The following is a 288,358-nucleotide window of genomic DNA, read 5'->3' as shown; positions in this document are numbered from 1 at the left end:
CTCTGGGTCTTCAGTGGGTGGCGGGTAGCGGGGTGGAGACCAGGTGGTGAAGCCCCTCCCAAGTTCCTCCTCATCTGGCGAGGGGCTCCGGGTGGGCGCCACTGTGGGGGCAAGAGGTGGGGGATGGGAGCGTCAGGGCCCCTGTGGGCTCTGGGGTTGTCGTCGCGGCCGCAGGCCGCCCCACCCCACATGCCCGTGCCCCTCCTGTTGGCGAGACTCACATGGTGCCGCTGCCCGCGCCTGCTGGAATGCCCCGTGAACCCGGTCCATGGCAGCCATCCACCTGTCATTGATGGTCCCTGCAGAGGGGGGAGAGAGGGAGGGGGGCACCCGTTGGTGGCAGCCCGGCATGTGCTGCAAGCACCTGCAACCTGCGCCTCGATGGAAGTGGCTGGGATGCCTCCGGGCCCTTACGGCCTGCCCTCTGTGGCAGCGGAGGAGGCCCCCCGGATGGCGCCGAGGACCCCGACTTACTGCGCGCGGGGCCCGCAGCCACCTCCTCTTCCAGGAGGTCATGCTCCACCTCGCACAGCGCCGTGTCTAGCCACGCTCGTATGAGGTGGGCCTCCTCCGCACGGCCAGGGAAGAGCTCCTCCAGGTAAACTGGCCACGCAGTCATCGCACCCTCATCTGCCAGGAGGTCATTCCCGGCTGCCTTGGCAATGAGCTGGGCCCCGAGCCTGGCCGCCCACTGCTCCCGCCACCCGTCGCCCTCCATGCAGCCGGGACCGCTGTGGGTATAGTGTTTCTGTGCTGCCCACCGAACTACACCGCCCGCCGGCATGACCTTGGAGGGTCTGAGATGTAACAATTCCCTATCTTCTGTCTGGCAGCTGCATAGTTCATGGATAGGTTCAGCACAGGCCCCCCCGTCTCAGACCTGTGGGTTGGAGGGGAGGGGGCCGCGGTGGTTGGCTTCCTATGGCCCCAGGGCCCTCTTCCCTTTCGGGGATGCTGTGCTGCTCAGGTGCATCCTTGCGGGACGCGAACCCTTGGGCCTGGCCGTACGGTGCGCCGTGGGACTGGGAATAAAGCTCATCTACACAAGGACCCGTGTCTGCCTGCGATACTTTGGTGAACTGCCAGCCATATCCTGCCCTGGCACCATGAGCGCATGACCAGGCCCGCGGTGACAGCGCATCCCTTCCAAGAGGGGGGGTGCTTAGGATGCACAAGGACTGGCCAGGGGCCGCTCTGGCATGTCTTCCATATTGCCCTAAGGCACCTGCCCTGCCTGGCATGCCGCCCTGAGATGGGGCAGTCACACAACCTGCCATCGGGGGGCCCTCCCAGGGCCTGGGGTGGCCACCCAGCCTGCATGGCCCGGCCGGGGGAGGGGCACGCTGTGGCAGCCAGCCGGGGGGCCTCGGGCTCCCGCATTTTAGCCACTTTGCGCAGCTGGTGTGCTCTTCCACTGCCCCTGTGGGCGGGTCCAGCGGCCTTCCCTGCAGGATTGGTGGGGCTGGCAGCCTCGGAGTGGTTCCCCCCCCCGGCAGGGCAACGCGAGCGGCCACAATTGCTGAACGCAGGAGACGGCGCCGAGCCAGAGTGGAGCCACGCACAGCCTCAGACACACCCCACCCCTCCCAACAACCACGGCCTGTTGGCGTGGGAGGCTGGCAACTGCTCCACGGGATTGGATGCGAGGCAGGACGCCCTGGGGTGGAAGGTGTTGGAATGACCAATGGGGCTGCTGCAGACGCCCGAGGGGCTGGACCCACTCTGGGAGGCGGCCGCTCATGGGATGTGTTGCTGGGGCTGCGGCTGCAATGGGGGCGACCCTCCCCAGGCGCGCGAGACCTCCTGCCCGGGATATGGCATCCGCCTGCCACCACCCTGGATTCTCCATTGGTGGGGGCTAGGGTTCCAGCGAGCGGACCGTTTCCCCTGCCATCTCCCGCCCCCTTGCAGCGGCAACTCGCACCACCCTCTCCCTGGCTTATCGGGTGCCAGCTACTCTCCCCACCAGGGATTGATCCCCCTCCCCGCTCACATACCCCGCCCCAACCCTCTACCTGGCCATAGATACAGGGGGGTTAGCCGTGTTAGCCTGTGGTAGCGAATTCAAAAAGGGTCCCGTAGCACCTTTAAAACTATCCAATTTTATTGTGGCATAGGCTTCTGAGAATCAAGTTCTCTTCGGCAGATGGGTGGTACAGACACTGGTCAAATACAGAGGAGGAGGGGGGAGGAGGAGGGAGGGAGGGGGCGGGGAGGCAAGACGGGGTGTGTCGGATACATTTGTGGCAATGTGCAGGTGGGGAGATGTGACGGGAGTGTTGGGGGAGGGGCGGAGGACGAAGTCAGACTCGCAGACACAGAAGACAGTTGTTGTACATCTCGTTTTATTGCACTGGAAAGAGCGGGCTTGCGTTTAGGCTGGCGAGGGAGCCGGAGCATTCCACACAGCCCTCCTTCCCGCTCGGAGGGGCGGGGCTGGGATGCAGGCCGCGGCGCGACGGTGCTTCCTGGGCTGCAGCCAACCGTCCGTCAGAGATGTTTGGGGAGGGCGGGGCGCGGGGGAGCAGCCATGCCCTGGACGTGCCTGTGGGGGAAAAAGACACGTGTGGGCTTTGCCTCGTTCCACTGGCAAGGCAAGCCCCACACTCTGCCATCCGGGGGGGTGGGTTGCACATGGTCGAGGGCAGCAGCTGATGCCTGATGGTCTGGCGAGGATGCACTCAGCCTTGGGAAGCCTTTACCTTTATGGGAGGGAATGAGCTGGTCACAACAAACACCTGGCCACATGTGGTTTTCGAGGCGCCTGCCTCTGAGGCAGCCAGGGGCGGCCATGGTTGCCCCCCACCCCTGCTGGGCCTCCCCCGAAGCGGCAAGTGAGCGGGTGGGTTCAGGTGAATGGGCGGTTTGCACTAATCTGCGGAACGCCCCCCCACCTCCTCCTCACCTGTCAGCGCTCCGTCGGTCATCACCAGGCGGGAGCGCCAGAGTCAGGGCACCTGCAAGGAAACGGGAGGGCATGCGGTTAATTTGCAAAGTGTCATTCCCTTCTGCCATGGAAGGGTTAGTTTGTTTGTGCTTAGTTAGAAGCAACTAGCATGCATGAGTCCAGTTAGCTGTTGAGTCATTCTTTCTATCACGGTAGAAAGAGAGTTAGGCAGACATTTGCACCTCTTCCCCTTTACGAGAAGTTCCCCCACTTTTTCGCAAAGTCCCCCGAGTGCATTCTGCGCCTGCCAACGTGAATGCCCTCAGCCCGTTTCGGTTTTCAAAGGGGCAATGCCACTCAGCAGACGGGCAGAGCCTCCGGCCGAGTGCTCACTTACCTGGGGGTTTGGGCGGCGCTGGCCGGATGTTTTGTAGGGCGCGGTCGCAGGTGATTGGGTGCAGAGAGGGGGGCTCGTCCACGCCGGGCGCGCACGCTGATTGGTCCCCGGGATAGTTCTCATCCTATGCTCCTTCGGGCAATAGGGGTGGGGCGAGGCGCTCAGAGAGGGGGCTGATTTTTCGCCGTTCCATGGACGCCTATGGGCTATGCCTTCTTTTTCCGTGGCGTAGCTTTTTTGCGCCGCTGTGGGCGTTCCCGCTTCTGGAGGAGCTTAGGGAGCGGACTAACTCCAACCCCGCCTTGCTCCCCGCCCCCCCCCTGCGTCGGCGTAGGGCTCTACGCCACTCCTGCGCCGCCGCCCGGGCGCCTGTGGCTTGCACCGGTGCTGGCCCGCCGGCGGGCCAGCGCCGCATCCCAGCGCGGGCGGAGGGCCACTTACGCGGGCGTACGGGCCAGATGCGCCGTCGCAAGCCTTAGTTCGGTTCCTGTTCACTTTCCCTGCCCTTCTTAGGATTGGGCTGTTAATGTTGCCCTGTGTTTAAAAAACCCTTGCATGCAGTTAAGTTAGCACATCAGGAAAATGATTACATTGAATTTTCTTTCTGACGTACTAGTTTGCTACATTGAAGGAGATGCTTTTAAAATACTGGGGCAGCATTTTTAAAAGAATGGGATAGTTCTGTATTCTTCCTCTTCATCCTGTTTTTATATGCTAATAGGCACCACCTTTTTTCTCATAAGAGATACCCATTACTGTACTAGAAACTGTATGGTTTGAGTGACAGAAGGATCCTTTTTTAACCCTTTCTTTCCCCTATAATTGCAAATTTTAACCAAAACGGATCAGAAAAATAATTGAAATTGACTGGGGATTGGGGAAAGGATATACAGTGGTGGGAGTTTGAGGCGATGAAGCAGCCTTCACAGTGTCCAACACTGAAGTCATCAGAGTGAGCTCTTAGAGAAACAAAAAAGGTTTGTCAAGTTATTTCAAGCATTCCTCTTGTAATGTACTAATTTGGCACTAATTTGAATGTCTGGTTTCAACACACTCATTTGAATTTCATGTGGATTCATCAGGCAGGACATGCTCACCTACCTGGTTTAAAAAGTGATGCACCTATTTAAGTCAACTTGATTTTCTACTGGTCTGTTTTTGTTGTTTGTTGCTTTGCAATGCATAAATTGCACACTCATGCATGTTTGCAAATGCTGTGGTCTTGGAGAACTGTATAGTTATTAAAACTAGGAACAGCAGGATTTGAATCCAGTGGCACCTTAGAAATCAACAAGATTTTCAGAGTGTAAGCTTTCGAGAGTCAGAGCTCCCTTCTTCTCTTCTTCAAGAGCTTACTCTCAAAAGCTTATGCTTTGAAAATCTTGGTCTCTGAGGTGCCACTGGACTCAAATCCTGCTGTTCTACTGCAGTCTAATACAGCTACCCACTAAAAATAGGATGTAAAGCAGTAGAAATATGACTTTTTGTGGCTATATGCAGTGAAACTGAATGAACGGGTGGAATAAAGAAAAAATATCCACATAGAAAGGTGGGAGACAAATTCAAGACGGAGTGGAGGGTAAGACTGCTGCAGCCACAACAAAGTCACTTGCGGCAGCTTAATGACTCACATATTTAGTGTGCCTTTTTTTTGAGTGCCTGAGCTGATGCCACAATAAATTTGTTAGTCCTTAAGGTGTAATGAAACTCCTTGTGATTTTGTTAACATTAACAAAGATGTGTTCACTAGATGATTCAAATAAAGGTAGCAAAAGAATTTGAATGTTGCTTTTCTTATTCTTCACCCAGATCTTCTCGTGTCAGACTCTTTCTTCAGTGATGATTAATGGCATGCTGAGTCCTGGTGTTTTAAACAGAGATGGTTTTGAATTTCTCATCCCTGCTATTTTGTCCCAACAAGCTAATGTACTTGGGGAGTCCCAAGTACAGCTGAATGCCTTGTACATCCTCAAATCAAAGGAGCTTTCGCAATAAGTCCAATGTTCTTTTCTTCCATGTGCAGGTAGAATGTATGATTCTTTATTTTTAGGACATTTTTGGATTTGTTCAACACAAAATGCATGAGAAAGGGGATACCATTTTCTTTCCACAAAAAAGATATTTGATGTAAAATTTCCCACAACTCCCTGATTGAAAAGCTTTTGTTCCCCAGACTTTTTTTTTGAAAAACTGTTAAGACTTTCCTTTGACCCTGTTATTCCCTTTTCTTCTTTTGTACCCCTCTTTGTTTCGAAAATAAAAAAAATAATTAATAAGGTTTTCCCAAAATGGAAAACAGTGTTTCTTGTGGAATTAAACCTGGAAAATGTGCTGTAATTACCTCAATAAATTTTCTTTGTTTTGGACACTGAAGCACAGAATGACTTTCACAAACATATTTGTTATTCAGAATTATGTTCTATATTATAATTCATCCGTGCATGTCTGACAGCAGCTAAGTTGTCCTTTCCTTAAATAATCAGTAGAATTAAGTTGTTGTTGGAATGACCAGGGTTTTTTTTCTTGTTTGTGTCATGCCCTCAAGCTGATTATAAGAGCTATGTTTTGGGTTTTTAAAGGTCCAAATTCTAGAAATCTTGTCCTCCAGATTTCCCTTTGCAAAGTATCTGATTCTTTTTTTCTGTTGCCTTGAATCCTGAACAACCAGCCATCCTGGGACTGGAGGTCTCAACTACAGGTGTTGCCCTTGGCAGACAGGTAGACAGAGGTGTTTGCCTAGAGGCAAAATGACTGCTTAGTTAACCCTTCACTCAGAGTTACTGTTCAAAATCACCACCACCCTGATGTTAGCTTTTTAAAGGAGAAATGACCTGTCCATTAATGTCTCTTCTTTTCTCCTTTAAAATGCTAATTGCAGAACTAGGGAGCTGGTTGCCAATGGGTGAACCAAGAGGAGGTTGAAGGAATAAAGCTCCACTTGGTTCAAGGCAATGGGATGCAGCATATATATTGCAGCATTTGTGGCGTCTTAATAGAATATGGAACAATGTGTCATTTGTGGGAGTACGAGTATGGAGGTTCTGAAGACAGAGCTCATGGAAGGGACTCGCTTGCTTGACTTGTAGTAACTTTTGTGCAAATGTATTAGCAGCCACAGTCATCTGTGTTGAATACTGGGAGAGGGTTGCTGAGGGAAGAGATATTTAACCCTTTCCCACTTTAACGATTTAAATCACTCTTCTGAAGCAGTAGGATTGCCAGCTTCCAACTGGGGCCTGGAGATCTCTTGAAATTACAACTGATCTCCAGGCTATAAAGATCAGTTTCCTTGGAGAAAATGAGTCATAGATCCAGAGGAGTTAGCCATGTTATTCTGTAGTAGCAAAATCAAAAAGAGTCCAGTAGCACCTTTAAGACTAACCGACTTTACTGTAGCATAAGCTTTCGAGAATCACAGTTCTCTTTGTCAGTTGCATGTCTTGACGCATCTGACAAAGAGAACTGTGATTCTTGAAAGCTTATGCTACAGTAAAGTTGATTAGTCTTAAAGATGCTACTGGACTCTTTTTGATCTTGGAGAAAATGGCAGCTTTGGAAGGTGGACTCTGTGGCATTATACCCCACTGAAGACACTCCCCTCCCCAAATCCCACTGTCTCCAGGCTCCACACCCTAATTTCCAGGAATTTCCCAAACTGGAGTGGGAAATCAGATTCGTGGGAGAAACAAGACAGGCACAGTGTTTATAAAGTTTTTATAAAGTGCAAGAGATTGTCACCACAGATATCTTGTTTCACCCTTAGTCACTATCATACCATGAATCCTGTTTTTTCTGTAATAAACCCAAGTGCTTGTTTCTGGGTTTTGATTTCATCAGGGTCCCACCCTTCAGTCTGCCTAAAATGCCTGGGCTTTTTCCTGGAATATAAATCAGTACTTCTAAGTGTACACAAAGTGGTCTTTTTCTTTTCGCTGAGCAGTACTGATAGTTAGCATTTCTATTGCATTCTAGTGAATTCAAAATGTTTCACATACATTAGCTCAATAATTCTCACAATAACCGTATCAGCCAGGATTTTCATCTCCATCTGGAAGGAGCTAGAGGTTTGTCTCAGGCACTTAGTGAAGTCATAGAGACAAAGTATGAACCAGGGACTTCCCAGTTCACAGCTGCTATACCTCACAAGCTCACAGCAATCATTACAGCAAACCTACCTTTGAGGAAAGGGATCAAGGGATCCAACAGAAATTAAATGTGTTCGATTTTTCTCCATCAAATGTTGGAAAGTATGCCTTCAGTTGGGAACCTCCCAATGTAGGTATAAACCAGCTGAATTTTTCTGCCTGTGCTTTACTGCTTGTTTATTGCACTAGAGCCAATGTTGAATTGGTTGGCTTGGTTATCACTTTGCTGCCTCTGTGAGCCTGTTGCACAGACCCCAAGCAGATTCTGAGTGCTGCGAGCTGCCAGGAACCTCCACCACCATCTAAACCTCAGTCTGAAAATCTCAACGCTTCTCTTTCCTCTCTTTTTCATTATCTTTGTAGTGCTTGATTTTGAGAAGAATGGTTTCATTTTTTCTGTTTAAGTTAATATTAGGAGAGTTGTGTATTTAGTCAATGAATTAGTTACATTAATGGATGTAATCATTTTGATTGATAAATCATTACTAAGCTATCAGATTTCTTTAAAACACTGAAGGTTTTGAATACAAATACTTATAATCCCTTTTTTGGTTCGTAATATTTCTCATTTACAATGTTATGCAGATTTAGTCAATTAATTACTCAACTAAAATGCACTTGATTAATTGGTTAATCAATTAAGATTCATCCAGTCAGGGTTTTGTTTTGTTTTTTGGTCACATTTTGAAATATGTTTGCATCCATGAAGCAACAGTTAACATCTGAAAGAACATTCACCAAGGTTGCATTGGCTGGTAAGACCCATCCTCTAAATCTCTGATGTATATGAGGTGTAGTTACTGCAGTGGCCAACAACAGGCACTCTATTCATGCTCAGAGTCACTATAGGCATGACTGAGCAACTTTAAGACCCATTTATTTCAATGGGGGCAAGGTAAGCACGTGCTTAATTCCGCTATTGAAACCAATGCTTCCATTCCACCCACGGTGAAGTCTTCCTCTGAGCAATGAGCCTTCCTCCACTGCAAGGAGGCTAGTGATAGAGGCATGTTCCACTGGTAGGAGGTGCCAGCATTAGCTGTACAGACTGTTTGGATCTAACCCAATGTGTTTAATGCTGGTTGGTTCACACACTTGATTACCAGTTCCCATGAGCCAAGGATAAGCGCTGTTTCTGGACATTTCCTGGACTGAGCCTTAACTGAGGTTAAATTGTGTGGGACAGTTTGACATCAAAATGGAATCGACCACAGTTTGATACATTTGGTTTACGATCGAGGTCAAGCAAAGCACTCGGATTTAAGCCTGTTTACTATGCTAACCTTACTGAGATGAAATCAATTTAAATGCCAGTGTGCTCGCTTAACCTTTTGTGGGTTGGATCCAGTCAGCTCTTTTGCTCAACCTCTCCCAGGTTCTCTCCCTACTGTGGTCTCTGTCCCGCGCAGCATTTTAAGGTACTCCTTTCTTTTCCACCAGCAAAAACATTGGTTGGATACAACCCTATGTGTATTCTATGATTTCTCACAAATGCAGGAAAGCATAGGATATAGCCTGGCAAAGAATTCAGCTTTCTGAAATCTTTTTTTTAAAAGCAACTTTCTAGTCTATCTGTCTGTAAAAATAGCTTGGAAATGTGTGAGCAATATCTAATAAAATCTCTGAGAGAAGCCTCAGTTGAACATTCAGTATATATATGAGGCTTTAGTACTTTACATAACCCTGGGAGAAGCAGGAGATTATATGAAATAAGTAATTATACACTTTTGTTCAAATGACTATACAGCAGCTTTTCATATTGCAGAATTTGGATTACCTTTGTACGGAATTTTCTTTTCTGTTTTGCACAGCGGATAAGAAATGTTGATAAAACCTTAATAATGTGCAGAAAGTTACTGAGAGCAGGACCACAAGTGACGCCTGACACAGGTTGGACACTAGTCAGCTTCCCTCAAGTTTTGATGGGAAATGTAGGCATCCTAGTCTTGCAGCTTGACTCTCTGACTGCTGGCCAATGGACTTTTCAACTGTCACTTGTCCAACATTCCGCCAAGCTGCCTACATTTCCCATCAAAACTTGAGGGAAGCTGGCAAGTGTCCAACCTGTGTCAGGCGTCACTTGTGGTCCCGCTCTGAGATGCTGAAGTTGTGTCAGTGCTCTCAGTGCTGAAATGTACCTCCTCGTTATCTTCTGAACCCACATCTAAGAACTCATCATCATGTGATAGTCTTAAACTGGGGTGTGTATGTGTGTGTGCCAAACAGAACAGATGATTTTTCAGAATTTCCCATTGCAATTCAGGGTTTATTTGGAGACCATGTTTGCATTTTAATACTGTTAACATCCAACTCTGGGGTGTCTCTGGCTTCATCTGTCTAGCAATATCTATGTGCATACAACTGACACACAGCCTGGCTTCTGTGATGGAGAAAAAAAAGGTAACTTTGACTTTTCCTGCTGCCTAGCAACCCAAGATAGAATGTGGCAAAAGTTCTAAGGCACCAGCAGGCCATCCATGTGCTTTTTCAAAATCCAATTCTTTATTCATATACACAGACGTAGACAACGAACTAAAATTAATGATGGAGAATGGCTGTACACGGGGCTCCATGTCAATCTCTCCTAGAGTATTCACCTACAATTATTATACTTCTCTCTGTGTCCAGTTTGAACATCCTGCTTTGGCATGTATGAAGGCTTGTGAGCAGGGCTTTTTTTCTGGGAAAAGAGGTGGTGGAACTCAAGTGGTGGAACTCAGGACCACACAATGATGTCACTTTGGGTCAGCTGGAACAAGGGGGGAGTTTTTAAAAGTTTAAATTGCCTTTGGCAAAAATGGTCACATGGCCGGTGGCCCTGCCCCCTGATCGCCAGACAGAGGGGAGTTTAGATTGCCCTCCGTGCTGCTGCTGCGTGGAGGGCAATCTAAACTCCCCTCTGTCTGGAGATCAGGGGGCGGGGCCACCAGCCATGTGACTATTTTCAAGAGGTGCTGGAACTTCGTTCCACTGCGTTCCTGCTGAAAAAAAGCCCTGCTTGTGAGGTCAAAGTATAAAGTCACACAATCTGAATGAGGTTATCTTACCTGGCATCCGTTTTGCTTATTGTTCAGAATCTGTGGGCCAAACAACTTTGTGTTATGTTTTTACTGTTGTTGGCATAATACATCCTTTTTTTTTTTTTTTTGAAAAGTTTTTTATTGGGTTAGAACATTATTATTTTTACATTACAATCAATTTTCCCCTAATTTTTCGTTTCTAACCCCCTCCCTTTCCCCCCCTTTTGTTGACTTCCAACAGCTTTCCCACCCTCTGTCCCTTTTCCCTTACTTCTATTAAATTCCTCTGTCTAAAACAGATATACATTCTCCATTATATTAAGCAGTACATCTTTAACTCCTTTACTTATTATACACCCAAACTATACGTCTTTAGATAAACAATTTATCCCATTTTCCAGTTTTGAATATTTCTATATAAACCTATATATCATAAACCATAAAAATTCCCCACATTTAAATCAAACAATTTGATTTGTTCTCTATATATTACTCATTTCATCTTTTTATGGTAATTCTATATAACTCCTCGCATAATCAATCAATTTAACTCTTCTATACATTCAGTTTGGTGCATATAAATCTTATCAAAGAAAGAAAATATTGTTAATTACTCAGTCCTCATGTTTAAACCTTATCATTAATTATTCTCTATCAATATTCTATCAATTAACCTATACATATCTATATATATCTCAATCAATTAATCTAACTGCTTATAAATTCACATTTCTCTTCCTCCCCCGGTAAAGTCACCCCTCTCTTTTATTATACTTCAGTAGTTCTCAAACTGCCACAGTTTTCCTCCCACCTCCCATTTCTTCTCCAGATATTGTTTCAGCTTCTCCCAGTCTGTGTTAAACTGCCCTGAGTCCAGATCTCTCAGTTTTCTTGTCATCTTGTCCATTTCAGCCATATACAGCAATTTGTAGATCCAATCTTCAATAGTTGGCACTTCTTGTACTTTCCATTTCTGCGCATACAAAAGTCTAGCTGCTGCAGTCATATAAAAAATCAACGTCCTATGATGGGCTGGAATTCCCTCCATTCCCAAGTTTAGCAGCAGGAGTTCTGGGTTCTTATTTATTTGAAACTGTAAAATTTCACTCATTTCTCTTATTATTTCCCCCCAGAACTGCCTAGCTACCTCACACGACCACCACATATGATAGAGGGAGCCCTCATGTTTCTTACATTTCCAGCATTTATTAGAAGTATTCAAGTTCCCTAGCGCAATCTTCTTTGGTGTCATGTACCAACGATAGATCATTTTGAAAATGTTCTCTTTAATATTAGTACATGTCGTTGTCTTCATTGTAGTTTTCCACAAGTATTCCCATGCCTCCATTGTTATTTCTTTATTGAAATTTATAGCCCATTTCACCATCTGTGTTTTAACTATCTCATCCTCAGTATACCATTTCAACAGTACTTGGTATACCTTGGATATTCTTTTCTTGTCTTCTTTAAGAAGGGTCTGCTCTAGTTCCGAGTTCTCTGTTCGTATGCCCCCTTTTGCAGAGTCCGAATTGTATAAGTCTCTAATCTGTCTGTACTGGAACCAATCATAGTTAGGTGATAGTTCCTCTTGCGTCTTTATTCTAAGTTTAGATACTTCAATTTTAGTTATTTCTTTGTATGTTAAACATTGTTGTTCATTATCAACAGCTCTCGGATCTATCACCTCGTATGGAACCACCCACAAGGGGGTTCCTTCTTGTAAGTAAATTCTGTACTTCTTCCAGATTATATATAAACTTCTCCTTACAAAATGATGTAGGAACATCGAGTTGACCTTTACTTTGTCATGCCATAGGTATGCGTGCCATCCAAAAATTTTTTTATATCCCTCTAGGGCTAATAGTTTCTTATTCTTTAACGTCATCCACTCTTTTAACCAAACTAGGCAGATTGCATCATGATAAAGTCTCAGGTTGGGCAGTTGCATTCCGCCTCTTTCCTTTGCATCTTGTAGAACTTTTACTTTCACTCGAGGCTTCTTGCCTGCCCAAACAAAATCTGATATTTTCCTCTGCCATTTTTCAAATTGTTTAGAGTCTCTGATGATTGGTATTGTCTGTAGCAAAAACATTACTCTTGGTAACACATTCATCTTAACTGCTGCAATCCTGCCCAACCATGACAAATTCAGTCTATTCCATTTAATCAAGTCTCTCTCTATCTGAGTCCATAATTTTTCATAATTATTCTTGAACAAATCTATATTTTTTGCAGTCAGCTCAACTCCCAAATATTTCACCTTACTAGTTACTTCACAGTCCGTTGTTTCCATTAACAATTGTTGTTTCTGCTTAGTCATGTTTTTGCATAATATCTTTGACTTCTTTTTGTTAATGAAGAAACCTGCCAAGTCACCAAACTCCTTGATCTTATCTATCACTTTTGGCATGTTCTCCAATGGATCTTCTACAATTAACATTATGTCATCAGCAAATGCTCTAACCTTGTATGAATAGTCCTTTATTTTTATTCCTCGTATTTCCTCATCTTGTCGTATTTGTATCATCAGAATCTCCAATACTAAAATGAACAACAATGGAGATAACGGGCAACCTTGTCTTGTTCCTTTACTAATCGTCAATTTCTTGGTCAGTTCATCATTCACTACAATTGCTGCAGTCTGGTCTCTATAAATTTCTTTAATTGCTCTGATGAATCTTTCTCCCAATTGTAGCTTTTCCATAGTGGCAAACAAAAAGTCCCAGTTTAAATTGTCAAACGCTTTTTCAGCGTCTACAAAGAAGAAACCAACCTCTTTATCACAACGCCTATCATAGTATTCAATAGCATTGATCACTGTCCTTAAATTGTCTCTTATTTGTCTGTCTGGCAAAAAGCCTGCTTGTTCTTCCTCTATGACTTCCGAGAGCCACCCCTTCAGTCTCTCCGCCAATATCTTCGCAAAAATTTTATAATCATTGTTAAGTAATGATATAGGCCTGTAATTTTTCACGTTAGTCAAATCTTGGCCCTCTTTTGGGATCAATGATATATTCGCTTCGCTCCAAGTATCTGGAATCCTTTGATCCCTGAAAACTCCATTCATCACCTCTTTTAGGAATGGTGCCAGTTCATTGGCCATTGTCTTATAAAATTTAGCCGTAAGTCCATCTGGCCCTGGCGCCTTTCCTAGATTTGCGGATTGTATTGCCTTACTTATTTCCTCATCGGTTACTTCACTATTCAACTTATTTCTCCAAGCTTCCGAGATCTCTGGAAGTTTGGTTTTCTCCAAATATGATGCTATTGATTCTTTGGTTACTTCTTTTTTATTATACAGCTTAGCATAGAATTTATAAAAGGCTCTACTAATGGTAGTCTGCTCCAGATACGTTTTATTTTCTTCACAGATTTTATTTATTATTTTCTTTTCCCTTTTCTTCTTCAATTGCCATGCCAAATATTTCCCAGGTTTATTAGCACCCTCAAAAGCTTTTTGATTCAGTCTTTTAAGGTTCCACTCCAATTCTTTATTACTCATTGCTGTTAACTGTTCTTGAAGAATTTTGATTTCCTGATATATTTTCTTTTTCCCTGGTCTCTTTTTTAACTGTGCTTCTTTGGCCTTTATTTTCTCCTCAATCTCTTGTCTTTTCTCCTCTTTCTTTTTCCTTGCTCTGCCGTTTAAGTCCATTAGTATGCCCCTTACAACCGCCTTGTAAGCATCCCAAACTTTATTGGTTGGTACTTCTTTATTCACGTTATATTGTATAAAAAACTTTGTCTCTCTTCTCAGTATTTCCATATTCTCACTTTCCTGTAACAAGTCCTCATTTATTCTCCAGGCTTTCCTTTTTCTCCTTTTTCCAAATTTCCACATAATTGGATTGTGATCTGAGCCTACCATCGGCATTATTTCTACCTCCTTAGTCCATAACGCTAAGTCCTTTGAGGCCCAGATCATATCAATTCTTGATAATGTAAGATGCCTTGCAGAATAAAAAGTAAACTGTTTGGTTTTAGGATATTCTCTCCTCCATACGTCTTCGAGAGTCTCTTGTTGAATCAACTCAAAAAAAAGCTTTGGCAATAGTCCTCTTTTCTTTTGTGCTGTTGTAGTCTTTTTGTCTAGTTCCAAATCTGTCACTCCATTGAAATCTCCAGCAAGAATTATCTGATCATATACAAGATCATCTAAATGCTTCCTTAAATCCTCAAAGAAGCTTTCCTTTGCACCGTTAGGTGCATAAAGTCCGACTACCAACACTCTCTTTAAATTCCAATTACATTCCACTGCTACAAATCTAGCTTCCACATCTCTCATAACAAATTTTGGCTGCAGCTCCTCTTTTATGTACAACACCACTCCTCTTTTTTTCTTGTTAGAGGCCGCTACAAATTCTTTGCCCAATTTTCCAGATTTTAAATATTTTACATCCTGTTTTCTAATATGGGTCTCCTGCAAACAAACAATATCACATTTTTGTTTTAGTAGCCAATGAAAAATATTTTTCCTCTTATTCGGTGAGTTTAGTCCATTTACATTCCAAGATAATACTTTACACTCCATATTCATGGTTTTGTTGGTAAGTCTTTTTCATTGTCCTTAATAAATCTCTCCATCTCCCGCTCAGATCTAATGCGTTTTTTTGCCCCTCCAAACTCAAAGGACACTCCTTCCGGTAGCTCCCATCTGTACCTGATGTTCATGTCCTTCAAAGTCTGAATTAACACTCTATATTTTTTCCTGTCCAGTAACACTGATCTGGGCAGTTCCTTCATTATGATAATCGTCTTGCCATCAATCTCCAATGGATCTTGAAATTGTTTTGTCACAATCCTCTCTTTCATGTTTCTAGTTGTAAACTGCACAATCACATCCCTTGGTAATTTCCTCTGGGTTGCAATTCTCGAGTTCACACGGTACGCCACATCTAGGATAGCCACAACTTCCTCCTCCTCCTTCCCCAGGTATTCAGCCAACACCTCAGTCATCTGTTCTTGCGCTGACTTCCCTTCCACTTCTGGCAGACCACGAAAGCGAAGCTGCTTCTCCATGTGTTTAGTTTCTGCAACTGACACCCTCCCCTTCACCAGTCTCATCTCTGTTTGTTGCGTTTCTGTTAAATTCTCCATCGCGTCTTCTACTGTTTTGACTCTCTGCTTCGTTCCTTGTAATTCACTGCTAATCGTTTCCACGCCTTTTTTCACTTCTGACAGCTCCGACTTTACTGTCTGTGTAACTTCCTTGACCTCTCTAATAAGCTCCAATTTCGTGTCCTTAAGTTCTTTCATCATGTCTATAAGTTTTTTGTCCAAATTTTCTATTGCCGATTGCCACTCTTTTTTCGACATCGTGGGGCTTGCTTTAGCTCGCTCCCACGAATCTGCTCTCTTCCTTAGCTCCGTGGCGTATGATTAAACGTTTTCCTTTTTTTTTCAAATGTCCCAATCTTTGCCAAAATTAATTTTTTTTGTATCCAAAATGTCGGGCGTCTTTTCTCTATGGTTTCTCTATGTTATTATAATCCAAGATGGCCTACTTCCTCTTCCGCTGAAGCCGCGACCCTTCCCCTTTCAAAAATGGCGATTCCCCACTTCCTGTCCATTGGCAAGGGCCGCTTCCCTCCAGCCACTCTATTGTTGTTACGCACTTCCTGTCTCCCGTCTTCCCACAGCAGGTCTCGCGATGGTGTCTTTTTCCCACAGCTCCAAGACCACAGGTATTCAAAACAATAGTCCAATTTTTGTAATAACTTCTTTAAACTTAGTCTCTTTTAAAATACAACTCCTGCCGAGTCTTCACCTCCTTTTCACTAGTCTGTTGCAGTTTAAAAATGGCATAATACATCCTCAAGTGGCCACAGGAGGAGTTGGCAGAGGGCTTAAAAGAGGCCTGCTTTCCCTCATGCAGCGAATGTCCGATACTGTCTCTTAAATCGAAGCTCATCAGAACCATTCTCAACCAGTTTGCACGTGTGTGATTGACTTTACAGTTTACAGGACCAAGCCAGTATCCTGCAGCTTGAGAGTAAACTAGTTTCATTACAAGATCCCTGTCTATATATTCTATATCATACTGAACATTGCGTGCTTCCCACATCTACTTACTGTCTCTGTGGACATTGATTTCTTCTTTCACCTGTGTGAATGTGAAGGGTGCTGCCCCCCCCTAACCTTGACTTCAAGGTACAAAGGGCATCAGTCTTTAAATAATACTTTAGTATGTTTTTCTGGCTTTGATTTGGAGCATTTGCTGCATTTTAACCAACTTCTTGTGGGATAGTTATTGCAATGTCTTTGTATTCTTCTTCTCTTAGCTGACAATATGGGAGAGCAAGAGAGACGGCAGCACGTGTCTAAGGTGAGTCTTTGGAACAAAAGGACAATACACATTCTGGTCCCCCTGCTGCGTAAAAGCCAAGGACTGCAGGGGAGATGGAATGGGGGTGGATTGCTTCACAGAATATTTTCTACTTCCCTTAAAATAATGGATACCAGGTAGAAATTAGATTTAGACACCAGAATAAGACAGTAAATGTCCAGCAGACACGAGTCTGTTAAAATGGGATTATTCCCAAACACACCTGGCAGGGTTTCCCATTCCTACTCCTAATGGAGAGTAGGAATGGGAAATGTACACTATGTGAACAGGAGTCCAAAGCATCCTGCCATGGGATATATTTGCACTCAGTAGCGCACAGTTAGTCCTGATCATTTCTTATTTGTTTCCTTCATTTTTGTCTGCTTATGTCTTAATCCTTACCAAAAATACTCTGAATTCAGCAAAAATCCCAGTATTGCAATCAACATTGTACAACATTGTTTAAAGCACCTAATGACTTGAATTCATGCATCTGAGAATGTATGTATGCAAGAACAGCCTACTCCATTAGAAACCTTCCCAACTGCTACAGTCATTTGAGGCCCTGCTTCAGGCGCCTCTACCTTCTGAGATTAGGCAAATGTCTACCAGACAGAGGGCCTTCTTGGTTGTGGCACCAGAACTCTGGAACTTTCTCTCCAGAGAGGCTTACCTATCTGCTTCTATTGCCATCTTCCACCAGTGGGGGAAGACTGTTTTGTTTCATTTGGAATTCCCTTAGTGATCCCTCCTTCCTGCCCTTATGTTTTAATTGTTGTTTTTAATGTTTTTGTATGTGCATTTTAGCTTGATTATAATTGTTTTAATGATTTTTTTAATCCAGTTGTAATGGTTTTTAAGACATATTTTTATTATGCATGTTTTAATCTGTTGGACACCTTGGCTAATAAACCTTGCTGGCCTTGATGAGGGCAGAAAGGCAGAGTATAAATTTTGTACATAAACAAGCAATAAATTTATATCCAACCTATTTCAGCATGCACCCCGTAAGGCAATTTACTGGGAGAAAGTTGTCAAAATACAAATTAAAAATAGAAGCAGAATTAAAAACACAAATAACAGCTGTAGAGCTAAATGTAAGGATGTGAAATACCTTTAAAAGCATGTGAGGACTGAATGGTAAATAAAGATGGTACCAGGACAGAATTCTCAAGGTTTGGATACCGCCTCAGAAAAAGTCCTCAGGTAGCCATTTTTAGGGCATGGTTACAAAGACAGGGAGGGAGGGAGTTGTTCCAACTGCCTTGAAAAAGGCAATTGTATGACTCTTCCTGAAGAAGGCACCCCTGTGCCCCAGCTACTGCTGGGTGGCCAACATTCCATTTGTGGGCAAGGTGCTTAGTGGTGTCTACGCAGCTTCAGGTGATCTTGCAGGACATGGATTATCTAGACTCTGTTTCAATCTGGATTTGGGCCTGGATTTGAGACAGAAACAGCCTTGTTGCCCTGACAGATGATCTTTGCCAGGAGAGTGTCTGGGAAATGCTTCCCTGTTGATTTTCCTGGGCCAGTCTGGGGCTTTGTAATATCATTGACAATGGTATCCTTCTGGAGAGGTTGATTGAGTCGGGAGTGGGAGTACTGTGCTTTGGTGGTTCTACTCTTATTTGACTGGCTGATTCCAGAAGGTGGTGCTGGGGGACTGCTGCTTGGCTGCATGGCATTTGTGCTGTCAGGTCCCACAAGGCTCCATCTTGTCCCCCATGAAGTTTAATATCTACAGGAAACAGCTGGGAGAGATTGTCAGGGGATTTGGAGTAAGGTGCCACCCATATGTGGATGACACTCAGCTCTGTTTCTCCTTAACAGGTGAGTCAGGTGGGTCTGTGGAAATCCTGAACAGGTGCTTGGAGAAAGTAATGGGATAGGTCTAATAAACTGAATCCAGACAAGACTGTGGTGCTGATGGTCAATGACAAAGCAATTCAAGGACTGAAGAATCAGCCTGTCCTGAAGTAGAGTTGCACTCCCTCTGAAGAAATATGTTCATAGCATGGAGGTACTGCTGGATCTTGGCCTGCGGTTGGAGGCACAGATCTTTTCTGTGGCATGTAGTGCCATATTTTAACATAAGTAGACCAGAATGCCTTCTACTTAACAAGTGGTTCCAAAAAAGAGGCCTCCAAAAGAGCCCAAGATGGATACTCCAGTTGAGGGGAGCATTCCCAGTAATTTGTACACTCTAACAAATATGCCTGATGATAAGCACTAAGGTCCAGAAAACCAAATCCTCCTTCAATTTGCATCCTCTTTAAAGAAATCTTGGGTGGTGTTAAAGCCTGCCTAAATTTCCAAAACAAAGTGTTAATTTTATGTATGTATATATGTAAAAAGGGATGTAAAAAGGGATTGCCTACATAACATATATAACTCAAGTTATGATATTCATTTGGGGTATATTTCCTTTACCCCATAATGACCAGTTTAGGGTTGCCCATCTATCCAAACCCAAGCATATATCTGACATCAGTTTATTAAAATTCAATAAAATCATGTAGTTAATATTCTTTGGGATCAAAATTCCGAGATAAGTAATGCCTAGAAGTGACATCACCATGTCAAGCAATGCTCTAGGAATCTTCCCAATCTGTATGGTAAAAACCAAGAGCTGGCTGGGCAACCCTAGTTGCAAGCCATAATCTGTGTGTGGAAGGAAGGCACAGGCTCATACTCAGGCCACATTTCCAGCCCATCAGTATGGGAAACTTGTCTCCAGCAGGGAAAAGAGGGGAAACCGAAGGAAAACAGCTTTAAAATCCTCACCTTTTTCTTTGTCTTTGACTTAACAAATCATTTACAAGACCCACAACATAGCTCTGACATTATTATCGCTGCTGAATTCTTGTGTTCAATAGTGCATGCAATGGTGCCTCTGTTTCGTAACTGTGCGCTTGGCAGACAGAACGGTTCACCTCTTCTGCCTTTTGCCAACTTTGGAGAGCGCAGATCGTGTGTTTTGCAAAGCCTGCTGTCCTTAGCAAAAGAATTTGGCTTTCCCATTACTTTCTCGTGCCCTGGGTATATCCCAGAGCACTTTAAAAAATAATGATTACTTTAACTGATGAAGAAGTGAACAGAAATGGGCCTCTGATCTTTTTTGTTTCAGTGGAGCTTGGAACATGTCTCAGTAGACTTCATAGCAGGTACATTTTGAACAGATCATATTGTCTCTCTGCAGGAGAACTTACTTGGTGTTTGTGTCCACTTGGCAGCTTCTTGTGCATTCCCTCTGTTGTGATATTGAAACTATCCATGCATTGATCCCACAGTGTCTTGCACCATCCTAGTCTTGTGCATGTTTACTCAAAAATAAACTCCACTGAATATAAATGGAACTTACTTCTAAGTACATGCATATAGGATTGCTTTAGTGTTTATACAGCACTTTTCTTAGGGTTGCCAACTCCATCTGAGAAAATTCTTGGAGATTTGGGGGCAGTGCCTGGGGAGGATGGAAGGACTACCCCGGTAGTGAGAAAGAAATTCTTTGTCCAAGTTGCCTTTGGAACACCTTGAAATCTGTTTTATACCTCACATTATGTAATATCTCTGGGTCCTCCTCAGACTACCAGAATAAGGATAGATGGCTGGCTTAAGATAACTTTAATATGAATAGTAGCTAAAACATTTTATGCAGCAATCTGTAAGCCCTGTTCAAGAACAAACAACAATCATGTGATCTTAAGGCATGTCTACAAATTACTGGTTCCCTAATGTACATACTGCAAGACTTGGATATTGCAGGGTCTTGAAGCTCTGTTGCATATCCCTTGGGTAGCATGGTTCAAATCAGGGCTTTTTTTCTGGGAAAAGAGGTGGTGGAACTCAGTGGTGGAACTCAGGACCACACAATGATGTCACTTTAGGTCAGCTGGAACAAGGGGGGAGTTTTTTAAAGTTTAAATTGCCCTTTGCGAAAATGGTCACATGGCCGGTGGCCCCACCCCCTGATCTCCAGACAGAGGGGAATTTAGATTGCCCTCCACACAGCAGCGCGGAGGGCAATCTAAACTCTCCTCTGTCTGGCGATCAGGGGGCAGGGCCACTGGCCATGTGACCATTTTCAAGAGGTGCCCGAACTCCGTTCCACCGCGTTCCTGCTGAAAAAAAACCACCCTGGTTCAAATACCAATCCCAGTACATGTCCATTTCTGATGTTGTGATTATGTCCCACACAAATAAAAACCCTTCCAGAGGTGAATGTGGGTAGAAGTGGCTTACACAGCTGAACAGATCAAGGTCTGGCCGGTAATTGGATGGAAGTTTTATACTCCCATGATGAGAAAAGTAAAATATTAATGTAATTCATTCATACCGAAGCTGGCATAGGAGGAACCACAGAAGAATAAATTATTACACAGAGGAAATATTACACAGAGGAATAAATTATTACACAGAGGAAATACATCAAATGGGTTTGGGGGATTCTCTGGGTGGGAATGTAAAGCAGAATGCACTCTAAACTATTCACATAAGCAAACCCCAAGCAAAACAAAGGACAAAAAGGCCCTTCCTGCATGTGCACCTGCAGGGGAAAAAATCATTAGAAAAAATAATGATAATTCAGATCCTGAACATGAGCTACGTACATTCACTGAGTTATCCCACGGGGAGTTTTCCTGGATACAATTTCATACTACTTAACCCCTGATTACTATCTGTGCCAGTCCCAAAGCCCCAGAGGAAGTAAAGTTGTGTGTGTGTGTTATGTGCTGGCAAGTTGCTTCCAACTTATGGTGACCCCATGAATTAACAACCGCCAAAATGTCCTACCATTAACAGCCTTGCTCAAATCTTGGAAATATGAAGTTTTTAAAAAAATTCTACTCCAGATAGTATGCAGTGGAACCAGTAAAAGAGTCCTATCAAAATACATTTGACCTTGCTTGAACTCAGTAAAGTTGTTTGCTTTGTAAAACTTGCTTAAGTCCTTTACCTCCTTTATTTTGCTTCCAGGTAGACAATTCCAAATCATTAAACCTCTGATGGCTGGTAATAGTGATGAATGATAACAGATATTTATAAGAGTCATAAATATTTACCAAGCCCCTGAAGAATCTAGGTGCTATTCATAGAATGTTTTTTGGAGACAAAAATCTCATTCTGCAGATTTATAGTTCCAACTATCCTAACCATTAAACATATAAATCTTTACACATATAAACCTATAAAATTGTCTGTGCCTGTGTAAAATAACTTTTCTGATTTTAAACCCAAGTCCTGAACCATGTCCTGACTGTCTACATTGAAGTATATCCCTTTGATTTAAACTGGACATACACTCAAGGAAATGCACCTGGTAGTGTAGCCCAACAGGTAGTCACCGGTTTTTCCATTTTCTGTTTGTTTGTCTTCAACAGCTCTCTTTGCTTTACTATGGCATCTTTTCTTATGTATTTGGAGAGTGCTTTTTAATCCCCTACCTACCTACCCCCCATGCTAACCAGGGCTGCATCCACAGCTTGTCAAATGTTGTGCTATTCTTGTGCTAAAGTAATCACTGGCAGCTGAACTGGCTTGTCTACAAAGGAAAATCTAGCTATGGATGATTGCTATAACGCAGTGATTGCGCTATAGCTAATAAAGCATAGATGCAATCCTGGCCATGTTTTTAGGGTCAAATGAGATGAGTAGCTGAATGGGTTGGATCAAGTCAGCTTTTCATCTCAGTCTTGCCAGCTGCCCATCCTTAATACAGCCCCTGTCCTACATGGCTTTTGTCCATGATCTCAACAGAGTTCTCTAAATCGCATGATCTCTAACAAAGCATTTTTGAGCGGTCAAATGGGATTTCACCTTCTTTTTCACCAGCATGAAAGTTGTTTAAATGATTAGATTATTTCAACATTATTAAAAATATAATGGACACATAGGGGCAGGATTCAGATTAGGGTCATGTGGCAGGGGGTTAACCTGGTGGGGGGTTCACCAAAATGTGAACTTGTCAGGTATGTCAAGCGATAAAGAAACAAAATCAAATAGTGGATTTCTGGTTCCACTGGCGTATTGAACTTGTTCAGACTCATGCCTGAGCTAGACCTGCAGCAGAAAGAGGTAGTAGAATTCTGAGGGCTGTACCAATTCAGGTTGTAAGTGAAGTAATCTGTAAAAACTCCCTACCAATAAAAAATAGTGCATTAGAATTAAAAGTTTTCACCTAGTTCTTTGCACTCTGTACTAGTTTTTAAGTTCCAGGGAATAATTTGTGTGGAGGGAAACTTTGAAAAATGTCATCCCTTCCCTGTGGTACTCAGAAGTGGTTCGGTCCATGCAGAGTTGCAACCTGCTCTAGGCCACAATTTGCTGCTCAGCTCAAGTTGAAGGTACTGCCTGTAAAGCTCTTGCTGGCCTGGGACCAGCATATCAGAGGGATCTTCTCCATCTATGTTTACTTATTTTAAAACTGTCCAGGCTACTTTTTCAGCTGTTCAAGGCAGTTAACTGAGGCTGCCACACAAGTTAAGATGCCTTAAAATAAACATATTAAAAACACAGCATGACAATCATAATAAGCATCATTGTAGACTGAACAGTCTCCAGACAGCTCACTCATTGTCAGCTGAAACTGGAGCAATAAATTAGACTTCCTTGTCTGTGTGGAGAAAGTAACATAAGAACATAAAAGCAGCCCTGCTGGGTCAGACCAAAGAGGCATCGAATCCAGCATTCCCTTCCACAGAGTGGCCAGTGAGACGCCCTTGGAGAGTTTACAAATCTGACTATGAAGGCCAAGGCCTGCCCTAGTTGTCCCTCCACCTCCAGCACTGGATATTTAGACACCTCTGAACACGGAGGTCCCACTTGGTCTTCTTGGCTGATGGCCACTAATGGACCTAGCCTTCATGAATTTGTGTAATCAGCTTTTAAAGCCATCTAATTTAATTGCCATCACAACATAATATGGCAGTGAATCCCACAAGATAATTGTTCATAGAGTGAATGAGTATTGGCTTTGTGTGTATATGAATTCTATTATTATAGGAGAGGGAGAAAAAGACCTCTGGCCACTTTCTCCAGCTTATGCATACTTTTATGAAGTTCTAACATGCCCACACCATTAGCCTTTTTTCCTAAGCCAAAAAGCAGCAACTCCCTGTTGCTTTAAGTATGTTCTCCTATGTACTGTCTTTTGTATGACCCTGCTGGGTAGTTAGATGTTGTCTATTGTCAGTCCTAGAATTTCTTAAGCTCTGTTTCAACTTTTCTTCAACTCTGTATTGGATTTTTGCTAACGTTGTGTCTTTGTAAACTTGCATTTATTTACCCTATGGCATTGTTTATGGAAATTTCCTTGATATTGACTGTACTAATCTCACACTATGTAATCCACCTTGAGTCTCAGTGAGATAGGTGTACTAAAATAAATAAATAAATAAATAAATAAATAAATTTCTCCTAGGCTTTCCCTGGAGGAAAGTATCCATCTCTAATCATTTTTGTTGCTCTTTTCTAATCCTTTCCCAGTTCTACAATATCTTCTTTGAGATACGACAAACATACACAGTATTTGAAATGTCATTATACCATAGATCTATACAAGAGCATCATGATACTGGCTTTCAATCACTTTCCTAAAACCCTGGCATAGCATATGCCATTTTCACTGTGCTGCACATTGATTCAGCATTTCATCAAACTATCCAACAGGACCCCAAGCTCTCCTTCTAGGGTTGCCCAGATCCACCTGGAGACCAGTTGGAGACTGGGGGGGGGGGGTTGGACTCACTGATGATTTGATGTCACTTATGGGACAACCCAGAAGTGCCATAATGCCTCTCTAGGAATTGCTAGAAACTCTCTAGTAAAACCATAGAGTTCTCACCAATTCCTAGAGAAGCATGATGGCACTGCTGGGTTTTCTAGGAAGTAACACTATTGCAGATGGAGATTTAATTTTTTTAAATTTCTCCCTCTGGCTGTTAGTGTGGTGTCATGCAAGGCCTACTAGAGTTGAGAGATCTCCAACCCCCAGCAGGCACATGGGAACCCAATCTCTTTCCCAGTCAGTCACTTCCAATTCACAATCCATTGCAGAGATAATTCCAGAAAGAAGGCTTTTACCTGGCCTCCATTGACTTCACCTGTTGGAGGTGACTGTAATGCTATTAATTGATGCCTATGCACCAATCAAGAGTGAAAGGGTGGTGTTGCTTGTGTGTTTGGCTTGTTTTAAATGTTTTTATTGATCACCATCTTGTAGACCCTAAATTGAGTGGAAAGGCAGCTTTAAAATATTTTAAATAAATAAAATAAAAACATAAAATAATGGGCTACATCTTTTGGAACTTTTCCATGAATGCTGGTGTCTTCCCTCCAGGATAAGGTGCCTTGCGCTAGCAAGAGCCTCCTTGTGCTGGAGGAAAATTTCAACATTAACAAAATTTTCTGTAGGATCGAACCCCTATTACAAATACAGTGAAGTCAGTTGCTCATTTTTACAGTTTGATTCACCATCCGAAATTCAGTAATGGTCAAAATATTTGGGATTTCAACAGACTTTTCCCCGCAGCTACTCAGATCGTAGCTGTTGGTGCTGATATATCTGTCTATGATGCCATCGGCATCTGGGAAACATCTGTGCAACATTACGGATTGCCAGCATTACTGTGTTCCTTGTAAAGACTTTGCAGTCTGTGAACAATTAAGACAGTTATCTGAAAATTTCGTTGAGGTTTTGAGTCAAATGGATACTGAGAGACTAAAGGAAAGGAGGGTAACCTTGTGCATCTTCGTCTCATTGAGAGGTGGTGTGATAAAAAAAGATTACATAATGTAATTAACTTCTGTGGTACTGGTGAAAATCCAATGACTAATGTTCATGTATTTTGGTGTGTATGGCTGTGATCTGTGATTGTCATGACAGAACTTGTTGTTAAAGTTTATGAGGTATGTATACTACTGAAGTAAACTGGTTGAATTATTGTCCCCTATCTCCAGGGAATGTTAATGACCTGTAATGTACATAGTAATTGGTTTTATATCTGTTTAATTGTCTTCCTTTACTCAAAAGGATTTTGAGAGTTGTACTTGGATGAGAGGGCCCGGGTCTCCAGTTCTGTGGTTTTAAAAGAGGATTAGATTCATTGAGGATAACTCTATCAATGGCTACTAGCCATGGAAACTAAAGGGAAGTTCCATGTTCAGAGACAATAAACCTCTGAAACCCAGCATTAGAAGGCAACATCCAGGAAAGATCTTGGCCTCTATACCCTGTTTGTTGATCCTTCAGGGCAACCCGTTTGCTACTGTGTGAAACATGATGCTAGAACTGATCGCTGGTTCCAGCAGGAATCCTTCTCTTATGAAGCTACTTTTCTCGAGGTCCAAGCTGGGTGTTTATGGGCCCTTAGACTGCTCTGCGCAGGTTCAGGGAAATGGAATAGGCACAGTTGAGTAATGGGCCCAGTCAAGCACAGCTGGGTAATACAGTAATAAATTCCTGTAGTCTGTTACACCCTTAAAACTGGCCTTAATTTGACAAGGTGCTATCTTCAGGGTTCTATGTGCTAAGAGTAATCCAAACCCTGCTCCAAAAACAGCTTGAATCTGTGACTGGTATGACTGATATCAATGAAATACATTTGCATATTTCTTCTGATTTTACATAATTAATGCTGCCATTGACAGTTCGGTGATCTTGGGGAGGAAATACCATATAGAACAATGAATAGCTCTGCCCTGACTACAGGAAATGTTCATTCACCCTTCTTGGATCTGAAATTTCAACAGATATTATCAGTAATAAGAGATACTAACTTCCTTGAAGCAGAGATTTTGAGGAAGCTGAATTCTGCACCTCAAACTCTACAACTTTTCTGTGTTCCTATAAAACCAGCAGCCTCAGCTATTCTGTGTTGCCTGCGCATGAGCCATTTTCAATCTGGGTCTAACTCCCAGGCCTCTGAATGAATGATATGGACTCTATTTTCTTCATTAAAGGAGCAAACAGCTAAAGAATGTACATTGATTTGGTGAAGCAGCAACCACAAAACAGTTTAAACATGTTTCCTCTTGTTATTCTCGCTCCAACATGCTTTCTTTCTCTACATGACCATTATTTCCCTCTCCCCTGCTGTGTTGCTTTGAGAGTTATCTGGTTTGATGGTCCATTCCCCCATCATCACCATTCGCCATACAAAAACATTCCTCTCTTTTTTCCCAAGCTCTCCTGCTCCATTTCCTGAAGTGCATTTAGAATCTGAAATGCCACCAGTATTCTAAACTAATCTCGCAGATGATATCTCCCTGATAATGATGAAGAGGATGCTGGGAGGCAGTTCTAGCCACTACAATTTGTCACAAAAAGTGGTAATTCACTGATGCTGCATTAGACTGGGAGGACATCGGCCATAACTGGTGCCTGTAACAGGCTATTCTGCTTACACACCACTGTGAATATGTGCACACGGGAAGAGTAGAACCCTTTTTTCTGCTCACAGTTGCTTTTAATCATGCCATGGCTAAAAAAAAGTCTTAAGGCTTTCATCACTGCTCACTGAGAATCCTGACCTATATGTGTTGCTTCCATGCTCGAAATTTTCTTTTGGTACCTGCTTTCAAGGAAAGAGCTACTTCTCTTAGAAAGACTTAGAACCTTGGGGCAGTTTTGGGGCTGAAAGTAGTGCCTTGGGGACCCTAAAATGATTCCAATGGCTCTCCATACACAAATGTTTCTTTTCTTGTTGATTGTCATTCTTCTTCCTCTTTCAGCACTATTTTGCACTCTTCTTAGGCAGAGTCACGTGGGTGATCCCAGCCTTTTGGGAATCATACAAGTAGTCCACACGATGGTATCAACATCTGTCTATATAGTACAGCGATTTCCACTTTTCTAGACCCAGGGAACTCCTTTAACCATATGTTGCAGTGTTGGACCCACTGAACAGCAAGCAATGTCAAAAAATGCTCTGAAGCACCATATCCACTTACCTTGTTTTGCCAACTGGAGTTAATATTTATTAGAGATCCGCAGAAGCCAGCATTCTTGAAATAATGGTGTTCTTGCAGGAGAATTCTGTATTCTTGTAAAACCTTGAGTTAGGCCTGTTTTAGGAACCAGCAAAACTGTATTCTCATGATAGCATTCTCGCAGCAGAATTCCCATGGTATCTTGAACTAAGCAGGCTCTTAGAACTAGGCAGCTCTTTCCCTCTTGTACAAAATGACATCAGCTTTTGTTCCCATGTATCCCCAGATCAGTGTGTCTCCTTTCAGTAGTTCTGTGGCACCAAAAGCCAATTGACTGACGTATGGGCTGTTTCAGCAAGAGTTTGACACTAATGGTATCTTTCACTTCCCATGAGGTTTGCTGTGACAGCTTCTTGGTTGTGTGGTTGTGTTGCAATGTATGAAACCAAAACACATAATGATTGCATTGTGGCACGTTCAAGGGCATTATGATGATAAAGTGCACATGGGATGAGTATTGAGCAGACCCTCCCTATGGAGTAGTGAATAACAGTACAGTCTTAGGCAGAGTCACGCCCTTCTAAGCCTATTGACTTCCAAGGTTTAGGACTTCTCTGTTTCATCTTCTTACCCCAATGAATTTACTAGGTGGCTTGAAGCAAGCGACGCTCCCTCTGCCACAGCCATACATCTGCAGGATTCCATTGCTGATAATACAAGGCTTTGAATTGCAAAAAACAAAAACAAAAAACACGTGGTATATGAATCTCTTTGGGTGTTCAAAGTGCTGTATAAATGTTAAGCATCATTATTCTTAAGTGTCAGCATCAAATTTCTAGGTCCCTGAGTAACCAGGAGATGGGGACTTGTCCAGCCCTGTGTGGTTGTGTTATAAATATCTGGAGACATTGCATAACACTCCGAATACTGTTTTGTACTGGATAAAAGGCATATATACATTTTATAATAAATCTCCCATGTTAAAGTGCTTAACTCTGGCTTGTACCTCTAGTTTTCCCTTTGTTTTTTATTAGTGGCAATTGGTATGTGTAAAGGAGAGATGTCTGAGATAACCAATAACAACCAGATGAGTTTTTAACATCTCTACCTCTAAGCAAAGTTATACTCTTCTAAGCCCAGTGACATCAATGAACTTAGAAATGTATAATTTTGTTTAGGATCACATAGTAAACAGCACTATACATTCTTATTGGGCCATTCCCAATGAAAGTAACAGATTTCTTACCAGTATTGTCTTTCTTGGACAGGGGAGCTCAAAGCAGAAGATGGGAGTGTCTCAACAGTTAGTTCTTTGTACTGGCCTGTGCTGACTTACTTTCACTCCTGTATCTTAGGTAATGGAAACAGGCGTATCTGTTGCTAGGAGTGGTGTGGCAAAAGAAGCTCATTTCCACTGTATTAGAGCTACCACACAGACACACAGTAGTTCACAGGTAGTTAGCCTGGATAGAAACAGTTACCTTTGAAGTCTTCTCATACCTGTGACCCAGGCTATGCTGAAATCCCTGAGTTTCAATGGGATTGCCTTTCGATATTCATCTGCTGGACCCACTGCACAATTCCACTGATAGACCTGGGATCAATCATGGTAACAGAGCTCCTGTGAAGCTTAAGGCATGATGAGAACAAAAGGCCATCTGACCACCTACACAGAGCCTGGCCGCTTCTCGAAAAAGCTCTCCAAAGGCCTCTTTGAGCTACCATTCAAGTCAAAGGGTTGTTCGTGGCAACCCTTGATTGTCAAACATGGTCCATTTTGTCAGCTCTAATGTCACTTTCTTTGTTTAGTGAACACGATCTGAATTTCCTGAAACTTATTGCTACTCCTTCTTTGGGAAAGCTGTTGTTCCCCCTGCAATTCATAGGAAGAAGTGCTACAAAAAATCTGGTCCCTGCATCCTTCAAGCAGGAAGGCATCTTCAACACGTAGGTAATGAGGTGTTGTTAGAAGTGATGGGACATCCATGTGTACTTCTGACAGCCATGTGGAAACCACTGAGAAATAATGCAGTTCCACGCAGCAGCAGCTGAAATGTATGCAGATCACTTAACATTCATCCTGGCAGGGTCTGGCTCTGGTGTGTTTGTCTCAAGAGGTAACACACATTGGAATTTCCAGGCACCGTGTCCTCTTTGATTTGTTTTACATTAGCTGAGTTTTAGCAATGAGCAGGCTTTTTAGAGACTTGACACAAACACATGAGAATCTTATAAATCTGGAGAAATTTTTCTTTTCCAGTAACCTCACTGGTTACTATTAAATGGAAATGGCAAGTTAGTTTTTACCAAGATATTTTACCCACTGATTCTCAGTGGAATGAGTATACTGTGATCTTGGAAATAAGCCTGTAAAGACTGACTGGCTAGGCATAGTTCAGTAAGAGATTGACAATTTATTGGCGCTTTTGATATTTTAACTCTGTGTGCAATGTTTATTTTATAAAATGTTGTAAAAGGATCCCTGACAAAGACAATATGTTAAAACATGTTTGCCTTTAATGTTCTTGTTCATTTATTAAAGGATATTCTTCCCTCCTTTGTTTACTATTACTGTACTCACTGAATTTTGTTCTGAAATCTGAATTCACAAACCGCAGTTTGCTGAGGAGCCCCTTTCCTTGTGGCTGTTTGTTTACAGAGATTACAGTACAAGGGGGAGAGCCCTTTGCAGGGAGGTGAAGAGAAGCCAAGAAGTGGGCAAGCAGGGATTTAGGTACAAACCTTGAGATGTTTTAACTTACGTTTAGACCAACCCACCTTTGCTGCCAAGCTGCAGTTTTAACAAATCACAGTTTTTCATAAGATTTGAATGTAACTACTGTGTGCTGCAGGGCAGACAATTTATTTGTGGAGCATCTTTTTTATGTGACAGTTACGATGAAGAACTTTTACTCCATGGAAAAATTTCTTTGTGGTATAATGGTAAACAGGAGCAATGAAAATGCCCTTTACACTAAAGTATATCACTTATAAATGACATTAATATGGGATAGAAAGAAGAACGGGGAGGTTTTTAAATGGAATTGAAGGCTCTTTTCACAAGTGATTCTTACACATATTTGTTGGCATAAATGCATATTTGATTAAATGGCTTTCTGTTTTCTGTCTCACACCAACAATATTCACAAATTATTTCAAAAGTCACTTGTGAAAATGTGAGAATTTTATTTATTTATTATTTAAAACATTTCTTGCTGCCTTTCCACCCAAAATAGGGTCCCTGAGGTAGCAAACAACAAATATTAAAACATTAAAAATATTACAATAACATTTCACTCACACAAGTGTGTATGTGTGCATGTGTGCTCAATAAAACATAGACCCATAAACAAACACAAACACACAAGCAGAGAAGAGGCTGATTATTTATTTTACATTCTACTTAGGGCTCTTCCGGCATGATGATGTGAATCACTCTAAGGGCTGGTTCACACATGAATGCATAACATTTGATTTATTTGCACATGCTTACCGTCCATTGATGATTGATAGCTGAGGCACAAAATATAGGGAGGGATACAGATGCCACTGACCTATCTCTTCCTAATAATCTGTGATTGAAGAGGAAACATGTGACATGGCATGATTGCTGTGGTGTTCCCCCAGCCACATCTACATGGCTTTGTTAGTTGCTTCCGGGGAGGGAGGGTGTGAGGAAATGCCAATTCAACAAAGTCACACTGTTCTCTTCAAGGAGATACAAAGTGGGTTGACATTGCCCACACTTCTTCCCCTAACATCTTGTTTGGGGGCTTTGTGTGTGAACTGATTTGAAAAGCAGTGTCTAAGGTGAAGTTCTGTCTGTGGAATTAGATCTGTGACAGCCCATTCCCACATCCTTGTGCAAACCAGCTTCATAGCAGGGTGATGTTTGGATAGTGATGAAAATGGGCCAGGTACCAGCAAAACGTCATTATGGCAGAATTTTATTCATCTGTATCACTGAAATTAGAAATGCATAATAGAAACAGGACTGCAAGCCAATCTGTCCTACTTATTGTCATGAGTCCTCCCCCACCCAAGAATCCTGGGACTTGTAGTTTGGTAAGGTGCTGAGAACTCTGTCAGAGATCCTTCACAGCACTATAGTGTCCAGTGTATAGATTTGTGCTTCCAAAGCTAGTTAAGATGAGGTCTGCCCTCATTTACAACTGCACCTATGTGGTTTCTCCAGGATTAGAAACCTGGACAGGTGTAAATGCGTACCACCCAGATGAGAAGTCTGCACGCACATATTCTTGGTTGATAACACTTTCCTCACACAAGGCTTCTTGCAGGATATTGCCCTCCCCGCCCCCGCTTTCCCTTGCTATATTGAGTGTTTAATTATTAATTGCGCTGTGAGAGGTTTTCAGTGAAGCCGATGAGGACAGCATCCGTGGTCATTTTTAAACAAAGGCTGGCCTCCCTGCCCATCTTTCAAATTGCGATCCAATTTCAAAAGCAAAATATAAACGGGCAGCGTTGTCCTTCTTTCCTTTTCTTCCTCTGCACCACTCGGCTAGTTTGTTAAAGGCTGGAGAAGGTTGCCAAGGATTATTCAGCAAGAAAGCATCGTGTCACTAAATATGAGTTCATCCAGATTTCAGAGGGAAGGAGGCAGCTCCTGGGGAGTCTCAGGGGATGCCAGCCTGCAGCCTGGATGTTGCTCACACGCTGAACTGAGACAAAAATGTCTGCCAAACAGAACTGATCTGAAAATGGCATGTTGCCAAGAGATTCAACCACCGCAAAGTTTCCTTGGGAAGCTGAGCAAAGAAAAGCCTGTCTTGGGGAACTGGCTCATCTGTTGCTTTGCTGGAGAACTGGAGCATGCCCCCTGTTTGTTTGTGGAGCACGTTTGTGGAGCTGTCCCCCCTGTTGCTTTGTTGTGGAGCTGGGAGGTGGTTATCCTAAAGGACCCCTGGCCAATGGCTTCTTGGGGCAGTGTGAGCAGAGCTGCAAGGGGACCACGCACAGGACTCTTCTTGACCTTGTCCGTCATCTGTGCTGATTGCATCTGTTTGCTGTTATGGCCACCCTGCTATGAGGTAGCCAATGCAGGCAGCAGATTTTGGGCACTGTTAAAAGAAAGCAATCTGTCAGTTATTTTTTTTTTTAACTACTGGGCAGTTGAGAGGGGAATGTCAAGTGGGTTTTTTTCCTTCAGCTGCCAGAATGTCTTGGGCTAGTCCTGTATATTATCAAGGCAAGACCTTCCCTAGCTGGAAACCACAGAAAGATGGAAAGATTGTGGGCCACAAAATAAAACAGTTCAAATTCATATGTCATGTGAAACAAACATCTGAGCTTCTTTAACAAGGGAATTAAAGGTTGCTTTCACACAGAAGTTTGTCTCTGATTTGTCAACCAAAACAGAGCGTGGGTTTTTTTTAGAGACCTCCATGGCATTGTTCTCTAATCATCTACTTTTCAGGTTTTTCCCTGCTTTGCTCCATTGTTTCCAAAACCGGGATTGATTTGATCTTTTTTGAAAGACTGCAGTCCATGCATGTTTGTACATCATGTGAAAATGATGTAAAAGTTCCAACCCAAATGATGTAAAAGTTCCAACCCACATCACTACTATTTTCTTTTCCTCATCCCCAGTGGCTATCATTTGCCCCTCGGTCACCAAATGATAGCCAGTAATTACAGAGGCATAATCGCAATTACCCTTAAGAAAAACCCTGAGAAAACACTCTGATCGCATTTGGGGGGTGGAGGGATGCCTGCCATGAGGAATTGATGCCACTGCTGCAGCAACATTCACAGCATTCCCATGTAGATGTAGCCAAAACTAGTCATGCTAGGAAATCAATCCAATAGTTATTTCCATTGACCTGAAAGTGAAGCAATCTCTGTCTGGAATCCCACCCACCCACCCATTAATTGGATCAAAGTCACAAGCATTGCCTCTCTCACCCAATGTGTGCATGTAAGGTGCCATCAAGTTGCAGCTGACTTATGCTAACCCTGTAGAGTCTCCAGGGCAAGGGACAAGAGAAGTGGTTTGCCATTGCCTGCCTCTGTGTAGCGACCTTGGACTTCCTGGTTGGTCTCCCATCCAAGTGTTAACCAGCCCTTGCCCAATGAGTCCTCCAAAATTTCAGGCAAATAAGAGAAAGTGCTCACATTTTATAGGCAATCAAAGTAGGCAGTTGGGGAACCAGGTATAGCTAGACAGGAATTATGATCGAACTTTTCTCTGATGGTGGGCGAGTCTATAAACAAAAAACAGAACGTGTAGGCAAGGGGTACTAAATCCTGTCCTCTCTGCCTTGCCTTGCGGTGCTTAGGTGCTTTCCAAATTTTCTTCCCAGTCTGACTCCACTTACAGAAGTTAGCAAAGCTGTGTGCAGAGGGCAGGGAGTAAATTGCTTGAAGCCCAGGAATTTAGAACAGAGCCCTGCCCTTGTTTTCTTTACATACAGATTCCCCCCCTCCTTGTGGGGGCTTAGCTGCTGGACAGCAGGGGATTTTATCTGGGGAAAGATGCCACTGCTTAGTGCATTTGATGAAAGTGTAGAGATGGAGAGAAGCCAGATCTTGAATCAGCAGTTCTCTCGCACACGGAGAGATGAATGGATGTATCCCTCCATTCCCCCGCTCCCTGCGCCATGTGATTGCTGGCTCATGAACATCCTGTTTACATGTGGAGAAAGTATACCTGCAAATGCCCCTTGCCTGTGACTGGGGATGCTGCTTTCCAAACATTCCTCCACCTGTAGGAGCCATGCTCACATGCTGGTGGAGGTGGGAGCCAGCACATTTGTGCCCATTCTGCTTCTCTTTGCATTGGCTGACCCCAGGGAAGGGATCTTGTCTCCTGCATGGTATCTGGCCGGCTCATGCTGCCTAGCTATTATGGGAGGGGAAGCCAGAACCTCAGCCTTGAACCCTGCCTTATAGCATGTGCAAGAAATGTCCTGCTATCTGCCTTGCATGCAAATCAACTCAGCTCAAGCAAACGGCTTACATAGAATCAGAAAGCACCCCCCAAAGCCAACAGAATGTGCAGTGAATTATGGAAAATGGAAATGGCAAGCACAAAAATACCAGTCACAAGCACTGAATTCTTGATTTCCATGTCAATGGACTCAATATGGATGTACCAAGATTGGGAGAGGAAGGGCATAAAGAGATGAGCCGGTGCTAAGCTCTTGTGGGCCTTTCTTACATGCCCAGGGTAATGTTGATCACCACTTTGGGATCAGGAAGGAATTTTCCTCCAGGCTGGATTGGTTGGGTATCCTGGAGGATTTTTTGCTTTCTTCTGAAGGCGGGCGGGGGGAGGTAGCTGAGAAATTCATGCATTGTGCAGGGGGTTGGACTAGATGTCCCTTAGGGGTACCTTCCAGCTCTATGTTTCTATTTCAGGCATTTCCCCTTGCTAGTGCAATCCCTCCAGCCTCCCACTGCTCTGGAAATTAAAACCAGACAATAAGGTGTTCATCTAATATCAGACCAGAAGCTTTCTGCCTGCTCATTAATGTCAGAAATAATTTTGGTTTGGATCTGGGGCATTTCTGATATTTATGAAAATTAGGTGTTGTTTAGGTCAGACCTGCACCAACCTACTTAGCATAGATCTAATTGATCTTGTCCATTTCTGGCTACTGCACACATTACATTCTTTAGGTGAACACCTAAAAATGCAAAGTGTGGATGCAACAAATATGTATAGTATATCCAGGTATCCTGGTCAGATCGTTGTCGTTGGCTGCTGCTCTTTCTTGAAAAAAACTGCCTTGCCGAATAAGGTGTTCATCTAATATCAGACCAGAAGCTTTCTGCCTGCTCATTAATGTCAGAAATAATTTTGGTTTGGATCTGGGGCATTTCTGATATTTATGAAAATTAGGTGTTGTTTAGGTCAGACCTGCACCAACCTACTTAGCATAGATCTAATTGATCTTGTCCATTTCTGGCTACTGCACACATTACATTCTTTAGGTGAACACCTAAAAATGCAAAGTGTGGATGCAACAAATATGTATAGTATATCCAGGTATCCTGGTCAGATCGTTGTCGTTGGCTGCTGCTCTTTCTTGAAAAAAACTGCCTTGCCGAATTAGCCCAAAGGCTCTGCTAGTCTTGCCTCCTGTCTCCAGCACTAGCCCTCTGATGCTCCCATTGGAATGCAGAAGCAGAACAAAAGAAGAGTATTTGCCTCCAGCATTTGGTTCTAAGGTACATCCTCCAATCAAAGACATTCCATTTTTAGCCCTCTGCAGACAATATGTGTAGAGATAACTCCATCCTTGTGAAGGAGGAGCCACTGTGGTGGTGTGGTCAGAGTGTCAGACTAGGACCTGAGAGACTCTGGTTCAAAACTCCTCTCTGCCATGAAGCTTGCTAGGTAATGCTGAGCTAACAGCTCTCCCTTTTAGCCTAACAACCTCATAGGATTGTTGCAAAGATAAAATGAGGAAGCGAGAACCATATATGCTGTTCCGAACTCTTTGGAGGGTGGGATATTAATGTGCTAGAAATGGGTTGATCTCCATGACTGGGTAAAGAACCACCCCCTGCCCACACATGGTAGCCCCAAAGTGGACATGGCACCTATACATGCATCGAGGCCATCCCTGTAGATGATTCTGATGCTTTTACAGTTTGTATGCACGTATGCACACATTTGGATGCAGAGGTGGGGATGGAGTTTGCATGCTTGGTCTCAACTAGGATGCAGGGCCATAATGTTTGCTCCCACTCCCCCCCCCCCACCTGCCATGTAGATCTCATGGGTACATGACTAGTAACAATAGCTGTTGGTAGACCATTGTTCCATAAAGCTGTTAAGGACATCCACAGAAAATTCACCTAATTGTTTCTTTTTTCCAAATTCTTTAATATAATTATGGCACGTATTCAGAGTCTTTATTAGATTCAAGAGATATGTCCATTGGTTTCCATTGGAAATGCATTTCTGTCAGTAATGTTTCTGTCTCCTAACCAATTGAGCTGAAATTCTCAAGGCTTGTATTCCTTAAAGGGATTCTCCCTTGTAACTTTCAAGCAGGCAGGGGAAAGACTTCCCCATTCTAGAGGCCATTAAAATTCTCAGTTGCAAGCAACTGAGAAAGAGATGCTTCAAGCAGCTAAGCACTCCTTGCAATGAGGTAAGATGAAGGGGGGGAGCAGAGTTGGACTCCCCTTTCCTGTATATTTTACTTCTTTAAAAAATAGACTCTTTTTTATATGAGAACCCCTTTGAATGAGTGAACCGGCATATGGAATCCCATACAGCTACTTCTAACTGTGGTGGTAGAGAGTGCTGTCAAGTCATAGCTGACATATGGTGACCCCTGTTGGGGTTTTCATGGCAAGAGACTAACAGAGGTGGTTTGCCATTACCTGCCTCTGCAACCCTGGTCTTTGCTGGAGGTCTCCCATCCAATTACTGACTGACCCCGCTTAGCTTCCAAGATCTGGCAAGATCAGGCTCACTTGGGTTATCCAGGTCTGGGCACGTGTTATAAGTAAAGTTTGAGAAAATGTCTAAGAAAGATTTTTCCCCACAACCTGCCCATTCAGTAGGGCTGATGCAAAAGCATAGAGAACCATGAATAAATGGCGCACAGCTTGAATCCATACTGGTGTCATATGTGATCCTACAGAACACAGAATGTTCTATCGTCCTTTAAATTATCATTCACTGGCTAGCCTAATGTCTAAAGCTTGTTAACACAGCTGTTAGTTTATATTATGTTGTGGTTAAGTATCACATTATATACCTACATAAATAAAGAGAGGGCGGATTCAGATGTGAATATTTATCACTTCCTGCCAATATCAAGTGATTACCTGCACGTGTGAAAGGTAGACATAATCCCACAAACATAATTTTATATCATGGATTTCCTTTCAGTGCAGGCTATTCACACATTCACTGCTAGTCATCAGGTGAGGAGAAAGCACGTGGTGTCAAAGCATGTGTGAATTGGTTCTGAACCACTTGGTCTTGTGTCATCTTGATTGCTTTGACTACACATTGGCAACTTTTTTTCTCTTTGGAGTTGTGAACCCAGCCACCAGAAGGATGAATCTCGCTTTTCTTTATGGAATCATGTATCTGGGGGTGAAAAACTGAGCAGATGAAAAAGACAACTGAGCAGGAGTTAGTTATTGTTCATTTGATTTCTATCTATAATTCACTAGTTGAATGGATAAAAAGTCATTGTTGGATTCTCTTTCTTAAAAAAAAATCTTTAGAACTCTTACCTTAATTTGCCTGCACAGCAGCCCTAACAAGCAACTTATTCCCATTTTACAGATGGGAAAACTGAGGCTGAGATAGAGTGGTTAGGGCAAAGCTTTGCAGTCCATATCTGGCCTAGATGAGTTTTAAAGCCATTTTTACTACTTCCAGAATTTAAAAATGCTCTCTTCTAGACCATAGAAATGTATGTCAGAGCTGTACATTTTATTCAGCACTGCAAATACACTGTTAGATGTGCAAAATTTGTTCAGGCTTGTAAAAGGTCGTCAGCCATGCAAAAATGATCTTTCAGTCTCTTCAGTGTCCTCTAGATACTGCTGGATCCTCTGCTCCCAGCAGGGGACTGGCAACCCTCCCTGCCACAGCAGGCAGCAGGTTGGCCTGGCATGGCCCTTCCAAGGGTCACACCACCGTGCTGGGCCTTTCTGCTGCGCGATAGCCTCCTCAGAGCCTCCAAGACCAGCCGTGTTGCCAACAACTCACCTTTTATCCCTATGGAAGGGTATGCAAGTGCACCTGCACTGGAATAAAAAGTGAGTTGTTGCCAGTACGGCTTGCCTTTTATATAGTAGGATGATGAATGGAGTGGGATGGTTGTTTCCATCAGAAATGTTTTGCTAGTTCAAATTACGAGAGAAGGAAAGGAAAGTTTGCACCAGAGAGAAAAACAAAAGAGATAAAAAGGCTTTGCCTCCAAAGATACTTAAACATAATGGTTTATTGATAACTTATGAATTGCCTAGTGTATTTTAGTTTTTAAAAAATCTTTTGGGAGGCAAAGAATTTTGGTTTGTTTCGGACCAGTAAGGCAACTAGATCAATTTATTCAGGATTATTTCTCCAGGGGGAAAAAGTCAGTATTTTGAAACCAGCTATGTGGCCATGTGTCTTTTTTTGGCTTTTTAGTTCAGATTATGACTTTCAATGGCTCCCCTGATCCTGTGAATTCTGACAGACCCTTGGTCGAAGTAACACCCGCAAAAATATTAATCCCCACCGGGGTTATTTTATCAATGAACCTCATCTCAGTAAAAGTGAAAAATAGGAAGCTAAGGTTTGCCTTGCTGGATCCAACTGAGGTCCATCCAGTTCAATATTTTTTTCTAGAAGCAGTCTGTGCAAGCTGAGCATGGGAAGGATAGCCACTCCCTTCCACCATCGTTGTTTTGTTCTCCTTGAAAGTATGTGTAAAATGCATGAAATATGGGTCTATGAAAACCTGTCAATCAAAGATAGTGTACCTCTGAGTATCACTCAGTATCACTCTGAGGTATACTGCCTGCGGATATGAAGTTTTCATTTAAATATTATGGTTAATATTAATAGAAGATGGGCCTGTCAAACACCTTACCTAATTCTTTTTTTTAAAAAGCCCGCTTGTGGGGAGGGCAGAATAAAAATCTAAAACAAATAAAATAAAAATAAATAAAATAAACCCATCCCAAATAATGGCAACTATTACATGTTGAGGCTCTATGAATTATTTATAAATTTGTAAAGAAGGGCTTCCTTTTCTCAGCTCTCCTGTCAACTTCTTTAAGTGTTCCCAAGTACTGGAAGGAGAAAATTTTATTTCCGTCTGTTGTGTCCTTCCCTTCATGTGAGCTTTGTGGCTAAGATGAATCACAATTCACTGGTTTGGCTCTCATCTCAGCCATAAACGCCGCCATGACATTGGCAAGCCATTCCCTTCCAGCCAACTCAAATAAGGATAATGATACTGGCCTATTTTACAGGAGTATAAAATAGGCTATTTATACAGGGCAATTTGACCCCTTGATAACTATATAAATGCTAAGAATTAATAGAATTATAACAACATAAAGTGTAATATCTCTACGGAAGAGTCTCAGACATTGTCATCTTTCAGCATAAGACAATTTGCCAAGCCCTTAATCATTTTAACTGCTCTTCTGCATCATTTTCATTTCAGGTTCCCTTCCCTCTATATTTTATATGGGTTAACTGGATGGCCCAGGTGAGCCTGATCTTGTCAGATCTCAGAAGCTAAGTAGGGTTAGCCTTGGTTAGTACTCAGATGGGAGACCGCCAAGGAAGTTCAGGGGTACTCCACAGAGGCAGGCAATGGCAAACCACCTCTGTTTGTCTCTTGCTTGAAAACCCCAGCAGGGGTCACCATAAGTGAGCTGCAACTTGACAGCACTTGACACATACACAGCTGGAGCCGTACACCAGCATTTCTGTATGTGCCCAGTTTGGTGTAGTGGTTAAGAGCGTGGGACTCTAATCTGGAGAGCCGGGTTTGATTCCCCACTCCTCCACTTGAAGCCAGCTGGGTGACCTTGGGCTAGTCACAGTTCTCTGGAGCTCTCTCAGCCCCACCCACCTCACAGGGTGATTATTGTTGTGGGGATAATAATGACATACTTTGTGAACCGCTCTGAGTGGGCATTAAGTTGTCCTGAAGGGCGGTATATAAATCGAATGTTGTTGTTGTAGTAGTTGTTGTTAAAAAGTCCTGTCTAATGAAATCCTGTTTGTTGAATAGGAGGAAGCAAACTCTCTGGAAATGGGGTAGCGCAGGGGTGCAAAACAGTGGGCTTGCCACACCAGCAGCAGCATGGTGAGAATTGTGCTCAGAATGACATTGTGTGAATGCCTTCTGTGCCATGTGGGGAACAATCTCCATGTGAAAGCAGCCACTGAGTTATGTACAGTGCAATCTTAAAACACATTCGCTTGGATGAAAGTCCCACTGATTTCAATGAAACTTTGTAAGTGAAGTGGGCTTGGTCCATAGTCTTAAAGAGACAGTCATTGTAAAAGCTCCAGAGGAGTTAGCTGTGTCAGTCTGTAGTAGCAAAATCCAAAAGAGTCCAGTAGCACCTTTAAGACTAACCAGCTTTATTGTAGCATAAGCTTTCAAGAATCACAGATCTCTTCATCAGATGCGTGTATCTGACGAAGAGAACTGTGATTCTCGAAAGCTTATGCTGCAATAAAGTTGGTTAGTCTTAAAGGTGCTACTGGACTCTTTTTGATTGCAAAAGCTGTCTGTGCGATAAGATTATCATTGATCTTAGGCCTGGTGCTGTTGCTCAGCTTCCAGCCTTGCAGACACAGCACAAGGACAATAATAATCTATAATAATAATGGACACTGAGAGATCTCTGTCTTTTGGTGCTACACCTCTGAAGATGCCAGCCACAGCTGCTGGCGAAACGTCAGGAACTACAATGCCAAGACCACGGCAATGCAGCCCGGAAAACCCACAACAACCATCAATAATAATCTCCTTTAAAGGGTGCTACAGTGGTTATTAGAATCACAGATACGAACACTCTGGAGTGCTCTAAAGCCTTCCGCCTTTCCAGGCGTCAGACTCACTGAGCAGCTGGGACCCACCAAAGTGCAAGCAGGTGACAGGAAGTCATGTGACAGGAAATCACAGTTATGACTTTGGACCCAGGAGGCCAGGGACAGAATTCACACAAGCCAAGCCCCAGAAGGAGTCTGTGGTAAAGAAAAAGCCAAAGGTGAGAGCTCATGTGCACCCCTCTGCATTTCCTGGCCGTCCTGCTTCTCCTTTCCATGAGCAGACAAAGATAGGCAGGAGGGGTGCACGTGAGACACAGATCCTTTCAAAAGACTGCAAACCCATGGCAGCTCTATCAAGGCTTGCGGCCCACCCCACACACTGAACAGCACTGTTCTAAAGAACCAGGTTGACGTTACTTGCCGCTTGAAAAGCCTGAAGGCAGAAAGTGAGCTTGTGGCACTGGTGCCTTCTGCTCCTGTCCCAAGGGTTCCTTCACTCACCTTCTTTTGTCACTTGCTGTGGAGCTCAACCAGAGTTGTTGAGGGCAGCATACTCCAGGCTAACCCTACAAGTTATAGTGTGTGTGTGTGTGGGGGGGGAGAGATTCTAGTAGGGTGGCCATAAATGCCATATGCTTTGCAGGGCCTAGATTTGCTGTTCACACTACAATGTAAGAATTAATGTATAGCCTGTCTTATTCACTCCATTTTTAGCATAGCTTTGCAGCATGTATTCTTATGGAGAAACCCCATTTTATGATTGTTAAAGTATGCAGAACGGACTGCATGTTTACTGTATGTGCATCTGTGCAGGAGTATTGTAATGTACAAAGAGCACTTGAGGCAATGGCACATTAGAAACTCCCCCCCCCCCTCAAGTGCCTGCATGTGCCAGTGAGAAGCAGGACTCGTTCCCTCACATGAATCCCTATTGACAATAAGTCAACATTGCATGTGCTGGGCTTTTATTTTATTTTAAATGTTTTACACTATGCTGCTGCTGTTGGCCACTCTGCTCATGGCAAGGAAGAATGGGAAGGTCATATAAACTACTAACAGTGCCATCTTGTGCAGAGTTAACCCAACCTAAGCCCATTGATTTCAATGGGTTTGGACTGGAGTAACTCTGTGTAGGATTGTACTGCAGCTTGCTTAATTACTGAATAAATAAATAGGTGGGAATCCTCTCCCAAGCCTGCTGTGAGTAGTCAGCTTTTCAACTGGCCCAGGTCCTCTGACTAGTAGATAGAAATTAGGCAGGAGAACTGCTTAAAGGGAAAAAAATTATTAAGAAATTTCTTAGCTATGGTTGCCAACAGGCCTGGAGAAAAATGTCCTGTTGGATTACTAGAGACTTAATGGGGTTATTTGCCTTCAGCTGCCCCTTTCCCCACAGCAAGCTCCTATTGAAAGGAGAGGCCATTTTCCTCCAGGCCTGTTGGCAACAACAGGCGAGGCATTTCTGGCATAGGCCGATGGGCTAAAAGAGGGACCTGCTTGATTTCTGCCTGTTAGGCTGCCATTAAAGGCAAGAGGAGAGGATCCAAGTGGCATTCTAGGGGTTTTGTTATAGCCTCACCTCTGATAATGCAATCCTAAACGAAGTTGCCCCCTTTCAACTCAATTGAAGTCAATGGGCTTAGAAGGGCATGACTCTGTCCCAGACTGCAGTGTGGGATGTTCCTTTATTCTGCCTTCCCCGATTCTCCTTTGCTCCACTGCAGACCGCCAGCTCTCTCTGTTCTTCTATTTATTGTTTCTTAATTTGTGAGCACCAAGGAGGGTTGGGTGTGTGCGTGTGCATAATATTCTTAGAATCTAAAAATTTTAGAATTTGAAAATCAGGGGCCAGGATCCTTCTTGGGAAAGTTTCCACCGCAAATTGGACGCCCTCGGGGACTTCTGGTTGGCCTCTGAGGAGGTGCACTGGGTGGGAATCCCGTTGTCCTTGCAAATCGTTGGATCCTCTTTGGGAAGCTCCCCCCACATGACTTCGCTCCCTTCCCGGAACGCCTGCGGTGATTTTCTTCCAGGCCCCTCAAGAGCTGCGCTGAGCTCTCTCGGATTTGGACCGGGCACCTCCCAGCCAGCAGCCCGCCGCGTGGGCGTCCTTTCTCCATTTATAGAAAGGCAACGAGCAGGCTGTGTGCTGAAACAAGGGGGTGGGGATGCTCGCACCCGATCTTATTTATAACCTGCCCACTTTCCTCGCTGCTTCTAAACAGAGGGAATACATTTGCACCGAAGGCTCCGATTTATGCAAAGCTCTTTCTTCTTGCTTCTTAATTTAAATATAAAAATAAAAATCCCCGATTGCTTCTAGTGTTGATGCTGCCGCTCTCCTTAAGCAAGGAGCCGGGCCAGCGGGCGCCTGTCAAGCGCGGGAGCCGCATCTGCATGCCGGTGCGGCTGGAAATAGCCGCGCGCTGCGCTGGGGAGATTTCCCGGGGGGGCGCGCCTGCCTGGTAGTGAGCAAATCCCTTCGCCTTCCAAAACTCCAGGAAGATTGATACGGAAATCGAATCCATTTACAACCCCGGGCAGATGCATAAATAACGATCCCGGGCGCGGCTCCGATCTGGCCGTTCCCTCCGCTCCATGTTTGCCCCCTACGCGGCTAGTCCTGTCCCCGCCGCCGCGCCCGCTTTATCTTGCCTGAGTTTCACCCCAGATCGCCTGGCAATACGAACGTGCGCCAGCAGCGCCAGGCGAGTCTCCCGCTTTAACACACGCGGGCGATCGGGCGGTAGCTAATTATAGAGCAAGGGCTGGGTGGTTCCTCATTCAAGCGAGCTCGGAAATACGCCGCGGAGGAGGGCGATCCGGCCCGGTGCTGGAGCTGAGGCCGCAGAGAAAACGAGCCTGGGCCAGGAAGGCCGGGAAAGCTTTCCGCTGGCTGTTCCCCTTTTTTCGAGGGTGGGGTAGATCTCCACCTGACCTGGGCCCCGATCACGCCACGTAATTGACCCATCTCAGGCATCCATCTCTGCATTTCTGCGAACCTTACTGGGGGGGGGGGGAGTTAATTCCCATTTGAACTCAGTTGGGGCTGACTTCTGAGTAAACACAGGGCTCGGGCTGCCATTTACATTCATTATTAAATGCGGCCCATTTAGGCCATCAGTCCAATCTAGCACTCTTCTAATTCCGTACTTCATCCTCAATTCTGGGGCTATCCGTCATCATTCCTTTCTGAATCACGCAACCTCGTAGTTCTCGCCACCCAGGGACTTCAGGTTCCCAGTTTCACCATTTGGCTAACTAGCCCCAATGTTGTCAATTGTATCTAATGAGAAGGATATCTAAGGATGGGGCGGAGGTTTGAGTTAAAAACCACTGGACCTTGGTTAGAAGGAGCCAGAAATTCTCGTTTTCTACACTTCATTCCTCGAGAGTTCTTTTTACAGGGGGGGATTTGCTTGGTGTGGTGTGTGTGGGGGGGGGGGGGAGGGAGTCTTTTCCCGATTAAACTGGTGCGGGTTTGACTAGTTGGTGCAAGAATAACTGGTGGCGATTTATGATGATGATTATAAAACAACTGCATCCACGCATTGTTGCCTTGCTTTCGCGAGTCAAAAGATTATTATTATACACATCGACGTGGATTCCAATCGTTTTAAGGCATCGTACAGCTTGTCCCCCCACCCTTGTTTTTATTTCTGCGAAATTGCCAACGCGCACACACACCACCGCAATGGCTGAGATGTGTATCCCCGGCTGACTATAACCTTCTCCTTCATGTCTGCGTGACAACCCCTCAAGAGGGGAGGTTTGGGGTGGGGAATGTGCTTTGCGACGCGGGCCTGCGAAAAAGGCTGGCCAGACGGTCGTTAAGGGGGGAAATCCCCGCGTTTGCAAGGCTGTCGGCGCCTCCCCCCCCCCTTCCCGATCACATTTGTTGCTGGGATTCAGTCCACTGGGGAAATGCAGATGGGCCGGCCTGCCCCACCGCCTTTGATTTATGGACTGCTCCGTGTGGCTATTGCTTACCCATTACATTGTGCGGGCATTTCGTAGTCGGAGTCTGGAAAGGCGACTTCCAGGGCCCCTGGGGGGTCAAGAGCTTCTTGAAGGGCGCGCCCCTCCCCCGCTTCACATTAAAAACCGAAATAGGATTAGAATTACAGAAGCTTTGGGGGACGCACATTTCCTATGGCGGGAGGGAGGCGGCAGCTATTATTTTCTCTTGCCTGTTTGCTTCTTTATAAAGGCACCGGGATGCTATAAATAGGCGAGGGCGGTTAGAGCTGCTTCTGGTGCCCGATCAATAAGGCCTCTTTCTCTCCACCCCAATTCAGCTGGGCTGCTTTATTAATTATGGACGAGAAGCAGCCAGAGCCGCTCTCTGGGTCTCCTTTGCACCTACTTGAATGGCGCTCCTCGCTCCACCCCCACCCCTACCCCCGCCAAAGCAAGAATTGTGGGCAGGGAGAATCGCCGCCCCCCTTCTAATAATCGAAAACGAACGCCCAGGGAGCAATCGGGCTAAATTAAATGGAGCTAAAATATAGGTGCCAGGTCATGTCGTTGTTCCTTGCAGGTTTGCGGGAGAAATGATCCCCGGAAAGGCTCGGGAAAGAGCGAGCCTTCCTTTCCAAAATGACGGTCTCGCTGTTTCATGTAGAGAGAGACGCCAACGGAAGCCACGCGGTTCCAGGGACGCCGCCTAGAGAGACCGAGGGACCCCCTTCGTCTGTCAGGCTGCGCGCCGTGGTCCCCTTCAGCCCTGGTTACTGGACGGCTTACAAAGCGAGCCGTAAGGTGCGATTTTTAACATCTCATGGGGGAGGGGGAGGGCTTTAGGCCTTTGGACGTGGCTGTGGGTCCTGCCCCCCCCCCAGTTGAAATCCATTTCCTTCCCACCAGGCACTGAAATGATGCCCCCACCCCCGGCCATGACCTGCAAGGCGGACCGCTGGAAGGGCGGCCAGATTTCCTTCCCTCGCCCGCTCTGGCAGCCTGCAGGAGAACCTTTCGAGTCGGCCCCGTGCATTTCAGACTCCGTCGAAGGGGAGGCGGCTCTCCCCTCCGCACCCCTTTCAAAATCGCGTCTCTCCGCCGCCTCCCACACCTGGGAAGCTCATTTGCAGTGAGGCCGACTTTCGAAGGTCGGGGCTGGGAGTCCTCGTGGAATCCGAGGGGAGGGGAAGGTGTGAAGCGCCAGTTCCGAGGAGGAGGGCGGTTTTCATCACTCCGGAGTCACGTGGTCCAGAAAAGGGGAGGGGAGGACTATGGGGAGGGGAGGACCAGGTTGACCCACTTTGGACCAGCAGAACAACGTGAGGTTTATTTCCCTACAAACGTACCATCAACTCTATCCCCACAGCTGCATTTTTAAAAAATCCCTACGCATAAAAAAGAGCAAGACTCCAGTAGCACCTATAAGACTAACAAAATTTGTGGCAGGGTCTGAGCTTTCACGAGTGACAGCTCACGTGCGTAAAGTAAGAGTGAATTTTGGTCCCATCGGTTTCAATGGGACAGCCTCCGCCGAAGTCCGCGTGCTCCTGCTTAACGCGTCAGTTCCCACATCCAGCCAGTCTGTCCGCTTCATACAATTTCTATCTACCTCTCCACAGAACGTTAAACAACTTACTGGGTTATATGAAACATTATGCAAGCCCACTATACATAAACTCACGTTAAAAAAAATCTACATCCTCATTTCAAACAATAATTTTATTTTATACTTTTTTCTATACTTCGTAGCAAATCTTTTATATTTTTTTTGCTGAATTCACTTTATAATAAACTTTCTTAAATTACATTTTTTTCTTTTTAAAATCAAGGCTCTTTTTTATACTTTCCCCTCCCCCAAACCTTTACGCTGTGTTTTTGATTTTAGTTTCTTTTTAACGTTAACATATACGCCCCCCTTCCCCCGTGATCTACACTGTTGGATAATCAGATATCTTACGGTAATGGTGGGACACCTAAAAGAAGAGAAAGAGGGCGGGAGGTTGGAAAAGAAAGGAAAGAAAAAGAAAGAAAGAAAAAAGGCAGGGAAACTTGTAAAGATGCCTTGACAGTTAAGTAAAGCTCAACTCTCAGCCAAACGTAGCAGCATTCATGAAGTCAATCGTGAAAGTTAAATCTCCTTTTTGAATCCCCCCCGTCTGGGTGTTCTCTTTCAGTTGTGCTCTTTCTCTCTCACACACTCCCTCTTTTGGGGAAGAGGGCCGCGTCTTTGGAAGTGGAATGGCGGGGAGAAAAAAACGTCTTTAAAAAAAATTCGCAGTTTCCCGGGAAAGATGATCGTCGGCGAGTGATCCCCCCTCTGACGCCTCTTCGCACAGGCGGCAGCTCCGCGGACCCCCTTGGGGCGCCCCCTCCCCCCGCGCCCGTGCCTTGGCTCAAGCCATCCTTCGTGGCGAGGTTTCCCCGGAACAGCCTCTCTTTTGTGGCCGTGAGCAGTGTTCTTAATAGTATTATTATTATTATTATTACTACCTATTTAATGCTTTATTAGTATTCGGTGGTGGCTCGAAGCCGTTCCTGAGATTCTTTTGCGCACAAAAAGAGGGCTCCGGTGGACCGTGGATCTGCAGAAGAGCGGAGTAAAGCTGAGGTCCGGCTTTGGCTCTCGATGGCCCCTCGCTTGGTACCATTTTGGCAAATCATCGAAACGCGAGGGAGAGAGGGGGAGGGGAGGGAGAAGGAGGAGAAGGAGAGACGCTGGGAGAGAGCAGAGGGTGATGGTGGCGGCGTGGCGGCCCTCTCCTTCCCCTTCCCTGCGCGGTGCTCCCCGGAGAGGCGATGGCTGGCGCCCGGTAGCTGCATCCGCGCCAGCCGGCCTGCCTCGCACCCCCAGTCCGAAGCATGGAGATGTTTCCTCTACAAATCCGACTCCTGGAGAAAGAGAGAAGAAGTGGTGCGCGCCGGGGCGACGGGCTGGGCTGGGCTGGGCTCTCTCTCCCCGCCTGCCTCCTCTAGAAGGAGAACCAGGTGGCCAGGGCGGCCGGCAGCGCCAAGAGCAGCAAGGGGAAGGCGGAGGCCAGCGACGAGGAGGCGGCCCCCTTGGACTTGCCGCACAGCACGAACAGGTTGCCTTCGTAGTCGAGCTTTTTGGACTTCTCTTTCAGCTTCTCCCAGACGTCCGTCACCCCCTCCTGGCAATCCGTGAGGGCGGTGAGGGTGCAGGCGTGGAAGTCGTCCCAGTACCTGCGCATAGGGGAGAAAACAACAGGAGGGAGATGACCAGGACTGGCTGGCGCTCCCACCCCTCCTCAACAGCTCCCAGCCGGGAAACAGGCTGCCCTTTGCCCTGGGGACTCTCTTCCCCTCCTAGTAATTTTGTGTTGGACAAGCCGGTTGGGGGGGGGGGGGCAAAATGCACTTTGCGCGTGCCTGGCTAAACGAGAAAGGCTGGACTCCTCGCTGAGTGAGTGAGTGAGTGAGTGAGTGAGTGAGTGAGTGAGTGAGTGAGTGATAGTCCGCCTTTCTCACTGAGACTCAAGGCGGATTACGCAGTGACAGTGAATAAGATGAACAGCTGGAACTTTCGTTGAACAAATGCAATACTAGGATATGGGTTCTAGAAATTTGAAAAAGAAACAGCATACATCTGATGCTGTGGCAGCTTTCCCCACCGAGCTGTGAGTCCTCGCCCGGGAGGGGAAGGCACTCTGCATATGCTCGAAGGCATCTTCATCTTTTCCCGCGTTCCCAGCCTGAACCTTGGTATCCAAAACAAAACCAACAGGTCAAGAGGAGAAGCCCTCCTTCCTTACAATTTCTTTACAGCTGCCCTGGCTGCCCCCGGACAGTGAAAATGGGTACAGGGACTGAGTCGTTAAAGACCCCAGTACCTTTCGGAGAAGCCAGCAATCACCTGGCAGGCTAGAGAGGGTGGGCTGCTGGGCGGACGCTGCGAGCCTGGCCCGGAAATGTGCTTTCAGACTCAGCGTTTTCAACAGGAGAAAAGGGAATGATACGTTTCATTGTAGGGCATGGATTGCACAAAACTGCAATCTTTGCGGAAAAAAACAGGAAACGGGTTAGATGAAAGGCAGGTAGAGAGGGGAAGCGACACAAATCGTAAATTATAGATGCCCCGAGGCTGGTTTTCCTCCTCTCTTTTATTTTAAAACATGGGTTCCCCCCACTCCACCATCAGTGTCAAACATAGCGGGAAAACTGCTAGCCAAAACTGAAGAAGAGGAGCCGACCAGCCGGCGAAGCAATTGCAAAGGCTCAACAGCCTCAGCTTCCAGCTGTACAGCTCAATGGGAGACTGGTCGACCAGCCCCTCGCACGATATAAACACAAAGAATGCTTGAAAGGATCTCGAGGGCAAGAGATGGTTTCTCGGCTACGTTGTTGCCCTGGACAGTTGGCACGGGGACCTTTCGAAAGTGCAGCGCACACTCTCGTGTTTCGCGATCTGCAGAACGATCAGATCTTTAGAAGTTGGACAGACGCTCTAAATGGCTATCCTCAGAATTCAGGCGCGGCCCTATACAAATCCTGGGGTGGGTGTGTGGGTGTGTGTGTGTGTGTGTGTGTGTGTGTGTGTGTGTGTGTGTGTGTGTGTTTTAAACAGAACTAGGTATCTACTCTATCCGCTGGAATTTGCGTAATCCATCCGCTTGCCACTTGAAGGAAGTGTCTGTGTAAAACAGAGTAGTGCTTAAACACTATTATCATCTAGCACCGATCATTATGATTCATTATTGTCTAGATACTCTTACTTAAAACTCACTATTCCAAGAAATGCGACATAGAAGGAGGGAAAAACAGCAGCTAGAGAAAAGCACCCAACCGTTGCCATAATCACCCGCTTATGACTTTTAACAGCGTGGCACAATCTATGCCGTTCTAGATTTGTCAGACTTTGTATAGGAGAAGTCCTTTTTTCCTAAAGCACACCAATTCTTGTCTATAGGACCAAGGAGAAAGCGCTTGCTAGAAGATGCTGTCATAATTCACACGAATTGCCCTTTCGTTTCCGGCAATAATGATGGCCTTGTGCTAAGCCGTATTATTAACATTTAGGATGGTGGTTGTGGGTTTTCCGGGCTGTATAGCCGTGGTCTTGGCATTGTAGTTCCTGACGTTTCGCCAGCAGCTGTGGCTGGCATCTTCAGAGGTGTAGCACCAAAAGACAGAGATCTCTCAGTGTCAAGGTCACACTGAGAGAGCTCTGTCTTTTGGTGCTACACCTCTGAAGATGCCAGCCACAGCTGCTGGCGAAACGTCAGGAACTACAATGCCAAGACCACGGCTATACAGCCCGGAAAATCCACAACCACCATCGTTCTCCGGCCGTGAAAGCCTTCGAAAATATAACATTTAGGATGTGCTCTCGCAAAATGCTTCTATAAAACCTGGCCTTGTACCAGATCCTGGAGTCTCCCTTCCCATGATCTGAATGCACATCTTGACCAGTGCTACTTAGAAGCGATCAGGAACTCTTTTCATGTCAGTTTCAAAAGCGGCAGATACAGACCCAGAACTGCTTCGCTCGCCGAATTTGGGTTTATTGGAGCTGGGGAGAAGGGAAGGAGAGAGAAAGGCTTGGATTTGTCTGTTTGGGTGGCCTTCCGAGTTTGTTGATTATTATTAGGAATATCATGCCGTTATTTTTCTAGTTTTACTGTAAACCGCCTCCAGTGCCTAGAGAGGCGGAATACATTTCATTTCCCTGAACAAATGATTGGATATCTATCTCTAAGAAATCCAGCCCTTAATGACATCAGTTTAGGGCTTAATCCAGAATTTACCACCCTCCTCCCTGGAAATTTGAGCCAATAAGGTGTCTTTGAGCAATTGCTGGGGGCCTTTTTGCCCTCTCCGCCCGTCTCCGTTGCTTGTCTGAACAACGCCGAGAGGCTTCCCGAGGGCGGGACTCTGGTTTGCGAACTCTTCCCATTGACTGCTGTTGGGTTGTCGATTTCCCGTCCGGTGTCATAAGAGCGATTTCCTCTTCCTTTTATACGACTGAAACAGTCTTGCGTGCACCTGATCGTCTGCTTCCAGTGTGACCAGCTCTGCTTATCCAGGTTGGAATCATTTCCTTTAACAATCACAAAAAAAAAAATGGGGGGAGGGGAAACCCTAGGCTCCAATTTAGAGAATGACATCTGCCGGTCCAGACGGATCTCGAAATGGGGTTGGGCACCGTATAATTGCTTCTTCCGATCGCATCTTCCCGCCCCCAAACAATCCTAGCCCGCCCCCTTTTGCCCAAGTAGGCGTTCGGTTGAGATTTGGTTATTATGCTTGGAAGAGTCGTGGGGCGAATTCTAATTTACGAGCACTCGGAACTGGTCGCGGAGTCCAACGCTGGCTGCATTTGTAATAAATAATGAGGAATGGAGCTGGCGTGAAGGGCTGAGAGAGCGCCTCTCCTGCTGTATTTTCTGCCGTAATTGCTTCTCCCAAAGGACGAGTAAATCTTCCCTGAGCTTCTTTCAAATATACACACAGGGGCGCGCGCGCGTGCAGGGAAGCGGGGGAGGCGACCTATCCCGAATCCCGGGAGGCAGGAGGGGTTCGAACGCCAGAATCGAGAATCTCTTTCTGCCCCCCCCCCCCCACTTTTCTGTCGCACACCAAGGACGCTACAGCCGTGTAGCAAACCGATGTCTTTTCCCTTCCCAGGCAGACATTTTCTGGGCAAGAAAATGGCAAACCACGGAGCTTTCTTAATAGAATCCGGGGAGGGGAGGCAAGTAAGCTCTGCAGCAAATAAATTCGATCATGGCATAGCTGTCTCGCATTTCGGAGATTTTCAGGAAGATTTCTCTTTCCTTCTCTCCCTGGTATCGTGCCGAGAAAAGATGCTGCATGAGACAAAGATTTTGCAGGAAAATCACAGTCAACGGGGACGTTTGCTTTGGAGAGAAATCAAAGCCTTACAGTTCCCCCCTGCTGCGTTTTGGGGATCGGTGGCTGGAGTGGAAAACGGGGCCAGTGGAAGACTGGAGATTTTTACATTCCCTTTGGCCGTCTATGTAAACAGCTACGCTCTACGTTTGTGTCAGAGCACTGCTGGTACGCATCCCTATTTTGAGCACAGTGGTTTGAACGACCTTTACTTGAAAGTAAACGGATATAGCATTCAGCGTAAGAACAGCCTGATCTGATCTGCACAGGTTTCACCTTGATCTTCACAACTCGATAGGTACTATTCTGATTCAAAGCGATCAGCGCCTGAACTGTCCAAGATTTTGAGAGGGAATTGTTCCACTCAACTGAATGCTTGCTAGCTTGCTTGGCCAAATCGGGGCAAAACCGAAAGCCCAGTGGGACATAATGCTTCTGTCCTAAAGAGATTTGCAGCCTGCTCCTATGCAAGTTTACCCAAAAGTGCAAGAGTGCGTTCAGTAGGGTTGCAACCTGGGACTTATCTATACAGATGAAGCTGATTTATACAAAGCTAGGGCACAGGTACTGCAGTACAGTAGCAGCATCTGCTCTGACTGGCAGCGGCTGTCTAGCTCAGAGAGAGAAAGGTCTTCCCCATCGTAGACTTTAACTGGATTGACCCTGGGACCTACTGCAAGAGCTGTCAGAGTCAGGGGCCTCTCTGGCTGACTTTCAAGTCAACCCGCTGTTTGGGGAATAAATCCCCCACTGGAACTTCCTCCCCAGCTGTGGAGAGGATTAAGTTGCATATAAGATTTCCACATAAACATTCCATTTTAACCGTGCTATCAACTGAATTAGTACAAACCTGACAGCGAATTCTGTTCATTGCAATCAAATTTGCCTCTTTGGTTGGGCACAGCTCTTTCCTCCGAGAAGCATAAAGGGGATTGGTAACCATACTGCTTGTAAAGTCAATTTAGAATCAAGCCCTTTCCTTCCACTGGATTCTAGAGCCAGCTGTCCTTATAGAAGGTTGCACGGATTCTTCCATTCCTTTAAGGGAAATGCAACTCCCAACTTTTCCATGGCCAATGCAATTCAGATGGTCCGTCGTTTGCTGGATCACACCAGTCTCCTCATTTGAAATGCGGAGTTTGTTTGTTTTTTTACCCCAGGTTCATTTGTAAAATAGAAAGCCTGTTGTCCTGGAAGGTGTTGTATTGGGAGAAGTCCTGGGGACGAATTCCCGCTTTATATTGCAGCAACTCTTTTAGAAAAGAAAACCCTAACATAAGAACCCTCCTCAGATTAACATGACCAGAGATTCAATCTAATACAGAACATTTCACATTAGATCGATAATTTCTGTACCTTACTACAACGCTGTGGCAACAACTGAAATCACAATGCCTTATACCCTGTGCGATATTTCACTCCAATATTTTAAAAGCATTCTTAAAAATAGGAGATCGATCTCCTTTGACTCATCTTGGGTACTAGTTTCCTTCTCGTATTATCTTCAACGAGCTGTTGGCAAAACAAGATAAATCCAGTTTGACAGAAGAAGTTCTTAATGGACTAGGAAGCCAAGGCTACGGAGAAAATGGAGTCAGCCGCCATAGGGCCCGCCGGATGCCTCGTCTCAAGCATTAAGCTTGCATTAAAAGCTCCCTTTTTAAAACTGGGAGGGATAATACCGTTTTTGCCAAGGTTGGTGGAATATACATTTTAAGCTCTGCGGTATGACATGTTTTATGAATGCATCTATTAACCAGAAGAGGACCCTTAATGGAAACCAGCCGGTTAATTAAAATTAGTTCTTTAAAATTGCATCAGGATAGCATAATACAAGAAATACCTCACAATGGAACAGAGGAAGACAAAAAAATCCCAAGTGAGCATAATGAAAACTATTAAAACAACAGAGCTTTTGTCTCTGACTTCAATAGGATGTGAATATCTCTCACGGTTACTTCTTTGGAAGCAAATACAATGAAAAGATGGTCGATCCAGTTCGAGTGATTTGCACTGGAGCGTCGATCTGTTTCAAGCAATGGAGATGAAAACTGCATACAATTTCGGCACATGCATTTTGTGATTGTGCGTAGTTCAGTGTGTAAATCGGCTGAGCTCTATGCCTGTATAGCGCAGAAGAAAACCATACAGGACAAAAACTACTAGTGGGGGTGGGCGGGTGGGAGGAGGCTGGCTTGCCTTCATAGTGTAAGTTAACACAACAGCAGTCTGTTGGTATGAAGCCAAGCATACGGTTATTTTTATTATAAAAATAACCATCTAGGTACACGATAAAGGAACTGGAATGACCATAGAGAGGCAGAGCAGCAAAAGAAGTAAACCTACCGGCAGATCGTTTCGAGATTTCTCTTGTCGTCCATGTCTTGCTGATAGCCGGCAATGTTATTGCCCATCCTGAGCACACAGTCCGAGAAGCCCTTAAAGACCGCATCGCACTTGCCCGCCGCTCTGACTGCCTGCACCAGGTATGCTGGGGAACAGATCAGCACCACGTCAACTGGACAGCTCCGAGCAAGGTACACCCCGCGCGATTACCCAGCCCCGGTTCTGGCTTGAGAAAATTGCGATCCACCCAGACCCCCCGCCCCCAGACTTGCACACCCACGAACACACGCGTACCCACGAGCACACGCACAACAGCTGGAGCGGGGACTGGATCCCTCCACATCAGGAAAGGCGTTTTGTTTCCTCACTTGGACTAGTCACATTTGTAAATTAAACAAATGCGTTCAAATGCCAGATCAAGAGGCCGCCTTCTCTGCTTTTAGCGTTCAGTAATAAACAGCGAAAAATGCAATAGCACCACTTATAAATAACAGCCTCTCTCTCAAGTTTCCTTCAAGTTCATACTTTATCTGTGGCACATCCTTTGGAAGACATAACGTTTTGAATGATTTTGGTTTATTTTAAAAATCTTTAAAGAACATAATTCGTCTTCTAAGAACATTAAATTCACTTCAGCACACAGTTATGAATGCAGCTTATTATTTCTGTAAGAGGCTTTCAGAAGATTATAGCGCTCTGCAGAGGGAAAAAACTATAGGAAGACATCATGGGAGGAACGGCCACTAACCACCATTCAGGGCAGGCTTTTAAAATACATCATAGGTCCATAGAGCAGACTGGAGGGGGAAAGCGGGGGTGGGAAACCATCAGATATATAAAACCTGCTCTTCTAGTATTACTTTCCTGCAGTGGCGCTCTTTGTCTCTCCCCCCATTGCATCCTGATAATTGTGTTTGAAGTAGGCTCCCAAAGTCCCGCCTACTTGATGAAATACGATGTCTTGCATCCAGGGCAATTGGGGGCAGTTCGACCCATGCAAGTGCCCTGTAACACGAAAGCCTGGGCTGCGGCTGACATGTCCCATGCGTGTGCCCCTTCCTTCGACCTCCCCTCCTCCACGATGAATCCCCCTTCACGTTCTTTCACTGAAGTGAAGACAAAAGAACATTTTCCAGCCCCCTCCCATTTAATCTCTATCCGACTCGCCTTGACTGAGTCACAGCTTCTGTTCGGCTGTTTCTATCCACCCAAAGCATCATCAACTCTGATGAGCCGCTATCCATCTTCGCTTCTTGCGATGAAACCCAAAGCCTCTCTGAAAAGATTCACAGGAAATCCGAAACCAGACGCCCTTCTTATTCCCCTCGGGAAGATAGTTTTGTGACTTGGGGGACGGGGGACGGGGACGGGACTCATACAGGTCAAGGGGAACCCCCCAAACTTTGAATAATTTCGGATTAAACCTTCCTTCTACCCTTCCCCCACAGTCTTAGGGCGTCACGTACACAACCAGAACTCAATGGCGAAACGCTTTTGGATCATAATAACATTGATGGTCACATCTCTCTGGCGCGTTTGGTGTGTGTGTGAGTGAGAGAGAGGGGGGGGGTTTACATTTTTGCTTGAAATAGGTCAATTGGTTACGTTGCTCGAACACCACACGTACCCACCAACTCTAACCGAGCCGCTCTGGCTTTCGCAGGCTGTATTGGGGAGGGCGATGGAGAGAAAGCAGCATACGGGGAATTTATCCCTATCAATCCTGCAGCAAATGAAAGGGAATTAGCGACTTGTTGGTTTAATTGATCACTGGCTTGATCCCCGGCAAGCTGTTAGTTGCTGGCGTCTCCCGCGCCACCGCCTTCCACAGCAATCGGGTTAGAGAAAGTGTCAATTCGGTTCCAGCGGGCTAGTGCGCTTGCCCAGCCCAGGGAGCAGAAGGTGGGGAGAGAGGGGAGATGGCGAGGGGAAGAGGCACCCCCTCCCCCGAGATTTTCTACGGCAACGCTTTGGCTGGTGGGAGTTTGTGTGCTTGCGTGTGTTGCAATAGCGCGGATGCAGTTACAAAAGAAAAGACTCCTTCCCCATTATTTCGGTGGAAACCCCCGCCATCACCTGATTTATCATTAACCTGATTTAGTTACCCCCCCCACCCGCAATTCCCCAGCACATCAAAACACTCAGAGACAGCAGAGATTGGCTAGGACAAGGAACCCGCAAAGAAATGCCAGGCACGGCCGACCATCCCCAGAGCAAAGCCCGCGCGTCTTCCTGCCTCTTTTCGATCACAGCCTCGCGTTTCAAACCACCGTCCTCGACCGAGGCTCGGGAGACGCTCCTCTTCAAAGGCCGCGCGCCGAATGGGGAAGCCTCCCGCCCCCGCTTTCACTCTCCCGCCCCCAAAGACGCCCCCGCGCCGCTTGGCACTTTGGCGCAAAGGGAGGGCAGGGCGAGGCTGGTGCCCGGGATGCCCTCAGCGCCCGGGAAGGGCCGAGGACCAGCCTCCACTCCCACCTGTTCCCGCTGAGCCGGTCCGGATTGCCCCAGGAGGAGAAAGGCGGCCGCTGCCTGAGCCGGCGCCCGGAACCGACCAAGGCTGGCCCTGCTGGGGGCTCCGGGGTGGGGGCGCTTCTTTCGGCCTCCGCCTTTCCTCCCAGTCAAGCAGCCCAACAGGCAGCGCTAAAAGGCGACCGAGCCTCATTCAAAACAGCACGCGCGCACGCACACACACTACACACACGCGTGATTTTTTTTTGCTTCTTCGCTGACATCCCCCCAGCCCGTTCCCTTCATTTAGTCTTCTCTGCCCCCCCCATTACGTCCCTGTCTCTCTGCTGCTACTGAGGTTCTCTTCCCTCTCTGCAGCTGTGCCCCCCCCCCCCGAAAAGGTCACCGAATTCGGACTCATTCCAGCCCCCGGGGCCAAGGCATTGGTGCAGGGATGTGCATACATTTGGGGGCACAGGCACGCACCAACGAGGCGTTGCACTTCTCAGTTCTTACCAGGCAATTGTCCCACACTTTGCTACAGCAAACGTGAAACACAAAACCCTGCAACAACAGCGAAGCCTCATTTTCCAACACCAACAAATGCAATATTTGCAAGAGAACATGAAAACCAAACGGTGCGGTCAACCCGAGCCTCCAGTTCACCGAGAGATCTTAAGAGGACAATTATACGCCTTAACGTTGCTAATTCGCGGGCTGTTGGTATAAAGGGGACGTTTGCAAGCAAACAGCGTAAGAACGAATGTAATTTGCCAACGGAATTCTTGCACGGATGCTACAATGTCGCATTTCCCACCAAAACTGGACACTCATAGTGACACTATTTCTAACTAGAGAAATAACACGTTCATTTCAAATAACTTTTTAAAAAACCCAACACGTTCAATGCCACAAGGAGAGCAGGAAGAGAGATTTACACAGGAGATGAAGAAGGTCCCTACGTGGCAATAACAGCGCTCGATACATTTTTCTCTCCAGTGTTCCAGGATCGCAGTGTTTCATCTTCTGTATTATTCGTTTGAATAACCGAGGAGGCAGTTTAAGGCTGTCATCCTCCACCTCCACCCCGCTCCCCAAACGCTGCAGAGATCGGCGACAGCGAGAAAAACGACTGCGAGAAATAAATCCGAGCGCTAAATATTTGGGACACGAAGCCTCTGGAAGACTGCATTCCAAAGGGGGCTGCAATGCTTACAAACGATGTCTAACCGAGAGAAGCATGCGAGCCATTCCCCTTTTCTGATCACACCACCAAAAATTTAAGATTTCCTTCCTCAGTTTTGCTCAGTGCAGAACCCAAAGTGGCATTAACTTAAAGGTGCCTCTTCCTTGCTATAAACTCTGGAAAACCGGCAATCCATCAAACAAAACCAAGAATATCCCAAGCCCCCGACCGCCAGTGCTGAAGGAAATCTGGGCTATTTTTAAGCCCCCCCCTTCAAAAGATATGCATTTTTGACCAGTTTACTAGTGAGAGAGAGGCAGAAAAACTGGGTAATTTAGGTCTCCATCGTCTTGATTTCTCCATCTCTGCGCCTTTTAACACAACACAAACATTCATTTACTACGGCAGTTGGGACAGAAACTTCCAACAGCCTTGCTTGCTTTTCTCTCCCCCCCTTTTTTTCTTTTACAATTCAGCTTCCTAGATGGAGGACGGCGATCATTTTGTGTATCTCTTCTCCTCCTCCTTTCTCCCCACCCCCCCATCTCTGATCTCTCTAGAGAGGGGAAAAATGAATTTAGCTTTGGACAAATCGGATGGGACGCGCTCTGTAGAGATGCAACCTTTGTGTGCGTGCGTGTGGATGTATATATTTGGGAGGGGAGGGAGAGAGAAGGACTATCGCGAGGCAATTAAGGAAGGTATCCTTTCTGAAATTAACGGAAAACCCCTTGACATTTGAAAGGAGTCCACAGATAAAGAAACAACCAGTTTTATTTAGAAAAGAAAAAGAGTCCATTGAACGCTCACACGGCCAGGCTGTCTTGGCATACACGGACGCCACCGATCTGCGAGCGGCGATTCCGGCTCTGGGGGCATGCACGCCGCAGGGCTTTGGTGCATTCAGCCAGACCCGCTCCCAGCCCGGCCCCGCGGAGGCTCTCAGCCCACTTACCTAGCTGCACAGCAAGGACCAGAGAAATGTATCTGCCGTTCAACTTAAGTCCCATCCTACAGTGAATACAACCATTTGCGAGGTGCGGAGCTTTCTGTTCCGTTCTCTCGGGCGGCGCTCGCTTCGCTGGTGGCTCAGCGGGGTTTAAAGCGGGGCTCGGGGGGAGGCGGGGGGCAGCTGCAAGCCGGGCATCGCCAACAAGTTCCGACTCAGCCGCCGAGACTTTTGCGCGCCGAGCTGGGGGCCGGCGGGAGCGGCAGGCGAGCTGGAGCGACGGGGCCGAGGCGAGAGAGAAGGCGAGCGGGAGGCGGAGCGGGGACTGGCTCACTCCGTTCCGAGGGGGCGGGCGAAGCGCAGCCTCACGCCCACCGCCGGCCTGACGTGCAGATGACACCGAGGGGGGCTTGGCGCGCACCTTGCCGGAGGGAAGCGCCATTTGCCGGCCCTACCCGCCGCAGCCCAGCCCAGCCCAGCCCAGCCCGCCGCCCTCCCGGGTCCCGGCGCCCTGCTGCAGGCGGTGCGGCAAGCGGGCCGGCCAGCCCCACCGTCGCAGGTTCGCCGCAGCCCTGCAGGGGGCGCCTCTCGCCGGGCTTGGCTGACCCTCTGCCACCTGCCCGGCCCGGCCCCTCGGAGCTGGCCGGAGCGCGCAAGAAGCAACAGGCCGCGGGGCAGGCCTCGGCCCGGGCCCTGCCGCCTCGCAGAGCAGCGCTTATCCCGGGAGCAAATGGCCCGGGCCCGCTGCGTTGTCTTAAGGACACGACCCTGAAGGTGGTTCGCTGCCCCATGAAAGGCGCACGCGGGTTCCCTTCGGGCCGGCCCAGCGCTGCGTCCTCGCTCGGCCCCTAAAGGGCAGCGGCCAGGGGCCGAACGCCAAGGGCCGGCAGGGCGCCACGGCTCGTCCGCCTTGCGTTGCGCCCTTCGCGGGCAGGCTCCTTGGGCGGCAGGAAGCGGCCTCGGGGCGGGCCCGGGCAGCAGAAATGCTCCCGCGCTCAGCTGCACGGGCAGGACGGCTCCCTCGGGATCTTTTGAACGGCAAGACTGGAGTGCAGGAGCGTCATGGAGACCCACTGGATTTCCAGGGTCTGGAAGCTCCTGCCCTGGAGACCTGGCGGACCTCTAAGGCGTCCCAGGACTCGACACTTGTTCTTTTACTGCAGGCCGACACGGCGACCCCCTGAAACTATCTTTCAAGAAGCAGGCCTGGCGCCATCGGGCGCTCCTCAACCGGGGGATAGAAAAGAGCACAATCTGCCTGCCCCGTGACTGTACGTGCAAATCCCGTGTCTGTCCGTCCATCCCGACCGAGCGCCTCCTGCCACTTGCAGCCAACGCTCCCGTCGGGGCCACTCTGCAGAAGGTGGTGGTGAGGGGCATAAGGAGCCCCGGGAGGGGGGCGACGGGCTTTGCGGAGAGGCGGAGGAGCCCGCAGGCGCGCTGGAGCGCCCGCAGGAGCAGGAGCAGGAGCGTGAGCAGGGGCGCCCGCCCGGGCGGGGAGAGCGCGGCAGAAGCCCCCGCCCCCGCCTTCCCCCCCTCCTCCTCCTCCGCAGCGGCTGCGGGGGCGGCGGGCTGCCCTGGCGCCTCTGCCCAGTCCGGCCCCTGCAGTGCGCGGCGAGCGGGGAGGGCCGGTGACGTCACCGGCGGGCGGGAGCCGCGGCCAGGCCCGCGAGCAGGAGGCGGCCTGCGTCGCCCTGGCTCCGGCCCGGCTGGAAGGCGCCGGGCCTGGTTGCCGCGCGGGGCTGGCCGTGCCTCGGGTGGAGGCTTGGAAGCGGGCAAGGGCGGGGAGGGGTCTTCGCCGAGCGGCCTGGTTTGTGCCACAGGCTGGCATCGATCCGGAGCCCTTGGCGGACGGGGACCCTGTGAGCCTTGCAATGGTCCCCGAAGGAAATTCTCCAGGCACAAACCAGCCCCGTACAGCGTACCCAGAAGGTCGCCCGCGGGACGGGGCAGGACAAAACCACGCCGGTTAAGGGGCAGAAATGGGCTGTTATAACATCAGCCGGTCATTGTTTGCAGGTCAATCGGATGAGGGACTCGTTTTAAAAGCTGGCAGCCCTGAGCACCCGTGAGGGTTTTTTTTTTTTTTTTGGTACACAGGCTGAAGTCCCCTACAGAGGACATTCCCCTCCTTGAAATCAACGTGCATAGAAGTCGAATGGGCACCAGTGCGCTCGGCCTGCCCCCACTATGCACAGTTGCCAACTCATGAGCCTGTGCCAACTCATGTGTCTGTGCACAGGCCCCTTTCCCATGATCAAGAAGGCTCCAAAAAGCCATGTTCCAGGTCACAGGGAGGGATCCTGCATATGACATATAGCCAAATTTACAGCTCCTTCTTTTTCTATTCATATTGATTTCAATGCATGTAATGTGTGTCTGGCTGAATGTGCAATGAAGCCCAACATTCGTGGAGAACCAGAGACAGAGGGATGCGGAAGACAATGGAATGCACTCCTTCAGACTCCATGTGGAGGATTTCAAGCCTGAGTAATGTGGAACAACTGAGAGGATGTGGGAGATTTTGTATAGTTCTGCTTAGGACTATCTTCATGTTGGGTGTGCCTGCGTAGAAGCTAGCCCGTGGTAAAGAATAATGGCGAGGCCAAGAAGCCACACATTTAAAAGGCTGTAGTTCAAAACAGGGTGACGAGGACTTTGCAAAATAAAATCTAGACCCAAGTGGTAGAGCTGAAGAGGCAGAGCTGAGTCAGTGAGATGTGGCACACAGAAGTGCAGAAGAGTCTAGGATCAGATACTTCTCACGACCAGTTTGTTACAGCCAAAGTCTGATTTTGCCCAGTGGCCCAGATGCTGCCATTTTGGCCATCCACAATAAAATAGGAGGGAATTTGTGAAGAATTCCCCGAATGAAGGACTGGCTAAAACAAACTGAAATCAATCCAACAGTTTATCTGAGCTGGCCATCAGGAGAATGAACTGCTTTGTTACATCACCAGGAGTCAATATTGCAGCTAACAAGCTGTTCTTTTTGGTGTTTCAGCCAGTTTGGTGTAGTGGTTAAGAGTGGCAGGACTCTAATCCAGAGAGTCAGGTTTGATTCCCCATTCCTCTGCTTGAAGCCAGCTGGGTGACCTTGGGTCAGTCACAGCTTCTTGGAGCTCTCCCAGGCCCACCCACCTCACAGGGTGATTGTTGTGGGAATAATAATAACATACTTTGTAAACCGCTCTGAGTGGGCATTAAGTTGTCCTGAGGGACGGTATATAAATCAAATGTTGTTAGGAAGGTGCTCAGTTTGCATGGAGCCCCTCCTCCGGGGTCATGACCTTAAAGGGTTTCCCACGTAAGGTATTAGACAGATTGGGTTGGTAGGAAAATGCTATTTTCTCATTGTGTAATGCTTAGCTTCATATCTTAGTGGTAGCTCTAAACTTGCTCTTGTAGTAGATTTGGCTTCCAGAGGTGTAGGGAGATTTCCTCTTCAGTATCCCACATGCAACCCTCTTTGCTTCAAAGCGTGGCGCTCTTCACAATCCCACTGCACCCAGAGTCAATTTTTAGAGCAGTACAGCCTGGCCCAAAGTTATTTCCTCGGCTGTCATTACCGGCCATTACCTAGTTATCACTGCCACAGCAGAATGGCTCTCCCTCCGGGCTCATGCTACCCAAATTACCCCCTCTCCCTCTGTTTCCCTACCACCAAATTACCACCTGTATGGCCAGCTCCTCCCTTATACAGCGAACACAGCACACATAATTGCTGCCCTTCACTCACATCCCACGGTTTTAGCAGCGGGTTGCAGGTTGTGACTAATGCAAGGGCTGCTCTTGATTTCCAGTCCTCGTCCTCCTAATGAGTAAATATAATGAAGTAGTTGCACTCTAGAAGGAGAGTGTGCTACATAACAGCGCCCTGCACTAGCTGCACAGAAAAGTCCTTTAAAAAGAAAAAAAGGAAATAAGCTATAAAACTTCTGAAATTCTGAGCAGGATAAGGAACAAGAAATGTAGATTAGCAGCGCAGTCCACAGCAGAGTTATGCCCTTCTAAGCCCATTGACTTCAGTGGACAAAAGGGTGCAACTCAGCAGAGGATTGCATCATAAGGTTGTCTTCATAAGTAGTCAGTGTTTGTATTTCTGACACCTAAAATTCAAATGTAAAACTTGCATTGGCTAGAATGCACATTCAGTTTAAAGTTGGCTCTCTGATACAAGGCATTCTTAATGACCTTTGCCAATATTCTGCCCCCCACCCCACCCCCTGACAGTGATCTTTAACCCATAGGTCAACCGTTGGGCCACGAGGTAATACTCAGTGGTGGAGAGAATTCCTCCATGCCTTCTTCCTCACTGTGGTATATCTCCTGGTGCTTGGCTGGTGTTTCCTGTGGCATCTTAAAGGCTAACACACTATATTTCTATATGAGGTGTCATGAGTAGACATGGGCACAAACAGAAAAAAACCAAACATGACGTTCGTTGTTCATTGCCATCCACGAACAGGGACTCATGAATAACCATGAACATGGCCCTGTTCATGAACACGTTCATGGTTGGCTGTTCATGGGGGCCAGCAGGCTCTCCTCCAGCAATCATCCAAGATCCCTACCGCACCACTCCCAGAAACCTGACCTGAGCAGGCAGCTGGAAAGGTACCAATAATAAATAATAGCTTGGCCCCAGAGCCTGGCAGCAGCCCTGGAACTTGAAGGGGTAGATCCCTATCCCACCACACACAAAATTCAAGCTCCAATGCATTCTCTCTATCAAAATGCCAACAGCAACTGTTTCTCCCTCTCCACTGTCTGCAAAACCAGAGCTGGGAGCCCCCCTCCCCCCTGCTTTTTGCTTCCTTGTAACAAATGTGGAGCTCCACACTTGAAGACCTGCCTATCAAGCTAAATTGGACTTAGATTGGGGTTTCAGGGCAACAGCAGGAGTTCAGAGTTCAGACAATCCCTGCCTAAGTTGCCAAGGGGATTGATTGCAGGTGCCAGACTGTCTGGCTTGACGAACAGCAACGGACAGCAACGAACGTGCCCATCTCTAGTCATGAGTCACAGCTCACTTCCTGAGATACATGTTCCTGTCCAAAGCTCTGTTGGCCCCAAGGTCTCGGCCTTAAGTGAGGCCAAGAAATAAGTGAGGCTTTAACTCCAGCTCCTCCTCCAATCATCTGACAGAGATGTCTCGTGCTTGGAGCTCAGTGGGTCTCCTGTTTAGTGGGTCCTACATCTGGAAAGTTTGAAGAGGAGAGGGGGTGATGTATGTTCGAGAGCAACTCGAGAATAAGTTCAGTATGTGCAGACGAAGGGAAAAAAGCAAGCGTCACTTGCTTATCAATCGGACTAGGGTTTCTGTGAACATTATCCATAACACTAACGACGGGAGTGCCTGCTGTCAAGTAAAATTAGAAATTTCTTGGAAGTGGGTATGACAGCACATCCCTGGAAATGGTTTGGTTTCTAGCTTCATATCATTGATGAATGGCTTGTGGCACAGTTGTGTTGTAGATAAGCAACAAAAAGGCTGGAGTGCTAGAGCGAAGAAGGGACAATCCCCATCAAAAAAGCAAATCAGGAATGACAAGGGTCTGGGGCAGTCGTTCCAGAGATACCCGAACTTTATTTTCTTAACAACAGTTCAGAACTGCTGTGCAATCCATGCCAACTTTGCAGCTGCTTAAGTGGAGGTAAATGACCACATTTACTATTGACTGCAACTGGAAAGGGGACAAGGCACTGAATGGTATTCAGTAAGACCGTTTATTCATTTTATAGACTTATTGAGCACCTGTTGCCAGAGCCACTATTGAACTCCCGTTAAAGCCAAACACAAAAAACTAAAAACTTCAGTTTCCTTTACTGGAGTCAATACTTTCCTTCCTTTTTTAAAATAGAGAGCCACCTTTATAGGGTACTAGCTGCCCTGGAAACAATGTGCCCCCCTTTAAATGCTAGTTTTCATCATCTTTACATCCATGTTTGCAAGGTAACCAGATGTTAATTCTCATTTGCTGAAAACTGGAATAAATAGATTCACAGTTCTCTACTCCAAAGAGCTTTTTGATCTGTGAAAGCAATTCTGTCATCAGTTACATGCACACTGCGCCACTAGCATAAATGGCTTTCGAAGGGGATTGGACAGGTTCACAGAGGAAAGATCCATTGGTGGCTACTAGCCAGCAAATCTCTGCCTACCATTGAGTCAGATCCAAGCAGCCTTTTCACTGTTAAAAAAGGGAGGTGGTGGTCCAGCCAAAATCGATGCTGAGGTTCATGGGACCTGCAAGGACAAAAGCCACGTGGAATAGGCCTGTATGTATGTATGTTTTAATTTATTTATATTTATAGTCCACTTTCCCTATGAACAGGCTCAGAGCGGATCACATCAGTAAATACAATATAAAAGGTAAAAACAGGTGTCAGCTTCCACCATGAGCACTACTAGGCTGGGCGCCAGCACACCTGACCTTGATTCTGGGAAGCTGTCAGGGACAGTGCAGGTTCTTGCTCTGCGGAAGGAGGGGGGTATACATCACCCTTGCTCCCTCTCAGTCCACTTGCAGGCTTGCTGAACCTGACAGAGTCCTGGCTGCCTCCCCTTTCTCCTCGCCTTTCAAAGCCTCTGCTCACCTCCTCTGGGCTTGCTCTTCCTCCTGTTCTTCATCTCTCTCACTCCTACTTCTTCCAGCTTCTCTCTCTTACTCTCTCCAAACTCCACCACACTCCTACACAACCCACCCCGCTCTGTGGGTGGACTTCCCTTTTATCCATTCATCTCTTCCCTGCTCCACCTGTCAGCCACGCCCCCCTCCTGCACTCTATCCACAGCCCTGGCCGACTCAAGCAGTTGCACCTGGGCTTGCTCTGCTGGCTGATTGGGGCAGGTACTCCTGTGCCTCCTTGGCTGGCTGCCAAGTTTTTCCTGCAGATTGCCTCAGGCGGCTTCACCTGGGATTGTTTTGCTCTTGGCTTCTCCTAGACCAGGCTACTGTCTTCTAGCTGGCCTGCAGGCTGGGGCATGGCTCTGTGCTGCTTTGGCTGCCTCTTCTCCCTGTCTGGTAAGGCTGCTGGCTGACTGCCTTTGCCTCCTGCGCCTCCTCCCTCGGGTCAACTCCCATCCTGGGGCTCCTCACTCTCCCTGTCCAGCCCCCTGCCTTCCCACCAGAGGGTAGGGCTACCTGGCTTCCACCTGCCTCACCTGACTCTCTTGGCTTGGGTGCTTCTTTGCCCTCCTGTGGTGGGGATGCCTCCTTCCCCCCTTCTTTTGTTGGTCTGCTCTGATCCTGGGTGCCCGTTGGGGTGGCTGGGTGGCTGTCCCCCAACTGCCTCCCATCCCCTTCTCCTAGTAAGTCTGGGGGCTGAGCCTCAGACCTTGGACAACAGGTAAAAATAAAACCTACAGCAGTACAATTCAGTAAGAAAGGGCATTGGGTGAGATGAAGTTAAAAAAGCTGGCTTGGTCCACCCCAGTGCTAGGAAGCAACACCAGAGAAGGAAGACCTTGGCCTCTATGTTCTGTTGGCCCTGCAGGAGAACTTCTTGACCACTATGAAACTGGATGCTGGACTAAATGGATCACCAGTCTGAGCCATGAGGACACCTCTTGTGTTCCAATCTTTTGATTTCCATTTTGGAGCAAATGTATAATTTAGTTGCAGTATTTCAGCCTGTGTTTAAATACTGGGGGGAGAGAGTGAGGCATGTAAAGGTAGGAAATAGCAAGATAAGATTCCATGGAAAAATAATAGATAGCAAACTACCCAGTGCAAATACATCCATCATTTGAAGGCACCCTACCACCAGCTAATGAGTTTAGGAAGCCATTAAGGCTGATAGAGTGAGACGTGCAAACAGCTGATCCATGTGCTCAATTTGCTTGGAAGTGGGCCTGTGTGAGTCTCATTGAAATGAACTGGAACTGACCAACAGCACAGTAGTTCATAGTGGAGTGCACCCATGTTAAGTAGTATATGGGAATGTCGTTTGACTTTTCTGTGTCAAACAATGAGATATTTTGCACAGAGTGATAGCAGTAGCTTCAGCACCATGGAGCAGATCTCCTAGTGGTGGTAGAGAGTGCCGTCAAGACGTAGCTGATGTATGGTGACCCCTGTTGGGGTTTTCATGCCAAAAGATTAACAGAGGCAGTTTGCCATTGCCTACCCCTGCAACTCTGGTCTTCATTAGAGGCCTCTCGTCCAACTACTAACCAAGGCCGACCCTGCTTAGCTTCTGAGATCTAACGAGATCAGGCTTTCCTGGGTTATCCACGTCAGAGTGACCAACTCTCCTGCTCCGGCACAAAGGCAGCTGATTGTCCTCATGCAGTGGTCATTGCATGGTATCCTTCTCTGTTCAGAGTTACAGCCAATAGGGTGCAAGGTCTATAAGAAGTTGTTGATGATGCTAAGTCTGGAATATGCATATAATTTAAATGTATCTTCCCAATATCCTTGTTTCTGGACAAAACATGACTAACAAAAATGCCATAGTTAAAATACGACAGCTGCTGCTCAGGAGGTGGCAGGCAGAAATTTCAAGAGCCGTTCAGCATCCTGTCATCTATCTAAATCGTCTGGCAGCCTCCAAGGTTTGTGTCTGGATTTTTTGCTTTGTGGAGTGAATCAGTAGGATGATGATATAAAAAGGATGGACATCAACATGGACAGCATGCACTTTTGAGTTCTTGGTCAGAGTTTCCTTCCACTAGTTCTTTGCTTGGAATATGGCCCTGGAAAAATGGGTGCAATTTACAGAGTGGACTTGCTATGAGGGCTCTCTAATACATCTCTAAGGAATCTACACTCAGATTTTATTGCGGGAAAGCATCCTTCGTTGGGGAAAGGCTAACTGGGTAACAGTGGCATGGATCCTAGCACTCTGTGCATGGAACATGGAATTTTCTTGAGTTCCTCTCTGTTCTTGCAGCCCCTTCTGACTCCAGGAAGAACATTTCCCAGAATGTGAGACCCACAGTGAGGAATTGTCATGGGGGAAGGGGGCTAGAATAAAGAAGGACAAGGGGGTGAAATCACACCTTCCTCTTCCACAAGCACAGCTTTACTAAGGAATGGGGTCTTTTATCCCCTTGTCCCTCCTCACTCCAATCCATGGATCCTATGGCCCCAGGAGGATCTTTTTGGGGAGAGCCAGAAGGGCTATAGGAATGGAGAGGAATGGAGAGGATCATGGGAAAACCACAAGTGCCTTCAAAGCAGGTGTGGTTGTATCCACTTGGCCATCATTGTCAGAGAGCATCTGATCTGGATTTTGCAATAGCAGCATGTAACATCAAGACTTGACTATTGTAATGCACTATACATACGTAGGTCTCCCATCTAAACTTAGGAGACTCCAACTGGTGCAAAACGCTGTGGCTCGACTCTTATCAGGAGCAAACAGGAGCATGAACATCCATCCTGCAGTTACTCCATTGGCTACCCATTAGTTACCACGCTTGGTTCAAGGTATTGGTTATCACTTACAAAGCTCTTCACACCCTTGGTCTGGCCTACCTATGGGACCTTCTCCCTCCCTATGTTCCTCCACGGCACCTTGCTTTTCCAAACAGGGTCTCCTGCAGGTGCCACCCTGCACATCAGTGAAATCAGCAGCAGCCCATACATGAGCTTTCTCTGTGGTGGCCCCCACCCTGTGGATTGGCCTGCCTGAGGAGGTCAGGAGAGCCTCCACTTTCCTGGCTTTCCACAAATGATGCAAAACCAAATCATTCAAAAAGGCTTTTTACTCAGATAGGAGGGCTGTATTGTAGAGAGGGGATCTCAGATGATCCGCTAATGAGTTAGGAACCATAGACTTTACCACTATGTTGTATTGGATTCCTGCTAATGCTATGTCTTTGTGAACTTGTATTTATTTACTAATCTCACACTGTGTAATCCATCTTAAGTCTCAGTGAGAAAGGTGGACTATAAATTACATAAATAAAATAAAATAAATACATGAAGTTGTCTTGGTTTTAACACTTAGGCTGCATGACCTTGTATAACCTTGTATTTCCCTAAAATTATTTTGCTTTTTATATAACATGGGAAGATTTTGAATTTTCAGTAGAATCCAACTTTAGCAAAATGCCATCAATAATGGGATGGTCTTTGTACTGAGAAATAGTTTCTGCCAAGAAACAATAAGAATTTTGTTCGAAATACAAATGAAGACTACAGCTGAAGTTTGCAATTTCTAGTTCCAAACAAAGTTTATTTATGTCAGAAGAACATTGGGCAATGAGCCAAGGGCACATGGAAGTAGCGAAACGTGCCTGAAACTGGCTGGGGATGTTTCAGGATGATTTGGCTTGCATAATCGGATAGAGAATATGAAAATGGTGACCTTTTGGAATCTACAGATCATGGTATCTCTAGCCACAGATCTAGACTGCACTCAAATGTCTCAACAAATGGGCTTGACCATGATCGGTAGAAAAATAACATTACTAGACTTGGATGGTCCCGTCACTCCTCAATTTAGACAACCATTTTATGGAGAGGGAAAAAACTCCCATTCTCCCAAGTGCCTGTGTTCAGACATCTTAGTAGACTGGCGTTCATTGGTGGACATCCTCAGATCTGGAAATCTTCAATCCTGCTCCACACGTGAGGAGAGGAGGGATGGGATAGTGTAGCAGCACAGCAACAAGTTGTACTTGTGCTTGATACAAACCACTCTTGATCACGATGTCTGTGTTAGCTTACAGAACAAAGCCCACTTGTTGCTTTCTTGGGAAGGAACTCCATACTGGATAAGAAAGGTAGAGAGAAAGGTTCTGGTTAGCCATATAAGCTAGGATGAAGAGAGACTGTGAAGAGGACATCTTGCCCACATGGTAGTTAAGGAGGAAGATGCAGGATTAGCCAGAAGGAAGGGGCCCCTAAGAGTAGGCTTGCAAATTTTCAGTTAGGCCCTGGAGTTGTCATGGAATTCCAACTGATCTCCAGGCAATAGATACAAATTCCCCTTGACAAAATGGCAGCTTTGGAGAGCAGATGGCTGGTATAGCATAGATTCTAGGTGAAACCCCTCTCCAAATTCTCCCCTCCACAGGCACTGCCCCCCCCCCCCCAGATCTCCATGATTGTCTTGATTAGTACAGAATAAACAGGATGTTCCTGAAGACGGGGTAGGTTTGCGGGTGTAACTATGGGATTGGTTGGCTCAGGATTCAATTGGTCTTCTTCATCCTACTTACTACCAGGTCAGTTGCAGGCTTTCCAACCTGGCCATCTTTTCAGGCAATCAAGACTGCCATTTTCATTGTCTGAAATCATTTCGTACGGGCTCTTTAATCCGTTTTGGTGTCTGATGGAGAACGGGTTTCCCCCCCATTAAACTGTTGGCAATTTTTTTTTCTATTTCAGGTGGCCAGACTTTTTAAACTTGCCAATTCTGGTGCAAAACGGTTTTTTTTTTCATTTCAAATGTCTTAAAGATGTCCAATTTTTAAATGAAGGTTTGGTTCCCCCCCACCTTAACCCCCCCCTTTCTTGAGGTTTTGTTGCTTGGTTGCATTTCTGAATTGCAGAAGGTAACTGTTTGTTGCACTTTGTAATGAGCTTTTTTGTCTGTTTCAACGTTTTTAAAGCATTGTAATGATATATTAATATAATAATATACTCATGTAGTGCAAAACCGTAAGAGAAAAGTTTTTTGAAGGAGGGTGTCACAGGAAAATGTGTGACAATGCTGAAAAAATTCAAAATTCAATCCAAATGCTGTGTGCATACAGTTCAACAAGCCTGTCTGACAGCGCCCAGGGTGAAACAAATCCCACTTCACTATTATGACATTTGGAACCAAAACCTATTCAGAGCAGGATAATATCTCTGTGTGGAAGCCTCTTGATTCTTAGAAGGGTGCCATGTGTTTTATTAAGCTTGGTGTTCTGTAGGGTTAGAAATAGAGAATTGTGCTATAATAACATTATAGCTGAAGAATATAGTGGTTAAAATAACTTGGGTAAGGAACTTAGTAGCTGGCTTCTATTCCAAAAACATTGTTAAAGAAGAGAAGAAAAATTACAATGTTATATTAAGAGACTAAGACTGATTTTCTCCACTGATTTTTCTCCCCTCTTGCTTCATGCCAGAAAATCCCCAGGAAATTGGAAGGCTGGTTAGCCTTGTTTGATTCTTAAACTGTACGCAGTCAACCCTACTTACAAGCATGAGTAGGCACAGAGGGCTTGAGTGTCCTGTTTGCCGTGGTAGAGTCTGGCGAACTATAGGCTCCCTGTGATTATGGACCTGGGGATGCCACAGTTTCTCGGCAGACTTGTTCAATGCGTGACTCTCACAATCAGACTGTGAGCTCATCAGGATATGTTCAAATTGCACTGAGCAACTCAGACTGCTGCAGAGCACTAAATTCACAGCTGCCCTTGATTGGAATTGAAATCACAGCTGATCAGGGGATCGGCTGGAAGTGAGGTACTTACCTCCCCCCCTCCTGCAAAGTAGCTACACAATGAAGTTGCAAAAGGAAGCTCTTCCCTACCCTCCAAGCTGGGCAAGGACTGAATCAATTCTTTTAACATCTGTGTTGCAAATGGGAGAGGAGAAAGAGTTCGTTTCTCTCCTCTCTAAAGCTGACAGCTTGTAGTAGGGAGTAAAGGAGGAAAATCACCTGGACTTCTGATTGCCCCAAGACGGATCAGACGAAAGGCCCACCCAGTCCAGCATTCTGTTCTCACAGTAGCTGACCAGCTGCCTCTAAGAAGCCCACAAACAGGATGTTTGCAAAGGCATCTTTCCACTTGGGCTCCCCAGCAACTGAAATAAAGCGACATGCTGCCTGTGGTGCTGGAGGGAGTAGATACCTATCACGACTAGTAGCCATCACTACTTGTAACTATTGACAGCCTCATCCTCCATGAATCTGCCCACTCCCCTTTTAAGGCCTTCCAAGTTGGCCATCACCACATCCTGTGGCAGCAAGTTCCACAAGTTAACTATGTGCAGCGTGAAGAAGTACTTCCATTTGTCTGTCCTGAATCTCCCATCCTCAGCTTCAGTTGATGACCCTGGGTTTTCGTTTTATGAGAGGGGTAGAAAAGTTTCTCCCACTCCACTCTCTCCACACCATGTGTAACTTTATAAATCTCTATTACCTCTCCCCTTCCTCTCATTTTTTTTTCTAATCTAAACAGCCCTAAGCATTTTAACTAATCCTCTTACAGCAGTTGCTCTAGCAAGTCTGAGAGCAGTGTTTCCAGGATGGGAGATCAAAAGAACAGGGGCAAGGTGGGAGTCAGTTCCTGACACCCCTCCCCCCACAAAAAAACCCTTTTGCCAGCTGCAGAGCAAAAAAAAATTCTCCAGCAGGAGATCACAAACTGACTATAAGCGGATCACTCATCAGTTAAGAGGCAGCTTCTGACAGCTGTAAGTAGCCTGATCCTGCAAACACACATGAACAGATTGTGAACAGCCAAACAGCCCATCAATTAATTGGCTTCCTGAGCTCCTCTGATGGAGAAGTGAGCTCAACAGGCTGGTGCTTGAGTTCCCTAATTATAGCCAGGGAGCAAGGTGTGAGTTGAACAGTTGTGTGTTTGAGAATAACACAGCAGCATGCCCAGCTCTGGGCTGTGGTTTCCCTGTAGCAGGCTACATATTAAAGGCTTCCCAATAATGTTACCATAATTCCATGTTTCCTCATTTATATGTTCCCTAGCAGTCTTCTGCCAAAGTGTGGAAAGTATACATTACGTTGAATATCTGTGTGTGTGCATGTCCCACTCAGGAGCTGAGAGAAAAGAACACTGAAGGAATTGGTTGCTCTTCTTGACATCCAAATAATTTGACCCATTTTTGGAGCTGCCCTTCATAATTCCTTCAACCCACTCAGTGACAATTCTACCTGAAGATTTATTAAGGCATGGGCCACTGGCTTTGAAAGGTATACCCTATCTGTGTAGATGTTGGATTAAAGTGCCACCAACCTGCCAGAACGGTAGATGGTGCAGGTCTGAATGAACGTGCCATATTGTTATCAGAAAGTGATTGAAGCCCTAATCTGCCTGAAGTTCTACAATGTACAAGCTCAGTTGTTTTGAATTACAGTGAACCTAACTGAATGAGAAATGCCACGGATTTACTCTTTTGGCCCTTCCCACCTTCTATGGTAACCAAGTGTAGTATCCATTGTCCATATAACTAGCAATATGAAACCACAGAGTGGTTTGAATGACTGTGTGTGTTTTAGTGTTGAACACACAGAGACCCATCTTTCCTGGGCTTGGAGCCACTGTCTTTGACAACTTGTAATGTCACTATTTTGGGAGACTTGGGGATATTTCACACATCACAAAAATGGCAAGGAAAAGTTCACCAGCAAGCACGCTCTTGTTAGGAAGCTGCAGCTAGCTGGGACTCTCTTAAGATATATGTTTGCAAACATGTACTTACAATATTTACACTGTACATTTGTAGAGCTACACTTACAGCATCTTCAGTGTATATCTAAAAATGTAATGTGCAAAGTGATCCTGAATAACCATCTGAAGTGTAACTCCCAGCATGATGAGCTTAAGTATGCATGAGATTAATTTAGCTTGGTGTGACCGTTTTCCATGTTAACAGTCTCCATTTGGTATGCCATGAAATTTACAAGGCACTGATGTGGGTGTAGATATAATGTCTTGCGTGTGGATCTTGTCTCCCTCATGAAAAGCAAGATGATGCTGTCGACTGTGCCTTCGGTCACTGGACTTTTCAGTTTAAATATTCCCCGATGTTGAGATCTGGCAGAGGTGTGCAGGATGAAACTTGTGTATGGTGAATCTTGCCTCATCAGTTGGGCCATGGAAGCATGAGGGTCTGAGCATCTGATCTAGTTACCCAAATGGAACAAATGAGACATATTTGTTTTAAAGAGAACCAAAAGGACCAATTGTGACCTCTCTTCTTTATCTTCCAGCTGTTGTCTATGTAAGGGACACTTTCAAATTGCCAGGGGAGGGTCATGTCCAGAAATCGCATCCTGTAGTTAACATAGCTCTGACCTGGGTGGCTTGGAAACTAAGTAGGCTTGGCCCTGGTTAGTACTTGGATGGGAGACAACCAAGGAAGTCCAGGGTTGCTTCACAAAGACAGGCAATGGCAAACCACTTCTAAATGTCTCTTGCTTTGGGAACTCTATGGGTTTGCCAAAGGTCAGCAGCGCGTCATCAACATGATTTTGGATTGTTGAAGAAAAGTCTCTAAGAATTGAAAGTCCGTCTGGGTCTTGGCTAACTACACACAAACCAACCAAAGAAGAAACAGCTCAGCTTAAGCAAGCTTTATTTTGCTACTTTTTGTGCTTTATTTTTTACCTGCTTCTTCTCTATGCTTAACTTTTTATTTAATAAGAGTGTTTCCCAAAGGGCTTCAGTATTGCACGAACATTTTACTCAAGAGACTGCCAAGATTGCTTGACTGTGCCCTTGCTTGAAAAGGGCTTAGGCTCAGATTAGCCAAGAGGAAGCCAGAATTTACTCACTTCCCCCTTTTCACTGGATTGTTTCAGCTTTTCAGGGACTAACTACACACGAGGCTCCGTCCTGACCTTTTTATTTTATAATGTTCCAGGGGAGGGGAATTTAGAATAGAGAAGCAGGGGTGTGTGTGGAGTATGTGCTTAACTTTCATTAGTTCTGCCAAACCACTCCCAGCTGCTGTTCCCACTGGGTTCCAAAATGTGTGTTAGCCTGCATTTTGAACCTGTAGGGGGAATGCGGCTCTGTGTGAATGTGCTGAAACACTCCCCCCTTCCCTGTTCTTCTCTCCTAGAGTGGCTGTTCTGTTTTTGTTTCTAAGGCAATGGGGCTGCAATATAAGCATTTGAATGTAATGCCTTGATAGATACTCAGAATAGCCTGTGGATCCAGGATTGCCTATCTCCCTTACTTAATTAAAGATAGGCTGGTGGCAGTGATTAAGAAAGTCTTTGCTAACCGATTAAACTGCTGAACAGGCTTGGACTGAGTGGTTTACTACAGTGCAAATGCACCTGGGCCCTTCGAGGCTGTAAAAAGTAAAGACAAGACCTTAGACCTCACTTCACTTAAAGAGATCAGCACTGTTCTCAAGTTTGCTTGAATGTTTTTTGATTAAGTACCATGTTACTAGCGATTCCAAATTTCCATTGTTGGAGAATTTCTTTTGAAGGGGAATAGGATGTCTGATGTGGAAGGAGGCACAGATTTGGGGGGACCTGACAAGCCTTGGGAAGTACTGGGAAAAGAATATAGGTAGGATTGGTAGATATAGCACAGGAAAAAGAGGACTGGGGGAGGGGGTTATGGTACAGTCAGGGAAGACTGAAAGGAGGCCCCCAAGCAAAGGTGGATTGGGAGGGGGCAAATGGCCCTAGAAGAGGGCTCCATCCATGGCCTACCCAACCCTCCCCCTAAAGGAGGAAGGGGAAAAGACTCAGCCTCTTACTTAGCCAGCCCCCTGCTGTGTGTGGCTCGGCCAGTTGCCACCTTCCCTGCACCATATGGGTCTCAGGAGCTGCCTTCCCCATGTAGACTGGGGCAGCCTTCCCTGGGCTGCATGTTGCTCAGCAAGCTCAAGAACCATTTTTCTCACCATTGGACTGGCCCAACCCAGGTGGGGGGCAAACCATTAGGCCACTGGTAAAAATACCACTGCTTCCAAAGGAATGGGGAGTCTTTGAAAGGGTTTAGGAAATGGGAATGTCTGAGAGTCCATATTTTCAAAAATCACTTGAAAAATGCTTTTTAAACCATCAAAAGTAATTAGAGGACCAAAGTTAGAACATAATTAGCAGTCGATAATGAAATAATTGCTGTTTGGTTTAGGCATATTGACCTATATTTGCATCTGGAATAGAAACGTTCCACTTTAAAATTCCACACTCCCAGTCCAGCTAGGCTTCTGCGTACAGATCCATTTGCTGGATAGGAAGCACATGCTTAAGGCCAAAGAACAGAGGGATCCAGAAGATCCATCACTGGAGATCTTTTGATCTTTTGAAAAACAAACAGCAGCCATGGGATATGTGATCAAGGTTAAGACAGGAACATAAAGTGAGGTGGTCCTAACCTTTTCCCATAGCCATTTTCATGATTACCACCTTTTCAGAAATAACAGGTGGTCCTAATCCCAGATTGCCTGGGTTATGTCTACTGCCTACAGAATGGTTGTTGATTACATTGTGATGCACATCCGGTTACAGTGCAGCTGTTGTGATGTTTCTCCTGCAGTTTTGATGGGGATATGCCTTACCATTCATCTTGTGCTACAGCTAGGAGTACAGAGAGGAGAACATATTTTGTGTCAGACTACAAGCAACACTTATTACCTTGTCAGTGCCTTTATTCTGTACCTGTTAGGCGCAAGTGTTTGTCTTGCAGAGAAGTATGAGAAAGAATGGGGAGTTATTAGAGAGCTAGGGTGCATGTTTGGCATGCCTAAGGTTAATAGCTTGGAGTGTTTCCACAGGCAGAAGGATTTCCCACTGCAGAGTGTGACTTTCTCACCCCCCCTCCTTCTGCAGCCCCAAATGCTCTCTCCCCACCCCCACTCCCCATGCTGTTCCTGGGGGGCAGGAGATCACTAGGAATAGCATTAAGGGGGGGCAATTTGGCTGCAGTGGGAGAGGTGGGAAAGTTGACTCTGCAGGAGGAAATCCTTCTGTCCATATTCAGAGTGAGTGGAAATCCTTCAATTCCCGGAAATGCTCATTTGGACCCAATTTTATAAGCTGCCTTGGGTAGGTTCCTGGAGAGGTGGCATAAAACTTTTCTAAATAAATAAGTAAAATCCCATTGGATGGCATCTCCACAGAAAAATTCCACTAGCAGAGCAGGGAGAGACAAAATTTCTACCTGAGATCTTTAAAAGTTTCTGCCAAACAGAATACACTATATTGAATTAAATGTGTTAATGGTTTGGTACCGTATGAGTCAGCTTCCTATGTTCATATGGAATACACATTATTTCAGAATTCAAAATGTTGCCAAAGTTTTGAAAGAAAGCTCTATGAACAGGAGACTAAATTAATCTCTGCTGCTTTTTAATGTGACATTTTCACATCCACTCACATAACCCTAAGCATAAAGTAGGTCATCTCCGGTGCTAGCAGAGTTCAGTATAGATTGGGCGTGGAGGACAGCCTAGTGTTTCCTTTAATATGGATTACACAATACCTGGTGAGGTTCAGATTCATGGAAACTCATAACCTCTGCAGGGGTGACACTGGCTAGGACAGTCCACCTTCAAAGGCCCTGAGTTTTCTGCTAACATAACTGACATTCTTGCCCATTCTCTGGTTACTTTAAGGAATGGAGACATGGCCCAGATGGTTGACACAACGATCCTTAGATTCTGCTAAACTGCTGAGGTCCTGCAGCTCCTGGTTCACTCATTAAGTCAGAGTAATGAAGCAGGTTGGTAGACATCTAGAACACAAAAGGAGGAAAACCTACAATGAGTAGCATCAAACACAGTGTAGAGAAGAACAGAGTAATACTTGTTCTGTGGTGATGATGGCAATGAAACATTCTTATGTCTCTGCCACTCTCGCATCTGCATCCAATGGAGCCCTTCCAGGTTGCAAAGTGGCTTCTGAATTTGACCCCTGATGATGTTGGTCTGATTTTCGCAACAGCTTGTGATTCCCAGTCTGACTTGATCCGCAGCTCTTCTCCCCTGAGGAATTAAAAATGTAATGAGGAAATTGGATGCCTCCCCAAATATACTGCCCCCAGCCTTCCAAGTATTTGTCTGTAAGCCAACAAACGTATCTCTAAACTCCTAGTATCTTCCCCCCCCCCCAGCATAAGATCACTCTTTCCCCAACAGAAGCCGGTGGCATCCCCACATTCCTAGGCCATTGATATTCTCACCTCCCTCCCCATCCTGGCAGGTGATCGTTATGCGGAGACATCTGGAGCACACAAGGCCACTCACCATACATTCTGTACCCAGGTAATGATAACGGTGTGGAAGCATACACATGGATATTATTATGAGTTAGGAATGGCCACAATGTGAGTAAATTTGGCAACCAGCAAAGAGGTGAAGTTCACATTCATCTTAAAAGCAAAAGAAGCAATCATAAACACATCGGACTTTCATCCCTGGCACAATAGAATGAATATTTTATAATCCGTTATCCATATACGGATAATAATGATATAGCTGTAAATGTTTATTTAATTGATAGCTCAACTGGTTTTCATTGGTAATCAACAACCACTTTAATTGATAAATTGGTAAATGTTAATGACTAAGAGTTGCACTTTCAGGCTAGTTTAGTTCTGGCCTGTTGCAGTACTCAGAAATGAAAAAAAAGGAAGATATTAAAGTTGAGCGGTAGCTCTCTGACTGAGTGGTAGCTCTTATTTATTAAATTGCAAGTTACCTTAAAGCTCCTTCAAGACCTCAAAAAGACAAAATAATGTTGTCTAGCTGAGTTTATTGCTTGTCAGAACAAAAGGAGCAAGAGACTGGTAAATCTCTCACACTAGTGATGTGACAGTCTGCCTGGTGGCAAGTGTAGGCCTCAGGGAATATATTACACCTGTTGTGTATCGATGACATGAGCTACCAATTAGCTTCCTCAACTCAGATGTGTGGGATTTTAAAATGTGTGGGAGTTTTATTGCCTCAGTCTCTTCACAAATGGCTGCTGGAGGCCCTTACTGGAGAGCAGAAGAGCTGGACAAACAGACTATGAACCCAAAATAGTTTTTAAATAAAGATTTTTGTTCCGTCTTCTGTTTTTTCCTTAACAGATAAATGATATTGCAACAATAACCCTTCGCAAAGTCTTCCAGCCCACCTGCCCTAACCTAACAAGTAGAAAGGATAAGATCTGAAGAAAGATGATAGAAGAAGAAGAAGGTAGAAGAGGGAAGAAGAAGGAAATGGGGGGAAAGATAAAGAATGCCAAACGATTGTAATCTTGTGTGGTTTTCATATAGTTTTGGAAAAGGTTCCCCTATACCATGGAATTTTCTTCCAAGAACATAAAGTTTTACAGACTTACAGTGAAGAAAATTTTGCCTCAAGATGGCTTACAATATGAAAACCTATATAAAATCCATATAAAATAGTTAAAACTAGCAGCCATTTTAAAAAGTTACAAGTGCCAGGATCAAATTTAAGTTAAAAAGTTCTTTTGGAATAATTAAAAAAAAACCCTTTCCATCGGACCCCAGAAGGCCTTTAAAGAAGGAACAGTCCACAATGCAGGGGCAAGTGATTTCCAAAGGGCAGGGGTAGCTGCCCAGAAAACCCTCATATGGGTTTCTACTAATCAGATTTCTATGATGGGATTCCTGCTATAAGCCCTCCTTGGCCATCCACAGCATATGTGACATTGTGTGTGGGTGGAGGTGGTCCACCAAGTATACATGTTTGATGCTTAGTTTTATATTTTGTGATATTGTCCTGTTTCTTGTGGACTGTTCATGCCACTGAACTTACATTATAAACATCAAATTGGAGAATAATATTTTTGCTGTTCTGTTTGGAAGAGAGGAAAAAGATGCAATGCTTGTAGCAGCTTAGCGCTTCAAATCTTTCTTAAAAAAAAAAAGACCACAGTCCCAGCCTAGTGATAGATTCTCAGCGAAATACAGCTTCTTTTGCTCCTAAGGCAAATCTTTGGAAGAGGCATTGCCTCCTGGGATCCTGCAGGCTCTTATTAAACAGAACTGCTAAGCATGTGCTGGGATTCGCACTGTAAAATGGCCATAAAACAAGCTGAACTGACCACAAGAGAATTACCCTTGCAAAGGAAAGGTATTCTCCAGGCAGCAATGAAAGGTAGTTTTAAGTTACATTACTCAGAATCCAGGCATACAAGCAAAACGTAATATTAGGAACAGGGTATGCCCCATATACCAAATACCTTGCCCAGTGAAATCACATTATCAGTTGCTAATCATCAGAATGAGTTTCGCTCCTTCACAGCCCAGATACAGAATGTGGTAGGACAGGGATCTTCAACCTTGTACAATTAAAGAGCCAAACTATATTCAACATTTAGAGGAAGAAACCAACAAAGATCCCAAATAAGAAAGCCCACCTGAATAACTGAAAGCATAAAACTTAACACTGCTGACCACTTTGTTCCAGAGTCCACTAAATCCATAAAGTTTCTACGGTCCAAACACCAGCAGAAAGTAGCACGCCTGAGGTCTCACAATAATAGACATGGGAGCACCCTTCACAATTGTTTCAGTGCACTAGCATAAGCCTGTGCATGGTTCACACCTGAATTATCCCCAGCTGTTCATCTCTATTGGTTCCCTTTCTGTAAAGCATCTCTAAGAAGCCCTTTAGTTTCATCGGAATCTTTGCCTGCCATTCCCTTCACACGCTGGTGATTTTAGCATCCCACCTACCCCTTCGACAGATTTTAGGTTAAAGATTTCATTTCCTCTTTAAGACGGCTGCACTTGATTCTGTATGGAGGCACATTTGGCTCTGGAGCCATAGATTGCTGACCCTGCAATCTATGGCTCATTTCACCATTACCTTTCTGCTTCTGTCATCTGTCCCTTTCTTGCCAGCTGAGGTGAGCAGGGCTCCAGGTGTGTGACGCAGCAGAAGAGCGGTGGTGATGGATGAGAAGACATGGAGGGAACTGCCAGAGCGGCTGCAGTCGCCTTCATCTCCCCCGTCTCATTGAGAGATCTAAAGGCACACGGGGTGGCAACCCTATGATGGGGCCAGAAGCAGAGAGTCAACACGCTGCCCTCTTGGTCTGAACTGGACTGTGTTGTTTTATAAGGATTCACAGAGAAGGAGGCAGGAAAACGGCACCCTCTCTGGAATCTGCTGCCTGAAGCAGCTGCATCAAGTCGATTCATGGTAAGGTGGCTCTTGCTCAAAACATCTCTCTTTAGGTCTTGAATGAGAGTTCATTTCAGTGAAGCCTCTGTAAACATAAGCAATGACTGTAAATCTCTCTAAACATAAGCAACACATCCAGAATTCTAATGGTCGGCCTAATTTTTGTTTTGTTTCTGTCTAGATATACTGCAGATCTTCCTAATGGGCTTTGTCACCACCCTGATTCCATTGCTCCAACCACCCCTGGTGAAGAGAAAGGCGCCTCAGATGGGCATAGCCATCCAAAAGTGGGAATAGCAGATCTTGTGTATCGTCATTGAATGGACAGGTAAGTGATAAGGTTTTTAAGGTTCAGATAAGTAAGGCTTGCCCTGGGACATGGATGTACCTTGAACACTGTCCCTTTTGTCTTGTAGGGTAGAAGAAATGGATTTCCTGAGGCTCCACAGCACACCAGATGGGCTTTGAGGGCCAGGGGCAGCCACTAATACACTGCTGCCCCAGCACCTGTTTTTTCTGACACATCCAGCGGTCCCAGGGGATTGCCCTCTGTCTTTGGACTTTCTCCCCAGAGCCCTTACGCTTGCTGTGGCTCTGATAGCGGGTAATGAAGGCTGTCCCGCCCATGGCAATGCCACATCACCTTTGACCTAGCTGTGTTTATATCTGGCCATGTTGGCTGAGCTGCGGAGCTGACATGTGGCCATGATGGCTGCTTCTCCCCACAGTCTGTTTGCAAGTTGTATTTTTCCAATCTCTGGAATTCCCAAGAATGCTCCTAGTCCACATTTGGGCCTTATAGTCATGTGCTGTAGCTTCCAGTGTGGCTTCAATGAGGTTATCAACATTGAGTCATGACAAGCACATGCAAAGAGAATTAATGTATCCTAGTTATATCTGCAGGCTTCTCTATGCATACTCTGAAGTCCATTCTGGAGTTTGGACCGAACCACTTCGTTCCAGAGTCCACTAAATCTGTAAAAGAAGGGATGGGGAGGTCCTGCTTATCCATTTGGTTTAGAGGACACTGAAAGAGGAGTGAGATGCACATCAGGTGTGCGTGTACATCTTTATTAATTGTATGCTTGAAAATCCATTTCTACATAAGGATCTTCTTTTACTGTATCAAAGTGAATGTAAGTAGGGAAGTGCACAGATACTTTTGTTCAGGTTTATCTGGCTTTATTAAGTAGGATTTTTGCTTAGATTCTTTAATATCGTCATGTCACATGCTTGGGGCTGTTAATCAATTTGGTCATTTCAATTGGTTTCACAGTTGTGATTACCCCCAACATCATTTAGAGTGAAATTTGCTAGGATTGCTAGACTTACCCAAGGGAGTCTCCATTCCAGTTGCCAGGCAGATAGAAGAAAGCCTCCGTGTTCTAGAGACAATGAAAGGCACAACAGATATGTTTATCTGTAACCTTTTCTTCCTTGATCCAGTTGGAATGACATTCTCAAAGACTTTAGCCCTTACCCAGGGGATCCTCTCTCAGATTAAAGACAGAAACGAGTAACCCTCTCCATGATACATTGTTGAATTTCACATTGCAGAGAGACACATGGAGGCATGGGAGGTTTTTCCTCCTCTTTCCTTTCCTACCACCAGGATCCTACCATTGGTAAAGTGTAATGGGGGCCTATCCAAAAATGGTGAGGGGCACCAATCCTTGCATGCACATCCATGGGGCCTGTATTAGCATGATTCCTTTCAGCATTTTTCTTCCAGTCCCTGACTCACTTAGTGTGTATGTGTGTGTATATCATCCCCCATAGAAACAGGCATGCAAAAATGGTTCCCCCAAGGCTGCTTTTAGATTAGAACAATCTTTTCTTTCTTTCTTTCTTTCTTTCTTTCTTTCTTTCTTTCTTTCTTTCTTTCTTTCTTTCTTTCTTTCTTTCTTTCTTTCTTTCTTTCTTTCTTTCTTTCTTTCTTTCTTTCTTTCTTTCTTTCTTTCTTTCTTTCTTTCTTTCTATTAAGATTTTATAAAAGAAAAAAAAAGCTAACAGACAAACAAAACTTCAAAAAAAAAAACTATACAAACTAAAAGGAGGCTTCCAATTTTCTCTGCAACAAATATATCATTATAAAATTTTCTCTTACTCTATGTTTACAAAGAAAAGCTCTCTTTTTTCCTATTGACCAAATCATAAAATCATTATTGTCTATTTCATGCAAAAAGTCTATAAGGGGTTTCCAATCAGCAATAAACAGGCTTATTGTCTTCTCTCTAATCTCTCACATGATTGCCAACTCCAGCACAAAAAAAGTTCCTGGAGATTTGAGACCAGAGCCTGTAGAGGGCAAAGTTTGGTGAGGGGGTCTATGGGAATGTGATGCTAGAGAGTTTACCCTAAAGCCACCGTTTCCTCCAGGAGAACCAATCTCTATAGTCTGGAAATTAGTTGTAAATCCAGGACAACTCCAGACCTGACCTAGGGGTTATTAAGGCCATTTTCACACTGTTTACCGGCCATGGAACATCGTGCCAAGCTCCTGGAATGACAGCGTCTTCCTGCCATTCTCAGGCGAAATCGCGCCAGAAAGATGCTGTCATTCCGGGAACTTGGTGTGATGTTCCATGGCAGTGTGAAAACGGCCTAAGCCAGTGTGGTGTAGAGTTTATAAGGTTGGACTAAGATCCAGGAGATCCAGGTTTGAATCTCTCCTCTGGCATGAAACTTACTGGATGACCTAAAGCCCGTCACTCACTCTCAGCCTAACCTCACTTCACAGGATTGTTGTGAGGATAAAATGGAGGAGATGAGAATGATGTAAACCATTTTGGATTCCCATTTGGGAGAAAGGAAGGTTATAAATGAAGTAAGTAAATAATAAATTATTCTCTCTCGTGTCACCCTGATACTATATGAGTGTGAGGTTTCTCTCCTTTCGAGTGGTTAGAAGCTAGAAAACGAATATCTCCACTTCGAAAAGCAGGCAGGTTGTGTCTCAAAGTGGGAGCAGAATGCTGGAGCTCTAGCCTTTGGCTGTTTAGCTATCCTCCCCAAGTTGTTTAGCTATCCTCGGGCAAGCTATAGGGAAGGGATGTGTTATTGGATACCCGTGAGAAACAATTTTGAAGGAAAAACTTTGAAGGAATCATTGACTGTACTCTTTGAGAAAGATGTTTTGAAACAGGCAGCATTGGGATCTAGACAACCCGTTAGGGGACTTATTATTCATATTCAAGAGGAAATATTATTCAACACATTGATCTCAAAAGGACTTTGTGCTTTGATGGAATTACAGCCACCTGGAGAAAAATATCATTGAGAAATTTTCTCCTACAAGTTGGATGCACGGTGCTTTGGAACTTATAACTATTGTAAAGACTTGTGTATATGGTGCTCTTGTTGCATTTGCAGTTTACTTCTAATGTGCAATATATGAATAGCACTTTGGGCACCTTGCACTTTATTTACTGGTATAGTATTCCTATGTTAGCACTGGTATGAGTGTTTTTCCAACTGTGAGTAGGGGTTGAAATAATTGTTTATTAAAATTGTATAGTTCACACATTAACCTTTTACTGCTGTGTGGTCTTATATACTGGTTGTAATATATGTTATATTTATTGATGGTAGTAAGTTAACATGGGTATTTTTGGTTTTGAGTGCATCCTCCCCAAGTGGCATGGCAGCCCTTCCCACCTTTCAGAGATTACATGCAAAGCCTATACCTCTTTCCCCATAGGCATTAGCTTTTGGTGGGCTTTTCAGGACAGTATCAGACTTAGGCCAAACAACTTCTACCTTGACTCCCCCTCCCCATCTACCAGGCTGCCCTTGATTGAAATAAGAGCATTTGCCAGCTGCTGTCTTCAGGCTCACGTTCAATAACTGGCTCCTTGCAAAGTATGCCCCTGGTTATTGGAATGAAAGCCCTCCCCTTGTCATTGAGTCACCAATATGGTTGGTAGAAATACTGTGCACAAAAAACCAATCAAGGAAGAAGACGCTTAGCTCGAACCTGAGCTAAGCATTCCATCTGGCCAGCATGCTTGCCAGAGAGGTCTGCTGAAGCATTCTGTCCCCTGGGTTTTGCTGCCTTCATTACTCTGGGGGAACCAGAGACACGTAAAGGTGTTGTGAGGCTGATAGCTAAAAGAGCCAGAACTGGTGTGGTTTTTGCAGGCCTGACATTTGGAGGAAATTTCATTCAGATGACTTACTATTCATTCAGATGACTTACTAACAAGGCATGCTTGGCTCATGGCTTGTATTCATTTCTGTCTGAAGGAGCAAACCAAGTTGCCATGCCTTTTGCATTCCTCATTGATTGGTGCATTAAGGGACACATTTCCAGCCTTTGGCTGATTCCACACATGTTGGATAATGCACTTTCAATGCACTTTATCTTTTTTTAAAAAAATTTCTTATTGGAATTAGAAATATTTTGTCATTTATAACAATCAAATTACTTTAATATTCCAGTTCTAACCCCCTCCCTTCCCCCCCCCCGTTTGTTGACTTCCAACAGTTTTCCAACCCTTTGTCTATTCTTCCCCTACTCATTTCAACTTATTTTGTCAATTAAACATATACTTTCACACTCTTCTAAGCTAGTCTATTATAACACAGTGCTAAGTCAATTTCCCTTCACTTATCAACTAACTAATACATTCCTGGCATATTATTCAATAGTAATAATACTGGTAATATTCTCAATATCCTGTACTCTAACTTATTCATTCTAATGTCATCAATATGGGACAAACAATTTATCCCTCCCTATACATAACTTGAGTACTCATAAGTGATGAATACATTTATAAGTCAACCAATTTAACTTATACTCTATATGTTACTCTTTACTTCCTCTTATATCTCTTATCTTTATAACATAAAGTCAATCAATTTGACTCGTATTCTACACATTTCTAAATATACCTATAAACACCATATACATTCGACATAAGTCAATCAATTTGACCCATGTTCTGCACATTTCTAAATATCGCTATAACCAAAAATACCTTCAGCATAAGTCAATCAATTTAACCTATATTCTATATGCTACTTCTCATTCCCCCCCTTCTTGTATTCATGAATTTTAATTCTGTTAATTCTCAATTACACCCCTATCTGCCAGCAACATAATTAATTAATTAATTTCTATTCTTATATATCACATAATAACTATTACTTAATACTGTATAGAATAATCAAATAGAATAATTGCTTAGTAATTCTTCTTTAACTCTCCTCCCCCCGGTATAGTCACTTCTCTCTTCTTTTGTTTTTCTTCAATAATTTTCAAACTGCCACAGTTCTCCTCCCACCTCCCATTTTTTCACCAAATATTGTTTCAGCTTCTCCCAATCTGTGTTATACTGTCCTGGATCAAGGTCTCTTAGTTTTCTTGTCAGTTTATCCATCTCCGCCATGTACAGCAATTTGTGAATCCAGTCCTCGATAGTTGGCACTTCTTGTACTTTCCACTTTTGCGCATACAAAAGTCTAGCCGCTGCTGTCATGTAAAAAAGCAATGTCCTATGTTGTGCTGGAATATCTTCAATTCCCAAGTTCAGTAGCAGGAGTTCTGGGTTCTTATTGACTTGAAACTGTAAAATCTCACTTATTACTCTTATTATTTCCCCCCAGTACTGCCTGACTACCTCACAAGTCCACCACATATGGTACAAAGATCCTTCATGCTTTTTACATTTCCAGCATTTATTAGACGTGTTCACATTCCCTAGCACAATTTTCTTTGGTGTCAGGTACCAACGATAGATCATTTTATAGACATTCTCTTTAATGTTAGTGCATGTCGTAATCTTCAAAGTATTTTTCCACAAATATTCCCACGCCTCCATTGTTATTTCTTTATTAAAATTTATAGCCCACTTCACCATTTGCACCTTAACTACCTCTTCTTCAGTATACCATTTTAACAACACTTTATAGACCTTTGAAATTTCCTTTTTGTCTTCTTGTAAAATTACTTCCTCCAGGTCCGAGTTCTCCATTCTTATCCCTCCCTTGGCACAATCCGATTTATAAAGGTCTCTGAGCTGTCTATATTGAAACCAGTCATAATTTGGAGACAACTCTTCTTGCGTCTTTATTCTTAATTTAGAAAATTCTATTCGTGTTATCTCCTTATACGTTAAACACTGTTGTTCATTATCAACAGTTCTCGGATCTATCGCTTCATAAGGAACCACCCAGGAGGGAATTCCTTCTTGTAGGTAATCTCTGTACTTTTTCCATATTGTGAAGAGGCTTCTCCGAATGTAATGGTGTAAAAACATAGAGTCCGCTTTTACTTTATCATACCATAAGTATGCATGCCATCCAAATATTTTTTTGTATCCCTCTAAGGCCAGCAATTTGCGATTTTTAAGCATCATCCAGTCCTTCAGCCAAACCAAGCAGATTGCCTCATAGTAAAGTCTTAGGTTGGGCAGTTGCATTCCGCCTCTCTCTTTCGCGTCCTGTAACACTTTCATTTTCACTCGAGGCTTTTTGCCTGCCCAAACAAAGTCCGATATCTTTCTCTGCCATTTCTCAAACTGCTTGGAATCCCGAATAACTGGTATTGTCTGTAACAAAAACATCACTCTTGGCAGCACATTCATCTTGACTGCTGCAATTCTTCCCAACCATGACAAATTCAATCTATTCCATTTAATCAAGTCTCGCTCTATTTGAGTCCACAATTTCTCATAATTGTTCTTGAATAGATCTATATTCTTTGCAGTCAGTTCAATTCCCAAATATTTCACCTTGTTTGTTACTTCACAGTCTGTTATTTCCATAAGTTGCTGTTGTTTTTGTTTAGTCATATTTTTACACAGTATCTTTGACTTCTTTTTGTTTACAAAAAAACCTGCCAAATCTCCAAATTCTGTGATTTTTTCTATTACCCTTGGCATGTTTTCAATTGGATCTTCCACAATTAACATTATATCGTCTGCAAATGCTCTGACCTTATAGGAAAAGTCTTTTATCTTTATTCCACGGATTGCATTATCTTCTCGGATCTGTATCATCAAAATTTCCAAAACCATTATAAACAACAGTGGAGACAACGGGCAACCTTGTCTTGTACCTTTGCCTATAGTCAATTTCTTAGTCACCTCGTCATTCACCACAATTGCTGCACTCTGGTCTCTGTAAATTTCTTTTACTGCTCTGATAAATCTTTCTCCCAACTGTAGCTGTTCCATAGTGGCGAACATAAAATCCCAGTTCAAATTGTCAAATGCTTTTTCAGCGTCCACAAAGAAGAACCCAACCTCCTTATCACAACGCCTATCATAATATTCAATAGCATTTATAACTGTCCTTAAATTGTCTCTGATTTGTCTATTCGGTAAAAAACCAGCTTGTTCTTCCCCAATAACTTCGGATAGCCATCCCTTTACTCTTTCCGCTAAGATCTTCGCAAAGATCTTATAGTCATTGTTAAGTAAGGAAATAGGTCTGTAATTTTTGACGTTAGTCAAGTCCTGTCCTTCTTTAGGGATCAATGATATATTAGCTTCACTCCAAGTATCTGGAATTCTTTGGTCTCTCATAACACCATTGATCACTTCTTTTAGGAATGACACCAGTTCATTGACCATTACCTTATAAAATTTAGCTGTGAGTCCATCAGGCCCTGGCGCCTTACCCAGATTTGTTGACTGTATTGCCTTCCTTATCTCTTCCTCTGTCACTTCACTATTCAATTTATTTCTCCAATCTTCCGAGATCACTGGGAGCCTCATTTTCCCCAGATATGTCGCTATTGAATCTTTATTCACCTCTTTTTTATTATACAATTTAGCGTAAAATTTGTAGAAGGCTCTACTAATAGCAGTCGGTTCCAGATATACTTTATTATCCTCACATATTTTATTTATTGTCTTCTTCTCCTTTCTCTTCTTCAATTGCCATGCCAAATATTTCCCAGGTTTATTTGCTCCTTCAAACGACTTTTGATTCATTCTCTTCAGATTCCATTCCAGTTCTTTATTATTCATTGCTGTCAACTGTTCTTGTAAAATTTTAATGTCTTGGTAAACTTTCTTCTTCCCTGGTCTTTTCTTTAGTAGTATTTCTTTGGCTTTTATTTTCTCTGTAATCTCCTGTCTCTTCTCCTCTTGTTTTTTCCTGGCTCTTCCGTTTAAGTCCATTAGTATGCCTCTAATTACTGCCTTATAGGTATTCCATACCTTGTTGGTTGGTACTTCTCGATTCATGTTGTATTGTATGAAGAACTTAGTTTCCCTTCTCAACATCTCCAAGTTTTCTCCCTCTTGCAACAAGTCCTCATTTATTCTCCATCCTTTCCTCTTAGTTCTTTTCCCAAACTTCCACATAATTGGATTGTGATCTGAGCCTACCATAGGCATTATTTCCACCTCTTTAGTCCATAATACTAAGTCCTTTGAGGCCCAGATCATGTCGATTCGTGATAAAGTAGAGTGTCTTGCGGAGAAAAATGTGAATTGTCTGCCCTTGGGATTCTGTATTCTCCATACATCTTCCAAAGTTTCCTGCTGCATTAATGCAAAAAAAGTTTTTGGTAGTAGTCCTCTTTTCTTTTGTGCAGTTGCTGATTTCTTGTCCTGCTCCAAATTTGTAACTCCATTGAAGTCTCCTGCAAGAATTATCTGGTCGTAAGAAAGTTCATCTAATTGCTTCCTCAAATCCTCAAAGAAGCTTTCTTTTGCTCCATTAGGTGCATAGATTCCAATCACCAGCACTTTCTTTAAATTCCATGTACATTCCACCGCTAAAAATCTGGCTTCTGGGTCCTTAAACACTAACTTTGGCTGCAGCTCCTCTCTAATATACAAGACCACTCCCCTTTTTTTCTTTTTTGTGGCCGCTGCAAAATGAGTGCCCAATTTGCTCAGTTTTAGATATTTTACATCCTGTTTTCTAATATGAGTCTCTTGTAAACAAACAATATCACATTTCTGTTTTAATAGCCAGTGAAAAGTACTTTTTCTCTTATTGGGTGAATTAAGTCCATTTACATTCCAAGATATAACCTTACATTCCATATTCATAGCCTTGTTGCTGGTAAGTCCTTTTCATTGTCCCTCATAAACTTTTCCATTTCAAATTCAGATCTGATGCGCTTTTTCACTCCTCCAAACTCAAATGCCAGTCCTTCCGGTAATTCCCATCTATACCTTATTTTCATGTCCTTCAAAATTTGGACTAAGGCTTTATATTTTTTCCGATCAAGCAACACCGATCTAGGTAACTCCTTCATAATAATCACCGTCTTGCCATCAACCTCCAATGGGTCTTGGAATTGCTTGCTCACAATCATTTCTTTCATATTTCTGGTTGTACATTGCACAATCACGTCTCTTGGTAACTTCCTCTGGGTCGCCAATCTTGAGTTTATACGATACACCACATCTAGGATAGCCACGATTTCTTCTTCTTCCTTCCCCAGGTATCCAGCTAACACTTCAGCAACTTGCTCTTGAGCTGTCTTTCCCTCCATCTCCGGCAAACCGCGAAACCTTAGCTGCTTTTCCATATACTTGCTCTCCGCAATAGCCATTCTGCCCCTCATCGTCCTCATATCTGTCTGTTGCGTGTCTGAGAGATTCTCCATCACCTTCTCCACCACGTTAACTTTTTGCTGTGTTGCTTCCATTCCCTTTTTCATTTCTGCCAATTCACTTTTAACTGTTTCTTTAACTTCTTTGATCTCTTTCACTAGCTCCTGCTGGACCTTTAACATTTCCGAAAATCTTTTGTCTAAATTTTCCATAGCCGTCTGCCACTCTTTTTTCGACATCATGGGGCTTGACTTGCCTCGCTCCCACGAATCTGCTTGTTTCCTTAACTCCGTGGCGCTTGGCTAAGTGTCCCTTTAATTTAATTTAATTCAAATGTCCCGGTTTCAAAAGGAAAAAAAAAAGCACTTACAAAATCCAAAATGCCGGGCGTCTTTTCTCTATGGTTTTTCTATATTTTTGTAATCCAATATGGCATACTTCCTCTTCTGCTGAAGCCCGTGCCCTTCCCTCTTCAAAGATGGCGATTGCCCTCTTCCTGTCTGCCTTAGGGCCGTCTCTCTCCAGCAGCTCTATCACAATTACGTACTTCCTGTTTCCCGTCTCCTCACAGCAGCTCTTGCGATGGTAGAAGCTTTCTCACAGTCTATTATCTCCTCACAACCACAGGTATGAACAACAATCCTCCAATTTCTCTAATTACTTCTTTTAGCTTAGTCCTTTTACTAATCTGTTTCTTGCCGAGTCTTCCTCTACTTTTAATCAAACTGTTGCAGTTTAAAAGTCCCCTTTAATGCTTCTTTACTTTAAGTAATTCGTCCCGTTTCAAGAGATAGTGATCTTTACCTTTTCAAACGTCTTTCTGGGTTGTAATCACTGCTTCAAACTCAGGTTCTCTTTCACCTTCTTTCCTCCTGTTGATGCTTGGGCATGTAGATCTTATGCCAGCCGTCACTGGCCCCAGAACTGCTGCAGAGATATAGGCTGACCTGTCTTAGGGTGGGACCTCAAGGGACGGGGGAGAGTCCGTTGCGCAGAACCCCCCCTCACCCGAGATCAACGCGCCCTGAGGTACTTGAGTGTTCAAAGCCTGTTCTCCGCCTGAGAACAGAGGACCGCGGGCTTGTTTGCCCCCGCCGGTCACTAAAAACGGCAGCCCGGTCAGCTCTGCTCCCAGAGCTGTGTTAGACCTCCATGGATCCCAAACAGGAAGTCTCAATGCACTTTATCAATCGTCTGAGGTGGATTTTTTGTTCCGCGCACAAAAAAATCCATTCCACATGATCTATAAAGAGGATTGGAAGTGCATTATCCAACATGTGTGGAATCATACAAAAAATAAATAACAGTTTTGGTCTATGTCTTTTAATAAAATAAATCCTTAAAAACTGACACCTTTCCTTCTTTTTTAAAAAAAAAACCTAATAAGGATGACAGTTTGACAGACTTTACAAACACAACAAATTGTGATATAGAGTTTAAAAATAACTAATAAATCATGGCCAGATAGAGAGCGATAAAGAAATGAGTATATTCTATGAAACAAGCACAGGGATACAGATTATAGTATTTTATTATGATAAAAAGGTTACTTTTGGTTGCATTTAGGCATCTTTGAGGGAAAGAAACCTTGGGTCATAGGGGACAGCTCAATGAAAATGTCAACTTCGAGTGCAGTAGCAGTGAAGAAGGCAAACTGCATGCTGTGGATTATTAGGAAAGGGGTTAAAAATAAAATTGCCAGTATTATAATGCCTCTGTTTAGATCTATGGTGCAGCTTCATTTGGAATACCATGGGCAGTTTGGTCATCATATTTAAAAAAGGACACTGCAAAGCTGGGAAAAGTACAGCTGCTGCCCTTGCTGCTTAAAACTTGGGATTAACTGAGCCTTGACAGGTAAAGGTTCTGGAAGAGGAGACAGTCAGCACACCAGAGGTGGCAAAGGGCTGTGAGAGACTCCGTTCCCTCCGGAGTAGAGACAGGCACGAAACAAACCATGGAACAAAATTACGGCCAGAACAGCTGGTTCATATTCAAAGAACCACGTGTTCCGTGGGACCATGTTCTTCTGAACCAAATGAACTTTTCTTACCGGCTTCTCCAGCCAGGAAAAGGGGAGGGAGGGTTAGAATCTCCGAGGAGATGGGCCTTCAGCAGCCATGGTAACGCCAATCTCTTCCTCCCAAACCATGTTAGGCAGGTCTTTCTGCGAACCAGAGTGCTTCTGTGTTGTTCAATTTTGGCTTTTTCCATAAATAGGGGAAGCTGTGTGATTCCTGGTTGCAGTTTCTCTAGAGTGGGAGAGGGAGGAGAGCTTGCTGTCTGGCTGTAGTGTTGGGAACTTGGGAGGGATCTTTGGCCTGCACTTCTAAAAGCCTCTTTTCTCTTGTTTGCTGTTTTTTCTTACTGACTGGGGACTGGGGAGGTGTTTGGGGAAAGGGTGCTTTTTTCCTTTCTCCCCGCCCCCATCCTAGTCTTAGCTTTTCACCTTCCCCTACCCCCAGCCTAGTGTTAGGTCTTTGAGTAGAACTGTGGTCTTACTTGACCAAGATTTTCATTTGCTTTTATTTTTCTCCTTCTCTGCTTTTTGGAGGCTTTGATTTCTGGGGGGGGGGGGGGGGTTGTGGCCTCCCCCCCCCACTGGGGGCTTCACTTTTATTTGCTTTTATTTCTCTCTTTCTCTGCTTATTGGAGGGTCTCACTTCTGGTTGGTTTTGTGCCCCTCCCTCCAGGAAGCCTGACTTTTCTGTTAGCTCTCTGTGTGCACTTTGTGGTGTAGTGCAGTTTGCCTTTTTTCTGCATACCTCTTTAATGCCCTTTAGTTTTCTTTTGTGTGCCTCTGCAGCAGCCAGTGCACTAGACTGGGTGGTGTTTTGGAGGGCTCATGCCTCTGGTGTGCTGACTCACACCTGCACGGTTGCTCCACTGTCTCCACTGTGCACACCATGAGCGCACACACTGATCCATATTGCAAACTTCACAAAACTTGGAGTGTGGCTGGAGGAGAGCCTACTGAAAACTCCCTGTGAGTTTGGGCTCTCTGAGCATGAAGGAGGCCATCCTGGGGCCCCCAATTGGTTGAGTTCATTAAGCTCGTGTTCCGTATTCCATAGAAATGAACGAACCACCAACCAAGCTGTTTGTTTTTTTCCGTTCCATGCCCATCTCTACTCTGGAGCAATCTCGTCTTGCTCTGTCTTTTAAAACTACACTTCCCAGCTAACATTGCATCTCCTGACACATGAAGAACACATGTCAGAAGTCTTGTGTAGAGAGACTCGGAGTCATGGAGGATAAATATATCAGTGGCTACTAGCCATGGTGACGAACCTCCACGTTCAGAGTCAGTGAACCTCTGAATGCCGCACCAGGAGGCAATATTGGGCGAAGACCTCAGCCTCTTTGCCCTGAGGTTGGCCCTCCAAATTGACCGGTTGGCCGCTGTGTGAAATAGGATGCTAGACTTTATGGACTACTGGTCTGATCCAGCAGGCCTCTTCTTATGTTGTTATGTTTTTACCCTAGAAATCATATATTTTCCCTCCTTTTGACAACCTCTACTTCATCCAAATTAATTCGTGCCCTTCAAGAGGTCTGCTGTTTTTTCCTACTGAATAAACTCATGGCAGGAAATCAGCCTCGTAGATGCTTGGACCATGACTGAAAACTGAGGGTCGTATTTTCTGTCTATGAGAGAGGGCCACAACTTGAAACTGAGAGTATGTTTGCACCAGTGCTGCACATTTTTGGTACAGAAGCCATACCCTGCATAGAACAGCCCAATTGGATCAACGCCCAGAACTTTGAGAATTGAGTGACAAACTTTGTCTCATGGGGATTATAATACCGAAACTGATCTCAAGCATCTTTGGCTTGCAAGTCAAATGCTCAGAGCAGTTAGTAATTTTATTTTATTGGGTATTGAATGGAAAAACTCCTCCCCATCCATTAAATTGGAAGAAGCATTAATCTAGCTGTAAATAATTTGTCATGTAAAAATGCAGAGGAATTACTGGATGCTGGTGAGACCCAGACTAGAAAAAAAAAAAGAGTTCCTTGAAGAGAATTTTACCTTTGATCCCCAAAGGAGCTGTTTTCTGGTTTTATTTCTGGTTGCCATGGTTCTCTGTCCATTTTGCATCCTATTTGTAGTCAATAATAGCCAGTCTTAATATAGACTAGTTAAAATCTATGACTGTGGGAACATTAATCTTAAATCAATGTTAAATTGTTATTGGGTTTTTAAGGCTAAAGGAGTGGGTGGGTGTAGCAGACTGGCTTAGACTGGGGCTACAAATGCTACAAAACAAAGTGGAAACAAGATGGTAAAATCCCAAGGCAGTAAAACTTCAGATTGCAGGTGGGGCATATTGCTTTGGAATGCCTTCCCTGCATAAACACTTCTCGGAATATAGGAAACCAGCACACAGGGAAGAAAGGTTGCAGTCCCGTCTTTTGCATGTGGTCTGTTTTTAGGCACTGTTTAACTGCATTAATGGAACTTTGAAAATGTGATTTCTTCCACTTGCAGAAAGAAGTCTTTCAGCCTACTCTACCACGTATAGAGTGCCATTCTAAGAAGAGTTGCATCCTTCTAAATCCATCGACGTCCAAGGATATAACTCTGTTTGCGATGGCACCTGTCAGTTTCTTGGTCTCAAAGTGAACGTATGAACTGGGCTGAGTTCAAATCTCACTTTAACTATGAACCTGCGAGGTGAACTTAGGCAAGTTAGAAATGTAATGTCTGAAAGGGACTCTGGTTAATCTATTTATTTATTTATGTCATTTATAGTCCGCCTTTCTCACTGAGACTCAAGGCAGATTACATAACGTGAGATTAGTACAGTCAGTATTGGGAACATTTCCATACAGTATCAAGGACATTTCTATACGGTGTTAAGGACATTTCCACAACAATGTCATAGGATTTTACAAAGACATAACCTTAGCAAGGATTCAATACAGAGTTGAAGAAATGCTGAAGCAGAACATAATCAATTCTAGGGCTGACATTAGATAAACATGGAGTACAGGTAGTATAAGAGTACATATTCGAGCAACATAGAATATGCAAGGCAATGTAATGGTGAAGTCTATGGTCCCTAACTCATTAGCGAAGCATTTGAGACCCCTCTCTACAATACTGCCCTCCAATCTGAGTAAAAAAACCTTTTTGAATAATTGGGTTTGCATCGTTTGTGGAAAGCCAGGAGAGTGGGGGCTCTCCAGTCCTTACCTCCTCAGGCAGACCATTCCACAGGGTAGGGGCCACCACAGTGAAAGCCCATGTGCGGGCTGCTGTTAATTTTGCCCATGTGCAGGACGGCACCTGCAAGAGACCCTGTTCAGATGAGTGAAGCTGCCATGGAGGGATATAAGGAGTGAGACGATCTCGTAGGTATGCTGGGCCAAGGCCATGAAGAGCTTTGTATGTAATAACCAATACCTTGAATTGAGAATGGTAACTGATAGGTAGCCGATGGAGTGACTATAGAATGGGAGTGATGTTCATGCTCCTGCTCACTCCTGCTAACAGTCGAGCCGCAGCATTTTGCACCAATTAGAGCCTCCTAGTTAACTTAGATGGGAGACCAATGTATAATGCATTACAATAGTCAGGTTTTGATGTTACCATAGCATGGATCCAGGTGGCCAGGTTGGCCGTGTTGAGGTAAGAAGCCATCTTCCAGGCTAGAGTGAGATTGTAGTAAGCATTTTGTGCGGCTGCCTTAATTTGTTTTTCTAGTAGTAGCGCTGGATCCAGTATAACCCCTAGGCTCTTAACCGAGTCTGCGAGGGTCAGACAAACTCAATCAAAAGTGGGGAGTACAATGCCTTTCAAGATCTGTGCCTTCCCAACAAGCATCACTTCAGTCTTGTCTGGGTTCAGTTTCAATTTGTTATTTTTCAGCCATTTCACCACAGCTGTCAGGCAGTGATCTAAGATTTCTACTGCATCCTGTGGGGATCTGGAAAATGAGATATAGAGTTGGGTGTCATCTGCATATTGATGACATTCTACTCCATAGCTCCAAATGAGTTCTTCTAAAGGTTTTACATAGAGGTTTAATAACATGGGAGATAAGATTGCGCCCTGCGGAACCCCACAAGTTAGTTCCCATTCTGGAGATAGCTGATCTTCAACAGCAACACTTTGAGTCCATTCCATGAGAAATTATTTAAACCAGTCCAGACTCCAGGGCACATCCTTTGATGCCAACTTCTGTTTCTAAATACCTCAACAGGATGGCATGGTCTACTGTGTCAAAGGCTGCAGAGGGATCTAGGAGGAGCAATAAGGAGGCATGACCTTTGTCTATATTCAGACAGAGATCATCCAGTAACACAATTAGTGCTGTCTATGTCCCATACCCTGGTCTGAATCCAGACTGGAAAGGGTCTAGAGCTCTAGAGTTTTCCAAGAAGATCTGAAGTTGGTCAGCTACTGCCCTCTCAATCACTTTGCCCAGAAAGGGCAGGTTAGAGACTGGGCGATAATTGGCCACATCAGTTTTGTCTAGGGATGGTTTTTTAATTAGCGGACAGATAACTGCCTGTTTGAGTTCGTGATTGATTTACAATAGATCTCAGTGGTTCACTTATGTGATCTTTACTTGATTTTAACAACCAAGAAGGCCAAGTATCAAGCACACAAGTAGTGGCTTTCATAGATGCCAGGATCCTGTTAAGGTCTGTCATTGTAATTGGTTCAAAGCAGTCTAAATGTAGGCCAGATGGTGTATTAAGCATTTCTTCTATCTCATTTGCATTGCATCTAGCATCTAGATCAGAGTATGCGTGCTATTTTATCAGTGAAAAACTTAGCAAAGGCCTCAGCTAATGGTCTGTTCTTGGGACTGTAAAGGTTCAGATTTAGGGGTTAGAAGGTGTTTGAATATCCTGAACAGTTGGGAGGGGGCGACACAATGATTACTGAGAAATAACGTTTCTTTGCCGCTTTCACTTCTGCTTCATAGGTCGTCCAGTGCGTTCTGTAGCAAGCTTTATCAGCTTCCCTGTGGGTTTTTTTGCCAGCATCTTTCTAGACATCTTCCAGCCCTCTTCAGGTCAGCCGGCTCCATGGTGAACCATGGTGCTGACTTCTGTCCCTAGGGCCAGAGGGCTTGACAAGGAGCAATGGTGTCAATAGCTTCAAGGAGCTTTGTGTTCCACACTCTTACAGCATGTGGGAATCCCCACACAGCAGCTTCTGTGGAGCGTGTGTCTGGAATTCTAAAATCCCCCAAGGCATTTTGAAATCTGGGAGGGTCTATGAACCTTTGTGGGTGAATCATTTTAAGTGGACCTCCCATTTTGAGGGGTGTTGGGGCTATATTCATTTTTGCCTTCAGCAGATGATGGGTCTGACCATGGTTCTAGCCGAATTTCCAATGCTGAGCCAGGGTTTTCCCTCAAAGGCTCAGTGCAAAATATTAAGTCTAGTGTGTGGTTACTCCCAGGCTTAAATACCTGTAGTAAGTGAGGAAATGGAGGCTCGGTCCAGAACACATTCAGCCTCCCCCCACCACACACACACAGCATAGCCCATAAATAAACATGTGTTACTTAAGGTTTCTAAGCTCCAGCTTGTGTTTGCTGCTTTAAATGCTTTGCCATCATTAGTAAATAAGGAAAAACACTGAGTAAAATCAACACACATACATAGAGGATTTCTCCTTCGATTTTGAGCCTATGAATTCCCAAGCAATTCCCCTTGAGTTGCTCATTTTTCAATCTGCAGTGCCCTCGGTCAGACCTACAAATAAAAACACGAAGAAGGGATTGTTGTTAATAAGAGTTCTCTGAATTAGAAACCCATGTTGTGACGGGCTGTTGACTTAGATGGGAAATATGACCTTGTCAATCTTGTTAATAATCTTCAGTCACAGATCTGGCTTGCTGACAGGCTTAACAAACTGCAGCTATCTTGCAGTTTTTAAATGACAATTGTGCAGCCTGCCAGTTAGGGAACATAAAAAATCATTGCCTTGATTGGATGTTTAGGGACAGAAAGAAGAGGATGAGAAGGGCTTGAAAGCTGCACTATAGAAAGACATTTCAGGGGAGATAATGTAGTGACTTCCTTGAAAATTGCTCACGTTAGACACTGACATACTTATCTCACAAGAGATATCTGCGTAAGTAGCTGGTGCAGATATGAGCATTAGAAGATCCCTTTTCAGACATTAAAATTTTAGCACTCAGACATGCATAAGGGAGGTCTCACTACCTGTGGTCAATAGAAGGGTTGCCATTTTGTGTGAACAGGGTAAAAAAAAAGTAGGTAAAGGTAGTCCCCTGTGTAAGCACCAAGTCATTATGTATGTTCCCCGGAGACCGCTTTGATCAGTGGATAAATGTTTACTGGTGGTCCCTGGCCCTAAGGAAGCCTGCCTCTCTTCAACCAGGGCCAGGGCCTTTTCAGTCCTGGTCCCAGCCTGGTGGAACGCTCTGTCAATGGAGACCTGGGCCCAGCGGGACATATTATCATTCCGCTGGGCCTGTAAGACAGAGCTGTTCCACCAGGCGTTCGGTGGTAGAAGAGGGCAGTGCCATGTCGGCCTCCCACCTTTTGGGGGGGGGTCTCCCCATCATTGCACCTTAATGTATTTGGTTAATTTATTTTATTATTGTTTATTGTATGTTGATTTTAGAATTGTTTTCTTGTTTTTATTGATTTTAACTGTTGTTCACCACCCAGAGCCCCTGAGGATGGGCGGTTTATAAATCAAAATTACAACAACAACAACAGCAACAACTGACCCATGGGGGAACATCACATCACGACGTTTTCTTGGCAGACTTTTGTTACAGGGTGGTTTGTCATTGCCTTCCCCAGTCATCTACACTTTATCCCCAGGAAATTGGGTACTCATTTTACTGACCTCAAAAGGATGGAAGGCTGAGTCAACCTTTAGCTGTCTGTCTGAACCCAGCTTCCACCAGGATCGAACTCAGATCTGAGCAGAGCTTGAGCTGCAGTACTGCAGTTTACCGCTCTGTGCCACAAATAGGATGACACATGTATTTTCCATCTTTAGTACATTCAGTTTGATGCCCAGATTTTTAAGATGTGTTTGCCCGTATCGAAGTTGGCAAAAAACCAAAAAATAGTGACCACACACATTCACATTGGAAGAATCATGGATAGTCCATCTCCTTTTATGCATGGGTCTGAGTACCAAAACTGTGAAGTGTGAAAAGTGGTAAGAGTGCTAAGAGCCTGATGGATCATACCTGGGTTGCTTTCACACTAGGATAATTTTCCATAGTAATTTGGTTGCTGATGCAATTCCATGTTAAATTACCCTTTTAACAGAGATTCCAGACAGCCGAGGTTAATCTGTTTTCTCTCCAGTGTTAGCAGTGGTTTCCCTTTCACATCTTTTTTAAAAAAATATTTTTATTAACATTTTAAAATCCATTTCACATCTGATGTACATTGAAGCCCCCTACCAGCTATGTTCTCATGTAATCCTCAGGATTGTCTGCCCACTCTAATTTTTTTTTTTTATTGTGAGGCATGGGTAACACAGCACTGCATAGAAAAACACAATACCTTTTTAAAAACTTAAAACTTTGCACACATCTCCCCCTCCTCACTTCCTAAAGGCAACCTGAGTTGTGGATGATTTTCTTCTGTTTTTTTTTTTAAAAATGAGCATAAGTAACACCGGATTCAATACCTTTAACAACCTTTAAAAAAAAAACTCTTCATGTTTGCAGAGCCTCTGGTCCTTCCCTCTGTCTAAATGTAATTGATGCATAACTGACTAACTCCTCACTGAAGTCCTACAGGTTTAAAATAAAGGAGGTGTTTTTTTGGGAAAGAATGGGCAGTTAACACAAACAACACCATGTGGAAACATGAAAGAAACACTCCAGTCAGGTGGCTGAGACATAAGAAATCCCTGGTGTAGAAGCATCTCTGGTGGATCACACTGAAAGCCAGTCTAGTCCATTTCCTACCGCGGCCGGCTATCTTGCATTAAGGCAATCACCCTCTCCTGTGGCTGCCCTCCCCAGCAGCTGCTATTCAGTGATAGCCAAAAGCTGTTGATTAGCTGATCCCTCATGAATTTGTCTCATCCTCTTTTAAAGCAACCTGTGGGCATCACAACTAAAAGTAGAAACAAAAGGGGAGAAGCACCCCAATCTGAGGCTCGCAACAAAACACAACCAAAACTGGATTTGCTGCTTCTCTCTGCAACTGAAGGAGGGAGTGTTTGGGGTTGCCCAGAGCCCAGATTATGGCCTGTCCCAGCCTTCCATTGGGGTAGGCGTGCCATTCGTCTGTCCACAGTGTTCAGGTCTCCTGCCCTTAGCCCTAATCCTCCACCTTCAAGAAACTGAGGAGCAGGAGGAAAAAATAGCTGGAAAATGGCTTCCATAGTGACGCTCAAGAAATTTCCCTGTGTCTCTATGATCTTTACCATGGAAATGGGGGGGGGGATTCTTAGATCGTCATCCAGAAGTGTTTTGTGAGGGTAATAGCAGGTCTGTGGCATAATAGCCCCATAGACACCTCCATTCTACCACAGAGATGTGAAATTTATCCAGCTGGCCAAGGTCCCAAATCACTAGAGCTCAATGAGGTGTTGACCTTTTACACTGCCATCACCAGAGGCTTCTAGAAACATGCCAGTTTAGTTCCTCTGCTGACTCACCCTTCTCTTTTTGATTCTTTAAACACTCCTCTTCAGATTAAGAACTCCAGGATGCCTTCCTTGTACCCCTTTGTGTGCGGGTCAAATTAGTTTTTTTTTATGTGGGTGTGCAATAACCACTGATTCTTAAAAGGAAAAAAAAGTAGTTAAAATTAAATCCATTAATTGCAGAATGGGAAAACTTATAGTAAGCAAAATTGTCTAACAGCTAGTGAAGAAAGTAAAAACAAACGAGGGATAAACAGTCTTCCCTAGGTCTAATTAAGAGGTTGTTAAAATAATTTTAAAGACAGATTTCAGCTTCCAGCTTTTGAAGTCATGTTTTAACTTGACCTCCTTCACCAGAGTTTTCAGAATCTCTGAAGGATGCTCTTCTCCATTTTCTGGCATTCCAAGCCAGCCCTAAAACAAAGGACTCATTCCATTCTCTAGGCACCATCAGTTCCCCAGTTCCTACCTGGTGGAAGATTCTGATCTTTCGGCTTTAGAAGGTTCTCAGGAAATCCATTGATTACGTCACCTTTTCCACGTATTGAAGGGAGAACTATGATCTTGCGGATATCTTCACATGAACATACCAATTAGCCATCCTGCCTGCTCAGTCAGGCTGAAAAGTAGTTAGAAAAGCTGATGCTGTAGCATACCAGGGAAAGCTGTTTTAAGTTTAAGAGTATAGTTTACTCTTTCAAATCTATAAATTTTACACAAGTGATATTCACTGCAGAGCATCCCTGGGATATTTCTGAATGGAGTAAGTAGCCTCTTCAGAGGCCAGGACCCTGCCACTACCACAGGATGGGGGGTTGTGCTACAATCTCATTTCCATATCTTGTGAAATGTGAATGTTACTTTTCAGCTTTCTTCTCTACCCATTCACCTTGCATTTGCTAATGGAAGAGATACATTTGTGTTCATAAAACAAAAAGCTTTATGGAAACATTTGCTTAACAAACTATAAGTGGCACAGCTGATTTTATACGACTGGCATTCTTAATGCCAAGTTTCTCTGCAGAGCTTCTGCACAGAATCCTCTGTGCTGCACAAAAACCACCTAACAAAGATGTGAGATGGAAGAAACCATCTTACAGTTGTTTTCTCCTGGAGTACTTGTGTTCCCCCACCCCATTACTGCAGTATTGGGGGGGGGCTTCTGTGCAATATAAGCATGTAGTAACTCACCCGTTAGGATTTCCCCATTTCTGCTGCACCCCCCACCCATCCAACATCCTTTAGTAAGATCTTTGTGGGAAAATCATATTCAGAACAGACTTGGTGATCTGCGTGGCTAGGAAGACATGGTTTTCTGCACCTCTCTGCCCACAAGCAGTGCTCTTTCCTCCCCCTTGCCCATCATTCCAGCCATTCCTCTCTGCTAGTGGTGTGTTTCTTGCCCTTGGGGGGCGGGTAATCAGTAGTAGCAATATTTTATAGTATAAAACACTATATCGTATAACACTACATTACAATAACACTATATAGATATATCTATTACTAAATTACTGATTACTAAAATAAAGCTCAGCGAAAAGCTTGCTGGTGTGTGGGTGGGGAATAATGGGCACATGGGGAAATAATGGAGAAAATCCAGGAAGAGGCTCCATTGCTGCTGCAACTGCCTTTATGTTGTTAGTGGCAATGAGATCAAAGTGGGAAATGGACCCTGTGGGGAAGCCGCCGGGCTTTGGAAGCCCCTGCCTAGATAGCAGTGTTGCTGAAAGGCCCATTTGAAAAAGAAGTGGGAGATGGTAGGCCAAGAGTCTACCCCTCTCGAAAGGACTAATCGCAAAGTACCCTTGCCAGAAGTGCAACTCTTTTGCTTCCCTGTGCCTGTGTCAGGCTATGAATGACAGGCTATGGCAGATAGACCCCTGTACCATTACAGCAAGAATCCAGGTTCTTGGTTAAAAGGTTTCATTCAGGAATCAGATCATTCCCACAGATATGTCCATAGGATTACTCAGACGCAAGATAAGCAACTAAGCAGTAACAGCAGGTTGACTGGAATACTCAAGACGTGTGAAAATCATTCTGTTATAGCACACAATTACTCCTTTCCCCCTCCCCATAGTAAAACATAACTTTTGGCGCAAACCAGTCCTGAGAACTTCTCACATATTTTACCTATCAAGTCTAGACACTAAGAAGGCATGAGATTAAAGTTGAAACACAGTAATTCATGGGAGCGAGCAGTGTAGAAGGTCAAGCACTGAAAGCTTCAAAGTGTTAGATAAGACACCTGCTGCTTCAGAGAGCCTGTGAAAGCAAGTTATGGTATTAGCAATATGACATCGGGATACAGCAACAGCAATTGTTTAAAATATCAGGTCAGCATTAAACAATGGCATGGATGTATGGGTACAGACATGACACCCTGTTGTCTTTGAGACTGGCAGCAAGAGGGCAAGAGGATAATTATGTGTGTGCCAGATTTGGCAATACAGTCACCATTTGTTGATGTGTAATTTATATTAAGGGTATCCAAATAGGCCCAAAAACTGAGGATGGGGGTGGGGGGTAACCCCGCTGCAAGCTCTTTTATTGATTTGGTTTCTCAGTGAAGGGTGACTCAAAAAGGGAGACCGTTATGTTTAGACTATGGATGCCTCCTGCATGCTTGCATGAAACAGACAGAAAGACGTTAAAAAAAAATCCCAATATAGAGTTGAAGCGGAGCTCTGTCCCCTTTGCAAAGGAAACATTTGATGTTCAGGGCTGATCTTTTCCTTTGATTTGAAAATCTGGTCTGTATGCTGATGGTGGCAAGAGTAGTATTTGCAGCAAAACAGAAGGCAGAAAGGTGTCCAGAACTGAAGGAACAGAAGAATAAGCTATACGAATAAGTGACAAAGGCAACATTAACATCATGTATACACAACAGGCCAATCTCAGAATTTCAAGAAAAATGGAAAGTGTTTGTTGATTCTATAGCTGAAAATTAAGAATAATATGAAGACAGATGGAAAGATATTTAAATAGAAGTGAAATTTTAAGAATATTCGTATAAGCAAGTTTTATATAGGTAGGACATTTTGTCCTATACAGATAGTCCATTTTGGAGGTCTTTCATTCATAGGGTTGCCATAAGTTGGAGGCAACTTGACAGCACATAACACACACTTATATGATTTAACTGATGATTATATGATTTTTGGCTGGTCTTGCGACCATAATAAATGATTGATTGATTATATGATTTAAACGATAGTAGGGTTTTTTTGCATGATTTAGATTATTGTGTTTAGGTTTTATGTATGATTTAGATGAGTGTAGAAGACTGCAGTAGTAGATGACTGTTGAGATATGATTTAGCTGATTGTATGGTTGTAGTCTATGATTTATGTTTTTTGAGTTAATTAATTGATATATTTTTTTTTTAAAATCTTATCTGAAATTGTTTTTATGTCCGGTCCATTCTGTCTTTACTGATCATCAACAAGTGTCTCTACTCACAATTAAAGGTAAGTTGTCCAAGGTTTAGATCCAGACTAAATTGGCAATTCCTACCAATTCCCCTGTTCTGTTGCAAACCCCCTCCTCATATTATTCCTTGGAGTTCCCTATCCCCATGAGTAGAATTTCATGGAATTAATGGGACACAGGGCTAGGCGGAGTTCTGTTCTACTAATGGAAAATTTTGTCTGGATACAGTCCTAGGAATTTTTACATAAAATGTGCTTTGCCCTGCCATTCCATTGGATTTGCAAAGGAACCAAACTGTTGTGTTACCAAGTCTGCCACTGGACCAATCCGTGCATGCATGAATGAGATGATAAGGTGAAGAGACAGAGGGATAAAGCATCACTTCATAGAATCATAGAATCATAGAGTTGGAAGGGGCCTCACAGGCCATCTCGTCCAACCCCCTGCCCAGTGCAGGATCAGCCTAAAGCATCTCTGACAAATATTCATCCAGCCTCTTCTTGAAAACTGCCAGTGAGGGGGAGCTCACCACCTTCCTAGGCAGCTGATTCTACTTTTGAACTACTCTGACCGTGAAAAAGTTTTTCCTAATATCCAGCCTGTACCTTTGTGCATGTAATTTAAGCCCATTGCTTCGGGTCCTACCCTCTGCTGCCAACTGGAACAGCTCCTTGCCCTCCTCCAAATGACAGCCTTTCAAATATTTAAAGAGCGTAATCATGTCCCCCCTCAATCTCCTCTTCTCCAAACTAAACATTCCCAAGGCCCTCAGCCTTTCCTCGTAGGGCTCAGTCTTCCAGACCCCTGATCATCCTCGTCGCTCTCCTCTGCACCCTCTCGATTTTGTCCACATCCTTTTTGAAGTGAGGCCTCCAGAACTGCACACAATACTCCAGGTGTGGCCTGACCAAGGCAGTATAGAGAGGGGCTATGACCTCCCGCGATTTCGACGCTATGGCCCCTTTGCTACAACCCAGGATTGAATTGGCCTTTTTTGCCACCACATCACACTGACTGCTCATATTTAGTTTACAATCCACTCTTACCCCAAGATCTCTTTCACATATAGATCTCCCCATATAGATCTCCCCAAGATCTCTTTCACAATACTTCGTATTGTAGGTGAAGGTTTCCAGTTTGGAACATTCCTTTACATAAAACAACTCCCTGTAATGAGGAAACTAGCACAGTAGAGAGAGAGGTTCTATACTCCTTTTTTTGCTAGCCATGCTGCCCTTCTTTCTTCAGGGAGCATTTCGTATAGGAGAGCATTCCAAAACGTGATCATGAAGTCTGACATAAAGTAAAACAGAAACTGGGATGGACTGGGAACTTCTAATGACCGTGGAGAAAGCCAAGCGGAGTGGGCCCTGCAAAATTACACGCCAGTGCTGCAAAGGTCACTCAGCAATGCCAATAGTGGGCATTGGTTTACCTGTTCCTTCCTCTTGCAAGCTGGCGGCACTGCAGGATGAGACAAGTGGTGAGCTGACACTAAGCATCATTGCCACTGAAGGGTCCATCAGAACAACCCTCGGTTAACCCCTGTACTTATATGGTTATCATGTACCTATTTTCATATGTCATATGCCAATGGCATGAGATGCATATCAAGAAACGGTGAAGCTGTTGTAATAACTTTCAGGTGAATTAGGTTTTATTATTGCATTTTAGAGTCGTATCCAATTTTGGGTAAAAAGCAAGTAGCATACATGGTGAAAATGCTTGAAAAAAGCTAGCTTCCTTTGTTTTTAATTATTTAACATGGTTTTTAATTTTTCAATATGCAAACAATAATGTAATCCCTTCCTTTCTACATTCAGACACAGCTACCTATTAAGATTAAAGTTAATAATCAAAGTACAAGCAAACCACATTAAGGTATGAGATACAAATGCAAACAATATTAAGACATAATGAGAAAAGAGTTGGGGAATAAAAATGGAAAGGAGGGGAGCTATGTGGGGCTAAGATGCTCTGGCAGTCCACAGGACCTGACATATATATAACAAAGCTGAACTTCAGGCCATCTTTCCATGCTGTCTTCTTTGTCCAGACCTTAAGGTAGCTAAGGAACTGCTTATTGTCCTCCTGTCCTCCCATGAGGACTTTCAATCAGATATACCTCACAGGTTTCCGGGCACACGTGAGCCTGATTCGGATTGGTACTGTGGCATGTATGGACAGGGAACTTAAGCTCCCCCCCCCATGCCATTTTCCCAACCTGAAACAGTTCTGGATTGATTGTTCTGTTGAAGCTTGCAAGGCGTGTCTGATGGAAAGTCCTTGTGATGGACCCAGAGAATACACAAAGATAATATATCAGGCCCTAAGCCCTGATGTGCAGCTGCCTATAACTGGCTTCCGGTGCATGTTCCCCTGTTTTTTAGTGGCCCTTTGTTCCCAGTTTTCATCTTCATACTTTTCTGATCTACACTATGAAGTTAATCTGGGTGGTTTTATATAATCTCCAAACAGAAAGGGCTTCCCTTTCCCAGTTCTTCCTCTACAATTAGCTGCTGTAGCACAGTGGTTAAGTGGTTCAGCTGCGAATCAGAACTCTACTGGTTCGAATCCCATTACTGCCCGGGGCACAGTAGGTGGCCTTGGGTAAGCCACGCCCCTCAGTCCCAGCTCCTCAGCTGCATTGTGGGGATAATAATAACGCTAACTTGTTCACCACTCTGGGTGAGGCATTAATCTGTCTAGAAGAGTGGTATATAAGCGCAGTTGTTGTTGTTGTTGTTGTTGTTGTTGTTGTTAATGAATCTCATTTCTAAGAAATTTCCTCTTCTGAAATTAAATGTGATTCAGAGCAGGTATGTTCAAAGCAATTGTTCTAAGTGCTCTATGAGTTCTAAGATTGTACCTGTTCTAAGGTACAATCAGATATCATGCCTAAGTCATCCCTGTTGTATCCTGTCAATAATCTCGAAAGTGCTACTGGACTCAAATCCTGCTGTTCTACTGCAGACCAACACAGCTACCTACCGGAAACTGTCAATAGGAAATTGAAATTACCCATTTTTACATTTTCTGTTTTGGCTGGTTTCTTCACCAAGCTCGCAATCGGAACTTTGTTCATTGAAGTGATAGAATCTTCCCAGAATGATTGTATTTCCTTTTGGCTTTTTTTTAGTTTTAGGACATTCTGAGACTGAATTTGTCCCCCCCCCCCCAAGGGTCTTAAATTATTGCACTCTATTGTACATACCATTAACCATTGTAAGTGCTACCCACTCTGTCCATTCTGGACATCTTTTATCTAGGAAAGGAGGGAAGAGAGTAAGACCAAGAGAGGAAAGATTAAGAGGAGGAACATCTTTGGCAGCTGTGTGACATATTGGCTGAGGACTGATTTTCCTCTTCCTGTCTCAGGTCGCTTATAAAACTTGGGCATGGCCAGAGCCCTTGAATTCTTGGTCTTTGATCAAGCCACCCAATAAGAACAGGACTGGCCTGAGGTGTACTTGTGTTGTATTTATTGTCTGTGAACACTGACTTATTTATGTCAGCGGTCACCAACTTGTTCAAGTGTGTGGGCACTTTTGGAATTCTGACACGGAGTAGGGGACACAACCACAAAATGGCTGCCATAGGAGGCGGAACTAAGGACAAAATGTCAGGGAGTGAGGTTTTGCATAGCCCTAATAATAACTCTTCAGCATTTCAGGCAGAAGCTGTGTTAAACAGGATGCCTTTGAAAATGAACATATTGTTTAAAATATTTGTTAAGCATACACACAGCTTACCATCAGCAATGCAGCAAAGATTCTTGTACTATGGTTGCAGCTGCTGCCAAAGCAACATTTTTAAAAATCTGTACAGCCCATCAGATTTCCAATGGCCATTAGATGCCCTGCTGGGCAAAAACACCACCTGGCCCTGCCCACTTCCTAAAATCACTTAGTGGAAAGGTATTGACAAGTGCCATGGCCCCCATGGGTGCCACACTGGGGACCCTGATTTATGCAATGTGTTTTTTGTTGCATGCTGCTTTGGACTCTTTTCAAAGAAAAGCAGGAGGCAGGTAGGCAGAGAGAGAGAGAGAGGTTGCAGTTGTGCATACTGGGAGCCTATCAGCTTCACATAACAGGAGCACATGCAGGCTACCCACCATCCTTCTGATACACAGGGCTGCTGTGTAATGTGAACAGGGGAAATGTGTATTTATTGTGCATGTACCTGTTCAGTAAGCGCAGACCACTGGATTTTTCAAGGTTTACATTCATGTGTACTGAGGTTGTGCAGATATGGTAATAGATGCAGAGAAGTTAGCCGTGTTAGTCTGTGGTAGCAAAATCAAAAAGAGTCCAGTAGCACCTTTAAGACTAACCAATTTTATTTTAGCATAAGCTTTCGAGAATCAAGTTCTCTTCTTCAGATGCCTGATACAGAGACTGGTCAAACACAGAAGAGCAGAGGGAAGAGGCAATTAGGGGGGGAGGGGGAGGGAGCAATCAAAACATTCCTTTGCTAGTATATGTAAACATCTCCTTTTGGTGTGTGTATCAGTTGGCTTCAAAGGAGTTTGCCCTGTTAGTTTGTAGAAGCCAAACAGCTAGACCATCCAATTCCAATGCAGTATGGGCCTTCGATAACCACAGCTCTCCCTGCCAGATGCATCTGACAAAGAGATCTGTGGTTCCCGAAAGCCCACGCCAGGTACCACTGAGCTCCCCCAGACCCCACCTCTGTAAAGGAAATCTGTTACCTGTGGTAATGTGATAACCATTCATAGTCCCTATTCAGTCCCCGCTTGACAGAGTCAAATTTGCATATGAATTCCAGTTCAGCAGCCTCCCGTTGGATTTTGTTTTTGAAAGGTTTCTGTTGAACTACCAGGACATTCCATCAAAGACTTAAAGGTCGCTGTAGTTCAACAGAAACCTTTCAAAAACAAAATCCAACGGGAGGCTGCTGAACTGGAATTCATATGCAAATTTGACTCTGTCAAGCGGGGACTGAATAGGGACTATGAATGGTTATCACATTACCACAGGTAACAGATTTCCTTTACAGAGGTGGGGTCTGGGGGAGCTCAGTGGTACCTGGCGTGGGCTTTCGGGAACCACAGATCTCTTTGTCAGATGCATCTGGCAGGGAGAGCTGTGGTTATCGAAGGCCCATACTGCATTGGAATTGGATGGTCTAGCTGTTTGGCTTCTACAAACTAACAGGGCAAACTCCTTTGAAGCCAACTGATACACACACCAAAAGGAGATGTTTACATATACTAGCAAAGGAATGTTTTGATTGCTCCCTCCCCCTCCCCCCCTAATTGCCTCTTCCCTCTGCTCTTCTGTGTTTGACCAGTCTCTGTATCAGGCATCTGAAGAAGAGAACTTGATTCTCGAAAGCTTATGCTAAAATAAAATTGGTTAGTCTTAAAGGTGCTACTGGACTCTTTCAGATATGGTAAATATGCATGTTGCCACTGTTCACACTACACAGCAACCACATGTATGACGAGTATAGTGGAGAATAGCGCATGCCCCTATAGCACATAGTTGCTAGGCCCTGGTATATATGACATCAGAAAAGGATTTCTGTTCCTTGATACCATTCTAGGTGGTTTTTGGTATCCCTACTGTATCCACGTTCTCGTTAATACCAGGCAGTCTGACTTGCACATTTTGGCTTTGTCATTTAGAATATTATCATACAGTCACCTATATTTTTTACCCTTCTTTGTATGTCTTTTTTGCATGTTATTTCTACTTTGATACTGTTCTTGTTTGATCGGCTCACCACTATTTCTGCATGCTTGTTATCAATTTCTATCCTCTATTTGAGAGCACAGAACATTCAGATACCATCCCTAAGGGGATTAGTTATCCTGAACCAGCTGCTTCTCGGCTCCTGTCAGCTTCCCCCCACAAATTGGTTTAAAAGAAGCTGCTTTATGATACTTTTGATTCAGGGAGCCAGCAGTCTGATTCCATTTTGAGTCGAGTGGAGCCAGTCTCTTTTGTAAAAGCTGGTAGATTAGAAGGCACCGACAGAGGAAGATCTTTCCCTGGTCTCTCCCCCCCCCCCCCACTCCTTGCGGTTCTTCTCTGGGAAAGTTGATTCCTGGGGATATGGGACCCCATATGGACCAATACACATGTGAAATTGCCCTTCTTACCTCTTCCATCAGTGGAGCTTGACTGAGAGGAAGAGGAGGAGACCGAGACTTTGTCTTCCTCTTCTCTTCAATGTAGCACCTCCAAGCTACATCAGTCTGACAAACTCAAGGATCCACTTTCTTATGGTTGGAAAGTGCTGCTTGGAGACAGAGAATGAGGAAAAGATCAACAACTGTGGTACTGGATCCAACTCTGGGCTTGTCCCTAAAAATTGCCCCTGCTTGTGGTCAGATAGCCACCATTACCATTCCAAGTTCTCCATATAGGCAATGGTGAGGCTGATGCCCGAGAGCAAAAAATACACAGCATATCAGTTTTTTTGGATGAAAGCAGGTCTCAACTTTATTGATTACAGCCATTGCAGTATTGGCGAGGCATAGAGCAATGGCTCCACAGCATTGAATGGCCCCTTGCTGCTCAATGGGATGGCAGGGGGTGTACCTCTGTCTAGGAGTGGCCCAGGTATCCCCTGACACCCAGTGGGAAGCCTGCAACAGCCAGCCCAGGCACGTACCCTTCAGCTTCCCTCAAATCCCTTAAGGGGACCCCTTTAAGCTAGCATGCCATGACTTGGTGGAAGATTCACTTTGTCCTATTTCTACTAAGAGCAAGAGTCAGATCCAGTAGCACCTTGAAGATCAACTAGTCTTTTATTCTCAAAAGCTCATACCTTGGAAATCTAGTTGATCTTTAAGGTGCTACTGGACCCAAATCTTGCTCTCCTACTACAGACCATCACGGCCACCCACCTGAAACTATCTCCATAGATATTGATGTGAGTCCCCATTGAATATCCTTCTAACTCTACTGGCCACATGCAGGAAAATAAGTAGTTAATTTTCTTCAATCAATTTTCTTCAATTAACTATCTTCAAGAATTTCTGCTTATATATCCTCACATTCTTCAAAAACATTAAAAGAAAGGGATGTAGTGTGTGCTTTTTCTGTTTTTATAGAGAACCAGAAACTGCTGTGAGTCCAGGATATAATGTGTGTCTGCCTCATTCTTCCAAATAAGTAGAAATGGCTCTAAGTCTAAATCACAGGCTGGGAGCACAACAGGTCTCTCCATGTCAAACGTAGGAAGAGATGAATCACTGCCTTTCTCAAGGCCCGAGAAATCCACCTTCCCTACCTGTATACCATCTCATTCTCCACATGTAGCTAAAGGAAATGTTGTTGTATGTCCCTCTATTATGAGAAAGTAGATAGTGTTTTGAGTTCCCCTTTGTACGCTACTGGCATCTTTGAGCAAAAGGGATGAAAATACTGAGCTTCGTTAAATTTCTTCATGCCTCATCCCCTGCCCTTATACTATCCATCCTTCACATCCCATAAAAGAAAACAAAGTACCATATGTTTGTGCCAAAGTTAAGCAGAGTTTACTGCAATTCTGCCCCAGTCCTGTAAACTTGCCTCACAAAGTCATCCTGCAACTTTGAACAAGGCTAGTGTCCATGTGACCCTGAAATGCCATGCCACGGCTAGTTAACAGGGCAAAAAGCAGTTTTTAACCTTACCTTTGTTCACTGGTAATTTGCCCATTTAAAAAATGTCTCCCTGCAGCTGCATTTCTCCACATGTCTAATTTTACCTTTGTACTTTTTAACATATTACCCTAGAACAGAGAAGTGGTCCAGGTAACAGGTTCTTATAGGTAAATTTTTTAGAAAGATAGCATAATTCAAAAAGCAGGCTAGCCATCTGATTTTAATGCCTGCCTGCCTGCCTGTTGGGATCCATTGGACTAGGAAAGCAGAAAAAAGTATTTTATCACAATATTGTGATATTCTGTTAAAGACTGAAATCACTGCTGAACAAAAATCCTCCAGGAACTGAAATATTCAAACTGTACTAACTTGAAAGGAAACCATTTTTGAAGTCTTATGTAAATGCTCTCTTACCTATGTTAAATGAAAGAAAATATAATGTATCGTGCTAGGACAGTTGCTGAAGACATAATTTGGCAAATGCAGAAGATCTCCATATGTGGTACAGCTACAATTTAATTTAGATCTTTCTTGGATGGAGAAATTATCAAGACTATGGATGAATGTGCTGTGAATGTCTGTTAAATTTTCTGATTTCCCCCCCCTGTGTACTGTTAAAAAGAACATTAATGATAAAGATAAAAACTGATAACTAACAGTGCAATCTAAAGCAATGTATATAAGTCAATTAATGTTCTGGATGCTTTTTTAAAGGTAAGTGGAAATAACTGCATGCCCATATTCTATATGTGGGGAAGTATGATAGCTGGGAGTTAAAGCCAACAGAACATTTCCACAGCTGGAAAGAGGGGGCATCTACCAACCCTTCTGTCATGCTGGGTGCCTCCTGTCTTCAACAAGCAGCATCGGAGTGGGCAGTTTGGGCTGCAGCATGAGCGGGAGGCCCCATGTTATAGTCCATCAGCATAAATCCTTTCTGTCCCTGGAAAATACCAGGGGATTACACCACATAACCGTGTATCATGTCATCCTGCCTGTCCAAAGTAACACAACAATGTAAGATGTAGATGAGCCAATATTATGGGAAACCAGAAATTGTGGCATGTTTAGATCACCTGTTCAGTCTGGATTCATTGCATTTTTTGTTATCCAATGAAGTGACATGAACACACAATATATTGTTTTCATAGCTTCAGTGGGAAGAACAAGAGGACGTACAAGTAGAGGTCACCATCAGCATGTATAACTGAGGAAGCCAGCTGCCTAATTTTATATACCTGCCTCTCCCCTTTTGTTGTCAAGTTGCAGCCGAATAATGGTGAGCCCTGCTGGGGTTTTCAAGGCAAGAGATGAATACAGCTGGTTTGCCATAGCCTGTCTCTGTGTAGCAACCCTGGCCTTCCTTGGCAGTCTCCCATCCAAGTACTAACCAGGGCTGACCCTGCATAGCTTCCAAGAGCTGACAAGATGCACTAGCCTGGGTTTAGTCTAATAGAAAGGGAGGTAGTGGTGATTTGGGATCACAGCAGTTTCTGTTTACTCCTGTTTACTTAAGAGAGAGAGAGTAGTACCTGTATATGTATGTGATACATTATTCTCCTTTTTGTGGCCTTGCTATGAAGAATGAGAGCATATACAGAGAGGGAATGCTGGTGTGTAGACCTTTTAGCTGCCATCTTTTTCTCTCTCTCTCTCTCCTATGCCTGCCTCTGAGTCAGAGAAGATGATCCTGTTCCAGTAGTCAAGTCAAAGCTAGAGCATATTGTGTCCCTGCATCATGCTGAGGTGGTTGACTGTATTTGTTTTTCTTCTGGAATGCCAAAGAACTAAATGGCAGCAGTACAGCAGTTTGTAAATGGATGACGTCACTGAAGATGAATTCTCTGGCAAGCTCATTGGATATATTGATCATTGAATTTCGGAACAAGCCCTTCTCACAATGTCTTGTGAGATTTCAAGGCAGAAGTAAAAGAGTTAATTACTCTCTCATGCTATTAATATTCATGTCATGGGGAGGTAGTTGTGAATTTCCTGCATTGTGCAAGGGGTTGGACTAGATGACCCTGGAGGTCCCTTCCAACTCTATGCTTCTATGATTCAGTGGTTGTACAGTGATCTCAGCAATGTTAGCAAAGTAATCAGGTTTAGCAGATAAGCTCTGTGTTAGTGTCCCTCCATTAACGGGACCACATATTTGAGAAGTGCTGGATTTAGAGGAAGTTTTTATATTTGTGGGGTGAAATATGGTAGTTCCCTAAACAGCTCAGTAGACTAGAAGCAAAGGCATACCAAGAAAGAGTTCCGTAAGGACTGGAGTTGCACCAGTTAATAGTGGTGGTGTGACGGGTTGCAAACCGGCTGGATTTAGGGATTTAGGCAGCAGTCCTACCAACACTTTCTTGAGAATAAGCCCCATTTGACCAAAATAGAACTCATATCCGCATGGACCTGCTTAGGATTGCTCACTTCAAGTGCAATCTTTTGCAGAATTACCCCAGTCTACACCTAGGGGTGCCAGGTCCATCATGGCAACTGGCAGGTGGAAAGGGGGGCAGGGGTAGTGGGGTACTTACCTGTCTTCCAGCCCAAAACATCAGCCCTGGTGCAATGCTGTTTCTTCTGGGTTGCACCAGAAGTGACATCATCATCTAGGGACATGGGAATTCAAGTGCCCATTTCCCTGGCCTGTTTCCTTCTACTGATCAGCAGGTGATTGGTGGGCAGAGGCATGATGCACCTGGAGATTGCCCATCATTTGTGGACACCTGGAAGGCTAGTCTACACTTGCTGATTTTAATGGGCTTAAACTAGAGTGGCTTTACATAGAATTGCAAGGTTCAGAGTTTTGATGATATTATAGAAAGGATTCAAGGGCACTTTACAGTTCTCATCTCAGTATGTAAAGTGAGCTAAATATTGTAGAACTGTGATACTCATTCCACAAATCAGAGAGTCATATTTGCAATTCCCATCCATCATCAAAGTCAGCCATACAACTACTGTACGCCCTGCACAGTACCCCAAACACACGAACAGTTATATGCCTAAAGCATATAACTCTCCTACCAGAGTACCTCTGAGAATGTATGGTTTTCTCTCCTCGTTACTGTCAAATCTTAGCTAGCTCTGTGCATCTTGAGTGAGGGGAAGGGCTTGCAAGACAAAATTATGACATAAAACCGTATGCAAGCTTTGAAGTTCTCCAGAACTATTTATTAGGTTGAGTTTTTTTTAAAAAAAGGCTTCTCCATTTAAAAAGTTCTGTTTAAGTTTTACTCTAGTTCTCCAGGAGAAGGAGTAGCTAGAACCTTTCTCGGTGCTGTTTTCTACTTGCAAGGAGTTTGTTTCATGAGCTAGTACTTAATAGTGGTATATCCCATTCCATCACCTCGTTCATCAGCATATGTTGACCCAGCTTCATAGACATAAAGAACCCCTACATCTCCGAGACCTTAACAACTTCTGTTATGTTTTAAAATTAATACTGTTACTTAGTTTTTTCTTGGGCCCACAGTAAAGATGAAATCATTACCGTTTCTAAAGAAGTTGCTCACTTTCATTGAATAGGAGATGGGTACTATGGGGAATGGTGTTCAGAAGTGCCACAGATGGCATGTCAAAGAGCCACATGTGGTTCCTGAGCCACTGACAGCCGGACCACACAATACGAATTACATGCGAATGACACGAAAACTTACACATGTTCCAATGTTGTTTTCAACTACACGCGCCAGGACTGCAGGACCTCCATCGAACCCGTGTTCGCGGTGGCATGGGTTTTCCCCGCATACCTCCAAGATATCCCATCATCCCACTTTACACAGATAGGAAGCAGAAGATATAGGAAATAAGGATGCTATGCATTGCCGACTTACTGATCGTGACCATGTACACGTGCCTTCGCGGCTACACTGAAGCAGAAAATTTTGAATGCATGCCTGGACCAGGACATGTGCTCATCGAATGCTGGACACGGGCATTTGGGGTAAGACAGGACTCCTGACACTTGCTCAGTCTCGTGTAATTCGTATCATGTGGTTCGACTCTGAGTGTCTCTGCTGTAGTAGGAAAGGGAATGAACTTTGGAACCAGTGCAATGATTTTAAGAGATTCTCCCACCCCAATACACCAAAGGATCAAAACTCTACTGTATGCTTTTATTTCGTTTATAACATATTGATTATTGTAATTATGCCCTTTTTGGATCTTGCAAAATGATATTAGTTTCAATTACAGCTAATAAAAATGCCATTATACACAATACATTCTGATGCTGGAAAAGTGAAATGAGATTAATTCGAGAGCCACCTGTCTTCCAGTAAGGCATTTTTTCACAAAGCAAAACCGGGCTGCATTTGTGTTTCCCCTCAGATATCTTTCTGAGTCTCATGCCAAATGTGATTCTACGATGGGACCCTGTACTTGTCAAAGAGTAAAACAGAACTCTATGTACAGTTTAGTTTCTCAATTTTTCTTTCATTGATTTTGAAAACCAATTTTGTTGCCACTATGTGAAACCCAATTATCTATATATCATTATGTCAAATTAACATTCCTTCCCTCATGTAGAATGTGCTAACAGGCTTGCATAAATACCACCTCCTTGGTTAAGGTAACAGATTATTTTTCTAACACCACCAATGTGTCTGGTGTTCTAGAAGTACAAGAAGACAGGCCTCTGCCCAAACAAGTTTACAGTCCAAAATGAGAGAAAGAGGGAGCACATTCATTAAAGGTAGCGAGATCAAAAGGAACCTAGCAAAGCAGTTTGTTCAAGGCCATCGGTGTGAGTTCCACACTATTGCTCTGCCCCGATGGCCATGGACTTCAAGGATATGGCACTGTTCCAGCTTGTCTCTGTTGCTGCTCTAACATCCACAGGAAACCACTGGGGAGGGTGACTGATACTACTTTGTAATCCATATGCAGCAGACATCCAGATCTTTCTTTCATTTGGAGATAATATCTGGCTCTAATGCTGCTCCTGGATGGTCTGGCAGCAGCCAGGCCAAGGAGGCCTCTCACCATCTTCAAAGGGATATCTACCACCTAGCCTTTGCCATATATTTCTGGTGGTGGTTGGGTGGTGGTTGCTGGTGAAATCTGCTGCCATACGTTTTTCAAAACCTGCTGCTGTATTGCTTGTTGTGTGTGTTCTTTTTTAAATATTTAAGATGTTTTATTGGTTTTTAAAGATATTGTATTTTATATTATTCTGTTAATTGGAATCCGCCTTTAGCCTGCTGGTGCGGGGAGGACGGAATACAAATTGAACGAAATAAAGAAATAACTGGTTCTCCCCCAGTACCCTTCTTAGATTGAAGAGATCTGCCCACAGTTACCCATGCTCCAGTGGCATCTGAATAGACTACTTTAATGTGTTCTCCATGGAACTGCCCCTGAAGAGTGTTCAGAAACTATAACTGGTCCAAAATCCGGCTGCTGGATTGTTGCTAAGGGAAAGGCATTGAAAGTGTATTTTGCTGCTTCTGCTTTGGTTATATGCAGGGCTTTTTTTCTGGGAAAAGAGGTGGTGGAACTCAGTGGGTTGTCCTCAGAGAAAATGGTCACATGGCTGGTGGCCCCGCCCCCTGATCTCCAGACAGAGGGGAGTTGAGATTGCCCTCTGTCTGGAGATCAGGGGGCGGGGCCACCAGCCATGTGACCATTTTCAAGAGGTGCCAGAACTCCGTTCCCCTGTGTTCCCCCTGAAAAAAAGCCCTGGTTATATGACACTTCTCTCTATAGCAGCACTGTGCCCTGGAGCTCTCTCTCTTTCAAGGGAAGTCTCAGGCCCCATCGGTGCTGATTTTCTTGTGGCTTGCTAAAGATGAGCCTCTGCAGCAGGACTTTTGCCAGGTGTTCTGCTGAACTGTAATTATGGATTGTCATTCATCCTGGCCAATGTGCTTTTAAATGATGCTGACAAATGGAGAAAGGCTGCCTCTTTCAATATGACATGGTTATAGCTTTTGTTGTTTTAACTTATTTACCCCTCCCTGAGAATCTGCTTCAATGATGGAAGAGCAGGATATTTGAAGGATGCAGTCCGAAGCAATAAAAGAATACTTCACAAGTGCAAAGCTACACACACATGTGAACACACATATATCAATGTGGCCGGATCTATGGATACTTACAAGAGAGATCTTTCCACAAACCTGAGGAAAGCCCCAGGTATTCAGAAAAGTCTGAAATGTGGGTGATGTTGGGCCAGTGACACATTTTCAGCCAAACTTACCTTATGGGAGTGGTGTGAGGATGAAATGGAGGAGAGGAGAATGATGTCAACTGCTTTGAGTTCCCCTTGTGGAAAAAGGCAGGATATATAAGTGAAGTAAATAAACAATTAATATAGCTGAAGATGGAGGGTGAAATAAAAGGTAAGTTGGTATACATTCATACACCGTTCAATATTTTAAGGCAAAACTGGAACACGTCCGCTTGCCTCTTCAGGCCCGCACAATCACGACTTGGTGCCCCTCAGCCCCACTACTCCTACGGTTCATAGGCTTGCCTTTGAAAGCCTAGTCCTAGTTTTGCATGACCAAGGCATGCCCCAGGCTTGTGCTTTCAGGCCCTACCACACTTCGCGCAGTTGAGGTGCATTTCTCTCAGGCTGGCCTCCTCAAGCCTGAATGCTTTCTCACCCTGCTGGTGTGCCTACCTCCCCAGACCAGCGCTGCCGAGGTGCTTCTTCCCTCAGGCCAACCCTCTTGGCCTGGCCACACACCCGCACAGCTGGGCGATTACACATACACACACACTTTGAGCTTTAGCTGCGCCGTCCCTCCCTTGAGACACACGCACACATACACTTCGGCTCGACTAGCTCCCTCAAGCACTGGCCGCGCTCTTCACAGCCCCTCCTGGCTGGCTCAAGCGAACTCGGTCGTCAACATATTTACTTGCGCCAGTACATTCACACACCTAGGTTTTCTCTTCTCTTCTCTTCTCTTCTCTTCTCTTCTCTTCTCTTCTCTTCTCTTCTCTTCTCTTCTCTTCTCTTCTCTTCTCTTCTCTTCTCTTCTCTTCTCTTCTCTTCTCTTCTCTTCTCTTCTCTTCTCTTCTCTTCTCTTTAGGACTTACCCACCCCTGCCCGAGGGAGGGCTTTTACTCCATGACTTTCATTACTCTTAGGCCTTTTCTCTTTTTATTACCCTTTCTTTCAGTCTCTGTCACAGTACTCTGTTGGCTTCCGATGGGCATGTAGCAGTTCCCTGGGGTGCCGCCGTGTGAGTAGCATGGAAATCCCTGGGCTGATTAAATTGAATCAGGGGGCACCTGTCCCAGGAGATGTCAATGCCCCTCTGCTGGCCGTGCCCCTCAGGGGTGCAACTATAGGACAAGCTCCCAGGTTTGTTGCACAAAATTCTGTACCTTATCTTGTTTTGGCTCAATTAGTAAAGGAGAATACGCTGGAGTCCCGTGAGAGGGATAAGCATAGGCCTTTTTATTCATTACTTATAAGCAAGGAAGAACAACACAGTTACCAGGTAAAGAAAAGCTCCTTGGACTGTTTAGTTCTTTGGAGCTCTGATGCTACAGCATATGAATTTATACCTTTTGGTCCAGTGGCATAAGTTATGTAAGTTGCAGCCTTGAAACTACATTGGTCAAGCAAATGACCATGCCAATGGTCTGACGGTCTCACATTGGCAGAACAATTCTAAGCCTTATCACAATATGCATACTTTTAAAATTAACATTGCTCAACACTTCAAGGATGCTCAGAGAACATCTTCTGTCTTTCTCACACTTTCCCTTTCATAAAGGTCATATTATTCCCTGTCCTTTTGGCGTCTAAATGTCGCTTCAGCAAACCTTGTACTTTACAGGCAGAGATGGCTTCTCTGGGTTCCATGGGAGGGGAGCGCTCTCCCTTCCCAAGGAATGTGCTTGAAGTTGCATTTAGCACCCATTCCCCTTGCTGTGGGGCTTCTTCTCAGCCTTGAAAGGTACTGCTAATCTGACTAACTCACAGCAAGCCTCCTTCTTTCAGTAATACATTTTCTTTCCCCTTCTTCTATTGCTACATTTTGCATAAACAGCTTTACTAAGAAGTTTCTGTATCAACCTATAAGCAGTGTCTAGCTAATAGTGAGTGCAGGTGCAGGTGTAACTACATAGCAAGCTTCACAGTGGCTGGTCTCAATCTTCACAGTGACTAACATATCTAACATACATTCTGCTTTTGTCATTTTGTTTCAAGTCTTATTCTCTTGCAAGTTGCATTACAAATACTACATTAGCTCCTGAGAATAATAATACATAGCAATAGTAAAGGCACATGAAATATTTTTCTTCATTAAATTCACTTCCAACATGTATGAATGAAGGAGAGAAGGAAGCAGGGAAAGGGGATATGAGGGCTGCCAGGAGAAGGGAAGGAGGAAATAGTGTTTGGAGGGGATATGTAGGGAAATGAGGTGTCCCCCGCAAGCCTTTGTGGGTTCCCCACTGCTCAAATGGACCCAGCAGCAACTGTGTACCTGGGCCATAGGTTTCCCAAGAAGAGGCTGCCAGGGGTAGGGAAAAGAAGGAAAGCCGAAGACAGGCAGGCAGATAAAGATAGGTTGACTAAGAGGGAAGGGAGTAGGGAAACGGGAGAGGATACGGAGGCTTTCAGGGAAGGAAAAGAGGAAATAATGGAGGAGGGGAAAATGAGATGCCCCTCACAAGTCCAATACACACACACACCGCTCAGCTTCCTCCCTGCTAAGCTAGTATTCTACCTGCAGGAAAAATTTTTACATTGGGAAGCACTCACAGTCTTGAAGTGATACTGTCCATTCTATCACTTCAATGGGGCTTGATTATTCTGCATGTATAAATTAGCCCTGACAGAGTTATATGTACTGATCTGGCTGAGCTTAAGGCATTCATGTATTTTTAGTAATTGCTCCCCCCCCACACACACACACACTGTAATGATGCTCAGTGTAGCACCCATGGGTACTTAGGTGCCCACAGATACGTTTCTTGGCACCCACATCCTTCTTGAGTCTGGGGGATAAAATCCAAAGAATGGAACATCCAAAGAAGGTTGACTGGAACAGGAAACAGCAGAGAGCCTCAGGCAGCTCAGAATGCTGTAAAAAGACACATTTTATTTTATTTAATATGTAAATTCAAGCCAGGAGAATTTACTGGATTAATTTCTGCCTCAAAGAGTCCCCCAGTGCTGCAAAGTCCAGTGCTTTTTCCTTTCTTGTGTTATGAAGCAGCTGCACTCAAGTGTCTCTGCTCAAGAGAGGCCCCAGATCGGGAGAACTCTCTGCTGCCCTTTAATTGCTGAGAGACTGGTGGGGAGTGTGCAGAAATTAGAGTAGTCAAGCTTTGCTGTGAATTCTGGTACCTGGGTGGGACCAGAGCAGGGAGCAGGGACCAGAGCAGGGAGTCAGAGCCCAGTATTTGAGGGGGGGTGAAGGGAGGAGGGGGGACCCAGTGAGTCAGATATGCTTCAGAGGCAGAGCTAAAGACCTAAGGTGTACTGGTTTAAAAGACAGCCTCAGCTCTTGCTATTCCCTCCCAAAACCCAGGCCATGATGGATTTTTCTTACTGGCCAGATGGCTACCCAAAGAAAAATGTCAAATGTCTACAGCAAAAGAAGACACTGCTTAACAAGAAACTTGCATTAAGACATGGAGTGAATGCTTTATGTTCACCACCCATACAATACACAACCATTAGGGGCTTTACCCCTCCCCCAAATTGATGCTTGTCTGCCAGAATGAGATCCAGGGAGCTGTGATCTGGTATGTGGGAATCACTGCACAATTCCTCTTCCCCTTATTTCCCTTGTGGAGTCCATGGTAGGATCTAATTGAAAGCCATTTTGTACATCTTGTACGAAATAAGTTCATCAATTGCAGTATGAGATTTCTGGACAGAACCATGCCCCTGCATGTACAAAATGAACTCATCAGGAAGAAGGATTAAAGCAAACATTTCCTCCTGATGTGCTAGTTCACTACATGCAGGAAGCTCTTTTTAAAAGATGGGAAACTGCTAAAATGTGACCCCCAAGCTAGCAACAATCTAGTGCCAGAAGCACAATGCTCCATTTCCATATCTGAGGTCCCCCCCACACACACACACTATTTCAAAGTCAGCTTCTCTTTACAGCCGTTCCTGTGCTTGTTTCAAAGAGCACACAAAACATTCAAAATTTCAGCTCACTGCTGTCGTCATTATACTGGAGCAGCACTCTTCATACTTTTCATGGTGAAAAGAATTGCGTCTTTCCATCAATTCCTTCTGCAGTATCAAAGCTACCCATTACTGTGTCCAGCAACAGTGGCATTTGGGGGATGTCATTTGGAAGATACCAAAGCAGCTTCATTTTCATGGCTTCCCCTTTATTTGACATCATTGTAATGTCCGTGTAAACATTCAGTCCCTCTTCCCAGTTCTCCTATGCCAGAGCCATGATCTTGGTGTGTAGGTTTAGTTTCCCCAGCAATCTTTCCTCCTCCATTTTCTCTTCTTGCATTTTGGGTTCCATCTGTGCTTGGACCTACATTGTGCCGTTCTCTTCCTTCAGTCACCGCCACTGCCATTTTTGTGTTAGGAAACCTTCTCCAACAATACAAAACAGACGCAGCACTTTGTAAATGAATTTAACTCTTCATGCTATATTCTTTGTACTATAACTAAAGAATCTCCTCTGATTTGGCCCTAACCCTAACAGTACTTTTCATCCTATTGCAGAGAAGTAAGTGCTAAGGGTGCTGTGGATTTTGCAGCAAACATGTTTAACTGTCACACTTAACCGCATTTGACCTTTCAGACTTACAGGCACCTAATCTTGACCCTAGCTAGACAGCTTTAACTATTTACAAGAACATCATCGACACCCTGCCAGTCTAAAAACATACACTACAGTCTCTACTAGACTTACTGACACCAATTTATGCCACAGCCCCTAATTCAGGCCTTATTTTATTTTATATCACTTTACTAAAAGCAAGTCCTGTTGTGAACTACCTCACCACTCACACCCGCCTTTCATTTTACTGTAACAGGTTCCGTGTCAGCTTTAGGTGTGTGAGGCAAAGTCTCTGCTGTGGGTGCATTAGAGAGGGAGGCGGTAGCCAGTCCACAGTGGTCAGAGGAGGCCCCCAGTGCCCTCCCAGGCAGGGTCCAGGACAGCTGCCTCAGTTGCCACATAGCTAAGATTCTCAGTTGCCTAACCTAATAATAACAACAACAAGAACAACAACAACAACATTCAATTTATATACCACCCTTCAGGACAACTTAATACCCACTCAGATCAGTTTACATGTATGTTATTATTATCCCCACAACAATCACCCTGTGAGGTGGGTGGGGCTGAGAGAGCTCCAAGAGGCTGTGACTGACCCCCAAGGTCACCCAACTGACTTCAAGTGGAGGAGTGGGGAATCAAACCCAGTTCTCCAGATTAGATTCCTGCTGCTCTTTGCCACTACACCAAACTGGCTCCCTACATAAGAGGGTTGTTGTGAGGATAAAATAAAAGAGAGGAGAATGTTTGTAAACCTCTTTGGGATACCACTGGGGAGAAAAACAGGGTTTAAAAAATAAATTAACAATGAAGGCAGATACAATATCATTATCCTAGTAGGGTCTTCACCTATTAATCAAGTTTATTTATACATACACACATAAAAGCCAGCTCTGAATCTTTTCTTTCCCCTTGTGTTTCAGGAGGGGTGTCCACTTAAAAACACATTACAGTGGCATATATGCCTGTGTGTTCATTGTTCACCTTGGAGGGAAAAACGTTTGTAGGTATTCATGAACATTTCACCTGAATGCATGTAGAAATGGAGTATGAAAACTGGACAAAATGGTTTCCTTTCAAAATATACGCATAGTCTGTTGTTTTTAAAAGTGCCTTGCACTGAAAAGCTGCATACATTCACTGTGTATTGTTACACTAATATCAGTAGCTGAGATTACTGCACACAAATAAATAAACTTCTGCGGTAAGCTCATTAGCGTGTTCTGCTGCCTGCATCTTGGCTGAGTTTCTTCTTCTGATTTAGGCTAGTGTGACACTTAGCGACATGCTGTGCTTTGCTGAGCAGGTGGCTGAGCCAAAATAGCACAGGAGTGAGCTTTTAACTGAAATAATAGCAAGCAAAATATAATCTCTCCAAAGCAGGTCTCTCCCATGCGGCTGCTGTTCTAAATACAATATAGTGCAAGTATTTTCTTCGGTACGGTGAGGGAAGCATTTGGGGTATCAAGAGGCTATCACGGTCTGACAAATAGACAGATTTACCCACGGCACCACCACACTGGAGAACTCATTTGTGTGTCTTGACTGTTCAGGGGAATTTATAAGGAATCAATCTACAAGTTTCCCTCCATGCAGCCAGAAGCCTGCCTCTCTCTCTCTCTCTCTCGCTCTCTCCCTCTTGCGCGCACACACACACACACACACCAGTCTGTGTGTGTTTTTCATACCTCATTTGTGGTCATTGTAACTTCAGGCATACTTTCCTTACTAAAGAATTTTTTGAAATGTACTCCAAAGAAAGAAATATGGATCTTGTTTCTGTGACAATATATGGGAAGGCTTCTAGGATCTCCCACATATAACACTCTTAAAGTCACATTAATTCTGTTCTGAAAGAGGTATAGTGCTTGTGTGATTAGGACTGCCAACCAGTAAGTTCAAGTTTCTGACAAAAGGCTCCTTGTAATTCCGAGAGATCTCCAGGCCCTATCTGGAGCTTAGCAACCTTACTCACCTACCCATGGCAGCCATTTTGTGATAGTGCGTGTTACCCTTTCTCAACATTCCAAAACTGCCTCTAAGCTCACCAAGAAGAAGGGCCCCTGTGCCAGATGCTTGGCACCCCTTAATTTTGTACTCCTCAGGCAGGCAGCAAGTACAAGAAGTTTAGTATCAGGTGTATAGTTATATATGGCAGGTATCCTGTATTCAGCAGAGTGAGTCAAAGGTTTTACAGGACTAGCCTATGGCAGCCCTAGATTGTTCTGGAGCGTGCTTTGTATACAGGAGAAAGTCAGAAACCACAACAGTTTAGTCCAATGACTTCATTACAAGTGTGCTTGTCCCATGCAAATTTAGAACATACTTTAGAAAATGTAAATAAATCAACCACAACTCTCAACTGCAAACTCAAGAGCCGAACATACAGATGTTCCACCTGACTGCATCATCAGCAAGCTAGAGATTTCACTCTATAGACTTAACATTCTAGATATATGATATGTAAGTCACTGAAAGGATTTTCTTCTGTGTTTGGAAGAAATATTCTGGGGATGCATTAATATTTCCAGATCAGTAACAAGTTCTCTTTCTTAAAAAAAAAATAAGCAAAATACAAGATTTTAACATCAACATATCTGATGGGCCAAGACCCATTAGATAACTGCCAGTACTTGTAGAAGATCTTAATGGAAGGCAATTTGATCTGACATTAGTTAGAGTTTTATTGTCTCTTTTTAATGGATTTGGAAAAAGACTTCACCTGAAATATCCATAGGAGAAAATCATCAACAAGGATAGAGGGGCTCTTACATTTTGCCAGGTATTCAGCATGACATGACAGACCAACCTTTGCTCACACAGTTTTTTAATTTGTATTTATTTATTTTATTAAAACATTTATATTCCCCTTGTGACTCTTATCTGGCCTGGTCTATGAAAGGATGAAGTGAAAAAGCGGTCATGTTGTCCCAGTGTTATGTGTCCTATATTTCCCATGAAAAGTGTCAAGTGGCCCCAGTTCAGACTGCAGGTTGGAGATACATTTTTGAATTATTCTTCATGTTGTGGGAGGGGCAGAGTCTGACAGATTATGAGAAGTACCCTGATGGATTAAACCAGTGGTGCATCTTAATGCAGAAGCCTGCTTTATGCAGTGGCTAACCATTTGTACCAGAGGGCCAACAAACAGGTTACAGAGGCTTTGCTTGATGTTACCTTCACCTGATGTTGCCTCCTAGCACTGGATTTCAGCAGGGGCAGTCATGGTGATTCTGGGCCCTAGGCTGAAGTCCAGGATGGAGATTCAGAATCACTGCCACCCCTCCTCCCAGATCTCATCCCCCCTCCTGCATGAGCCACCCCAGGATCAATAAAGGGGCAGTCCGTGCCCCATGCAAGATGGGATTTGAGCAACGGCATGTATGGCAACTGCTGAGCCAGCCAATTGCTGTCTAAGCCCCTCCTGGTGGGGGGGGGGGCTGGCTCTTCCTCTTCTTGCCCCCTAAATTGGTCCGATGTCATTATTCTGAGTTCATCTTGCTGCATATGTAAATCCAGCATATGGTACTGAAGAACTTCATGCTGCACATAAGATCTCCTCAAAAGAAAACCTGCATTAAACTTGGTGATTTTCCAGGGCGCTTTGAGTGGGAAAGATTAGTTTAAAGATGGCCTGTTCTTCTAATAGCACAGTTTTGTTTATTATTTCACACTTCTTCACTATTTCCAAAGATCTGAAAAAGGTTTCAAAATACAACAATTATGGTAATCTGGAGAAGTATTTAAATATAATCAATTGATTCTGTTCAGGGAGTTACAACCACATTTTTATCAGGCTACAGGGGCAGAATTTTTTAAAAATTAAATGATTGTTTTCTTAATAACTGCTGATATGAAACCACACTGGAGTGAGGTGGAGAGACAGATGCCAGACTACTTAATATTCTTAGAGATCTTCTTGATGATAAGACTGCCAAACTGTGCAAAGAAAACTTTTTAAGCCAGCATAACACAACAGCATCTGAACTGAACTGAACTTCAACTGCTGGAATCAGATCAAATGTATCAAAGCTACCCTTCGGCTTCCAGATATTGACTGCAGAGTAATCAAAAGCAGATATGTTTTCTGGCATTTAGCTGTTTTGCCCCGTCAATAAGATGAGGTCAAACTCAGACTTGCTGCAAGTTTGTTCAGATACTCAGACTTCTCTTATTTATTTATTTATTTATTTATTTATTTATTTATTTATTTATTTATTTATTTATTTATTTATTTATTTATTTATTTATTTATTTATTTATTTATTTATTTATTTGGAATTGGCATTCCCCAATAGGATTCAAAGTAGATGACAAGTATAATAGAACTATTCAGTCAATCAGTAAGCCAATTACAAGATATGACTTTTAAATAACTATATTTGAATCTAACAGCAAAGATTCCTAGTAAATTAAAGCTATTCAGTCAAGTCAGCAAGTGGATTACAAAATACAATAACATACGCAACAATGCCATTACGTTAAAAAAGCAGACAGGAAAAGAGTATATAAATCTGACAACTTTATTATAAACAATCGCTTGCATTGTTGGGATAAGTATAAACAGAAACTATCTCCTAATTTTTTTTCTTGGTCATCTTGTATATCTACTATAGAAAGGAGTTTAAAATTATTATCTTACAAATTTGTTAAATTTGTTGAAATATGTTGTAATTAAAATATTTAAAATAAATAAAATATGATAACGTTTGAGTCTAACAGCAAAGATTCATAGTAAAACAACAGAATACAACTGCAATTGAAGAACTGGAAGGAACCCCCCCCCACACACACACACATTATATCTATAGAGATCACCTCCCAAGCTGATCCATTACATGTGCATATCAAGACATGTATAAATAAAAAAACAAAGAAAAAAAAAGTCAAGTGTACACTGTAGCCCTGTTTACAAGTTATTGTGAACACAAGTACAATCCTTGTTCAGTGTACTCTTGATTATTCTTTATATATGTGTTGAGTGATTCTCAGATTACATTCAACACTTGTACAGCTGAACTTGTGATTGAAACTCCATATTTATCCTGTTATGGGTCCCTGGTTTAATTGATAAAGTGAACATGAACTTGCTTTCCTTACAAACAGGTGTATGCTTGTAGATGCAGCTTGTATGTGCGTTCACTATAACATGTACATAGGGTTTGTATATGGATTGTATGTACATTCACTGTAAATTGAGAAGGGGGCTATTTTGCACCAACAAAGGTATATAATGAAAATACTGGCTGACATTATTTATCTTACACAAATAAAAACTTGAGTGCACCTCCAACAACACCCTTTATGGTGTGGGTCTTCAAACCTGTGCCAATGGGCACTTTGGAATTTTGAAAAAGTGTAGTGGGAGCCACCACACAGTAGCTTTTATGGGAGGCAGGACCAACTATGAAATGAATGCCATGAAGGACAGTTAGAAAATGATGGAAAGTTCCAAGCTAAGCATATTCCTATTGTAGTGCAACTATTTCCAAACAGGCATTCCCAGCAGACTCAAGGTGATGCCTCCTGAACTCGGCTGAGGCATCTCCTATTTTAAAGAGGCAGAGGAAAACCAGGACTGACTCTTTGTTTTAGGGAAGAAGGCACCAGGAAACAAATCATAGCAACCTCTGTGGATCACTGTTCCATGAGAAGCAGCAGCCAGTCATAGATACCCAACGCCACACGACTGTTGAAGTTAAACAAGTGGTGTGACCTGATCGGTTGCTTGAATGGCAGACTGCTGGGAGACCCAGCATAAAAATGGATAGAAATGTAATTTTAAAAAAATCACAGCTCCCTGATGAGTACAGCTGTATGTAACACTTGTTTCTAAAAGCGTCTGGAGAATTTACAGATTAGATCTTAGATGTACATCTAAAACCTTTTTTTAGGATGGAATTATATGTCACAGAGGCGATCCGCTTTTCTTGTTTTTTAAAAAGTTGAAATACAGCCAGGGGTAAGTGATACTTATTTACGTATATATGTATTTAACAAAATTTATATCCCACCGTTCTGTCTTCATAGGGCCACCAAGGTGGCTAAGAAATTAAAACACACACAATAAAATCACATTTTAAAACCATTAAAACCAAAGCTAAAATAAATATAAAGACATAAAAACAACAATTAAAACATTGGGCAGGAAGGAGAAATCACTGAGGGAATGCCGAATGAAAAAAAGAAGTCTTCACCGAGTGGCAGAAAATGGCAACAGAAGGGGAGAGTTGCAGATTTTTGGTGTCACAACCAAGAAGACCCTTTTTCTGGTTGCCACCCACCTCATTTCAGAAAATGGGGATACCTTAAGCAGGGTCTCAGATGATGACTGCAGGGGTTAGGTGGGTTCATAAAGGAGTGGGCGGTCCTTCAGATATATTGGACCCAAACCATATAGGGCTTTAAAGGTCAAAACTAACACCTCCATTTGTGCTCAGAAACAAATTGGGAGCCGGTGTAGATGGGCCAAGACTGGAATGATGGTCCCCACAACCATTCCAGTCAACACCTTACCTGCAGCAGTTTCCAAACACTTTTTGAGGGCAACTCTATGTCGAGCACATTGCAGTTACCTAAACTAGATATTGTTGGAATAGGGTTAATGAGTTTACCCAGTGTACTCTCTGTTTGTAATGACCTGTAAGGGAAACATGCCAGGTATTCCTTCCAGCCTCTCCTGGTCCACTGCAGGGCTGACAGACACATGTGTGAGTCCAGCACACAATGTGAAGCCCACAGAAGAAAGGGCTTTTCCTCCTTTGAGACATTTCCAGTATTCCGAGTCTTGTGTTATAGAACCCCACTGGATACCTTTGTTCTGTGGACTGCTAGCCTGAAAAAGGGAGCTCAGAGGAGGGATCCTGGGCCACAGATGGTGGTGTGACCTAGTATCCCTCTGACCTGCTCAGTAATACAAGAGAAGCTGGTCAGGTCAGCTTTAGGTTTTGTAGGCTACCAAACTATTGTGCCTTCCCTCTCTTCCTCTTTAGTCTCCCTCTCTGGCTAAAATAAGTTTGTAACTTGTAAGTGCTTTGGGGCAGGGACTGACCCCTTAACTATGTGTAAAGTGCTGTATAGACCTAATTTTGCGATCCTGTTCCAATTGCATTGAATGTTTTATGCTGTAGGATCGCACTTTCCCCCTTTCATTCTGTCATCCACATTGTTTGCATTGTCTTCTACTTCTACAATCCTGGTCCTATTACATTATTCATTGGGTGTTTTATGCTGCATGATTGCATCCTCTCCGTGCCCCCCGTAAACCGCCTTGAGTCTCAATGAGAAAAGTGAGCTATACATTAAGTAAATAAAATGATCTTCTATAAACAAATGCATTAAAATTGCCAGGCCAGTTTAGATAATCAAGATGCCTTCCGACAGATTTTTTAAAAATTCTCATACATTTGCAGTTGTTTGCTTATTTGTTAGGTTTGTGTTTTTTTTTAATTAGGAAGGCTGAGAGGGAAGGCGGTATTTCACATTTTTTTTAAAAAAAGCTTCACCTTTTCTTCTCCTGCTGTTATTTTCAGGTTCCGTTTTCACTTGTCCCCTTAGGACTTTCAGACTTCGGCTAAGAAAGGAATAAGAGAACGAAGGCAGAAATACAAGATCAATGACATTTGTGAAAAATGCAACCACCACCTAAAGGAGGAAAGGGAAGCTTAAGCTTTGACTCAGCAGAGAATCCATTGCAAAATAAGATGAATGGAAGTGGATAGTCTAGAACACCAAGGAGCCACAGATGCCTTCGGGGAAAAAAAAACAAAAGCAGGACAGTAAAGCCAGATTTATCCTTTCACGTGAACCAAGGACATTTCAAAGCAATCTAGTTTTTTAAAACAGGGGTGCCCTATTGAAAACACTCCATGGACCCTCTTTTACATGCTTATTTACTCAAGAAGGAACTTGGCTACAATACCACAGAAAAAAAACATTTTTGTCTCTTCCCTGCCCCATGGCCGTTGGTTGCTCAGAAAAGCTCAGCAGTCCATTTATCCATTGCTAAACAGAAGTAACACTCCTTTCAGTCTGCATTCCTGTGTGTGTGGATGCTGCCTTCTTTATTCAATAGCCATATCCAGGGTTTTTTTCCCTGGGAAAAGAGGTGGTGGAACTCAGTGGGTTGCCCTTGAAGAAAATGGTCACATGGCCGGTGGCCCCACCTCCTGATCTCCAGACAGAGGGGAGTTTAGATTGCCCTCCGTGCTGCGGTGCGGAGGGCAATCTAAACTCCCCTCTGTCTGGAGATCAGGGGGCGGGGCCACCAGCCATGTGACCATTTTCAAGAGGTTCCGGAACTCCGTTCCACCGCATTCCAGCTGAAAAAAAGCCCTGGCCATATCCTCCTTTGTTGGAAAGTTCAACTTGGCTTACATGGGGCCCCCAGTGGTCTCCCATTGGGTCCACACCTGCTTGTCTTCAGCAACATCTCAGTATTTGTTTTTCTCAGATGGTTTGCTAAGACAAACTTGGGCATGAGTGCAAATTTCAATCTAGATCTGCTAGAATTACTGCTTTCAATACCCTGCATTTTACAGGAAGAAGGGTTTGGCAGAGAGCCATAATCAACTTTCAGTATGAGACAATTGGAATTCTATATGGAGAGGAGATACTGGCTAAGTAACAGAGGTACTTTTAAATGTAGCTGGAAATTGCAACATTGGGCAAGCATTAGGGTCCTGAAAATGTTATTGTGCTGAGCTGAGTACATTATAGGTGGAGAAGGGTGGCGGGGGTGGGGGGGAGACTGGGTGATTATTGGCTGCAGCCACTGTCTTTATGTAGTAAGAATTTAACTGTTCTTCTACTGAGAATGCTGTATTTGCTTGTTCATGTATAAATTTAGGCAGGGCTTTTTTTCTGGGAAAAGTGGTGGTGGAACTCAGTGGGTTGCCCTCGGAGAAAATGGTCACATGGTTGGTGGCCCCACCGCCTGATCTCCAGACAGAGGGGAGTTGAGATTGCACTCTGCGCTGCTCCAGCGGCGCGGAGGGCAATCTCAACTCCCCTCTGTCTGGAGATCAGGGGGCGGGGCCACCAGCCATGTGACCTTTTTCAAGAGGTTCTGGAACTCCGTTCCACCGCGTTCCTGCTGAAAAAAAGCACTGAATTTAGGATAGATTTCATTGTCAGGTTTGGAATGAAGGAATTTGAGATTTGACACTATCTTTACAATAGTATAGATTCAGGAATTGTGGCATTTGCATTCCGTAATTTGTAATTTAACTCTTAGACTTCAATTTCTCTCATTAAAATGCATACAATTTTGTGTTCTATCTATAGTTGTATCTTGTGTGGTTGCATTGATAGCTGTCTCTCTAAATCTAGCCCAGGAAGAAGAAACTAGCAGCTGGAATTTCCTTTTGAGTGCTATGCTTTCCTTAGCAGCAGTAACATTTAACTGTGCCAACGGAGACAATTTGCTTCTTTATAAATTAAAAACACAAGGAATATGAGAAAGAAAGAAAGAAAGAAAGAAAGAAAGAAAAGAAAGAAAGAAAGAAAGAAAGAAAGAAAGAAAGAAAGAAAGAAAGAAAGAAAGAAAGAAAGAAAGAAAGAAAGAAAGAAAGAAAGAAAGAAAGAAAGAAAGAAAGAAAGAAAGAAAGAGAAAGACTGCAGCATAGGATTGTGTTTGATGTCAGGTGTAATGATGACATGGGAACTATCCAGTAAGTACCTCTGACAGTCCCTAAATGCTACTATGCATGTCTTGAAAAAAAGAACACTCTGCAGGATAGAGAACAGGATTTTGCTAGCAATTGTGATTTGTGATATGCATGCTGGTACAGTCAGTTTATCCAGCAACAGAGGCACAAGTAGGAGGCAAGACCCCCGACTGTCAGCATTTCCTGAACTGAAAAAAGGAGGTGTTGGTAGAGCGTAGTGCTCAGAAAGGTACAAGCAGACTTTAGCAAGCACTATCCTTGACTAAAGACTCTTTAGCTCCATCTAGAGGCTATAGACCTACGAAACATTCTTGCAAGGTTCTGGCATGACCTACATATGCAGAAACATAGACCTAGCCTACTCCCGGCCCAAATCAATGAAGACGGCTGCATGTTTCGGTGAGCAAATACTTGTGTCACGGTCTGAAGCCAATATAAAGTGCTGAACATCTTTAGTAACTGAAATGAGGTGAACACGTTGTGGAAACGAGTACAAAAACATTCCTTAAATGTTCCTGATTACCATAGAGGATTATTTTGAAGGCTTCACTGCTACAAAGGGCACCTGGTTCATGAGCAAACGGGGACACTGAATGTCAGTCTGCACCTTAATCCTAACCCTGATATTTGAAAATAGGTTTCATTGATTTTAAGTCATTTGTAAGCAACATGATGATTTGGGTACGTATTTTGCACTATGAACTGTGGACTCTATGCAATTGCCTTTCTGCACATCAAGTAGCTGTGTATCCAGTGACAAATGGCACTGAATGAACCTGTATCTTAGTGTCTTTGTCTTTTGGTGCTACCCCTCTGAAGATGCCAGTCACAGCTGCTGGCGAAACATCAGGAACTACAATGCCAAGACCACGGCCATACAATCTGGAAAATCTACAACAACTAACATGTGGGAAAGAACTGTGGTATATTTAGTTTGCTCTGTGACACCTGAAGGTCCATTTGGTTCATTGTAGCAGCTCAGCAGGCTATATCACCTGGGTGCTGGAGCACTTGGCCAGCCCTTTGAACAGACTTCAGAAACTTCTTTAACAGTGATTGTAGTCTTTTTGACTTTTTGGGCTACCCTCAACATTTGTTAGACATGAAACCTACAGGTTTGCGTCAGGTTACACAATAGAAAAATCCAATAACAATCTAGGGATACATTTTAAACATACGAGTTCATCGTCTGTTTTTATTTAGAGGCACAGCATGACCCCCTAACACCACTCAAGTTTTGGAGTGCTTTTCCAGTCCAGTAAACCAGGTGGGGATGGAAGAAAGAGCCCTTTTTAAATGTCACCAGCTTTACTGAAGAGTGTTGGGTGACTCTTGAATTTTTCATGCATTTCACCTGAGGAGAATTCCCCTTTGTTTTGAACTTTGCTTTTGGTGAAATTTCAGTGGCAACACTTAAAACAAACAAACAAAAAAGTATTGAGCACTGGCAAAGTATTCTCTTCTTTCCTCAACAATTACACTCCCACGCTTTTGCAATGTACAAATAACCAGTGAACTGCACAGCCTACCTGGATAAAGAACTCTCGCAATAATAACAGCATAAGCCACAAAAAATGTGGCTTTCTTCAGTTCATTGCATGCCACAATTTCTTAAGGTAGCACCCAATATTTCTGGTCATGGACATTTAAAATACATTTTTTCCATATGTACTTTTTGATAAAATCATTGTCAATGTTTCCTAAAACTCAGTTGCAAATACCAATAATTTTGTTATTTCTATTACATCTACTCTAATAAATTATAATGCATCCTTATTTGGGTTCTGGATATTGCTACCATTTCAGAAATAAAAAACTATCAAATTAGAAAAAACCTCCTAGTCAGCTGATGAATGAAGAAATTACTGTATTGTGCATAAATTTTAGTAATGATTGCATGTGTTTTTGAAGTGGCAGTCCATTTTACATGACTAGTTGTTAAGAAAGAAAGTGGAAAATTAACTAAATAGCTGTGTGTTCTCTAGCCTTGGCGTCTGTCAAGATATACTGAGAAAAAAGCAAGTGGTTAGACCTCATGGTAAAAAGAAACTATTGGAAATGTAAAGGTGGAGGAACCTGAGAGGCGTTCAGGAAAGAAGGAGGATAGTTCCTTTTCCAGAGGGTACTATTTCCTGTCTTCTTTATTTTGACGGCTATTTAATACCAAGATGAAGGCACTTCCTTCTTTCCATTCCTCTCTTCTATTTTGCTTAAAATTTCAAATTACTTTGAAAACATTATAAGTGTATAATTAATGTTTTGTACAAACAAATAACTATAACTCTCCTTAAAATTGCACTGCAATCGTCTTCTGTTATGCAATTTATTTTCAATTCACTGTGGTATAGAATTTGATAGGGGACTATGAGCAGAACCACAAGTGACAAAAGGCACAGATTGGACACTTGTCAGCTTCCCTCAAGTTTTGATGGGAAATGTAGGCATCCTGGTCTCGCAGCTTCGCTCTCTGACTGCTGTCCAATGGACTTTTCAACTGTCACTTGTCCAACATTCCGCCAAGCTGCCTACATTTCCCATCAAAACTTGAGGGAAGCTGACAAGTGTCCAGTCTGTGCCTTTTGTCACTTGTGGTTCTGCTCTATGACAGACAGTGTCAAGTTCTGCCCTCCAGGAGCCTCAGCCAATCAATTTCAAACAGTGGATTGGAAAGCTGAAGAGGAAAAAAGGACTTTGGCAGTTAACTACTGGCCCAGTGGACAGAGTGGAGAGTTGTTGGATTTTGGTGGGAGAAGGGTTAGGAGGACTTGGAGGCCTGCTGGTTAGGCAGGTGTTCCATTAGGTGGACTTTAGGTATTTTGAAGATAAGTTTAGTGGCTATTCCTTTCAAAAGCCATTGAAAAGGGAGAAACCTGTCTGCTCTGGGTACTGTTTCTGTCAAAAACAGTTAAAGACCTTTCTGTTCCATGTTATAAACTTGCGCTTTCTCAGGCCCCAGCTCTGTAGTAACTTTGCTACTGTAATACTAAGCTGGAGAAAAGAGAAAAAAAAGAAACAATCAAGCCACACATAACACTGAAGTTCACTCTGGTGGCCTCCACTGTCCACGTGGCCAACCTGTTTGTTAGGGAGGGGCCCACACTTCTCAGCATCTCCACCCTCCTCTCCCTTTCCCAGCTGGTCCCAATTTTTCCTGCATCCCAGCACAAGAGAGGAGAGGCCACCCAGCCCCCTGCAGCCCTGTGCCACTTTTGATCTAACTTTGTTTACATCCAACGAAGTTAGGTAAAAGGTAAAGGTAGCCCCCTGTGCAAGCACCGAGTCATTACTGACCCATGGGGGGACGTCGCAGCACGATGTTTTCTTGGCAGACTTTTTATGGGGTGGTTTGCCATTGCCTTCCCCAGTCATCTACGCTTTACCCCCAGGAAACTGGGCACTCATTTTACCGACCTCGGAAGGATGGAAGGCTGAGTCAACCTTGAGCCGGCTACCTGAACATGGCTTCCGCCAGGATCGAACTCAGGTCGCGAGCAGAGCTTGGGCTGCAGTATTGCCGCTTACCACTCTGCACCACCTTTACCAGAGAGGTTAAACAAGGTATATAGCTGACCAACACCCCCCGCAGCCTTTCACCTTCATGGTTTATATGTAATTTAACCAATAACATGAATATTTTCTTTCATGAGTCACGAGAGTATATGGGATGAGAACAAGGGTGGAGGGATTACAAGTCTGGACCAGGCCCAAAGAAACAAGGCTTGAGCGCTGACTAGGGTTGCCCTTTACCTGGTAATGGCAGGGGACATCCCAGTGATGTTCCCCGATCCAGCCTTCTGTCCATGGAGTGGTGGGAGGAAAATGGGAGGGGAAAACAGCACAAAGTCATTTTCTGTTTCAGAAACAGTGGCCATTTCCACACGTCTTACCTGCCCGCAGAACATTGTGTGAAAGACCCGGAAGACAGCATCTTCTCATGTGAAACTTGTGCCATGAAGATGCCATGAAGATGCTGTCATCTGGGAGTTTTGTGCAATTTTGCACAAAACTCCTGGATAAAAGTGTCTTCCTGGCGCAATTTTGCATGAGAAGATGCTGTCTTCCCGGTCTTTCCCATGTTCTGCAGGCAGGTAAGATATATGGAAACAGCCAGTTTCTGCTGGTATCCCTAGTCCATCACATTTCAACATGCTCATTGTTGTAGTGTTCTCTGTTTGTGGAGAGCTTGCAACGGATATTGTCATTGTCTGAACAAGAGGTAGAGAAGAACTCCTCTTCTAGCAGGAATCATCCGTGTGTGTGTGTGTGTGTGTTTGTGTGTGTGTGTGTGTTGTGGAATGTGGACACACATGGAAACATGAAGCTACCTTATATTGAGTCAGACCACTAGTCCATCAGTGTCAGGACTGTCTGCTCAGACTGACAGCGGTTCTCTAGGGTCTCAGGCAGAGGGCTTTCACATCACCTACTGCCTTATTCTTTTAACTTCAGAAGGAGGGGATTGAACCTGGGACCTTTCGCATGCCAAGCAGATGCTCTATCACTGAACCACAACCCCCTTCCTTGGAAGCCCTCATTGAAGAACCAAGCAGTCTCAGCATTACATCTGTCTAAATATCTTGTGCATTTTTATCCTGCCCTCCCTCCAAGGAACTTGAGATTGGCATGCATTGTTCTCCTTTCTTCACTTTATCGTCACAACAACCCTGCAAGGAAGGTTAGCCTGAATGAGTATGATCAGCCTCTACACTGTAACTTCAATTTGTGGCTAAGATTTTTAGATAGTGTTTGGCAGTGCTTTTTTGTTTCTAAAAAGGGGTTGGTAGTAATCTATATGGTTGCATTGATTTCCACCAATTCCCCCCTCAGGACTTGGGAGACCCCTCCAAAAGGTGCCAGTACTCAGCACCGCTGAGTACCAGCAGAAAAAGGCGCTGGAGCTTAGCGACTCACTTGAAGGTGCACTCGTACAAGCGACACGAAACTGAAAGTGAAAGGAGGAAATGCCGTACTCATTTGCATCATAGTCAGTTCATATTACTGCTTACCATATGCTTGACAGACCTGTGAGAATCACGTTGCTATGCTGGCTGCTTCTTCTTCTTCTTCTTTTTTGACAGAAAGATCACTTATGCCATCCTAGGCAGGAATTTATCACTGGTAATGCTTTTCTTTTATATGTGCTTCTGCTCTTTATCCTTTTTTTAGCATTTGGTAAAAGTCACCCATAAAAGCAAAAGTTAACTCAAAGGGGCCCTTCTGTGACATAAAAACACGACCTTGGCTGGAACCCTTACTGAGGCTTGTGCTGGTACATTCCTTTGAAGATCAGGCTGGAGAGTTTTGGGCTGCAGAAGAAAGATCGTGCAAAATGTATGGATTCTTTGCTGTCAGTGTGTTCCCTGAAAACATGACTATAGCTTCCAGCTGCACACGTTTGATATCTGCTTGCCAAAGAAAGATGAAACATCAGGGCTGGAAATTTCTTCTTAAATCACAAAAGGTTTTCCTCTCCATAGCATAAAGGAATTCTCTTTTTTTGCTTATTCATGCAGCTGCTAAATAGCCTGTGGCGTTCCCATTTTTCTTTTTCTTTCTTTTCTCTGCTTCAGTAAGGCCCAGACTAGATATTATTGGAGACACAGGGATGCTGCTTTCAGCAGCAGCCCTGTGTCTCTTCCTCCCCCGCACCCACCCCCAGCAACGTGTAGTAAAACTAAAAGAACTTCATTGTGCTTCCCATTTCCCCACTCCTAGCAAGTAGAAGTCAAAGAAGTGGAGCCAGAGATTGGGAAACTCAGATTATGATGGCACCATGCCACATATTTTGATTTCTTTTTGCAAGAATGGGAAAAAGAAGAGGAAGAGATCAGCCTCAGGGCTATTGTTTTTAGTAGCAGCTGCAGTCCTGTGCACACTTACCACGGGGGAGTGTCCTATTGAATGCAGTGTGACTTATTTCTGAATAAATTGTTAAGAATTCCACAGCAACATATCATTCTAGATTGCAGGACTGGAGGAAAAATTGATACACAGAAGAAAGAGGAGACACACAATCTTGAATCTTGAGAATCTTAGGCTTTAGAGTTTTTCATTGGTTTTCCTTTAGTAGAAGTCTTGTTCTTAGCTTCTGTGGAAGTGGGGAATGCTTAGAAAGAACTGGTAAAGACCCAGAAGGGAAGAGTTCTAGGTTTCTGCACTAATTCTTCTTGGTGTTTCCGTTATACTTTGTATGTTGTGCTATGCACCATAAAGCAGGCTTCTGTTTAGTAGCAAAACATGTAGATTTCATAGCTGATGGTGTGGAATTAGGATGCTAACACTTTTTCATTTAATATCTGCATATGACTAAACACTAAAATGTCCACCTGAAATCCATCAAAATATGATGTAAAATATTCAAATCGAGGTGTAATGGCACATATAACAGTCTGTTTCTTCAATAGTCTATGACCCAGTTCAGTCTCAGTCAATGAGAGCATATGTGTTCAGGGCATGTTTATTTAATGCGTGTATGTATGGGCTATTAACCAAAAGCATTCTTCCTTCCAAGGCAGTACCAGGGAAAATGTAACTCCAGCAATAGGATCAGTTGCAATAGTTTGGTTTGACCTATGCTCCATTCCCTGGGCTATTAACTTTAGTGGAGGAACCTATTCTTTCTGTAGAGTTTAACCTGCAGATCTAATGAACATCTAGCCATTAACCTCCTTCTTCCTGCTTCTCATCTCCCTTGTACCCCCAGGTAGACCAATAGCTTGGTCAATATCTTGGTTGGACAGTGTGGCAATGGAGCTAGCCAATAGCAGCAAGGAGGATGTTCCTTATAGGCAATGTTATCAACTGGGTCATCCCTCCTGCCCCCATCACTCGGAATTCTTCTAATCTGAGGTTCCAAAACTCTTAAACAACAGGAGGATTCCATTTGTAGAGAGTGAAAGTGAATCCAATAGTTTTTTTCAATTTTCAGGCTGTACAATTTTAACATACTGCTGTATAAGATTCTAATGCCCAGTATAAATGTTTTAAAAAGGTTATATGCATATCAGTATTTTTTTCAAACTGAGAAAAATATTACCTTGATAGACAATGAAGTGAGAAGAGAGGGGAAGGCACAAAATAATATTAAGCTCCTAGGCCTTTAATTCTTTAAAAAGACCTGCTCCTACCCTTTGGTACTGAAGTCCCTGCAGAGAGAGACACACTCAGGCCATACCAGAATCCTGAGGTCAGCATAGAGTATGGCATGGGAGGCTTCACTGGAATAAAGGAATGACAGAAATGCTCCATCTTCTTGTACAACCAAAGGTACCCTTCCACACATGCAATGGAGCTTCTGTCCAGTCCAGTGTCACTCATGCTCTGTACTGATTCCCATCTTTTTGGGTGTGATGAATTGTATTAATAGAGCATTTTTGTGGAATGCCTCCTGCAATACATATCATGTTATCTACCTGGGAGAGGAAGGGCTTGCTCTTCTGTGGTGAAACATCTGACCCATATCTACTTTTACGTGTAGGATTGTTGCAGCCACAGCAAACACGTTTGATAGGTGAACATACCATGTTTGACAACAACCATCATGCATGAGCTGAATATCTGATGTGTTTGCCTGTCTGCCATCTCCCTCAAATGGCTGTCAAACAGCTGTGTAGTGGTTGTGGTGGTGGTGGTTCATTTTCTTGCATGACAGGGGGCTTTTGCATCTGTGCAGCAGGCAATTTGATTCTACCCATGGATGTGGATAGTTGAGTCCAGTAATTAAATGACATGGAAGGGGAAAGATCAAGATCAAGATGGCTGTCTTAGGCTGTCTGTAGCAGTGGAAAAGAGCAAGAGTCCAGTAGCACCTATAAGACTAACAAAATTAGTGGTAGGGTATGAGCTTTGTGAGCTAGACTGGACTCTTGCTCTTTTCCACATGGGAGAGGAACTACGCCTTCCTTAAGGCCCTGTGAAATTGTGCCTGCATGAAATCAACATCATATTGTAAGACTTTTAAAGAAGTACAATGTTTATTTGTAACTGCTGGCTGACAGCTTTGCTCAGGTTTCTAGGGAGAGGTGAAAGTAGGATTCCCATCAGGCTCAGAATGCACATGCATGGAACACTGCTGATTGCACTGCATTATACTGTATTATTGCATGGAAAGCAACCAGACAAACTGGTCTCATTTGCAAGCAGCCTAACCGTTTGATGAAAAATTGGCTCCCTGTTTGAACAGCCTATGAGCTAAACGAGTGGGTCTTCAAGCATTCTTAAGTATGCGCTTCATGACTAGCACATGAAAAGTAGCTCAGGGAGGGGGGCATGATTTGAAGCAGAGACACAGTAAGGTAAGAACACTGTGCGGGGATAATACCTGCTGCTCAGGGAGAATGGTTTAGAGGAGAGAAATGGCAAGCAAGCAATTTTTAAGTGCTCACTTCTCCCCTTGCTGAATTTCTATTCCAAACTGTCTTCTTGCAAAGCCAGTTTTCCTTAGAAATAGCATGTGTTGGGAAGGTTCTTGCACACATTTAGATCTAAAGTGTATTTAGGCCTTGATTCATGTGGAACAGGGCTTGAGCATGCAGCTGTTTGTCTAATAGTACCTGTTCCTCTGCCAATCCTTCCATCTGGCATCATCCAACATTTTATTTATTACCTTTGCATTCTTTCCTCTCAGACTAGCCTAAATGGGATTTCCTGGTGTTTCCCTTTTAGCTACTGATCCAGGTCTGCATCTACTTGGCTTCATGGACAGAACTACACCTGACACCATCCGGCCATTTTCTTGGTCTCATAATGACCCAACTGAAAGTCAGAGGAGCAAGGTTTTGCATGAGATGCAGAGACATAGGTTAAAGGCAGAGGGTATAGATTTGTGTTGAAAAATTAATAATGCCAAAGCAATTTAGAATTTTTCACCTGCAAAAGCTGTTCAGTCCTTTTCCATTTTACAGCGACTCAGTGGATAACCAAAGGAAAAATCAGAGTCCAGTGATCTCTGCGCACTTAACAATGTGAAGATACTTTTTTTTGCATGAAATTCAGTGGCATTATCAGTAGCTCAACTTTTGTTTAAGAAGCAAGGTTTGGAAATGGATGAACAATAATGGACAAACAAGAATGGGACTTACTGATGAATCCATTGGTTGGAGGATAGATTTTTCTGAATGTCTCTGTTTCTCTATCTCAAGGTTTGCAGGGTTTTGTACCTTTTTTCCTTTCCTGTGGGATGTAAATATGTTTCTAATTGAAATCATTTGATAGCAGAATACTGAGAATTCTAGTTGAGCATAGTTTCTTTTGCTGGAATCAAGCAACAGCAACTCTGTTGAATGGGCAGAATTTCTTAACTTTCTGTCTAAAATGAAATTTACATCTGACTGAATGGGTTTTTAAAAATATTTGATATCCAGTTTATTCAATAGCAAACATGTGAAGATGCTTCATTAAAATCAGAAGGGAAATGAAGGATGGCCATGAAAAGATACAAATACATCTTGAAACTGCAAATTGTTGTTGCAGTTGTAAAGGGATGGCAAAGGGTACATCAAAGTCAATGGGTATCCTAGAACACAAGGGTTTGCAAATTAGCCTTTGAAACAGACATGATTGTCAGAACTGAAATGACCTTGCTGTCACTATAACATTGTCCGAGTACAATGTTTGAGCCTAGCTGAGAAAAATCGCAGGCATCAGCCCAGAATTGATTGTATTGTACTTCATTTGTAGGGGTTTAAAGAGAGGAGCACAGGTAAGCTGAAGGCCTAACTACATGAAACACTCTTTCTGGGTCTTCCCCCAGTCCTATAAGGCACATGTGTGACATGAATTCCTGGTAGATTCTCAGGTGAATGAGGACTTGATATGGATTGGGACCATGAGACACAAGAAGAACAGACTTGAACCTCCCCCCCCACACACACACTTTTCCTGACCTAAAACAACTCCAGGGAACCACTATCTGGAGAAAAGTATGTGTACTAATGAGCTACATGTAAATTTACCCAATGAAGAGTGGCTTCCTGGGCAAGTAGGGCAATATTGACTTCCTGGAACCATTTCAGGTTGGGAAACCAGTGTGGAGTAGGTTTAGTCCCTGTGGTCTTGATCCAAATTGAGTACCCTCCCCACATGGCTGTTTCAGCCAGGAACTCCCAGTGTACATCTGCTTGACAGGACCCAGGGTGGACCCAGAAACAGTATAATGGGTATCCACAGCCTCAATCCAAAATGAATCACATGGCTAGGTAAAGTAAAACTTTTATTGGATAAACTTGGTTAGATATAAAGTAAGCTTTTGAGAGCCACAGGCAGCACTTCTTCAGGCAGAAGTGAGAAGCAGACAATTCATCGCTTTACAATAGCTTAACTCTGAGTGTGCATGCAAGCCAAGGGAGTACACACTTGAGTTAGGTAACATTTTGAGAAAAGCAGTTCAATGACCTGGAAACCAAGTAACTCAACCTGCTATACTGAAGAAGCACCTTGTAGAATGGAGTATTGGGGTACCTTTAACCCCATCTGTTTGCCGAAGAAGCAGTACTCCTTAGAAGATTTTCTGTGTCCTTGGAGTTAACATCATTTTTAAGAACAAAAGAAAAGGATCACATTATTTTAAGGACTAAAAATATGTATTGAAGCACACTTGTAGTCAGCCCATTCTCAAAACTGGCTCAAGCCCACAATAGTTTATGCTACAATAAACATGCCTGTCTTTAAGCTACCATTGGACTTTTTTGTTGCAACAGTCTAACAACAGCTACATGCCTTCTTACATGACCAGCGCAATGCCGATTGCCACCTTGGGGTGGGGGGGGGGGGCAGGTAGCAATTTTCCACAGACCAGTTTGGCTAGGGATCCTGGAGGTGTTTTGCCATCTTCTGGGCATGGAGTGGGGATCACTGGGACAGTTGGGGGGGGGGGTAGTTGTGAATTTCTTGCATTGTGCAGGGGGTTGGACTAGATAATCCTAGAAGTCCCTTCCAACCCAATGATTCTATGAACAGCTGATGGAAACTATTTTCTCCATATCGGCGTTCCCTCCGCCCCACTGCATTAAAACTGACTCATGTTCTACCAGCACAACTTTCATTACTTGTACTTTATGAGCAACGGGTGGTGAGCTATGATCTCAATGGGGCCTGTAAACGTTTTAGAGTAGGAGTCACTACCTGGAGTCCTCTGAGGGATCTCAAATGGTACTGTAGTAAGGGATATAAGTGGAAGTGGTCTCCTGCAACTTACATTGCTTCTTCAAGCAACTCTCCAGGAAAATGAGTTAGCATGGTAAAGGATTTATATACTGTCCCGTGCCTTTTCTACCCACGGGCTAATTCTACTTGTAGTGTCTCCTACATAACAGCTACAATTTTTTATATTTATTTAGAAAAATGTCTTTGCTGCTGCTTCAGAGAACCTGATTAAGGCTGTTTTATAAGAATCATGCAAATCCATATTGCTATATGTTATGCAGAAGAGGGCAAAGTGTTTGATACTGTGGTAACAAACCCATACTTGCATCTGAACAAGCTTACTCCATGACAATACCTTCTTGGTTAATTTTTTATTAGCTTTTTAAAAAACTATGAAATATTAGGCCTTGATTAAAATGAAAGTTCAGAGTACTCCAAGATTTGTCTTAGCGCTAATGAAATAGATCCTCAATACATATAAGCATAAAAAAATGTGGCTTACAATGACATCTGGCTAATTTGATCTAATTGTGAATACTTTCATGTTCCTTACACTTATTTTGTTAATTGGATATGTATAACTTTCATTGATTAGATATGCTTAGATCAATAGAAGCTGTTGAGTAGAAAAAATAGTATGAGCAAGACTTTCACACCATATCTCCAAAATATGGCCACAATACCTTGAGAAGTTTTCTTGCACAAGCCCAATGATCAACACAAAACTGCTCTCTTGTGCTCTGGAGCTGTTCCCCTTCATCTCAATAGGGGTTGTGCAAGAGAACTTCCAAGAATATTATCCTCTGCCTTATTTTATTAACTTTGAGGATTTTAGTTGGAAAATACTATAGGGGCAACTTCAGAAAAAGAAACAAAACCAGGTACATACACAGCAAATGTACATATACCCTTAGAAGAATACCCTTTTGTAATGACATTTCTGAAATGCTGGGTAGAAAAGAGAAGAAAGAATAGGGAAGGAAATCTCTTTATGCAGCACTTTGAATATCAATGTCCAGTTCACCATAGACATGCCGTATGGCATCACAATTCAAGCTTGCAATCAGCTTTCGGAGGCCGGCCCGCTTTGGAGTACATTTTTCTTCCCAGGTCAAGGTTGAATTCCTTGGGATCTCACTGCAGTGATAAAGAACAGCATGAATATGATGGCAGATGGACCATAAATCTCAGTTTAATACATAAGCGAGAACCTTGAGGGAAAAATAATCTATCTTTTAAAAAGAAATATCCCACTCCAAACTGGGTTTTTCACCGCTAAAAAGAAAAGCTCACAGAGCAATCCTAAACAAAGTTACCTCCTTCTAAGCCCATTGAAGTTAATGGGTTTAGAAAGGTGTTAACTCTGTTTAAAATTGCACTGTCAACCCATCAGGATACTGCTAGAGAATTCCCAATTAGACATTGGGCAAAGGCTTGTAAGTTCGCCAAAGCTGTTGTTGGATAAAATGCTGGTCAAGGTTGATCTTTGTCTGATTCAGCAAGACTTTTAATTAATATATGCATCCCCAATTATCCACTACAAGCAATAATTACTCATACCTGGAAATGAAAACAATGTTATGGATAATCAGATTTTGGCACTGGATCTGGAGGTCCATTTTGTATTCCATCGGAATTTCATTGAGTCTGTATCTAAAATAGGACCACTAATAAAAGCAGGCTGCAGCTGAATGATGAGAATCTAGCCCTCTGTCCACATGGTTCTTCGGGGACAGTAGGGAAGTTCCACTCCCAGTCTTATGGCCTGTGATGTCTCTCAATAGATTGGACTTATCAATTCCCGTGATTCTAAGGCCCATTGAATAAATTGTGAAACAGAATCAGCTGCTTTATGCCTATCCCTAGTCAGATTTTCAGATTACACCACTAGTAGCATTTCCTATCTACAGTATCTGTTTAAACCACTGAACAAGGACCAATTTATATGTTAACTTGCACTACACCACAGTTTCTTTAAATTGGTCTATGAGGTCACTATTGGCATGTGGTGAGCTATTTGTATGCAGAGGCATTCCACGTAGATCAGAATGTAAACTTTTGTGATGGGGTTGTGACAACTACACAAATTGTGTGATGATCTTGGGCAGCTCACTATACAGTAAACATTTGTTTGTTTGTTTACATTATTTATAGTCTGCCTTTCTCACTGGGACTCAAGGCAGATTCAATAGTGTAAGTCAACACAATCAGCAGCAGGGGCATTCAATAAAAAATGCAATAGGATATACAAATGCAACATTTGCAGAGATTTGAACGCAAGCAGAAATCGGATATAGAGCTGAAACAATGAGCAGTTCTAACTTGACATATTAAACAATGCAAAAACTACCCATTAGGATCAAACTTACAGCAGCATATACTACATAGTAGTATATATACTCCCTATCCCTTTACCAATGCATCTCTTTGAAACCACATTCTTATAGTACAGCCCTCCTATCTGAGTAAAGAGCCGTTCTGAATAATTTGGTTTTGCACAGTTTGCAGAAAGCTGAGAAAGTAGGAGCTGATCTCTTCAGATAAGACTTTCCATAAGGTGGGGGCCACCACAGAGAATGCACATGTATGGGCAGTTGCTGGCTTTACTCACATGCAGGGTGGCACCTGCAAAAGGTCCTGAGCAGATGAGCAAAGCTGCCCTGGTGAAACACGGGGAGAGAGATGACCCCTTAGACGGGAAGGACCAAGGCCATGAAGGGCTTTGTATGTGATAGCCAAATTCAGCCCAGTAAATGATATGTGAAGAAAAATGAAACCAACACTCTTACTTAATTGTCATAGTTTGTTGGTCAGTCCAATTTTTTTAAAAAATTAAGTTAATGGCTATTTCACAATACTTTGCTGAGTGGATCTAGTGTGGTATATTAGTTAGCGTGTTAGACTATTATGGGGGAAGACCTGGGTTCAGTTCTTCCCTTTATCATAAAACTTTCTGGGTGAACGCTGGCCAGTCACTCTCTCTTTCAGCCTATCCTCCCTTACAGGGTCCTGTGAGCATAAAACGAAGAGAGAGATTCACGTATGCCTCCTTGAGCTCCTTGGAGAAGGACCAAGATAAAAATAAATAAATAAAATTGAATGAAGCACACAGAAAAAGGAAGGCAACTAAAAGGATATACCAGCTTCAGTCTGAGTGGCTACCAAGGACCACGGATAAAGTTGTAAGCGAGGACGTGTCTCTCTGAATGTAAATGCATGTGGTAAGCTTTTTAAGATTTGCAAGTAGAACTTGGGGCACATAAACTACTCTTACCCACAGGACGAACTCTATAGGCCACCCTCCACATAATAGACGTGTGTTTCTAATCACAAACAAGGTTTCTTCCCAATCGAGAGAGTCCTTCCTTACTCGTTTAGATCTGTTATATTTAGCAGGTCTTTTTGCGACACCTATTTTTGTGGGTATCCCAAGTCTTTAGGGGGGAATTGGTGGAATTCGGCACAATCTGATTTAAAAAACAAAAAAAAGCACTGTTGCTTCACTATCCTATAAACAATTTTGACAATGATTCCTTTTTATTGTTGACTCTTTGCAAAACAAAACCAAACAAATCCACCAACCATGCAGAAAGGTGTCAAGAAAGCACCCTGCCAGGCTGGTTCAAAAAGTGGCCCCCGGAACATCTTCTCAATGAAACCATGAAACGGTTATAGAAGACTGCAGGGGACATTTACAGTGGGACCTCATCCACTGAGCTTTTTTTAAAAAAAGTCAGAATGTGTCCCAAAGGATATAATTTTTTTTTTAACTAATGGAATAAAACTGAACTAATTCTATTTGCCTGAAGTAACCTTGGTGATGGATGATTCGCAGTAATGTGCTAAGCCATCAACACACAACAGTCATTTATCATCTTCAATACAGAGAGGCAAATGGGATTAATATTTAAATAATTAGCTATGTTTGGGTCTCTGTGAACATAATTTGCCACCTCTACAAAGCCATGATAACTTGATCAGCACTAGGCACATTGTGTGGACTCAAGAATGGCAGCTTTTAGGAATGCTTTTAAAGGTCGTTTCTAGCTCTCATGGTGTCAGAAAAAAACCCTGGGCCGTTTCCACATGGCTTACCTTGTTCCAGAAAACAGCGAAATCTCGCACGAAATCATGCAAGAAGATGCTGTTATTGCGCAAGAAGACGCGATAACAGCATCTTCTCGTGAGATTTTGTGTGAGATTTCGCTGTTTTCTGGAACAAGGTAAGCTGTGTGGAAACGGCCCTAGAATTGCCCAGATCCAAAATTTCATGTGATGGGCACATTTCATATATTGGAACCATTCACTTTACAGGAGGAACTCTAGTGGGACACTCATTCTTTTGCACATGTCCCTCAGTTCCCTGCACTGAAATGAATGGGCAACCATTGGAGGACTGGGGAACTTGCAGTAAGCACTTGCTAAATTGGAGTGGAAGAGGCCATGACTGTGGCCAGACTTGCCAAAGGTGAACTGGGTTGGCCGTAGTATTCACCCAAATGAATGCTGTTGCCATCAGAGGTCCATTTGTAGTAAAATATGCGATAAAACTCTGTCACCCTCCAAATTCTAGAGAAGAATCAGAAGCTGGACGAGGCCTCCGTTTATGGGTATAAAAACCAGACCTTCCTATCATACTATCAAAATAACTGAGCCGATTGTACTTTTGTCACATAAAGAGAAGACGAGACTCATTGGAAAAGATGATAATTTTAAGAAAGGAGTTAGGCAGCAGGAAAAGAGAAAGACCCAATATGAGATGGCTTGACACAATAAAGGAAAGCACAGTCTCTGGTTTGCAAGATCTGAGCAAGGCTGTTAATGATAGGACTTTTGGAGGGGCAGGTTCATTCATTCATAGAGTTGCCATAAGTCAGAAGTTGCCGTAAGTCAGACATAACATACAACACATCATACCATAAAAATAATTAATAAAATAATAAAAAGAGGCGGCGGCAGCAATCATCTGAAATGTCAAAGCACTTCACATGCATTATTTGTAATATTTCCAACAACACTGAAAGGCAGATCAGTAAAACTGCAGTTTGTTAAAACTGTTGAGAATTACTGGCTTGACTAAAGAGATCATGACTGACATGAACCAGTTTGGTGTACTAGTTAAAAGTGGCAGGGGAACTGGGTTTGATTCCTCACCCCTCCACTTGCAGCCGGTTGGGGAATCTTGAGTCAGTCACAGCTCTTCCAGAGCTCTCTCAGCCCCACTCACCTCACAGGGTGATTGTTGTTGTAGGGATAATAATAACATACTTTTTAAACCACTCTGAGTGGGTGTTAGGTTGTCCTGAAGAGTGGTATATAAATTAAATGTTATTGTTGTTATTATTATGATGCTCAAACTGTGGACTTCATGGATTTATCACTACATTATACCAGTATCAGTATCTTATCACTAACTTTAATGACTTACAAGAAAGGGGCATAATCTCAACATTTTAACTACAATATAATTTGGGTGACTTGAAGAGGACACCTGCATAAATGCTGTGAATACAGAGACCAGGAAGCCAGTGTTATACCACCAACATGAAGCTAATCCTTACCTGAACTTCTTTGAGGTGGGGTGCAGTACACCAGGCCCATCAAGTCGTACCAAAACATCTCTTAGGTCCCGATTCAGTGGGTTGGTGAATTCCACTAACACTATCATTTCCTTGCCAACTACTTTCTCGCCAGGAACCTGCCAGAAGAATAGAGATCAAAGTAAGATAAATGGGGTACCTGAAAGACAGCCTCCTCCCATATCAACTTGTTGAAAAATTAAAAACTCAGACACCTTGCTCCATGTGCCTCCATCAACTGAAATAAGGTTGGACAGCAACCAGAACCAGGGCCTTTTCAGGGGTGCAAGTCAAGTCAGTGTGGAATGCCTGATCTACAGAATTTGAAATGGCAGTATCTGCTATCTAGCTGAGAACATTTTTACATGCCTATGTTTATTAGTGTTTTCTGTTGTTAAAGCCCTTCCTCGGGGGGGGGGGGAAATCCTTAAGGCAGACTGTTTTAAACCACCGCTGTATTTACTGTCTTATATATGTTATCTATTGCTCTGTCTGATTTTATGCTGCTTTTTATCTACTGCTTTAATTTGCTTTTTAAAAGATCTTTTACTGATTTTATTGTTTGTAATCGTAAACGGACTGGAATAAAATGCATAGAGAAGTGGTTAATTTATAACAAAGAAATACATAATTCTAATAAAGACTGTTAAATCTGAACCAACTACAAAGGGAGAGTAGTTTTTGTCACAGAGAACAGAAACTGTACTGCTAGCATTGGCCAGCCAAACTGTGAGATAGATCTCCCGCAGAGATGCAATCAAAAAAGAGAGACATGGGATCTTTCCTGGCATCTGCTCTGCAAATATATGCAAATATTCAGATGCCTTTATATATGCAAAAATATAAAACACACATTATGTTAATTATTATTGACAGGAGCTTTGCATTCGGTTATTAGTGGTAAGCAAATTGCTATGCCCCCAATTAGAAAGAAGGCTATTGGTTTTTTAAAGCATATTGTAACAGAATTATTTTTCTTAACTTGCTATTGGGCATGGCGGGTTGGTTCATATTTTCTGGGATGTACTTACTAAGTGGGGGATATTTCCTTAATGGAAAATTTTCCTGCAGGGTGGGGAGTTAACCTTCTGCCTGTGGGAGTAAATGGGAGAAAAAGAAAAAATGGGGCAGAAAATGGGGGAGAAAGTCAGGCAGTGATCTAGAAGTTTTAAATAAGCAGGGAACTGGCAGGGGTGGGTGGGGGGATCATGCTGTTGCTCGATGAGAACCTGATGTAAGATTAGGCTGTGTTGCCTGCTTGTAGAAGTCTGTTTGCTTTGCTTGTATATTTGTCAATAAACAGATATTACAAGGCCTTTTGTGTTTTCCCTACAGTCTTTCTTATTGGAAGGACACCAATCCCGTGCAGAGGTCACCTGCTTGGATGAGTGGGGTGAGCCAGTTATCTTGCTGTCTCAATTTTGGTAACTAAACCTCCATTTCATACCCATATTTGGGTTGGGAACTTCCAAGCTCCATTTTCTTACTTTCTGTACAGTTTGTTTGCCCTTGGCTCTTCCCTTTTCAAGCACCAAATTATTTTAGTCTCACTGGATCAGGCCCCCACCTCTGCTCCTTTGTTTTGAAGCCCAGAAAGGGGGGGGGCAGTTTCTTTCTTGGCCCTGCCTACTTACCCTATAATTGGGACAGAACAATGACTTTTTCCTGCCTGCAAACTGCCTTTGTCTTATGAGCTCTTTGGGCACCAGTGTGATCATTACAACTGTTTCTGTTCCCTCCTTTCTGGTTTTACTGGGTGCCCCATCACCTGGGCCCCTGAACTGTTGGTGGACTGTCTGTCTTTAGTAATTTCTACTCTCTCTCCTTTCCCCTCCTATTTCCCCACACTTAGGGTTGCCAAGTTCCTTCTGGGGGGAGGGGAATCTCCCACCCCAATGAGACTCTTCCTGCCACCACTCAGGTGGGTACTGGCAAAAAAATAAGAGGAAAATGGAGGGGGGGATTGCCAGCATCCTGAAACACTGATGCCACTTTTGGCACATCTGGAAGTGACATCAGCAAGTTGCTGGCAGGGCTGGATCTAGGGCGGGGCAGGGGGGTTGTCTGCCCCCAGCGCTGCCAGGGAGGGGGTGCCGGGAGCAGCTCCCAGCTGCCAGAGCGCGCAGGCGGCAGTGCGGGCAGCCTCACAGCCCCCCGCGCTGCCTTTTGCTTGCCCTGCAGGCCAGGGGGTGCGTGGCAAGCCAGCTGTCCCCTGTCCTGTTGGGCAGGTGAAAGCAGCGTGGGGGGCCATGCTGCCTTTTGCCTGCCCTGGAGGGCAGGGGGTGCCCGGCAAGCTGGCCGCCCCCTGTCCTCTCCTGCAGGGCAGGCGAAAGCAGCGCGGGCAGCTGCGAGGCCGCCCGCGCCATTCGCCTGCAGGGAGGCGAATGGTGCGGGCGGCCTCGCAGCCTCCCACACTGCTTTCGCTTGCCCTGGAGGGCAGGGGGTGCACGGCAAGCCAGCTGCCCCATCCTGCGGAGCAGGCGAAAGCAGCGCGGGGGGCTGCGAGGCCCCTCGCGCCATTCGCCTGCGGGGAGGCGAATGGGGTGGGCGGCTTCTCAGCCCCACACGCTGCTTCCGTCCGCCCTGCGTGATGACATCACCAAAGTGACATCATCACACAGTGCGGGGAGCGCGAGCGAGACAGTCAGCCAAGGGTTGCCCCGGGCGTGGGCAACCCTGGATCCGGCACTGGTTGCTGGTGATGCTCTAACATTCAGTCAAAACCCTATGATACCGTAGAGTTTTGGCTGAATGCTAGAGTGTCACTGGTGAAACACTAACATTACTTTCAGACATGCTGGAAGTAACATTATTTCAGTACTAGCAATGCCATTATGTTGCCAACAAGGCCCCACTCAGTTGTGAGCTTCCCACCAATTGCCAGCCTCATGTCTGCAATGCTACTCACATTCCCCCCCTTTCCATGTCTGAGCAGAATAACTAGGTTTTAGAATCACTTTAAGTCAGATTTGCTAATTTCCTTTGCTGTGAAAGAGTCCCCCTCCAATCAGTTCCATTTCTAATTTTCTGTATCTGTGGTTTTTGAATATTACTTTATCGTTTTCCAAACTTACAGCAGGGCTTCCTCACCAATTTGAAAAATCCTTATTGTTGGCATGTGGGCCATTGTTCTAAGTGGTGTTTTAAGGTCCCTGGTTTTGGAGAAATGTATTAAGAGTAGGGGCCTTCTGAGACATATTGCTTCAGTCAATGTGTATGACTTGAGACAATAGCTTTAATAGGTTGTGGAGTTAATTTCTTTACACTGAATTTCTGAGGTCAGTTTGAAAACAGGTTAGATGAGAGGCAAGCCAGGGAAAGGTCTTCTCGGTTGTGGCACCAAAATTTTGGAATTCCCTCCCCAGGAAGATTTGTCTGCTCCTTCTACCATTGTCTTCCACCAGCAGGTAAAGACTTTTTTGTTTTGTCTGGTGTTGCCGCATGTATTCTAATTGAATCTCCCTCCCATTCATGAGTTTGTTTATTGTTTTTATATTATTATATGTGTTTTAAATCTTATTTTAATGTTTTTATTGTTCTCTACTTTGAGGACCCTAAGTTGGGTGGAAAGGTGGCTTTAAAATGTTTAAAATAAACAGACAAACAAATATGTACTCTGCTCAAGAGGACCAGGGCCTATAGGAGGGCAGGAGGGGCATCTGGCCTGGGACTGGAGCTCAAAAGGGTCCTCAAATTTAGACATGTTAATTTTTTTTTATTTGATCAGTTTCACAGCTTGCTTTTATGTGTATTATGTGCTGTTATTTTAAAACTGTATTATCGCCAGTAGACCCAAAAGGTGGAAGTGGTCCAGGTTTCTCTAGACTTTAGGGTTGCTAGCCCCTTACTGGGGGTGGGGTATCTCTCATCCCCAGCTGCTGCCCACTGCCACCACTCACCTGGCTGGCGGCAGGGGGAAGGTGTGGGCATGGGGGCATGCATGCACTTCTCCCTTTGTGCTTTCCCACCCCCTCCAGCCAGGTGAGAGGGCATTGGGGTGGCATGTGAGAGCAGGGGTTCCCCTGCCCCTGGTGTGGGGTAGCAAACCTAGGACTTAGTGACCCTACTTAGTGACCCCTCCTTTTTGTAACAACATAGACAATAATGCACATCACGAGCACACGCTTTCCCCCTATCTAATCTTATCGATAACCACAGACTTCACTTTATAAAATGTGTACTGTCAAGAGAGGGTGGGGGAGAATGCTATTAAACTTAGGTGTTGGGTGATGCTTAGTCCTCACCCTGCCCAAACTCCTGGGATCTGGCTGAGTCTTTTGTCTGATAAGGGCACAGGGAATTAGCACTTTAAAAATGAAAGGAAAGGAAAGGAAAGAAAAACCCTACCGTGCTACATAATGCATAATTCATGGCAACATCTGTGCTATGTCACATTTATCTTAACACACGAAAATGAACCAGTTCGGCCTATGCTTGTTAGGGTTTTATGAATTATATTAAATCTTTATTTTTCTCTCCCTGGTCTTTTTTTTTAAAGAGAGGATCAGATTCTTCTCTCAGCTGAACCAGAAGGAAACTGATCTGTGGAAAGTAATAGCATTGATCTGGATTCACAGCCAAGCTAGTAAGAACAGAATTTGGCTAGCGAGTGCATTGGAAGTTGTGGCTTTGTACTAAGCTGCATTTGATACCAGAAACAATTAAGAAATGCTGATGGTATTCAGATGTCTTTTCCTTTCCACATTATCAGACATACAATATATGCTACAGAGAGTACTGAGGAGTCTCAAGTCTTCCTTCCTTCCTTCCTTCCTTCCTTCCTTCCTTCCTTCCTTAAAGCATAATTTCTTCACTGTCTTGGCTACAGCAAACATTATTTGCTTTTCATACATGGGGTGTTGGTGATTAAAAACAAAACCCTGAAGCCTTATACCCATAGCTTACCAGCCAGCACATAATAGGCAGGATCCAGCCAGGTTTTCTGCTGGTGAAAAAGAGTGGTTTCCCTTACACCATCCCAAAATCTTGTGCTTGAGAACATAGAACCTGCATGGACAAAAGCCATGTTGGATGGGGAAAGGGAATTTGATGAGACCAAACAAAAAACCTGGCAAGATGCAGACCAATGCATTAATCATCTGTGTGAGACAGAGCTCCATCCCTGTTACCAAGATAAGTGCATGCAAGCCACACAAGGGGGCATTGCAGGGAATGAGAAGCCAGTACATGTCTTCTATATCTTCATCCATCCCCACTCCCCAACCCAGTGTCACACAAGTCGTTCACGCTCCTAGTTACTGACTAAAATAAATTTTGGAAATATGTCAAAGTACAGATCTGGTAATATGTTATAGGGCTGAGTTGAATTAAACACACCATACATGTTTATTTCGAAAGATAACAGCAGCAGAACCATGAGTACAAAGTTGTATTATCCAGGCAGACTGTTATGTTATGGGTTGGATTCAGACTATAATGGCAATTTCCACTGATTGCCCCTTCCTGTTGCAGAGTGCAGACTGCCCTCTAGTCATTCCCCTATCAACCCAGGAGCAACAAGAAGTAGAGGTCAGTGGACAGCAGTGGGATCGAGGGAGTTCCATCCTTCTGATGGAAAATTTAATCAGGATCCAACCCTATGGGAGAATATTATCTCTGCTCATTTGGGTTAAGATTCCAGGCACAAACAGACTCCTATGATATGTGACTATACCTTAAGATAAAATATATCACTGATGATCTAAGAGAAACTTGTTTTTTGTTAGGATACCTTCCTTAAGAAATTACAACCTTTATTGTAATCATTTTATTATTAATATACAATCTTTTATTATTAATATACAAGGTTGGATCCCACAGGTCTGCTGTCCCATTGGAGAAGGCGCTTTCCTCTGGAAGAAGGAACATGAATGCTCACAGAAGTATTTTACCAGAGGAAGGCTCCTTCCACCAGAAGAAAGCACCTCTACTAGTGGAACAGATTAGCAAGATCCAACCCATTGTACAGAAACAAATTCATTCAATACTGGAGTTGCTAAGATAGTGGCTTCTCCTGAGCCATCTTCACCAGGCCTACAGCTTGATGCACCATCAGAAGGAGAGTCACCTTTACTTTAGTGCAACTGAGAGCCCCAGTTCTTATTTCAACAGTACTTATGAAGCTTTCAAGAAAGCAAAGGAGTGTCATAGCTGATGGGCAGGGGCAGCGGCCTCACGCTGCATGCTGGGGGGGTCCCTACCCACCCACTCCTATTGGAGGAGATAAAAGAAGAAAAGCAGCAGGCTCCTATTGCCACCACTCATGCCCAGCCCATTCAGAACTGGATTTCACCCACTCACAGCGACGACCTCTTGAACTTGCCCCATCTGGGGTCAGGCACCTGGGGTCAGGCCTTACCTCTGCCACAGTATAAATAACTGGTTGAAACTGGAAGCTACACAGTAGTACTTAGCAGTTCCCACTGGAAGAGCAGGATTTAAATCCAGCAGAGCCTACCAGACCAACAAGATTTTCAAGGTGTAAGCTCTCGAGAGTCAAAGCTCCCTTGCTTACACCCTAAAAATCTTCTGGTCTCTAAGGTGCCGCTGGACTCAAATCCTGCTGTTCTACTGCAGATTGACAGAGTACCCACCTAAAACTATCCTTGCTGGAAGAGTGAACAGAAACATCTAAGCAGTACAGGTTGTAAGTTTCAAACAGATTCTTCTCCAGCCAACAATGAAATGTTTGGCTGAGGCGCTGTTGAGTGGTAAGGCCAACTGGCAGCCAGAAGCAGAAGTGAGGTGCGCGGGTCACCAGATGCTCAGCACTGAAATACAGCACTGATTAAACAGAACTTTCCTACAACCCTCTGGATAGTTTTTTGTGTGGATTTTTTTTAAAAAAAAATCTCAATAAGTTTTAAAGAACTCTAAACTTCTGAGATTTCTTTAAAAAAACTGGGCACAAAATTAACTTTTCCCTTCCCCTTAAAGCGCTGACTGTCTGCAGGAGCAGTGACTCTGGGGTTCATTCCTTGCATGGTTAATATCCCTGCTTCAGAGCAGGAGGGAAAGACTAAGCAATTTAGGAGTGTAACCCAGGGAGTCTGTATACACTGTTCAGCTTTGGCAAAGAATTGAAAGGATTATACATTTTTAAAATGTGGTTATTGAAGATATGAGCTCGAAGCAAAGTTTATTTGACTTATTGGCTTCCTCTGTGGAGTGCTTGGAAAAGACATAATATTATTTGAGGACACTGCTGATAAACATTTGTCCTCACTAATTAGATACACATAGACTGGCTTCAGCAGAGAGTTTTCAAAACAAACTTTGATGAGAAGCAGCCATTTTCCTCAAACTTTGAAGTCTTTGAGCTTTATCATCTGTCACATTGTCTCACATCCATTTTGTTTTTTATCAGGAGTGAATGGGCTGTTCATATTGTCATCATTCCTTCCTGGACTAAAACTGTCAATACAGTAAGTTCTTGGGCATTTCAGGTAAAATATTAGAATGGTGTTTTCTTCTCTTCTTGGATTCTAAAGAGACAATTAAAAGTAAAGCCAATTTGGTGCAGTGGTTAGAGGTTTGGACTGAGACTGGGGAATCATGCTTTCAGTCAACTTTCTGGGTGACCTTAGTCCTCTCTGTCTCTCAACCCTTCCCTCTCAGACTCACCTACTATATAGGAGTAGGGGGAAATGGAGGAGGTGGGACTATGTATGCCATCTTGAGCTTCTTGGACAAATGATGGGATCTTCAGGCAAGGAATTATTCCAAGGGCTTTTTTTCAGCAGGAACGCAGTGGAACGGAGTTCTGGCACCTCTTGAAAATGGTCACATGGCCGGTGGCCCCGCCCCCTGATCTCCAGACAAAGGGGAGTTTAGATTGCCCTCCGCGCTGCTGTGTGGAGGGCAATCTAAACTCCCCTCTGTCTGGAGATTAGGGGGCGGGGCCACCGGCCATGTGACCATTTTTGCCGAGGACGATTTAAACTTTAAAAAACTCCCCCCTTGTTCCAGCTGACCCAAAGTGCAGTCCTGAGTTCCACCACCTCTTTTCCCAGAAAAAAAAGCCCTGATTATTCCTCATCTTCTAGGCAGCTGAATGCCAGAGTTCCTCCACAATATCCATAACTGGGTTCACCCTCTTCTCTTTTATGCCTCCCATTGAACACTAAAGTCTGGTTATTCTGGTGCTGGCCACACAACTTTCCACTTTTCTTCTGCTCCAGGACTGCTAATTTCCTTGCCTGGTAACCAGAGGGACAGGGCTGGTTCTCTGCCCAAGTGACCCAAGCTGCTTCTTGGGCTTTCAAACTGGCAGGAGGCAGTGATGTGGTAGGTGTCATTTACATCTGCTACCTCCTACATGGGTGGTAGCGCCACCTGGGATCCAAAGTCAGAGCCAGGCAGCAACACAAGATATCGCCCTTTGCTCCCCTTCCTTGGGTTGCTGCTGTCTTAGATACATTCAAGGCAGACTGAAGACCCACACTTTTTCTTCAGTCTCCCTTAGAACATGCTGGAGGAAGTTGGCATAGAAAGGCGCATGGGGTGGCTCAAAAGCCTGAGCCAGTCCTGCAAAGCAGCATACATTCACAGCTAATTTTTTTTCAGAGTTTCAGATGACAGTTCTTCCCCCCACCACACACATCCTGAAAGTGCTCTTTATACTCTTGAGTGACACAAGCAGTTTGGAGATACTTGAGACAGAGCTGTGGTTCCCAGTCTTTTTGGTATGGGTGACCTACAAGTCCAAATTTATTAGTACGGTGATCCACTTTAAAAAGCAGTGCATGTGCAAATCAATAAAACTGCAAAAGGCTAGGAGCCACTTTCAGAGGCTTTATGACCCAAAGGTTGTGAAATACTGGGCTAGAGAATAATAAGAGAGGATATATTCAAGGCATTTTGACTTTAAGGATTTTTTTTGTAAAGATGTGTGTTGTTTAATTTTACACACGTATTGGCTTGGTAAATGCAATACTTTTTCACTGTTTCCTTCTCAACACAACTATGTTTCTAATTGAAAAAAGGTTCGGAACATACACATACTCTTTTCATGCTACATCTAGTGACAAGAATTTGAGAATTTTTCCCTTTCCAAGCCAATTTCAGTTCTAGATTCTTCCAGCAACCAAGCACTTTCAGTCTGCCTGTGCAGCAGAAAATGACTTCAGAGGGACAGGAAACTGAGCCTGAAGAAATCTTGGTTCCAGTTAGTTATGTCTAAGTCCTATGGAAATCAGAAAAGTTAGACACAATTAACTTGTTCCACTGGGAACTTAAATGTATAACTAACTGACAACTAATTTTATCATTGTTTGTTTAATTGGGGTTTTTGTGACTACTACTATGTGGATTGATAAGCTTTTCATCCATGTAAACAACGCTGAGCTAGACAGGCCAATGGTCTGCAATGGTTTTATGTCCTAGCTGTCCTAGCTTCACCATAGTTGGTGAAGGCACCTGTCATCTGGCAGGCACACTAAATACAGTTAAACCATGGATTTGCTCTCCAGGATCTCAGGAAGATCCTTTTAACTGAGATGCAAAACACATCTACAGTCAGCCTGTCTGTTTCTTGCAGTCCCTGAAACTGACCTTAATGACCACTTGTGGGATTTTCAGCGCGGCGCTCTTCTGCCTGGCCAGGATCTTCTGTGTTTCGTTGACACGGGCTGTGACGAAGAAATGCAGGGAAGCTTGCTCCAGCAACCGGCTCATGTACTCGCTGGCCTTGATTAGCACCTCAGCAGTTTGAGCTGACAGGAGGAACAAACAAACAGAGAAACACAACTGAAGCCTGAAAGCAATATACTTGCAAGTTATTACTTCCAGTCCTGCTGATACTGTATTACCCATAGGCCATCAGATGCAATAAAGATGCTTCTCTCAGAGAGAGCAGCCAAGGCTTTCAAAGGTGCTAAGAAGCATCCGGTTGCTGTGCTACGGCTTGTTTTCCATTTTTTGCCCTGGCTGTGATCGACGCATACTCGTTATGCTTGAGAATTTGGATTTATTTTAAGACAATTTAGATCACTTTTACCCATGTGGCTTTCCCCATGTACTGCTGCTAGACAAGAGTGATAGCAGGAAATAGCCCGTTAACTGGGGGGGAAACCGCTAGCAGTACTTTCTCTTGTGTTCTTGTGAGCTAACATAGCTGCTTAAGCATGATAAGCTTTCTCCAGTGTAGCACAGGGACTAGTGCATGGCTCTCCAACTTTTTCTTTAATGAGAGCTACTTCTAAGTAACGAAAAACTTTCTGAGCTACTCCCACCTCTTCCCAGTGCATGCTGCCAAGCACCAAACTAGTGGTCCATCTAGTCCAGCATCCTGTTTCACACAATTGTCATGGAGGGCCAACGAATAGGACACAGACACCAAGAACTTCCCCTGATGCCACCTACAACTACTGGCATTCAGAGGTTCGCTGCTTCCAAATACGGAGATTCCCTTCAGTCACCACGGCTAGTAGCCACTGATGGACCTCTCCTCCATTTGTCTGCCTAACTCTCTTCTAAAGCCATCCATGCATGTGGCCATCACTACATCAACTGGCTGTGGATTTAACTACTCATTAAGTCAAGAAGTGTTTCCTTTTATCTGTCCTGAAGTGATTGCCCATCAAATATACTGGGTGCCCCCCATGCTAGTATTATGGGAGAGGGAGGAAAAATTCTCTGTATCCACTTTCTTCTCCTTGTGCATAATTTTATATGACCCAAAGTGGTTAACATAGTTCTCTTCTTTTCCATTTGATCATAACAACCCTGTGAGGTAAGTTAGGCTGAGAGTGTGCTGAGTGTTAGGCTAAGGGCCAAGCTGCAAGTGATGAATGACACTTGAACGGCAAAGGTATTTCTCCCTGTTCACTTGCCCTCCACTTGCGCTCCACTCAATCCACTTGCCGTTCAAGTGTCATTCGTCACTTGTAGCTTAGCCCTAAGACTGGTCCAAGGTCACCCACTGAGCTTCCACGACAGAGTGGGGATTCGAACCTGGGTCTCCCACATCCTAGACCTGTACTCTAACCACTACACCACATTGGCTGTCCTGTGAAAAGTCCAAAACTCTTCAGCCTTTCCTCACAGGAAAGGTGCTCCAGCCCCTTCGTCATCTTGGCTGCCCTCTTCTGCACTTTTTCCACCTCTGCAATATCTCTTTTTGGCATACAGTGACTAGAACTGCACACAGTAGATCAAGCTTAGAGAAAGCAGTTTTTAAATCCTCAGTAGAGTTATGTGGAATTTTTTTTTGTACAACAGTTGCTTCTGAAGTAAACTGAAGGAGGTCCATTTCAATCAGAGTTTTCTCTTCTTAAATAAGATATTATATAATTTTGCTTGAGGAAGAATATATATGTTCCATTTGAAGAATTCGGAAATCATCTTGTCATCTCTCCCACTGTTTCTGAATCTTTCCCTCATTTGCTTGGAAAACAATCTGAGTTCAACTTTAAAAGTGCATTTAAGTGTATTTTGCGGTAGCTTACTCCAGTACGAACTTTGGCACTTATGCCTCTGGCGTCTGCATTGTTCGCACTGCCAGCTCAGTTTACCTCCCAATGAGCTGGCACCAGCACTGCAGAAAATACTGAAGTGAAATACTTCACTGCAAAAGTCATGGCTGGAGAAAACGACACGTTGAGAGTGTAGGGGGTGCCAATGCATCACAATTGTGCTACAGTGAATGTTGCTAAGGGAGAGAACATGGAGGACAAATGTTCATTCTCTAGCCAATGAAGACTTTCAATGCACATCATAGACTGATTAAAGACTTCATCTACTGGGACTAAGGACATAGGTGAACGATCACTGGAATCAAACGGGCACATTAGCTACTCAGCTTGAGGTCTACAAGTTTGCTGGGGTCAGGGGGAAAACAAAGACCCGGGCAGCAGCCATGGAGACTGACCTCTTGTCTTGATTTGGAAATTCCCAGTAGAACAAAAGCTCTAACTCTCCCCACCAAGGGCTACCAGGTGAAAAAATATTCACTGCTTTTCCTCCTATTGTACCATCCACATCAAAATGAAGCTGTGGCTTTCATTCTTATAACTATTCCCAGGCAACCATCTGACCCAGATTTCCAAGTCCTGTCAGAATCTGTTTGATGTGCACTCCCCACAACGGCAAAGGAATTACAGTATATATCTCAAAGTCTTAACCTTAGATCAAACCTAAGAATAATCATGTCTATCCAGCCCCCTAAAGAAAATAGCAAAATAAAGCTATATGATAAATTATTTTTTTTAACAATTTGAACAAAAGTACAAGACAGTACAGTTAAACTCCTAGCCATACTTAGAAGTACATTCCATTGGAATCAATGCAAATGATTTATGAATAAACAAAAGATTTATGCAGATGATATAGAACTGAGCGGCAGTTGAAAAGTGGTTTTGTGCCAACCGGCTGTGCCCTCCAGATGTGCATATTCAGCCATTAAACACATTTATCAGCTGCATCTTGGATGCAATATTCAAATAAGGGACACTCAGCTGTTGCATCCCTGAGCCTATGGGAGTGCTGCTCCAACATCCAATCACCTTTCAGAGGAGGGATGGAACGTTGGAGGGAAACGCAGCAGCAGTTCAGTTGGCGTCTGCCTCAGCAAAAGAGCAGGTAGTATCTAGGGTGGCTCCACAGAGTGGTTTAACTCTCCGTCTGGGAGAGGACAGAGTTGTGAGGACTGTCTCTGGTGATGAGCAGCCCTCGTACCCTTTAGTCTGACTTTTGGGAAAGGGCAGGCTGGTGAGGGTGGAATCCTGTACATGTGTTAAAAGTCCTAACCTGGGAGCTACTCAGTGAAAGCCTGTTTGTACTTGAAAGCATTCAAGGGAATTAAAATCATAACCAGAAGCCATAACTAGCTTCAGTTTAGGGCCGTTTCCGCACGGCTTACCTCAACCCGGAACACTGCGCAACATGCCGAAAAAAACATGGAAGATCGCATTTTTTCACGCGAGTTTTGTGCAATGTTGTGCAACATCGCACAAAACTCGTGCGAGAAAATGCGATCTTCCGCGTTTTTTTCGGCATGTTGCGCAGCGTTCCGGGTTGAGGTAAGCTGTGCGGAAACAGCCTAGGTGTCTCTCGGCCAGGTTTTTCCTTCCAGTGTTGGGAGCTTGGGCGGCTGATCTGTTCTTTGAAAACAACCTGTACAGAAATAAATCTTCTTTGTTATTTTTATAAACCTCCTGCTGCAGTGATCTCTGAGTTCTTACTCACAACAAAACTTACTTCACAGCAGAGAGCCCAAAGCCTTTACACTAGCAACTGAGGGGGAAGGTTTACATTTCAAAACAAACCTAGTTCTTCGAAATTATAGGAGGCTCTGTGGGGGTTTCCTCAGTTGGAAGAAAAGGCCTGTCACAATAATACTATGTGCAGGAATCAGGTGGGATAATGGACGGTGTGGGTGTTCCAGGAGATGGGGGTAATGGGCACCATCACAGTCTCCACTGTGCATAGGCACTATGTACAGAGCTGCAACGCATCAAATGAAACACACTTGGATGGCAATTCCACTGAAATCAATGCTAAAGGCTGGGGTAGACTGGTACACTGCCAATTCTGTTTACAACTCGGAAATAATAAATAATAACTGCTTATATCCTGTTCTTCTAGACAGATTAATGAACAATCACCAACATCATTTATATTTAAGCAGAGGATGGGGCAAAGAGATTACAGTGGGAAGGGAGCAAGTTTCTTAGAATTAAAAGGACTGTTCTTGGATATCTTCAAAATTAAATTCCAAGAATGAGAGTGAGCCTGATGTAGTAGTTAAAATACTGGACTACAACATGGGAGGCTCAGGTTCAAATCCCCACTGCCATGGAAGCTTGCTGGGTGACCTTGGGACAGTCTTATTTTCTCACTCTACCTTACCTGACAGGGTGGTTGTAAGGGTAAAATGGAGGGCAGGGGGCCAGCATATGCTTCCATGATGTCTGTAGAGTAGTGTGGATGAAAATTTAGTATATTTCAAAAACAAAAATGCATTTTAAAATTGTTTTTAAAAAGACATAACAACTCACTACTCTTGATGGTATGCCCTTAATACCGACACAGAGTGGCCATTTTCACACGTCTTACTGGCTGTGCAAAATCGCACAAAACTCTCGGAACGACGGTGTCTTTCTGGCACGATTTCCTGTCATGACTCTGGTTTGTGGCATGATTCACCACACAAACCAGAGTCATGACGGGAAATCGTGGCAGGAAAACGCCAATGTTCTGGGAGTTTTGCGCGATTTTGCGCAGTCAGTAAGACATGTGAAAATGGCCATTGTCAGGAGTTTGGGAGTGGTTCTGGATGCCTCCTTATCAATGGAGGCCCAGATCACCAGCTACACCAGGTGAGGCAACTGGCCCCCTTCCTGTCTTGCCTCTACTTGGCCACAGTAATCCATACAATGGTCACCTCTAGATTGGATTACTGTAACTTGCTCTATGTGGGCCTACCCTTGAGACTGATTCAGAAACTCCAACTGATCCAGAATGTGACAGTGACGGACAGCACACATTCAACCTGTGCAATGTCAGCTGCACTTGCTTTTGGTGGACTACTGAGTCAGATTCAAGATTCTGGTGTTGACCTCTAAGGCCCTGAGCAATTCAGGACCCACGTATCTTCAGGACCATCTCCTCTAGTATGTTCCCCAGAGAGTGTTACGCTCTGCAGAAAACAATCTACTCATGATCCCCAGCCCAGAAGTCTGGCTGTCCTCGACCAGAGCCAGGGCAGTTCCACAGGGCTGGCAAGGCAGAGATGTTCCACCAGGTTTTGGTTGAGGGCTGTGATAGATACCATCCTACTGGCACTCCCTCTTCCTCCCTCCTCCTCCTTTTTCTTCATGCCCTCTCTTTGTTTGTTGTGGGGCAGTGATAAGCTTTGGAATCTATCACCATTCTGAGGATGTTTTAACTATGGATTATTTAAATTGTTTATTATTTATGAAAGTTTTTATCATGTTGCTCACCATCCTGAGTCCTGTGTGTTCAGGGGTAGTGTGGTCTATAAATTGAAATTATAAATATAAATATAAAATATAGCAATGTGGTCAAAAAGTCACCAATAGTGGTCAAAAAGTCACCAATTAATTTGAAGTGAGGGGGTTTTGACCATTAACTTATGTACACAGCAGTATTTAGCACTTTTCTAAAAATAGTCAAGGAGCACAGCCTGTGAGTTAAACTGAAAAAGAAATAAATTCCGCTTACAGCTGAAAAACATTTTATTCTGGCCTTTGGGAGCCAGAGTAAAGAGAAGTTGGGTATTTTTTGCTTTTGTTATGTTTTAATGAGGCTTTAATTGAAATTTAATGAGATATTTTATTTGTTCCCTTATTGCATGCTTATCCACCACAAGCCCTCAGGAAGGAGAGGGCCATATATTTTAATTACAATTTACATTCAACATTTTCTTGGCTTACATTTTGCAGGTTCCAGAGTCACGTCAAAACTGTGATTCTTGAACTCAGTCTTGGAGACTCCAGTATAAAACACAATGTTTCCAGAAAGGTAAGCATCCACGGTGTACTGGTTTTGGGTGTTATTTTTGAAAGTAACATGGACTTTGAAGTCACTACCAATTATTGAATCTTCCACTTGAAAGTCCATGTCAACCTCCGCACTGGGCATGACATCCGAAGTGACCAGCTTTTTAACACCATACATCAGGGCAGTGTCAAGAGCCAGCCTTTCTTCCTCTGTGCCTGTAAAACAAATGGAAATTCTTCTGAGATATAAGTGACAAACCTTGTTGGCATCACAGGCTTGTGCCCCAGTCTAATGAGCATCTCATGTGCTACTAGAAAATGTCCTTATGACCCAAAATGTCTGTGTTGTTATTTGTTTAAGAAGTAGTATATATTATCATCAATGTATATAACATTTTACAGAGTAATATAATCAAAAGAAGCAGATTCCTGCCCTGAGATTTGCAACAGAGGGGACAATGGAGAGGGAATAAAGAGGTTAACAGGAAATGAATATACACAAATGTACCTACACACATTTAGATATCATTACAGTTGTGGGTAGACTTCTCTGTTTCCTGGTTCCCATTTTTTGTTGCTGCTCCTGCTGCTGGCAGGAGAAAAATAATGTAAAAAAAATTGGCTTGAGGCAACAGTCCACACTAGGAATCATTGGAAACTCTATGGGTTTACCCTACAGTTTCCAGCAATTCCTAGAGAGCCATAATATCAGTTCCTGGTTTCCTCGAAAGTGACATCATGCTGGGGCATGATAATGTCCCCATGTCCTTCCCCCAGATTCCACCAGTTGCCAGCCACTCACTGACAGCCCTAGTTGGGGGTGGAGATTAAGGGGTTAAATCAAAGGTTTTACGGAAGAAGCTATGTAAGTATTCTGGGAGGGAACTTCAGGCCTATGGAGCCACAAAACAGAATGGGGTCAGCAGGTGGTAGGGTTATGAACAACAAGGGCTTGGAGTTCTCCTGGAATTATAACAGAATTTCCAGAGTACAGCTATCAGATCTCTTGGAGGAAATGGCAGCTCAGGACGGTGGAGTCTATGATATCCATCAGAGTCTAAAAGAAACTAGACTCTAGAAGGCCTAGAGAGACTTCACATCCCTGTTGAGCTCCATGCCTGCCCAAACTCTGCCTTCCTCAAGCACCACCCCCAAGTGTCCAGGAAATCCCCAAGCTGGAGTTGGCAGTCCTAGAAACTGCAGGCCACTAGGCTAAATTTGACTCCCCGAGGCATGAAACACTTATAACCCAACATTTGTTTATGTGCCTGAGCAACTGATGTTCTGCTGTGACAACAGGAGGGAGGGAGGCAAAATACCATTGGCTTCTACTTAACAGAAAGCCCTCTGTAAGGCATATGGCCTACAATGAACATTACTCTGTACATTTGTCGAGCTTGCCATGAATTACCTTCTTGGAATTTGTAGTGGTCAGTAACATCTTTTTTTCCATCCCTACCCACATCCTTGGTCAGAATTAATTTCCCAATCTGAGTCTTGTCAATATATTTAACCTCCTTTGTTCCATTTTTCATGACCTTTGAGTAGACAACATCACTGTTGACCTAAAGGCAAAACATTTAAGTCATATACTGACCCAAGACACACAAGATCAGTAAATTCCTAAACAATATGCCACAAATTTACTGTTAAATGCACCTTGAGAAAAACGTTAATTAAATAATTAAAGGCTCCCATGAATCCCCAAAGGAGGCTGAACATTTATACCTACAACACAGCCAAAAAGTTACAGGAGGAGCGCAGGTCTTGTCCCCTTCTATGTACATTCCCCACACATAGGCACAGCACCTATGGACATATATAGGCTCCATTCTCATGATCAGCAATCAGAGATGTACCTACATTTGAATAGGTCATGTTCTAATCATTTTCATGCTCTAATCATTTTCCAGTCATCCCCTCCCCTTCACTAGTATGGGTTGGATCCCACGATCTACCAGCAGAAGGCACCAACCATCGTAGATATTCTGCACATTCTCCTTCCTCCAGCAGTCCTTTCTGACCTTAGGAAAGATTATTCTTGGGGTTGCAGGATCCATGTGAAGCAATAGCCATGTTGCCTCTTCTGTCAGCACAACTCCACTGATGGAACAAAGTGGAGGGGGCGATTTTGCTCCCTTCCCACTCCCCACTCCAGCCTTCTGACCCATGTGGGTATTAGACTATATGGGTCTCATGATCCTGGAAAGAAACTTTCCTAGGGTCAAAAAGGGCTGCTGGTAGAGGGGAATGTGGGAAACATATGCAACCCTTGCATCTGCAGAGAAGAACCAAGCCATTTTCATGCCATCTGGATAAAGGGCTTGAACCTGATCTCCTAGGCTTACTTCAACATTCTAATCACTATACGACAAAGACATCTCATTGGTGTTGCTTAGAGAGGTGCAGCTAGATCATCTTAGACTCTGGACTTTATGGTCCTCTGGAGACCCCTTTAGATGATAATATACACTTCAAATGTGAAGTACAAAATGAACACCCAACAAACTCATTCATCCCACACGATGCAACCTGACTTACTCACATTTATTCATTCCTGCGTTGTTAAATAGGTCTTGCTAGCAACAACTTGCTTTTAGGGGTGTTTGCTGTGAGCCAGAACCCTGGGCCCACCCCAAAGTCCAGTCAGGAGAGAACCACTGCTTGCTTAGGGCAAATGGTTTGCCTGGCTGTTTTACTGCCTAGTTCTTTGAGGCTCAACCTCCTAGTTTTCTCACTCCTCTTGGGGGTTAAATACCAGCTGTTATAAATACTTTTCTCTGGTCACTCTGGTGCTCACTAAGGTAGACAACCTCCCTCCCCTGACCTCTGGGCTCCTCCTGCGTCTTGATGGAGCAATGGAAGCAGAATGGGTGGGAAATCAGTGTCATGCAACACTGTGATGTCATTCCTGGGTTTGGACTTGGAAGGGGCAGGGCATTCTGCAACACTGATTTCTGCAGCCTCTGCCCCCCGCTGCTCCCGGTAGTTTTCCAACCCCATTGGTGACCGCTAGAATTGAATAATTGTATGGCCCATGGACTGTAAAAACCTGGCACTGGGAAGCCCTCTCTAGGATCATCATTATCCATTATCATTATCAGCATTATCCTTAACCTGATACACTGTTTTCCTATCATTTTACACATCACCTTTAAGGTCCTTGTCCTTATAGTCCAAGCTACATAACTGCCCTTTACTGAGTTGATTCAATGCAACCATGTAGTGGCCACTTTCAATTGCTCCACATGGTGGCAGTGGTTATCATGTTGAGTAATCACCCATCATGCAGTTGGGGTTATTTCCTCCCCATAAAAAGAAGTGGTCCAAAAGAAAAATTTGTGCTCATCTGTGTGATACAAGCTGGACAAATGGCTTATTATATGACAGTAGCTGCAACACTGAGCCATTTAAAGTGGGCTTGCCTGGTAGCTTTGCCAAGTAAATCAGTATCATTCATCACATCTACTTCCTTATTTCTGACCTTACCTTTTCTGCTACATACAGTACTTGATGTAGCATTCTCATTTTCATTGTCCCGCTTTGCTTCCTTCCCTCCATGCTAGAAACTACTTCCTGATCTACATCCATTCCATCAGCCTCCCTTCTCGCTTCCAATCCCTTCTTATCCAAAACATTTTCCAAGCCATCATAGCCATTCATTTTCTGGTGTCAAACTTCTCTAATCCTGTTCTAGTTTCTGCTTTAGGAAGCCTGTTCTCCCCGCCCCTCACCTTTGTTTTAGCAAGCTCAGTACAGACTCTAACAGTGCAGTCCTAAGCAGAATTACACCCTCGTAAGCCCATTGACTTCAATGACTTAGAAAGGTGTAACCCTGTTTAGGATTGTAATGTAAGTATTCTAAGCAAGAACTATATTGTTGAGTTTCTATACAGAACCTAACTCACTGTTCAACAACAGTAATATTAACCATATCCCCTAATTTAAATAGGTGATAGGATACTATTTGATTATATGAATTAAAGCAAAGAACTACTCTAGGTCTCAATCATGGTGCCCACATAGTGCCGTTCAATGAAGAATATATTGCACAGATGCATACCTCTGCAAAAATGAAAGGAGAATCAAACTGGAAGCAGACATGCCCATGTTTAATAGCTTGAACTGAAGCTGGGCCACATCGGTACATTCCTGCATAAGGAGAGTAAAAAAATAGTATATACATTTTGAGTCTCTTGGAGCACCATTTGAATCCTCCCAGCCCTATTTGTGCCCAGAACAGGGACCAGCCAAAAATTGTGGGGAGGGAAGAGAAGGCTGGCACACAGTAGTGGGGAAATCCTCTGTCCTTGGTGTGGGCAGGGAACAATAAGGGCAACTGACACTCCAGCTGCCCAGTCCAGGTGTTGGGAGATAACTAGGGCGGCAGGGCAGGATGAATTGGTTTAAGATAAGAAGCAGTGAAGGCCTCTGGGTTCCTGACTGCTACCAGCTTCTTGAGTGAATGGTTGACATGTCAGGCTTGGACCCCAGAGATGTTTAATGGGATCCTTCTTTGTAAGGTTATGTAGGGAGCCACCCCTGCATAGCCCCTCTGGTCTGTTTATGTGGTCCCACCTATTGAGAGCTATCCCAATACTTGACTGCAAACCAAGAGGGTAAGGCCACAGGTGACAACATGGGCCCCTACCGGCAGAAACTTGCCCAGGGTACAACCATCTTGCGCTTTTTGCTGCCTCCCCACAGGGCACAACAGGTACTATCACTCATAGTCAGGAGCCAGATTTGCTGTATCCCTTCTTGCCTAGGAGCTTCTAAACACTAAACATAGCATTTTATAACATACAGGAAGACAGGTCCTTGTCCTGAGGATCTTACACTCTTAACATTTGAGAGAAGTAAGACAAAAAAGAAGGAAAGGGGGTGCAGGCAGAGCTAAGGAGAGAAACAATATTTAGGCTTCATTTCAGTCAGGGAGACTAGCCGTCAGCCATAATTTACTGCAAAAAACAAAGTTACCGAAAGGTTACATAATTAAAGCAGAGTCAATACATATCAAATTTACAAACACTTGTAGCAGACATTTGACAGCAAGACATACGCATAAAATTATTTTCCTCTTGCAGAAAGCAAAACTGAAATCTCATTAAAACCAAAATGATCCATAAGGTATCATTACAAAAGAACATCCTAAATATAATTTGCTCAGATTCCGGCTGCAATTAATGCAATGACCGCTGCCTGGTAAACTGTTCGTTTGTCCTTCTGCCCTTAGAGCTTGAAGTTTTTTAGGAACTCTAGTACACAAGGATCAAGGTACGTTTAATGGGAGAATTAAGTATATCATTTACAACGTTTGCAGAGTGGTATACCATGTGCTTCAGAGCTATCCATATGTTTATAAATCTGAGCTACCTGGAAAGGCTTGACATTTAAGCTTTATTCTACAATTAGTCTTAAAAGCTAAATGAATCCTACATGTTTATGGGTAGCATACCTCTGAATAATAGGTGCCAGGGACAAACGAGAGGGGGAGGGGACGGCTATTGCTTTCATGCCATTCCTGCAAATTTCCCAGAGGCATCTCACCACAGCTGGAAACCAAATGCTGGACTCAGTGGTCCTTTGGTCTGATTCAGCAGGATTGTTCCCATGTTCTTATGAAGTCTGTTAACAATCTGTTATTGATTGAAATGGATCACGCTGCACTGCTAATTATCCCAGCTGACAAGAAACTGGATGTTATTTGGGGGACTGAAACAGTCTAATTGTTTACTGTCATTTTCTGACTATTCAATCTTGTTTTTGTCTCTGCAGGACTGAAAGCTTTTGTATAATAAAGGAAGAATCTTGATCGTGTGGCTCATCATTGGAACAGTTCTTAGCTCAGTTGTTGAGTATGGATGCTAAAAACAGAGTCTGGTTTCTACTGTCCTAACATGAGAAACAAAATAATGAACTCCAATTTGGCAATAGCCCTTTTATACTGAGTATATTAGCCCCATTTGCTATAAAATTGCACTGAGTGATATCATTGGAAAGGTGTCCCATATAAGAATGTAAGAAGAACTTTACTTTTGAACTTTACTTGTGGAGGAGCCACAGTTCAGTGTTAAGTCACATGCCCGGAATGCAGAAGGTTCCAGGTTCCCTGCCTAGCACCTTGGAGAGCTGATGCTGTCAAGTTGAGAACAGAGGTGTGCAACAAAAAAAATTCGGGTGTCCTGCTTCAGAAAAAGAGTCAGAAATAAGCGATTTCCGAAGCAGCTTGCAAGCTGCTTCGGAAATTGCTTATTAACCCACTTTACTGTGCTCCGTAAAGATTTGGAGCACATCGACAAACTTCCTGCCCTGCCACTTATTTCATCCAATGGAAGGGGGATAAGGGGGTTCCCTCCTCCCCCTCCCATCTGGTGAGAGGAGGAGGAGATTCCCTCTCCCCTCCCATCAGGTGAAATAAGCGGTGGGGGTAAGTTCTAGCCGCTTGCTTCAGCTGACAGGTGGAGGAGCTTCCTCCTCTGCCATTCAGCTGAAGCAAGGGCCAAACCTAAAGCGCCCCCCATGCCACCTGCAAGTGGCACGGGGGCGCTTTAAACCTTAAACCCCCCTGTACTTGCCCCCCACCAGTCAGCTAGAGCAAGGGGACAAATTTAAAGCACCCTCCGCACTGCTTGCAAGCGGTGTGGGGGGCGATTAAAACTTTAAACCACCACCCTTGCACCAGCTGACTGACATGCTCCACCAATCAGCTGAAGCAAAGGTGTTGGGTTTAAACACGCCCAAAGCTTTCCGAAGTGACCTGAATCACTTTGGAAAGCTTTGATTCAGGATTCCAGAATCGGGCCCGCAATGCTGGGCCCGATTCAGAAATCCCAAATCTTTACAAATTGGAACCGATTCGGGTATTTATCCCAAATTGAAAACCCAAATTGCACACCCCTAGTTGAGAATACTCAACTAGATGGACCAGTGTTCTGACTCTGTGTATGTCAGCTTCACATGTTCCTATGACTTACATGTTAACATCATTAGCTTCTGTTTTAAAAGGGCAGCTGATAAAGAGCTCATCCTCAGTTATTTGGATTTTGAGGCAGCAATGCCTGTCTCTTGGCCCATCCCAAGTTGTATAGTTAACTGCTACTTCACGAACCATAACAACCCATAAATACTTGGATCAAACTTGCTATGGATAGCGAAAATTATAAATTTCTCACCTTTGGGGCCTAACATCATTTGCATGGAGAACAGAAACCTCTTATCAGTGTAAGCTTTCCCTTTCCTTTCCAATCTCTATGGACTTGTAAGATATTGATTGCTTGACTGGTTCAAGGGCGACCTTGGGTCAGTCACACTCATCCCTCACCTACCTCACAGGTTTGTTATAAGGATAAAATGCAGGAGAGGAGAACCATTTAAGCTGCTTTGGGGGCCCACTGTGGAGGAAGGAGGGGGAAATATGAAATAAATAAAGAAGACGAAGGTCATCCTAAGATTGTCAAAAGAAAGGTGGGTATATAAATATTTTAAACAAATAAATAATTGTTGCAAAAAAATTTAAACACTCCCTTATCACTGCCACCAGATTAGAACGGACAAGAAATGGACAAAAAACACAAGCCTGTATTCTGAATCCAGACTCAATACAGTGTGAGATTAGTAGTATTGCAATGAAAAACGGTCAATGTTTTTTGTTAATGAAAGTTCTGATATTGTTAAACCTACTTCAAAGGTGAATTCATCTTGGGCAGATATTGTTGCTTGTTAATTGGAAATGTCATCTGCTTTGAAGTGTTTTGTTCCTTATTTTAAATTAAAACTATAGCTATATGCCAAGTGTTATATCATGATTCACTTAGTAATACTTTAATTTAATAACCCTGCTTTGGTTTGCTTTGTGAGAAATTCTGTCTTAATTATTCAGTTAATGTCTGCATTTGCTTATATTTATCTAATCTCCAATAAAATGTTGGTTTAAAACCTGCAATGTTTTATTCTTGTTCTGTTTAGTCAGATGTGCAGATCCTAATGTTTTGCTTTGTTATATTATCTATTTTTTAAAAAAAACCCTAATAAATGTATTTATTTGAAAGACACTTGAGATAGAAAGGCAAAGGCATGTCTTTCCACAAAAAAATTCACCATGACCATTTGCAGTTGTATGCTTTCTATTAATTATTCCTTATATCTGTCCTGATCTTGCAGCCAATCAGTTTCATTTGGGAAGGGGGGGGGAGAAAGAGAAAGACAATGATGCTTATATCCCACTTTTTCCCTGATCAGAGATCCAAAGCAACTTTTCACATCATTTCCCCCTCCTCAATCTCCATAACAACCTTTTGAAAAGAGGTTGGGCTAAGGGATTGCAATGAGTCCAAGGTCACCTGGCAGGCTTCCGTAGTTGAGTGAGAGATTCAAACCCAATTGTCCCAGGTTCTAGCTCAACCACCATGTACATCATCTCTCAACTGGGGAACCCAAATTCAAATAGTATCAGAGAGAGAGAGAGAGAGAGAAGGCTCTTGTATGTATCACCTTTTCATCCTGAAGGCATATGCTATAGTGTTATTCCGCTACATGAAATCAATTTAAAAAATGAAATGAAAACAGTCTGTAACATAACATGACAAGGAAGAATGATAAGCCCACCGTCACTGTTTTCTTGCGGAGTGCTATCCACAGCCTGCCATCCTCCAAAGCCAACAGGAAGGTCAGGTCTGGCCATCCAAGCCTCATTCCAGCAATGGTAATTCCTTAACACAGGAAAATGAGATCATTAAACTTTCAAGCTGCAACATTAGCATCAAAGCAAAGGACCGTATTTATTCTTCATTACAGCCGGGCCATTAATAGCTGATAATAAACACAGCTATTTATGTCAGGACATAGTAGGGCAGTTCAGGGGACTACTCTTTGATATATTCCAAGTACCAGCATATCAGTTTTGCATCTAATAGTATAGTGATATCACTAGAACAGCATAGAAGATCAAGGTTTTCAGATCAGCCATATGTCTTTCAACATCTTCCTTCCCTCTCTTTCCTCATGCAGTGTTTGGTTCCTTGAAATCTGATTTGTAATGTTGATTAATCTCATGATTGTTATTTCAATGCGTGGATACCAAAGGAAAAGACTGCCGCATGCTGAGTCAGTTGTGTGTACTCACCACTGTGCACTAGGAACAAAGGTTGGCATGATCCTTCAAGCCATCCTCTTAAATGTGGGTTACCAATGGTATGCAAAAGCCATTCTCACTGCATGGGATCTAATGCAAGCTTTCCCCTTGTCTTTGAACTGTCTGGGGGATGCTATCTGAACAGTTGTGAGAGGCAATCCCGATCTCTTGGTGGTGGTGTTCTCAATGTGTAGCTCTCTAATGAGAGAGTTCCTTCAGATTGATTACTTTGTCTCTTCAAGAAGGTGTCTATTCAAGAGGGACTTGGGCTGCTGAGCGGGACTGATCACATGAACACATGAAGCTCTGCCTTATACTGAGTCAGATGACTGGTCTGTCAAGGTTAGTACTACTGTCGAATCTGACTGGTAGCAGCTCTCTTGGGTCTCAGGAAGAGGTCTTTCACTTCACCTACCACTTGACGCTTTTAACTGAAGATCCAGGGGATTGGACCTGGGGCCTTCTGTATACAAAACAGATGTTTTACCACTAAATCACCACTACTGGTTTAATGAATTCTGCTTGTTTGTATTTTTGTTTTCATTTGCATTTGTTGTTTTAATTTGCATTTTTAATTTCATTTGCATTTGTTTTTTAAATTTTAGTAGGGCTTTAAAAATATTTTTAGATGTTTTATTTTTTATTGGAACCCTCTGTAAAAACCTGCAGATGATTCAGCGCTGTAGCGCTGTGAAGAGTAAGTACTCTTCACATGTTCAGAGACTATCAGCAGGTCCTCTTTCTAACTGGCAGGCACAAGCAGCTATTCCCTAAACAGATCACCATTTCCAGAGGGCACAGGGTTTATTTATAATTTCTTGCCCTTCATGCCGCTGCCATGCATTGAAACAGTAATGAAACAATCTTTGAGGGTTTAATTGCAGATTATGCAGCAGGAATTGAAGAACACCACAGGGCCATCACGTATACAATCTGCCCAGAATATTTTGTAGAAGGTCGGGGGGGGGGGGAGTCTAGCCCTTCATTTTCATTCCGCTGGTTTATTAGGGCTCAAGAAGAAACTGCAAACAAGGGAAAGAATGTCCTGAAGACACTTTTCAGACAAGCTTCAGGAGATCTGATACACTGCAGAAGAAAAAAAGGATGAAAAGGAAGCAATTCTTTTTTAAAGAAATGATCCATCCCCTGCAAGATAGTATAAAGATAATTACATTAATGCATCCACGTCTCCTCAGTGCTATAATATTAGTGATTACACCTCAACAAATATGAAGATTGCTAAGCTCAGACTGTTTCATTAATAACAGGAGAATAAAAGAAAAACAAGAGATCTGAGGCTTGTCTAACAAGACATTTCGAAGTGGAAATGAAAGCCAGAATGAAGGAGAAACTTGTCAGTTAGGCAAGTTAATGAAGAAGGGCCAACAGGAAAAGGAGAATTATTCAAGGAAAGTGTAGCACATTGCATGAATTTTTGATACTATTGGGAATGCTACATACTGAATTGTTCTTGCAGAGCCTTGCTAGTGGTGGCTGGCAAACAGAAAAGAAACACTTCAGGGTGAGTTTGGAAGTTTGGCATTGACAGGCAGGTGCAGAGGGAAGCGGCACAATGGTGGCAATCTCATTGAAACCTTATTGACATGAATCTGATGGCCATCCACTTCACAGCCCGGTCAGGGTGGGATATTAAGAATGGCATGAGAGGCATAAATAGACAGGACCGCCATGAGTAATACAGTCAGAGCTGGAACAGAAATGAATTTGCTCCCAATGATTCTCCTCGATGTTTTCCTTGTTGATGACAGTTCTCTGGATGATGAACAGCTGCATTTGATACCCAGTGAGATTTGATTTTCATATTTGATACCTGGCAGTTGATATTGTTCTGCTTTTGATAGCTGACATTTCAGCGATAGGCAGCATTTGGCAGTATTGACAGCTGAGTGGTTTTAAAAGTTGCCTGTTTCTCCACTGATTTGCCTGCCAAAGTATATCCCATACATCTGCCACAGAATCCCTTTGCATTGCAGGGTATTCTGGGAATTGCCCAGAATGCTCAGTTCACAAATAACAGTTTTGGGCTTCATCATCAGATAACATGAACTAAGCATGTTTGGAAGACATTCAGCATTCCCCTGGGGGTACACAAAAGACCAAGATTTGGATCCAGAAGCACTTTAAAAACCAACAAGAGTTCCAAGGTATAAACTTTCAAGAGTCAAAGCTCTGATGAAGGGAGCTTTGACACTTGAAAACTTATATTCTCAAAATCTTGTTGGTCTTTAAGGTGCTACTGGAGTTGAATCTGGCATAGGCCGTTTCCATACGGCTTACCTTGTTCCGGAAAACAGCGAAATCTCACGCAAAATTGCGCGAGAAGACGCTGTTATTGCGTAAGAAGACACGATAACAGCGTCTTCTTGCGAGATTTCGCTGTTTCCGGAACAAGGTAAGCCGTGTGGAAATGGCCCCTATAACATTTCACAGTATTTTACAGTTGCTGGCATGTACTAGTATTTACCATTAATTAACATGCAATGATAATTTTATCATATGGATTTTGATATAAACAATGCAATGGATTTGACAGAAAATGTGCTATGCTACTTAGTAACTGACTGAAGAGAGCTCATAGGATTTCATTTTGACATGCATACGCACGCACATGCATATACACACAGCCAAATTAGAGACGCAAACAAGCTTGAACCATTTGTAGTAGGCAGTTTGCTTTTCCAATCCTGAGTTTAAAATTTCGCATTCCAAATGTAAAATCTGAGTTTTACTTAGAAATTGTTCATTCAAAAATCTGATCAAAATTGCTCAATTTTAAACATTTACAATTTTTTGTTCCTGCTCTAGTAGGAGTAATTAACAAAAATTTATCACATTTTGCTGGAATTCTTTAAAAAAATTCACTTCAGTATTATAAACTTAGTGATTAAACAAGGTGAAATAATGTGTCTGAACTATATAATATTTTCCATACTTGTCTGACCCTACTCATTTTCACCACAATAGGAGTGGATTATATTTATTAGTGTTATTGACAGCAATTAGCATGTAAATTTCGATTTTTTTAAACAACCAACATCTGGAGAGTTGGTTATTGATAAAAAGTTTAAAAATTCAAATTAAGGTTTAAATTCTAATAACTTTTATTTATCTAAATATTTATATCCCCCTTTTCTCCGCGGTATGGAGAACATTGTTCTTCCCTGTTCCATTTTATCATCACAACAACCATCCTGTGATATAGGTTTGACTGAGACAGAATGACTAGTCCAAGGTCACCTAGTGAGCTTCCACAGCAGATCAGAGATTCAAACCTGGATCCTTTCAGATCTTAATCCAACCACTCAACCACAATGACTCTTTTGAAAGCATTTGATTATGTGCTATGAACTTTTGTAGGTTCAGGGAGTGGAGATGCTCTGAGTCTATAATGAATGCCAACAGATGCAGAGTTCAATGAGACAATGCCCTCCACTGAATTTATTTGTATTATCTTAAAATGGAAGATTTAATAGACATACTGAAAACACAGCCTGGCAGTAATGAATGCAGGAATTACAACACAGATCAAGAGCAATTCAGTGGACATGAAATACTTGCTAAAATAATTGCAAATGAACTAAACAAGCAATAGGGGTATTTTTTTTAAAAAAACAGCCAGTGATTTTTATGCCTGACAATCAAACCAAACTTAAAGGAAAAAAACCAACTACATTGTTTACACAAGCACTCTTAAAATGGTTAAACTTGGCTGCCTGTATTATCTGAATATGCCCCTGCTTTCAAAAGTGTATTCAGATAATAACCCTGCTATTGCTTCGAGGTACTTTGTAAACATATACCCAAGCTCAAATATCAGCTCAACCAAGAATCTGGCTGTTCTACAGACTGTCCAAAGTGAGGTAGTACCTGAGGTGGAAGAATTCTGGGCAGTACCATTTAAAATGGCAGGCGTGAGGCTGCTTCTTTTTCATATAACGTTTTGCATGTACTAAAACTGCACATCAGGGAGATGCGTTTAGCATAGCCAGCTCCTTAGAGTACTGGATTACTCTATGCCTGTAACTTTTTATGAGGCATATTCAAAAATATGATACCTCCTGCTACGGGCAGGCTGAAATGGTTTAGTCTAGAACTTCAATCTGCTTAATGTATAAAATAAGTGGGATTAAGCATGAAATGCAGCCTCTCTGTAACATGGAGCTAATACTACAGACGTATTTTATTAGGTTTCATAGGGGTTGCTGGAGTGATGTACATGAAGCATTTTGAGTACTTCAAAAGAGTATTCATTCCTGTTGCCTCCACCTCCATGGTCATCATTCTGATATGGACATTAAGAGCCTGAATTGGTTTTCATTCAGTTCTCTTTAAACTGTGCTTCACCCCTTGAACCTATTAACAAATCAGAGGTGGGGATGAGATAAGAGGTAGGGCAACTGGTTGTGTCAACAGGCTCTTAAAATGGCTACCTATCTGGCTATTTATTCTACCTCACCTTGGGTATGCTTCTATCTTATTATACATCGTGGTGACCTGAACTATGCTTTGCTCTCAAAGCTTTAATTATCATTGCTGTGCTCTAATTTAAACTCCTTCCTCCTGCTCTTCTGCTCTTGACTTCTGAGATACCAATCCAGTCAGTACTATAGTCCTTGATTCTCATAGGCATAGATTCTGTTCACCCAACCTAATCTATAGAGGACATTGTTGTTAACAGTCCTCCATCGCCATCATTATAGTTGGCTTTGGCTAGGGATATATGAATGTTCCCATTTCCGTTTCTTATTTTGTTTGTTGTCACAGTGAGCCTTTTTATGTGCTTATTTTTGTTGGTTCCCAAATTGTTTCTGTTATGCCACTTCATACTATTATATTTTTTTTATATAATTTGTAAGCCATTTATATGCAACTGATATGAAAACAATGTTGAAAAATGCATTAATTTTAACAGGTTGGCATGAAGAAATCAAAATGGCTGAAAAATAAAGACTGTCCAACTGAAATGAGTATTTCTGCGTTGAGCCAACAGAGATGAGAAATTCAATTGCACCCCTAGCTCTGACTCTCTAACTAGAACTCTGGACCTGCCAAAATATCTTTACAGTTGTTCTTACCTTTTTCATGTACACAATTCCAAATAATTGTAGGAATGCTTAACAATGAAAAGACACACTTGAGTTAAATTCCTAGATGAGAACATTGCTGAAAGTGGAATTGTTTGAAAGTCAGGCCCAAACAATGCCAAACAACAATTTAAATACACTTTTAATATATTTGGAAGGGCAGTGTTATTTAGAATCAGCAAATATGTAACGGGTTGGACTCAGTCAGCTTTTCAGAGATGAAAGAGGCGGAGAGGATCCCCTTTGACCACCAAAAAAGGGTAAGCTCGGGATCACAGGATCCACATGGACAAAAGCCATATGGGATTGGGGCTGTAGTAAAGAGGTGAATTAGGTGAGCCTGAGTGAAAAAGTGGGCTGGATCAAACCCACTGCATTATTGATTTTCCTGGAGAAAGATAAAAAGGCTTGTTAAATATCCAGAGTGTAGCCTTTTTAAAAAGACATTAAAATCACACAACACACACACACACACAGAGTGAGAGTGTAAAGCTACCATAAAGAAATAGAAAGTAAATGAAGAGAAAGGACATAGAGGAGAAATGGAAAGAACTATAGGTTAAATTAATGTGTGCCCCAAGAGGCTGTGTGCACCATGTAGCAATAAATATACTATGAAGAGAGGAGATGGAGGGGGAGTTCAAAAAGTAATTAAGCCTCCTAAAGAGGTTTAGAAAGAACAAGATTTAGACCACAGCAAAGCTTGCCCTTAGCTGACAGAGATCTAGAAAGCTGCATTTACTTTAATTTTGGAGTTGGTATAAATGAGTCAGCAAAACAAAAGGCACACACGACAGCATTAAATACACATCAGGGAGGAGCAAGGACAAGCCATTACATATGGCTCAGTGGATAGTTTGGTGACACATTGGGCACTTCTACTACTGGATGGGCTGTTTCACAACCCAGGTTATCCAAGCAATCCAAATCAGCTGAGCGAAGCAATGTGGAAGGACATTGCTTGCAGCTGTGGTCACCTCCCGTACTCATGCTGCTGCTGCCCTACCTGGCATCAAGGTGGGCTACAGAGGTGCTGTTTCTGCAGCTTGGCTTGAAACCAACTGCAGCCATACAGGAGAAACCATACACCACAGTTAATGGAACAGGTTGATGGCATCCAACTTACTAGCCAGAATATTGGTGGTGGAGAGTGCCATCAAGTCATAGCCGATTTATGGTGGAGTTTTCATGGCAAGAGACTAACAGTGGTGGTTTGCCATTGCTTGCCTCTGCAACGTCTTTGTTGGAGGTCTCCCATCCAACTACTAACCAAGGCCGATCCTGCTTAGCTTCTAAGATCTGACAAGATCAGGCTTGCCTGGGCTATCCAGGGCAGGGCAGCCAAAAAATTAACCATGCTGTTTTCTAAGGCATTGTCTTCCAACATTTCAATAAATGGAAGTTTATTGACAGATTACTGATAGATATAACATCCCATGTTTCCCCAAGGACTCAGGGTGGCTGACAACATGCCAACAGGGCAACAAAATATGACAAAATCACAGATGTGGAAACAACCTATCTACCAGTGTATAATCAGAGCTGACAAACCTCTTTTACAGCCCTATTAATGTCCTTGAAATAGCTTAAATCCACAACCAATTCAACTAAGAGCCCTGTGCAAGCCTTCCTAAAGAAAAGCAACAATCCTACCCTCCTTCCGTAACAATGGGCCAGAGGCGTATAAGGAATTAAGAGACTAAACGAGGCCTTGGTGGTGATTATTATTTAAACATTATCTTTCAAACCTGCATTTCCTTAGAAAACTTACCAGATGGAGTCTTTTGTGAGTTTATTATCCACCTTTGAATCTTCATCTAAAAAGACATCCAGCTGTAAATTGGCATCGTTATCATGGGCTGAGGAATAATTGGTGATGACTCTTGCAGGGATTCCTATACATCTCAAAACTGTAAGAATAGAAGAGGGGTGGGGTGGAGATGTTTGCTCAAGCTAATGTTGGTAACCATTTGCATCAATGACTCCCATCAAAACTTGAGGGAAGCAGACAAGTGTCCAATCTGTGCCTTTTGTCACTTGTGGTTCTGCTCTGAGTAGAAAAATTAGCTAACCAATGAGCAGATGTTTCATGTTTCTCATCCACTGAAGTTCTATTGGTTAGACATTACCAGCGCCGTTTCCACACTACTCACCTTCATCCGGAACGCTGCGGAACGTCGTGAAAAAACCCACAGACTACAGCGTCTTCTTGTGCGAGTTTTGCATGACATCACACAAAACTCACATGAGAAGACGCTATCTTCCGTGTTTTTTCCAGATGAAGGTGAGTGGTGTAGAAACAGCCCTGAAGTAGTATTTCCTCAGTGGAAACCCGTCCTCCAGATTACAAGACTTATTCCCAAGGCATGTTCAATGACCCTTCCACTTTCTTTTTTTACTGATACTAATATATACAAAAACAAATAATGTAAAATGTTATAAGAAAAGAAACAAAGGCCTAAGCAAATAACTGTATCTGCAACATGACTTTGCCCAGTCATCTCTCTTTGGGATCATATATCAGCTACCCAAAGATATTCTGCTCCCTCCAATGACTTCAGTATTTCTCCCTTGCCACTTCTCAGGGCTAGAATTACTACCCAGAACATGGCAAAATACTGCCTCCCTCATTTCATTCAAATCCCTCCTCAACAACACTCATCTTTTCTGTGATGCCTTTGGCACAACCACTTCATGCTCACCCCTGCTGATACGATGCCTAAGCTCACGTCACTGGAATGAATGCACATTCTCCCCCTTATTATTCCCCTGCAGGGCCAGTGCCAGACTTTGGGGGACTCTGGGCATACCTAAGAGTATGCTGGCGCCAATGCTGCATGCCCTGGTCAAGTTTTAGATAGTAAGTGCCTTCCTTTACCTTATCAGATAATATAAACCAATGTTATTACTGATCTTATTCTGAGGATAAAGATGTGTTCAGTGGATATGAGAAAATACAATAGTACAGGGCAGGAGGATTATAGGCCTAGAATCCTCAAATATATGGCCAGGATGCAGTCCCTGTATGTGGAACTGAGTAAGTGAGCAGAGACAGGGAGGATAACTCAGGGACACAGGGGAAGTGAGGGAATGGCTACAGGAAGTCACTTAATGAAGTAGCAGAGATAGGGTTGCCAGGTCCCCCAGAACCCAAACCAGGGGACAAGGAGGGTTGGGAGTATGCACATCAGGAGAGTCTCCTGGCATGGGTACATAGTGCACACATACTCTGGAGCACCAGAAATAACGTCATTCCCGGTGTGACAAGGAAGTGCTCCAGAGTGTGCAGGAGCATGCTGAGGAGCTCTTGGGCCCATTCCCCCCCTTTCCCCTCTGCCAGCCAGGTAAGAGGTGGTGGCTGGGGCAGACGCTGGTAGCGGAGGATGCCCCACCCCTACTGGGGCACTGGTAACCATAAGCAGAGAGAGAGAGAGAGAATTTAAAAGTTACAAACAGATTTGTTTAACAAAAGACTTTGCTATATTCCTCTTGCTTGACTCTCAGCTAACTACAAGCTTCAAATGAAACAGTCCACACATCTTTAAAAGTTTCAGCAAAAAAAAAAAAGACATTTCTACTTGAACTGGTTGAAATCGTTCCTCATGGGTTGCTATTGGAGACCATCTATCTTCAGTCTGCGGATTATCTTGTGGTGTTCCACAAGGCGCAATATTATCCCTCGTGTTATTCAACCTCTTTGTGAAGCCTTTAGGAGAACTCATCTGTAGCTATGGAGCTGGATGTCATCAATATGTAGATGATCCCCTGGTGATGGAGTAGAGATACTGTAGCTGCTTGACAGTGGTCATCAGTTGGCTGAGAGCACACAAATTGAAATTGAACCCAGAGAAGATGGAAGTGACGCTGGTTGGAAAAGCAGAGATCTTAAAGGACATTGTGCTTCTAACCTTTGATGGGGTTCAGTTGACCTTGGCCGACTCAGTTAAGAGCCATGGAGTTATACTAGACCCAGCACTGCTGCTAGAGAAGCAAATAAACACAGCTGTAAAAAAGGCCTTCTCTCAAAACTCAGATTAGCCTGGAAGATGGCCCTCTACCTTGACATGGCCAATCCAGCCACCTAGAATCATGCCACGGTGACATCAAGACTAGACTACTATAATGTACCCTACATAGGTCTCTCATTAAAGACTCCAGCTGGTGCAGAACACTGCAGCTCATTTAGTCTCAGGAACTAGACAGAGCATGCATATCACTCCCATTTTGCAGTCACTCCATTGGCTTCCCATCATCTACCAGGCTCAATTCAAAGTCATGACTACCACTATCAAAGCCCTTCAAGGCCTTGGCCCCTCATATCTGTGCGACCGTTTCTCCCCTGATGTTCCACCATGGCAGCTTCGCTCAACCAAACAGGGCCTTCTGCAGATACCACCCTGCAGTTGGGCAGTATCAACAGCTGCCCGCACACATGCTTTCACCTTATGGAATGGCCTGCCTGAGGAGACAGGAAAGCCCCCACTCTCCTGGCTTTCTGCAAACTATGCAGAACTCAATTATTCAGGAGGACTTTCTACTCAGACTGTGTCATAAGAAATAGCTCAGAGGGCCTATATGCTGTGCTATTGGATGCTGTATGCTGAGGTAGATATGTGCCACTAGGGAATTTCCACATTGCTTAACATGCCATGTAAATTAGTTATGAATTATTTCAGAAAGATTTCATATCTCTGTTTGATTTTTGCTTATCTTTAAATTTTCTGCTCCTGTGCCCTATTATATCTGTTTTCACTGAATGTCCTAACTGTTGTTCATTATTATACTTGCTCAGTGAATGTCCTACCTGTTGATTGTATTGTATTTCACCTGCTCTGTGTAATCTGCCTTGAATCACAGTGAGAAAAGTGAATAATAAATAAATCAGATTAGTTGTCAAGAGAGCCACTATTGTTGGCCTGAAAGCAACACACCAAGGTGTGTTGCAGATCTCTCCCCCAGCCCCTCGCCCAATTCTGCCACCTATCATCTATTATCAGGACATGTTGGGATATCTTGCATGCAAAGAATGTGCTCTCAAGAGTACTAACGTTAAATGCCAAACTATCAGTTCCATTTCTGTTAAATATCTGATTTAGATTGATCTTTTTTTCCTTGCAGCTCTGGCATGGATCACTATATTGAGCAGTAAAGGTCCATGGCACGTTATATCTGTTCGCAACCAATTCGCACTCTATTCTCATATTCCAAATACCACTAAGCCTTTTTCAGTTGTTACATTTTTGGCAATCCTATCTCATGTATGGGGAGAAAGCACTATCACATATAATCTTGTCGAGATGTATGATCTCTAATTTGTATGAGTAGTGTAACACATGCATACTTTCCAGGTTTGATACTCACAACTGGAAACCCAGTTTTATTGCCTGTATGATTCCTGCACACCAAATCTTGAAAATAGAAGTGTACCTATTCACACAAAAATGGTAATTGCGCATAACAGTAAGACTGGGTAGTGCACTGTCCTTGTACATAATGTAGGTGTACCAAAAATTAGGAGAGATCGATACTGCGGCATATGGTTGCAAGTATTGGTGAGTTATTTCTTTTTTACTCTTAAGGGCATTGGCTTCCTAGTCTAGAGGGTTGTTTTATCAGTTGTGCAGCGGAGTATCAAAGAAATCATATCAGGAATCCTTAAACACTCTAGTGAGGCCTTCAGGCTGACACTCCTTCAGTAGTTCCTATTCTGAGTCTAGTGCAGCTACAGTATTTCAAGCAGAAGAGTAGCTTTGCACATTCATTTTAATTGTATGATGACAAATTACTTGGATGTATCTATTACCATATGCATCTATTGATTAAGCTTAATTCGAATGCCCTCCCAGACTCCTGGTCCATGAGCTATCAAAGTTCATTGGAAATAATTCAGCTGACAATTTCAAGATTAATGGCTTTGTTCCTCCTTTTTCAAAATGTTTTAGCATTTTTAACAGATGACTATCCTAAAATATTCAATATTTCCAATAACCTTGGAAAGTTGTGTAGTTGCAGCCCAAAAGGGTTGCAAGCTCTAAAGAGCTGAAAACTAACCCAGAGGCAATAGCTGTAGGAAATGAACATATTAAATTATGTACATACAGTTTAAAAGATGAGTATGAGGAGGATATAACTGCTATTGGGAAGATACGGTTTTAAATGTAGGCTTTGAAATAGTGCCCAGCAGACTTCTTCAGGGATTTTCATGGGCTTTACATATGATCATTTATTTGTTTGTTTTTTTGTTTATGTTATTTATCGTCCACCTTTCTCACTGAGACTCAAAGCGGATTACATAGAGCCAAAACAGACGTGACGAGATACCTAGGTTCAACTCGTGTTCTCTTACCTCAAGGTTTGTCGGGAAGTGTAGGCGTCCTTGCAGGTTAAAGTTTATGCAGCTCCGAGCTGCGCGGCTTCAGGTGGGGGCCAGGCGAGTGAGGGGGAAGATGCAGTGATGCCCTCACCCAGCCCCCACAGAGCAACGCCAGGCTGTACAGGGAAAGCAGGAGGAAAGGTGCCCAGAGGATTGCTGCATCTTCCCCCCACCACTTGCCTGGCCCCCACCTGAAGCCATGCAGCTTGGAGCTGCATAGCTCACCATCGCTCTGCGGGGGCTGGGCAAGGGGTGGGTGGAGCGACGGTCTGTGAGATCGGGGTAAAGGCAGAGCACGCTGGGCTATGCAGCTCTGGGCCATGTGGCTTTGGGCAGGGGCCAGGTGAGCGAGGGGGGGAGATGCTCTAGGCACCTTTCCTCCCAGCTCTCCCGGTGCAGCCAGGTGTCTCTCTGCAGGGGCCAGGCCGGGTGTTGGGGGGGGGGAGATGAAGCAATACTCCATGTAAGCGGGGAAGGGAAAATGCCACGATGCACCTCGAGAGCGGGAGGAAAGGCACCCCACGCCTGCACTTCCCTCCCTGCTGCTCTGTAAATGCTAAACTTTAAGCTGCAAGGACGCCTACACTTCCCGACAAACCTTGAAGTAAGAGAACACGAGTTGAACCTAGGTATCTCGTCACGTCTGTTTCAGCTCATAGAGTGAGATTAGCACAATCAATATCAAGGACATTTCAATAAACAATGCCATAGGATAAATAAAGGCAATATTACAAAACCATAACATTATCAAAAGTCCAATGCAAAGTTGAAGAAATGCTGAAACACAGCGTAAGCAATTCTGACATTAGGTAACATAGAACTACCCAGTGGGTCATACTTAAAGCAACAGGTAGTACATAGGAGCACATACTTAAAGCAATAGATAGTATGTACGGCAACATGGTGATGAAGTCTATGGTCCCTATCTTGTTAGTGTAGCATCTCTTTGAGACCCCCTGCCTACAGCACAGTCAGTGGCTACTGGGTGTCAGCTGGGAACTCTATGGGTCAGTCTTGGCTGATCCATCTGCTGCTGAGCTTGCCAGTCAAAGGATTAGAACAAGACAGCCTGTTCCCACTGAGGCATTCATGCCACAGGTCAGAGTCTTCCTTGCTGGGATGACTTCAGAAGGCCCGTCTGGTACTGACTAACACAAGGCTCCCCAAATCAGCTACCTCCTCTCCATCTGTTGTTGTGAGTGGCAGCTAGGACTTCCTCTTGCACCTCCAGGCTTCCTGCTTTCAGCCAGCTCAGTCTCTCCTGCTTACCTTTCCACTGACTATCCAAAGTCCTCGGGGAGGGCAATGCGCACGCGCTAGCGTTTGGACGCCTTGTCTCCACTCTCCCGAGGACATCCAAGTTAACAGCTTTAAAAGAATGTAAACTGCTGATTGAAACTGCTGAAACTGATTTATGAGACGTCTGGCACAACAAGAAGAAGCTTGGTGAAAAGAATAGGTGAGAGGATAACAGAACTTGTTTAGTTTTAAAAGGGAAGGGAGGACGAGCCGAGACAGATAACATGGCGGCTACTGTGAAAGGCTTATCAGAACAACTGGCACAATTTCAAGCACTAATGCTTGACTCCCAGACCAAAATACAAACTTCTTTAACTGAGCTAACAGCAGAAATGAGAAATTTGGGCTCAGAGGTTAAATTGGTGGCAGGCATTGCATCGGAAGCCAAGGCTCTTGCGCAACAGAACAAAGTGGAGATTGATTCATTGAAAAAACAATACGTAGACTTATCCGACCGTAATAGGAGGGGGAACATTATTTTCTTTGGTATTTCTGAAGAAGTTAAAGCATGTGATTTAGAGCGGACCCTGGTGGGATGGTTATCACAACAGGAGCTGGAAATAGAAGAAGAAGATATTGAACGTGCCCACAGACTCCAAACAAGAAGAATGGGGGGGGAACCGCGCCCGGTGATAATGAAGCTTGTGAGGGAGAAGTTACAGCAGAGGATATTCAAAACACTCAAGAAAAATAAAGAGCTGACATTTAAAGGCAGAAGGGTTTATGTGAAGGAAGATTTTTGCAAAGAAACGCTTTATCAAAGGACTCAAATGAAACCTTTTGCACAGAAACTTAACCAAAGCAACATTAAATTCAGCTGGGCGTACCCAGCATCCCTGGTTATTTACCAAGAGGGGAGGAGGCTTTGTGCGAGGAACCCTGAAGAGGCACGGGACCTATTAGAAACTTTGGGAGTAAATGTGAGGAATACTGAGTCAATCCCGATGGATGAAACGCATCAACCTCGGCCACAGCAACCGGACTCTGAGGAAGGTCCATCTAACCGTCAGGACAAGAGGCCAAGACTGTCTCGAGACTGAGACATATTAAGGGAAGTATACAAACAAAATTAAAATAGTATTAAAATGGTTATTAATATAACTCGGGGAGTGGAGGGTGCGCTTACCCCAGATGTGTAGAGAAGGGATGAGTACTCATCCCCAGCTCATGGCTCTACACAAGGGAAGGGGAGGGGGAGGGAGGGGGAAGGGAAGGGAAGTTGGGTATACAAAGGGGAATATCAAACTAAATATCGGGCCAGGGGAACAAAGGGAAGGTAAATCTGAGTTTGAAAATGGATAAAACGCTACAGGTGCTGACACTGAACGTCAATGGTCTGGGTTCGGATTTAAAAAGGTATAAACTTCTTAGATTTCTTAAACAACAGAATATAGATATAGCATGGCTCCAGGAAACACATAAATCAAAGAAAGATAAAAGACCTTTATTCAGAGACCCTAATTGGGGGATCTTGGCAGAGGCACGTGGATCATCAAAATCAAGAGGTGTGGCAATTCTGGCTCACAAGAGGAATGATATAAGAGTAATAGAAGTGATAAGAGATGCTGAAGGGAGGTTCATAATGGTTAAATGCCTGGTTGAAAATAGATTAACAACATTGATAAACATATATGCTCCAAATATGGGACAGAAAACCTTTTTATTAAAGATATTAAAAAAAGCGCGTAGCTTCTCTGAAGGAGAGGTAATTTTGGCAGGAGATTTAAATAAGGATTTTAATAAAGATAACATAATTAATTGGAAACAATGGGATCTGACTGAAGTACACAAAGTTCTTAACCTAGTGCCCAAACCCACATATTTTTCAAGTAGACATAAAACCACCTCATGTTTAGACTATGTACTTATAAATAGAATGAGTACCTGGGAGGTAAAAAGAGTAACCACCCATCCAATATGGATTTCAGACCACGCCCCGGTAAGTGTAGAAATAATACTAATGCATAAACAAGTTAGAAGACCATGGAGATACAACAACATGATTATGGCTAGGGAGGAGGACAAGCGATATATTACGGATCAAATAAAGCTATACTTCAAAGAGAACAGAGGAACAGTGGAGACAAATACACTATGGGATGCGGCTAAGGCGGTAATTAGAGGGCAATGTATTATGAAAGAAAAGGAGATAAGGAAAAAATGGCATGCCGATAGGGAAGGGAAACTACAGGAATTAAGTAAGTTGCAAGAGGATCAAATAAAGAAATTTTGCCCCAATAGACATAAATTAATTAGGGAACTGCGGAAAAAACTGGATGTTCTTGACTCCATGGCATTATGGAAAAAGCAGGTTATGGTAAAAAACGAATACCAGAGAAATACACTTAATTCAGCCAAGAGATTAGCAAATTACCTGAGAAGGGAAAAGGAGAGACAAAGGGTGAGGAGTATTAAGATAAATAAAAAGGTGACACAGAATCCAGAGGAGATAAAAGGAGCATTTGAGAAATTTTATAAAAGTTTATATGAGGAAAAAGAGGTGAAGGAATTTGAGGAAGAGATAGGGACAGTGTTAACGGAAACTGAACGAAGGAGGCTTGAGGAGGATGTAAAGTGTCAAGAGATTGAGCAGGCGATAGGTAGCTTAAAGACAGGTAGATCTCCAGGGTTAGATGGTTTTTCAGCTGAATTTTATAAGGAAATGAAAGAGGTATTGATCCCTGAATTACAAGAAGTATTTAATAATATACTAAAAGGAGGAAAGGCCCCGGATACCTGGAGGAAAGCAGAAATAACGGTGATTTTGAAACCTAAGAGAGACCCCCAAGAAGTGGGTTCATATAGACCGATTAGCCTGCTGAATCAGGATTATAAACTCTTTGCCAAAATATTGGCAAATAGACTTAAGAATATTATTCGGAAAGTGATAAAAGAGGATCAATACGGTTTTATGGAGGGTAGAAACATTGCACACCCAATAAGAAATTTAATCAATGTCTTGTGTCATAGTAAATTTAGGAAACTGGCTTTATTAAAATTAGATGTTTATAAAGCTTTTGATACACTGTCATATCAATTTTTATGGACAGTTATGGCCAAATATGGAATTAGTCAATCAATTATACAAGTATTCCAGGAAATATATAGAGAAGGCACAGCGGTGGTTAGACTCAATGGGGAACATACCTCACAATTCTCAATTCAGAGAGGAGTTAGGCAAGGATGTCCGCTTTCCCCGTTCCTCTTCATAATGGCTATAGAACAACTAGCTCAACGCATTAGGAACTCTGGGAGGATAGAGGGATGTCAAATAGGCAAGGAAGAAATTAAATTAAACTTATTTGCAGATGACCTGATCATAGTTATATCTAATCCGAAAGAAGGAGTCAAAGAGACAAAAATTATATTAGAAGACTTTGAGTTAAACTCAGGATTAAAAGTTAATATGGCAAAATCAGAGATAATGTATATTAATGTGAGGATGGAAGAAAGGAAAGCGATACATAAATGGACAGGAATAGGTTTAGGGGTCAAGAAATTCAGATATTTAGGGATAGATATAGTTAAAAATGTTAATAAGATGGTAGAGAGGAATTATAATCGGACGTGGAACACAATATTGAAAGAAATGAGGAGGTGGGGCAAGAAGACATTAAGCATAACAGCTAGGATTAATATAGTGAAAATGTTCTGGACCCCAAAGTTATTATATTTGTTTCAAATGATACCTTTAGAAATCAATAGACAAAAAATTAACAGTTGGAATGCGAGAATAAAAGAATGGGTCTTTGGCAGTAAAAAAAGTAGGGTTTCTAGATATTTCATATATGCTCATAGATCTGACATGGGATGGGGTGTCCCAGAACTGGGAAATTATTATGAAGCATTTCAAATAAAAACATTAATGGAAATAGGGGAGAGAAGTGAACAAAAATGGGTTAGAATCGAGAATGAGGCAAATAAAGGGGTTGGAAGATTTGGAGTATTTACAGGAGGAAAGTTTAAATACAGTATGTTAGAACCGGGACCGAGAAAAACAGCATTAATGATTTGGAGGAAATGGCAACCGAAATGGTTAAAGGGAGTATCTAAACAAGTATTATTAGAGGCATTGGATGAGGAGGAGGAAGATGAGAAGTGGTGGAGATTACTTAAACAGAAAGGGTACACTAGACTGCAAGATATACTATGTGGGCAGTCACTTAAACCATTACAAACATTACATGATGAAATAGGAAGGCAATATTGGTTGAAGCTAATAGGTTTACATAATAGACTTAAAAAGATAATCGAAAATAGGACTCTGACGGCGGGGGAACCAATGGAGGAGTTATTAAAGGTGATGATAAACACAAAAAGAGGATTAGCAGGCAAGATATATAGAAGGATGATGTCTGATAAAGATCGGACAAGAACCCTCCTTCAGGGGAAGTGGAGCGTAGAAATTAGTCTAGCGGATAGAAGGGTTGACAGAATTATAAAAGGTATACAGGAGATAAAAGTGCATAAATTCAGAGAGCTGGAATTGAAATTCTACACGAAGTGGTATAGAACCCCGGCTATATTAGCTAATATGTTCTCAAGACTAAGTTCAAACTGTTGGCACTGCAGAAACGGGAAAGGATGGTACTCCCATATGTGGTGGGAGTGTGCAGAAGTTAAAGCTTTTTGGGAGAAGGTAACAGAGCAACTTTATAAGTTCTTCGCAATAAGACCAAAGATAGACCCAGAATTGATGTTAGGTAGTACTTTAGGTCATAAAGATATCAGAAAAGAAGGACAGGACTTATTTAAAGCAATGGTGCTAGCCGGTAAAGCAGTAATAGCATTTGGTTGGAAAGACAAAACTAAGTGGACGGAACCAAACTGGCAGGATTATTTATTTGAATACATTCAATCAGACATTATAGCCATAATTAATCAGGATGAGTCATGGGAATTAAGAATAGGAAAGATTAAGGAAAAATGGCATTTATATTTAAAATGGGTCATGGAGGATCAACAACGGGACGTTCGGTGGAAGCTCCTAAGCTTGTGCCCCTGGCTAGAAAGGATGAGTAGCTAAAGGGAGGGCGGGAGGGATAAGGGTAGGGAAATAAAAAAAAAAAGTTTAAAAATTAAAAAAAAAAAAAAAACTATCCAAAGTCCTCACCCACTTTGGGGTCTAAGCACCTGACACCTTTTAATTTTATTGTTAATTTACTACATTTTAATCCTCTCCTAACTCCATCAGGGTAGCATACCTTATCCTCCCCAGTTCCATTTTATCCTTACAACAACCCTGTGAGTAGAGTTACCAGCACAAGGCTGGCAACCAGTAAGAGACTTAACAGGTGGGGGATGGGGCTTGCCAGCAACATCATGATGATGTTGATGGCAATACACTGACTTCACTCCCTGTGCACCCAGATTTGACATCAGCATGTTACCATGGATGCTCTAGCATTTGGGCAAAACCATATGGATTTGGGCTTGGGGCAAAACTCTATTGTTGTGGGCAAGACTCTATGCACTGTCGTCACTTCCTGGTGCATAGGGAGCAACATCAGCATGTAGGGATGCTGCCCATTACCCCCCATTTTCCAACCTATTTTCTTCTGCAACCCAACTGAGAGGCGGCAGTAAGTGCCCGCTGGTGGCCGAGGACCCACCATCACCAGTAGGAACCTGGCAAGTCTGTCTGTGAGGTAGGTAATGTTTCCTTCACTTCCTGTTCTGTGTTAAAATGTGGGTGAATGTATGAAGCTGCCCAATAGCAAGTTGGACCCTTGGTCCATCTAGCTCAGTATTATCTACTTGGACCAGCCAAGATTCTCCAGGGTTTGGGGGAGGGGTCTTTCACATCACCTACTACCTGAAAGTAAGGACTGAACCCTGGGCATTTTGTATGCAACACAGATGCACCATCACTGAACCTAGTCTAAGTCTGAGACTTATCTTGCCTTTCTATTTGAAAGAAATACTCAGAGCAGTGTACCATACAAAAAACTCACACAAACATATAAATATATAAAACATACATATGATACAAAACTTTAGAAAAGAGCCATCAATACTCAGCATGAGCTCTGAAGTCCATAACATAGCTAGATTTTTGTCTTCTCTTGTCCTTACAGTATAAATGTCAACCCACTCTATTGAATTCTGCATTCAGATCCAAATAGGTCTCTGTCCCACTGTGGTTAGTGGGAGGTGCAGCACCTGAAACCTTGGGACGAAGGGACATATAAAGTTTGCCTACATATGACTGCACCATAGAAAATTATAAGAACACCACTAATTGAGATGGATGAGTTTTTAATGTATGACTGTAAGAGGAAGACAGATTAGCCAAGAAGAAGACATGTTTTCAAGGGCTGGTAATACCTACTAATATTGGCATGAGTACTGAGTAGAAGACTGGCTTGCTCTGGAGTTCTGCCAGCTGTGATATAAACAGGTTGTTCACTTCAGTGTCTGTGTGCACAACCACAGAAAGAAATATATGCCTAAACAGAGATCTACATTCCAGCATCTTCATTTTCAAAAACAAGTGAATATATTGGATATTTATCTCTTGGCCAAATCACTTTGGAAAATCAAAAGCATAAGCATTTCCAGCTTCTGCCATCTACAGTCATAATATTTGCTTTCAATTGAGAGTCAGTGGATGAAAATAAAGGAAATTATTCCTTGTAAAGGGTACTGGAGTATCATCCGGAGTGAATCAGGAATTAGGGATATGCAGTCAGAATTTGCTAATCAAAATCTGACAAAGAATGCCTATTTGAAAATGTAGTAAATTAAATACTTCTCAACATTTTGAAGTGGCTGGAAACCTTCTGATCTGACAGTTATTCTAGTGCCTCGTTATCTGGTTTCAATTTCCAAGGCAGAGGGAAGTCAGTAAGGGGGCACTGCAGACTTATGCAGGAGGGAGGTGTTGTCCAACCACAGAAGTTAGTTCATCTTCCCACCATTCAGGATCATTCTTATTTGTATTCCTATGTACAGCATTTCCACTTCCTAGCAATCACAATGTCCTCAGATTTTGAGAGAATTTTCTGATACCATGGGTCTTGTTTGTGTGAGCTATTTCATCTTATAGAGTTGTACCCATCCCAGAGGCAAGCAGAAGTCTTTACACGCGGTGTAAGGCAGGACAGAGTGGCCAACAAAGGCAGAACCTCAGGCTACATTTATTTACTTTCCACTACTCAGAGCACTCAAGGAGCTCACAATAAGAAATAACAACAAACCTGTAAGATCACTAAAAACAAATTAAATCATATTAAACCCAGCAAATAAATACCATATAACTGGGTAAAAAATACACAGTAACAGCAGACGAAAACAATCAATTTCAAAGAAGAATAGATAGAGTATGATGAGGTATTATTGTATTGTAAGCTTTTCTGCTTTTCCTCTACTTCATTGGTTGCCATTTGCAGGGTGGGAAATCTTGCAGTGTGATGATATTATATATTACTACTACAGGAGAGGAAAGAAGGAGGGACAGGGCTGCTACTTTTTTCTGTATTGTTCAGTCTTAGTACACATAAGATTGCCATTTCAATGACATAATGTGCTTGTAGGCTTAAAGTCCTATAGATAACACTGCATATTTTAAACACCACTGAAATTATTAGTATTAGATTGACACAAGTTAACAATGACAATGAGCTTTCAAAAGCTCATACTCTGGAAATCTAGTTGGTCTTTAAGGTGCTATTGGACCAGAATCTTACTCTTCTACTACAGACCAACATGGCTACCCACCTGAAACATGTTAACAATAACTATCAGAAAGCTGAGAAAGAAAACCATGCACACACGAGTCTGCCTTATATAGAATCAGACCCTTGATCCATCAAGGTCATTATTGTCTGCTCAGACTGGCAGTGGCTCTCCAGGATCTCAGGCAAAGGTCCATCACATCACCTACCACATGGTTCTTTTAACCAGAGCTGCTGGGGGATTGAACCTGGGACCTTCTGCATGCCAAGCAAAGGTTCTACCGCTGTGCCACAACAACCCCCCCCCCCAAAATCTTTGGTTCATTTGAGAATGAAAAGGCAACAATGAACATGCCAAAAAAGACCATATTTTTTCACACTTTTCTCATACGTACAAGTGTTGAAGACTCCAGCAAAGACCCAGCACTGGCCATACCGCACTGGCTCTTTAGAACTATAATATTCCAGCAGAATGTCTACACTTCCTGTCCAGGCTGATGGTGGGACTCCATATTCATAAAAATTGCTCCAAGACCCAACAAGCACACCCTGGTCATCTTGAGAATTGATCTGAAAGGGGAGAGAGAGTGGGAAATAAAAAACATCATTGTTGACATATACATTCCTATGTATTGACAATATTTCCAAGTTTTTTAAAAATGGGAATCCTCTAAATCTATCTACCTACTACTTTTCATGGCCTTCATTCAAGGAACACAGAGTGGCATACATTTTCCCAATTTTATCCCCATGACATCCCTGTGAGGAAGGTGAGGTTGAGGAAGAACTGATCCAGTTACCTAGTGAGCTTCACACAGGGTGGGAACTTGAACCTGGACTAGCAGCTGAGAGACACAACCCTCTAAGCATTACCTCACACTGGTGCAGGAGAAATATTGGACTAGAGAACGCTGTTATTAGTAGGGGTGTGCGCCGGGGAAATATTCAGTTTTCCTGCTTTGGGTTTACCCGAAGCAGAAAAAAGATTCGGAATAACCCAAAACCCAAAGCGGCAAGCCACTTCGGATTCGGGTTATCAGAATCACTTCAGTATGCTTTGTAATGATTTGGAGCATATCGAAGTGAGGCCCCCGGCCCCCCTTCCCCCAACCCCAACCCCACTTACCTTTCCTGAAGGCAGGAGCCAGTTCCTCCACCGTCCGCGCTACTTCCTGTGCCTCTGCGGTGGCCAGCTGGGTGGTGGGGAAGGCCGGAACCAGCGCCTCCGCCACCCACACTGCCACTTCTGCCTCCGCAGTGGCCAGCAGGGTGGCAGGGAAGGCCACAGCCAGTGCCTCCGCCACCTGTGCTGCCGCTTCTGCCTCTGCAGCGGTCAGCTGGGTGGCAGGGAAAGCCACAGCCGGTGCAACTGCCACTGCCGCGGCCTGCAGGGCGGCAGGGAAGGCCACAGCCGGCACTTCCACCACCCACGCCACTTGCGCCGCCACTGCCAGGATGTCCCAGATAAGTGGGGTGGGTGGGTGGGAGGGAGGGAGCCCTTTAAAAAGTCCCCAAAGTTTCCCAAAGCAACCCAAATCGCTTCAGGACGCTTTGATTCGGTATTTCTGAATTGGGGCCATCAATCTTTACGAATTGGGCCCGATTAGTTTTTTTCCGAATCGGGAACCCAAAACGCACACCCCTAGTTATTAGAGGGCACAATTCTGCTATATATCTTTGCCATATTGAAGGGAATGTTGATGCCCTTACCATTCATGTTGAAGAAAACAGACAATATATGAATACACAGAGCTACCTTATACTGACCATTAGTCTATCATGGTCAGTATTTTCTGCTCTGACTGGCAGCAGCTCTCCAGGTTCTAAAGAAGAGGTCTTTCACTACACATACTAGTTGATCCATTTCAACTGGCGATGCCAGAGACTGAACCTGGGATCTTCTGCATGCAAAGCATTTGCTCTACCACTGACAAGTTTGCCTGCAGTAATAACTGAAGCATTTGTACATCTTAGCTGCAAGCTAAGAAAGATGACTGCACTTTTGCACAGTAAAATTATGCTAGTGTCTGAAGCAACTTTAAGTCTCTGAGCAGTTTTTCATAAGCAATGCTATATGGCAAAGAGGGGGAAATAAATAAATACCTAACTGCAGACACCTACAGTAAATAAGCAAGCTAGTGAAAATAAAGACTGCCTTGCTTTGCACAACAGAGGGGAACGGATGCAAATGGTGACTTCTAAAATGGCTGCCCAAGGAATGCCAACCTTCCCAAAATCAAAACAGCATGTAAATAATGCCAAAGGCCCGAAGTGGAAAATTGGATACAGAGACTGCAAAACCTTTAGCTCCTCACGTTTTTGATTTCAAGGTAGAGTGATTTGTTTTTACATTATTTTACATTATGCACTAAAAAAATGGTTCATCAGTTAAAGATTGAATACAGGGTATGATATTACTTCCCAACAACTCTCCAATGACTCACAGATTGTTCTAATTAACTGTAAAACTAGAGTTACCAACTTTCAAGTGGGGTGGGAATACTCCCAGAATTGCATGTGACCTCAAACTGTGTAAATCAGTCCCACTGGAGTAAATGGCAACTTCAGAGGGTGGACTCCATGACATCGCTTCCCTGCTGAGCTCCCTCCTTTCCGTAGACTCCCCTTTCCCCAGGCACTACCTCCAAATTTCTAGGAATTTCCCAAGCTGGAGTTGGCAGGCAACCCTATCATAAACAAATGATGAGTTTAAAATTTATGTTTAGAGTAGCAAAGTAGCAAGCTGCAGGTGCAATAAGTGGAACAGCAATGAAGTGTTCATCTCCAAACACCGCTAAAGAGATCAAGTCACAGATTCTACAAAGGTGCAGTTCAATGGAACTTCAAAAGTTTCAGATTGTGACACTGCACCAGCCAAACTGCTAGTTCTTGCATGCTGTCCTTCCTTCCTTCCTTCCTTGAGCAGCTGATAGGGAGTCTTTATTTCTTTAAGGTAAATATGGTAGAGAGATACTTGGCCACAGCCAGCATAGCACTTGTTCTCTATCCACCAACAGATAGTGGACTATATTATCTTTAATACAGTGAAAGGTAATTTAGTTAAAATAGGGGCAATCCATAATTCATGAAAAGAGTTATAATGAGGGCATTCCAGTATCATATGGGACAAGGAGTCAACCTTTTTCAAAACACATTGGCAGAGTCTATCCGAATAAGGTAAATTGCTGCAAGGAAGTAGAATTGGCACACTCTGAAAAGTCTAAGGGAAAATACCAATAAACAAGCAAATCTATAATCTGGAATAAGACTAAAAAGGAGACATTCATTAGCAAAGGACATTCCCACTTCTTCCACCTACAAATAAAAAATGGAAAAGACTGCCAGGCCGGGGTGGGCGGGGGTGGCAGGGAATCATACTGACATAGATTGATGCAAAAGCTGAACATGGGGAGAACCAAGCCAAAGCATCAGGTAAACTAAATGAGCAGTGGAGAGAATTATGTTTTGGAATAAACAGAAGAACCGCCAAAAAGGGACAGGCCTCCTTTGAATAACAAATGAAAGCCGTATAAAAGAAAAACAGTGTCTAAAAGTAGGTGTTATAAGAAGAATAATGCTGTAAACACCAAAATGTGGAGGACAATACATCAATATAATTTGCAAGTTGTGAATGATATATCAATCAATGTGAAAACACAAAATATGAATATTATACATATAGAACAACATCTAGATATAGCTATTGATTACAAAAGCCAGCCAAAAATCCATTTCAATCAAATCTTCTTAAGAATTGTAGAAGGGCTGTGAATCCAATAACCATAATTCATATGAACAATGACTTTTCTGATACTTCTGATTTTTTTACAGAATGTTTATTTATTTGTGGCTTTCTCTGTGCCTATATTAACATTTTTTTTTACTTGTTAGCCTATATTGTAGTCAGTTATTATACAGCTTCATGACCTAGGATTTTCTTCTTTAAACATTTTATATGTATTATATCCATGTTTGGGTCATTTCCATGCACGCTGAAATATTGTACACAAAGTGTGGATTACATTGAGACAGGACTTTTTTCCTGGGAAAAGAGGTGGTGGAACTCAGTGGGTTGCCAGCACACGGGGCAACTCCTGTCAGGAGGTGGTGCCTCTGGTACCATATGTGCACACGCAAAGCATGCACGTGCTCCCAGGACCATGCAATGATGTAACTTCTGCGAAGTGATATCATCGAGCAGGGCGTAGCCACCCCCAGGAACGCTCCTGCAAGGGGGGAGTTTAAATTGCCCTCTGCGCCACTTGCAATCTAAACTCCCTCCCTTGCTCCAGCTGATTGGCACCAGTCAGCTGGAGCAAGGGGGGATTAAATTTTAAATCGCCCCCTCACTGCTTATAAGCAGCGTGGAGGGTGATCTAAACTCCCCCCTTGCTCCAGCTGACTAGCGCCAGTCAGCTGGAGCAAGGAGTTTTTAAAGTTTCAATTGCCCCCATGCCACTCCCCTCCTTGCTGGAGCAAGGAACAAGGTGCTTCCTTCACCCAGTGAGAGAGGGGCGAGGGGATTCCCTCATCCCTCTAGCATCAGGCGAAGTGGGCTTTTTTTCAGATCAGAGGGTGGGGCCACTGGCCACGTGACCATTTTCAAAAGGTGCTGGAACCCTGTTCCACCATGTTCCTGCTGAAAAAGAGACCTGCGAGATATCATGCTCCTTGCTTTAGTGTTTATGGTGGGTAGAGTAAAATCTACATAGAGTTACACCCTCTGAAACAAGGGTTATCAACCTCCAGGTAGGGCCTGGAGATCTCACAGAATTACAAGTGATCATTAGACTACAGAGATTAGATCCCTCCAGGGAAAATGGCTGCTTTGGAGGGTAGACTTGATGGATTTATACCTTGATGAGGTCCCTCCCCTCCCCAAACCCCACCTTCCCTAAGCTTCACTCCAAATCTCCAGGAATTTTCCAATCTAGAGTTGGCGACCCTATCCAAAATCCACAGAAGTCAATGGGTTTACACTTTCTTTGGGATTGCACTGTTACTTTTCTTGTGAATATATGTTTCTAGGCATTTACATTCTTTACTGTACTTTTATACTTTAATTTTAAGAATAAAGAGAGAGGAACTGGAACTGACTCAAAAAGGTGTTCAAGCTAAAACAATTATTTTACCAAAGAAACAATAAAATACCATTGCTCGTGGATCCAGGAACAACGATCAGTATTCTACATGAAGAGGCCTGTAGAACCCTGAAGGAATCTTTAGCAGTTGAACACACAAACACTACAGGCAAGGCACAGGAGCCCCCAGGGAAAGCGAAAGGCAAATTTAGTACTATGGTGAAAAAATACAGAGCATATTACAGCCTTTAAATAGGTGAAGGAAATGTGAGGCCATATATGTTTATCCTTCAATGTGATATATATAGGGTTGCTGGTTTCCCAGTGGAAGTGGGGGAATCCCCCGCTCCCAGCCTCCTCCCACTGCCACCAGGGGGAAAAGGTGCAGGAACAGCGCCCCCCCCAAGGCACACTCTCAGCACAGCACAGCACAACAACATCACTCCCAGGAATAACATCATTGCACAGGCCCCGAGAGTGTGCCTGGGCCAGTTTGGCCTGTTGGGGGCCCAAATCAAACTGGCACAAAGCCCAGGGCACTCCTGGGGCCTGTGCGATGATGTCACTCCTGGAAGTGATGTCATCACAGCGCTCTGGGAGCATGTGTGTGCGAGGACATCAGAGAGGAAAGTGCCAGGTCCCCCCACTACCAGGAGGATAAGAGGACCTGGTAACCCTAGTAACATACGATATCATGTGCAAACAATGCCCTTCTGCTGTCCACATGGGACAAACTAGTCCGTCTCTACAAGTCATCATGTCATAAATCTGGCATTAATTATTGCACTAGTCAGAATCCAAAAGGTAACATTTTAGTTTATTGGGCACTCTGTCTGAACTTAAAGTCCCCATTGTCCAACAAAAGAAATTTAAATGGAAATTCCAGAATGAAATGGCTGAATTGGAATTTATTATGGGGCTTCACATATTATCTCCCCACTCTGGGCTGAACCAGGGTTTAGGAATTTTATCTCATTATAGTTGTGACAATCTTAACAAAATCTGTGACTCCCCATTCACTAAAGGTGTTAACTAATTTGACATAACAGTGAACAGTCCAGATTAAATCTGAATTCAACATAATTCTATTTCATTCTCTACTTTCTGCTAGTCAGGACTCCTTGGCCCTGCTGTTTGTTTTTCAATACCACTCCCCCCCACTCCCTCGCAATAAAAGAACTGCATGATGAGGATGCACTCCGTGCAAATGGAGAAATGAAGAAATAGTGTCTAGTCCCTGAAAGCTTATTGTGGAATTAAATGTTAGCTTTTAAGGTGACACAAGGAGTCCTGTTTACTTTTACTACTTGTCTATGAAACAGCTGTCAGTCTTTTAATTTTTTTTACCAAGACCAACAACAGAAAAATTATGCAAAGTAACACAGCCATTTTCAGATGTTCAAAGTATTGGAGATTTGTGGGCGATACTTACAGTACAGATGTTCATGATCTGGAATGTGCTGTTCATAAGGTGGGGCAATGATAAATGAACAGAGGACCAGGAGGGACGGCTGGCTGTCCCTGGGAGGGTGATGGGTCTGTTATCAGGCTGATCACCTGCTAGATCCTGCTCTGCATTGAGGCTATCAGAAAACCTAATTCTGGAGAATCACCCAACTTTAAAGTGGGGGTGGGGGGGCTGATATTGAAAAAGGGAATTTTCCTGGTTTGCATAACAATTAAAAATGCTCCATGGAGGAGGTTTGGAGAAACACTTACAGCTGGGTGAATAACAAGAAATCTTTCTGTACAGTCACTAAGATGGGGAAGAAACAAGCTGGGTCAGTCCATTGCTCATTGTCTTAGAAACCTGGGTCGTTCATTAGGGCCAAATTATTTAGGGAGGAGGCTCCGAAGTCCAGGGGGGCAGGGGGAGAACGGCCTTCTGGTTTAATCAGCCTGAGATGGGCTTTAGGGAGGAGCAGGTCTGCACCATTGCTGCTTGATGACTCACCACCCTGCCTTCAGCATGCTTCTCTGCCACTGCTATTAGCTTAACTCAAGCAGGATTCAGACTCCGTTTTCTAGCCATAAGCCCATGTTAGAACTAAAATGGGGGATCAAAACAGGGGGCTCCACGAGACGAGGACTCCAGGGGCTACAACTGAGCTAAAATCAAGTGAGAAGAACATGTGGCTTCAATCACCAAAACCTCAGGGGTGAAGATTAAACCTTATCTACCTCTGCCTCATGGCTCTAATCCACATGCATGGCTGACGTTTCTTTTCCAGTGTCTTGTCCAGTTGGATGGGCATCAGATCACTACCATATATGCCCACTTTCTCCCACAGATTGACTTACATTTCCTTCCTAAAGATTTCATATCTAAGTATGTAAAACCTAAATATATATTGGTGGGAGGATTCCCACATGCATTCATTGGGAGGTGTCATCGTTATATGTACAACAAAACTGCTCCTGAGAGTTTAAAGAAATGAGAATTACGAAAAAAATTATTTGGGCAACTAATGCGGATTTTGTGGAAATATTCTGATATCATGGAAGTGAAATATGAATGCTGAGGACCACTCTTGTGAATGTTACACATTTCTGACTTTTGGAAGTCATGAGGTTTACCACCACAACCCAAAGTTTAGTTCCTGGTAGGTTTAACACGGCTTCAGAACTGCAGTGCAATTCAACCCAAACGATCAGTATTTACTGTGGGATGAACAGATCATAGAAAGGAAAGCTGACCTATTTTACAAGAGAAATTGGGCACCAAACTTCTGTTATTTGTTCCCATTTTACTCCTTTGCAATCCTTTTAGTAGAATTCCTCCAGAGTAAAAGGCACGTGAAGAAAAATAGGGCCACTGGAGGTGCCCATCATGAGAACAAGAAAGATTTTGCTTGTTGAGAAGTTTGCTTGAGGAAAGGTTGTATGAAGTGAGAGTTTGCTGACTAATGACTGAACAGATAGCTATTAGTGAGCAATATTTCCCCCCAGCAATCTGAACCAAATCAGTGGAGGCTCTGTGGAAAAGCTCCTTTCCTCTGTACCTTTTAATTATGTTAATGCAGAGCTGCTAAGTTCTTGCCAAATAAATCACAACTTTCATTGAAAAGCTTTTGGCTGGATTAACTACTGGTTTCTAATTAGAAAATCGACTTCCTGTGAACCCTTAGGACAGAATGAGATAAGGATTCAGCAGCAGGCCCAAAGGAGTTTCGGGGTTAGACCTTTAGCTGCTGCGGAAAATATGTTGGATCAAAAGAGGCTCTTCATAAGCAAGACTCAACATTGATATGTATAAACTTTGCCACCCAAACCAATCACCAGCCAGATGACTGGCAGCTTTGAGAAATTAGAGAAAGGCTGTGGAAAAATCTCCTGCTCTAACACTGATTAGAAACATTCTAGATTTAATACCACATTATCAGCACTTTTCTCAAAGTGTAGCATGCCTCCATATTTGCATTTCCTAACTAACTAACATTCTAGCTTGAGCCAGACTTATTTAGGCAGGTTGAAGAGGCTTTCCTCAGAAAAACGCCAGTGGAGGGGTTAAAAGAATCCCAAAATAATAGAAGCAACATCTCTAGCTTTAAGAGATGAATGGCCATTAGGAACTTGTGGGATCTTGGTGGCCATATTAGGGGTTGATAAGCGACAAGAAAAGTATTGCTGAACCTTCCAAGCCTTGGTTTCTGTCAGTTAAAGGTATGTGAGAAAGAAAAACTGAAAAAGGTAAAAAATGGAAGGAAGGGAAGGAATCAGGGAAAGGGAGAGGAGAAGGGGAAGGGGAGGGTGCATAGAAAAAGGTAGTTTGGTGAGTTAAGTGAAGGAAAGGAGAAAAGCTGCCTGGGGGAGAGAAGGAAGACATGGTGTGGAGAGGCAAATAATGGGGAGAAGTGAGGTGCCCCCAGAAATTCCTTGTAGGTCCTTCTCTTCTACAGTTCTGTTGCCTTACCACTGCAGAGCCAACCCGGCTGATTTTGACAGGATTTCCTCGGCCAGATAGATCCAATTTTGCTCTGTCCATCAGGTACAGGCAAGCATCCAAAACGCCCTCTTCAAACTAAATGATGGGTAGAAAGAGGAACAGAACACTGGTTCAATCTACAAAGCAAGCCAGAAACGAATGCTCATTTCTTCAAAAGAGAAAATATAGGACAGCAAATGCATACATACATACATATGTACACACATGGCAATCTTCCTATTTTAAGGCAGAACCCTCTTCAGATTATTGCTTAAAATTTTTTGAAAGTATTGTGAAGACTTCAGTATCAAACTTATTCTTTAATGGGTCTGTTCTGAAACTTTCATCCAACCAAACCGAAATATTACAATTCCTCAATTCTATTTTACAACTACAAAGTCAATCTCTAAAAAAATCTTCATTAGTTCTCACAAACAAATTGGTATTCCTGGCATGATGACATCACTTCTAGTGCTACCTTGAATTGACATGATCCACCAGGTGATGCTTTTAGCATTCACCAAAACTCTAAGGCTAAATCATAGAGTTAAACCATAGAGTTTGGGGCAAATGCTAGACTACCACCACCTGAATGATGATATCACTTCCAGGTCACACCAGAAGTGGTGCCATTGTGGCAGGCCTGCTGATCCCCCCTGCAATCATAACTCCCCATCCCCCATTTCCTACTGGTTGCCACACGGTGCCTGTCAATCCTAGCTGGCCATAATTTAACAGCAGCTATTTGAAATCTGAATGGCAGTCTCCAGAAGGGTGGTTATTCATCTCAAATTTTCCACTTTAAGTCACATGGTTCAACGCTGCACTCTAATGTTATAAAGACATATTGAGAGGTTCCGACCTGTGGCAAGCCCTGGCTTAAATGAAATCCTATTCTAAATTTTCTCATCTGTCACACAGAATTTAAATTCAAAGTTAGCTTGGCCTCTAGCCATATTTCTTGGTTAGTGTTGGACTAGAACTTTGTGGGTCTTGCAACAAGTAGTGACCTAAAACTGTCTCCTTCGAGAATGAACTCTAATAAAGGACTCTAAATGCTGGGATCCAGTGACAACAAGGACAGGAATAAATAGGGGGCAGAAGAGAGGCCTAAACAGAGCCAAATTCATTATCAAAGAGCCTGCCCTGTGATACAGTCCAATCTGCTGAGAAGAAATTGCATAGCAACCAAAAAATGACACCGTCCCCTGGGAAAACAATTGTTCTGATGGTGACAAAGGCACATGAATTCCATTATGAGACTCTCCAATCAGTGGTAAACAAATGACAAAATTATATTTCTATTGCAAGTTGGAACATAAACATCTATGAAGCTTTTCCCTTATGCATTCAACTTTGTCTCTGTTTGAAAATACTTACTGGTCAAAATAGCAACAATAAATTGATCATGTCACTGATTATGTAACATACCGCCATGATGCTGAACTATTGGGCACAGCCACACCCAGATCAGACCCTGTACATTTATGATCATTCATTTCCTTTCACTCTGCACCGATAATTGCATTACTTTTTTGTCTCTCCCCCCCCCCCCCGACTCCTTTCTGGAACAGAACAGAAACTCATTGCTAAATAATGGATTATAATCCTATAGAGCAAACCTGAGTTCACAGTGGAGGTTGACACCTTCTCAAAGGAGCCGCTTCCTAAAACAACATCAAAAAGCTGAGCATTTATTCCAGGGACTGACCCACAGGTCTCATGGGCATCCTTCTGTAAACAACCCTGGAACAAAAATATCTCACTAGAAATGGATCCTTTAAAAACGGTGTGTTCACCACTGGGATATAAATCCATCACTGAGCTCTAAATTTAGGGAAAGTGACCATATTTGTCAGTGGTAGCACTGTGGTACCCTAAGGCCTATGGCACAAGCTTTTATAGGCACATTATTTATCTGATACAAAATTCTTTATTTGTAGCTGTTGCTCAAAAGAGCCCTTGCTCAGATCTAGCCTTGGCCCACTTTCTTCCATGTCTCGGTGGAATTCAAAGAGGAGTTACATCCTTCTAAGCCAATGAACCCTGAAGCATTTAACTCTGCCTAGGACTGCACTGCAAACCAGATTTCACAGCACTGCTTCAAAGGATGGAAATTAAATAAATAAAAAATGGGAACCTAAACTATTGCCACCTATGTTTATAATGTGTTAATGCTGCTCACATAAATATAGGAGACTCTAGGGACTGCATCACCTCCAGAAACCAATTATCCATCAAAACTACATTTATATCCGGTTGTGTCCAATACAGAGTTGCCAAACTGCAAGCAGGAAATTTGTGCTGTGCTTTTAAATTCTCAGCTATAACTACAGCTTGTCTAAGTCATCCCTCCACAGGTCTGTCATTTGACCTCCTCTAATACCCAGCACAAAAGCAAGTGGAAGGGAGGAAGACCCACCAGGGAAAAATAGATGTGAGAAGCTCTGGATGCTTCATCTCTTTTAGCAAGGGGGATTTAAATGTACAGAATGAATCATAGTGGTTTGGGGTAGTGGTTAAGAGCGCAGGACTCTAATCTGGAGAACCGGGTTTGATTCCCCACTTCTCCACTTGAAACCAGCTGGGTGACCTTGGGCTATTCACAGTTCTCTGGAGCTCTCTCAGCCCCACCCACCTCACAGGGTGTTCTGTTGTGGGGATAATAATAACATACTTTGTAAACTGCTCTGAGTGGGTGTTAAGTCATCCTGAAGGGCGGTATATAAATCGAATGTTGTTGTTGTTGTTATTAACATGGAAACTCTAGACCAATATCATATGTTTCAGAAGAAAATGTAGGAAATATTATTAGTGTAGCAAATCTCTAACATGCTTAAAGAAAAAAAACAGCCTTCCCTTCCTTTTTATATTTCTTACCACTGCTTTCTCTTTGCTCTACCACCATGTTCAGCACCATCTTGAATACTCTGTAAGTCTGACAGTGAAGCAAAGAAAAGGCAGCAGCGAGGCATAACGGGGAGGCCTCGCTGCAAATTCCCTGGCCTCTTATGTATCAGAATCAGAATGTACCCAGGAAGACCCAAGTAGCAGTTGGCAGGTATTTATTCACATAAAATCAAGGAGGAAAGCCACTTGGAACAGAGGTGACTCATTTTATACCACATTTGTCTCGTAATTGTCAGTCTTGCTGTGCACATCTCTGTTGGGAGAGTCAAGATAAAGCATTGACGGAAATCAACCAGTATTTTTCAGGGCCTGAGTAGCCACCAGGATAAGCTTTAGCATGGAGGCAGCAGGAATACGAATGAAAGCACCTGAGGTGAGGCTGGTACTCAGCAGTAATGAGGAGCTGGGATTTTGCAGGGTTTGCCCTAGCAGTTATGGAACGATTTCCTCATGGACACTCAAAATGGTTTGCTGTGCGGGAGAGAATGCAAAGCCTCTTTCTTCCAAACAGACTAAGACTATGGCTGTTGAGTGTGCAATGAGATCATAAGCTATATTATTTGGGGATGTTGCTTTATATTTTTCATTTTAATGCCATGTTGGATTGTTTCATTGTATTAATTTCTTTGTTGCTGATGTTGGAAGCCACCCAGAGCCTCAAAGAAGCAAGGCACAAATGTTTTCGACACAGTACATTGTTTTCAAACAGCACTTTGGTCATATTCACCTCTCTTGGATGTGCACTTTAAAATAATGTGTAAAGAGGTCCAGACACACTAGAGTCTAGGACTGATAATGCAGGGTCAGCATTTGCAAACCCTCATTCTTGAATAATCCCATCAAATTTAAGAGGACAATTCCGAAGGAACTGGGTTGAGAGTTGTAGCCCAACACCCCAATCTTAAAAATTGTGCTCGATTATCTGCTCTCTCAAATCTTCAAGCCATGTTCCTGCACGGCTGCACAGTATTTCAGTTCCTAAGCATTACAACTAGCCCCAAAGTCATTTCTCCGCATTCCGTGTTAGTGTTCATTTCCATTGTGTGTTAGGACAGAACTTCAGGCTGTTCCATTTGAAAGGACTCACCTGACCATAATTCCAGCTCCTGAATCTTATATTGTCAGGGTCGCCATAGAAAATTAGTCCAAGGTCATTCAGGACATATTCTTGTCGTTCCTGTTCATCATTCAGAAACACAGCATCCTCTGCATCAGAATGTTGTTTACAAAGTCTGGTTAATATAGGCGCTTGGCTTATAACAGATGTCAGATTTTAATATTGCAGAATGATGTAATGATAATAAAAAGGATGTCTTTTGCTCATCTTGCATAGCAGTAGGATACCCCCTCTTCTTGCACCATCTCTGTAATTGGAAACCAGGCATTCTTCAACTTAAGAAGCAAAAAAGGATGGTGAGTCCTAACTATTTTGAGCAGGATCCGCAAAGCATGATTAAAATGTCACCTCTTATCAAGCATTTTATGATTCTGCGTAGCTAAGTTGAAAAGTCTGGGCGCAGTGATGCAATTAGGCATCTGCATCGCAGATCAAAGAACAATTTCCAACTTCTTGAGGGTAATGGAGAGCAGCTCAATGTCAAAAGATTTAAAGGCAAAACCTGCAGTGGGCTGGTTGGAGAACTTGGGCTGGAGGCTGAGAAGTAGCTCCCACATTTGCACATGTAAGGCAAGCTTTTAAAGAGCCTGTAATCTTTGCCATATAAACGGTTTGGTTTTTGTTTCTGCTGGCTAATTATGTGTGTGGGGGGGGGCGGGGGTTGAATGTTTGTTACAGTGGTTTAAAAAGGCAATGGGGGGGCTGGATGGGTGAGTGAAGCGTGCTGTGATTGGATGACAGCTGTACCTGAGGGAGTGGAGTAAACTGCAGGTTTAGTCAGAATGGTGAGGGAAAGTGTGGAGTCTGTCTAATTCAAGAAGTCTGTGTGGAAGTCTGTGTGAGGAGAGGAGAGAGTTATTCTGTTATTTTGTGAGGGAAGATCTGAGGGAAGAAGTCAGTGTGTTTCTACCTTGGGCATGAAATCAGCCTATGTGGCAACTGAACTCAGAAAATTCCATGTTCTTATCTTTGGGAGATATATTTTAGCCTAAGTGGCAACTGTTTGGAAAATTAGTCTTTGTGACTGGGTCTGTGAATAAACATTTAAGGATCTGTACCTGTTTTGAAACCGCCAAGCTTATTATCCTACTCTGGAACCAATACACTTATAAATACTCTGCAACCATGAGGCACATGTACTTATGAATATTTCTGGTTAAGCAAAACACCTGTTTTATCTAGTATAAAATATCCCTTTACACCTCACAGCCACCACCCACCACATGCTGACCGTTCTGTCATACTACCATATACAGCTAAGATGTCCTATGCTATAAGTTAAACTGAGAGCCAAGCTACAAGTGATGCCTGACACAGGTTGGATACTTGTCAGCTTCCCTCAAGTTTTGATGGGAAATGTAGGCATCCTGGTCTTGCAGCTGTAATGGAGAGCCAAGCTGTAAAACCAGGACGCCTACATTTCCCATCAAAACTTGAGGGAAGCTGACAAGTGTCCAACCTGTGTCAGGTGTCACTTGTAGCTTGGCTCTGAGAAGGAACTAAGGCATGAGCCTTTGGTAGCAGTGAAAATCTTTTGGGAAGACTAAGGAAATCGGAAAGGCATCAAGATACAGGTCACACAAAAGGGGCAAAATGTCATAGAGCCTTTTGTTTCCTTGCCTGTGGGAAAGAAGAGTTGCCTCCCAGCGTCTGGATAGGGAACCTTTAGGAGAGCTGGTTCTCTTTGGTTCTTGCCTGATCATTGGAGAGGGTCTGTGCAATTTCTACTGCTTCTTCCAGGAAGGAAGTATAAGATTGCCCTGCTGCTCCTTGAGGGTGTGTAAACTCTACACACCCTCCAAAAGCAACAGCAGCAGCAGAAGCAGCAAAATGTTCACAAACAAGCAGCTCAAGGTGGGCTGCTTACACATGAGTCAATGCAGGCTGGCAGGCTCTCCTCCTACTATGAATGAGCTACAGCATAGCTGCCATCTAGGGAGTATCCTAGTTCAAGAAAGAGACTGGAACCCTCTCACGTCTAATATCCCAGGGATGCGGGTGCACTTAGACAAGATACAAAGAATTCATGATTGGGTCTCCTGACGTTTTTGATTTTATTTAGGAGGTAAAGAGGACATTTGCTTTGGAGCCACAGTGCTTGGAGGGTGGGAGTGGGGGTGGGTTTAAGCCTACCCCTCCATCCTATTTCCAGGACCCTTCCTCTGCCCTGAGCTGCAATTACCCATGGTTATTGCCTCACTGGAGATTTGAACCCAGGGCAGTCCACCACTCTGCACAAGGAGTGGGCTGTTGTTCATAGGATCAATAGATGAATATTTATTGATACTGATGAGAAGAGATCATTTGATGCCACTGTTTATAAATGAGCCCAGAGGAAAAAAGAGGGAGAGAGCATGCATTTGATTACTGTGCTGTGGGGTTTAGACCTGAAACTACCTAGAACTTCTTAGATGGTCTGTTTCTCAATATCTGTTTCCCATCTTTACAATGGGGAAAAGTAAAACCAATCTCAGAGTCGTATTATAAAGCAAACAATGTATATAAAAATGGTGAGGAAAATAATAAGTAATAATTCTGGATTCTAAGTGCATTTAATTTTTTAAAAATCAAATCTTAAATAAAAGGCCAAAGTACAGGCCCTCCTCTGCCTATTAAGAAATAATATAACCAAAGAAAATAAGACCAAATCAAACTACTAGTCAATTTCATCGGAAGCACCCGCCACCCCTTCATCAAATCTATTCCCTCCTAGTCACATATGTATATAGGCAGCTGTTCATCTGCATCTCCCCCCTTCCCTACAATGGAACTTGTACATTTCGGATTGTAAGCACCTCAGAGCAAGAATCTGCCTTATTTGCTTCTGCTGTAATGTCCCAATCACACTAATGATGCTGGGTGACATTTTGGGAGACTTCCACAGCAGGTATTCGTTGTGGGTTGGTTTTTTCCCTACTTCCACATAGCACTGTGGTGCTTTCACGCACCTTCCATCTTTGCCCCTGCTTTGCTGTCTTCTGTGCCAAACCTGCTTTGCTATGATCATTCCGGAAAGACAGCAGCAAAGCTGAGGTGACCACTGTGTGGACAGATAAGTATAGATCTTTCCTAGTCCCTGCCACATTGGTGCCATTTCCCGTCCCCTAGTCCCCTGCAGCAGCCATTTCCCTCCTGTGCCACCAGAGGGTTTGAGGGTTTGGTAACTGACTCAGAGTCTCTCTACGCGAGACATCTGGCACACGAAGAACACGTGTCAGAAGATGCAATGTTAGCTGGGAAGGGTAGTTTGAAAAAACAGAGCTGGTGGCAGGGCAAAGTCTTTGCTATACACTGGAGCTGTGTGAAGGGGCTGTGAAATGCCAGAAGGGAAACTTCAGCCCATTATAACCTCTCCAGATCCAAGCCCGGCTCTGGAAGGCAGCTCCAGCCCATTTCCATTCCTCACTGCCCTCTGGTTGTGATCCCATACAGTTTTAGACTGGAGAGGTGGAATCGAGAGAGCCTTTGGGGAAGTGAAGATGAAATTAACAAGCCCTCTGAGGAGCGATCTCCGCCAGTTCTGTCTTTCTAAACTATGCTTCCCAGCTAACATTGAGTCTTCCTACATTTGACGAACACGCACCAAGGCGTCTCATGTAGACTCTCATAATAGTATTGCATTATAACACTATCGCAATCTTCCAAATAGAGATTTTAAAACACCCTGAAATAACTCCCCATGGTGCAGTGGGGAATGACTGCCACAAAGGACAGGGGCAGGGAAAATGCTGAGAAGCCCACCACAAGGAAGCCCTATTGCCTTTTTTATCTAACCAGCAAATGTAGCAGCAACAAGGGAACCACCAAGAATTATCATTGTGGAAATCACCTTAGATAAGACCAACATGTTGCATGTACCTTACCTGCACACCAGGGGTTAAAAAGTATGTATGTATCTGTGTCTGGATTTCGTCTTGTCCGAAGGATTCCATATGGAGTCAAAACAGCGATGTACATGCGGAACTTTCCCACAATGCAGTTTGGTGCTGACAAAACGCTCAGGGTGACAGTGTTGTTTTCACTGCTGGTGATCTTAGCTCCCCATTTCCCACTTTGCAGCTCTTTAACCAAAGGAACTTGAATATACGTGCCTTTGTTCGGTTGGGGATATCTCCCTGCAGCGAAGAAAGAGAAAGGAAATGGTTCCATGAATGAGGGCAACAAGGTGAATAAATAACTTTTTAATGGATATTATCTCATTCCGGTAGAATTTTTTGCTGTTCACGGACTATGAAAATAGAAGTACCATTGAACTAGGAGTCACAGCAAGACCATCTAATCCCAGTCTTTGGAACATGGCAGGACTGTTTGTACTATCAACTCCCCCACTGATCACCCTAGATACAGAAGATCCCAAGCCTTCACACCAACTTGTAGAGTTGCATTCTATAACTTTTAGAAACGCAGTCTATAAAGTTTACTGCAACAGGATCACAAGAAGCAATAACCAACTATAGACCTTTCAGTAGCGCAGAGACCTTCTGGCAGTGAGGAAGCACAGCAAGAAGCAGGAAAAACAAGAGAAGCAATCTATAAGCTCTGAACAGTAGAAAGAGTACATTACAGCTCCCCCTAGAGTGCAGGTGGAAGAAACACACCCTATATCAGTATATTAATAAAACAGTTCTTCAACAGTTTTAATTCCTTTTGCAATAGTCATCACATCACAGGAACAAAGAATGTTGTTTGGTATGTAGTTTGTAGTTTGCTACAGAGGAAGATACCCTGACCGTCTGTCCTTCCTTATGGATAGGTAGGTAGAGAGATTTGCAAATCAGAATATTCCTGTACGATAGTGTTGCGTTTTACTTGTAGTCATTTGTTTCATGGCTAATGTTTAAAAAGTTGCCACATTAGAGAGATATAGGCTGCTTCCACACACGTTGGATAATCCACTTTCAATACTCTTTAGTGAACATTTGAAACGGATTTTCCATGTGTGGAACAAAAAATCCACTTCAAAAAGATTGCGAAAGTGCATTGAAAGTGCATTATTCAACGTCTGTGGAAATGGCCATAGTCTGTTGGTGGTGGTCTAGAGCCCTCAAGACAGAAAGTAGAGAGGAGGATGAAAAAATGATGGAGAAGAAGGCAGAGCAGCAGCAGTAAGAGGGTCAGAATAATAAAACTTTGTGTTTAAGGATCCTACATGTCGTCTCCTTTCCTGCACTGAACTACACAACAGATAGGAATTGCTGGACCTGGGAAGTGTGCTAGCACTGGTTGGGCACCGTGCAGCAGGAGACTGATAACTTTCTCAAAACTCAAGTTCAGGGACTGAATTTGACATTCAAAGTGGAATATCTAGAGGTTTGATATGGCAACCAACAAAATCCCATGCTTGCCCTCCTTAATGTAATTCTAAACAACATTCAGGGCACTTCTTTATAACCTGGCATGAACTTAACTTGATTTGGTTCTTTAAGGGCTTGGATAACCTAAGAAACCTGCCATGTTACCTAGAATATCTGGGCCACTCAGCGGAAGAAAGAGAACTTCAAAAGAAGCAAAACAAGAAAAGGGGGGAAAGGCAAATCAATAACAAATTTAGAAAGATACACTAAAGGACACTTCAAAAGTTGGCCTTCAAAGGGAAGAAGGTATAGAAATATATACTAAAGAGTCAACCAAGATGAGAAGCGGTTGGCTGCCAACAATTGGGACCTGGGAGCTGAATGCAGCTTACTTCTTTTGAACTATTGCTAAAGATGACCTTTCTTCTCTTTACTGTAGGTTCTTGCTTTCAGTTTTGCTACAGTAGAACAGCAAGCCAAACCCAGAGCAAAGCCCACCTTTCAGAGAAGCTGAAATGCCAAGAGAAAAGCATCTTGCTGAACCAGAATCTCTGAAAAGCATAGACGTGTTATTTTCAGAGGGAAGGTGTATACTACTATTTTTAAGCCTTGCATCGACATCTTTTTTTTTCTTTTCCAGTGTCCTAAATGTATGTTGGAAGTGTACATGTATTCGACAACCACAAAAAAAATATAAAAAGGAGGTATAATTAAGGCAAAGTCTTCTAAGCCCTAGGCAGCATTCAAAGACAGACATTAAAACAAACTACAGTTTGTTGTTACAGAAATGAGCCCTGAAAGTCTCCTGATTCATGTGCTTCCCCTCCTCTTCCTTTTCTGCCTTTCAAAAATTGAAGACTTCTGCTTTTCTCATGCTCTTAACCACTACACCAAACTGGCTCACCAAATGTACTTGATGCACTATATGGAAATGTACTTGATACTGATTGTACTAATCTCATACTGTGTAATCCGCCTTGAGTCTCAGTGAGAAAGGTGGACTATAAATGACTTAAATAAATAAATATATAAATTATTTGATTTATATCCTGCCCTCCCTGTGAACGGGTTCAGGTGGGTTACATCAAGCATAAAATGCAGTTTAAAATCAACATTAAAAATATAGAATCATAAAATTACAGAGCACAGCCACCAAGGTGGCAATCTTTACCAACAGCAATCCCCTGCCTCTAATCACAGGGGTGGGGGGGAAGAGGGACAGAGGGGGCAGGCTCAAGTTTGTTCATACAGAAACCAAGATGATATTTTAAGTGTCATAGAATCCACCCTCCAAAGCAGCCATTTTTTCCAGGGGAACTGATCTCTGTGGCCTGGAGATTGGTTGTAATTCTAGGAGATATCCAGCAAACACCTGGAGGTTAGCAAATCTAGAATGCCAAGTGAACCAAATAAGATTTCACCTGCTGCTGGCAGACAGCAACAGAAGAGGACAGGCAAATCTCCTTGAGAGAAGAGTTCCAGACTTTTGGTGCCACTACTAGGAAGGCCTTGTCCCAGATTATCATCTAACTAACCTCAGAAGGCGGGGGGGGGGGGCACCTGAAGCAGGGCCAGCAAAATGATCACAGTAGTTGGGTAGGTTCATAAGGGAGCAGGCAGTCCTTCAGCAATGTTGGTTCCAAATAGGCTTCCCAAAGATTTGCCCCATTGCCTGCTGATTGGTGGTGATCAGTGGAAGGTGGCAAGTCCCCCAGAGATCACCCGCCAACAGCAGGCAACCCAGGAAAGCATATACCACATGTGCTCCTAGTGGAGCATGATGGCCTCACTTCCTGAAGTGATGGCCACAGGCATGCTCCCCCATTTTGGCCCCAAACGGGGTGAATTTGCCTGGCACGAAGCATGGGAGCTCACCTGTGACCAGCGTGATGACATCACTTCCCGGAAGTGATATTATTGCTCTGGAAGCACGGGCATGAAAAAAGCATGCGCGAGGCATGAGGTAAGTGCCAGGTCCCCCCCCCTCACACACACACACAATGGGAAGGTATAGGGACCTGGCAACCCTAGTCCCAAACAGCATTGGGATTTTAATGTCCGCACCAGCACTTTGAATTGTGCCAAAAGTGAATCGGGAGCCAGTGTAGATGAGCCAGGATTTCAGTGATATGTTCCCTGCAACCCTTTCCTGTCAACATCTTGGCTACAGCATTCTATACCAACTGGAGATTCCAAACACTTTTCAAAGGCAGCCCCACATAGAACACATTGCAGTGATGTAATCAAGGCATGTACCACAGTATCCAGATCTTTCCTGCCCAGGAAAAAGAAGCAACTAGATAATCAGTTGAAACTGAAAAAAGGCACCCCTGATCTAGGGTTGCCAATCCCCCATTCCCGCTTTCCTGGCCAGCAGGGGAGGCACAGGTCTCATGGGCATGCTCCCTGGCGCAGCGTGCTCCCTGGTGGCACCGCACACTTCTGCAGGCCGAAATGGGCCCGAAATGGCCAGGATCGGGCTGCTGCCAGGTGGGGGAGTGATCCCCCACATGGCAGCAGCCCGTTCCAGGCCAATTTGGGCCCGATCCTGGCCATTTTGGGCCTGTTTCAGCCCAAGTTGGGCCAAAACCAGTCAGAAACAAGCCACTGCTGGGTGGGGGAGTGTCCTCCCATGCAGCAGCGGCCGATTTGGGCCCGATCCAGGCCATTTTGGGTCCATTTGGGCTCAATTAAGGCCCCAAATGGACAGGAATTGGGCCACTGCTGGGCAGAGGAATGTTCCCCTGCATGGCAGCAGCCCATTCCAGGCAGATTTGGGCCCGATCCTGGCCGATTCAGGCCCAATCCTGGCTGTTTTAGGCCCATTTCATCCCAATTTGGGTCCAAAATGGTCAGGATTGGGCCACTGCCACACAGGGGAAGCTGCTTCTACACCTCAAGGGATCTTCAGTGTATGAATGAAGGTGAGCTGTAGTAGCTATATTGTTGCTGTGCCTGCCACAATGTGACAGAATTTCAAATGTTCCTGCAGACTCATAAAGGTCGGGGACCCATCTTAGGACATCGTCAACTGAACATTAGTAAACAGCAAGTGGAGGACCTGCAAGGACTTGTGGAAAGGACATCTCATTTCCTCCTTCCTCCATCATGTCTTCTTTTCCTTCTGTACCCCTTGGTAGCCTTTCTACCTTTTCCTGCTTCCTTCTCTCCTTCCCACCCACCTTTGTAGGTCCCTCTGTCTTCCCTTCCCTCCCCCCCCCCCAAGCCTCTCCCCAACAGCTCAACTGAGCAGAGTGGTAATTCAAACCTGATCCTCCCAGATCCTGCTCTAACTACTACACTACACTACACTGGCTTTTGTCAGTGTGGAGGGTGGCTGCTGTTGAACAGTAGCAAGTAGCCAAGCCTGAGAAAATCATGCAAGTCATGTAGTATCAAGTTGCTTGGTGGTTGCTTCTGGCCTGTCCTCTCCCCCTGCCTTTTTCCGAAAGAAACCAAGCCTCGAATACTGATATGGTTGCCTAGCAACAGCCTCTGAGGGCATCTGATTCTTAAAGCTATGGGCACTCCTTTTAAATTTTTTAAAAATTATTTATTAGTGCAAAAACATTAAGAAATAAAAAGTGAGAAAAAAATAAAAACAATGCTGGCTACAAAACCACTATTAACATATACTGATATATTGATATTGAGTCAATATAGAAAGCAAAATCTACAATATTTGTATATAAATATTTGAGGTCAGTTAATAAATATGATACATAGAATCTTAGGGACGAATGGAATAATGATTTGGAGTGTCCAGTTTTGTTAAAGCAATGGGATACGGCCTTAAGCCATATACTTCTTGCTACTATGAATCCTAAGTTGGTACTTATTCGACAAAAATTATGTTTAGGGTATATTGAATACAACAGTGCCTTTTTACTAAAGGTTTAAGCACCGTGTCTAACTGTTGACTGTGTAATTCACAAAATGCATCTAAAAAGTATATTCGGCCCTTTTGGGAGGAAGTTATTAGTCATATTAATTTTGTGTTAGAAAGCTCATTTATTTTTGAGGATGTTAATGCAGTACTTGCCCATCTCTTGGAATTTAACCCAATGGTCAATGGAAATAGACTCTCCATGCCCTTACAGTTGCTAAAAGACTTATACTTCAACACTGGAAAGACAAAAGCCCACCTCCTGTAAATCACTGGACTGAAGACCTTATAAACTTATCAGCATTTGAATGTATTGCATATAGAAGGCAACTGCACATGAACTTATATTTGGATATTTGAAAATCTTTTATAGATACCTATGTATAGATTTGCCAATAGTGTTTTTGTAAAAGACCCTCCTCTGAAGGGGAAAAAAATGTAGCGATTCTTCAATAGTGCATTAATAAATATTTTTGTATATTTAAAAAAAATATTTCTTGTTATGTAAAGTGCAAAGTGCTAAAATGTGCAATGTAATAATCAATGAACAGGAATACCTATAAATGTAATAATGTAACCTTATATGAGAAGACTATGTAACAATCCTTCCTGTCATCACATACAATCAATGTTACGATATTACAATAAGTTAACACTACAATGAAATATATAGTCCGCAAGTCCAATAGGTGCAAAAAGGTGTCCTCAAAGTTAATCCTGCAGGTAAGATCTACCAAGTTAATGAAACACTGATGAAATATAGCTGGAGAATTCATATTTGGACCGCATACATTAATCATAACCATAGAATCAAAGCTTTTCATTACCAAAATAATAAAGTGGTTATGTTATTACTTCTTGAACCCGAAAAGAGACACATTTATGTATTAATATAGCCACATCCTTAGATTCATTAGATGTCTGCAACATATACCTCTCTAACCCAATCTCTACATAACTTGTTTTTATCAATTGCCATAATATGAAAAAAGCCATGTTAACATTAAATTTTTTCAGTTTGGAGATAACCTTTTTGCATTTGATAGCATTCCATGATATAACATTGAACATAAATCCATAAAATAATATATCCAACCAATAAATCTCTCTTCTCTTACAGAACCTTATTATAAGTAAAATGTTTATCAAAAAAAAGAAAACAGAAAAGTGCACATGGCAAAAAATTACTAATTTAAGCAATGCAGCACTCCCCATCCATGGCGGCAGCCACTTGGCTGGGGGGCAGAGATTTGCCTCCCCAGAGGAGGGGGAAGCAGACGAGGCTTCTGAGGCATCCGGGTATGCTGAGGTGGGCGGCGACAGAGGTCTCATAAGGCCACTCCGCCCACCCAGCAGCCATTTGAGCCAAGTATACTCATAATTTTATAAATCAGCCAGCAACTCCCCACCACAAAAGTTCTCACCCCATACCAAAAGTGAAGGACACACACAAAGTGCAAAAAGCCAAGTCATTATTGCTAGGTTGTTGGCATTATGCCCAGATCCCACAGTCATAACAGGGAGAAAAAAACTTTACAAGGGAAGATTGAGGGGAGGTTGCTTATTTTCAGATTCATTTGTATATGTATAATTACTTTAATATCTCTTCAGACTGTAGGGACAAACACTTTCTCTTTTTAGACTGACGAGGTAAGCTTCTGCCACCTTAGGGTTGTAAAGCTTAATTTGATCTTGGTACTGGACACAAAAGATAGCAGGATACTTGATGTAGTATTGCAGCTTCAACTCTCTTGCAAAAGCTTTTGCTTTTGTGAATTGATAACGTAATACTGACACTTCTTTAGTATAATCTGGATAAAGCATGATCCACCCTGTATTAGGACCCCAATACAAGTCCTGTTTCTCACTTTCCAAATGTAAAAGGTAATCTCTCACCCCACCATTCATAGAAAAAGAACAATGATCGAATCTGGTTTGTTTATGCTGCATGATGTCTTGAAGGCTTGTTCAATCTGCAACTGATAATCAGCAGGAATCTGCAGAACCTCACAAAGTAATGTCTCCATAAGTTCAATCACCTCTTCTGCCCTGTCTTTTCAGACCCTTCTGATAATCCAAGTACACAAATATTTAGACACTAGACATAAGTCTCTAGATGAGAGATTCGGTTAGGGAGAACATTATATGACGAGAGGACTGCTGTCTCATGAGCAATGGTTCAGTCTTCCAAGGCAGCAGTTTTAGTCTCCATGTGTTGAACTTATATACCAATCGCCTCAATTGACTCCTGCAGTTGTTGAACTGACTTATGAATTGCCATATCGTTAGTGGAAGGTTGTTTTAATTGCTCAGATTGTTTTTCCAGTTGAACCCTCATATTTTTCAATAGAGAAATTACTTCTACCTGAGCTTCTGCACCAACTCCAGGAGAGGAAGGATGGACCATCTTTGTATCTTTCCCCTTACAGCTCATAGTTGAAAGTTATAAGCCCGCTTATCTCAAGTTGAAAGGAAGGGAAAATAAAAAAACAGTAAATAAGGCAAATTACCGCTGCATCAAAGAAGACAGGTCCAAATCAATGTATAACACGCAAAAGAGATAGCAGCGGCACAAAGTTGCTTCTGATTACTCCACCAGCTTCACCCAGAGTAAGGGTGCTCCTTTGATCATTTTGGGTTTTTTTTTAACCCTGCCAATGCTGTTTTTTTTTAATTCACATTTTTCTGCAAATCTGGGGCATTTTTCAGGTGTGTAGGAAGATCTGTCTTGTCTGTTCATGGTTCCAATCTCTTGATTTAAGTATCCTCAGATCTTTACTAGTTGGCTATTAGTATATAAGATGTCCCCAAAGTACAGCCACTTACCACTGACAGTTTTCTTTAGGAAATAAAAAGTCACTTGGGGTATAAAATACCCCCAGAAATCTATTGATTTTGCCACTAGGTGCTTTTTAACCCTGGTAAACATAAATGTATTGGGATAAAAAAAATTGCAAAGGAAAACTGAGACAGGGGAAGCAGTGAAATGAACACTAACAGTTGTCTGTAGCTTTGGGCAAACAGTGGGATTTTATTGGAGACAGTTCACCTCACCACAGAGAGGTATATGTTAGAGACAGAAAATAACCCTGAGATACCCACAGCATTAGTGATTAATGATGATAAATGTTTTCCTTGACAGGTTATGACAGTTTTCTAATACCTTGGATACCAAGTCTGGATATTTTGAAATGCTCGCTTCTGCCAGCATAAATATGTATTTGTTTGGTGACATTTGAAATTTGAACACATTAAGCTGCCTTATACAGATTCAGACCATTGGCTATTCTGGTCAAAACTATCTACTCAGATGGGAAATAGCTTTCCAGGATCTCAGGCAGAGGTCTTTTGAATCATCTACTATTTTATCTTTTTAAACTAGAGATACTACAAATTGAACCTGACATGTTCTATGTGCAAACTAGCAAATGCTTTACCACTGAGCCACAGCTCCTCCCCAAATCTGGCAAAATTTGGCTTGTAGTAATGAATACATTACAAATACAATTTATATACATTCAGGGCTTTTTTCAGTGGGATCTCCCTGGATCTGAGATCTGGCACCTCTGAAAAAAGATCATGTGACTGGTGGCCTCGCTCCCGCCGCCCAAAGACCCATAGGCTGTCTCCTTGGGAGGAGCTTCTCCCGCCTTTTCCCTGGCCTTTCCCTCCCTCCCTTTCTCTTTATTTCCTTCCTTCCTTCCTTCCTTCCTTCCTTCCTTCCTTCCTTCCATCCTTCCTTCCTTCCTTCCCTCCCTCCCTTTCTCTTTCCATGTCTTTTCTTCTTTCCTTTCTTTACCTGAGGCACCCAGTTGCCTGGCTGGCTGAGAGGCAGGCTGGGAGGGTGAAGAAAGGAGGGATAGCTGCCCTCTTGTTGCTCTTCCCGCCTCTGCCACCGCATCAAGCAAGGGGAAAGAGAAGGAAGGAGGCACGTGGCTGGCTGGAGGTGGTGGCGAAGGAGCAGCTTGGTGGGGCGCTCCCCCCTCAGCTGCCCCACAGGGAAAGGGCCCCTGTCCTGCCTACTAACTTTACAGTGGTTCTGGTGGAGGTGCCTGCTGAGGGGAAGAAGGAGGAGCACCCAGGGGGATAACTGCTGCTTCCATCCCTGGCAAAACCAGGTGAAGAGCCCAGCAGTGGGAGCTACAGCAGGTAAGGCAGAAGCGCCTGGTGGCAGCAAGCCGAGAGCAGCTGCATGGAGTAAGGCAGGGGCAAAGGTGAATCTCAGGACTTCTTCGCTACTTGTGCGGGACAGGTGGGCCGGCCCTTGTCGGGGTTAACGGGGCAGGCAGCCACTTTCCTACCCCTCCCTGCCCTGGTCTTTGGGAGCAAAGGAGCCTCTCAGAAAGCTCACCCACAGAGGTCAGTGACGAGCCACAGCGCTGCAGCTCATGGCTGGCTCTTGTTTGTCCAGCCAGCTGGTCCAACAGGGGAACGAGGGGGTTGTTCTATGCACCCCCCTCTTCCAAAGAGATCTATGAACCCCCCTCTTCCTGGTAGAGGGAGTTACTCTATGAGCCCCCCTCTTGGGGTTGGGGGTCTTTAGGAGAGAGGATGTAAGGGAACAAATGGTCACAAATTAGACATTAAAAGTGAAAACACTCAGAAACCTGGAATTAAAAAAGGATGAAAAATTCTGCAGAGATCAGTTTATGAACTGGTGTCAACCTCTCTTAAGTGTGGAGCTTCATTGGTCAAGTGGAGTCTGTGTTCAGCCAATGGGGAAATGGGAAGGAGATGCTTATAAGGGAGATTCTTTACTCCACAGCCTTTCCCCCCCCCCATTCTGCTGACTCTTCCATGCAGTCTTTTGCATAGCATGACTTAAATGGTCAAGAGACTAACAGTATGTCATGTTAAATTGCTTCTGTTTTGTTTTGGCTGGGTATCAGCTTTCTGCTTGTTTTCAAATTTATGCAGTCCATACTCTATTGTATTATTGAATGTCCCAGCCATAGATCATATTGATTTACGCTGTAATCCGCCTTGAGTCTCAGTGAGAAAAGCAGACCACAAATAACATAAATAAGTAAATAAATTGGACATTACCTAGTCCCACAACCTAGGAAAATAGAAGAATCCGGATTTAAGACTGTTTAATGCCACTGCTTTCTGTCAGATTTAGGTGGAAAGTCATAAACTAGTGATGGGCGGCTATATCCTTTATGGTATCTGGACAAGCCAATCTAAGCCATGAGATATTGTTACTCTAGGCTTTCCTATTATGCTGAAGTGACATAATGACTATGGGCTGTGATCCAGGAGGTCTCTGGTTCAAATCTCACTTCTGCCAGGGGCTCACAAGGTGGCCTTAGGTTCTCTCAACCATCCATTGGCAATATGAGAACAATACTGGCCTACCTTACAGGGCCATTGTAAGGGTTACTGGTAATATCTGCAATGCTCTCTGGACAATGAAATTGCTATAGAAATGCAAAGCATTATTATTTCACTTAGAAAAAGTACAATAATGCAAAGCACTGTAGCTTTGTCTTTATTTATTCCCTCATTGGACTTCTATCCCACCTCATCTTAAAGGCAGGGTAGCTTGCAATACTTTAATTATCACTCTTATGCTAAAATAACTGTGAATAGATCTTTCATTCACACATTTCTCTAATCATTTTTATAGTCCCTAATATCCTCTAGCAGTTGCCACTTCATGTGGCAGTGAACTCTATATATTACAGATGCACTCTTTAATATCCAGAGAAGTTAGCCATGTTAGTCTGTAGTTGCAAAATAGTAGAGTCCAGTAGCACCTTTAAGACTAACCAACTGTATTGAGGCATACGCTTTTGAGAATCACATGCATAAGTGGGTGTCATCAAAATAGTGATGGCACCCAATACTAATGCCTCAGACAATCTAATTCAAAAGTCTTTTAATCAAACGGATTCTGGTTTTGTTAAAGACATGACCAAACTTACAATTTGCTGCTCACAAAGGAGATTTCTGGCTTACAACACTGCACTGCTTAGAGGCAGCATTGCTGCCAGGTAAGGGGCGGGGAGGCAAGCGAGTCCGAACCTAGGGAGCGCTCTGGGGGTTGGCTGCGTCCTGCATAATGACCTCACTTCCAAGAAGCAAGGCCACTTTCGGAAGTGATGTCACTTCCTGGGAGTGATGCCATCACGTGTTTCCGGCGGCACACCAGAATAGAGAATAGTGATAACAGAGAGATAGATAATAGTGATAATAGAGAAGAGTGATCATAGAGAGATCCACCACCTCTTTTCCCAGAAAAAAAGCCCTGTATACATTTTTCACAAAGTGGACAAAGGAGATTTTACCGTAAAAACAAGCCTCCTTGTTTAAGATTCACCATGTAAGATTTACCAATGTGGCCTTGTTCTGTATTTTGTGGAGGTAAGGTTTTCCCATTTTGTAGCATGACTTTGCTGGTTAGATTATTTTTCTTTTTGTGTTCTTTTTATTTTGTTGTTAGTTTATATTTCTATTGTTATATTTTGGTATATTTGGCTTTAATTTTTATAAACTGCTTGTAAAGTAACATATATATTACATTCCACACGTCTGTCTTAGATGCTTATTTACGCAATCTGATATCACAAGTCCCCTTTGATTGCTTTAATAGTTGATAGATTATACTAAATTAAAGGAATAATCAGGAGATGAAAATGAAATACTCCTTTTATGGATACTTTGGGGCTCTTGATTCATGGATTTGATCTCAGGATGCCACTTCTTTTAACCAACTTCATTTATCCCCAAGGCTGCTGTCTGCATAAACTCCACCCATCTATGATTATCAAGATAATCAGCATAATCTTATTTATGTAGTCTTTCATTGAGTCAGAAATCCTTATGAGCCTGCTGTGCACAAACATACACACACACTAGAAAAATACTGGTTTACTATATTAAAAGTGGCTTGAAAATAAGGCCATTACTCTGTGTAATAGCAGTATTTGGGTGGAGTTTTTTTTAACCTGCCATAATTTTTTTCTCTCTCAAACAAGTATGCTCCCAAGTTCTCTGGCCACATACACTTTTGAATCTATAGTTGCAATTCAGTGGCACTAGACAGACATTTAATAAATAAACTGCAGTCCCATTTGGCTGTAAAACATTAGTCTGATATCTCCATTTACACACAGTGATAAGAACTCTAGAGAACAGAAATGCCTCAAGGAACAATGGCAAATCAATTTATGGTCTTCAGAATAAAGGAGTAAGTAGGGTTGAGGAGAGAGTGATGATGTAAAAGTTTTAATCCTTGATCTTGATCTTCCCATTCGCTAAGCCAGGGATTCCCAATATCATTGAGCAGGCAAGTTCTTCTGGAATCTGAAGAAAGAGCTGGCTTGGGGGAGAAGGTTGTTTGGTTTCAGTTTCTGGAGAAAGAAGAGAGGTCGCTCTTTGTGTGGCCACAGGGAGAGGTGCCAAGCCCACAGGCATTAAGAGAAACTGTGTTTATAGCCAAGTTTAGGATAAACGACCGTGATGCACTCTTGGTGCTTTGCTAGTCAGCCAAATGCAAGTGAGCAACCCCAGAGCTCTTTGTTGTTGTTGTTCCCTTTGGATTTTATCCCTGTGACTCAAGAAGTAAGCAAGTACCAAGAAACGCATTGGTAGGCACCATGATACCCACAGGCTAATCACTAATCACTAATCACTGCAACTCTACACAATACATAGGAAAGAAAATGTTACAACTGTGTTATTGTGTTCAGTGTTTTGCATTGTTGCTTATGGTTTTGTTGAACTGAGAAGCAAAGGTCTGTCGTTTGACATGAACTGATACAATATTTCAGCAGTCTGCCCTAGGGATATCCTATGGCATCATCCTCCATGCACTGCCAGCTACTACATGTTGGAGTATAGCAATGTCTTGCGTATACAGAAGAGAAGAAGATCCTCCAAGGGACAGCAGGATATTGTTAGACAGATCTTTTTAGACAGGACTGTAGGGAGGTACTTTCTTTCTAATAAGGGACTTTCTCCTTGTCTGTCTGCAGAATGCTACTTACAGGGTAATCTCCTTTTCTAAAAACTCTAGAGAACATTCTCAACTAGCAAAGCAGCTAATTTTATTCTCATCTGTTTCCTATCTAGTTTGTTAGTTCTATTAATAAAGCTTTTGTTACTCTTAATCAGTTCAGTGTCCTGACTGCTGAATAGGTACTCTGCCAAAGCTACATAACACCCATGCACTTCAATAGGGTTGCACAGGAAGAGCACCAGGCAGATTGGGGCAAAACAAACTGTAGACATTTACGGCAGAACAGCAGATCATGGGCCACATGGAGATACCATCAAAAGTGGCATTGCCATGGTCTCGACTGTGATACAACACTGTGCATTTTCCACCTGAATATCACTGGCAGGCACTGATGGCAGCTGGGAAATGCGACACGTGATGTTGTCATGATTTTGCATAAAATCATGTATTACAAGGCGGGGGAGCAGGGGCTGAACACAGGGATGTTGTTTTCAGTGGCAACCTTGTGTTGTCCATAAAGTAGCAATCTACTCTTATGCTTGGTTTACGTGTACAGGAGAATGAAGCTGTAAAATGGACTACACCCCTGTAGACGGTGGATTCCAGTCTTGAAAGTTCCTGTCCTTTGCATAAAAAAACCTCTCTGCAAATAAAAAACTAGCACAACAAAGACAGCATCTAGCCTTCCTCTTTGCTTTCTTTGCTGGTTTTCTAGTTACAGAGAGCTTTGGAGGGAACATTAGGGACCAGTTCAAAATGCGATCCTTTATCTGAAATCTGATGTAGTGCAGTCCAGTCTACCCATTCAGTATTTTACTATTTCATTACGAGTATAAATCAGGCTGCTGTCTTCTAAGGCTGAGGGTGGATCCTTTCCAGAATATTGGGTGGAAGCTGCTCTTTGTGGGTGTGGGAAACATACCACTCAAGAAGAGCAGAACACCACAGACAGGGGAGGGAGAGTCATTAGCTGATATGTGACCATGGGCAAATCCACACGCCCTTGGCACATCCCGGAGTTGTGCTAAATGTTCATTAAACACCCGGAAGTATAGCGTCTTTCTAGCGTGATTCAGAAATCATGCTAGAAAGACGCTAAACTTCCGGATGTTTAGTGAACATTTAACGCAACGCCAGGACACTTGGAGGGTGTGTGGACTCGGGACAAAGGGAACTTTGACTCTCTGGCTATCTGACAAAAGAATCTTGACTGTCAAAACTTATACCCTGGGACTCTTGTTGGTCTTTAAGGTGCCACTGGACTCGAATCTTGCTCTTCTACTGCAGACCGACATGGCCACCCTCCTAAAACTTGCTCATATGTGGATCTGATGTCGCTTCTCACTTGAAACACTGCCCTCTCGGAGCTGGTAGAAATGCCCAAGCCCTGGCAAATGTGCCAGCTGGGAAGGGAGTGTGTGCATTCAAGTTTCAAGCAGCAGACTCTCCTGCTGTTTCTTGAAATAAAGCTTTTTCTCACCAGCAGCTATGAGTGTGGGGCTGTCAATCTGCCAGCTAAGGAGGGGTCCACTTCAAGTCAATGACACGAGGCATCCCAGCCTGCAGATCTGATATCCCATACAATGTTGAAATATAGTGTAGGACAGTGCAGGGAATCTGGGTTTCTCTTTACAAATAAATGTATTTTCTACCCATTCCCAATGGATTTCTCTCTCTCTCTACAACTAATCTCATGTATTTTATGGTATTGAAATTTTCTCAACTAAACTTCTGTTGTTTTTTTAGTTGCTTTAGCTATGAGTTTGGGCAGGGATTCAAAGGGGATAAGGGGTCCCATAAATCTCCCCAGCCAAGTTGTTCAGTGACAGAACTCCCCTGGCTGTGATGCCACACTTCAAAATGCCTGGAGAGGGCCTGGCTTCACCTGAAAATGCTGGAGTCCGTCTAGGGAGGGGGATAGGATCTGGCCTTATTCCCCCATACTGGTTCCTAATGGCAAAACATAAACGTACAGTGATACGTCTTCTGCTCCACAGAGCCTGTAGGGGAGGCAAGTGAAAGGAACATGTTGGGCTCCATCGGCAGCTACAAAGCAAAAACGATGGAACAGAAATGCATCCCACCTCTTACATGCCATTTCCACATGCTGTTTCCACATGCCCTTTGGCACACTCACCGAACGCAGGTGGCTTTCCCTCATGAATCCAGACATCTTCATTTGCAAAACAGTTGCAGGCTATCTGGCTTCCGGGGTTTTTTGGTGCTTTTTTGGGGAAAACACTTTCTGCGGTCCCAGAAAGGGTGCCGAAAAAACAGAAACCAAGTGGCCCACATCCATTTTGCAAATGGAGATATTGCCAGCATTCTGGTAGTGTGCCATCCCTTTAAGGGCGTGTGGAAACGGCCATAGTTGGTTCCATTTGTCTGATGCAGTCCTAGTCCTATTCCATCCCTTCTGGCAGCCACATACACTTGGTTCTGTCTGTGCAAATCTGGGGTGCCTGCACAGGCAGGCAGGGCACCTGAAGTCTTTTAACAGTCACCTGGAAGAGGAAGTGTCAGTAGGCTTTGCTGCTTATCAGGAAAGGATGCAAAACCTGGATCTGCTTGAAGTTCTGTCTTTTGCAGAACTGTTACTGTCAGAGGAACCAGGTCCTCCTTCCAGCACTTAATTGAGTACATTCATTTCCTGTATCTCCATATATCTGCTTGAAGCAGCATCCTTAGTTCTAATCTCTTTACACATGTTGCTTCTTTCTTGCCAAGATTTTTATTTAGCTATCTGTTGTATTTAGATAGTTATACCACAGTTTCCTCCCAGTAGGGAGGAAACTTCCAACGTCATTCTTCCCTCTGCATTTTATCCTCACAACCACCCCATGAGGTCGGTTAGAGTGTGTGTGTGTGTGTCTGGCCCAAGGTCACACAGCGAGCTTCCATGGCATTGAGTTTACTTGACCCTGGGTCCCCCAAATCTTATTCTGACGTTCTAACCACTATACCATGTTGGAACCATTCTGTAGTTCTCTACTAACTATTCATTGTTTCATTGCATTAGTGTTTGTTTCCAAAAAGAGAGATGCACTATAGTTGCAAAAGGCAATGCTAATTTAATAAACAGATGCCATATTCTAATTGCATTGTGTCAATGTTCTACCATAAAAAGATGTCATTCCTTTATTTTGGAGCTGTATGGGTGACAACTGTTCCTATATCCAGGCCAAACTTTTTTTTAAAAGAGTAGTATGATAGAGGCATCCCTTCTTGCAATGTCTAGTTTCTTTCATCCCACTTGTCAAACATGCTGGTTTTCAAAATGCTAACAAAAATAAAGCTTCAGAATCCGTGAACAGACATGGGTAATAGTGGGATGAGTATACATGCCCACAGGTAGTGAGGCCTTGATCATGCCATATTCAGCTCCTTGATAAACAAAATATTATTATCCAATCTGCCACCACAGTTTATGTGCTGCAGTTTGCTGAGCTCAGCAAATGTTGCGCATTGCATGACACAACCAGCAGAGGGAGCATCAGGCTCACAGGCAATGGGCCTAGGCTGCCATATTTGCCATGGCTGGTTTCCCTTTCAAAATGTTCAGGCCAATATTTTTTCCCTGCTTTTTTTCTAAAGGTAACATTTTGCATCCAGGAGGCATTTGCCATAACAGGTTAAATTTAAAGCATAACAAGCTTTTGTTTTTAATTATATGAGGCTATCGCCTTTAACAATGCAATCCTGTGAAGAATTATTCCAGTCCAAGTCTGTTAAAATTGATGGGCGTAACACTTCACAGGATTGCATTGTAAATAAGCTCATTTCCCCCCAGCTTCATTCTGCCTTTAGGGGAGATGTTGCACATGACAAAATTAGTACATTTCCCAGTTGTTTAATTCATGTATATAACAACAACAAGTGTGCTTATATACCACTCTTCTGGACAGATTAGTACCACACTCAAAGCAGCAAACAAAGTCACTGTTATTGTCCTCACAAGGAACTGAGGCTGAGAGGAGTGGCTGACCCAAGGCCTCCTGCAGAGCTCACAGCAGTAGTGGGAGTTGAACCAGCAGAGTGCTGGCTTGGAACCCAGCCACTTAACCACTATGCCACAACAACTCAGATGGACCCTTAGTATATACTAGAAAAATTAGCTTCAGGGCATGTCCTGAAAGTACAATTGCGACAAAATGATAAAGAGCTACGATCCTTTTGTCAAAGAAGGTGTAAGCCTTATGATAAGAATAAGGTAAAATGAAACAATGGAACACACTCATGAAGCTGCCTTATGCTAGAGTTGCCAACTCTAGTATGGGAAATCCCTGGTGATTTGGGGCGGAGCCTGGAGAGGGAGGAGTTTAGAGAAAGGAAAGAGCTCAGCGGGGATGGGATGCCAGAGTCCTCTCTCCAAAGCAGCCGTTTTCTCCAGGGGAGCTGATCCATTCAGCAGGCTAAAATGATACCCATAAAACAGAGACCAGGCTATAAAAACAGCTAAAAAGACACAACTGCTCATTAAAAGCCTTAGAAAAAAAGGATTAAAAAATGTTTCATTCTGGCTAGCACCCACAAGATGATAAATCTCAAGTGGGCTGGCATTCCAAAGGCAAGGTGCTACCACTGAAAATGCCCTGCCCCTGTTTGCCATCCCCCTGACTTCTGTAGGCAGGGGCATAGAAAAGAAATTTGGGGAAGAAGACTATTCGGATGGCATGCATATCTATGGTATGACAAAGTAAAAGCAGATTCTATGTTTTTACATCATTATGTAAGAAGAAGCTTGTTTGCGGTATGGAACAAATACAAGAAATATATGGAAGAGTCTATACCAATGTGGATTATCCCTGCGGAAGTAGTAAACCCAAGAACAGAATATGCAGGGGAAGACTGGTTGACATATAAAGAGATTCTTGAGATAAAGCAGAACAATTATTTGCTTAAAGGCAATGATGAACTGCCATTCCAATATGGATGGTTTCAATATATGCAGATAAAAGACTTATATGAGAAAGACAAAAGGAAAAATGGTTTTAGATTACAAAATTCTGAGATTGAGAACTGTTTGCTTCAGGGGGGGAAGAAAATAATCTCTAAAATATATAAGATATTACTGAAATGGTTTACAGAGGAGGAGGTCGTTAAAGTTCAGATGGTCAAATGGGCAATAAATTGTAATAAGGAAATTTCAATGGAAGCTTGGGAAAAGGTGTGGAAAAATGTAGTTAAAATTTCAGCATGTACCACTGTGCGTGAAAATGTATATAAAATGTTGTATAGATGGTATTTAACACTGAAGAAGTTGGCCAATGGTAATAGCCAGATGTCTGATAAATGTTGGAAATGTAAGCAGCATGAAGGTTCATTCTATCATATGTGGTGGACTTGTGATAAGGCTAAGCAGTTCTGGGGGAATATAGTAAAAGTTATGTCAGATATTTTACAAAGGAATATAAATAAAACCCCGGAATTGCTGTTATTATGTATGAACCTAGAAGATTTTGATAAAATGGACAGAGTTATGGTGTTATGCACAGTTGTGGAAGACTCAGGAGATACCATCTATGGAAGACTGGATTTTGAAAGTTCTGAATATGGCAGAAATGGACAAATTAACAAGGAAATTGAAAGAACAAGAAGAATTGGATTATACATTAAACTGGGAAAAATTCAAGAAATATGTGGAGAAAAAGTGGGACATGAAGGGGAAACTGTGGTCTTTGGAGAATTAAAGGGGAGATATAAACTTACTTAAGGTCAAAAAGGGGTATATTTTATTGTATTTTATTGGATTAGTATGGAGTTATAGTGTTATAGTAATAGGTATTTAAGGAATAGTATGTTACACATATATATATGTATCTTTTTTTAGTTAGTATATTTAGTAGTACTTATTATATACTTATATAATTTTTATATTTTTAATTAAGATAAGTAATATAGTAAGTGTAGATAGTTAAGATGAGTAAAGAGATTTGATTAGTATGCATAATATAGATATACAGTATAGACTTTAAGAATCTATATGATATACTTCTTAGATTAAGTTGGGTATGGAAAACTGCTGGGAGTCACTAGAAAAGGGGGGGAAGGATGGGGAAATTGTTATGGGGTAGATAATGTTAATGATTTCTGTGTATGTTTGTGAACCCATCCAATAAAAAATTTTTAAAAAAATTGGGGGAAGAAGATATTCTAGTGAGCTAGACAGACATCTTGGGAGAACCTCTTTAAGAAGTAAAGTGCAGAGAGGCCATTTTGCTCCTGAGATGGCTTGTGGAGGGAAACAGCATAAGCATAGAGTCAATAGTGCACAGTTCCCTTGAACTGCCAAGTCAACAGCAGGCCCCACCAATCATGGCCAGCAGGGGTCATTTCATAGAAAAAGAGCTGGAGGGACTAATTAGCATAACTCATTAGCATAACTCATCCGCATATGCCATGCCCCTTGCCATCATAACTGATTTGCATATGCCACACCCCTTGAGATCATCTATCCTGGCTGTTTTGGACCCAATCCTGGCCATTCAGGGCTGAAATTGGGCCCAAAATGGCAAAAAGGGGCTGAAAATGGCTGAAAAGGGGCCCAAAATGGTCAGGATCGGGCCGCTGCTGAGTGGGAGAGTGATCCACCACCCATCAGAGGCCCGATCTGGGCTGTTTTGGCCCCAATCCAGGCTGAAACGGGCCCCAAATGGCCAAGAGTTGGGTGGGCAGGGCCACCTGACATGTGACCTCTTTGGGGAACTGCCAGAACTGTGTTCTGGCACATTCCCCCTCGAAATAAGCCCTGATGGCCAGCATCTCTCACCATTCTGTGTTACCTTTTTTCCCCCTGAAGGCAGAACAGATGATGAATTCCCCAAATCAATTTAGGAACCAAGAGGCTTTTGTTCATATAGTATTTTTATTTATTTACTTGAATGTTGTTGTTGTTATTCCCACACTATGCATCAAAAACTCGTCCCAAACTTAAAAGCCATCAGTGGTGAAAGACAAGTTAGGAGACATGAATACAGGCCAGGGTTGCCAGGGACCTGGAGCCCCTCGTTGGGAGATACCCAGGTCCCTGGAGTCTCCTTGCGGTGGATTGCAAGCCACTTACCCCCGGCTTCTTTCTTCGCATGCACCTGCTCCCGGCTAGCATGACGATGTCACTTCCAGGAGTGACATTATCACGCAGGGATCAAAGGGCACCCCGGGTCAATGGACACCCTTTCCTCACTGGCACGGGCTGGTCTCATTGCAGCTGCAGCCCGCTTTCACCGCCACTCTTGTTGGGTGCAAAGGCCAGCTCTTGTTGGACGCAAAGGCCAGCACTTGTTGGGTGCAAAGGGGTGGCGGTAGCAAGAGTGGGCGATGGCATGAGAGGGTGGCAGCGAGAGTGAGTGGTGGCGGCAGCAGCAAGAGCAGGCAGCAACAGCAAAAGTGGCCTGCTCTTGCTGCTGCCACTGCCGTCCAATCTCGCTGCCGCCACGGCCCACTCTCACCACTGCCCGCTCTCGCTCCTTTCGCAAAGGGGTGGCAGCAGTGAGAGTGGGTGGTGGCAAGAGTGGGTGGCAGTGAGAGCGGGTGGCAGTGTCGGCAAGAGAGGCCCGCTCTTGCCACTGCTGCCACCTGCTCTCGCTGCTGCCACCGCCCACTCTTGCTGTTGCCGGTGTCCACTTTCACCACTGCCTGCTCTCGCGACGAGGGAGTGCACCCCTCATCTGGGGGCACGCTGTGCCACCCAGGGAGGGGGAGCCCCAGGGAGTGCGCCCCCTGCTGGCTAAGTAAGTGGGTGTGGGGAGAAAGGATGGGATTGAGGGATCCCCCACCCCAGGCGGGGAAATGGGAACCCTAATACTGGCTCTACCTTCTAAGAAATTAGACATCCCGTTGTAATGTTTGTTTTGGTTTTGAGCCATCATGCAGGAGAAGGAGAAGCAGAAGGGGTACACCACTAAGTTTAGTTGTTCTGTACTCAAGGGTGAGTGGCTTCTGTGAACCACTGCATTTTGGGGGTAGTCCCCATGCTTCTCCTATTGCTCCCAGGCCCACACCTAATCACAGAACCAGAACCAACCAGTAGTTAACGTTTGTACACAAAGGGAGACCACTTTTAAAACCTTTTCCTACTTTATATATTTAAGTCATAGGTCACAATTTGGAATTTCTGCTATCAAAACACACTTTGATGGGTTTGCTTCAGAATATCCCTCAAATGCATTTTGGCTCCACTATCCACACTTGCATGTGAACTCTCTCCAGCTGTGCAAAGGTAAGTTTATGTTTTGCAACTGATTGCCATAAGAGAATTAAATTCTAATGTTCTTCCACAACAGGAAATTTCAAAATCCCAATATTTAAAGGTCATACGGTTTTCCTTTGTGTAACAACATTTCTTCAGTTTTGCAAAAGTCAACTGGAACGAGTCCCGTTTTCCTCAGTATGACTTAATCCACCACCACCCTGCAAGAGTCTGCCTTTCCCACTGTGCCATTTGGAGCATAATTTGTTGCCAAGCTGATTAATCAAACACCAAGATTTTTTTTAATTAAATAAATATTTCTCATTTTTTTAATTTAAAAAATTGGCAAAGGCTCACTCCGTCAGAACATTAAGTCCGAGTGACACAAGCAAATTGTCTCAAATTCCTCCGATATTCTAAAACAGATGCCCTCATTGGCAGAAAAAATTAGGTATGACCATTCAACCACATTTCCTAAAATCAGTGAAACACATCCCTGGATACCGTACGCCAGATGCCAAGCCATGAAAAGCAAATCTGTGAGCTCTTTGCACTATTAGGTCATGCACCTTGATCCAATCATGCAGAATAGTGTGCAGAAGCCGGATTCTACACTTGGGGCCTTTTCTGGACTGGAAATAATATGCACAGTGGATGCAGTTGCACAGTTCTGCATTACGGTGACTCAGGCCCCCATCATCATCATCATCATCATCATCATCATCAAAGGCAGGCAAAAGTCCTTTGCCTGCCTTTGAAGCATTAAAATAGATGTCCACCAGGAGGGGCCTCTTTACGTATCTCCTGTGCCCAGCATAATAGCGAGCAGCAGGTTCTCCTCCATTCCCGTATCTGTTTCGCGACTTCAGTGCGTGTTTCTTTTACCATTTCCCTGACTTTTAATAATCCCAATAAGTGTTGCCTGACCTGTTAGTGAAACTCACTGATGTAAACGTGGGTTTCCCAACTGGTGCACCCAGAACCATTTCAGGTTGGGAAATGATAGGTTTGCCAACCTCCAGGTGGCACCTGGAGATCTCCTGGAATTACAGCTGATCTCCAAGCGACAGGGGTCAGTTCCTCTGGAGAAAATGCCTGCTTTGGAGGGTGGACTGTATGGCATTTTACTCCACTGAGGCCCCTCCCATCCCCAAACCCCACCCTCCCCAGGCTCTACTCCACCCAATCTCCAGGAATTTTCCATCCTAGACTTGGCAACCTTAGAAAATGGTACGGAGGGGGAGGGGTGAAGCCCCTTCTCCATGTGTGCCACAGTCACAATCTGAATTGAGCAGGAATGCCTGACTATGGAGTGAGAATCCCAGACCCAACCTGTATACTCCATAATGCATAAAAAGGTCCCCAGAAGGAAGGGCCTAAAGCTCAGTGGTAGAGAATTTGCTTTGCATGCAGAAGGCCCTTCAGTCCCTGGCATTGCCTGTATTGTCACGGGACTAACTATTTCTTTTAAAAATATTTTTTATCCATACTGGGTAAATTTTATTTTTCGTATTTTAAAAGCAAATCAACACATAGCTTCAATTTTTACAGATCTGAACACTTACTGAGAACAACGTGAGTGCAGAGAAGACTGCGGAGAAAGGAAAACTAACCATGGCTCTTATCTCAGATCAAGAGTCTGTGGATTTGCAAGAGCCAAGGAAATGTTTGATTTCACCCAAAGAGCCCTCTTAGGGCTGCTTTGATGTATATCAATTGGCTTATAACAAAAGTGTTCGAGGGTCTGACTGATATATATGGATTTTATGAAGCCATTTGGGCGAAGGTCAAGTAGCTCCTAAGATTTACAGCTATCTACCCCAACAGATCATTAATGCAAGGAGGTGGCATATAAATTTATCAACAGATTTACTGTCCTATAAAGGAAGATGCTCTTCAAAATGAGATTGACAGTCTCATTTGCAGATGCAATTATCAAGCTGCATTTTGAATAAGCTACTGTTAGATCACATTGTTTTTGAGAAGCATCACTAGAGTTGTCACAACATTGTCTAGTGCACAAATACGTCTAGTCAGAGAACTGTGTACTCTGAGCACCTTCCTCACCGTTTAAGGTGTCGTTTGATGTATCTATCATTAAGGCTCTGCTTGGGAACATGTGGACAACACCACGAAAAATCAAAGACAAAAGCTATGGGGCTTGAGCGCCCTGCACAGTTCTTTGTACCCCTGACCATCATACTGGCAAAAGCAGAATAAATTATGCAAAGCAGAAAAATAAATAAACATGGATTAATTTGTGTGCTTTGCATACTTGGATAGGATGCAAACAACCACTCTAAATATATCCAGAGAGAAAACTCTGAACCCCCAGGTGTATTACAAATGAATTTTGTTTAACGCATGAGTTGCTAAAAGATATGGAGAGGTTACCTACTATTTGAGAAACAGAAGCCCCACACTGGCTGCACAATTCTTTGGATCCTGTCCACAAATTCTCCCCAGGTAAAGTTTGAGTTACAATCTCGGTCGCAGAACAAGGATTGTCTTCATCTGCTAAATATACGCAGCCCCAAAGGAAAGATGTCCGCAATCAACACTAGAGGATAATTTCAAGAGTTGTCTCTCAGTGCTGATCCACATATTGCATGGTGGTAATGGCTGGATCCCATGGTAGATTTCCTCGTAAGCAACAGTCCTTGTACGAGTGGAAGCACTAAAACTACTCCTTGCTGTCTGTTTGCGCTATATGAAAGCAATTGTATCCCACTGTCTACTCGTACAGATAATGCTATACATACTGCCTTCTCTCAAGAGGGGCCTTCAGAAAGCCATGCCGGTTCTAAACAGCTGCAAAGTGCAATCGACAATAGAGAAGTAGCAGGCAGGGAGAGGAAGAAACCCCCTTTCCTCATCTGCTTCCCCACAAGCCAGTGTTTCAGATCCATACCTTCTTATCATAATTTCACATCCCCCCCCAGGGCTTTTTTTCTGGGGAAAGAGGTGGTGGAACTCAGTGGGTTGCCCTCGGAGAAAACGGTCACATGGCTGGTGGCCCTGCCCCCTGATCTCCAGACAGAGGGGAGTTGCGATTGCCCTCCGTGCCGCTTAGCGGCACGGAGGGCAATCTAAACTCCCCTCTGTCTGGAGATCAGGGGGCGGGGCCACCAGCCATGTGACCATTTTCAAGAGGTTTGTGAACTCCGTTCCCCCGCGTTCCCCCTGAAAAAAAGCCCTGCCCCCCCAAATACAGCCACAGGGCTACTTTTTCCAGGAAGAGCATGGAAAAGAGGGGGGAAGGAAAGGAGCTCTTCACCCCTTTTCTCCCTCACTGTTTTCCTGTGTAAAAATGTCACCCCTAAGCTGCTTCAGGAATGAAGTATTTTAAAAATGTGCACCAAAGAAATTGTAACCTGAAATATGCTCATGTGTTGTGGAAAAAAGAAGCTGTGGGAAAGGAATGTGTAGGGAAGAATTAAACAATTGATGCTTCTCTGCTATGCGCCTCTCCCTCCCCCCTCCAATATTACTCTTATTTGATGGTGGTGCAAATTCCTAACTCCAGATCTGCTCTGAACTAGAACCATGTAAGAAAGCAATGAGGTGGTGGAGATTAATCAGAGAGGCAATGCAACTTCTTGGTAAAAGCCATAGTTTTATATATGAGCAAGATTTGGTTCCAGTAGCACCTTAAAGTCCAACTAGATTTCCAGGGTATGAGCCTAGTTGGTCTTTAAGGTGCTACTGGAACCAAATCTTGCTCTTCTACTACAGACCTACCTAGCTACCCACCTGAAACTTCTGGGATAGGCACAGGCAGAACATGAACTAGAGAGTTCTCACCCTAATCTAGACCTAAGGAATAGGATCCAACACCACTACCGCCCCGCATTACCTAAATCCATGGATTATCCTCTTGTTCTACAACAATTCTCAGTGCAACCCACAGAAGTGGAGGGGGAGACAATAGAATTCTTGAAAACAATAATATTTTTGTCGTATTTAAATGTAAAAGCTAAATGCATGCTAGTGTGAAAAGCAACAGATTTAATAAACGGCTGCATGATTATTATGCAGCAACAGAAAGAGAGAAAAAATCAATAATACAAATATCAAAAATGCAGCCTGTTCACAGGAAGATAAATGAAATGCCAATTCAAAAGCAATTCCCTATGAGTTTATAAGAGAGAGTGCTTTCGGGGGGAAGTTAACAGCAGTGACTTGTTTAGGAGAAACACACTTTTGACACGGCAGGTGGTGTGTAGTCCCATGGACCCAGGAGCAGACCCAGAATACAAGTCAACCCGGCATTTTCATGAGGCTGATGATGATTTGCTTGCAGGAAGGAGCTTGCAAGGTTAATCTCTGTGCACTGCATTTGCACACCACCCTAGGTCACAGTTCCAACCTTCAGCCACTAGTCATTATGCATTGACAAAAAACTGGTTTGCAACAAGTTCTGGACAGATAAGAAGAAAGTACTTCTTTACACAATACATCATTAATGCAGCAGCTAGAGTGTTGGACTAGCACCTAGTAGCAGGGTTCCCAGTTGCCCGCCAGTGGCGGGCAAACTTCCAGGAGTTTGCCCTGTTGCCCACCATTTGCTACCTCCAGTGGGAGGTGGCAAGCCTCCTAGAGATCGGCCACCACCGGCAGGTGCCCTGGGAACACATGCAGTGCGCATACTCCCAGTGGACACAACAAGAGACATTGCGCCGGCTGTGGGAGTGCTCCTGCATTTCATTTGGGGCCAAACAGGCCAAATCAGCCCAGTGCAGAGCGCAGGAGCACTCCCACGGGTAGCATGATGATGTCACTTCCAGAAGTGACTTTATCACACAAGCACCAGGAGCGCACATGCACACAAAGAGAACCACACAACACACACGAGGTCAGTGCCAAGTCCCATCCCTCCCACCACCACCGGGAGGGTATAGGGATCTGGCAACCCTGCCTAGGCGACCCAAGTTAGAATCCCCTTCCTGCTGTGGAAGCTCACTGAGTACCTTAGTCTAGTCACACACTCTGTATATCACACAGATGGGATATACATGAAGTAAATTTTGAAAAATAAAAACTTATGGAATGGGCTGCCACAGGAAGTGGTGAGGGCCACTAGCTCTGATGGGTTTAAAAGGGGGGTTAACCAAATTCCTGGAGGACGAGTTCATCAGTGGCTGCTAACCATGACAGCTAAATGGAGCCTGTGTGGCCTGACGGGCCTGTATGCTCCAGGTACAGCCACTACAGGGAGGAAGGCGGAGGAAATCTCTGCTTTCAGCACTGCACGGGGCAACTGACTGCAGCATATGAGTAGTACCCCTCTTGCAGCCCTTTAAAATGCTCTTCAGCTGAGAAAGGCAAAGGAAGGGGGGAAGGGGGCATTCTGTGCTGCCGGGGCTGGCACAATCACTGCCACACTGCACTATACTTTGGCACTGGCACAACAAAGAAAAGGGAGATGAACAGAGGTATACACCGACCCTGTTCCTGCCTATCCTGTCCCCCTTGCTGAGGATGTCCCAGCCAGGCCACTTTTTCATACCCCCTTGTAGATTGCTTACTTCCTACTCAGTCAACTCCTTTGCACAACCAGTTGTGTTCTTTCCCCTTCTCTTTCCTCACTATCCTCACTTGCTTTTGTATATTTCAAGAGAAATGCATACAACCAGAACTTTTTTTCTCCCTGGTTTTGGAGCTTCAAGGAAGTTAATGTAGATTTTTTTTTTGTGCGCGCAGAAATCAGTATTTTGCTGCCTTCCTGGGTCCTATTACCTGTAGGCACCCAAGTCCACCGTTCCCTCCGCCTCATACATCCACAGATGGCAAACCCCCCATGACCAAGAGCAGGGCTTTTTTTCTGGGAAAAGAGGTGGCGGAACTCAGTGGGCTGCCCTCGGAGGAAATGGTCACATGGCCGGTGGCCCCGCCCCCTGATCTGCAGACAGAGGGGAGTTGAGATTGCCCTCTGCGCCACTCGGCGCAGAGGGCAATCTCACCTCCCCTCTGTCTGCAGATCAGGGGGCGGGGCCACCAGCCATGTGACCATTTTCAAGAGGTTCCGGAACTCCGATCCAGCTGAAAAAAAGCCCTGAAAGAGAGAGAATGATAATGAAAGCCATCAATTGGCACTTACCTATAACATACTCAATCCAGAAGCGATCCTCTTGTGGATTGTACGGACGGTTGAAATGAATCTGGATATGGAAAGATTGTCCCCGGCGTACAATCAGTTTGAAGTTGTCGTATTTGTCTGTGTGGTGTTCCCGTTTATTAATTTCATGTTCACGGCTGAATACATTGATTTCCTGGGCTTCCAGAAAATCTACAGGCATACAAAGAGAAACAGTTCTATTTTTAGCAACTTTAGTCATTTTCTCACAATTGATTACTTTTGTTTTAATTTATCACTAACTCACTCTAAAGTCTTTCAGGTCCCACTGACAGATGAATGAAAGTGAAGGAAGAGGAGAGGGACTATTATTGCTGTTTGTGAAGGCGGAGTACATATCCCGACTCCTCCTGATTCCTGAAGAAAGAGCCTTCTGTACTCCAAAAGTGCACCGATCCCTCTGGATTTCTTCCCCATATCTCTCTGCCTAATGCAAATAGGAAAATTTCCTCTCTAAGAAACAACCTTGGTCAACAGTTCCTTGCAATGTATAGTTAGACCTAGGAAAGTGAGGGCTTGCAAAGGATTATAGGAAAATATGGCAGATGGGTCAGTCCCTCTGTCAGCCTAACCTACTTCAAAGAGTTGTTCTTATGAGGATAAGACGGAGGAAGGAAAAATGAAGTTGTAAATTGCTCTGGGTCTTCACTGGGAGAGAAAAGCAGTATATAAAGATCGGGGGGGGGGGGGGGTTCTGGGGAAAGAGGTGGTGGAACTCAGCGGGTTGCCCTTGGAGAAAATGGTCACATGGCTGGTGGCCCCGCCCCCTGATCTCCAGACAGAGGGGAGTTGAGATTGCCCGGAGGGTAATCTAAGCTCCCCTCTGTCTAGAGATCAGGGGGCGGGGCCACCAGCCATGTGACCATTTTCAAGAGGTGCCGGAACTCCATTCCACCATGTTACCGCTGGAAAAAAACCCTGATAAAGATATAAATAAATGAAATCAGTCCTAGGGGAATACACACTGCCCATCTACATGTAAAAGGGCATGTTGCCTTTTTTACAGGTAATGAATGTTTGTACAATTTTTGTTTTTGTTTTTACAAAAATGCAATATGAAGGCCAAGGGGAGGAGGTAGAACCAATGACCTAGGAACACCTAATTTCACCACATGAAGCATTTTATTTTCCCCATCTAAGCCCACCGAGAGATATCAGAAAGGGAGAGGACGAAAGAAAAAGGAATGAAATGATGAAGCCAGCACAGGTTTCATGTGTATGCGCAGCATTTAGCACCCCCACCCCCAAACATCTCTGTTTAAAATAGACCCTTAACCTACCGCTACCACCCTCATGAAGATCCCAGTGTGGGCAGGAGCAGTGTGGGGCTGCCCTGCAAAAAGGGATTGTAGGCTGCAAACCTAAGGATACTTTTCTGTAAGCCCCAACGAATGAGTCTTACTTATGAGTAAGTCTGCTTAGGACTGCATCCTTAACAGCCTGTAAAATGACACCCCCACACACACCCATCTGCATTTTGGCAGGGGGGGATCCACTGGCTGAGACCTGTACCTTAGACTTTCATCCCATGTGGGTAGCGAGGAATATGGAATGTTGTTCATTGCCTCTAGAAAAGGGATGCTGGGTTTATATGTTCCTGAGATTTGGGAGTGAATCTTCTTGGGGTGAGTGGTACAGTCCTGGAGAATTTCATCCCAAGGAGGGGAGAAGGGAGTTACGAGATGTGCTTCCTACCGAAACTGATTTTATATTTTACTTTTAGCCTGAAATCTGTTCAATGCATTTTAAGTTGCTCAATGTTTTATATTCTTATGCTCTTGCTGGTTTTTAATGCTGAATTTCAATTTACAACTTTTAATGTTTAATGTTGTTTTTATTATGTTTTATTTTGTAAGCTGCCTCAGGCAGGTTCCCTAGAGAAGTGACGTAGAAATTTTCTAAATAAATAAGTAATAAGCCAGCAAATGGCAATATCTAGAATTTTTCTGCTAGAGCCAATCCAATATATCATTAATTAATGAGAACTGAATGAGCTAAAGCCAACTAAAAATCTGTGCATATCCTTATTATACGTTTGGGAGGGAGGTCACTTTTCCAGCTACCCCCCTATAGATTAACATTCAGAAACAGAATTCAGTAGACTGTATTGCCCTGTACGTCACAATTCCTGTGCCAAAGGACATGACATCCCTGCCTGCGGTTTGGAAGAATGTCTTTTGCATTTTTCTTTGGAGCCTTTTCTAAGGGTGCTTCAATTTTAGCACATGATGTACGTTGGCAGATTTTTAGTCTCTGTTTTTAATTCTGTAGCAAACATGGCACTGGGGCGCCAAAGAAATCAACAACACATTTGCTGTTTTGCTTTGATTTATTATCTTGGCTCTTGACCTAATACTCACAGAAGCGGCCTTTGGCTTAACGGGTATTAGGATCAGGCTTTTAATGAAAAAGTACCCGTTCTTAAGAGCATAAGAAGTTGACTTTTGAAAAGACTTGGGTTTTATCAAGTTTAATTTAGATAAAGATTCTATGTAACCATTAAAGTCATGTGATCTTTAATGCAAAATATGGTAGCTGACATGAAGTCCTTTCATCCTGAACACAGATACACATACACGCAGCAAACGTTTGAGGTGGTGGGGTGGAATGAAAATACATTAGCAGTTTTTGAAATACTGTTGGGAACCAGGAATCTGGATAAGGATACAATTGGAGGTGGTACTAGGAAATTCTCTATTCTACACTAGTTATTTCACTTTGCACAGGGGCCAGTCATATGCTATGGCCAATGGTCAGTATCTGCCTTGCTTTGCATGTGTGCTGGCCCCATTGACCCCTAACCCTATCCACACAAAATAAACTGTGCAATTAGTTTGTGACTTTAAAACTCTGTACCTTATTGTGCATGAATCCTGATAGTCTGTGCGTGTATGCTGGATTTCCAAATAAATGTATGCATGTATGTTGGATAAGGATAATATTTGTTCTAATTACAGTGGGAATTACTTGGGAATTTTCTCTGCAGAATTCTTGGTCCCTTGTTCTCATAGTCTTGTCTACATTATTTTCCCAGCGCTTCTTGATTTTGTTTAGTGACTCTCACTTTTCTAGTTCTCGCCTATGGCCAAAAATTGAGTGACACAAATTAATCTGTTGCATTTATAATATCTCAGATTTGATCCTCAGCATCTTCTATTAAGAAATTCCAGGTAGAAAAATTAGGGGAAAGGCTCTTGATCCTTAGGATTAATGCCAGCTGGGATAAAAAGGATCATTTTAATGTGATTGACATCTGTATGCCAAAGCTCCCTGTTCCTTTACCTATGTTGAACTGAACTTGCTAGAGACAATTCTCCAAAAAGAAGTATAATTTAAATATATTCGTGGATGGAACTACTAAAGCGAAGGGGGAAACTAGTAAATATACCAGCAGATCAGGCAATTATAGTGTCATAGCACTTATTAGCTGCAGCCCTTCTCCGTGCAAGTCATTTGAATTTCTCATCTCTATGTGAACACCTGACTTCTGATCTTGAGGGACTTAAACGAGGCCTCATGAATGATGCAGACACTTTGAAGAGGCATAATGCATACTGGAGGCAATCCCACTGCCTCCAAATTAAATTTTAATTCAACAGCTGAGCGCCCTTATTGTAATGTCAAACAAAAGAGCACTGTGGTCACCCTAAGAAAATATACTGGCCCGTATGCCTCTGGCCATTACAGGAACACTTAAATAAGGCTTGTCCTTGGGTGGACTGAAGGAAAATCATGCCGGAGGCTCTCGGAGGATTAATCATACAGTATCATCATAATAAAGCCATGTTGCAAGCTTGTTCCAGCTTCACAACACCTATTCCCGACTGGCTATTTCCACACAAGATATTATTTGAATTTTATTCTGCTGCTTGGATCTTTGGTATGAATGAACCAGAACTTCTGAGAGAGGTTCTTTGCTTTCCTAAAGTATAATAATGCTTAACCACTCCAAGTTTCAAGATTGAAATTACATCTTCTTCCTTTATATTTAGGGTGTACTCTATAGGCACAAAGTCGACCATGGGAAGGCCAGGAGGCAAAAGCAGCCCTGAAAAAAGACCCTGACCAAAAAAGTGGACAGGAAGGTACAGATTTTCACACCTCCCTGTCCATATCTGGCATCTTTTCTCTTTGTGCCTGCCCTCCTCCATCACTGGTGGGCTTTTTGCTGGGGGATTCTTTAAAACATTAGGAGTAGATATATCACTACAGTGTCTTGACACTATAACAAACACAATAACAATATTTCTACTATCAAAAAACATGTCAAAATGCCCACAAGAGGTCGGTATGAGGAGAATGTATTGAGTAAATTCCCATGCGGAGGCCTTGCTGTCACAGTGAATGGCTTTGCATTCACAACGGCAACCTTCTTCTCGATTGTCTCAAGAGAAGCCTTTCCAGGTCAGTTAGCTGACAGCGTTTAACAAAACACAACAATCCCAGCATCTCCCATATAAGTATCGTTTGTTCACAAAATTCATTATTTGGCCAACTGCTGCCTGTCATAACACACATTTTCATTACAGCTGCACAATCTAACACATCTCTGCAGATTATTTATTTATTTATTTATTTACGTCATTTATAGTCTGCCTTTGTCACTGAGACTCAAGGCGGATTATATAGTGCGAGATTAGTACAATCAGTAGCAAGGACAAGGGCAGGCATTTCCATACAGAGTCAAGGACATTTCCATAAACAATGTCATAGGGTAAATGAATATGAGCTTACAAAAACAGAGCATTAGCAAGGATCCAATACGGGGTTGAAGAATTGCTGAAACAACATAATTACTTCTAGGATTGACATTAGACAACATAAAGCACAGGTAGTGCATGGGAGTACATATTTAAAGCAACAGATAATATGTAAGGCAACATAACGGTGAAGTCTATGGTTCCTAACTCATTAGCGAAACATCTGAGACCCCCTCCCTACAATACAGCCCTCCTATCTGAGTAAAAAGCCCTTTTGAATAATTCAGTTTTGCATTGTTTGCCGCCTCAGGCAGGCTGTTCCACAGGGTAGAGGCCACCACAGAGAAAACCTGTGTACAAGCTGCTGTTGATTTTACCTATATGCAGGCTAGCACCTGCAAGAGACCTGTTCGGATGAGCAAAGCTGCTGTGGAGGGACACAGGGAGGGAGGCGGTCCTGTAGGTATGCTGGACCAAGGCCTTGAAGAGCTTTGTATGTAATAACCAATACTTTGAACTGAGCATGCTAACTGATAGGTATCCAATGGAGTGACTGTAGGATGGGAGTGATGTTCATGGTCCTGCTCACTCCTGCTAACAGTTGAGCTGCAGCATTTTGCACCAATTGATGCCTCCTAGTTAACTTAGATGGGAGACCAATGTATAGTGCATTACAATAGTCAAGTTTTGATGTTACCATAGCATGGATCCAGGTGGCCATGGATCCAGCCAGATGAGGCTAGAGAGGAGATAAAATGTTCAGTCTTGTGGTAGGCCATGGAATTAGTTCAAAACTGGTAGCCATGCTGGCCCACTAGAACAAAGTTCACCGTTTCAGTAAAATAGAACTATTCAAGAGCGAAAAAGTAATCATCAAAAGGATTTGTGAGAGTTCTTTGCTGCTCAATATGTTTCATATGGCCCTGATGAGTCCTAACAGAGATTGTCTTGTATTGACCCTACAGGAGTCATAATGTTTGAAAGAGCTAGCCAGATGGAAGTGGATCTCTTCACTTCACACATTACATTCTTTGGTGTAACTGGAAAACACCGTTAAAATAAAGAAGTGTCATTTGGGGTGTCGCGTTTCCAGATTCTATTTAAAAAAGCTTCTCTTTGAAATTTGAAATAGAACTCCGGAAAGGATATGCATTCCCCAAAGTTCCTGTACATTGCGAATGATCCACAAATACATCTGCCTGGTTCTCATCCATTGCTTATCACCATGGTATCCAAGCACTTTCATCATGTACCCTCATCATGTACATTGGTCTCCCTCTACTATGAATTAGCTACATAATAGCACAAGGCACAGGTCTGCAGGTGTTTCCCAATAAAGAATTGCTTAAAAACTAATTAACCAGCTGACCCCATGGCTCAAAAGGAGGTTGCAATGAGCAAGCCAGATCTATTATGTGCCATTGGGAAACCCTGGATCTGTAGCATGCAGGGCTTTTGCTATAGGTCAGCTGTCTCATACCACAGGCCTGAATGCTTTGCCATCTATGCAGGTAGATCAGCATAAACACGTGAGGAAAAGCTGCATGGCCACAATTTGTAACCTATTAACCCATTATTGATTATATCATATAATATTATGTGGTCCAGAATGCTGAGGTTTTCCACAACCTGTTTCTTTACACAAGAAGCAAACATTCTGGGAACAAAATATAATGGCGGAAAAATGGTATGTGTATGTTTATGAACATCGAGACTGCTTTCAGCAAGCATAGAGCTACTATTTTATGCCAGTATGTCAAGTCTCTCCTAGCAGTAACAGAACTCCCATAACACAACCCTCTGCCGAGTGGATTGGGCTTATTCAGTGCTGGAATGCTAGATTCTGTTATGAGGTCCAACTCCATGCACTATACTTGGACTGTTGGTGGCCCTAAATGGGGCAGGGCATGTAATGCATTGCTCACCTCAGATCATGAGGTGAGTAATATATTACAGAGAGGGAAAACTGGATGCAAAAATAGAATTTTGATAGCTGCTCTGTGAGTTCAGTCTAATTTAAGGACAAAACCCAGAAAACTCTCAGGTACCGTACAGTTCTAGCAGAAAGTGTTATCCATTTTCACTACTAACTAATGCCTCGTAGCAAGTTATTAAAAGCAGCAGAGTTTATGACCCTGGAAGTCCACCAGCCATCTGACCTTGAAGTGTAAACTCATTCTTTGGGTCATAATAACTCAGAGGGTCATAGGAACGCATTCTTCGCTTCATCCCAAGCGGGCCCAGCTCACTGTGATATTCCCCATCTCCATGGCAGCAGATTCTCCAAAATCACACCCCCCACTGATTCTTCATGCCAGGACCATCTGCTCACCTCACTCCCTTGTACACATGCCAGCCGCCAATTTACAACAGCCCTGACAAGATGGTTGTTAATTTATGTGAGGAAATCCCCCAGGGGTTTTCTATCAGGATGATGGCAAGGCTTGGAGTAATTCCCTCCTGCATCCTCTCTACCAGATTTGGCAAAATGCCAACAACAAATGCAAAACCCTGAAGTAGCTGAGATTACTTGAACAGACATTTATGGAGCAGAGGAAGAAATGGGAATGATTGGCTAAGGTCAGTATTTCAACCCCAGAAGCAAAACTGGGAACAATTTCAGGTGAGGGGCTTGCTTTTCTGTGTGTGTGTGTAGATGATTCACTGTTTTCCATTTCAATCTATTTGAAAATAGCAATGGGAACAAATTGTGCTCTTTCAAAAACAAAACCATTAGTAGGATCAGCCAAAACAACACAGAACAGTGTGCAAGCTTCTGGATTCAACCAAACCCTTCATCAGGCTAGATTTTACAAAAATAAATAAATAAAAGGAATGAGGAGGTTAGGTCATGGTTTTAAGAGCTGGTCTTATTATTCTGTGCAAAATGCTCTGCGGGTACGAAGATTTAAAATGGTGCTGGTGTCTGGTTGCACTGCTAGATTCTGAGATCAGGAAGTAAAATATGGAGTCCTCTAATTGGAAACACAATGCCAGCAATAATCCCGATGTCCCACTAATACCAGGTGAGATAAACAGATGCTTTAAAGACTGAGAATAGAAGGAAGCACTTGGTAGTCCTTGTATTAACGATGCTGTAGAGTTTCCACATGCCCTTAAAGGGACAACCCATTCATGGAATGCTGGCAACGACTCTGCAAAACGTTTGCAGGCTGTTTGGCCTCAGTTTTTAAGGCGCTTTTTCTGTGACCGCAGAAAGTGCATTTCCAGAAAAAGTGCCAAAAAATGGAAGCCAAACAGCCTGCAACTATTTTGCAGAGACATCTGGATTCCTGGGGCAAAGCCGCCAGCGTTCAGTGAGTGGGCCCTTTAACGGCATGTGGAAATGGTCAAATTTAAGATTAGACATGGGCGCAAACCAAAAAAATTTAATGAACCAGCAGTTCGTGGTTCGGTGCCGACAATGATCCTGAGATCGCGAACTGCAATGAACATTTTCCGTGGCCCCCGTGGCACTTACAGAGCCCATATTCCCGGGGAGTCTTTTGCAGGATCTCCTACAGCCATCACTCAAGTCTGGACAAGATTGCAAAAGGGATCTTGGAGTTATACCCTCTCCAATCCAAGGCCCCCAGGAAACTCCCACTCAACACAATTAGAGCCACCAGTTGGCATTGGCCCAGTGTACAGAAGGTGGGTGTTGACGGCGGCCACTGGGCTGGGCGGCCATGGGGAGAGAGCAACGAGCCACCTCCCCTTTAGTGGGCAGGGGTCTGGCCACTTGCCAGCGGCACCCCCCATGTGCCCGTCCGCCAGGCCAAAGAGGAGCACGCTGGCATTCCCGGCATGGGTGGGAGAGGACATGTCATTTGGATGGGGGCCTGATCCCCCAGCAAGCGAGGGTCCTCACCCAAGGGTCCCACTGAAGAACAGTGCAGCAGTAGCCGACAGCACCCACCTTCCTGCCTTGTTGGAAAGGATGGGAGAGAGAGGAGATGTCATTTGGAGGGGAAGTGGGAAGATCCACCAACAGCTGCGAGGCCTCCTCCAAAGCTCCCACTGAGCTACTCTGTGGTGGCAGCCGACAGTACCCACCTTCCTGCCTTGCCAGAAAGGTCGGGAGGGAAAGGAGATGTCGACAGCCGCTGCTGTTGGCAGGGGCCACCGTGACGTACAATCTTATGTGCAACAGTAGTTGATCTGTCCCTTGTGGCCCAAAGCCGAAGCTTCATACAGCACCCACTATCCAGCCTTCGCAAAAAGGGTGTGAGGGCGAGGGACCCATTCCCCCCTGCTCAGAGGGGGCAGCAGGTGCCCATGGAAAGGGGGGGGGGTAATGTGTGGCACCACACTAACACCAGCAACAGCTCCTAAGCTGCCCCTCATGCCCAAAAGCAGCAGCAGCAGACCTCAATCACCTTCCTGCCTTTGCGGAAAGGACACGTGACTGGTTGTGGGTCCCATTCCCCCCATGCACAGAGAGGACAGCAGGTGCACATGGATAGGGGTGCACCATGCAGCTCAAACCTGTCAAGCTCAGCAAAAGCTTCTGAGCTGCCCCTCAGGGTCCAAAGTGGTGGCAGCAGACAGCATCCAACTTCCTGCCTTTGTGGAAAGGGTGGGAGGGACCCATTCGCCCCTGCTCAGAGGAGACACCAGGAGCCATGGAAGGGAGGGTACCGTACGGTGCCACTCTCACATCGGCAACAGCAGCAGAGCAGTTCCTCGTGGCTAAAAGTGGCATCAGCTGGCAGCACCACACCTTCCTGCCTTTGCGGAAAGGACAGGATGGGAAAGACAGGAGAGGTTGGGAGGCATCTGAACAGATCCAGAGAGGGAGAGGTGTGAAGAGGGAACGGGAACCTGTCTGGGAGATGAGGGCAAAGGGTCACCAGTCATGGAAGCAGCCCCGAGAACTGAGGGAGGCTTGAGCCCGCTGTGGACGAGCTGGGCTGGCTACAACCCCAGGGTGGCTCAGAGCCCGGGTAGGTCCAGGTCCACAGGATGGTGCCCCAGTAGGTTGAGGTTCACCGTGATGAACATCAACATGTCCACCAGGTCCAGGTGCAGATGTGCACGGCAGGGACGGAGGAGGTCTCCCAGGTGGGAGAACACTCACTCGCCCTGCACGCTGGTGGGAGGGCAGGACAGGATGTTGGTGGCGATGATGGACAGGTCTGGCCATCGGTCAGATTTCCTTGCCCAATACTGCAACGGGTTGGCATGGGGGGGCTTGGGGGGCTCAGAAAGGTACTCGCGCACCATGGCCCCCACCAAGTCCTCCACTGAGAGGGACGCATCCGCCGTGGCTCTTCCCTGGTGTGGGTCTCTTCCCACCTCCTCCCCCTCCCCCTCCCCTGCCTGCCCCTCGCCGCTGCCTGGTTCCTTCTCTCCTACCCTCTGTCTCTGGAAATGGAGCACCGCTCTGCGGAGCTCCTTTTTCCAGTGCTGCATCTGACCCACCTCCGTGGTGATGCCCTTGATGCGGGGGTCACAGAGGGAGGCCAGTTGGTACGGCGCCTCGTGGTGTAGAGGATGCAGGCATTCAGCAACACAGGCCTGGATCCTCCGGACAAAGTCCCGGACCCTGGGGAGCAGCTCTTGCCCTTGCTGGAGCTCCTGGGCCAGAAACTGGTTGAGGTTGTGGATCAGAGGGAGGACCTGACCCAGGCTGGCCTGGTAGGAGCACAAGAGCTCAGTGGCATCCTTGAAGGGTTTCAGGATCCGGGACATCTGGGCAAGGACTCTCCAGTCCGTGGAGCTGAGGCTCAACTCCTCTCCCCTCCTCAGCACATCTGAAGAGGACAGAATGTCTTCCAACGCGCCCTTCTGCTCCACCAGACGACATATCATGTCGTACGTGGAGTTCCAGCGGGTGGGCAGGTCCTGGAAGAGTTGGTGCTCGGGGTCCCCTGCCTCCCCCTGCCTCTGGAACAGCTCGCTGGAAGAGTTTATGCTGCAGGAGAAGTGGGAAGTGATGCGACAGCAGCTGTCCAGCAGATTTCATGTCCGCAAGGTTCCCTCATCCCAGCTGTCCCTTGGCTTGCTCCCCAGCCCGAGCACATCCCACATCACAAGGTGCAGCTTGTGCGCCATGCACACCAGGCCCAGGAGGGATACCTCTTTCAGGGCTGCCAACATGTTGGCTCCCGCGTCCGTCACCATGAAGCCACGGACAAACCCTTCCACCTTGGACGTCCACTCCCTCAGAGCCGCCTTTACGGTGGCGGCGATGTTCTTCCCAGTGTGGACCTCGTCCATCCCCTGGGCCTGAAGAAGAACCGCCCTGTATCCCGGGGTCAAGCTAAGCACCTTTTTACGGCTGCTAGATCTTGGCCTGGGGAGGCGGAGGTCCTCTGGTTGCCACCAGTGGGCAGTGATGGCAAGATACCCATGATGGCAGCCGCTCCACAGGTCAGCCATGAAGTGTACTGTTCTGCCTTGGGCAGCCGACAGGTCTCTGCGCACCATGTCTTGCACTGCCTCATACAGGGCAGGCACGACTCGACGCCTAACGGTGCACCGTCATGGCATGGAGAACCATGGGGCGAAGTGCTGGAGCAGCAGTCAGAAGCCCATGCCCTCCACGACCGATAGGGGGAAGCCTTGCAGGGCAATTGTCTGTGCCACCACACAAACACCTGCTTCCTGAGCCCTTGACCTCACCCTTTTCAGCGGAGCCACCCCCAACCCCAATGGAACAACTTCCCCCAGGGCAGCCTGTCTGACCCTTCCACTCCCACCAGCCACACCCTTGAGGCAAGGCTTCTTGCTCGGGGTGCATTCCGAAGACCGTCCCATCGATCCCGGATCAGACGAGCTGGTGGCCCTCGGTCTCCCCCTGACAGATGTTACGCTGGCCGAGGATGGAGACCACAAGCTCAGGTGGTGCCTCTTCAGTTGCTGAGTCAGGGCATTGATGACAGGTGCTTCGGGTCATTGCCCCTGCGCACCAGGCCCTCACACACACAGCACCGCACCACACAGGGGTCAGTAGGAAGGGACCGAAAGTGCCTCCAAACATTGAGGTTGAACCATGGCCCACTAAGGGTTCCAGGGGAGGGAGGACAAAGGGTTGCTGCTGGATGTGCCACGGAGCTGGTAATGGAAGATGGAGTGATGGGTGGACTGCAGTCAGGGACAGCACCACCGGTAGTTTGGGATGGGGACGGGCTGGATGTTTCCTCGAACCCCAACCATTCCTCCAAGGATCCCTCGTCCTCCTCCTCCCCAAAAATTTTCAGGAGTTCCTCTTCCACCACCAGCAAGACCTCTTCGGCCTCCTCCACAGCAACAACTGGTGATTTGGGGGGAGCGGGAGTCTCTGCTGCTCCAGAGTCCTGCACAGCACTGCTTCCCGTGCTGCAACCAAGACAATCTCTACACTTCCCCCTACAACCACACTTGTCCCCCACCCAAAGCCTCATCATGCCAGCAAACAACAATTGAGAAGAAGAACGGAGATGACACTGAACTCTCAGCCGAGGTGCCCACCAAGTTTGGCCCCTGGGCCTGGCAGCAGCCCTGGCACCAGAGGGAGGGAGGGACTAGAGCCCTAGCCCACCACTCCCACAGACCTGAACAGATCAGGCACTAATGTGAGCCCCTGGACGAGATGCCCACTGCGCTTGGCCCCAGGGCCTGGCAACAGTCCTGGCACCAGAGGGAAGGAGGGACTAGAGCCCTAGCCCACCACTCCCACAGACCTGACCCGATCAGGCACTGATCAATAATCAATGTGAGCCCTCAGCCGAGGTGCCCACTGAGCTTGGCCCCAGAGCCAGACAACAGCCCTGGAACCATAGATCCCTATCCCCCAAATCCAAGCTGAATTATACTCTCAGTCTCTCTCCCCAAAGGCAAGCAAGTGGCAAGCAAGACCTCTGTCCCACTCCACTGATCGTTGAAAGTGAAACCCAGCCTGGGAGCCCACGACTATTTATAAGCACAGGTCCCATTGAGCAACACAGGAGGTCTGTGTTTGGCCATCAGAGCTGCCTATCAGGGTTTGCAGGGATGAGATTGGAGTGCCTGTGGCTACAGGACACCCCCTTCCCCCTCCCTCCCATGGATGTCTTCTCCCAACTTGTAACCACTTTGCAGCTCCGTGGTTGGAAGGAAGACCTGCCGATCAAGGTAAGCTGGGCTTCCATTCGGGTTTCCAGGGCAACAGAAGGAACACAGACAGAGTTCAGGCATTCTCCCAGCTCCGTTGCCAGGGGAATTGATTGCTGGTGCCTGAGTATCTGCCTTCCCAAACCACGGCCAAACGCACTGAACCAGGCATCTTCCGACCGCTGGTTCATTGGCCGTGGCTGATCACGAACCACCGGATAGCGATCACGCGATCGCCATTTTTGTGGGTTTTTGAAGTTCGTAATGCGGTTCGTGTCCCCATACAGAAAGTGGCTCTCCCAATTTCCCCCCTGGATGCCCAACCTTCAAGATATTCTTGTTCAGGAAGGATATGGGTGGGAGATAAGAAGAAGGGGTGAGAAGTCCCTGGCATATGCACAGAAGGCCATCATCCTTTAGTACCTGATCCTGGATTTGGGGTTTCTACAGGATTTCTATGATAGGTATGATCCCAGATCCTGTCTTGCTGAAACTCCAGTCTTGATTTCCTCATTTCACAACTGCTGCATATTTTGTGCAATGCTAGTAATATGCAATAATGCAGTTTATAAAAAAATACACACTGTAGGCATCCATTTTACTCAGAAGTCATTTTTTTATTTATAGTATTTTAGCAGCAAAACTGTGGCTGTAATAGATGGACACTCCATGTGTCTAATGAAGTGGATCGTCTTGGAAACTGAAAATTTTGTGCATCTGACAAAGAGAGCTCTTGAAAGCTTATGCTACAATAAAGTTGATTAGTCTTAAAGGTGCTACTGGACTCTTTACTATTTTGAAATTTTTATATCATTCCTAGCCTAGAGGCAGGTTTTGGCAATTCTAAAATGTGCTTATTCTGAGCTATCTTTCTTTCTTGACTTTTCATACCTTGCAGTTTAACTCCTCTTGGCACCAACCCAGTCAGCTCCATTGTGGGAACCTCATCTTCTTCAGCGTTGGACACGTTGGGCGGGATGGCTCTTCTCCCACTCAGACCAGCAGCAATCACTTTCTTCTTCTCTTTCTCGGTAATTGTTGGTTCAGTCATTGTGAATGTCTCACTGATATCCTCTTCAAAGGCAAAAAGCGGGGAATGAAAGAAAAGGAAGTATCAGTGAGTCAGAGTTCTTATCTTATCAGTGCCATCCTAAGTAGAGTTACACCCATCTAAGCATATTGACTTCAAGGGACTTAGAATGGTGTCCTTCTGTTTAGGATGTTACGGTAAAAGAGCTATTTCACCAGACTAGGATTCTAGTCTTGAAGATACAGAAAAACAGAGTCAGAGTTTCAAACTCATGATAAAATTACACGCACACACCCAAATGCAGAGTTGTGTGGGAGCACCAGCACAGTTTTTAAAAACTGGGAAATTTAAGAGTTCAAAAATTTCAGAATGTTCCCTACAATGCGATATAAAAGAAAAAGAAGGAACAATGTGACCCTATGCATATGTATGCACGATTAAGTTCCATTGTATCAAATTGGGCTTAAAAGCAAGGACAGGGCTACAATCAAATTTATATACATATCACACACAGTTTTCCACAAAGAAATATAGCCCTCTCCCACAATGGACAAACAAAATTACAAGAAAAACAAGAATCTGCTCTTATTGCCCAATAATTAAAAGACAGCCCCCACCCGTTACTAGATCAAGAGGGAGTAGAGCAAGGACGGACAGCTTTTTGGAAATTCCTCTGCCATCTGTCGCAGCCTGCTCAAAAATGCCTCTTGTAAAACAGTTCAATTCCTTCCCAAGACCAATCTCACAAAACGTGACAGTTCCCCTCACAACATTAGGCAGTCAGGCAACAAGCAAAGAGATACCTTCTGTGCAGATGTAGTTTCTCTGGTTTCTCCTCAGTTTCACACCCACAGCGAAGTCTGGATAAAGATAGGCTTGAGCAACTGCTATATATGGCCTCTGTCACCACCACCCTTCCTCCACCTCCTCGCCGTCCACCACGCCTGCAACAGGACAGTTACCCTCATACACCAGAAAACATCTGTGGAGTTCCGTTCTGCTCTTCCTCTCTCACTCACTGCTCTCCACATAGAGAGAATCTTGAGCGTTGGGAAATCCTTTTGCTTCTTGTCCTGAAAGGAAATTAGTTCCAAAGGTGTGCCTGTATCTGTATTTAGCGCAGCCTTGTTAAATACAAAAGACAATGTCATAGGCTACCTGAGCCATTACAACACTTTGTACATCCTTAATGGATGAAATGTTGGGTATATAACAGGAAAGGGAAAGCCTGGAAACTGAATGAGTAAAGCATGACGTTGTTTGGTGCTTCAAAAACAAAAGTGCTCCCATCTGAAAGATGAGTTCAAGAAAAGCCTCTGTAAGGAAACAGCCTTGGACACACAAAATGCAAGAAGCAAAACAATTTCATATATATTTTCAAGAGAAATCAGAGCTAGAAGTACCTGGTTAATGAATCTATGTCTGTAGAAACATGAAGTCTTGATATACTAACTAAACAGCTTCCTGAATGGAAAATAGAGATACAGAGCTAAAACTGATGTATATACTTTTCACAATGCAGATTTTGAGTGCTGAATTTAAAGCCCTAAATTCAAATGTGCCTTTTGAAAGTGATTGCATTCCTTTTCATTTCCATGCATTTCAGGGAGAGACCTAGCCAACATTCTCCAGCCTACAATGGTGTTGGGCATCCAAAAGGTGTGACATTTTCAAACTTTCTACTGCTACTTTCAGTCACCACCACCACCACCACCCCAGATTTCAGGGGGGGGACATTTTTTTTAAAGATTCCTATAGGGTTCCCACTGATCTTAGTGAGAAACCCAGTCAGCATTCTGCTGCCTGTAGAGTTTACCTTGTGTGTTTGTGTGTGTGTGTGTGTGTGTGTGTGTGTGTGTGTGTCTTTCTTTCTTTCTTTCTTTCTTTCTTTCTTTCTTTCTTTCTTTCTTTCTTTCTTTCTTTCTTTCTTTCTTTCTTTCTTTCTTTCTTTCTTTCTTTCTTTCTTTCTTTCTTTCTGGAAAGATAGCTTAAACATGGAGAGCTTTCCAGTCTGTCAATTAATGCTCTCACTTTTCTGTAAACTCTACATATGTCCAATGCCGCCATCGCATTCCCAATATAAAGCAATGGGGGAGGGGTGTTAGAGTTTTCTTTGGTTTCTCATTCAGTTTGGTTTTGCCCAGTCAAATTAGACACAGTACTGTGACAGAGATTATGGATTTCCAAACGGGTGCTGTTGTCTGTAGAAGAGAAGCCCCAATTAGCAAATTTAGCAAACGTTGAAGGGTTACATCGAGGGTTGCGTCCTTCTTCCCTTCCTGCAAAGGCTGTATTCCAAACATTAGCTCCATATGTGGACAATATTCTTTGAACCCCTTCAAAGTCTCCATCACATTTCTTTGAGTCGTTAAGTGGACCAAAGTTCTGATTCAGTACATGGTGACTTCATATGTTAAAATACAAACATTATGATTTTATAACCCTACAAGATGGGGAAAGGTGGTGAGAAAAATCTGCTCATGAGCACCAGAAACTTTGAGTCTTTGGCCCTTTCCGCATGGTCATTTTATAGCGTTTCATATCCCATTCTGCTTCTCATGTTCACCTCATTTCCAGACATCCAAGGGAGTCATGGGATGCAGATACATTTGTCCATCTTTTCCCCATTTTTTCCCCTGTGTACATTTCACGATTTATTTTTAAAGCCGCTGCCTAATCGACACGGCAGGGGGTTATGTCTGTGTGAAACACCATACTCCTGTTCTGCTTCTTGCCCCCCCCCTTCATTTCCCACAGGAGCCGATTGGTCTGTCTACCGGTAACCACACCCACCCTCCTCAGCTCCATGAACTTTTCCCCACTATTTTCTCTTTTTTGAAAAGGCCGTAATGCTGGTACATTACTGTACTTATATTCCTTCTAATTTGTAAATTTGTAAATTCTAAATCTAAAGAACTCCACCAAAATCTTGGCTAGCACACAGGGAAGTTTACAAGGAAGGATCGTCGGCTGCATCCTCCTCTCTCAAACAGCTGTGGAAACATCTCTCTTCCTATTCAGCTCTCTGAATTCCTTTTCCACCTTATTTTTTTAAATCAAACAAATAGGGCAGTAATGCTGAAACGTTACCGCAGCAATATTCCTTCTAATTTCTAAATTCCTAATCACTCATCTTGACTGGCACACAGGGAAGTCTTCAGAGAAGGATCATAGTGCTGCATCCAAACTGCTCCCTCCCTCCCCACCTCTCCACACACATCTTTATTTTTTTCCACTTTGACATTAGGAGATGCCTGAAATGAGCTTCAAGCAAATGGGCATTTAACACCCCCTTTTTTTAATTAGGGGAGAGTCGGAAAGCTGTGAGACGTTCCTGCATTCTATCCCTTTAAGCATAATGTGCGCCCCATTCCCTGATGGCAATCCACATTCTCCACTGATCACTTCTTGGGTTTACTTTTTTATTTCTTTTCTTTACAACCAGAGCTCATGTTCAAAAATAAAAAACTGGTAGGCATGAGACTGCCCAATAAGCGAATACAGGGACAGGGAGAAGGGCGGTGGTGGCGAACAAACTGGGCTCAAACATTGTAATGTTACAACGCATGCTCTGAATTTTTTTTTTAAATGACATCAGCTCCTGCCCTCACAAAAGGCGGCTAGAAACAGATGCTTCTCAATTTGTCTGGAATAAGAAAGCAGATACCAAATCGCTTCAAGGTCTTGCAGAGCAGAATGCTAGGAGCCCAAGCCAATTCAGCACTGATCGGCATGAATACTCAGTATGTGTGTGTGCGTTATGTGCCATCAAGTCACCTCCAACATATGACAGCCCTGTGAAGGAAAGCCCTCCAAAACATTCTATCATTAACAGACTTGTTCAGGTCCTGCAAACTGGAAGATGTGACTTCTTTTATTGAGTCAAGCCATCTTATTTTAGGTCTTCCTCTTTTCCTATTGCCTTCCACTTTTTCTAGCATTATTGACATTTCCAGATAATCTTGTCTTCTCGTGATGTGACCAAAGTACGACAGTCTTAGTTTTGTCATTTTAGCTTCCAGTGAGAATTCAGGCTTGATTTGATCTAGTACCCACTTATTTGTCTTTTTGGCCATCCACGGTATCTGCAAAACTCTCCTCTAGCAACACATTTCAAATGAATCAATTGTCAGCTTTCTTCACTGTCCAGCTTCCACACCCATACATAGTAATTACTCAGTATTGTGGTCTTAAAGTGTGCTGTACAGAATGGGCCTTTGTATAGAATTATTATGGCATACGTCCAATAAATGTCACTGACATTACACACACTAAGAAAAATTTGTTAAATAAATTGTGGCTGTCTCATGCTTAACAACATTCTTATAGAGATGCAAACAGGTTTCAGGCCAAGCTATTCTGCTATAGGTGATAATCATTTTGTCTTTGCTTATTTGATTTATAAATGGGGTGGATCCAACCAGTTTCTCTGCTGAGAATAAAATAAAAAAGGGAGAAAGGGTCCTCTCAAACAACACAAAAAGGCTATGCTAAAGACCAATTGAATCTTCAAAGGCTTGTAAGGTAGGAACTGTAGTAAGGAAGAGAGTTGGGTGAGGCTGAGTGGGAAAGCTGGCTGGATCCACCCTGCTAATGCAATGAAACTTAGCTTATATGCAGCTTTTTTGCTCTGAAAGCTGTTTTTCATGCACACAACACAAAAACACTATGGGGAAAACTTTGCTCTTGCCTTTCCTAATGTAGATGGGCTCTTGGGGGAGGTTTTGTGTACAAATACAAGCCCCTCAGATCAGAATATCCTCTTTTCTGGATTACTGTCAGCAGACGTTCCAGCAAATCAAGGAATGAAATAAGGGTGTGTCTTAGCTACATTTCAGTTAACTTTTTAATGAATGATGTAATGTAATACTGTACAAATGCATAAATTCCCCTTTTTATTGTACACAGATGACATGGTGCTTTTAACCCACAGGTAACTGGATTACATAGCATATCCAGGTATTGTAAAAGAAAAGCTGTTAAACATCAAACTTCTATAAGTAGAGTTTGCATACAAATCTCCTCAGCATACATAGCCACTTGTTTTTCACAGAAGTGAACAAATTATATCTCATCGTTATATAAAAATTTTGCTTTTTAGTTCTGGTAGCAGGAAAAACCGTTTTGACTGGGAATAACATAGGGCTTGATTACTTGAATTTTGTCTAGACTCTGAGTATGCCAGCTGGAGTCCTTAGCTATCCTAGGTTCCCAGTTCTTGTTTAAAATAATACCTCTGTAGTCCTTATAGATCCACAAATAAAAAGGAAAATACAGAGGCAGACCACTGCCCAATCAGTTAATAAGAAACAAACCCATTTCCACCTTCCATTGTTCTACCCAATAAGGGGAATTCATAGCTATGATTGACATGTTTATGATATTTCTCCCTAACAAGCTTTGTTTTATCTGAAAATAATGCATGAGCAAATGATCAGGTAGAGAAATCCTTCCTCTGATCCTTTGTCACTTTTTGTAGCAGCTGCCAAAAGCAAAACTAGAACAACCAGTAGGCAATGCCGTTCATGTTTTTGATTTGTATAATTAGCAAACAATCTATATGATTTGCAAATGCAGATTGTCCAGAATGAGGAGGTGAGTTACAGCAACCATAAATTTGCCTGAAGAAAGTTCAAGATGGAACGTTTTGTTAAAATATGAAGTTTTGATTAATTCATGTGAGTAAGCAAATTCAAACCATCCCGAGAATATTAGAAGCCAAATTATACACACAATTTGGTATGGTGTTGAAATTTGAGGGCACCATGGGTCATGTGAGCTGGAATTTTTTTAAAGCAAGATGTTGAAAACAATATGAGGTGCTCCCAGATGTATGCCATCTGTTCTCCTGAGGTGATAAAGATTTTTCCAATTGAAATGAAGATCCGTCTCCATATATTTCATTAGTGGTGCAAACTGATGTATTTACCAGAGAAGAGTCTATCTAGATTCCAATCAACAATTGCAAATAAAATCCGCTAAGCAGACTTCTTGGCTATTGAAAACTAAAGACATTCTGAGCTGAGAGGCATTCTCCAAACCTATGGATTCTCTGTTAAACATTTTCTCAATGTAAAAAAGTTCTATCTTTCAAAACTGAATTTAAGAGTATCCCCCCAAATATAGGTGATTTCAGTAATTCCCACTGAGAAAACTCAAGACCACAACAAATTTCCCTTAGCAGCTTTATGCAGGAGATTTAAAAAATTAAAAAACAGAAATATCAATTTGATCTATAGAGAACTGTTATAGAAGCAGGTGCATCTAAAGAGGGGGGGGGACCTGCCACAGAGTATCAGACTGTCCTGCCCCCTCACCACCTCTGCCTCCTTTTCACCTGCCTTGATTAACTCCTGGACATATGAAGTATGGTAATGCACGGCAAAGCACAACATCCAGCCAGGTTTGGGGGGGGGGGGTCTCTTTTAACATGAGTGGGGCTTAGGTCATGCCTTCCTCTTTAATTCCTCTGGCATCACCTCTTTCATGGCAAAGAGGAGGTGCTTATATCAGTCAATGAGATGAGGTAACAGAACAGGCAAAGTCAAGACCAATGAAAATCGTAAAAGGCGGAATTAACAAAGCGTGTGTAGAATATCTAGCTCCAGCGAAAACATTGCAACTTCATATATGAAGACTTGTGTCTATAGGTTTTCATGTATAAAGGAGGGTCTCCACATAACAGGCCCAACATGGGGATGGATTTGGGTAACGGCTCCATAGTGTAAGACTGCCTTACATGCCTTCCTAAGAGCCACATGAGACATTACACGTGACACGAGTCAGGACATGGGTGCCCAGCCTGACTTGCTGTCACTTGGAAAAACTGGGGAACTTACCTTGAAAGTGCCCCATTCAGCTCCAGAGTGCTGCAAGGAGAGCTGAGAGGCTTCTGGCTGTTTTCACCAGCAGAAACAGCCAGGAAGGGGCCTGTTTGCCCCTTTGTCTGGTTCTGTGTCCTGAGTCTGACTCATGTCAAGTCGCATTTGACACTAAATGTAGCAAGTAAAGGTGCCCTTCTTCCTCATTTTGGAAGGCCATTCAAAAGAACTCATCACAGAAAAATCTGTGATCTTTGGACGGTCTTAAGGGAGGGCACCTTGATGAGAAAATTGTCTAAAGAATGTAACTTTCTCGGAGGAGTACACTGAGAGATACAGTTTGTTAGATATGAAGGTCCTAAACCATAAAGAGCTTTAAGGATAGGAAACAGCATTTTGAAATGGGCCTGGAAGAAACAGCTAACACAGCACTGGAATTATGTGTTCCAAAGACAGGAGCCTTGCTACCATGTTTTGTTAGCTGCTGAGATCTCTTCAAAGGAAGCCCCATGTAAAGTCGTTACAGAAGTCCAATATGGAGGATACATTAGCATGGATCAATGTAGCTAGGACAGCAGCATCTATATAAAGGGCCTGCTCCAGATATAATTAAAAGAAGGTGCTCCTAGCAACAACAGAAACCCATTTATCTATTAACAGGGCTAGGCCAGGTCCTTTTAATTTGATCTTAACTTGATCTTCTCCAGAAAGCTTAACTCCATCTAAGTCTAATAGATCAACACCAGAGAAACATTCTGCCTTTTTACTTGGGGCCTGTAGCAAATAGTAGATGTAAGCATAAAGCCGGGGGTGAGGGGGGGGAATACCAGTCCCTGATTTGTAATTTTGTTGTAGTTAGATCCACCTATATATTCAGAATTTGAGAATCCAGGAAAGCATTTTCCAAGCACATAAACACAATTGCATTAACATCTAATTAAAATTCTGGAGAACTGAGCAAATTACCAGAACTGTTAACCAGCTTGCAGATGAAGCTGAGGTAATCACCAAGAACAAGAATCAGAGAACATTTAAAAAGTGACCCTATTCTTAGCTTTCTGAGCAAACACAAAATTCAGCCTCTGAAGTAAGCCATGTGCTTTTCCCAGGAGCCTTCAGCAAGGTAACTATGATGTGGAAGAGCTCCTGTCCAAGACACGACAAACAGAGCAAAAGGCCCTGGACATGACAATGCAATCATATATTTTCCCTAGTGTTTAACCATGCGTCATCTGCAATTGCTCCTCTGGGCACATTCACAGGTATCCAGAGACCACCAGGGAACTTTCATAAAATGTGACAATGACAATTGAAAGCAGTGGAACCAAACTCTGGAAAACAGCAGCTTCGTTGGGGCTTTGAATCCTGGGAGACTACTGTTCCCTAGACCATGTTTGGGGGGTGGGGGTGGAAAAACTTATATACTCTCAGACTTTTGACAGCTCCAGATGGCAGGAGGTTTTCTTCCCCCTGGTGGCTTTGACTTCCTGGCAATGGCATTTCTTTGCCTATTAGCCTGTGGTGAACTTTGTCTCCTTCCTGCTGAGCAATGGATGGATGGATGACTCAGTTTTAATGACATTCGGGTGACAGACAAGCACATGTGGAGAGCACAAAGCCTATGGGCTGTCCACCTTTCTGGCCTGTGAGAGACTAAAGACTGCTAGCATTTCAGATTGTACAACGGTTTACCTATTGTCATCTAAGCTCTTCTTATTGCAGAATTACTATTTTTTGCCATAGTTTCTGAACTATTTTCCAGGAATCCTAGGAGTTCTTTGAATTCTTAAGGGTGGGGGGGAGGCTCTATAAGAAGATGAGTAACAGCAGACAATCTTCTTTGAAAGACAGTTCACAGTTCACCATTGGCCTTCTCATGCAATGTGCAGCTTCAGGGGACTATTAAACATGTTCTAGAATGCACTCAGAGGGCAAAGATGAATCAATGCAGCCTCACCAAGTACCTACAGGAAGCAACCGTGCACTTTTTAGAACAAGAACCAGACCCCTTCACAGGACACAAGGACTCCAAAGCAAATGCACCAGTGTTCTTTATCAGAAAAACTGACACAAAAAGGGTGCCCTGGACATAGTTTGAGCAGAAATGACCGGTCTTTTCAGGAACGCCATCAGGGCCCAACAATACTGATGACTCTCAGTGTATCAGTTCATATTGCCTAAGGCTTGTGGACAAGCAAGCAATTTCGAAAGCATTTCATAACAAATGTATTGGATAAAACAAGGTGTTCATTTCCTTGAAGTTCTCCTCACTTTGGCTTCCTCTTTGCCCCATACATTTTTATGCAATAAAAGAAGAAATCAGTTTCACTTCCTGTATACGGCTCTGTACACTGAGCAGAGTCAGCAGTATCCTGGTCCTGCTGAGTCAGCAGCGGCCTCTGTGACAACCAGTAGAATAGTTTCTTGCTGGAACCACGTGAAAGTTTCTCTCTTTTTCTTATTTAATGTTAGAGAACGTTTTTCCAGCACCTTAAACAACTTCTTTAAAAGTTAAATCATGTTGCTTTTCTTATAACTAAACTATACCTTAAGGAAGCTATGAGTGTTAGTTGTATATACAGAAATATGTTCTGCATCATAAAGTTGTGTTCCTTAAATTACGGATGACTTTTGTTGCTAGCATAAGTAGTATAGAATCCCCATGTATGGCAATTCTCAGTCACATTTCCTGGTTAAGCATTGTTAACACACCCAATTCATATGACCCTCAAGATTCTCCACCCACCCTGTTTTAATTTTTTTGAGGCATGAACCCCTCCCCCATCCAAAAGATTCACCTTCATGAGCATGCCTAAGGCTGCATAGAAATAATGCTATTTTTTTATATCAAAAAATCTTTTTAAACTCCATATATTTACAGAAGCACCACTGGACACATACTTTCCCTTGTTTAAAAGGTAGGCGATTCTGTTCTGTTATACTAACTGTTGCAAGAGACTGGTTCCTTGTGGTCATCAACAAATGAAAAGATAAATTGATGCGTAATTGACTAACTCTTCACTGAAGACCTGCAATTATGCTGATTCCTCTTCAGACAAAAGAAACTGCTTGTGCTGACAGCATCCTGCCCAGGGAACAATGTTTTTTTACAGGTTTAAAACAAAGCATCCTTTTTGAGTGCAGGAACAGGCTGTTAATGGTCTGTGCAAAAGTAGAGGATGACATCATGTGGAAACCTGGAAAAAAACCCCACACCAGTAAGGATACTGAATCTTGGGAAATCATTGGTGTGAAAGATCCAGAGGAGTTAGCCGTGTTAGTCTGTAGTAGCAAAATCAAAGAGTCCAGTAGCACCTTTAAGACTAACCAATTTTATTGTAGCATAAGCTTTCGAGAATCACAGTTCTCTTCGTCAGATGCATGGAGGGCAAAAAGAAACTGGTCAGATATAGAGGAGAGGGGAGGGCGGAGTAGATGCAAACAGCTCCTTCTGATATGGAGATGCAAACAGCTCCTTCTGATATGGAGATCAGTTTGCTTCTGTTAAGGAAATCAGTTACCTCTGATAATGAGATAACCATTCATAGTCCCTATTCAGTCCCAGCCTGACAGAGTCAAATTTACATATGAATTCCAATTCAGCAGCTTCCCGTTGGATTTTGTTTTTGAAAGGTTTCTGTTGAACTACAGTGACCTTTAAGTCTTTGATGGAATGTCCTGGTAGATTGAAGTGTTCTCCCACTGGTTTCTGGATGTTGCCATTTCTAATGTCAGATTTGTGTCCATTTATTCTTTTGCGCAGAGGTTGGCTGGTTTGTCCAATGTACAGAGCAGATGGACATTGTTGGCACATGAGGGCATATATCACATTGGAGGATGAGCAGCTGTATGAGCCAGAGACAGTGTAGTTGATGCCTTTGGGTCCTGTAATTGTATTCCCTGGGTAGATGCCCTCCATGCATCTGACGAAGAGAACTGTGATTCTCGAAAGCTTATGCTACAATAAAATTGGTTAGTCTTAAAGATGCTACTGGACTCTTTTTGATTGGTGTGAAAGTAGCTCATGGGCCACAATAAACTGCAATGGAAGCACTAACCGGGAGTCATTTTCCCTGACCAAAACCCATAAGAATTCTCAACAAAACTTTCCAGTTTTGCCATGATGCCAAGGGCAGGTGCTCAGTGGTAGAGCATCTGCCTTGCATGGAGAATGCCCCAGGCTCAGACCCAGCATTTCCTGTTAAAACATCAGATGGCCTCTGCTTGAGACTCTAGAGAACCACAGCCAGTCACAGTCAACAGGACTGACCGTGATTTAGTAACAGTCTGATGCAGGACCAGCCCCAGGATGCCGGGGAGGCAGAAAAGGAGGGCACCCTCCTCACTCCCCCCCCCCACCATGGGGAGGAAAAAGGTCACAGGGTGGTGGAAAGATGCTGCCCATCCTTCTCTCCCTTGGTGGCCAGTGCAAGCCCTCTTCATTCCCCCAACAGGTAGGGCCTGCCATGCCCCACGCCCCCAATGGAAGGAAGAGAGAAACAGGCTCCCCACAGCCAGCCAGCCGCACTTCCCGAAAGCCATGGCTGAGCAAGGGCTGTGTGTGTGTAGCTGGTCTGTTTGGTGCCCCTCCATTGCTGGCACCCGAGACTTAGTAGATGGGCTGCCCCAGTATAAAACTGTTTCATGTGTTCATATGTTTATATCCCAGATCTATAGAAATGCTGCCTTTTTTTTTAACATCCTGAGCAATAAAAAGAATAACCATCATGTTTTCTTAATGATATACAGAGCTTAACTCCAGACTTACAGCATATGAATCATGCTGCAAGCATGTCCTCTGTTGCTTGTGAAAAACCTCATAACGATTTTTTAAATGAACTCAGTGGTGAACACACAAAGCCAATTGACATTCCAGCACATGCATATATTTTCATACTGTGAACATAAGAACATAAGAACATAAGCAAAGCCATGTTGGATCAGGCCAGTGGCCCATCCAGTCCAACATTCTGTCACACACAGTGGCTAGAAATCCAGTGCCATCTAAAGGACTGTCAGTGAGGCCAGGACACCAGAAGCCCTCCCACTGCCTTCCTTCCAGCACCAAGACAACAGAGCACCACCTCCCCACAAAGAGAATACCATCTATCTCCTGTGGCTAATAGCCACTGATGGACCTCTGCTCCATATATTTGTCCAGTCCCCTCTTGAAGCTGGCAATGCTTGTAGCTGCCACCACCTCCTGTGGCAACGAATTCCATGTGTTTATCACCCTTTGTGTAAAGTAGTATTTTCTTCTATCTGTTCTAACCCGACTGCTCAATAATTTCATAGAGTGCCCACGAGTTCTTGTATTGTGAGAAAGGGAGAAAAACACATCTTTCTCGACCTTCTCTAACCCGTGCATTATCTTGTAAACCTCTATCATGTCTCCCCTCAGTCGTCTTTTCTCCAGGCTAAAGAGCCCCAAGCGCCTCAATCTTTCCTCATAGGGAAAGTGTTCCAACCCTTTAATCATTTTAGTTGCCCTTCTCTGTACTTTTTCCAGTGCTATGATATCTTTTTTAAGGTGTGGCGACCAGAACTGTACACAGTACTCCAAATGAGGCCTCACCATCGATTTATACAGAGGCATTATGATACCGGCTGATTTGTTTTCAATCCCTTTCCTAATAACCCCTAGCATAGCATTAGCTTTTTTTATGGCAGTCGCACACTGTGCTGACGTTTTTAGTGAGTTATCTATCATGACTCCAAGATCTCTCTCTTGGTCAGTCTCCGCCAGTTCAGACCCCATCAACTTGTATTTATATTTTGGATTTTTGGTTCCAATGTGCATTACTTTGCACTTGGCTACATTGAACCTCATTTGCCACATGGATGCCCACTCTTCTAGCCTCGACAGATCCCTTTGGAGTGCCTCACAATCCTCTCTGGCTTTCACCACCCTGAACAATTTCGTGTCATCTGCAAATTTAGCCACTTCACTGCTTAATCCCAATTCCAAATCATTAATAAACAAGTTAAAAAGCATTGGACCCAATACCGACCCCTGTGGCACCCCACTGCTCACCACCCTCCACTGTGAGAAGTGCCCGTTTATGCTCACTCTCTGTTTCCTATTAATTAGCCAGTTTTCGATCCACAAGAGGACTTGGCCCTTTATCCCATAGCTACTGAGCTTACTTAGGAGCCTTTGATGAGGAACTTTGTCAAAAGCTTTCTGGAAGTCAAGATAAACAATATCTATCGGGTCTCCCTTGTCCACTTGTTTGTTCACTCCCTCAAAGAACTCTAACAGATTGGTGAGACAAGATCATCCCTTACAGAACCCATGCTGAGTTTTCCTCATCAGCTTTTGGTCATCAATGTGCCCACTAATTTTATTTTTGATAATAGTTTCCACCAACTTACCCGGTATTGACGTCAGGCTGACTGGCCTGTAATTTCCCGGATCTCCCCTGGAACCTTTTTTAAAGATGGGGACAACATTAGCTACCTTCCAGTCCTCAGGAACAGATGCAGAGTTTAATGACAGATTACATATTTTTGTGAGGAGATCTACAAGTTCACACTTGAGTTCTTTCAGAACTCTTGGATGTATGCCATCTGGGCCCGGTGATTTATCAGTTTTTAAATTATCTAGCAGTCGCATAACCTCCTCTCTCGTCACCTCAATGTGACTCAGGTCTTTCAAAACCCCTCCCAAAGTCAGTGCTTCCGGAGTGGGCATGCACTTCTTATCTTCCACAGTGAAGACAGAAGCAAAGAACGCATTCAGCTTCTCGGCCATTTCCCTATCACCCTTTAGTAATCCTTTTACGCCTTGGTCATCCAAGGGCCCCACGGCCTCCCTAGCTGGTTTCCTACTTCTAATATATTTAAAGAATTGTTTATTGTTTTTCTTTATGTTCTTTGCAATATGCTCCTCATATTCCCTTTTTGCCTGTCTGATCACAGACTTGCACTTTTTTTGCCACAGCTTATGCTCCTTTTTATCAACCTCACTCCGACTAGTTTTCCACTGCCTAAAAGAATCCTTTTTACCTTTTACAGCTTCTATTACATTGCTTGTTAACCATGCTGGCCTTTTCCTAAACCTATTTGTGCCTTTCCTAACCAGCGGTATATATTTAATTTGAGCTTCCAGGATTGTAGTTTTAAATAGTCTCCAAGATTCCCCAAGTGTTTTGACCTTTTTTACTTTCCCTTTCAGTTTCTTCTTCACGTACCCCCTCATCTCAGAAAAGTTACCCCTTTTGAAGTTAAACATGGCTGTGTTGGTCTTATTTGGCAATTTCCTATTTCCATATTCTCCATATTCTCCATTTCCATATTCTCTCAAACAAAAGAGAACTATATTGGGTTACTATGCAGAATAGTCTACGTATGCATGTGTTGTGAAGTCAAAACCAGCTTATGGTGACCCCAGCAAGACTTTCAAGGCCAGTTAGAAGCAGAAGTGGTTTGCCATTGCCTTCCTCTGCAGAATCTTCCTTGGTAGTCTGCCATCCAAGTACTTGACCCTGCTTAGCTTCTGAGATCAGGTGAGATCTGGCTATACCAACTGGCTATACCATCGGTATAGACCTCCCCACAGAATGGTCTAGTACAGTTTTTTTCCCAAATGTCTACCAGTTCCACTCAGATGCTGAAGAGCCCAGTGGGACATGTCCTTGAATCACAATGTATGTAGGCACAAAAAGATTGCCAGTCCTAGAACATACTCCCCATACTCTTGGGCCTACAGTTCAGACTCACTGAAGCACATTTTGAAAGCCACTTTTCCAAGGTCCTCTCATCGGGCCAGTGTGGCATAACGGTTAGAGAGCTAGACGAGAATCTTGGAGACCCAGTTTCAAATCCCCACCTCATATTGGCTGCTCAATGGGTGACTTTGGTCTACTTACTTTCAGACACACCTACTTCACAGGGGGGTGAGGAAAAAATGGAGGAGCAGTCTCAATTATCCAAACTCAGTGTAAGTCAGATCCCTATTATGTGCCTTCTTCTAGGCCAGCTTGATGGGAAAGAATGTTTCTCAATACGGCCTTTCACATGTCTTCAACAAAAAAGAAAGAAAGAAAGAAAGAAAGAAAGAAAGAAAGAAAGAAAGAAAGAAAGAAAGAAAGAAAGAAAGAAAGAAAGAAAGAAAGAAAGAAAGAAAGAAAGAAAGAAAGAAAGAAAGAAAAGCCCATAACCTTCCTTTCTAACCCAGGGATGGCATGTGTGTACGTTGTGTCCACATGTTCAACTGCCTATGGAGATGCAGAACATGATTCTAACCACGTTCTATGTCTCCTTCCTAAAAATATTATTCATGGGGCAGCTCAGGACAGGAGCTTTAAAGCTTTGAATCAATTTGAAAATGTTGTTGAAAAAAAATAGCCATCCCATCTAATGCCTTTTATTCTACCCTTCCTCCATGGATCTCAGGACTGAATACACAGTCCTCATCCCATTTTATCTTCATATTTTATCCCTGTTGGGCTGAGAGAACATGTCCAACTCAACGTAACTCGCTCCAACAGAGTGTAGATTTGGACCCAGGTCTCCTTGGTCCTAGTCTAACCTCTACACATTGCTCTACAGAAAGTGACAAAGGTCTAACAGCCAGTTCTGGTCCTCAAAAGGCCTCAGAGTCTTAGCAGCGCAAAAGTGATGGTGCCTAAGGCGCCTGTCCCACAGCTGTTGAACATGTGTGATCAGCTCTCTTGTAACTGGATTTTAACAGCTCTGTGGAGTTGACCAAAAGAAACTGCTGCCTCCTGTTAAATATTTGCTCTTGGGATTTACTCAATCTACTTCAGAGGGAGTTCATGGGTGCCAGCCAAAGGGAGGAGAAAATTCGAGTTGCTGGTAAGAGGAATTGTGCTTACAGATGAGCAGAGTATTAAAGGTTTTGTTTGAGTAAGGAGCTCCTCCCCTCCCTTTCCGTGAAAATAGGATTTAAAGATCCTCAGAAAAGAACTCACAAGATATCTCTACCTTCAAGAATTTACCGCGTTATAAGGTTGTAGCAGGGTTGAGACTACTGGACGTACTGCTCAACCTGAAGCACTGTTTTGAATGATCTCAGGTTCCTTCCTTCCTCCAAAAAACAAACTTTTCATTTGTGACATGCCCATTTTCAGTTCAATAAAAGGAGCTCCATGAAGCACAATGCAATGTTTATTAGTTTTTTATTTTTTTGCCTCATCTTTCTCCCCAATGGGAACACAAAGCAGATTACATCATTCTCCTTACCTCTATTTTTTTTCCTCACAACACACCTTGTGAGGTAGATATAAAGAAGATGAGACCCTCACACAAGCTTTTCACATTCCTGGCCACCCAGCCAGGTAAAGGCACCACCAGCACCACCTATCTAACCTCCACTATAGCAGGCAGAGAGACCTGATCAAATCTTCACAGGTTCCCCTCTCTCCTCTTCCAGAGGCTACACCAGACAGGCAGCCGGTTCCCTGTAGGTACCTTCCCTCACACAGCAACAGCCCAGGGCTATTGGGGAAAAGGGAACTCAGAGGTTATTTTCCCTATATATATACTGCCACCGTAACATGGCCAGTGTTTGTGTGTGTGTTATTTCCCCTTGGCTAAGGATTTCACAGCAGCCAGAGTTAAATAAAACAAAAATAAACTTTATTTACAAGACGGAACATAGGAGAGAACGGATCTTAAACAAACAGAAAATTTCAAAATAGCTGATTACGAACCTGTTCTGATAATCTCTCTCTGCTGCCTTCCTTCAGCCGAGTCAAAAACCCTTTCCCCTCAACAGCTCCCCAAGAGGGTCCTTTCCCTTCAACAGACAGTAACTCTCATCAGCCCAGCATTCAGCCTGCTCCCATTGGCTGTGTCTCAGGAAAGGTGGAGCTGGAGCCAGTCCTGCCTGTCACTGTAGGTTATGGTGAGAGTATGTGACCAGCCTAAGATCACCTAGTGAACTTCAAAGGCAGAGCAAGGAATGAAACCTGGTTCGCCCAGATCCTAGTCTGTCACTCTAGCCACTACACCACACTGGCGCTCAATGCTTTGTATCCAGCTGAAAAATGTTAACTGACAAAAATAGTCTGTCTAGATACAGTAGCATCCTTGGTATATCACATTTAGAGAATGACTTTTCATAATTTTATTGGTTGACTCAGCTATTTTATACGCTACTCTTCTTGCAAATGGAGACCCAAAGCAGCTTTTAACATTCTCCCCTCTTCCATTTTATCCTGAATATAACCCTGTGAGGTAGCTTAGGCTAAGAGTGACGGGCACCAAGATCCCCCAGTGAGCTTCCAGGGCAGAGTAGGGGTTCCATCCTGGGTGTCCCAGATCCTGGTCCAACACTCTAACCGTCCACTACACAAGAGAAATGGAATATCCAGGCAAACACAACTTCATCACCGTAATAATTTACTAAGCTCTCTGAAGGTCATAAGAATTGTGGCATGATAGATCCGGATGTAAATCTTCTCCCAGAGCCTGCTATTCAGCCTCTGTGGGGAAACGTAATGGCTCCATACAAGTGAGGCACTTTAGATCCGGAAAATGGCATAGAGGTTTCAATTAACACACACAACAATCAATTCACTCCCCCTGGCCACTTGTAACTTCTTGTAACAGTGGGATGTACTGTTTCAAAATATCTTATGTTCTATCTACTGTCACACTGAATTTTGATTAATATTCCTGGATTCCAGATAGACCACTGGGAGGTAAAAAGGGGCAAACACTGTTAAGAATATTAGAAGGAGAGCCAGGATGACGGGCAGGCTGTTAAAAGGCCTCAGATGCAAGAGGCTTGAAAGGATGTAAGGAGGAGTAGACACGTTTTGAGGTTTAGAGGCAGGTTTATTTGTTTAACTTAGTAATGGGACAAAGTCCAAGGTATATTTCCTAATTCTATTATTCAAGCGTAGCAGATCCCCATTGTGGTTGTACAGGCAGCCCAACTTTCACAAGATCATGCCTCCTATGTGATTCTACGTGCATTAGCATCAAAATCTCTCCTCACCTGTCCATCTGTCGCTCCTAATATAAATCTTCTAAGAACGTACACGTCCTGCTTCTGATGAAGTGAGCCCTGACTCATGAAAACTTCTGCTGTGATAAATTTTGTTCATCTTTAAGGTGCCATTAGGCCTCTCTTTTATTTTGCTGTAATAGACTAACCATGGCTACCCCTACTGGAATTAATATCAAAATCATGTCATATAACTATGTTAAACCTGCAAAATGGACGTAAACAAACAACACTGTATGCAACACCACGACCCAAAGCGGGGTGGAAAGGATTCTTTCAGAATGTCACTACATATAGCAGGTTGTGTGCAGTTTCTGTGTAATTCCTCCCCACCTTTTAGGAGCTAATACATCTGTTTTCTGAGCAAATAAAATTTAAAAAATGCACACTGTTGGGCTCTCTAGCTTTTAATTAAGATAATAAGAACTGCAAAGAAAGAAATCACTTTGTCTCCTCTGTGGGTGTGTATGTGAGACAGCGAGGCAAAGATAAAAATGTGAGTCACTTTAACTTCACGCATCTTTGAAATTGGCTCACAGCAGTCCCCTGTATCAGACGCTGAGGGCACTTTATCATTACTTTTCAGCATGAATATACTCTGGCAATTGATTTTTTTTTTTAACTTTTAAGGTATGTAGAAATGTGTGAAGCTGGTTGGTAAAATCACGAGCAAAATAAAATCTGGATATTCTTGTCTCCAAAAACCATGGGCAAGATGGCCTAGGATGTTCTCTTGCAAAACCTGGTTGAAATGAACTGCTGTTGAGTAAGAACATGTCCCATGGCTGAAATGGCTGGATCTGACAGAGATTTTTTTTTTTGCAAGTTTGCTACATTGAAACAAGGCATTTTGGGGCTGTATTGCAAAGTGCTTTGCTTTGCTTTAACGGGCTCACCCTGTTGATAGCTTTACTTTAGGAACAAATGCATGCATTATACCCCCCAAATGCCTCCCCCACTTCAGGAAATGGAGAAACTGCAAGGGGAGGGGCACTTGGTCCTTGTTCTGCCTGCTGTTTCCTTGCTCCAGATAACACTCTTTCCCCCACAGCTCCTTTCCTCTTCATTTTGGACCCCGTGGGGTGACAGTTGCTGGTGTGGTGGGGGTGGGGGCTGATTTGGAGCAGGGAAATGACAAGCAGAGAAAGGATTAAGCCACCACTTCCCTGTTCTCAAGTGCCCTTTTTATAAAACTGAGTTTTAAAACACGAGTGAGGCTGTAGTACGCCTGCATATTAGTACCCTGGGTTGATTCCAGTGGAAATTTCCTTTGATCTAAGACACAATTGATGTACTGTCAGTGGAAAGAAACTTTCCAGTCTCCCCTTCCAGATGCAGCCAATAAAACTCCCCCAAATGCTACTACTATGTGGATCTGAGACTATCAAGAGCATCGTAATAAGGAGCAATGGGGGTCTGTAGAGGGAGAGGGGAGCTGAAGAAACTAGCCCTCCTTCCATTGGCAGAAAATTAAAGCTGGAGCCAACCCATAATGTTTACTTTGCTCTTTAACTGCCATTTAATTACCATGCCTGTCACAAGCCTGTCAGATTCCAAATTTCTTGCAAAAGAACTGTCAACCACATCTAAGGCCTAATTTGCAACAGCTCCCATCACCCTCCTCCCCTGCTTGGCCAATAGAATCTGTTCATAGTACCGCAAGCTGGCACTTCCTGCCCTGCATCAGCAAGTGGGCTGAAGAAGATTTCTGTGCTGCCTTTGAAGCAACTTTAGGATCCAACTGGAAAGCAGCCTGATTGGGATTAGGATCCACCACATCTTATTTTAACAACAACATTCGATTTATAGACCGCCCTTCAGGACAACTTAACGCCCACTTAGAGCAGTTTACAAAGTATGTTATTACTATCCTCACAACAATCACTGTGTGATGTGGGTGGGGCTTAAAGAGCTCCAAGAAGCTGGGACTAACCCAATGTCACCCAGCTGGCTTCAAGTGGAGGAGTAGGGAATCAAACCTGGTTCTCCAGATTAGAGTCCTGCCACTCCTAACCACTGCGTCAAACTGCCAGGTCTTCCAGGGGACAAACTTGGTGGGTAGGGACAGTGGCAACTTACCCTTCTGCTCACCCATTGCTCCAGAGAATAACATTTTCTGGCACTATGTGGAAGCTACAGGTCGTTTCACGGGGAGATTTGCTAAAGATAACCCCCAAGCTCAGTGTTTGCTGGCAATTTTTAGTGAATCAAACCCTGACACAACCTTCTGTGTTGTGTTGGAAAATGATATCATTTTCCAGCATGATGAGGAAGTATGCATGTGCTTTCCCCACTCCCTTCCAGCCAGGTGAGAGGAGTGAGGGATGGGGGACAGGGGATCTCCTGCCCACAGTGGGAGGATAGCTACCATATCTTATTTCACAGCAGAACAGATTTACACATTATAAGAGGGGTAGACAACCCCTTTCTTCCCCCTTTCTGTCCCCCAAGTACTGGGGCAACTGCCCTGAGCCCCAAGCTTAGGGGGACACATTCTCCCATCCCACTGCTGCCCTGAAGCCCCCCCCCCCACTGACTGACATTGGCTCCACTCAGGAGGTATGAAGGAATTCCCTATGCTGCTTGAGCTCAGGAAGGGGGCAATCAGCTGTACTGTGTATGGGGGGGGGGTGCAAGCCAGCAGCACCCTGCTGTGAGGGGAGGAGGTGCCTTGCCAAGCAGCTCTTGGCCACCACACAAGGAAGAGGTGGCCAGCCAGCTGGCTATGCAGCCCCTGCAGGGAGGAGACACCCAAGCATTCCCTTGCTGTTGTGTATCCCCAAGCCCTGCATGGCTGGCTAGACAGGCAGGCTGCAGGGGTTGGCTCTTTTTCTCTCCCTCCTCCTTTGGGGTGAGGGGCAGGGCCAGCCCCTCTTCAGTGATTCTGGGACTCCCCACTCAAATCTGTCTCAGGGCTTCAGAATTACTAAGACCACTCCTGCAAACCAAATGGGAGGGGTGAGGGTTCTACTTGGCTAGACCTGCTTGGAGCAAGCCAAGCACCAGCAGAGCTTCCAGCATTTCAGAGACTTGCTTTGGACAGGACTAGTTGCTGTACAGGTCTGGAAGGCTATGACCACTATCAACCATGCCTGCTGCTGCCTTCTCCCATACCGCTGGCCCCAGCAGTGCTGCCAGAGAAATCTGGCCCTTGCTGCCAAGCAAAATGGTCTGGCGTGCTGCTGGTGATATGCATGCTGGGCAATTGCCCACCACTTCATTATAAAGTCCTCCTGTCCCCTACATGGCTGGTCAACAGCCATGGTCTGTGAATTCCACGTACGGAACTCTCACTCCAGAGGCAAAAGGGGTTGATGCAGACTGGGATTATGGTGCATGGACAGGGTGAGGGGTTAAAGGGAGCTGCTATTTGCCCCACTGGGGGAAACTTACGTGTATCAGATGGCTACATGCAAGTTCCTTCTAAAGAAGCAAAACAGATCTCTGGGACCACTTCAGAGCAGGAAAATTGCTGGGGGTGGGTCTTTCCCCTCTTAATGTAGTTCTGATAGAAACTGGTTCCCTGCGTTCCTGGGAAATGAGTTCCGAGGACCAAACTTGCATCGCATGTTGGACTGAAAGTACTCCGAGCCCTGACAGCCACCTGGACGTCCTAACATTATTCTCCTGTCGACCATGCACTGGCAATTACGCAATTTGATAATCATGGTAAGAGCAATGGCTGTCGGTAAGAGCAATGGATGTATCGGGCCATTGCATTGCCTTTCAGCTACGGGTCTGGGGCATGCAAGGGCATCTTCATCAGAGTTTGCATCCCTTCTGAGTTTTTTTTTAAAAGGCAGCTGATCGTGCTTAATAGTTCTGTAACTGATCTATCAGAACAAATTCTACAGCATGTGTGCCGCAGCAAGTGGGAAGTGTTGCAATGCCTCCATACAGAAATAGCACACAAAGCAATGTGCTGCTTGAAAATAAAATTAAGAAAGCCACCTTGGAATCAGGAAATGCAGAGTTATGATCCCCAAAGCAACTGTTATTTGAGCCTCCTGCAGCATAAGGAGCACTTTTGTGTACAATAGCAACATTATGTTACAGCGTATGGGTGAATTATGGAAGCTGTGAGAGTGCCAGCTCTGGGAAACCCTCACATTCCATACATAACACACCAATCGTTTGTAACGCTGGGCTGCATACACATGCTGTTACTGCTGGGTTGTTCACTGCTGGGTTGACTTATCCACAGTTGTGAAAACTCGGTTGTGATTGTGAATAGTTGCTATATAGTACAAAGTATAGTGCAACATCCAAAGATACGGGGGATACAGCCATGGATGTGACAGGCAAGTGAGCCTTACCTCTTGAACTTTTTTCAGTATCAGTACATGATCATGGAATACATGTCACTGATCTCTCTTTTGCTCTTTCCTTGCCTCCAAGGAACATCCGTCACTCCAATGCTGTGACTGAGAAACTGACGTTACCAAATTGCATAATTACAACAATGACATTTGATTTATACACTGCCTTTCAGGACAATTTAACGCCCTCTCAGAGTGGTTTACAAAGTGTGTTATTATTATCCCCATAACAAAACACCCTGTGAAGTGGGTGGGGCTGAGAGAGCTCTGAGAGAGCTGTGACTGACCCAAGCTGGCTTCAAGCAGAGGAGTGGGGAATCAAACTCGGTTCTCCAGATTAGAGTTTCGCGCTCTTAACCACTACACCAAACTGGGCTATGGGAAAATAATAGATCCACGCATTACAAATTCCTTGCAGCTGCCATGAGGCACACAAAGCCCGAATAAGATCACATACCTGGTTCTAGGATTGCTACACAGTGGGGAATTTCCTTTTCGGAAATTCACTTTTTTAGATATATCCATGGATTCCTCTTGATTTTCTTCTTTCTCTTTTAAAAGCAGGATTTCTTTTTTATTTCTCTTTCATTTCTCTTTGAAGAGAAATCAAGCCCCTTTTGGAACTTCAGTCCTTGCAGTTGTCTTATGACATACACACCAGGGTGCTGCTCTAAGCACGAAGAGAGGAAGGCTTGGGAAGATATTGCCTGCCTCTGAGCATCTACAGAATAAAATGCTGAAATTTTACAGAACCTTCCTTCCTGCTCCTTTTCTCTTCAAATTTCTCTTTGATCAAAAAGGAACTGATTAGAAACTGACTCCAAATTCCAAAAAGAGGAAAAGAATAGTTGGATTCTGAGGAGAGGAACAAAGAGAATTTCTCTTCACAGCCCTAACTGGGTTGTAAGAGAACCTGTCCTTGGCTGCAGCTCCTTCTATATCTGATGATGTTGGTTCTTTTTGGTCTATCCAGGGCTCCAAAATATGGTTTATTTAAAACGTTTCTGTCCTGCCTTCTCTCCTTGAAGTCAAGATGGCATACTTAGGGTTGCCAATCTCCAGGTGGGCCCTGGAAATCTCCCAGAATTATAACCAATCTCCAGAGAACAGAGATCAGTTCCCCTGGGGGAAATGGTGTCTTTGGGAGGTGGACTCAATGGCATGATACCCCACTGAGGTCCTTCTCCTCTCTAACCTTTGCCCTCCCTAGGCTCCACCTCCAAATCTCCTGGAATTTCCTAACCTGGAGTTGGCAACTGTAAATAATGATCTCTTAATGCAGCTGCAAATAAAGCCTTCTCCCAAATCAGGCTAGCCTGGGAGATGGCCCCTACCTTGACCCAGCCAATCCAGCCACCTGGAGTCACACCATGGTAGCACTGAGACTAGACTACTGTAATGTTCTCTGCATAGATCTTCCCTGAAAGTCAGCTCAGAGACTCCAGTTGACCCAGAATGCTGTGGCTCGATTGCTATCAGGATCTAGGTACAGCATGCATATTACACCAATTCTGCAGTCACTCCCTTGGCTTCCCATCAGTTACCCTGCTCAGTTCAAGGTTTTCTTTATCACACACAAAGCCCTTCATGGCCTTGGCCCTCATATCTGCAGAACCGCCTCTCCTCTCCCCCTTTTTACGACACTAATCTCATCAGATCAGGGCCTTCTGCAGGTACCACCCTACTCATGGGCAAAATCAACAGCTGCCTGGGCATGCACACTCGCTGTGGTGGCTCCCATTTTATGGAACAGCCTGCCTGAAGAGGCCAGCAGAGCCCCCACTGTTCTGGCTTTCTACAAATGATGCAAAACTGAATTATTCAGGAGTGCTTTTTTTTATAAAGGTAGTAGGTGTGTGCTGTGAAGAAATGGCTCAGAGAGATGCCTTGGAATAAGGGGATGTGGACTATACTAATCGGGTACATCTTTTCTGCTGAGTAGTTTCCACGTTATTTAATATGTCTGGTCAAATTGCTTATGTTCTGTTTCCACATTGTGTCAGCTCTGTGGTGATACTCTGCACTTGTTTCAACATTTCTGCTATCCTATACTCTATTTTCTTTCTTTATTGAATGTTCCAGCCATTATTCATGCTGTCTCACTCTGTGGACTCTGTCTTGAGTCTCAATGAGAAAGGCAGAATATAAATTAAATAAATAAATAAGGGGGCTGTGGGTAGTTACTTCTTTGATATGACCCCCTTGTAAAGACTTTTCCTCCAGGCCTGACAGATCCACAGTTAGACATCCCTTGTTTAAGTCAGACCCTCTCTGCAGAGTAAACAAAATCCCATGCAGGAAAGTCAAGACCATTGGCTGCAGAAATGTGCTTTAGTACACCAGGCTAGACAGGGCTGCATTGCTCCAGCACACAGTGGAAACTCAGCCTATCTAGAAGACACACTCTCCACCAGGAGTAAGGTTGCCAGCTCCCTGCTAGGGGCAAGGAAATCCCTTGGCCCCAACTGGTGTTTTCCACTGCTGCAGAGCAGCTAGAGAAAAATAAAATGGCTGTCGGGCAATGGCATAATGTCACTTCCTGGAAGTGACATAATGGCTCTATAGGAGTTGGTTGAAACACTGTGGTAAAACCGAGAGAGGACTGACGCACATTCAGGTTTTCCCTGGAACTGACATCAGTCCTTTCTAGAAACTGCCTCAAAGACCAATTCCTAGGGAGGTGTGATAACACTTCCAGTTTTTCCTGAAGGTGATGTCATGCTGTCAACTGAGGGCCACCCTCTCATGTCCCCATTACCTCAGTCTCCCATTGGGTTTATAGGCATTAAGCAGTTTTCAAACAAAGCCTTCACTATAATAGTTAAACCTTGTTCTTATGAGCATGTTTCATTTTAAAAAAAAACACACGCAGTTTAACACATGCGCCACTGACTTTCCCTGAAAGAATCCAACAAACTAAACAACAGTTAGGGAATATGGAGTGTAGTGTTAAGACTTTCTATAACCTCTAACTCGAAAGGGTGCTGGGAGGAATTTTTAAGTCGGCCACGGGCCGTTTCCACACATCTTACCTGCCTGCGGAACATCGCACAAAACTCCTGGATAACAGCGTCTTCGTGGCACAATTTCGTGCGAGAAGACGGTGTCTTCCAGGTCTTTCGTGCGATGTTCTGCAGGCAGGTAAGATGTGTGGAAACAGCCACTGTTAAAATCCCACCTCTACCGAAACATGAATACTCTGGATTATTGCTTTACTGCTTCTGGAATTTGCCTTCATCCCTGCCAGTGATTATTTCTCCATAGGCCTGTAAAAATGCTGAGAGCAAATTGCTCGCCTCTGAAATGCACAAAAGCAAAAGATCAGGCTAGGAATTAGCAGAGAAACCCTGGAGAAGCTGAAAGCCAGTCTCCCCCGCATAAGAAGTCAAGACAACATGCAGAATCATACCGTTAACACACACAGTGCCGGTATGTCAAAAACAAAACAGCAAATACTTCTGACAAATGCTTTTCATATGGATCTGTTTGCCGAGGACTTAGCCTTTCTCCCTAGTATACAAGCTACCCAAGAAGGGTTACCACCTGACTAGCCTTCTTTTACTACTTCAACTCTGGTCGTTTTGATTTGGGGTGGGAGGTTTTATTAGTTTTTTAGGTTGCACGTGCACTGCAATTTTAAGCATTCCTAAGAGCCTGAAATCTCAAGGGTAGTGGCTGGTAGAGTGGAAGGGGGGCAAGCCCTGGTGGTAGCTGGGGACTTTATAACAAACACTTCTGTTCATTAACAGTGAAGAATAATTGCTCTCTTTCTCATGTCTTTCCAAAAATGTTTACTATTCTTTGTAATATGGAAAGAGGGGGAAAGATTCTGAGACTGGACATGCATGAAAGGTCAGGTTGCCACCTCTGGCTTGAGAAATTCCTGGTGATTTTGGAGTGGTGCCTGGGAGGGTGGAGTTTAGGGATGGGAGGGAGCGCACCAGGGATGTAGTGCTATAGAGTTCACCCTCCAAACCTGCCTTTTCCTCCAGGGAATTTGATCTCTGTAATCAAAAGATCAGCTGTATTAGGGTTGCCAGACCCTCACCACCACTGCTCACCTGGCTGATGCGGGGGGGGGGGGGGCGTGCAGGGGACCAGCTGACCATGTACATGCCTCCCGGAAGCCAAAGGGGTGCGCACGCTCCTGCATCACTGGAAAATGTCATATTTCTAGCACAACACTGATGCAACTAAGTTTGGATACAATTTTTACAGAATCAGCTCCCTTCATGACCCAGCACTTCCACATCATGCTGGAAATTATGTAATTTTCCGGCAGTGTGGGACTGTGCATGCACGTGGGATAAGTATCTGCTACCATGTCCTCAGATTTACCTCCCAGAGGACCTGGAGACCCTTGTTGTAATTCTGGAAGATCTCCAGGCCCTAGAAGGAAAGAGAAGACAGGCATGGGTCCTTAGCAGGAAAGCTCATCTCCCTTGCCTCTGGCTCCCCTTATTTAGATTTAACTCCTTCCTTTAAAAGCAGCTGAGAAGGAAGACCTGTGAAACTTCAAGGCAACTCCTGGGACCTGGCAACTACCCCCCAGGGGATATGACCTATATAGTAACCACTGTAGTCAAATCACAAACCCCAAACTGGTGTTTGTTCTCAGTCTAAGAGCATAAGAGTTCTGCTGGATCCAACCAGCAGTCCATCTAGTCCAGCATCCTGTCTCACACACAGTGGCAACCCGTCCCAACGCCCAGTGGAAGGCCAACAACAGGGCGTAGAGACTGAGGCTTTCCCCTGATAGTACCTCCCAGCACAGGTATTCAGAGGTTTACTGCCTCCAAATATGGAGGTTCCCTTTAGTCATCTCCACTGATAGACTTCTCCTCCATGAATCTGTCTAATCCTCTTTTAAATCTCTCTATGCCTGTGGCCATCACTTCATCCTCTGGCAGCAAATTCCACATTTTAATCACTTGTTAAGTAAAGAAGCATTTCCTTTTGTCCATCCTGAACTTATTGCCCATCAATTTCATTGAATACCCTCGAGATCTAGTCTTTGGGGGGGGGGAGTCTTTCTGTCCACTCTTTACCCCATGCTGTCCAGTGCTGAGGCCAGACTTAGGGAACGCCCCCAGGGACACCCATCCCAGAAACTAGACTTGCAGCCCCCCAGTCCAGCCCTACCACCCATAACACTCACCCAGCCAGGAGAGGACAGACGTCAGAGACACCAACAAGGGCCGAGAATGCCAAAGAAGCCCCAGGTGCAGAAAGTTCAGGCAAAGCTCCAGGTGCAAGAAGCTTATGCAAAGCCTCAACAACAGGAGGCAGGCTAGGCAACGCCTCCTGGGTCTTAATGACTGCCAGTTACCCAGTCAGGGCTCCAGGGCAGCCTCTTCCCTCAGCCCAGGAGAAGAACAACAGCTCAGCCAGGGGGAGAAGGGACAGAGGGCAGAGGCAGCCAGCCAGCACCAACTCAAGCAGCAGCCCAAAGGCAGTAAAGGAGGCACTAGGCCACACTACCACCCAGAGGCTGGCAGGAGAGGTGCAGCAGCACAGCAAACCAACAGGCAGGCTAGAATGGGCGGGGAGTAGCCTGGAAGAGCCAGCAGCAGAGCAGCCACAGGGGTGGCTGCCTAAGGCAGCCCAGGCAGCAGCTAGGTTGTTAGGGGCGGGGCTAGGAGGTGGAGGCTGGTATTAGTAAAGGGATAAAAGGGGAGTCCCCCCCTACAAGCAGGGGTGGAGAGTAAGGAATTAGATGAGAAGTGTGGAGAGACGAGGAAGAGACAGGAGTATATTGAGAAGGCAGGGACTGCAGTTAAAGGGGCAGTGGCTGACCCCAAACCCAGGGGTGCTGCCAACCCAGAGGGGAGAGCGTCACACATGCATAATTTCATAGACCTCTATCATGTCCCGTCATCATCTCTTTTCTAAACCAAAAAGTCCCAGACTCTTCAGCCTTTCCTCATAGGAAAGGTGTTCTAACCCTCTAATCATTTCGGTACTTTTGGGTACATTTTGGTACTGTACTTTTTCCAGCTCTGCAATGTCCATTTTGAGATACAGTGACCGGAACTGGACACAGTATTCCAAATGAGGCTGCACCATAGATCTATACAGGGATATTATAATATTGGCCATTTTATTTTGAATGCATTTCCTAATAGTCCCCAACATAGAATTTGACCTGTCCATATTAATCTCTTATTATCTTGACAAAGTTAAACATGAACTCTGTGCATCGGCCTCCGGATCCAATTAGATCAAACTGAGCCCTTGGATCTCTCACTTTCTCTAACAGCAAAATGTCAGATCAAGAGACCTCATACAGAGGGAAAGTGGGGTTTACTCCTTTCCAGGGCTTTTTTTCAGCAGGAACGCGGTGGAACGGAGTTCTGGAACCTCTTGAAAATGGTCACATGGCTGGTGGCCCCTCCCCCTGATCTCCAGACAGAGGGGAGTTTAGATTGCTCTCCGCGCCGCTAAGCGGCGCGGAGGGCAATCTAAACTCCCCTCTGTCTGGAGATCAGGGGGAGGGGCCACCAGCCATGTGACCATTTTCTCTGAGGGCAACCCACTGAGTTCCAACACCTCTTTTCCCAGAAAAAAAGCCCTGCTCCTTTCATTGTTTCCCTTCTGTTAGAATTGGAAGATAGAGGAGAAAAACAGTGTTTCCTGGCACTGTCCCCCACTGGGGGACTGGCAGCCCTAACTGGTGATATTTTTGCACATCACTTACCACATGTACTCACTAGGGCTCTGGAAAGCCAAGTAAAAAACAAATGTTGCAACAAATGATCCTCTTCTGTCAGAAATCTAAACATGAAAGATAGTTCAATATGCTTATTGGTTAAAAAATGCTTTTTGTGTTGGTGGTTAGTAGAATGTATACCTCGCTTGGATCCTATGTGCCTCTTCATTCAAGAGAATACAGTTTGAATACACATTTGTTTTACTATATAGATCTTGCAGCCAACAACTTTATTGATCAAACTGTAACTGAAAAGGGAAGCCGACCGTGATGGCTCTTTCCATAAAAACAGATGTGCTGGCTCTGCGGGATCAAATAATCAGACTGTTTTTTCTGCAGAATTTCTAGTCATACGTGTAAATTGAAGACTTGTTGTAAAAGTTATGTGGGACCTTTCTCAGCTGCATACTTGAGGAACATTTCAAATTCAGCTCGCATCCTTTCCTCTAGCAATACTGGAAAACAAGTTTAAAGGAACAGTCCTTGGGCGTGGTCCAACAAGATATGCACAATTTATATTACTGGTATTTTAATTTACTCATATTTTCCACCTAGGAAGCTGAAGCTTTCAAAAAAATTGTTTGTACAGTTAAGAACATAAGAAAGGCCAGGCTGGTTTATACCAAAGGTCTATCTAGTCAAGCACTCTGGGCACACAGCGGGCAAACAACTGACTGAAGGAAACCCACGAGCAAGATGTGCAACAGCAACCTCACCGCCCTTGGTACTGGAGGAAGTAGACCCATGTTGACTAGCGGCCATTGATAGCCCTGTCTGCCATGAATTCGCCCACTGCCCTTTTAAAACATTCCAAGCTGGCAGCCATCACCACATGCGGTGGCAGTTCCACAAGTTAACTATGTGCTGTGTGAAGAAGTATTTCCTTTTGTCCTGAAACTTCCACCCAACAGCTTCAGTGGATTAATTTTAGTGTTTAGTATTGTGTAGAATTTAGTATTATGAGAGAGGGAGAACAGCTTCTCTCTGCCCCTTCCCTCCACACCATGTATAATTTTATAGATTATAAAGTTTTACAGATTATAAATCGTCTCCCCTTACCTTTCTTTTTTCTAAGCTAAACAGCCCTATATGTTTTAACCAGTCCTCATAGGGCAGTTGCCCTAGCCCCCTGATCCTTCTGCTGGCTTTCCTGCACCTTTTAAGCTCTACAATGTCTTTTTTTAGGTGAGGAGACCAGAACTGTACACGATATTATAAGTATGGTCTCACCATAGATTTATATAAGGGCAGTATGATAACAGCAGTTTTATTCTCTGTTTAATTCCTAATTATGGCCAGCACAGAGTTCGTCTTTTTTTACAGCAGCCGCAGACTGAGCCAACATTTTTGTAAAGCTATCCGCTACCCGCTCCCAAATCCCTTTCTTGGGCTGTCAGTGCCAGCTCAGATCCCAACAGTGTATATATGATGGTCACAGCGCAGATCCCTGAGGGACCATGCTCTTCACATTCCTCCACTGGGAGAGCTGACCATTTATTCCTACTCTTTGCTTCCTGTTTTTTAGCCGTTTTCCAATCCATAAGAGGACTTGTCCTCTTATCCCAGGACCGTAAAGTTTTCTCATGAGTTTTGGGTGAGGGACATTGTCCAAAGCCTTTCGGAAATCTAAATAAATAACATCTACCGGCTCATTCCTGCCCATATTTACTGACACTTTCAAAGTTCAGGACTTGTCTTTGCAGAAGCCATGTTGGTTGATATTCAACATGGCTTGCTGTTCTATATGTTTGACAACTTTATCTTTAATGATGCTTTCCTTCAATTTACACAGGACAGATGTTAAACGAACTAGCCTGTAATTTCCTGGAAACCCTCCCCCCCCCATCCCTTTTTAAAAGTTGGTGATATGTTGGCCATTCCCCAGTCCTCTGATGCAAAGACTGATCCTAGGGACATGTTACATATCTTAGTCAGAAGATCAGGAATTTCATATCTGAGTTCTTTAAGAACTCTAGGATGGATACCATCTTGTCCCAGTAACTCGTTTGTAATTTGTCTGTAAGTTCCAGAACTTTCTTCCTTGTCACTAGTTTGCCCCAGATCCTCATCCTCCACTCCTGAAAACATCTGTTCAGGAACAGGCATCTGCCCTATATCTTTATCAGTGAAGACAGATGAAAAGAATACATTTAGCTCCTCAGCAATCACCTTGTCCTCCTTTAGTACTCATTTAATTCCATTATCATCCAATGGACCAACTGTTTCCCTCGCTGGGTTCCTGCGCCTGATGCATTTAAAGAATTCTTTATTGTTGATCTTGATGCTTTTAGTAATATATTCCCCCAAACCCTTTTTTTTTTGCACCCCTAATTGTCTGCTTGCATTTCCTTTGTGTTTGTTTTTCGTTTGCCTCATTTGGACAAGTCTTCCAGTTTCCGAAGGAAGTCTTTTTCTCTCTGACAGCTTCCTTTACCGTGTTTGTTAGCAATGCTCATGATGACATCTTGGACTTTGTACTACTCTTCCTGATCTGTGACATTCTTTCTGACCTCTAGTGTTGAGGTTTTGAGTAACTCCAAACCTTCTTGAGAGATTTGACCTTCTTGACTGTTCTTTTTAACTTCCTTTTTACTAGATTCCTCATTTTAGAGACGTTTCCCTTTTGAAGTCATGGGTATTTCCCCACATACATAGACATTAAATTGGATGCCACTGAAGTCACTGTTACTGATTGGTTCAACCACATCCATGTCTCTCACTAGGTCCTGGGCAGCATCACTGAGGGTCCAGGGCCTTTTCCTCTGGTTGGTTCTGTGACTAGCTGTTCCAGGGCACAGTCATTTAGACGATCTAGAAATTCCATCTCTTTGGCCTGACTGGAATACGCATTTTCCAGTCAATATGGGTAGCTGCCCATTATTACAACTTCCTCTCCTTTGGATACCTCCCTGATTTCATTCTCCAGCTCAAGAACACCCGAAGCATTTTGGTTAGAGGGCCAATAGCATGTCTCCAGTTCTAAATTAGTTTTGGGGCCCAGTATTGTCACCATGGTGATTCTGTGGAAGAGACCACCCTTTTAAGGGTTTCTAGCTTGTCAGACGCTATTGCTCTCCTTGATGTGCATAGTGACAGCCCCTTCCAGTATGCCCTCCCCTTGTCATTTTTATAACATTTGTACCCAGGGATGGCTACATTCCACTGGTTCTTTCCTTTCTACCAGGTTCCTGTTATGCTCATTGTGTCAATGTTTCCCCTTAAAACCAAGCACTCCAGCTGTTCCATTTTGGCTCAGAGGCTTTTGGCATTAGCATAGAAGCATGTCCACACAGTGTCTCTCTGTAGACACCTCTGATGTGTGCCTTTTCCACTCAGGCACTTCCACTCCCGCATAGCTTTGTCAAAAACATGTTTGGGCGTGTATCTTCTGATTGACAATATGAGAGTTATGTACATTATAAGTATTAAAGGCTGTTCATTTATTTAGTTTAGAATTTACTGAAGGTATAAAGTGATTATATATATATATATATCCTTCAACTTCTCGTTTTCAGTCTTTTGAATTGGTTGCAGATTTCCCTCCCTCCTCCTTTGTGTGGTGCATTACAAAAAATGTTTTTAGCCTGTACATCTCCATGCTTATTTGTGGCATCAAAGTGATCTTGGAATAATCTGATCATGTGATGCTGACTGAGACCATTCAGCTTTTATCAGTAACTATTTTTTAAAAGGAGAGTCCTGTTTCAAATTCCACAAGGACTGAAGAGCTGTTAATATTTGCTCTTCCTACTGTACGGCTGGTCTGAATGTTCACAGGCAAAGATTTTTAGCATGATAGGGATACTTGGGGATAGAATTAGGGTTGCCAGCCTCCAGGTGTGGCCTGGAGATCTCCCAGAATTACAACTGATCTCTAGACAACAGAGATCAGTTACCCTGGAGAAAATGGATGCTTTGGAGGTAGACTCTATGGCATTATAACCTGCTAACTTCTAACTCTTCCTCAAATCCTGCCCACCCCAGGTTCCTCCCCCCAAATCTCCAGGTATTTCCCAACTTGGATCTAGCAACCCTAGATGGGACATTAAAATGTTCCCCAAGACACTCTCAAAAGCTTACCCTTTTTGCACCTGCTATCATAGTGCCAAAGAGCAACAACAACAAAATACCTCTATGGAACATTCTTACCTATTAAGAGCTCTGGTTTTAGTGAGTTGAAATAACCATCCTCTTAGCATTGGCTAAGCCGATGAGCTGTTATAGAATATTTATGAACATTCCAACATTCCAGATGCTCAGATATTAAAAATATCAGCAGCATACAATCCCCATAAATGAGCCTGTTGGTGAGGCAGCACTGTGTAAGGTTAGGGCCTATCAAGTTAGGGCAAAATGTATGAATGGAATCTGTGGGAACAGAATGTGAAGTGATGCATGATTATCATGTGTGCATGAGATATGAATGTGCTTATGTACTGAGACAGTCTCAGAATGGAGAATAGACCCAGTATGTGGAAGGGCTGTGGCTAAGTGGTAAGGCACATGTTTGGCATATAGTCTTTCTCTGTTTGAGAGTTTCAATCAGTTAGAGGTGACTTCACCGAGCTAGACGGACCAACGGTCTGACTCAGAGAAACTTGGGACTAGTGTTCCTTAAATACAATATCATCAAATCCATCATATGGTGGTAAAAGATGGTCTTCATGTGCTAATGGACAGAGAGCCTACTCCTTTTGAATCCCTCTTAATGAAAACCAACTTCACAGCCAAAGGAATGACATCCATCATCTACAAATTGATAAATAAATCATATTGGTCAACAACTCTTCACCCCTACCCCTACCCCGTAATTGCCAAGCCCCTTGGAGGAGTTGAGGCAGAAAAAACGGGAGCTAAGACGGCTTGAGCACATGTGGCAGCAATCTCAGGACAAAGAGGCAAGAACATCCTATAGGTTGTTTATGAAATCTTATGAGGTGGCAGTGAAAGCAGTGAAAAAGGAATTGTACGCAGCTTCCATTGTGTCAGCTAGCTCATGCCCAGCAAAATTGTTTAACGTGGTATGTTCACTGGTCTCCCTATCAGGGTGACTGTCAAAACTTGAATTCGGACATTAGCTGTGAGGTTTTTGCAAGCTTTTTTGCTGACAAAATCTTGTCTCTCCACCATGACTTACCAGCCATAGTTGATATGGTGTGTGAACTACAGGCCCCTTCGCTGTCTACTGGGCCAATATTTGATCATTTTAGCACACTCTTGGGGGAGGAGGTGGACAGGATTTTGCAGATAGTGAGACCCACTACTTGCCTCCTGGACCCGTGTCTGTTGTGACTGGTGAACACCAGTAGCAATGGACTATGGGATTCCTTGGAGGCCGTTATCAACTTGTCCTTGGGCTCCAGGGTTTTTCCTGGGGCAATGAAGGAGGCATTGGTAACACCTTTCTTAAAGAAACCATCATTGGATCCTGCCGACCCGGTCAGTTACCGCACGGTTTTAAACCTTCCATTTCTGGGCAGGGTGATTGAGCGGGTGGCGGAGAGACAGCTGCAGAGTTTCCTGAAGGATACCTCGGCTCTGGATCCCTTCCAGTCCGGGTTTCGCCCGGATCATGGGACTGAGACATTGCTGGTTGCCCTCATGGATGATCTTCACAGACACTTGAATCGAGGTGGATCAGCACTGCTGATATTATTAGATCTTTCAGCAGCATTCAATACGGTCGATTACGATGTCTTCTTGACCCACCACCTCGCTGATGTGGGAATACAGGGGACAGCACTACAGTGGCTAGACTCTTTTCTCCACAGTCAGGGACAGAGGGTGGCTGGGGGAGAAATTGTCCTCTCGCTACCCGCTGGTATGTGGTGTGCAGCAGGGGGCAATACTCTCTCCACTATTGTTTAACATCTATATGCGTCCCCTCACCCAGCTGGTGCGAAGCTTTGGTCTTGGGTGTCACCAGTATGCTTATGACACCCAATTATATCTGTTGATGAACGGCCAGCCTGGCTCGGCCCCAGATATCCTGGAGCGGGCTTTTGAAGTCATGGCTGGATGGTTGAGGCAGAGTCAGCTGAAATTAAACCCCATGAAGTCGGAGATCCAGTACTTGAGTCATGGACAAGTGGATTTGGGACCCCAGCTTCCTGCCCTCGATGGGGCAGTACTTGTACCAGCCCCAAGAGTTAGGAGCGTGGAAGTGATCCTGGATGCCTCCTTGAATATGGGGGCTCAGGTCTCTGCTGTTGCCAGGTCTTCCTTTTTCCAACTACGACAGACTAGGCAGCTTGCCCCCTATCTCTCAACCCATTACTTAACTACAGTGATCCAGGCAATGGTCACCTCTAGGCTAGACTATTTTAATGCACTCTATGCAGGGCTTCCCTTGAATCTGATCTGGCTGTTGCAACTGTTCCAAACTGCAGCAGCGCGTGTCATCACCAGAGTGCCGAGAAGTGCACATATTACACTGGTATTGCGCCAGCTGCATTGGTTACCAGTGGAGTACCAAATCAAATTCAAGGTTTTGGTATTAACCTATAAAGCCCTATGCAGATTGGGACCTGCATATCTTTGGGACTGCCGCTCCCCATATGTGCCCCAGAGGATGCTTCAATCTAGTGAAAAACAACTATTAATGGTCCCTGGCCCCAGGGAGGCCCGCCTAGCACCGACCAGAGCCAAGGCCTTTTCGGTTCTGGCTCCAACCTGGTGTCTGGTGACAGAGCCGGGCCTGTAAGACGGAGCTGTTCCGCCAGGCGTATGGTTGATGCTGAGTCGGGCCCCTGCCAGCCAAATAGGTTAGAACGGAGCCCTCCCTATCAAAACATCCACCTCCAAAGAAACTTTAGTGACAGTGGAAATGGTTTAACTGAATTAATTTAGTGCTGTGCTGTATTTGTATTTTAAATATTTATATTGTATTTATTGTGTTTTTAACTGTAAATTTTTAATGTGCATCAATGTAATCCGCCATGAGCCTGCTAATGTGGGGAGGGCGGAATAGAAATCATAACAAACAAACAAATAAATAAATAACTACATTACAACAAAAAGCATGGATTATAGATTGTAAGAAAGAATTCAGTGACAACGACTGGAGTTTAGTCTGGTCATCAGGTCTTTATTCGTCT

General features: G+C 43.8%; 2 protein-coding genes across 2 annotated transcripts; both read right to left on the bottom strand.

The window, feature by feature from the left end:
• Positions 1-46,927: 46,927 nt before the first annotated feature.
• On the bottom strand, positions 46,928-59,234 carry NRN1 (neuritin 1). The gene is made up of 3 exons (XM_054985571.1): positions 58,970-59,234; positions 54,381-54,525; positions 46,928-48,368 (listed from the first exon to the last, which is right to left on the bottom strand). Exons 1-3 carry the CDS (start codon positions 59,022-59,024, stop codon positions 48,137-48,139), a joined length of 432 nt encoding a protein of 143 aa, XP_054841546.1. The 5' UTR covers positions 59,025-59,234; the 3' UTR covers positions 46,928-48,136.
• An 83,319-nt stretch (positions 59,235-142,553) lies between these two features.
• F13A1 (coagulation factor XIII A chain) lies at positions 142,554-269,015 on the bottom strand. Its single transcript, XM_054985190.1, has 16 exons — positions 268,933-269,015; positions 253,238-253,507; positions 252,296-252,478; positions 238,593-238,781; positions 211,025-211,276; positions 207,132-207,250; positions 203,123-203,230; positions 194,524-194,698; positions 180,552-180,690; positions 173,150-173,253; positions 168,606-168,694; positions 165,954-166,107; positions 164,477-164,758; positions 158,634-158,794; positions 149,064-149,200; positions 142,554-144,639 (listed from the first exon to the last, which is right to left on the bottom strand). The coding sequence occupies exons 3-16, from the start codon at positions 252,453-252,455 to the stop codon at positions 144,492-144,494; spliced, it is 2,217 nt and encodes a 738-aa protein (XP_054841165.1). The 5' UTR covers positions 252,456-252,478; positions 253,238-253,507; positions 268,933-269,015; the 3' UTR covers positions 142,554-144,491.
• Positions 269,016-288,358: the final 19,343 nt, after the last annotated feature.

The sequence above is a fragment of the Eublepharis macularius genome, chromosome 7 (assembly GCF_028583425.1).
Source record: "Eublepharis macularius isolate TG4126 chromosome 7, MPM_Emac_v1.0, whole genome shotgun sequence".
Classification (NCBI taxonomy): domain Eukaryota; kingdom Metazoa; phylum Chordata; class Lepidosauria; order Squamata; family Eublepharidae; genus Eublepharis; species Eublepharis macularius.
The sequence above is the reverse complement of the archived record's forward strand: the minus strand, read 5'-3'. Positions and strand labels throughout refer to the sequence as shown.

Coding starts and splice junctions, on each gene's coding strand:
- NRN1 (XM_054985571.1), bottom strand. CDS start 59,024: ATGGGACTTAAGTTGAACGGCAGATACATTTCTCTGGTCCTTGCTGTG. Junction 54,526..58,969: donor GGTCCTTGCTGTGCAGCTAG/GTAAGTGGGCTG, acceptor TCTGTTCCCCAG/CATACCTGGTGCAGGCAGTC. Junction 48,369..54,380: donor AATCTCGAAACGATCTGCCG/GTAGGTTTACTT, acceptor CCCTATGCGCAG/GTACTGGGACGACTTCCACG.
- F13A1 (XM_054985190.1), bottom strand. CDS start 252,455: ATGACTGAACCAACAATTACCGAGAAAGAGAAGAAGAAAGTGATTGCT. Junction 180,691..194,523: donor TGCTGGAGTCTTCAACACTT/GTACGTATGAGA, acceptor CTATTCTTACAG/TTTTGAGATGTATAGGAATC. Junction 168,695..173,149: donor TCCGCAAGAAAACAGTGACG/GTGGGCTTATCA, acceptor CTCCTTATGCAG/GAATGTACCGATGTGGCCCA.